The 288358-nt window shown below is 37.3% G+C and overlaps 3 protein-coding genes and 1 pseudogene across 6 annotated transcripts; 3 read left to right on the top strand and 1 right to left on the bottom strand.

The window, feature by feature from the left end:
• Nucleotides 1–64033: 64033 nt before the first annotated feature.
• DNAAF6 (dynein axonemal assembly factor 6) lies at nucleotides 64034–93752 on the bottom strand. Its single transcript, XM_035005946.1, has 6 exons — nucleotides 93600–93752; nucleotides 89913–89985; nucleotides 87389–87494; nucleotides 84225–84321; nucleotides 68826–68911; nucleotides 64034–64163 (listed from the first exon to the last, which is right to left on the bottom strand). The coding sequence occupies exons 1-6, from the start codon at nucleotides 93750–93752 to the stop codon at nucleotides 64034–64036; spliced, it is 645 nt and encodes a 214-aa protein (XP_034861837.1).
• Nucleotides 88031–88154, top strand: LOC118013589 (annotated as a pseudogene).
• Nucleotides 93753–97586: 3834 nt separating the features above from the next.
• Nucleotides 97587–175307, top strand: NUP62CL (nucleoporin 62 C-terminal like). The gene is made up of 11 exons (XM_035005321.1): nucleotides 97587–97619; nucleotides 99727–99820; nucleotides 131823–131927; nucleotides 133428–133526; nucleotides 138175–138334; nucleotides 145193–145343; nucleotides 145622–145671; nucleotides 145812–145946; nucleotides 147683–147794; nucleotides 151565–151631; nucleotides 174448–175307. Exons 1-11 carry the CDS (start codon nucleotides 97587–97589, stop codon nucleotides 174540–174542), a joined length of 1101 nt encoding a protein of 366 aa, XP_034861212.1. The 3' UTR covers nucleotides 174543–175307.
• Nucleotides 175308–180219: 4912 nt separating this feature from the next.
• Nucleotides 180220–235512, top strand: RBM41 (RNA binding motif protein 41). 4 transcript variants are annotated; one of them, XM_035006758.1, is made up of 8 exons: nucleotides 180220–180261; nucleotides 183162–183278; nucleotides 183848–184040; nucleotides 184339–184543; nucleotides 186444–186515; nucleotides 215034–215437; nucleotides 233119–233266; nucleotides 234782–235512. In XM_035006758.1, exons 1-8 carry the CDS (start codon nucleotides 180254–180256, stop codon nucleotides 234946–234948), a joined length of 1314 nt encoding a protein of 437 aa, XP_034862649.1. In that variant the 5' UTR covers nucleotides 180220–180253; the 3' UTR covers nucleotides 234949–235512. The 4 variants fall into 4 exon arrangements, with proteins under 4 accessions (XP_034862649.1, XP_034862639.1, XP_034862657.1 ...); XM_035006748.1 differs by lacking the exon at nucleotides 180220–180261 and adding an exon at nucleotides 180281–180348; XM_035006766.1 differs by lacking the exons at nucleotides 180220–180261; nucleotides 186444–186515 and adding an exon at nucleotides 180281–180348.
• Nucleotides 235513–288358: the final 52846 nt, after the last annotated feature.

Below are 288358 nucleotides of genomic sequence, written 5' to 3'. Positions count from 1 at the left end.
CCAAACAGGGCTTTTAAAACGTTGTGCTTTGTTGAGAGGAAGAGATGACAGTGGGTCACTCTGTAAGGAAAATTATGAATGTTTGTTCCAGATAGGAAGGTTCTGGTTAGAACATCACCAGAGTGGATATTTGTTATTCCTGCTTCTATGTCCTACTTAATCCATGTCCCTCATCTGGAAAGACCAATCTCTTTATTAAAATGTTTTATCACGAAATATTCAGATACACAAAAATACGTAGAATAGTATAATGAACACCCATTTATTCACCACCGTGTTTAAGAAATAAAACCTTACAAATATAGTTGGCATCTCCTGTTTACCCCATTCTCATCCACTTCCCCACTTCCAAGAAATAACACCCTGATTTTGGAGTTTATCATTCCCATGCATGGGAAAGCCTTCTTTGATCTTTTAATCCATATTCATCAGTAATTTCAAGTCTAGTGCAAAACTCACCTCCTTTGCAAATCATTCCTGATTAATCCCACCTCATTTAAATTTCTTTACTCTCTCTTCTCAGCCTTTTATTTTCCACTTTTTTCCTGTATTCCCTTTTACCTGTGGATTGGTAACAGTAAACTACTTTCTTGGGTTTCCTTGATCTCTCCAGCCAGCACTGATGTCTGTTTTATTTGTTCTGAAGGGGAAATACAGTTGGCTTTTAAGTTAAAACAGTCTTGGATTCAAATTCCGACTCCACCATTTACTAGCTCTGTGACCTTGAGAAATCAATTCCTTTCTCTGGGCCTCTAGCTCCTCATCTAGCAGATGGGAGTCACATTCAGGTTGCTGTGAAGATTAAGTGAGTAGGGTATTGGGGTTTATCATTCCCATGCATATGAAAGTCTTCTTCAATGTACTGAAACCCACAGCCACCATCAATTTCAAACTTGTAAGCATTGATTTGGTGCTTGTGTTTATTTGATTCATCTATTGGTTACATACTGTCTCCTGATACATTGAAATTGCTCCATGTGCATAAATAAGTTTTATCTTCCCAGAAAAGCTGTATGCTTATGAAAAGCAAAGAGTGAGCCACACAGAATGACAATATAATTTATCTCCCAAACCAAGACATTTTTGAGACTGGGGGTGCTACCAATATTTGTACCTGATCCCCGTATAAACCAGGACTGTCCCAGGGGAACCAGGACAGATGGTCACCCTCATCACATATCTTTTCAGAATCTCCCCTACTGCTCAGCCCAGTGCTACACAGGGTATAGATGCTTGCTAAGTCAATAGTGAGGAGTGGAATTAAAGGGCTGGCAGCCTCGGAAGTTAGCAAACATGGCTAGTCTTATATAGCTCATCCCTTCCTCCCTCTGTCTCTTGCACGCCCTTCTCCTTATTCAGCACTAATGTCACCCCCAAATGGCACATTCATCATCCCAAATTAGCCATTATTAAAGCCATCCATTTGCAGGGCTGCAGCTAAAATGAATTGTGTTATTATTCCAGTTATGGCAATGAATGGCTGAACATCAAAAGCCATTTTGCTTTTGTAGCAAGAAGGCAATCAATTATTGTGTCCTGCTGGCTTGTCCAAAGCAGCGTCCAGCTTGCTGCTGGTGAGCAAAAGCCTCCCTCCCCACCTAGTCATCCACATACTTTGTGACACTCATGAGCCCAGGAAGGGGAAGGCCCTATTCCTTCTACCAGTCTGGATCAAATCCCCCTCTCAAAACCCAGGGTCTTCTGGGCTTTGAGGCTGAGGTCTGAGGCTCCTCCTGGTTTACACTCCTTCTCTCTCTCCCCTGCTCCTAATCCCTACAGACCTGGGCAGGGAGCCAGCCTGGGGTGAGGTCTTGGTTCCGTTCCCTCCACTGCCCTGCTTACCTACATTACAGGCTGGTCTTATCAGAGGCCCAGCAACCTCATTTCTGAGCCCCTCCTTCTTGAGTCACACAGTTCCCTGGATCCCCAGCCCAGCTGCCTGGTGCCCTCCCATTGCAGATATTGATGGATGAGAAAGGTTTGAGGTGGATCATCTCCCAGAGAGTACCTGCATCTCAGTAGTGTCTTCACTGCTTCGCATCAGAGGAGTGGCTTAAGGTTGCAGGGTAGGACAGGGCAGGTTGGGGTGGGGTGACGGTGGACCCCCTACCTGGGCAGGGTGTTGATGAGCAGGCCCTTTCTGTGGTGGGAATAATGACGATGGTGATGGGAATAATAGCAGTTACTGGTTTTTGACTGTTTATACTGACCGTGCTAGACATAAACCAAGGAGTCCAGACTCCTCCAAATCATGCTGTGACAATCTTGGGCCATTGGGAAGATGAACTGAGCTAAGGTATTGCAAATCAAGGCATATTTTCTGAGGGCTGCCCTGGGTGAGATGCTGTAAGCTCTGCTGCTTCTCATCATATCACACTGTGTCTCCGCTGCCTGTAGTCGGAGGTCCGCACGGAGAGCCCTGTTTCCCCATCACCCCACTTTGCTTTAGGAGTTAGGCCTGGGAGTAAGACTTAGCAGGAGTATGAAAGGTGGAGCAAATTTCCTGGGCCCTCTCCCCCCATCAACAGGTAGTGGGAAACTAGGGCCACATTAATTATCCACGCTAAGCTGGATAGTGCTCCCAAGGGCTACCCATTTACCCAGGCCCGGTGACAGAAATTACACAAATCCTGGCTTTTTCCTTAGGCCTCAGAAACAGACCTGTGTGTATGCACACACTCACACACACACACACAGCCACAACCCACACACACTTCCCCTCCCACCCTCCTCACCCCCCACACCCCCCAGACATACCCATACCTCTACTCCTTACCCGCCCCCCTCCCCGAACCCCACCCAACACACACACCCTGGGGAAGCTTTCTGGTGAGATCTTCCTAATAAATGGGCTGCAAGGACAAAACATGGTTTTCAAGCGTCAGGACTCAAATATTCACTGGCTAATAAAGGGATTATTGGCCAATATTTGCATGGCTTGTGGGAACACAAACAAGACCAGAAAATATGAGATCGATGTTTTTAACTGCATTTCTGCCATTGCCCAGAAGAGGAAGGATAGAAGGTATTCTCTTAATTTATAGGTGAGAAAACAAGTATGAGAGGTAAGTGACTTTTCAAAATTATGTTACTAACTGAAAACTGGACTGGAATGACAAATGTAACCTCAAAGTTTCTGATTTATTTCTTCACTTCTAAGTCATCTCTGAGTTGAGAGTACTTGGTTTATTTGTTCCGTTGGGCCGGGAAGATCCAAAGATTACTATGATCTTCCAAGTATCTGTCCAACTCAGATTCAAACTTGTTCATCTCTCTTCCAACTTTTTATCTCCCAATAGGGAGCAACAGCCTTCAAAATACAAGGACCAGTCCTTTAAGAAATCTATTATTTTCCATAATTTAACAGTAATACAAGCGTATTTAATATTTGAAAAATGAAGATAAGCAAAGATACACAACCTGCAGTTCTACCGCTCAGACACAATGGCTGTAAGCATTTTGGGGCATTTCCTTTTTGTCTTTTTTTTCTGTGTGCATGGGTGTGTGCTTGTATACGAAATGTGTACCTATTTCTATCTTTTTTTAAAGATTTTCTTTCTTTATTTGAGAGAGACAAAGTGAGAGAGAGAAAGCACGAGAGGAGGGAGGGTCAGAGGGAGAAGCAGACTCCCCACTGAGCAAGGAGCCCGATGCGGGACTCGACCCTGGGACTCCGGGATCATGACCTGAGCCGAAGGCAGATGCCCAACCGACTGAGCCACCCAGGTGCCCAATGTGTACCTATTTCATACCATATTTCCTGCATTCTAAGATACATATTATTCATTTCTGAAATCAGGATGCATCTTACAATGGATGTCAAAAATGACTTGCAAATGGCCGGGCAGAGGAATTCACTGTGATATTGTCATCATTGCTGATGATGTGTGCAAACTTCGCTGGGCATAGAGGGCATCTGTTCATCTGATTGTCACTTTGGTTGAATTATTTGTATTGGTAGCACTGCTCATGGTTAAATTTTTAACTTAAATTTGGCTTTCTCCCTAATTGTCCCTTAAAATGTCTCCTCAAAATTACACAATGATGCATCATTGAAATGAAAAATTATTGTGTCTGCAGAAGATTGCCGTCATATGCCATACAATGCAATTAAAGGCAGTAGGAATTGCCAAATCTCTTGGAATAGATCATAAAATTTTCAAAGCTAGAAAAGGTTGGTGTGACCGTTGCATGTGTTGTAGGGGACTATTACTCAAACATTAAACATCTATCTGTCCAAAGCTTCTGAGTGACTTTCAAGAAAAACTGATTGATTTCTAGCTAATGTAATTGAATTGGAAAAAAAAAAGAAAAGAAACTATGAGGTGTGTGTGTGTGTGTGTGTGTGTGTGTGTGTTTAAGATTTTATTTTAAGTAATCTCTACACCCAACCTGGGGCTCAAACTCACAACCCTGAGATCAAAAGTTGTACACTCTAAGGACTGAGCCAGCCAGGCACCCCAGAAAGAAACTGTGAGTTTGACCAAACAGGAAATGAGGATAAACTCTTGGGATTCTTCTACATGTTTCAATATGGTTTTGTCATATCATTACTAGCTGAGGTTATGAAAAGCAGCTGCATGTTTACCACAATGTGCTGCTTCACTGTCAATGGCCAAAAGTAATACAGAAGAATCTTTAAACTCTGTTATGTGGAGAAAGCTTAGACTCTCCTTTTGGGGCTATTCTTGAAAAAGAAAGTGGTATACAATTGTATGGATATATATGTACGTTACTCAGCGGATTAAAATTTAGGTATATTGAAGGTAGTGTTTATTTTCCCCAATAGCTATGAAGGAACCAATGTCTTACAATCTATGTCATTTCTGAATCGAAAAATAATACTTGGGCTCACACTGTCTGTACAGTTTGGGATTATGCTTTTGAACTGAATGTATCATAAGCATTTTCCATGTCACTAAATGTTTGAAAACATGATTTTATGGCTGGCTATGTTTTATTATATGACTATGACATAACTATTTCAGCCATTCCCTATTATTAGACATTTAGTGTGATAACACTGAGGTCAACATTCTTATCTTTTATCAGGAATTACTCAGTTGAAAGACAAAAATTGTTAAGGTTCTTGATACATATTGAAAAACTGCATCTCAGAAAGCTTTTGCCAATTTACATTCCCACCTGCAGTGTATCCCCATCAAACATGTTTTTTTTTTAATTAAAAAAAAGCTTGCTACTTTGACAGGCAAAAAAGATAGCATCTCATTTTTATTTACAGTTCATTGATTATGACCAAGTTTAAATGCTTAAAAATATAATTGTTGGCCATTTACATTTTTTGTACAACTTGCCAGGTCATATCTTGGCTCACATGTCCACTGGGGTCTCAAGGTCTGTTAGATTTGTTTCTAATAATACACCAGATGCTCTTGATGCCACCCCATATTCCCCTGGCCCACCTGATTTTACCTGCAGCTGCAGTTTCCAGCATCCTCAGTCTTCCACCTCAAGTGGATTGTTTCTCTTCTCTGCCTGAGGCTTTCTCTGGCACAGTGGAAGCTTGCTCTGCCTCAGCCAGGTGCAACCTGGAAGTGCAGGATAGTTCACACCACTGGGGCTAACCTACGACCAGTGGGGATGGAAGTCCGTGCATAAATATCACAGACTCCCTGTCCCCCAGTGGGAGGATTCTGAGACATGTTCTACATGGTTTCTCAGAGAGTTTCCAGCAGAACTGAGTCCCAGCTGCCCACAGGGTAACTTGCTCATTAACATACTCGTTACTAGTTTCTCTCCTTTCTTTGTCTCACTTTGCCCATTCCCTTTTTGTGCTTCCTGAAACTGCCTCTCCAATAAACCACTTGTGCCCAAATCCTTTACTCAAAGTCTGATTTTGAGAACTGAAAGTAAGAAAAAAATAAATAAACAAGAACAGTTTCTATCTGCACACCTTTTTACAGCAATGTTCCTTCTCTCAAATTGAACTCCTCAACGCAGATGGCACATCTGAAAACAAACACAGAAAAATGAACACTATCCTCTTAGTAAATTTTGGAGGGCAGAACACAGCAATGCAGAGGGCTCGGTCACCCAGGGAATGCAGGTTGACTGCTTCTAAAAACCTTGCAGGAGATAGACTGGACTCACAGTGTAGAGGCAAAGTAACTTTCTGAGTTGCAAGGCTAAAGACCAGAGTCTGGACTGAGTGAATTCAAGAAGGTAAAGTCAACTTAAGCAGGCTCACATGCCTTTTTGATATATAGAGACTTCTAAAAAACGTTTGTATTTATATCTGTCTGTCCTCCGTATATATATTGGCACTATATATATATATATATGTATATATATATACATATATATATATAGTGGAATGCCAATTATTAATTTACAATGAGAAACACAATTGTTAACAGGCCAAAATGCTTGAGTAGGCAGATCAGTGTATTCTTTCCCTGTGTGCAAGTTGTGTGGGGAGCCAAATAAATCAAAAGATTGCTTGGTGAGCATAAAAATCACAATGAGGGGAGTTAGTTGATCATAAGAATCTCTTAGATTAGTCAACTCGAAGCACTTTCATCAACTATAGGGCCAGCCTTGCCAATGAGCCCATAATTATGGGTTCACTTGGCCAAGATCATTCTTTTGGATGGAGCTGGCTTGTTACAGTCATTTCTTTGCTTCTAGCTGGCCAACCACTTTCTATTCACTCCAAGCAGTGTATAATACAATTAATTTGGTTTCCACTTACAAAATTACAATTGCATTCCAGTTCTGCTTCCTTAAGATTTGTCCTAGATCACCTTGAGCAGAGTTTTGGGAGTTTTCAAAACTTCTAGTCACACATTTACAGATAATTTCCTCATGGATTTCCAGATGTCTCTAATCCTATCCCATTGCAGTGAATTTTACTAGTTTAACTCCCAGGTGGCAACTTCATTTACTTTTTGTGGGAAGGAGTAAAGTGTATATAAGGAGCATCATATAGCTGTCCCCCATTCATGTTGAGATGAGAACTACTTTCTTTTCTTTTTTTTTAAAAAGATTTTATTTATTTGACAGAGAAATAGAGAGCACAGATAGGCAGAGTGGCAGGCAGAGGGAGAGGGAGAAGCAGACTTTCCACTGAGCAGGGAGCCTGATGCGGGGCTCGATCCCAGGACCCCGGGATCATGACCTGAGCTGAAGGCAGACGCTTAACTGACTGAACCATCCAGGCGCCCCAAGATGAGAACTACTTTCAACTCAACAGGTTTCTTGCTTCTTTTCCAATTTCATCTTCCACAAATCACCTTGTGTTCCAGTAACAGCCTTCAACTTGCCATCTCCAGAATAGTCAATGCTCATTCTCTTCCCCATATTCCACACATGTTAGAATGTACTTCCTGTCTCTTTTCCCAATGATCTCATCCATTCTTCAAGATCCAGTTCATATATCACTTCCTCTAAGACTACTTTCTTGAACCACCTCCATTCCTACTCCAGCACCAAAGATATGGACTCTTACTCCTTAGTGTTGCCACAACACCTAATTCAAACTTCTAGCATAGCATATACCCCACTGTACTACAATTGTTTGTATGTCCATTTCCCATACTAGACTATGAGATCCCTGAGGGCAGAGGCTATAGTCTTACTTATTTTTATATTCCCAGAGCTTAGCATAATGTCTAACTCTCAGTAATACTTGAATAAATGAATTACCCAAAGTCCAATAGCCAAGCATCCAGGAACTGTTATATTTCGAAAACTTTACTCTTGAAAGACATATGACAGAAAATCGTCATGGGTCATTTAGCAAAGTTTACAGAGAGTTATGAACTTATATCATATGCCATGTATTCATTCATTAACAAATATTTTGTGCCCAGTACTGGGGATACAGCAATGAGCAAAATACACAAGGCTTCTATTTTGTGGAACTTACATTCTACTGGGGGGAGACAGATGATAAGTACATAGATAATTTAAATAATTTCCAGATTGCGGTGACTATTGTGAAAAAAATACAACAGGGTGACATGAAAGTAAGTGATGCAGAGAAAAGGTTTGTTTTTTGGACTGGGTGGTCAGGGAAAGCCTTTTTGAGTGAGTGACATTTGATAACTGAATAATGAGAAGGAGTCAGCTATTCAAGGATCTGGCAATGTGTGTACCAGACAGAAGAAATGGCAAGTGCAAAGTCCCTGAGGTAGAGATGGCTTGTGGTTATAAGAACAGAAAGAAGTTCTGTGGGGCTGAAGAATTTGTGAGTGCTAGGGTCGTGGTACAAGATGAGCTCAGAAAGATGGGCAGAGCCTGGATCGTGTAGAGTTTTGTAAGCCACAGAAACATGTCTGGATTTTATTTAAAGTACAATGAAAAGCCACTGGAGGGTTTTCAGTAGGAGAGTGATACGTTTTGATTTACGTTTTTAAAAGATCCCTAGCCTGCTGCAGGATACTTATACTTGGAAACCACGAATCCCATAAGCAATACAAAACCGAAAGCTCTCACTGAATTCTGCCACTTAGGCAGCACTCAGTCTAATGATACAATGATACAGGAGGGAGTGAAAAACCAACTTAAGGCTCCAGTATATCCTCCAGAAAGTTAGTTGAGTGGTACCAATTTTACAGGTAGTTGGGCAGGTCATGGAAACCTTTAAAGAGAGATCTTTAAACTAAAGAATGCAGAATCCACTCCAGCTGGATACTTAAAAGATGAAGAGGGAAGAAGAGTAGTCTGAAGAATGGCCTAGAATAGGCTGGGGAGAAGTTCTCTGGTCTACTGGCCTATTTCAACAATAAGGTATTAAGTAGCTTTTAGCTCGCTTCTAGTGGTCAATAATCTATACTGGAAACCCCACTTAAACTCCTTAGCTAAGGGCTAGGAGCTGGAGGAGAAAAGAGCTAAGCAAGAAGCTATCCACAAAGCATCTACTTTACCCTTCTGATAAATCACTGCAGAGAAACCATACAGCAGCTTGGTCTCATCCTCAGCTCTTCTCTGCCAGGTACAGGATTTGAAGAAATATAGGTAGGATTACACTTGCACCGTAACATTACCTGTGTGGCCTGTGAGGTTCTGTATGTGGAATGTCCCTTAAAGAAATGTTAGGAGAGATATGGAAATAGAGGCCCATGGAAGTACTCTGTCAGAAGTTAGGGTTCTCCTTAGAGTGAAACAAGAAAACTCTTTTCTGCCAAAGCTCAAGCTGGACAGAACAACATTACCAACTAAGGAAGACTTTTGAGAGGGCAGAGTCATGGAGGGCATCATAATCCCAACCCCTCCCCACAAAGAGGCAGGAGCATTGGATAAGAAAAGTAGGTCCAGGACTCGTATCTTAGAAACTGTACATATGGACGGTTGAACCCAGAGAGAGAGAGAGAGAAGGGAGATTTAGAAGACAACGAGCAGCAAGGCCAGATGGATCCTGCAGCTCCCAGGAATCTAAGGTAATAAACTGCCAGATGTATTAGTGATGCTGATAGACAAAGATCTTGCGTGAGAAAGAAAACAAAAAGTCCAAGGCATTGGGACTGCCTAGGCAGGAGAAGGGGCTATTCATATTATTTGTTCTCAAAGGATATTTAGAATCCAGGTGTTACAGGCAAGGGGATCAGAGCCCAGCAGTGAAAGTGAGGTCAGGGTTTAAAATTCTTTCCCCTAATGGGTACACAAAAATTAAGGAAGCATCCAGGCCGTGGATACAATTGAAATGCCAGGTGGGAAAATTAAAGCTGTTTCTGAAAACATCAAGGGAATTTGGCCATGTAGATTAAACTCACAATACAAGGGTCTTATCCAGTAATCTGGCATCTATATGGGGGCCCCCAAAGAAGGAAAGGGCCTGAAATTGTAAAAACCCCTCTTCCCAGGGAGAGGTTATACTGGTCCCTTAGTGAAAAGGAGCCCCCAAGAAGAGGGCAGAAAGAGAATTGAATGAAGGAGCTACACGCTGTGAGTAAAATGGCCTACCCAGTGGGAAGAACCTAATGGAAGTGTGTGGGAAGGGCTGATTAATTAACTGACTTGTATGGAGGGGTATAATTATAAATCCCCCACAAGTCTATTACAGTGACTCCAGTAGGGGCAGCCATTCACTTCATAGCCCTTGAGCACCTGAATCAACTGTGCATGCAGTGCTCCTTTCCCTTCCATATGAGACCATTATCCGAAATTGACTGCAGAAGGTTACAAATCGTAAATGAGTAGTGCATGGAATTGCACTCAGCCAGGCACGAGTGGGACTATGAGTGGAGGGAGAAAACAGAGACCTAGAGGCAGGGAGCCCATCTCTGAAGCTGCTGATTGGCTACTCGGGTGCCAAGGGCCTATTAAGAAATATTCCTATCAATTGCAACCCGCCCCTGTTCTTCAACTTACTGCAGAGCTCCTTCAGGCTTGAGAAATCTGACACCTGGTAAATTGGTGGGAAGGCAGAATGGCAACTGCGTGATACGCTGTCCAGAAGCTGCAGGTTAGACGCAGGACATCAGGGGAAGGAGGGACTGTCACGGCTCCTATAAAAGGGACATATCACGAAGGAGTCAATTTTTTATCATATTGTTGGACCTGCTGTGTTTGAAATATAGCAGACTGTCCAACTCTAGGACACTTGAATGGTTTTGGCCTGACAGTTCCTGATCCCTTCAATATGGGTGGCATTTCATTTAGAAGAATATATGACCATTGCCAAAGGAGATATAAAGCAGAGAGATCCCAGCAGTAGTTAGCCAAAGCTCTCTTGGTCTTTTTCTCAACCTTGGGATGATCTGTCAAGTCGAAATTGTATTGTGTTTTCACAGAGCTTTTAGTTGTTCTTCCAAAGTGTTCAGGGAGACAGTGGGCTGTAGGGCTAAAACACAGAATTACTTTCAGACTATCTGAGTTCTGTCAAGTGACACAGCAAAGGATATGAATAATGTGACCTCTCCAAGCCTCAGTTTGCCCCTCTATAAAGAGAAGTAACACTTCATCTACCTCACAAAGTTGTTTTGAAAGTCAACAGAGAGAAAATAGATGCCCTTGTAAACTGAAGTGCACTTAATAAATGTGAGGGATTATCGCTTATCGCCACCATAGATCAGGGTGAACCATCTTTGTGTGTGTGTGTGTGTGTGTGTGTGTGAAGAGCCATATAGTAAATATTTTCAGTTTTATGGCCCACAAAAGTTTCTGTCACATATTCTTCTTTGTTATTGTTGCTTTTAAAAGACCTTTAAAATTTAAAGACCATTCTGAGCTCATGGGCCTTATGAAACAGGCCACTGGTCAGCTTTGGCCTGTGTACTGTAGAAGGCCGACGTCTGTTCCAGATTGTCGACATACCTTGGGACTGATGATCCATCTTCTCTGTCTGTTGTAAGATTCTCCAGAAGGTCTACTATCTTGACTATAAGACTGTGAGGATTATCTGAATCTTTCCATTTTTCATTGAGATAAAATTCACACAACATAAAATTCTCCATTTTAACCATATTAAAGTATACAATTTAGTGGTTTTGAATACATTCACAATGATGCACAACCATCACCACTATCTAACTCCAGAACATTCTGATCACCCCAAAAAGAAACCCATAGCATTAAGCAGTCACTTCCCTTTCCCCCTTCCCCCATCCCCTGGCAACCACCGATCTGCTTTCAGTCTCTATGGATTTGCCTATTTGGGACTTTTCATATAAATGGAATCGTATAATATGTGACTTTTTATGTTTGGCCTCTTTCATTTAGCATAGTGGTACATTTCTTTTTATGGCTAAATAATATTCCATTGTATGGACATTTTGTCTATCCATTCATCAATTCATGTGTGTTTGGATAGTTTTCATTTTTGGCTAATAAGATAATGCTGCCATGAGCATTCATGTACAAGTTTTTGTGTGGACATGTTTTCATTTTCCTTGGGTATATACTTACCAGTGGAATTGTTGGGTCATATAGTAATTCTATGTTTAACTTTTTGAGGAACTCCCCAATGTTTTCTACAGTGGCTGCACCATTTTATACTTCCACCAGCAATGTGTGAGGGTTACAATTTCTCCACATCTTCACCAACACTTGTTATTTTCTGTTACTGTTTTTTAAAAATTATGGGTGTGAAATGGTCTCTCATTTTGGTTTTGATTTGCATTTCTGGGACGACTAATGATGTCATGTGTTTATTGACCATTAATATATCTTCTTTGGAGAAATGTCTACTCAAATCCTTTGCCCATTTTTAAATTGGGTTGTTTCTCTTTCTAGAGTTGAGTTGTAAGTGTTATTTTATATATTCTGGATACTAGACCCTTTTCAGATGTATGATTTGCAAATATTTTTTTGCATATTGTGTTTTGTTTTTTAACTTTCTTGATAATGTCTTTTGATGGTCACAGTTTTTAATTTGATGAAGTCCCATTTATCTATTTTTTTCTTTTATTGCTTTGCTTTTGGTGTGATATCAAAGAATCCATCGCCAAATCCAAGGTCACACAGATTTACACCTATGTTTTTTTCTAATAGTTTTTAGCTCTTACATTTAGGTCTTTGATCCATTTTGGTTTTTTTTTTTTTTTTTATGTGGTATGATGGTTAATTTTATGTGTCAGCTTGGCTGGGCCACAGGAAGCCCAGATATTTGGTCAAACATTGTTCTGGGTGTTTTTGTGAGGGTGTTTTTATATGAGTTTAATATTTAAATTGATAGGCTGAGTAAAGCAGATTGCCTTCCCTCATGTAGATGGACATGAAGTGAACAAAAAGGCTAACCTCTCCCCTGAGTAAGCAAGAATTCTTCCTGCCTTCAAACTGTGATTTTGGCTTTTTCTGCTTTTGGAATCAAACTGAAACATAGCTCTTCCTGGGTCTCAAGCCTGCTAGCCTTTAGACTGGAACTACACCATTGGTTCTCCTGGTTTTGGGGCCTTCAGATTTGGACTGGAACTACATTCTCCTGAGTCTCCAGCTTACCCCCCCTCCTCACCTCTCTCTTTTGATGGAGATATATATATATATATATATATATATAGAGAGAGAGAGAGAGAGAGAGAGAGAGATTTATATCTATCATCTATCATCTATGATCTATGATCTATCTATCTATCTATCTATCTATCTATCTATCTATCTATCTATCATCTATCTATTCTATTCTATTTGTTCTGTTTCTCTGGAGAACCCTAATACATATGGTATGAAGTAAGGGTCCAACATCATCCTTTTGGGTGTAGATATCCAATTGTCCCAATGCCATTTGTTGAAAAGATTCTTCTTTCCCCATTTTATGATCCTGCTACCCTTGTAGTGTCAAAAATCAATTGACCATAGATGTATGGGTTTATTTCTGAACTCTCTGTTAAATTCCATTAATCTCTATGTCTATCCTTATGCCAGTCCTATGGTGTTTTGATCACTGTAGCTTTGTAGTAAGTTTTGAAATCAAGAAAAGTCTGCCAGCTTAGCTCTTCTTTTTCAAGATTGTTTTGGCTATTCAGAGTCCCTTGCAATTCAACACGAATTTTAGGATCAGTGTATCCCTTTCTGCAAAAAGGCAGTTGGAATTTTTATAGGGATCACATTGAATCTGTAGATCAATTTGGGTAGTATTTGCCATTGTACTATTAAATATTCCAATCCATGACCATGAGATGTCTTTCCATTTATCTAAAACTTCAATTTTTTTCAACAGTATTTTGTTAGTTTTAAAAGAATTGTACCTCCTTGGTTAGACTTATTCCTAAGTATTTTATTATTTTTAATGCTCTTATAAATGAAATTATTTTCTTAATTTGCTTTTCAGATTGTTTATTTCTAGTGTATAGACATACAACTGATTTTGTATGCTGTTCTTGTATCTTGCAACTTCACTGAATTAATTTATTACCCTTAATATTTTCTTTGTATGTGGATTCTTTAGGGGTTTCTATATGTAAGATCATGTCATCTGCAAATAGAGATAGTTTTAACTATTCCTTTCTAATCTTGATGTCTTTTATTTTTTCATCTTGTCTAATTGCCCTGGTTAGAACCTTCAGTATAATGTTGAATAGGAGTGGTAAGAGAGGGTGGAGGTGTAGACCTGGATTTCGTCTGGTCCCAGGAATTCAGCTGGATAGGGATCAAACCATTCTGAACACCTACAAACTCAACAGGAGATCAAAGAAAAGAATAGCAACTCTCTGAACAGAAAAGCGACCACTTTCTGGAAGGTAGGACGTGCAGAGAAGTGAATCCGAGGCGAAATTCAGGAGGATAGATGGAGCGGGTAGGGGGCCTCCGTCCGCTGCTTCTGGCAAGTGATAGAGCTGCAGAGCACAAAATCGGAACTTTTAGAAGTCAGCTCCTCTGAGGGACATCGCTCCAGTGGCTAAGCGGGGGATGGAACCCTCCTGGGACAGTGTGGTCTCAGGACCCTTGGGGTCACAGAAAGACCAGGGGTGCCTGAGTGTGGCAGAGCTCCCAGGTATAGGAGTGGGGAAGCCAGCTGCAGAGACGGAGCCGAGGCGTGGGCCCTCAGCTCGGGGTGGCCATAAACCGTGATCCGCGGCACAGTCGGGCCACTGCTCCTCCAGCTGGGACCCAACAAGCGGCATATCCGGGGAGACTCACCTTCCTCCCCCGGGAGGAGCAGCACGGGAGCGCAAAACAGGGATCTGCTGGGTTTGCAGACTCCACATGGCGTTGGGTGCCAGAGATAGAAACGCTTGGTTACAGGCCAGGTGAGCATGGAGTGTGGCGGGAGACCGGGGAGACGGGAGTGAGTGACTGCTTTTCTCTGGGGGCGCACTGAGGAGCGGGGCCCCGAGTTCTTGGCTCCTCCAGGGCGGAGAGCGGGAGGCCGCCATTTTCACTCTCAGCCTCCAAAGCTGTACTGAAATCTTGCAGGGAACAAAAGCTCCCGAGAGCAAACCCGAGCAGATTACTTAGCCCAGACCGGCAAGGGTGGGGCAATTCCGCCTCCGGCAAAGACATTTGGGAACCACGGCAACAGGCCCCTCCCCCAGAAGATCAGCGAGAACAGCCAGCCAAGACCAAGTTTACCAATCAATGAGAACGTCAGAACTCCAGCGCTAGGGGAACACTGCACATAGAATTCATGGCTTTTTTACCATGATTCTTTAGTCTTTCAAAGTTAATTTTTTTTAACTGTCTTTTTTTTTTTTTATTTTTATTTTTCCCTTTCTCAACCAAAATCTTATCAATCCGTTTTTTAAAATGTATTTCTTTTTCATTTTTAGAGTCATATTCTATCCCTTCATAGTAGTTACCCTTATTTTTGGTATATATATATGTCCATATTGTCCTATATATATGTTATATATATATATATAAGTTGTTCTATCTTTAAAATTTTGAGATACAATTTCTTCTAACAGATCAAAATACACCCTAAATCTCTAGTGTATGGCTTTGTTCTAGTCTCCTGCCTGATCACATTCTCTCCCTTTTTTAAAAAAAATCCTCTTCTTTCTTTTTTCAACCAACTTCTTATCTTATCAATTCCTTTTATAAAATCTTTTATAATTTTCATCTTTACAGTCATATTCCATCCCTTCATCGTATTAACCCTTATTTTTGTACATATATAAGTTTTTCTTTCTCAAAAATTTTGGGAGGCACTTTCTTCTTACAGACCAAAATACGCCCAAAATCTAATGTGTGGCACTGATCTATTCACCAGCCTGATCATATTTGATCATATTCGGGTTTTGTTTTGTTTTTGTTTGTTTTTATCTTTTTCTTTTTCTTTTTCTTTTTTCTTTCTTTCCCTTTCTTTTCCCCCAGTTTCAGGTCTTTTCTGATTTGTTTAGTGTATATTTTCTAGGGACATTGTTACCCTGTTAGCATTTTGTTCTCTCATTCATCTATTCTCCTCTGGACAAAATGACAAGATGGAAAAAATCACCTCAAAAAAAGAACAAGAGGCAGTACCGACTGCCAGGGACCCAATCAATATGGACATTAATACGATGTTGGAACTAGAGTTCAGAATGATGATTTTAAAGATACTAGCTGGGCTTGAAAAAAGCATGGAAGTTATTAGAGAAACCCTTTCTGGAGAAATAAAAGAACTAAAATCTAACCAAGTCGAAATCAAAAAGGCTATTAATGAGGTGCAATAAAAAATGGAGGCTCTGCTAGGATAAATGAGGCAGAAGAGGGAATTAGTGATATAGAAGACCAAATGATGGAAAATAAAAGAAGCTGAGAAAAAGAGAGATAAACAACTACTGGATCACGAGGGCAGAATTCGAGAGATAAGCAATACCATAAGACGAAACAACATTAGAATAATTGGGATCCCAGAAGAAGAAGAAACCGAGAGAGGGAGAGAAGGTATATTGGAGCAAATTATAGCAGAGAACTTCCCTAATTTGGGGGCGGAAACAGGCATCAAAATCCAGGAAGCACAGAGAACCCCTCTCAAAATCAATAAAAATACGTCAACACCCCGACATCTAATATAAAACTTACGAGTCTCAGAGACAAAGAGAAAATCCTGAAAGCAGCTCGGGAGAAGAGATATGTAACTTACAATGGTAGAAACATTAGATTGGCCACAGACTTATCCAAAGAGATCTGGCAGGCCAGAAAGGACTGGCATGATATATTCAGAGCACTAAATGAGAAAAATATGCAGCCAAGAACACTGTATCCAGCTAGGCTGTCATTGAAAATAGGAGGAGAGATAAAAAGCTTCCAGGACAAACAAAAACTAAAGGAATTTGCAAACACGAAACCAGCCCCACAAGAAATATTGAAAGGGATCCTCTAAGCAAAGAGAGAGCCTAAAAGCAACATAGACCAGAAAGGAACACAGACAATATACAGTAACAGTCATCTTACAGGCAATACAATGGCACTAAATTCATATCTTTCAATAGTTACCCTGAACATAAATGGGCTAAATGCCCCAATCAAAAGACACAGGCTATCAGAATGGATAAAAAAACAAGACCCATCGATATGCTGTCTGCAAGAGACTCATTTTAGACCCAAAGCCACCCTCAGATTGAAAGTGAAGGGGTGGAAAACCATTTGCCATGCTAATGGACACCAAAAGAAAGCTGGGGTGGCAATCCTTATATCAGACAAATTAGATTTTAAATCAAAGACTGTAATAAGAGATGACACTATATACTACTTAAAGGGTCTATCCAACAAGATCTAACAATTGTAAATATCTATGCCCCTAACATGGGAGCAGCCAATTATATAAGGCAGCTAATAACAAAAACAAAGAAACACATCAACAACAATACAATAATAGTGGGGGATTTTAACACCCCCCTCACTGAAATGGACAGATCGTCTAAGCAAAAGATCAACAAGGAAATAAAGACTTTAAATGACACACTGGACCAAATGGACTTCACAGATATATTCAGAACATTCCATCCCAAAGCAACGGAATACACATTCTTCTCTAGTGCCCATGGAACATTCTCCAGAATAGATCACATCCTAGGTCATAAATCAGGTCTCAACTGGTACCAAAAGATTGGGATCATTCCCTGCCTATTTTCAGACCACAATGCTTTGAAACTAGAACTCAATCACAAGAGCAAAGTCAGAAAGAACTCAAATACATGGAGCTAAAGAGCATCCTACTAAAGAATGAATGGGTCAACTAGGAAATTAAAGAAGAATTAAAAAATTCATGGAAACCAATGAAAATGAAAACACAACTGTTCAAAATCTTTGGGATGCAGCAAAGGCAGTCCTAAGAGGAAAGTATATAGCAATACAAGCCTTTCTCAAGAAACAAGAAAGCTCTCAAGTACACAACCTAACCCTCCACCTAAAGGAGCTGGAGAAAGAACAGCAAATAAACCCTAAACCCAGCAGGAGAAGATAAATAATAAAGATCAGAGCAGAAATCAATGAACTAGAAACCAAAAGAACAGTAGAACAGATCAACGAAACTAGGAGCTAGTTCTTTGAAAGAATTAACAAGATTGATAAACCCCTGGCCAGACTTATCAAAAAGAAAAGAGAAATGACTCAAATCAACAAAATCATGAATGAAAGAGGAAAGATCACAACCAACACTAAAGAAATACAAACAATTTTAAGAACATATTATGAACAACTATATGCCAGTAAATTAGATAATCTGGAAGAGATGGATGCATTCCTAGAGATGTATCAACTACCAAAACTGAACCAGAAAGAAACAGAAAACCTGAACAGACCTATAACCACTAAGGAAATTGAAGCAGTCATCAAAAATCTCCCAACAAACAGAAGCCCAGGGCCAGATGGCTTCCCAGGGGAATTCTACCAAACATTTCAAGAAGAATTAATACCTATCCTTCTGAAACTGTTCCAAAAAATAGAAATGGAAAGAAAACTTCCAAACTCGTTTTATGAGGCCACCATTACCCTGATCCCCAAACCAGACAAAGACCCCATCAAAAAGGAGAATTACAGACCAATATCCTTGATGAACATGGATGCAAAAATTCTCACCAAAATACTAGTCAATAGGATCCAACAGGACATTAAAAGGATTATGCACCATGACCAAGTGGGATTTATCCCTGGGCTGCAACGTTGGTTCAACATCCACAAATCAATCAATGTGATACAATACATTAACAAAAGAAAGAACAAGAACCATATGATCCTCTCAATAGATGCAGAAAAAGCATTTGACAAAGTACAGCATCCTTTCTTGATCAAAACTCTTCAGAATATAGGGATAGAGGGTACATACCTCAATATCATAAAAGCCATCTATGAAAAACCCACAGTGAATATCATTCTCAATGGGGAAAAACTGAGAGCTTTCCCCCTAAGGTCAGAAACACGGCAGGGATGTCCACTATCACCACTGCTAATCAACAGAGTATTAGAAGTCCTAGCCACTGCAATCAGACAACAAAAAGAAATCAAAGGCATCTGAATCGGCAAAGAAGAAGTCAAACTCTCACTCTTTGCAGATGATATGATACTTTATGTGGAAAACCCAAAAGACTCCACCCCAAAACTGCTAGAACTCATACAGGAATTCAGTAAAGTGGCAGGATATAAAATCAATGCACAGAAATCAGTGGCATTCCTATACACCAACAACAAGACAGAAGAAAGAGAAATTAAGGAGTTGATCCCATTTACAATTGCACCCAAAACCATAAGATACCTAGGAATAAATCTAACCAAAGTGGCAAAGATTTTGTACTCAGAAAACTATAAAATACTCATGAAATAAATTGAGGAAGACACAAAGAAATGGAAAAACGTTCCATGCTCATGGATTGGAAGAACAAATATTGTGAAGATGTCAATGCTACCTAGAGCAATCTACACATTCAATGCAATCCCCATCAAAATACCATCCACTTTTTTCAAAGAAATGGAACAAATAATCCTAAAATTTGTATGGAACCAGAAAAGACCCCGCATAGCCAGAGGAATATTGAAAAAGAAAAGCAAAGCCGGCGGCATCACAATTCCGGACTTCAAGCTCTATTACAAAGCTGTCATCATCAAGACAGCATGGTACTGGCACAAAAACAGACACATAGATCAGTGGAACAGAATAGAGAGCCCAGAAATGGACCCTCAACTCTATGGTCAACTAATCTTCGACAGAGCAGGAAAGAATGTCCAATGGAACAAAGACAGTCTCTTCAACAAATGGTGTTGGGAAAATTGGATAGCCACATGCAGAAGAATGAAACTGGACCATTTCCTTACACCACACACAAAAATAGACTCCAAATGGTTGAAAGACCTCAATGTGAGACAGGAGTCCATCAAAATCCTAAAGGAGAACACAGGCAGCAACCTCTTTGACCTCAGCTGAAGCAACTTCTTCCTAGAAACATCGCCAAAGGCAAGGGAAGCAAGGGCAAAATGAACTATTGGGACTTCATCAAGATAAAAAGCTTTTGCAAAGCAAAGGAAACAATCAACAAAACCAAAAGACAACCGACAGAATGGGAGAAGATATTTGCAAATGACAGATCAGATAAAGGGCTAGTATCCAAAATCTATAAAGAACTCATCAAACTCAACACCCAAAGAACAAAGAATCAAATCAAGAAATGGGCAGAAGACATGAACAGACATTTTTCCAAAGAAGACATCCAAATGGCCAACAGACACATGAAAAAGTGCTCAATATCGCTCAGCATCAGGGAAATCCAAATCCAAACCTCAATGAGATACCACCTCACACCAGTCAGAATGGCTAAAATTAACAAGTCAGGAAACGACAGATGTTGGCGGGGATGCGGAGAAAGGGGAACCCTCCTCCACTGTTGGTGGGAATGCAAGCTGGTGCAGCCACTCTGGAAAACTGTATGGAGGTTCCTCAAAAAGTTGAAAATAGAGCTACCATATGATCCAGCAATTGCACTACTGGGTATTTACCCCAAAGATACAAAAGTAGGGATCCGAAGGGCTACGTGCACCCCGATGTTTATAGCAGCAATGTCCACAATAGCCAAACTGTGGAAAGAGCCAAGATGTCCATCGACAGATGAATGGATAAAGAAGATGTGGTATATATATACAATGGAATATTATGCAGCCATCTAAAGGAATGAGATCTTGCCGTTTGCAACGACGTGGATGGAACTGGAGGGTATTATGTTGAGTGAAATAAGTCAAACAGAGAAAGACATGTATCACATGATCTCACTGATATGAGGAATTCTTAATCGCAGGAAACAAACTGAGTGTTATGGGAGTGGGGGGTGGGGTGGGAGGGATGGGGTGACTGGGTGATGGACACTGGGGAGGGTGTGTGCTCTGGTAAGCGCTGTGAATTGTGCAAGACTGTTGAATCTCAGATCTGTACCTCTGAAACAAATAATGCAATATATGTTAAGAAAAAAAAAAAAAGAAGAAGAAGAAGAAGGTAGCGGGAGGGGAAGAATGAAGCGGGGGAAATCGGAGGGGTAGACGAACCATGAGAGACGATAGACCCTGAAAAACAAACTGAGGGTTCTAGAGGGGAGGGGGGTGGGAGGATGGGTTAGCCTGGTGGTGGGTATTGAGGAGGGCACATTCTGCATGGAGCACTGGGTGTTGTGCACAAACAATGAATCATGCATGGAACACTTCATCTAAAACTAATGATGTAATGTATGGGGATTAACATAAGAATAAAATTTAAAAAAAGAAAAAAAAAGGAAAAAAAATAAAACAGGTAGTGTTTTTAAAAATATATATAGCATCATACTGTATATTTCATTTTGCATTTTTTTTCCTGGAGATCTTTTCATGAATACACTTCATTCTTACAACTGCTGCATAGCATTCCACAATAGCATATGGTATATATCCCTTCTGTAGTGTTTATCATGTGGCATCATAGTTAACAATCTTTTCTGTCATCATTGCCACCCCCACCCCCCCTGCACTCTCAGTAGATTGAGCTCTGTGAGAGAAGAGATCGTATCTTTGGTCTTTACATCCCCCATAGTGCCTGGCATATCATATATCCAAATAAATTAGTGAAAAAAAAATGAATGACCAAGTGATCTGAGAGGCTATTTGCAGCTGAGTATTTATGTTTTCGGGGAGGTCCAGTAGGATTTAGGAGCACTAGACATCTTGAACTCTTTTTGGACTCTGATGAGACACTGATATATCAGTGAGAAGGGTGTGTGTGTGTGTGTGTGTGTGTGTGTGTGTGTTAGGGTGAGGATAGGAAATGTATACTTGGAGAAAAAACTTGTAAGCTGATTTCTGTATCTCCCCAACCTCTTTTTCACCCTTTCACCCTGACCCCACCCCCACTTCCCACTGCCTTTTTAAAAAAGCAGTAGCTATATGAGGGCAAAAGAAATGGCCTCTGTCTGTGCTCAGATGCTAACAATTTGCTAGTTACGTGTGACCAAAAGTAGAAATCACTCATCTTGCTCTTTAGTACTCTCATCTCTAAGATGGAATGGCACTGGGAAAGGATAGTCATTTTACACTTTGAATTTAGCACTTTCCATTTGAGAATCATAAGGCATTCTTATCGCTTTGGTCCTTATCATCTCTGCCTCGGGCCTGGTAGTTTGCTATCAGAGAAACATTTACTACATCATATGCAGATACCTGACATATCTCCAGCAGACTTGCAGTATGTTTCTCATTCACATTTCTTTACTAGGGTGTGAATTACAACCCTCTGCTCATTGAATGATGTAAATGAAATCACTTATTTATACTATTACCTACTAGTAGCATAGCACAGTGCTAAAACTTAAGGGCCACAGAAGAATTTTAAGGTGAGGTTTCTGGTCTCAAGGAGCTTATGATAGATGGAAAGATTAGACATTTACACATGACACATTCAAGTAGCAATACATGATGATGTATGATTTGGTGCCAATATGTATCATATAAATCTGTGTTGCCCAATACCATAGCCACTAGCCACATGCAGTTATTGAGCAACTGAAATGTGGGCAGTCAGAATTGAGATGTGCTGTGAGTATAAAACACACACCGGATTTCAAAGACTTAGCACAGGGCGCCTGGGTGGCTCAGTTGGTTAAGCGACTGCCTTCGGCTCAGGTCATGATCCTGGAGTCCCGGGATCGAGTCCCGCATCGGGCTCCCTGCTCAGCAGGGAGTCTGCTTCTCCCTCTGATCCTCTCCCATCTCATGCTCTCTCTCTCTGTCTCATTCTCTCTCTCAAATAAATAAATAAAATTAAAAAAAAAAAAGACTTAGGACAAAGAAAAGAATGGAAACTATTTCACTAAGAATTTTTATATTGGTTATATGTTAAAATGATAACATTTTTGATATGTTGGGTTAAATAAAAAAATATGTTATTAAATTTATTTCTCCTGCTTCTTTTCACTTTCTAAAATGTGGCTACTAGAAAAATGAAAATTATATGTATGTGGCTCACATTGTCTTTCTATTGAACAGAGCTGGTATAGATTGTTAAATGTCGTAAAAATTCATAGAATAAAAAGCCTAATGAGCTGGAGCAGTCACAGAGGAGATGGAACTCTTGGTTACAAATAATGAAAACTCAAATCAGACAGCTTAATTAACACACAAGCACTCACACACAAAAGATAAGGGTTACTTTATTGGCTCAATAAACCGGGAAATCTACAGGGTATGTTCAGACCTGTTCAGGTATGTTCAGAGGCCATCTCATTTACCATGTGAAAAGAACAATTGAGCCTCGGACTCATAATGTCCTAGGTAAGCAACGCAAGCAGGAAAAAATCTCTTTTCTTCTAGTTTTGATAGACAAGTCCTGAGGAGGACCCTAAATGGCCAGTCACACCTGTGGTTGGGGGAAGCCAGAGCTCTGTGATTACCCACTTTGCTAGTGTCACATGGGGAGAGGGAAGTGTTCTCTGGGGAACCGGAAGAGAAGTTAGAAAGAATACCAGAAGACAAAAGCCATAGTTACTGTGTCTACCACAGCTGGACCATACATATGTACATATAATTTAGATAAGAATATAAATACACTTTAGGTAAGCTAAAGTGCTACACAATGCCAAAAGCAGTCTTGTAATTTAACTAACTTTCTTTTAAAGTCAAGGAAATATATATTTTTAAAATTTTGCCTCACCACTTCTCTCTGGCATGGAGTATCTCTTCCCCTCTAGAGACCCAGTGTGGTATAGTGGAAAGACAAGGTTTGTATTGAGCTTAGACCCCAAACCAAATTAGGGCTCTGCCAGTTACTTGACATGCAACATTGATAAAATGTTTCATCTCAAATCTCAGTTTCCTCATCTACAGTATGAATAGAATAATACCTACCCGAAAAAGTTATGAGAATTATATGAGCTAACAAATGTAGCAGGCACTCCATTGATATCTCATCTCCTGCCTCTTAATGGTAGAGAACATGTTTTAGAAAGAAAGTAGAGTGTTGTGATAATAAATGTTTGTCAACCAATCCCTGGATAAAAAGTGTTCTGATTTCTAATGTTTGCCAATTTTTGTGGTGTAAATATTCTGACCATGGCAGATTTCAAGCCACCAAGTTGCTAAGCCACCAACCAAGCTAAAGTCACTGAACTCAGAGTTGGGAATAAATCCACAGAATCAGCTCTCTTCATACCACCTTTACAACACAGTTCTGTCCTCGGACATTTAAACCAGACTACTGCCTCTGTAAAAGGGGAATATAGAACAAGATGGAGAAGTGATTATTTGCAAATACTGTCCTGGAAATTCTCTCTCTATATCCCTTCTCTGCCTGACTCTTCTTTTTTTTTTTTTTTTTTCTTTTTTTTTTATATATATATATATATTTTATTCTTATGTTAATCCCCATACATTACATCATTAGTTTTAGATGAAGTGCTCCATGATTCATTGTTTGTGCATAACACCTAGTGCTCCATGCAGAATGTGCCCTCCTCAATACCCACCACCATCTGCCTGACTCTTCTGATTACTTCAGATGAATCTTCCTGTAGCTCTCTCAGCTTTTCTTTGGACCTAGGAGAAGATAAGCAATTAGTTTGTGGTTTAGGGCGAGTAGGATCCCAGATGAGTGGAGATCTTTTATTGCAAAAATTCAAAATGGCTTTCCAAGCAAAACTAGTCAGGATAGTTAAACTAAAACAATAAGAGATCTTACCTTGAAGGAATTTCACAAGTTTCTCCTCTCTAGTTTGCTTCTTTTAAAAATAAAAGATTGATATTTGATATTCCTACATACCCAGCAAAATGACTAACATAAAAAAAAGTGACATCACCAAATGCTGGTGAAAATGTAGAGAAACTGAATCATTCATACATTGCTGATGGGCATGTAAAATGGTACAGCCAGTCTGGAAAACATTTTGGCAGTTTCTTAAAAAACTAAACATGCTACTAACAAACTGCCCAGCAATTACCCTTCTGGGCATGTATCCCACAGAAATGAAAATTTATATTCACACACAAACCTGTGCACAAATGTTCATAGCAGCTTTTTTCATACTAGCCAAAAATTGGAAACTCAGACGTCTTTCAACAGATGAATATAGTTAAATAAACTGTGGTACCTTCATACCATAGAATACTACTTATCAATAGACAGAAACAGGCTATTGATACATGCAGAAACTTGCATAAATCTCCAGGGAAATTATGCTGAGTAAAAAAAAGCCAATCACAAAAACTTGCATATTATATGATTTCATTTATGTAACATTCTTGACAAATTACAGAGATAGAGAACTGGCTAGTAATGGTTGCCAGGACTCAGGGATGGAGATATGGTGGAACGTGGAAGTCAATTTGGCTATAAACAGCCACATGAGGGATCTTTGTGGTGTTGGAACTGTTCGGTGTCTTGACTGTGGTGGTGGATACATGAACCTAGGTAATAAAATTGTATAGAAATTCACACACACCCCCACACACAAACACACACACCCACACAAACACACACACACATACACACACACTGGGGAAATCTGAATAAGACTGGTGGATTATATCAATGTCAACATCCTGGTTGTGATATTATTCTACAGTTTTGCAAGATGTAGCGATGTGAAGAAACTGGGCAAAGCCTACAAGGGCTCCACTTGTATTATTCCGTACAACTGCATATGAATATACCACTCTGAATAAAAATTTCAATGAAAAAGAAAGCAGAGAAAAGCTGAGAAAAGGAGAATAAAAGAAGATCCTGGACCCTAGAGTCCTCCATTGTGATAAAGGCCTTTAATCTATTGCCTCCACCGGATGTCTCATCTTTTTTCTCCATTCATGTCTTCACTTAAATGCTTGTACTTTTTGACTTGCCCACAATTTGCTACTGTTTATTGTGTGTATCCCGCACAACATTCCTTGCTCATCCACTCCTGTCTCATCTCACACACTTCTTCTCAAATATAGTGTTCTTACTGGTGAACTGTTTGTCTTTTTATAAATCTGGTGACTTAAAAACAACAGTGTGCAAGACATTGGCCCAGGGCATTTGCACTGTCAATCTCGGTCTGATCTGGTAGCCTCACTTAGCTCTCTAGGCCAGGCCTTCCTTAAGCTATGCCACTCTCCTCCATCTTATTTATCGGGAGGCAGTCTAGAAAAGTCTTACATTTTAGTCATTTTAGAGTGTGGTAGTTAAGAACAAGAGCTTTGGAGGGGCATCTGGGTGGCTTAGTCGGTTGAGTGTCTGACTCCTGGTTTCAGCTCAGGTCATGATCTCAGGGTCGTGAGATCAAATCCCATGCGTGTGGGGGGCTGAGCACAGAGTCTGCTTCTCCTTCTCCCTCTGCTCCTTCCCCACTCAAATAAATAAACAAAACCTTAAAAAAGAAAAGAACAAGGGCTTTGGAATTAGGCTTAGATTTGAATCAAGGGTTTGCCACTTACTAGCTGTGATCTTAGTCTACTGAGTCTGTTTCCTCACTTGTAAAATGGAGATAATAATAATATCCACCTCATAGGCTGTTGTGAGGATGCAATGAGATAATGTATGTCAAATGCCTAGCATACAGTAAATACTTATTGGCTATTATTCCATTAATCTTGCTCTTTCTGCCCTTAGACCTGATAGCTTTTTGTGTATCCAAGGCCAGGATCCATTTTTCCAGTCTTTTGCTTCCCAATGCCCTGCATGCCTTTGCTACCTAGCACCTTTATAAAGCTAAAACAGGGGCATCTGGGTGGCTCAGTCTTTAAGCGTCTGCCTTGGGCTGAGGTCACGATCCTGGGGTCCTGGGATCGAGCCCTGCGTCGGGCTCCCTGCTCCGCAAGAAGCCTGCTTCTCCCTCTCCCACTCCCCCTGCTTGTGTTCCCTCTCTCTCTATCTCTCTCTCTGTCAAATAAATAAATAAAATCTTAAAAAAAAATAAAGCTAAAACAGATGACCGTGGAAGAATGTGGCTACTGACCAGGGATATCTCTGAAGGTTCAGTCCCACCTTGTTAAAGTCCTAAACCTAGACCGTCTTGCAGTCTTTTCTTGCCTTCTCAGCCCTTAGCTGGGTTTAGCAGTGTCCCATCTAGGCCACGATAGCATCACCTGCGAGTTTGTTAGAGATGTAAAATCTTGGGCCCCATCACAGAACTTCTGAATCAGAAACTCTGGAGGTGGGACCCACCCAGCAATCTGTGTGTTAACAAGCCCTCTACATGATTCTGATAAACACTAAAGCTTGAGAGCCACTGGTATAGTGGTTAGGAGCACAGACTCTGAAGTCAGATTGCTTGGATTTAATTCCCTGTGGTTCCATTACTAGCTGTGCGAACTTGGGCAAACTACTTACACTCCCTTGCCTCAGTTTCCTTATCCGTAAAATGGGAATCATAGTACTCTCTCCTGGAAACTCTTGCTCTTTTTTCCTCTTGACTTCCTTGAAACTACACTTTCCTGGTTTATCTTATACCTGACCAGCCCCTCACCCTCTTTTGTTGGTTCCTTGTCCTCTGCTTGACCTCTAAATGTTGGAGTTTCCAGGGCTCAGTCCAGGAACCTCTTCCTCTTTTCTATTCCATTATGTCCCTAGATAATGTTATCCAGTCCCACAGCTTTAAGTATTATCTGTGGGCTCTTAACTCCAAAATTAACTTATATTCCTGACTCTGACAGGGCCCAGAACTCAAGACATGTATATCTCCTTGACACTTCAGTTTGGAATTTTATTAGGCATCTCGACCATTACATATCTAAAACTGAATTCTTGATACCTGACCACTCCCTTCTTGAGTCTTGCCCATTTTAGTAAATGATCCCACCATTCACCCAAATCAAGAACCCTGGGAATGCCCCTGAGTCTTCTCTTTCCTTTTATACCCTATATTCAGACCATCACCAAAACCCGTTGGCCCTAACTCCAAAATAAATACAAAATTGTCATTGTCTCTGCTTCCTCCCACCTTACTCCAAGCTACCACTATCTCTCATGTTGTTTACTTGCAATAGTCTCCTAATTGGTTTCTCTGCTTCTGCTCTCACTCTATTTTGGTCTGTTCTCCAAAACTATCAGAGAGATCTTTCAAATTGTAAATCTGATTGCCTCACTCCTCTGCTTCAGACCTTCCAATATCTTCTCTGAACAAGTATTCAGAATAAGAATGAAATCTGGGTCCCTGACCTAGGCCCATAAGAGGGGCTTGATCTAAACCCTGCCTGCCTCTCCAACCTCTTCTCACATGATTCTCCCTGTTGTTCATGACACTTCTGTCACACCAGCTTTCTCTGTATTTCTCTAACAGATCAAGCTCCTTCCTGCTACAGGAGTAGCTATTGCCCCTGCCTAGATATTTCTCCCCCAGGTCTGTGAATGGCTGGCTTTTTATCATTTAGATCTTGGCTCTAATTTCACCTGCTCAAAGAGCCATTCCCTTACCAATCAATCAAAGTAGACTTTCCATCTCAATCACATCATATAGCACTTATCAAAGCACCTGTCATATATTTATTTGTGTGTTTATCTCTTTGCATAGAGTGTAAGCTCTATGAGAACAGGGACCTATAGATCTTGTGCACAGTTGTGTCCCAGGGTCTAGCACTGTGCTGGCACACAAAAGGTCCTCAATAAATATTTGCTGAATTCATGAATATTTTAAATAGTTGTAGTTCTTGGAAAATGGGTATTTCTTCTCTATATGCTGATAGATGCCAGACATATGTCCCTACACGCATGCCTATATTCCTACCTAACCTTAGGTTCTCTTTTTCTCTAAGCAACTTACAGCTCAATATATATATTAAAAATGTGTCCAATAAATGTTCATGGAATGAATAAATGAAGGAATGAACTTCTTTAATGTCCTCCCTGTTTCCCCTAGCACATAGATACAGTGCTGATCCTGATAACAACAACAACAGCGATGATCCTGATACTTGTTCAGCCATTACATTGCCCTAAAACCACTGCCCTCCAACTTAAGTAAGAGGGCTACCTACATGTAAAAATGGAAGAAGGTAACAGTTAAAGTGGTTAGCAAAAGGAGTGCTAGAGTGAGGCAGCTGTAGGCTAAAGGTGGTCCTCAGTGGGAAGTGGAGAAGGCAGAGTGCTTTGGCCACTTCAGTGGATCTCAAACTTCCGTAGTTATAAGAAAGCAGTGATTCTGATTCAGTAGGAGGCAACCACCCATCCTCATTTGTCTGAGACTTTCCCAGTTCTAGTACTGAAAATCCAGTGTCTGGGGAAAGCCCGCAGTCTGGGCAAAACCTAGATGATTGGTCACCCTGGTTCTGAGTAAGTTATTTTAAAACACCCCCAGGTGTAAGGAAAAATAAAATAAGATAAAAACAGAGAGAGAGAGAGACAAACCATAAGAGGTTCTTAACTCTAGGGAACAAATAGGGTTGCTGGAGGGGAGGTTGGGGGGATGGGGTAATTGGGTGAAGGGCATTAAGGAGGGCACAATAAGAAGGGCATTACCCAGTAATGAGCACTGGGTGTGATATGCAACTGATGAATCACTAAACTCTACCCTGACACTGATAATACACTGTATGTCAACTAACTTGAATTTAAATTAAAAAAAAAGAAAGAAAATAAAACACCCCAGGGGTTTCTAAGGCAAGTGGTCTCCAGGCGACACTTGGAGACACTGCAACATAGGTAAAATGCTTGGTGGCAGCCCAACCTGCCTTACTAACTCTGATCTCCACTCTGATACCAAATAATACGGTTGGCTCAGTCCTGCTCTTCTCTTTCCAACCTTAGCTAAAAGGAACACTTTGTGAGCCTTCAATTGATTCAAGAAGATCGAAAATGCAGGGCTAAGTGATTAAAACTCTTACGGATGGAAGAACATTTAAATGCCAGAATTGCTTGAGTGCTTTAAAAATAGGGAGAAATGGCCAAGTTGTATCAGAGAGACAGAAACACATGGGTGAGGGTGGGAAGCTGGTGGTGACACCTAAGAACAGAGATAAGACTGCTAATTGGCAGAGCTGGGATTTGAACCCAGGTTCTTCTGACTCAAAAACCCATGATGCCACCCTCTGTATAAGTTGTTCTTAGACTTCAGTATGCATCCACATTAACTAGAGAGCTAGCTAAAATGTAGATTCCTGGGCCTAACACGTGAAAATTTGATTTACTAAACTAATCAACTAAAAGGAACCACTCAGAATGTGAGTGGCATAGTGTCATTTCTTCCCAGTCTGCTGACCCCTTCACTTCAGTGGCTATGGGCAGAGGTGTTAAGTGAGCTATGAAATGTTAACCTTTCTCTCCTGGCTGCAGCTGCTGTCACCGGAACAGATTTGAATTCAGTCGATGAAAAGCTGTCAAAGGACACCAATCCCTCTTTCCTCACTCATCTCCAATGCTTTCAAAGATTTTCTGCTCAGTTGTCACTGTGACTTGAAATCTCTTTCAGTTTCTTTGCCTTAGATTTCATAGTTAAAGTGTATACAACTAAGGATGCAACCTTCGGTTTTAAATAAGCCAGGGTGAAGAGAGCCAACTACCGAAGTAAAGGCATATTTTCAATATAGATGCTATTTATGGTTTGTGGTATGTGTTGGCAGGGATGTGGAGAAATTGGAACCCTTGCATCACTGGTGAGAATGTAAAATGGTGCAGCTGTTGTAGAAAACAGCCTGGCAGCTCCTCCAACAGTTCAACATAGAATTACCATATGACCCAGCAATCCTACTCCTAGATATATGCCCCAAAGAATTGAAAACAGAGACTCAAATACTTGTATGCAAATGTTCATAGCAGTACCATGCACAGAAGCAAAAAGGTGGAAACAACCCGAATGTTAATCGATAGATAGATGCACAAACTGTGGTATATATATGCAATGGAATATTACTCAGCCATTAAAAGGAATGAAATCCTTTCATTCAGAGTAGAGATCAGATGCATGCTATGACATGGATGAACCTTGAAGACATCATGCTGAGTGAAAGAAGCCAGACACGGAAGGACAATATGGTATGATTCCATTTCTATGAAATGTCTACAATAGGCAAAGTCATAGAGACAAAGTAGATTAGAGGTTACCAGTGGCTAAGGAGGAGGGAGAAAAGAAGAGTTATTGTTTAATGGGTACAGAGTTTCTGTTTGGGGTGATGAAAATATTTTAAAAGTAGATTGTAGTGGCGTACCTGGTTGGTTCAGTCAGTCAGTAGAACATGCAACTCTTGATCTTGGAGTTGTGAGTTTGAGCCCCATGTTAGGTGTAGAGATCACTTAATTTTTTTTAAAGATTATAGTAATTATTGTACAACAATGTGAATGTAATTGATGTCACTGGGCTGTACACTTAAAAAGATTAATGTTTGAAGTTATATAATAATAATTAATAATAATAATAATAATAATAATAATAATAATAATAATAAATAGAACTGATGTCAAGTAGGAAATAGGAAGTTGAGGATGGCAGTGGGTTGCAGGAGAGAATGAGGAGACTGATTCCCTGAAGGTAGTTGCCTGCTAAGCCTACAGCTTTGAAGATAAGGATTACCTAGGGTCTGGAACTCTGCAACAAAGATCCAGAAGGTGGTATATGAGATGACAGGTGAGTCAAGCAGGTAGGCCTTGGTGCATACTTCCATATGCCACAGAGTACATGGATAGGTAGGTGATCAGCACAAGTCTTGTTAAGTGGAAATTTGAGTGACTGAACAAATATGTAGAAGCCCAACACAGCACATAGTATGTGCTCTAAAAAATTGTGTTGCCATTATTGATTGATGGGGAAAGATGAAGACCTCAATAAATATTCTTGAATTAATAAATTCATATTATGGCCTCTTTTTGAGATGACTTTTCCCTCCATTCCTGGGGAAATCCTGCCCCCATCCCTTAAAACTTTGGGTAAACACAGCCTCCACTGTGAAGCCTTTCCAGATTTCATGTCCTTTACCCTAAATAGAAGTGGCTTCTCCTGTGACTATGAGGAGTTATGGAGAGGCATTAGTGCTAGGGTTCAAGGGAATATTGGCGCTAGGAAGGGACAACTAGGCTGGAAATGTCAGGAAGGATTACAGGTTTGCATTTGGAGTTTGTACACGGACTTGGGGTTGCTACAAAGGCAGGAAACTGAGGGTCAGTCAACAACAAAGTAAGTGAGGGCAAGCCCCCTGATTGGTCAGAAAAATGAACACAAACTACAAATTGGAGGGAAACCAGTAAACCAATGACCAAGTAACCCAAGCCTAGTCCGCTGATTGGTCCTAGTGACAAACCACGTAGCAACTTCCCTCTTTACCTTTACATTAATAGCCTTTCCTCCTTCTGGAACATTCTTTTCCCATTTCTGCATGTGGAAATTCTGCCCTGTTCTTCAAGGCCCAGTTCAGAATAAAGCCCCTTTCATGAAGCTTTCTCTGTTTTCATGTCTCCCATCTCCAACAGTAAGATGAAACCACATATATTGCAGTGAAAGAGAGAGATGGGGGCACCAGACCTGGGGTGCAGGACATTGTTGGAGGCACTGGGATAAAAGAGATGGGACAGCGCTGGAAGGAAGGACTTAGGTTTTAAGATTTTGCACCTGGGTTTGTTCACTTATATTGCCATTACTATAAAACACAAAGTAACCAACCCAGGCTTCTTGTGGTAAGAGCTAAGCCAGAGAGACAGAAATGCATGGGTGAAGGCAGGAAGCTGGTGGTGACACCTAAGAACAGAGATAAGACTGCTAATTGGCAGAGCTGGGATTTGAACCCAGGTTCTTCTGACTCAAAAACCCATGATGCCACCCTCTGTATAAGTTGTTCTTAGACTTCAGTATGCATCCACATTAACTAGAGAGCTAGCTAAAATGTAGATTCCTGGGCCTAACATGTGAAAATTTGATTTACTAGATGGGGCCCAGAAATTGGCATTTTAATAAAATCCCCAATTGATTCTAAACTCCGTTGTCCAGGGACCACATTCTGAGAAACTTTTTTCTATTTCTTGGTGCCACTTACCTCAATCCTTATCCCACCTTCATCATTCATGTATAGCAATGTGATAGACATCTAATTTTATTTTTTTGTTGTTGTTTTAAAAAGAATTTACTTATTTATTTGACACAGAGAGAGAAAGAGAGAGAGCGCACAAGCAGCAGGAGCTGCAAGCAGAGGGAGAGGGAGAAGCAGGCTCCCCACTGAGCAGGGAGCCCAACGCAGGGTTCGATCCCAGGACCCTGGGATCATGACCTGAGCAGAAGGCAGATGCTTAACTGACTGAGCCACCCAGGTGCCCGAAGATATCTAATTTTAGAAAAGACTATTTTCCCCCATTTATTGGTCTTGGCACCTTTGTAGAAAATCAATTGACGGCAGATATATGGGTTTATTACTATCTCAATTTATAATGTATCTCAATTATCTGTATATCTATCTTTATGCCAGTACCACACATCTTTTTCATATTGAGGTAAAATTCACATCACATCATACACCATTGTAACCATTTTAAGTATACAATTCAATGGCTTTCCCCCTAATTCCTGGTAACCACTAATCTGCTTTCTGTGTCTATGGATTTGCCTATTCTGGACATTTCATATAAATGCAATCATACAGTATGTAACCCTTTGTGTTTTCAAGATTTATCCATGTTGTAACATGTATCAATACTTTATTCCTTTATTCCTTCTTATAACTGAATAATATTCCATTGAATGGATATACCACATTTGGTTTATACATTCATCAGTTGATGGGAAATTGTTCTATCTCCTATTTCCTTTTTCCCATTTTGAATAATGCTGCTATGAACATTCATGTACAAATTTTTGTGTGGGCTTATGTTTTTATTTCTCTAGGAGTGGAATTGCTGGGTCCTATGGTAATTCTATTTGACTTTGACTTGACTTTTTGAGGAACTGCCAAAATGTTTTCCACAATGGCTGTTTCATTTCACATTCTCATCTGCAGTGTATGAAGGTTCTAATCTTTCTACATCCTTGCTAACACCTGTTGTTTTCTGTTTTTTGGTGTTTGTTTTTTAATTGTAGCCATCCTCGTGGGTGTGAGGTTGTATTTCATTATGGTTTTGATTAGCATTCTCTAGTGATTAATGATGTTGAGCATCTTCTCATGTGCTTTTAGGCCACTTGTATATCTTGTTTGGATAAATATCTATTCAACTCCTTTGCCCATTCTAAAATTGAATTGTCTTTTTTTGTTAAGTTGTATGGGTTCTTTATATAATATTTATAATAAAATCTTATCAGATATATAATTTGCAAATATTTTCTCTCATTCTGTGGGTTGCCTTTTCACTTCCTTGATGCCCAGAAGCTTTGATTTTGTTGAATTTATGTACTTTTTCCTTTTCTTTTGTGCTTTTTTCATATCTAATAAGAATTTGTTGCCAAACTCAAAGTCATGCAGATGTTACCCCTATGTTTTCTTCTAAAAGGCTAATAATTTTATTTTATTTTATTATTCTTTTAAAGATTTTATTTATTTATTTTGACAGAGAAAGACACAGCGAGAGAGAGAACACAAGCAGGGGGAGTGGGAGAGGGAGAAGCAGACTCTCCTGCTGAGCAGGGAGCCCTATGCGGGGCCTATCCCAGGACCCTGGGATCATGACCTGAGCCGAAGGCAGATGCTTAATGACTGAGCCACCCAGGCGCCCCAAGGCTAATAATTTTAGCTCTTGCATTTAGGTCCTTGATCCATTTCGAGTTAATTTTTGCATATGGTATTAGGTAAGTGTCCACATTCTTTCTTTTGCATGCATATATCCAATTGTCCCAGGACCATTTGTTGAAGAGACTGTTCTTTCCACATTGCATGATCTTGGCACCTCTTCGAAAATCAATTGAATTTAGAGTATATGGGTTTCTATCTGACTCTCAATTTATTTTATTGATTATAGGTCTATCCTTATGCCAATACCATACTATTTTGATTATTATAATTTATAGTAAGTTTTGAAATTGAGAAGTGTAAGTCTTCCAATTTTGTTCTTTTTCAAGATTATTTTGCTTATTCAGGGTCCCTTGCAATTTCATACAAATTTTAAAATAAAATTGTTCATTTTGGGGGAAAAAGGCAGTTTTATTTTGATAGGGATTGCATTGTATCTGTAGATAGCTTTAGATGGTATTGTCATCTTAACAATATTTTGTATTCCAATCCATGAACACATGATGTTTTCTCATTTATTTAGATCTTTTTAGTTTCTTCCAACAATGTTTTGTAGTTTTCAGTGTACAAGTCTTGTACCTACTTGGTTAGATTCATTCCTAAGTGTTTTATTCTTCTTGATCCTATATAATTATTTTCTTCATTTCCTTATCAGATTGTTCATTTCTAGTGTATAGAAATACAAATGGTTTTTGTACGTTGATCTTGTATTTTGCAACATTGCTGAATTCATTTATTAGCTCTAGAAGGTTTTTTTTTGTTATTTAGCATTTTCTATGTATAAGATCATGCCATCTGTGAATAGAGATAGTTTTATTTTTTTCCTTTTTAATTTGGATGCCTTTTATTTCTTTTTCTTGACTAATTGCTCTGGTAAGAACTTTTAGCACAGTGTTCAATAGAAGTAGTGAGACTGAACATACTTGTGTTGTTCCTGATTCCCAGGGAAAACCTGCCAATCTTTCACCATTGAGTATGATGTAAGTTGTCTTTCATACATGATCTTTATCAGGTTGAGGAATTTCCCTTCTATTTCTAGTTTGTTGAGTGTTTAAAACAACCTTACATTCATGGGATAAATCCCATTTGGTCATAGTATATAATTCTTTTTATATGTTGATGGATTCGTCTTGTTTGTATTTTGCTGAGTGTTTTGCTTTTATATTCATAAGGGATATTGGTCTTTAGTTTTGTTTTATTGCTGTTTTTGTTGTTATGTTTTTGGGTTTAGTATCAGGGTTATACCTCATAACATGTGTTAGGAAGTTTTCCTTTCTTTCTATTTTTTTTTTTTTTTTTTTTTTTTTAGGGAATGATAGGTTTTCATTTTTCTTTAAACATTTGGTAGAATTCACCATTGAAGCCATCTGGTCTGGAGTTTTCCTTTGTGGGAAATGTTTTATGTTCAATCCCTTGTAGGAAATGTTCAATCTTTTTACTTGTTACAGGACAATATAGATTTTCTATCTTTTCTTAAATCAGTTTCAGTAGTTTGTGTGTTTCTAGGAATTTGTCCATTTCACCTGGGTTATCTAATTTGCCAGCATACATTGTTCATAGTATTCCTCTGTAATACTTCTTATCTCTATATGGGTTGCTAGCAATGGCCCTTCTTTCATTCCAATTTCAGTAATTTCAGCCCTTTCTTTTTTTAATTGGTCAGTCTAGCTAAAAGTTTGTCAACTTTATCTATTCAAAGACCGAATTTCAGCTTGATTTTTCCCATTATTTTCTACTTTCTATGTTATTTATTTCCCCTTTAATCTTTAATATTGCCTTCCTTCTATTTGCCTTGGCTTTAGTTTGCTTTTTTGTTGTTGTTTCTTACGGTAGAAGGTAAGATTTTTTTACTTGAGATCTTCTTTTTATAAATTTAATTTTATTATGTTAATCACCATACATTACATCATTAGTTTTTGATGTAGTGTTCCATAATTCATTGTTTGTGTATAACACCCAGTGCTCCATTCAGTACGTGCCCTCTTTAATACCCATCATCAGGCTAACACATCCCCCTACCCCTCCCCTCTAGAGCCCTCAGTTTGTTTCTCAGAGTCCATAGCCTCTCATGTTCGTCTCCCCCTCCTATTTCCCCCCCTTCATTCTTCCCCTCCTGCTATCTTCTTCTTCTTCTTTTTTTTTTTAACATATAATGTATTATTTGTTTCAGAGGTACAGGTCTGTGATTCAACAGTCTTACACAATTCACATCGTTCACCATAGCACATACACTCCCCAATGTCCATCACCCAGCCACCCCATCCCTCCCACCCCCCACCACTCCAGCAACCCTCAATTTGTTCCTGAGATTAAGAATTCCTCATATCAGTGAGATCATGTGATACATGTCTTTCTCTGATTGACTTATTTCGCTCAGCATAATACCCTCCAGTTCCATCCGTGTCATTGCAAGTGGCAAGATTTCATTCCTTTTGATGGCTGCATAATATTCCATTGTATATATACACACCACATCTTCTTTATCCATTCATCTGTCGATGGACATCTTGGCTCTTTCCATACTTTGGCTATTGTGGACATTGCTGCTATAAACATCGGGGTGCACTTTTTAATCCCTATTCCCCACTTCCCCATCCCTGATGATCATTTTAGTCTTATAAAATGTTCTACTTTGTCTCTCTAAACAATTTTTGTCTTCATGTCTCTTTGTATATCATTAGTCTAGACACTCTACCAATCTTTTGGTTACTGTTTGCATGATATCTTTTCCCATACTTTTAACAGATTTACATCTTCGAATTCTAAAATGAGTCTTTTAAAGACACCATATAGTTGGATTTTGATTTTTATCCATTCTGTCAATCTCTACATTTTGATTGGTGAGTTTAATCCATTTATATATCTTTTTAATATTTTAATTCTTTACTTGACAGAGAGAGAGAGAGCACAAGCAAGGGGAGCTGCAGACAGAGGGAGAGGGAGAAGTAGGTTCCCTGTTGAGCAAGGAGTCCGACATGGGGTTCTATCCCAGGACCCTGGGATCATGACCTGAGCCGAAGGCAGATGCTTAACTGACTGAGCCACCCAGGTGCCCCAATCCATTTATATTTAATTTAATAACTGATAAGATAGGATTTATACCTTCCATTTAGCTATTTTTTTCATGTGCCATATGCCTTTTTGTTTTACTAATCCTCAATTACTGCATTGTTTCATATTAAATAGATATTGTCAAGTGTACCATTTTAATTCCTTATCTTTTGTTTTTACTATATATTTTTGAATATTTTTCTTTTGTGATCATTCTAGGGAGTATAATTAACCTCTTAATTTAGAACAATCTAGTTTAGATTAAAACCAATGGAATTTCAATAGTATAAAAATCATTGCTCCTATATTGCTTTATCTACCCTCCTATATCCATATAATTTTCACAAATTACATCTTTATATATTGTATTCATCAACATAGAGTTATAATTATTGTTTATGAAGTTGTCTTTTAAGTCAGATATTAGAAAATGGAGCTACATACAAAAATACATTTGTACTGTCTATTATATTTTCCTATGTAGTTACCTTTGCTAGTGCTCTTTATTTCTTAATGTTGATTCAAGTTAACATCTTATGTCCTTTTATTTCAGCCTGAAAAACTCCCTTTAGTGTTCTTGGAGTATACTTCTGCTAGAGATAACTCCATTAGTTCTTGTTTATCAGTGAGTGTCTTAGTTTCTCCCTCATCTTGAAAGCAGTTTTGCCAGATATAGAATACTTGGTTGACCTTTAAAAGTTTTTTTGTTTTAGCACTTTAAGTATGTTGCTCCTCTGCTTCCTGGCTCCCATGGTTTCTGAGGGGAAATCAGCTGCTAATCTTATTGAGGATGACTTCTGTATACTTAGCCACTTCTCGCTGCCTTCAAAATTTTTTGTCTTTTGACTCTTTGATTATGATGTGTCCCAGTGTGGATCTCTCAGTTTGTCCTCCTTTGACTTCATTGAGCCTTTTATGTATGTTTTTCATCAAATTGGGGACGTTTTCCAGTCATAGTTCTTCAAATATTCTTTCTGCTTCTTTTTATTTCTCCTTTCCTTCTGGGGTTGACAGTATATATGTGTTGGTATAATTCATGATACCCCACAGGTTTCTGAGGTTCTGTTCATTTTTCCTTATTCTTTTTTCTTGCTATTTCTCAGACTTGATAATTTCAACAGATCTATCATTATGTTCACAACTCTTCTGTTCAAATATGCTGTTGAACCCATGGAATGGGAGAAGATATTTGCAAATGACACTACAGATAAAGGGCTGATATCCAAGATCTATAAAGAACTTTTCAAACTCAACACCCAAAAAACAAATAATCAAGTCAAAAAATGGGCAGGAGACATGAACACACACTTCTCCAAAGAATACATACAAATGGCTAACAGACACATGAAAAACTGTTCATCATCATTAGCCATCAGGGAAATCCAAATCAAAACCACACTGAGATACCACCTTACACCAGTTAGAATGGCAAAAATTGACAAAGCAAGGAACAACAATGTTGGAGAGGTTGTGGAGAAAGGGGAACCCTCTTACACTGTTGGTGGGAATGCAAGTTGGTACAGCCACTTTGGAAAACAGTGTGGAGGTGCCTCAAAAAGTTAAAAATAGAGCTACCCTATGACCCAGCAATTGCACTACTGGGTATTTACCCCAAAGATACAGATTTAGTGAAAAGAAGGGCCACATGCACCCAACGTTCATAGCAGCAATGTCCACAATAGCCAAACTGTGGAAAGAGCCAAGGTGCCCTTCAATAGATGAATGGATAAAGAAGATGTGGTCCATATATACAATGGAATATTACTCAGCCATCAGAAAGGATGAATACCCTACTTATGCATCAACATGGATGGGACTGGAGGAGATTATGCTAAGTGAAATAAGTCAAGCAGAGAAAGTCAATTATCATATGGTTTCACTTATTTGTGAAATACAAGGAATAACACAGAGGACATTAAGAGAAGGAAGGGAAAAATGAAGGGGGGTAGGTCGGAGGGGGAGATGAACCATGAGAGACTATGGACGCTGAGAAACAAACTAAGGGTTTTAGAGGGGAGGGGGGTGAGGGGATGGGTTGGCCTGGTGATGGGTATTAAAGAGGGCACATTCTGCATGGAGCACTGGGTCTTATACGCAAACAATGAATCATGGATCACTACATCAAAAACTAATGATGTATTGTATGGTGACTAACATAACATAATAATAATAATAGAAAAACAACAAACAAATATGCTGTTGAGCCCCTCTAGTGAAATTTTCATTTCATTTATTGTACTCTTCAACTTCAGTATTTCCATCTGGTTCATTTATTTTAGAGACACAGAGAGAGAGAGCATGAGGTGGGGGGGTGAGGGGCGAAGGGAGAGAGAGAGAGAGAGTCTCAAGCAGACTCCCCACTGAGCATGGAGCCCAATGCAGGGCTTGATCTCACAACCCTGAAATCATGCCCTGAGCTGAAATCAGGAGTCAGAGGCTTAACTGACACAGGATCCCCTCCTTTAGTTTTTTAGGCATAGTTTCCTTTATGTCTTTGAGCATATTTACAATAGATGATTAAAACTATGTCTAATAATTTTGATGTCTGAACTTCCTTAAGGATAGGTTCTATTGCTTGGTGTCTTTCCAGTGTTATGGCCATTGTTTTTTGTTGTTTTTTTTTTTCCCTTTTTTTTCCACTTCTTATATTTTTTCATCAAATAGAGGATATTTTAAAAGATACAATTTGACAATCCTGGAAATTATGTCATTCCTTCTCCCCAGGGTTTGTTGTTGTTGCTGGTTTTTGTTGTTTGCTTATTTAGTAAATTTTCTCTTTTTTTTAATTTTTATTTTTAAAATTTTTTTTAAAGATTTTATTTATTTATTTGACAGAGACACAGTGAGAGAGGGAACACAAGCAGGGACAGAGGGAGAGGGAGAAGCAGGCCCCCCGCCGAGCAGGGAGCCCGATGTGGGGCCCGATCCCAGGACCCTGGGATCATGACCTGCACCGAAGGCAGACACTTAACGACTGAGCCACCCAGAAGCCCCGATATTTAGTAAATTTTCTGAACTAATTCAGTAAATTCTGCCTTCTTTGTCATATGTGGCCAGTAAAGTCTCTGCTCAGTTAGTTTAGAGGGAAGCTAATTATTAGCAATTTCCTTAAATGCCTAGAACTAATTATCTCCCAGTCTTTGCCAAGGGGCTCTGTAAGCATGTTGGGCATACCTTCAACTCCCAGCCAGTTTACAACTCCGCATTAGCCTGCACTCCCTGCTTGCACAGAACCTCAAAGTCAGCCAGAGATGAAAGCTTAGATCTTTTCTGAGTGTGTGCACAGCCCAACAAATGTGCCTGGTCTTCTAGATTACAAGGAATATATAGTAGCTTTTCAAAATCCCTACGGACAACTCATTTTCAGTGTATTCCTTTTAAGCTTTTAAGGTAATCTTTTGTTTCCCCCAATTGTTATCCATTACATCAGGCATCTGTGCCATTAAAACACAAGCTGAAGTCTTCACAAAATTAATTTCTCAATACTTTGAAGCAACAAACCATTTTGTTTACATTATTTCCTATAAAATCAATGAGAGATAAATCTTTGCTCAGTTCTAGTCAAGCTATTTCAAAACAATACAATTTTCTATGCACTTCAAATGTAACAGAGAATCAGGTTAGCAACCCTTTCCAGACTCTTATTGTTCAATATTCTAGGCTTAAGAAAAGTAAGAATATTTAGAATAAGCAGTAAGTGGGAGAATGCTAGCACAGTTAATGAGAGAAAGTGACAATGATGCCTCACCATAACAAGATTCAGAGGTACTAATTCTAAAGCTGTGAAATAGTAAAGCTACGGTGGTCATGATGGAATAGTCAGAGTCACAACTCAGTTCTAGGTCTGTCTGACTATAGATCCTATGCTCTTTAATTACTAGGTTATACATTGCCTTTACTCTCTGTATCATGTCAATTATCTGATAAAAATTTGGATTTACTGGATCAAGACTAAATTCCTCTGATGATTTTCAAGGTCCTCTCTAATTTTTACTCCACCTACCTAGCCAGATTTATTCTCTGATAATTCCTAAAGCAATCATCCAATTTAGTCAGATTAGTTTCCATACTGAACTTCAAATCTGTCATATTCATTTCTTATTCTGGGCCTTCATTTACCTGGAGTGCCCAAATCTCAGCCATCCTACAAAAGCCAGATCAAGACCCATTTCTTGTATGAAGCTTTCCCCAATTTCCTATTCCTCTAAAAATCTACAGAATTTATCATCTGTAGCAAATAATTTTTTCATGATTTTTAAAATTGACTTATAATTTACAAACCATAAAATTCACCCTTTTAAAGTGTACAATTCAATGATTTTTAGTGTATTCACAAAGATGGGCAGTCATATTTTGATTGCCTGCTCTTCATCCCATTGGTGAGAGATGGAGTCAGTCCCACTTTAAGGTTATAGGGATGGCCAAGCACATGACACCTAACTCTGAACAGATGAGATTGACAGCAGTTTGTTAATCACATATACTCAAATCCCGGGGGGAGTACACAGTATGCCACACAGGGTCACATAGGAATTATACTTGGGAGCAGAGTGAATAAACAGGAGCTCTAGGAGGCAGGCTTTAGAGTATCAGGAGGGTGGAGTAATCATTGGCTCCCACAAGAGGATGTGATTAATTTGTTTGAGTAATTTCACAAACTGGCAGGGAACTGAAATCTTTTACTAAAGGATAAGCAGGAATTTTGCCTGGTCCCCATGATAAAGAGAGTCGTTTGGCTAGGAAACCTTATCCACAGGAGTAGATTTGGGAGGATGGCTTACAGTTAGGCCACTAAAGCCACACCCTCTCCCTCATTTCAGATGTCAAAGCAGTACATAATATTGAACCACAAACCATCACTACTTTCTATTTCTAAAAGAGTTTTGTCACCTCCCAAAGGGGGGACATGCCCACTAGCCCATTCCTCCATATTCTGCTTTTCCCTAGATGTAGGCAACTACAAATCTACTTTCTATCTCTGTGTATTTGCATATTGTAAAACATTCTTGATTATGATACCTTTATAGTAAGTTTTAAAATTGGGAATTGTGAGTTCTCCAACTGTTCTTCTTCAAGATTCTTTGGGCTATTCTGGGTCCCTTGCATTTCTACGTAAATTTTAGAATAAGTTTGCCAATTTCTACAAATGAGCCACCTGGGATTTTAATAAGGTTTGTGTTGAATCTAATAGATTAATTTGGGGGAATATTACCATCTTAATAATATTAAGTCTTCCAATCCACAAGCATGGAATGTCTTTCTACTTATTTAGGTCTTCTTTAATTCCTTTCAATAATATTTTGTAGTTTTCCTTGTACAAGTCTTACAATTCCTTTTATTATTGCTTTGCATTTTATTATTTTTGATGCTAATGTAATTGTTTTCTTAATTCATTTTCAGAAATACAACTGATTTTTGTATAGAAATACAACTGATTTTTTACATTGATTTTGTTTCCTACATCTTTGATAAACTCAATTATTAGCTCTCAGAAGTTTTTTTTTAGGGTTCTTTGGGTTTTTCTATATGCAGAACTCTGTAGATTTTTTTAAATATATAAAATCTTGTTATCTGAGAATAGAGTTAGTCTTACTTCTTTCTAGTCTAGATGATTTTTATTTCTTTTTTCTTACCTAATTGCCTGGCTGGAACCTCCAGTAAAATGTTGAATAGAAGTGGTAAGAATGGACCTCCTTGTCTTGTTCCTGATCTTAGGGGGAAAGCTTTCTGCCTTTCACCATTAAGTATGTTAGTTTTAGATTTTTCATAGATGCCTTTATTAGAGTGAAGAAATTTCCTTCTATTCTTAATTTAAGTGCTTTTGTCATGAAGGGTATTTAATTTTGTTAAATGCTTTTTTCTGTATCTATTGAGATGATCATGTGGTTTTTGTCTTTTATTCTATTAACATGCAGTGTTACATTGATTGCTTTTGATATGTTGAAACTATTTTCCATTCCTAGAATAAATACTACTTAATCATGCTGTATAATTCTTTCTATATACTGCTGGATTTAGTTTGCTACTATTTTGTTGAGGATTTTTGCTTCTATATTCATAAAGAATATTGGCCTTAGTTTTGTTTTCTTGTGATGTTTTTGTCTTATTTAGGTATTAGAGTAATGCTGGGTATGGAAGTTTGAAGGAACTCTGTATTAGTTAGAGTTCTCTGGTGAAACAGACCCAATAGATATATCTCTTATATATAGATATATAACAAAAAATTATATATTATAAGGAATTGGCTCACACAGTTATGGAGCTGAGAAGTCCCATGATCTGCCATCTGCAAGCTAGAGACCAGGAAAGCCAGTGGTGTAATTTAGTATGAGTCTGAATGCTTGAAAACCAAAAGAGCCAAGATGTAGGTTCCAGTCCGGGTCTGAAGGCCAAGAGCATCAGGGGCAAGAGGAGATCAATGTTCTAGCTCAAGCAATCAGGCAGGAAGGACCAAATTCTTCTTTCATCTTCTTGTTCTATTTATGCTCTCAAGAGATTGGATGGTGCCCACCCACAATGCGGAGGGCAAACTGCTTGACTGAGTTCACAGAGTCAAATGCTTATTTATTTATTTATTTATTTATTTATTTATTTATTTATTTGAGAGAGAGACAGAGAGAGTGGGGTGAGGGACAGAGGGAGAAGTAGACTCCCTGCTAATTAGGGAGCCGAATGCAGGGCTCGATCCTGGAACTCCAGGATCATGACCTGAGCTGAAGGCAGACACTTAACTGACTGAGCCACCCAGGCACCCCTCAGATGCTAATTTCATCCAGAAACACTTTCACAAGACACACCAAGAAATCATGTTTAGCCAAATATCTATCTGGACACTTTGTGACTGAGTCAAATTGACACATAAAATTAACCATCACAAGCTCCAATCTCATTTTGCTCCCTCCAGTGATTTCCAGGCTGCTTGATTTCATCATGATCGTGGCCCACTAGTTTTCAAAGTTACTATGGAGCTGGGGAGAGACTGGAGGTGGATAAGGTAAGTTAAAATGCCACAAATCTTGCTGTTTTTACTCAGATTCAGCCCTTTTACTTGAATAAACACTCCCTGAATTCTTGCAAGCTTTTGGTTAATTTTCAGAGGTCTTGGAAAGTTAATTCTTAAGAGTTTTTGCTAGTTTTCACATTGCTTTTATGGGGAAGAGGATTTCTGGTGGTTCTTACTCCATCATTTTTGTTAATGTCCTGTGGTACACAATTTAACACTTATATACTATCTTATTTGTTTGCTTTTGTATTGTATGTTACTCTACTAACCAAACTAGAGACTTTATTTGGATTCCTCAACTGACTTTTCAAGTCTGTAGTGCAGCAAAGATTGTAGAGGGGAAAAAAATAGAGGGTGCAGAGAAAGACTGCCTGAAGTTGTGTAGGCCCAAAGGTATCTGAGCAAGAGGGAGCAAGTTGAAGCCAAAATTCAGCATAGGCACTGTTTAGTGCCTCTTCCTAGTTGGCCTCTGAGGGGTATGCTTTTTTGTGTTGGTCAATCTGTGGTGGAGGAAATCTTTTTTTTACTTGCAGAAAGATTCCATGTTAACCTTGGGCTTGCCTTTCCCTGTACTCTTAGTTATCCACAAGGTAAAGTTTGGAAACAAAAAAATTACCTTTGCCCTTACTACCCATCTGTTTAATACTGCCCTCCTGAATGTGGGAATATTCAGACAAGATATTTAGATAAAAACACTGTTTAAGTTGAAAGATGATACTGTCTTTTTCTGCATGGAGTAAGAAACAAACAAGCAAAAATAAAACAGATCGGCAGGATGAGGAAAACAGGTTGCTTTCTAGCTCATCTCTAGTTGGATGTTCATAAGAGAGTTCTTAAATCTGCACTGGAATAAATTCAGTGTAAGACCTATTCATATATATGAAACATATTTTAAAGTCAAATAGAAACATTTAAAAATTATCTTGTCAGAAGAGTTGACTAAAAGTGCATGGCACTCAAATTCTGTTACTTTATAATATATTACAAATCATCAACTGCTCTTCTAACAGTATAATTTATGGATGCTTTCATCGTTAAAATTAAATGGAAGAAGTCAGAATGTGACAGTGAATGTTTTAAATGTATTTTGTAATGCTTAAGTCTAGTATTAGGAGGCTAAAAAATAATTGCTCTAAAATAAGCTCCAGATGGATACAGTTAAAAGTAGAAGATGGGGGCGCCTGGGTGGCTCAGTTGGTTAAGCAACTGCCTTCGGCTCAGGTCATGATCCTGGAGTCCCAGGATCAAGTCCCACATCGGGCTCCCTGCTCAGCTGGGGGTCTGCTTCTCCCTCTGACCCTCTTCCCTCTCGTGCTCTCTGTCTCTCATTCTCTCTCTCAAATAAATAAATAAAATATTTTTTTAAAAAAAGTAGAAGATGAAGCCTTAAAACTACCAAAAATAAAAATAAGTGGATAATCTGTCTACAGATTATCTACTACATAAAAATAAAACTTCCTCTTAAAAATACTATAAACAAAATTAAAAGGTAAAGAACATCCTGGGGAAAATATTTGTAAAATATATTACAGAAAACCAAATTTGATATTCTTAATATATAAGTAGCTTTTACAAATCAATAAGAAAAAGTTAAATATTCTGATACAAAAACGATCAAAAGAAAAAAACTGTCCTCAAAACAAGAACATAAATGACAAATTAATATATAAGAAATTGTTCAACCTCACTAGTATGTCTGTAGTGTAAGTACGTGACAATTAGCTTTTTTGATTGTAAGTGCCTAACATTAAACTTTTGATTGCTGAGGCATCCATTTCAAAGATACCCACCTCAAATAAACACATTACTAGCTACACAAGTAGATAAAGAGACAGGCCACCCCCACCTACAAAGTTCCCCTTTTATTTTATTATTTTTTTACAGAGGGAACAGGGAGGGGAAGAGGGAAAGAGAGAACCCCAAGCAGGCTCCACACCCAGCATGGAGTCCAACAGGGGCTCCATCTCACAACCCGGAGATCATGACCTGAGCTGAAATCAAGAGTCAGATGCTTAACCAACAGGAGCCACCCAGGTGCCCCAATGAAGTTCCCCTTTTAGAAAGCCCTGGGTGACCTAGGTAACTGGCTGCTTTTCCCTTCCTGCACTTTAATCCTCACTTTTAAGTTTTAAATTCACCAATGAAGAGTGAACCCAGGAAACTAGGCACCTCACCCTCGATCCAATAAAAGCAGAACACAAACTCTTTACCTGTGACCTCTCTGTGGCCCTGGCATGCTGTGTACCTTCCTGAATATGTAAGTAATAATCTTTGTTTTCCCAAAGTTCCCCGCTGCTTGTTATGGAGGAATGTCTTGCAATCACAATAAGAACCACGAGGACCAGTCCAGCCACTCATTGGTTGGGAAAATGTGTGTGTGGCTCCAGGCATTCCTAGTTGTTAGTATCAGTATAGATAGGCTGAGACCAACACAAAACAATGTCAAAGAAGGTAGTTTGTAAAAATGATATGATGCTATTTTTTCCTTACGAAATTGGAAATGAAAAAGGATGATGATATTTGGAATTTCTTAGAGTGCAGAGAAATAAGTACTCATATATTTTTGGGAGAAGTATACACAAGTATAAGGTTTTTGATAGGCAAATTGGGTAAGTCTATCAAAATATTTAAAAATGCATTTATCTAGCGATTTCACTTCTAGCAAGAGCACTCTCTCATACACTCTTGTGTTACTTGGAGACTGATTTCTGGGAAATTATATCTATAATTATGTTAAAGAATATTTATTAACATGGGGAAATATTCAAAATATTTTGCTCAGTTAAGAAAGCAGACTGACCATTTCCAAAAATATGGCCAACTAAATTAACTGAAAAACCTTTTCATACAAACTTCTATAAGTGCAAGATAAAATATACAAACATTTTTTTAATTGCATAAATGAAATAAATTGTATAACTGAGCTCACAAGAAATAAAGGAAAACCCCTGGGTTCCAGAAATGAAGAGGAAGCTGAAAATCAAAGTTGTAATCTTGTGAATGGAAGTTATGGTTGCCCTGAGAAGGGAGTTTCAGCTTTTAAGAATGACAGGGGGAGTAGGGGAAGATGGTGGTGGAGTAAGAGGACCCTAGGTTAGCTTCATCCAAAGAATACAACTAGATAACTATCAAATCATCCTAATACCCCAGAAATTGACCTGAAGACTGGCAGACTACTCCACAACTAAAAGTAGAGGACAGGTCACATTGAAGAAGGTAGGAAGTACAGAGACATGGTTTGGGAGAGAAGTGGATTGTGGCCACTGTGGTGGCGAGGGAGTGACAGTTGCAGAGAAGGGTGAGAAATGGACTAGCACACAGGGGAGTGCATGGGGAAAACAAATCTCCATAGCAATTGCCTTGGAAAGCAAGAGGGTCTGAATTTTGTGAGTTCTTGCAACCAGTGGGGCTAAAAGCTGGAGCTTTAAAGACCAGTGGGCTTGGCTCATATAAGAACACAGAGGGTGAAGGGAGGGGGGAAAGATGGCAGAGGAGTAGGGGACCCTATTTCTTTTTCTCTTTTTTTTTTTTTTTTTAAGATTTTATTCATTTTTTGACAGAGAGAGACACAGTGAGAGAGGGAACACAAGCAAGGGGAGTGGGAGAGGGAGAAGCAGGCTTCCCGTGGAGCAGGGAGCCCGATGCGGAGCTCGATCCCAAGACCCTGGGATCATGACCTGAGCCGAAGGCAGACGCATAAGGACTGAGCCACCCAGGTGCCCCGTAGGGGACCCTATTTCAACTGGTCCCCGGAATTGAGCTGGCTATCTACCAGACCACTCTGAGCACCCACGAAACCAGCCTGAGATGTAAGAAGATCTGGATCTCTAACAAACAGAATATCGCAGGCAGTTGGTTTTGAGGTACGAAGCGGAGAGCCGTGATCCTGCGGGCAGATATTGGAGGATAAACGGTGGCGGGAGGGTGCCTGGCCTTGGGGACCCTACACCGCCGGTGAGTGACAGCCTCGCGCGCTGCATACGGGGCACAGACTCGCAGACCAGTAGCGTCGGGAAAGGACTTTAGGGCAGCCCTGAGGTGGAGGACCAGACCGGCAGGGTCGCATGCACGTGAACGGCAGCTGCCAGGACAGAAACCCGGAGCGTCAGTCACGCGCACGTGAACTGCAGCCTCCGAGATGGAAACCCGGTGCGCCAGGGTCGTGCTGGTGAACTGCAACCCCCGGGGTGGGAACCCCCGAGCGGTGGAGTCACATGTGCGCGAATTGGGAGCGGCTGGCGGTTTCAGAAGCACAAAGGGCAGAGATGTGCCCCGACCTGGAGGCAGGACGGGGAGCACTGCGGAGGGGCGCACAACCCAGGACACTGCAGTTTATAGCAGCATGAACAAAAACGGAGACGGTGTGGCCTGGAGAGCTCACTGAAGAACAGACTGAGGTCTCTCTGCTCTGAGGTAGAGGGTTGGAATCGGTCTCTTTTGCTCTGATTCAAGGAAGAGACGCAGAAAGCCGCCAGGGAAAGCCGCCAGAGAACAAAAGCCTCAAAGACTGATTCCCACTGAGCCCATCCCCCGCCACAGGGGTGCAGGAAAACTCCGCCAAACAGGGTTGCCTGAGTAACAGCGTGGCAGGGCCCTCCCGAAGAAGACAGGCTGGGAAAACAAGAGGCCAGCAACCCTAAGGTTCCAAGAAAACAGGTGCATCTTGCTTGGGTTCTGGTCAATAATTTGGACTCTATACATTCCCTCAAACACCCATCAACAGAATGACTAGGAGGAGGAGCCCCCAAAACAGAAAAGACTCAGAGATTATGACTTACGCTGCAGATTTACAAATGGATGCAGATATAACCAAGATGTCGGAGATGGAATTCAGGCTAGCAAGTGTGAAGACAATGGCTAGAATGGAGAAATCAATTAATGGCAACATAGAGTCTCTAAGGGCAGAAAGAAAAGGTGAATTGGCAGAACTTAAAAATGCTATCAATGAGATCCAATCCAATCTAGATAATCTAACAGCTAGGGTAACTGAGGCAGAAGAGCGAATAAGCAACCTGGAAGACAATATAATAGATAAAAAGGGAAAAGAGGAGGCCAGGGAAAAACAACTCAGGATCCATGAAAATAGAATCAGAGAAATAAGTGACACCATGAGGCGTTCCAATGTCAGAATAATTGGAATCCTGGAGGGAGTGGAGAGAGAGAGAGAGGGCTAGAAGATGTATTTGAGGAAATCGTAGCTGAGAACTTCCTAATCTGGGGAATGAAACAAACATTCGAATCCTAGAGGCAGAGAGGACCCCTCCTAAGATCAAGGAAAACAGGCCAACACCCCGGCATGTAAGAGTAAAACTTGAAAATCTTAGAACCAAAGAAACCATCTTAAGGGCAGTTAGGGGGAAGAGATTCCTTAGGTACAGAGGGAGGAACATCAGAATAACGTCAGACCTATCCACAGAGACCTGGCAAGCCAGAACGGCCTGGCAAGACATATTCAGGGCACTAAACGAGAAGAACATGCAGCCAAGAATACTTTATCCAGCAAGGCTTTCATTTAGAATGGATAGAAAGATGCAGAGCTTCCACGACCAGCAGAAGTTGAAAGAATATGTGACCACTAAGCCGGCCCTGCAAGAAATATTAAGGGGGGTTCTATAAAAGGAGAAAGACCCCAAGAGTGATCTACAACAGAAATTTACAGGGACAATCTATAAAAACAACGTCTTCACAGGCAACATGATGACAATTAATTCATATCTTTCAATAATCACTCTCAACGTGAATGGCCTAAATGCTCCCATAAAACGGCACAGGGTTGCAGATTGGATAAAAAGACAGGACCCATCCATATGCTGTCTACAAGAGACTCATTTGGAACCTAAAGATACATCCAGACTGAAAGTGAAGGGATGGAGATCTATCTTCCATGCCAGTGGACCTCAAAAGAAAGCTGGGGTAGCAATTCTTATATCAGACAAATTATATTTTAAACTAAAGTCTGTAATAAGAGACACAGAAGGACACTATATCATTCTTAAAGGGTCTATCCAACAAGAAGATCTAACAAATGTAAATATCTATGCCCCCAACATAGGAGCAGCCATCTACATAAGCCAACTGTTAACCAAAATAAAGAGTCATATTGATAACAATACCTTAATTGTAGGAGACCTCAATACTCCACTCTCAGCAATGGACAGATCATCTAAGCAGAAAATCAACAAGGAAACAAGAGCTTTGAATGATACACTGGACCAGATGGACCTCATAGATATTTACAGAACATTCCACCCTAAAACAACAGAATACTCATTCTTCTCAAGTGCACATGGAACTTTCTCCAGAATAGACCATATCCTGGGTCACAAATCAGGTCTCAACCGATACCAAAAGATTGAGATTATTCCCTGCATATTCTCAGACCACAATGCTCTAAAACTGGAACTCAATCACAAGAAAAAATTTGGCAGAAATCTAAACACTTGGAAGCTAAAGACCACTCTGCTCAAGAATGTTTGGGTCAACCAAGAAATCAAAGAAGAACTTAAACAATTCATGGAAATCAATGAGAATGAAAACACATCGGTCCAAAACCTATGGGATGCTGCAAAGGCGGTCCTAAGGAGGAAATACATAGCCATCCAAGCCTCACTCAAAAAAAGAGAAAAATCCCGAATTCACCAACTAACTCTACACCTTAAAGAACTAGAGAAAAAGCAACAAATGACGCCTAAGCCATGCATTAGAAGAGAAATAATTAAAATTAGAGCAGAAATCAATGAATTAGAAACCAGAAACACAGTAGATCAGATCAATGAAACTAGAAGTTGGTTCTTTGAAAGAATTAATAAGATCAATAAACCACTGGCCAGACTTATCCAAAAGAAGAGAGAAAGGACCCAAATTAATAAAATTATGAATGAAAGGGGAGAGATCACGACTAACACCAAGGAAATAGAAACAATTATTAGAAATTATTTTCAACAACTATATGCCAATAAACTGAGCAATCTGGATGAAATGGAGGCCTTCCTGGAAACCTATAAGCTGCCAAGACTGAAACAGGAAGAAATTGACAACCTGAATAGGCCAAGAACCAGTAACAAGATTGAAGCAGTGATCAAAAACCTCCCCCAAAACAAGAGTCCAGGGCCTGATGGATTCCCTGGGGAATTCCACCAAACATTCAAAGAAGAAATAATACCTATTTTACTGAAACTGTTTCAAAAAATAGAAACAGAAGGAAAACTTCCAAACTCATTCTATGAGGCCAGCATTACCTTAATCCCCAAACCAGGCAAAGACCCCATCAAAAAGAATTTCAGACCGATATCCCTGATGAATATGGATTCCAAAATCCTCAACAAAATCCTAGCTAATAGGATCCAACAATACATTAAAAGCATCATCCACCATGACCAAGTGGGATTTATCCCCGGGATGCAAGGGTGGTTCAACATTCGCAAATCAATCAATGTGATAGAACACATTAATAAGAGGAGTGAGAAGAACCATATGGTCCTCTCAATTGATGCAGAAAAGGCATTTGACAAAATACAACATCCTTTCCTGATTAAAACTCTCCAGAGTATAGGGATAGAGGGAACATTCCTCAAGCTCATAAAATCCATCTATGAAAAACCCACAGCGAATATCATCCTCAATGGGGAAAAGCTGAGAGCCTTTCCCTTAAGATCAGGAACACGTCAAGGGTGCCCACTGTCACCACTGTTGTTCAACATAGTACTAGAAGTCCTAGCAACAGCAATCAGACAACAAAAAGAAATAAAAGGTATTCAAATTGGCAAAGAAGAAGTCAAACTCTCTTTTCGCAGACAACATGATACTTTATGTGGAAAACCCAAAAGACTCCACCCCCAAATTACTAGAACTCATCCAGCAATTCAGTAATGTGGCAGGATACAAAATCAATGCACAGAAATCAGTTGCTTTCTTATACACTAACAACGCAACTGTAGAAAGAGAAATTAAAGAAACGATTCCATTTACAATAGCACCAAAAACCGTAAGATACCTCGGAATAAACCTAACCAAAGAGGTAAAGGATCTATACTCTAGGAACTACAAAACACTCATGAAAGAAATTGAAGAAGACACAAAAAGATGGAAAACTATTCCATGCTCGTGGATCGGAAAAATAAACATTGTTAAAATGTCTATGCTACCCAGAGCAATCTATAGCGTTGGTGGTATAGTGGTTAGCATAGCTGCCTTCCAGAGCAATCTATACCTTCAATGCCATCCTGATCAAAATTCCAATGACATTTTTCAAAGTGCTGGAACAAACAATCCTAAAATTTGTATGGAATCAGAAAAGACCCCGAATCACCAAGGAGATGTTGAAAAAGAAAAACAAAGCTGGGAGCATCACGTTGCCTGATTTCAAGCTATATTACAAAGCAGTGATCACCAAGACAGCATGGTACTGGCACAAAAACAGACATACAGACCAATGGAACAGAATAGAGAACCCAGATATGGACCCTCAAAGCTATGGTCAAATAATCTTTGACAAAGCAGGAAAAAACATGCAATGGAAAAAAGACAGTCTCTTCAATAAATGGTGCTGGGAAAATTGGACAGCCACATGCAGAAGAATGAAACTCGACCATTCTCTAACACCATTCACAAAGATAAACTCAAAGTGGATGAAAGACCTCAATGTGAGACAGGAATCCATCAGAATCCTAGGGGAGAACATAGGCAGTAGCCTCTTTGACATTGGCCACAGCAACTTCTTTCAAGATACATCTCCAAAAGCTAGTGAAACAAAAGCAAAAATGAACTTTTGGGACTTCATCAAGATAAAAAGCTTCTGCACAGCAAAGGAAATAGTCAACAAAACAAAGAGGCAACCCACAGAATGGGAGAAGATATTTGCAAATGACACTACAGATAAAGGGTTGGTATCCAAAATCTATAAAGAACTTCTCAAACTTAATACCCAAAAAACAAATAATCAAGTCAAAAAGTGGGCAGAAGAGATGAACAGACGCTTCTCTGAAGAAGACACAAATGGCTAACAGACACATGAAAAAATGTTCATTATCATTAGCCATCAGGGAAATCCAAATCAAAACCACACTGAGATACCACCTTACACCAGTTAGAATGGCAAAAATGGACAGGGCAAGAAACAACAAATGTTGGAGAGGTTGTGGTGAAAGGAGAACCCTCTTACACTGTTGGTGGGAATGCAAGTGGGTACAGCCACTTTGGAAAACAGTGTGGAGGTTCCTCAAAAAATTAAAAATAGAGCTACCCTAAGACCCAGCAATTGCACTACTGGGTATTTACCCCAAAGACACAAATGTAGTGAAAAGAAGGGCCATATGCACCCCAATGTTCATAGCAGCAATGTCCGCAATAGCCAAACTGTGGAACGAGCCGAGATGCCCTTCAACAGATGAATGGATAAAGAAGATGTGGTCCATATATACAATGGAATATTATTCAGCCATCAGAAAGGATGAATACCCAACTTTTACAACAACATGGATGGGACTGGAGGAGATTATGCTAAGTGAAATAAGTCAAGCAGAGAAAGTCAATTATCATATGGTTTCACTTATTTGTGGAATGTAAGGAATAACATGGAGGATATTAGGAGAAGGAAGGGAAAAATGGGGGGGGGAATTGGAGGGAGAGATGAACCATGAGAGACTATGGACCTGAGAAACAAACAGGGTTTTAGAGGGGAGGGGAGAGGGGGGATGGGTTAGCCCAGTGATGGGTATTAAGGAGGGCACATACTGCATGGAGCACTGGGTGTTGTATGAAAACAATGGATCATGGATCACCACATCAAAAACTAATGATGTATTGTATGGTGACTAACATAACATAATAAAATTAAAAACTACAAAAAAAAACCCAAACCAAAACAAAAAAGAAGAAATAATGACAAACATTAAAATGCCCACTCCCACTCTTAAAAAAAAAAAAAAAAAGAACACAGAGGGCATTGGGGCTACTCTTGGAAAGAAGACAGGGCAAATAGCCTGTGGAACACACAGTGTGGAAACAGTGATCTGAAGAGTGCCTGGGGCACACAGTGAAGAAGTTAGTTGCTCTTCTCATAGTATGTCCCAGAGAGGCCGCATTCACAGAGAGACTCCTCTGGGAGCAAAGGAACTGGCAGGCACCATTTCCTTCCCTTGCCCCTCAGCATAAGCATAGGGCCACCTGCAGGAAACAGCCCAGTGCTGACACTTGTTACCTAACTTGCTTACAGCAAGCCCTGCCCCCCTGCACTCCAGTGGAACCACCCTTCCCAGTCAGGTTTGCCTCATTCCCAGCACAGCGGGCCCCCTTCTCCAGAAGACTGGCCTAAACCTCTGCCAATACCACATGTCCTGACCCAGGAGTTTTGCAGAGCCTTAGTTCTGGTGGAGGTAGCAATAGGTCTCATTTCACAAACAGACCAAAGCACACCTATGAGTCACATTCAGACCAGGGGCCAAACACTGCCCACAACAGGCAAAGAGAGCCTCTGCAGATGACTGGTCTGAAGAATAAAGCAGCCAAGACAAAACAGCACAGCACATGCAGCACACATTGGAGACACTCCCAGAAGTGCCAGGCCCTTGGGAAGAGGGCACACTACATGGCAGGGAACTATAGAACCTCTTCTCCATAAGGCCATTACCTTCAAGAACAGGAAACGTGGGGTGCCTGGGTGGATCAATCAGTTAAGCATCCAACTCTTGATTTCAGCTCAGGTCATGATCTCAGGGTCGTGGGATCGAGCCCTGCATTGGGCTCTGTGCTTAGTGGGAGTCAGCTTGAGGATTCTCTCCCTCTTCCTCTACCCCTCCCCACTGGTGTACTTTCTCTCTCTCAAAGAAATAAATCTTAAAAAAAAAAAAAAAGAATAGGAGACATAGCTGATTTTCCTAATACACAGAAACAGGCACAGAGACTTAGACAAAATGAAGAGACAGAGGAATATGCCCCAAATGAAAGAACAGGACAAGACCACAGCCAGAGATCTAAGTGAAATAAATATAAGTAGCATGCCTTATAGAGAGTTTAAAGTAATATCATAAAGATACTCTCTGAACTTCAGAAAAGGGTGGAGGACATCAGTGAGATCCTTAATGTAGAGATAAAAAAAGAACCAATCAGAGATGAAGAGTGGAATGGATGAGATTAGAATCACCCTTGATGCAATAAATAGCAGGCTAAAAGAAGTAGAGGAACAAATGAATGACCTAGAAGACAGAGAAATGGAAAGTAATCAAGCTGAACAAAGGAGAGAAAAAAGAATTATGCAAAACTAGAACAGACTAAGGGAACTTAGTGGCTCCATCAAACATAATAACATTTGTATTATAAGAGTACCAGAAGAAGAAGAGAGAAAAAGGGCAGAAAAGTTATTTGAAGAAATAATACCTCAATACTTCCTTAATCTGGGGAAAAAAACAGATATCCAAATTCAGGAGACACAGAGTACCCCCAACAAAACCATCAAAAGCAGATCCACACCAAGGCATACTGTAATTAAATTGGCAAAATATAGTGATGAAGAAAAAATTGTAAAAGCAGCAAGACAAAAGAAGACAGTAGATACAAAGGAAACCCCATAAGGCTATCAGGGGATTTTTTTTTTTTTTTTTAGCAGAAATTTTCCAATCCTTGAGGGAGGAGCATGATATATTTAAAGTGCTGAATGGGAAAAATCTACAGCAAAGAATACTCCATCCAGCAAGGCTATCATTCAGAATAGAAGGAGAGATAAAGAGTTTCACAGACAAACAAAAACTAAAGAAGTTCATAACCACAAAACCAGCCCAGTAAGAAATATTAAAGGGTACCCTTTGAGTGGAAAGACCCAAAGTGACAGTATGAAGGTAGGAAACACAAAAGCAGTAAAAATGAATATTTCTGTAAAAAAAACAGTCAAGGAACTCATAAAATAAAAGGATATAAAACATGACAACATATACCTAAAACACAGGGAGGAGAGGAGAAACAGTGGGTTCAAACTTAAATGATCATTAACTTAAGATAGCCTTTTATATGCAGAAGATGTTATATACAAACCTAATGGTAACCAAAAACTAACAAATATGCAAAGAATAAAGAGAAAGAAATCCAAATATATCACTAAAGAAAACCAGCAAATCATGAAAGAAAAGAAAGGATCAAAGAAAACCTTCAGGAACAACCATGAAACAAGTAATAAAATGGCAATAAATACATATCTATCAATAATTGAATGCAAATGGACTAAATGCTCTAACCAAAAGATAGGGTGACAGAATGAATAAAAAACAAGACCTATCTGGGGGCGCCTGGGTGGCTCAGTCGTTAAGTGTCTGCCTTTGGCTCAGGTCATGATCCCAGGGTCCTGGGATCGAGCCCTGCATTGGGCTCCCTGCTCAGCGAGGAGCCTGCTTCTCCCTCTCCCATTCCCCCTGCTTGTGTTCCCTCTCTTCGCTGTGTCTCTCTCTGTCAAATAAATAAATAAAATCTTTAAAAAAAACAAAAAGCAAAAAACAAGACCTATCTAAATGCTGCCTACAAGAGACTCATTTTAGACCTGGAGACACCTGCAGATTAAAAGTGAGGGGATGGAGAAACATCTATCATACAAATGGATGTCAAAAGAAAGCTGAAGTAGCAATACTTATATTGGACAAAATAGACTCTAAAACAAAGACTGTAACAAGAGACAAAGAAGGACACTATATCATAATAAAGGGGACAATCCAACAAGAAGATATAACAACTATTAATATTTATGCACCCAACATGGGAGCACCCAAATACATAAAACAGTTAATAACAAATATAAAGGAACTAATTGATAATAACACAATAATAGTAGGGGACTTTAACACCCAACTACATCAAAGGACAGATCATGTAAACAGAAATTCAACAAGGAAACAATGGCTTTGAATGACACACTGGAACAGATGGATTTAACAGATATATATACAGAACATTCCATGCTAAAGCAGCAGAATACACATTCTTTTCAAGTGCATACGGAACATTCTCCAGAATAGATCACATATTAGGTCACAGAACAAATTTAAAAAGAATAGAACTACTCTATGACCCAGCAATTGCACTACTAGGTATTTACCCAAAGGTTACAGAAGTACAGATTCAAAGGGGCACATACACCCTGATGTTTATAGCAGCATTATCAACAATAGCCAAACTATGGAAAGAGCCCAAATGTTCATCGACTGATGAATGGATAAAGATGTGGTATATATAAACAATGGAATATTCTTCAGCCATCAAAAAGAATGAAATCTTGCCATTTGCAACAATGTGGATGGAGCTAGAGTATTATGCTAAGCAAAATAAGTCAGTGAGAGAAAGACAAATACCATATGATTTCACTCATATGTGGAATTTCAGAAACAACAAATGAGCAATGGAAAAAAGAGAAAGAGAAAGAGAGAGAGAGAGAGAGAGAGAGAGAGAGAGAGAGAGAGACGAACCAAGAAACAGACTCTTAATTATAGAGAACAGACTGATGGTCACCAGAGGGGAGGTGGGTGAGGGGGATGGGTTAAACAGGTGATGGGTATTAAGGAGTGCACTTGTCGTGATGAGCACCAAGTGTATGGAAGTGTTGAATCACCCTATTGTACACCTGAAGCTAATATTACACTGTATGTTAACTAACTGGAATTAAAATAAAAAGTTAACCAAAAAGAACCACAGGGACAGGAGATGAGATCTTGAGCCCAATGTTACCATCATTAAGTTCCCCTGGAAGGGCTGTACTCTCCATAAAAGGTTGGACTAGAAAAAAATCTACATCTTTAACAGAGGGAAACTACAAGGAAGTTTATCTGTCTGTGTCTAAGTCCTAGATGGAAGAAAAAATATCTGTGAATTAAAGCACAGGCCCGAAACTCATGTGGGTTTTAGATTTTAATTTATACAATCTGCATTACCAGGAACCTTTACCCTGATGCTTTTGGCAGAAGCAAAAGTAGAACTGCTTTGAATGGATGTTCCCACACATGGACCACAAAAATTTTCACAGAATTTTTTTTACAAACCCCATTAAAGAAGACATCGCAATAAAAAAAAACTACAAGAATAAATTATCTAACATGAGTGAGAACCAGTGGACGCAAACACCAGCAAGCTTAGAATCCTGAGAACCACTGGGCTGTGTGTGGGGGGTTAGATTTGAGGAAATTACCCAGCATGAAGAACAAATAGAGATAAAAAGTATGACAGAGAGGCAAAATGACAAGGAGGATAGAATGAAGGGTGAAACATTAATCTAAGATGCATTCCAGAAGGAATCAGAGAAAGGCAAAATTCAAGGGGATAATGGCTGAGGACTTTCCAGGATTGATAAAAGACTTAGGAAGTACAAGTGCCAAATAAAATAAATAAAATTAAATCTATATCCAGACATGTTAGAGTCAAACTGCAGAACACCAAAAACAAAGAGAAAATTCTTGAAAACTATGAGAGACAGCAGACTTCGAAATTATAAAATGTATGCCAGAACACAGCTAAATATCTTCAAAGTTCTGAGGGAGAATACCTGTCAACTTAGTTTTCTAAACCCAGCTAAATTATTTTTTTAAAGAATTTATTTTTGGGGCGCCTGGGTGGCTCAGTTGGTTAAGCGACTGCCTTCGGCTCAGGTCATGATCCTGGAGTCCCGGGATCGAGTCCCGCATCGGGCTCCCTGCTCGGCAGGGGGTCTGCTTCTCCCTCTGACCCTCCTCCCTCTCATGCTCTCTGTCTCTCATTCTCTCTCTCTCAAATAAATAAATAAAATCTTAAAAAAAAAAAGAATTTATTTTTAAGAAATCTCCACACCCAGTGTGGGGCTTGAACTCACAATCCCAAGATCAAGAGTCCCATGCTCTACCAACTGAGCCAGCCAGGCAACCCCCCACCTAAATTACTATTCAAGAGTGAGGGCAGTAAAAACATTTCCAGAAATGAACTGAGAGGATCAAGAATTCATAAATCCTTGCTGAAAGTAATACTGAAGTATTTACTTCTGAAAGGAAGCACTGAGTGGGAAAGAGAATTGTGAGCAAAAATATTGGTAAATATGTGGGTAGATCTAAATAAGCATTGGTTGTAACAAACAATAATGCTGATGATGAATAATTTGGGGCTATAAAAACAAAGTTGGAGAGGCATGGTTTGGTTAAAATTGTCTAAGTCCTTGAATTGTTTTAAGGGAGGGCAGAACTATTGAGAAACTTCAGACATTTTAAGTAAAAGGATAAGAAAGAACCAGTGTATAACTTCCAAACCATTAGGAGAAAAAAATAATTTAAAAAACTGACTAATGGAGGGGCGCCTGGGTGGCTCAGTTGGTTGGGCAGCTGCCTTCGGCTCAGGTCATGATCCTGGAGTCCCGGGATCGAGTCCCGCATCGGGCTCCCTGCTCGGCAGGGAGTCTGCTTCTCCCTCTGACCCTCCCCCACTCATGCTCTCTCTCATTCTCTCTCTCAATAAATAAAATCTTAAAAAAAAAATTAAAAAAAAATTGACTAATGGAAAGAAAGGCATGAAAGGGAAAAAAGAAGTGTAGAAAAAAGCAGAAGAGAAATCCCATAAGGTGATATAAATAAACCCAAATGTATCATTAATCACAACTAAATGTGGCTGGACTAAAACTTCTGAGCTTCAAGACAGAATCTTGCTTGCATTTAAAAATCCAAAATTTAGGTGTGCCTGGGTGGCTCAGTTGATAAGTGTCTGCCTTCGGCTCAGGTCATGATCCCGGAGTCCTGGGATGCAGCCCCAGGATCCTGCTCCCTGCTCAGTGGGAAGTCTGCTTCTCCCTCTCCCTCTGCTCCTCCCCTACTACTTGTGCTCTCTCTCAAATAAATAAATAAATAAAATCTTTAATTTTTTTTTTAAATTCAAAATTTAGCTAAATTCTTTTCATAGAAGTTACCTAAAACATAAGGGCATAAGAAATGATGGAAAAAGGCCAAATAATAACCAAAATTGATGTAGCTATGTTAAAGTTAAACATACAAAATATAGAAAGCATAGAAAACATACAAAGTGACAAATATTATTAAGGATAAAGAGTGTCATAGTATATTTATAAAAGAAAGAATTCACCAGGAAGATATAACAGTTCTAAATCTGTCTGCACCTAAATACATTGCCTCAAAATATGTAAAATAAAACCTGACAGAATTACAAGGAGATACCAACAAATCTATCATTGGAGGTAAATTTTTTTAAAGATTTTATTTATTAATTTGAGAGAGGTGGGGGGAGAGCACAGAGGGAGAAGCAGACCCCCTGCTGAGCGGAGAGCCCAATGTGGGGCTCGATCCCAGGACCCTGGGATCATGACCTGAGCCGAAGGCAGACGCTTAACCAACTGAGCCACCAACACACTCCTCGTTGGAGGTAAATTTTAATACACCTCTCCATGATGATAGAGAAAGCAGACCAAAAATTAACAAGAATATAGAAGATTTGAACAGCCCAATTAAAAAAAAAAAACTAACAACACTTCAATAAATGTATATGGAATTCTATACCAAATAATTACAAAATACTCATTCTTTAAAAATACACGTAGAGGGGCGCCTGGGTTGGCTCAGTCGTTAAGCGTCTGCCTTCGGCTCAGGTCATGATCCCAGGGTCCTGGGATCAAGCCCCACATCGGGCTGCCCCCTCAGCGGGAGACTGCTTCTCCCTCTCCCGCTCCCCCTGCTTGTGTTCCCTCTCTTGCTGTGTCTCTCTCTGTCAAATAAATAAATAAAATCTTAAAAAAAAAACACGTAGATCTTTTATCATATTGCAATAAAATTAGAATTCCAAGTAAGAAAAATGAAAAAAGAATTTACTTTGAAATTAAAAGAAAGTAGGTTATAAAACTAGTTTGTGCAATATTATCCCATTTGGGGAAAAAGAATATCTATGTTATGCATTGAAAGAAAAGGTCAAAAAGAGGCACTAAAAATGGTAACAGTGGTTACTTATGGTTTGTTGGCTTACAGGTGATTTTTAGCTTTGCTTTATTTATTTATTTTTTTAGCTTCACTTTATTTTTAAAGAGCTTTTCTGTGTTGTTAAATTTTCCTGCTTGGAGCATGTAAGCATATATATATATATTTTTTCTTTTTCTAATCAACAATGAATTGTACTTAAGGTAACATGTAGAATAATAACTTGCCTGCTTTTGGCCATAGCCTCATAACTGGTCTCCCCATCTCCATGCTGGCCTAATAGAGTCTCTTTCCCAAAGCATTGAGAATAAAATCCAATTTCCTAAGCTCGGCCTGCAAGGTTTCGCATGATATTGCTCCAGCCTACATTTCCGACCTTACTTGTGGGCACACTCCCCAGATTCACTCTAATCCAACAACACGGGCTTTCATTTCTTTGCACTCTCCAGGGTCTTTCTATCTGGTCTTCCCATCTGCTACCCCTTGAACCTGGAAGCCCTGCTGTTCGCCTTCCCCCAACACTCTCTTCACCTGTCCAAGTCCTAAGTATCCTTCTTGTTTCAGCTGAAGTATTAAATCCTTAGGGAAGCCTTTTCTTCTCTCACTCCCCATACTAAGTTCGGTTTCTCTGATCGATATTTTCAAAGCATCTATTCTTTTCCTTCACAGCAGTAAAAAGAAACTTGAAAATACATGTTTATGTGTTTACTTGGTTATTGTGTGTCTCCCTTGATAAACCGTTTGCTCTGTAAGCCACAGAAAATGAAGTCAAGAAGTTCATAAATGAGAAGGCTAAATGATATGCCACCATGGCGGTTTTAACTTCCAGTTCTCCTGGTTATGGCTAAGATTTGTTGAAAAATGCTGACGAGATAAATTTCCTTTTGTATTCTCTTTTCTCCATCTGCTTTACTGGCGTATTCCCCTTTAAAGGAAGGAAGTCCTATGAATTAGATTAAAAACAAAACAACAACGACAAAAAAGTTGTTACTTCTGAGGCCAAGGACAGTGAAGTAGGGTCATGTGCAGATGGGTATAAATTACTGCATCATATTTCATTGTCTTGAAGCTCTGTTTCATGATATAATTGATACAGTACCACATAACCAAAGCCCGATTCAAGTTGGCCTGGATATGCTCTATCTTCTCTTCCAGGGACAACTTGTACACATTCAGTCAGCTTGAATAATAATGGTCTTTGTACTTAGGGCCAGTACATAGGAAAAAGAGATACATTTTCCACTGACTCACTGTTGCTCTCAAGAAGAAAAAAATTGGTTACTGCTTAGGCTTGCTCCCGAGTTTACACTTTAGGGTATAATCTTAAATTCTTAAAATACAGCCTTTCTAAAAGATGCTGAGGAAACAAAGTAGGACACTCTTTTGTGCCTGCAACATCGTGGACTTAAATTCACAGACACTAGTCCCTTTTAGTTAATCCCACTCTCAACTTTTGCCCCCACAGAGGAAAGTCATGGTGCTAATTGCAGTGGCAAATTCTCTACAAGAGTTCAAGGTTTTAACACAACTGGTTTGGTCCAAATCTCAGTCTTTTCCTTCTATTAGATCTAGTCACGAACTAGATGCTTGGTAGTTATCTATGAAGGTAAGTCTAGAAAACATCTGCTTGAGTATTTAGTCCCCTAATAGTTCCTATTGAAGTGATAAACATCTTTCAATTTTTCATCTCTTCTCAAAACTTCACTCCCAGTTACCTTCACAGTTCTATCTACAGTGAGGTGTGAGGCCTAGTTACATGAGCTTTAAAATGTGATTTATTCATAAATAATTCTGAAATAAACAGGCAATATCGTCCAGAAGAGGCAGGGGACAGTGACATAATTCATAAAAATAGGTATGGCCAGTTACGAATAAAGATAGGAAATGAGAAAGAACAGGTTTTGTAAATGCACTACGCTTTTCTTTATATTCCTTTTAAATGTCAAGGATTTTGATACTAAATATACACACAGTATCCCGAAAGGCATTGTTAGTAATTATTTGTGCACAAAAGGAAGACTATTTTTAACCTAACTAGATCCAAACATCGAGAGCAGTACTGGGGAAGCTAAATAATGCTGTGTGCTCTGGAGTATTTCTTATTCAAGTAAAACACGTTGTTAGTATGGTGTACCAAACTATTTATAATTCTTTGTTATTTGTATCTTCCAGAATTGTGAGAGCCCAACCAGAGAACACTGTAAATCATTTGATCAAATCAATGAAAAGGCAACCAAATAAACTTTTCCTGGTGATAAAAATGACCAACTGCAATGCAACTGATTGTATCATAGTCTACTTAATTGGCTTAAGTTCTTCAGACTCCTGAAATAAGTGGACCAACAATTTCATAGTCATATTTCAGTTTTAATTGACCATGCAGTAATCTAACTGGATAACCTGTCAGTTCTATCCAGCTATTGCTATAAAAATGGAATACCTAATGAATATGAGAAAACAATATTTCCGACCAGAGTAATAGAAATGACTGTCAATGATCAGGATCTTACTAGAATTGAATTTAGACCCTTTCTGAAATATGTCAGAGTAATAAAGAAGATAGAAAACATTAACAATTTTTCCGAAGCTTCCTTTTATTTTTTATCAGCCCAATGTACCCCCTTTCCTCCTTATTCATGAAGTTTTAGAAGAAATTAGTGAAATCCAACTCCCTTTTCAAAGCTACGGTGACTTCAAGAGTCTCAGTCTCCAGGATATAGAAAGCTTTGGCACTACTGCATTCCACAGGCTGGGGAAGGGTTATCAACAGCTTCCTAAAAATCAAAACAAAACAAGATAAGATAAAAACCTAGAATCAGCATCCTAAAGTGATATCAAGAAGCTATCACAACTAATGAATCATTGAACATTATATCAAAACTAATGAGGTACTATATGTTGGCTAATTGACTTTAAATAAAAAAAGAAGATATCACTTTTTTTTTTTTTTTAGATTTTATTTATTTGAAAGAGAGAGCATAAGTAGAGGGAGAGGGAGGGAGAAGCAGGCTCCCTGCTGAGCAAGGAGCCCAATGTGGGACTCGATCCCAGGACCCTGGGATCATGACCCATGCGGAAGGCAGCCGCTTACCCGGCTGAGACACCCAGGGGTCCCAAGAAGATATCACGTTTAATAAGGTAATGGAAAGCAATACATACCATCAGAAGATTAGGAACCAAAAAATATTTAGACAGTATAAATACTGGATCAAAAATATGCCTAAGTAACACAAATAACATACCAGGGTTTTTTTGCTTTAAAAATCCAAGCAGGGGTTTTGTTCCCCCACTCTTTTTTTCAAAATTGACCCCATTTTGCATTATAGACACATAGTCTCAGGTTTGGTTTCTAGGCAGAGGAATAGAGCCATTGCAACTTTAAGTTGGTTGGATAGATCTGTTGCCAGCCATGCTTACGTGTAGATGGAATGTGACTGACTGATACAAATCTGAAAATTGGAATGGTTCTATAATAATTCTGCTAGCGGAACCTCAGGCTGAATCTCTACTACAGGTATAGTTGTTGAAATTCAGGCCTGGAATGATTTTAATACCAGATCAATGAAAGTGCTTCTCTGTGCTTGCTTCTGCTTCTTTCTCCTATACATTGACAAAAAGCCCTGTGAGAGATTGCTGGGTTTATTTTGCAGTTGTGGCTCAGTTACTGGATAGCTGTATGCTTTAGATGCATTGCTAGGATGAGACATCCATAATTCTGTCATAGTGGCATGAATGTGAATTATGCCTGGGGTCGGCACATGCTGGTATCTGAAGAAAATTAAATGCATGCAACTCTTGTTACCTCACATTCTCCATAGAGAAGCCTTGAGTATCTCTATAAAAAGTGGACAGAAAAGCTCTTTTAGAAGGTATAAGATCCAAATCAGTAAAGGGATCTGGTATTTTTTAGGGCTACTTATAGAATACTTGTAAAAATAGTGTTTGAAACAAACTTTTGAAAACCAATGGCCTCTTTACTCATTTGCAAAGACCTAAGTTCAGGAAACTGGACTCATTAAAAGTATTTATCACAAATCTCTGGAACCAAAAGGAGAAATTTTCTGTGACTCTTGTTCCATTCCAGATATCTGGGGTAAGAAAAACAGCTCTCTCCACCAGAAGTAATATCGCAATGTATTTTAATATAGCCTATAATATTTGGCATCTCAAGAAAGCGGGTGCAAAAAATGTTTAGAGTCCATCTTTTTAAAATTGTTTATAATATAGGTTGAGCTGGAATTTGATTTGCTTTATCTCTTATTCTACAAATGTTAATATATTCACTTTAAAAATAAAGTGAAGCTCAGTGGTGGTAGCTTCATTGCACTAAAAGACAACTATAAATCAACTGAAGAAGGAGCTCCAATGATAATGTGCCCCTCTCTGTCCAGAGAGATATAAATTCAGAAGAGACAGTTAGTGACCACTGGAATGATCCATCTATCCCTGCATTTCTGTCTAGTCCTTAGTAGTATGGCTTCACATACTAAAATTTTGAACAGAAATGGTGCAACTTATTTAGGCTGTTAGGAGAAGGGAAGTATTTTTGTCCAGTCTATTTTACTGTCTGATATCTGAATTGAGATTTATATTTAAACAAAATAAAATTCTACAAATACTTATCCATGTACAATTCATTGAAGGACAGGACTATATCTTATCTTCGTGTCCCCCCAGTGTCTAGCGGAAGACTTTATAAATGTTTGTTGAATGAATAAATAAATGAGTGAAAAGCAAATAGGTCGCCACAAAATATTTGAATACCTACTATAGATTAGTACTATCATATATGAATAAACATTTAAACCCAATCCCTCAGCTTTTACATTGATAGTATACTTGCTTTTAAGAAGGTACAGTTTAGGAACTGACCAAATGCTTATCCAGTGTTAATTTTCATTAGCAATTATTTAAAAGTGAACTATAATATATGAAAGTAAAGGCAAAAAAACTATCTATAAAGTGAACTATAACTTAGAGACTTACATACTTACATTTATATTAGCAAAGTCAAGGTGATATTCCTTGCAAGAGATTTAAATACAGGACAACCTTGTTCTGTGCATATTCACATAATGCAGTTTTTATTTTACATAGTTAATGAATTATTTTATCTAAATATCTGGGTTAAAAATAAACAGGACTTTTTAAAGGTTTTCTAGTGGAGCCATAACTATTTTCAAAGAAAGTGCAGAAATAGCTACTGAGCTAAACTTCACAATTTCATTTTGAAAACATTTTTTTTGGTTTGAACATCAGTCAATTCTCAATCAATCTGAATTAAAGGAGCACAGCAAAGGTGAGAATAATCTAAATAGCATTCAACTAAAAATTAACTCATACTTGTATTTACAATATGTTCTTATTATCCCATTCAAGGAATTCATTTATGACATTCTTAGGATTCACTTCAAAAAATAATGAAATCTCATATGAAGACAAAAGTCCTTGGGAAATTAACCAATTTCCCCTATCTTTCCTCCTTTCTATCTACTCCATGTTGGGAATTGACATGCCAAAACAGCAAGTTTTTAAAAAATGAAGAATTTAAGAAATTGCTTTATTTCTTTAGGTTGTATAATTCCAAAAATCTGGGTTTTATTGATAATTCTAATGCAATTGACTATCATTTGACTGATACTTCTAGTCCATCCAGTTAAAATAGAGTCACTTGTTCTGCCTTATACATACACAAATGGGATATTTTCTCTTACTTTTCTTGGGATAAGTAAACAGTGTTAGAGGGTGTCAAAATTGAAACTAAAGAAAGTTAACATGAATATCAATAAACTCAAAAACAAGACACACTTCCAATAACACAATTTCAGATAATAGCATGGCTCCAAAGAATGCTCAAGAGTTTGGGAAAGATGATAAAAATGATATAAGCCTTTCCTCAGTCTTCTACCATAATTCATGATTTTTTTTCTTAAGAGACAGCACCGCTGTGCACAGAGCATTTAATATACAAGAACAGTCTGATCCAAAAATTCTTGTGTAGCCCACATTCTATGTGGACAGGTATCTCTGTGTGAGTCTTTCACTTAGTGGGCTCTGATAGATATCTGGAACGATAGCATAGGCAGAGCATCTGCCTGAAGATTGATGGAGAACTGCGAGGGGAGCGGAAATTAACTCCATGGTGTGTAGATACGTATGTGCTTTTAACAAGCACACCAATATCATGGAAGATTAACTGTTCATGTAAGCAACTTTCCTCGCAGAGGTTGTGTGGAAGAGTAAAAGCATATATAATATGAATTTAAAAAGTACAATACTCCTTGAAGTGAATTGTAGGAATAGTGGATGGGATTTTTATAACATGAGACAATGCCTTATGAGAATGTAGTTTTGAAATGATATAAGTGATGAGAAAATATTTGATATATATTCATCTATAGATCATTTTGGGTTAAATGCCTCTACTGTGGAAATCAAGGTTAAGCCACGTAGGTACACTGAGTTGTTTACACATAGAAGTCTTTTGTATGAAGGATCTACTTTTTATTTTTTTATTTTTCTGAAGTCCTAAGATCAACAGGGGAGAAGTATTGATTCTGATAATGGAAGAAAGAAAAGGTGTCAGCGGTTGACTACTCTCCACGCCCAGTTTGAAATGTTCATGAGTTACAGAGAAAGAATCACTGCAATCAGCCCAAGTGTGCTCACTGCTATACACTCAGATGAAAAGTGAACAAAGCAGTGAGATATTTAGATATTTTATCAAGTACACACTGGGTCCCCTGGATTCCCTCTTTAAGGAGTTGGTTTTGAGAGAGAGGACTGATTTGTCCAGGTTTCAGGATAAACATTTACCTCAGAATCTTACTGTATGTGTGGTGTTTGGGGAAGATAATTCGAACCTGTGTAATAAGAAGACTATTTTGAAAATATTAAATGTTTAATTGAATTATTCCACTATTACCTGTATTCTTTTTCAATGTAGTCACACTACTTGAGGAACTAGTGATAAATTGTTAGAATTTTTGTTTTAAGTAATTGATGACAAGAGTTTTCTGTTAATTTTCAGGGAAATATAATCAAATTGAGCCTTAGAGTCCCACAATAACCAAAAAGTTTAAAAATATTGCTTCTCTTATGCCATCACTGTACAAAAAACCATGTGAAAGACTTAAAACTTAGGAGATTTTCACCTCTAGTTGTTTTTCCTCACAGACAAGCAAACTGTATCTGAATGTCAAGGACTGTGTTTTGGCAGTATCAACCTACTCCAAATGCATGGGGGCAAAGCAGAAAAAAATCAGGTGTTTCCAAATATATTTATATTTATATTATGCAGATCAAACATCTGAATGACATTTTCACTTTTCTTCAGACTTTAGGGGTGATGCAAAATAACTATGTACACTTTAAGAATATTGACTAAAGTTTTGTTAATATTATAATATATTATTCTAGTTCTAAGTTTTACTCACTTATCAGGAGTACGAAGGTCGAGAATCATTTCTTGGATGTCAATTTTAATTTCAGAAGGGTTTGTATTTGGCAGTTTAATTTTCACCTGAAAGAGAAAACGAGAAGAAAAATACTGCTGTCTTGAAGAACAGTTAATGTGAAGAGTGTAAGGAAGTTTGGGGACATGAGAACTAATATTTATTAAGTTCCAGCTATGTGCAAGCCTAGGCCCTTTCCTCATAACAATCTTGAGAGACAGGATTACCCCCATTTTACAGATGATGAAACTGAGATACAGAGCAATTTAGTAAGGGCCCGAGGGCAACTGTGTGTAATTGAACTAAGGTCTGTCTGACTCCAAAGCTATATAGAAACACGTTGGTTACTCGCTTGTAACTTTCATTGTCTGAAGGTGCACACTAGTGCACCTGCTAAGGTTGGGGGCTTTCTATTGACTTTATTCTTATTTATTTATTTATTTATTTTTATTAATTTTATTTTATTATGTTAGTCACCATACATCACATCATTAGTTTTTGATGTAGTGTTCCAGGATTCATTGTTTCAGTACAACACCCAGTGCTCCATGCAATACATGCCCTCCTTAATACCCATCACCGGGCTAACCCATCCCCCAGCCCCCCCTAAAACCCTCAGTTTGTTTCTCAGAGTCCATAGTCTCTCATGGTTCGTCTCTCCCTCCAATTTCCCCCCCTTCATTTTTCCCTTCCTACTATCTTTTTTTTTTTTAACATATAATGTATTATTTGTTTCAAAGGTACAGGTCTGTGATTCATCAGTCTTACACAATTCACAGCGCTCACCATAGCACATATCTTCCCCAGTGTCCATCACCCAGCCACCCCATCCCTCCCACCCCCCACCACTCCAGCAACCCTCAGTTTGTTTCCTACAATTAAGAATTCCTCATATGAGTGAGATCATATGATACTTGTCTTTCTCTGATTGACTTATTTTGCTTAGCATAATACCCTCTAGTTCCATCCACGTCGTTGCAAATGGCAAGATTTCATTTTTTGATGGCTGCATAATATTCCATTGTATATATATACCACATCTTCTTTATCCATTCATCTGTTGATGGACATCTTAATTAATTAATTAGTTCACAATTCCTAGAGAAGTGTAGGAGTCCATAAAAGTCGTTAACATAACAGAAGATAAATAAAAACATGATCCTTACACACACAAAAAAATGGGACTGTTGATTGGTTTGGTAAGATTTTACTTAAAAATGTCTCATCTCAGTTAGCACATGACCCAGCAATTCCACTCCTGGATACATACCCCAGAGCATTTAAAACAGGTGTTCAAACAAAAACATTATATGTTTTTGTTCACAGCAGCATTATTCACAATAACTTGAATCAAAGGCACAAACAACACAAATTTGTATCAACTGATAAATGGATAATCAAATTGTGGTATAGCCATACAACAGAATATTATTCAGCCATAAAAAGCAATGAAGTACTATTACATGGATGAACCTTGAAACATTAAGCTGAGTGAAAGAAGCCAGGCACATACTGTAGGACTCTATTCATATGAAATATCCAGAGTAGGTAACCCATAGAGACTGAAAACAGATTGGTGGATGCCAGAGGTTGGAGAGGGAGAAAAGAGGAGTGACTGTTTAACAAGTACAGATTTCCTCCTGGGTTGATGAAAATGTTCTGGAATTAGATATTGGTGATGGTTGCACAACATTGTCAATGTATTACATGTCACTCTCAGTGAATTCTGTATTGTGTATTTTACCACAGTACAAAGTCTCATCCCTCACTCTAATTTAATTAATTCCCCTTTTGATGGAAGTTGATCTATCTATCTATCTATCTATCTATCTATCTATCTATCTATCATCTATCTATCCATCTATCCATCTATCTGAGATGCCATGGCATATGGTTTCTATAAACAAACAAAACAACTTAAGGTTAAGGTAAATTATGAAGCCTTCTCTAAAATGAGCTAGAAGACTTGAAATATCAGACATCGGGTGATTTAAGAACTGGAATGGTAGGGGCACCAGGGTGGCTCAGTCGTTAAGCATCTGCCTTTGGCTTGGATCATGATCTCAGGGTCCTGGAATTGAGCCCTGCATCCGGCTCCCTGCTCAGCAGGAGGTCTGCTTCTCCCTCTCCCACTCCCCCTGCTTGTGTTCCCTCTCTCGCTGTGTCTCTATCAAATACATAAATAAAATATTAAAAAAAAAAGAACTGGAATGGTAAGGATAAAAACAGCAGGTTATGAAGGAAATACATATCAAATAAGTAATGGGGAAAATGGAATTCCTTGTAAGAAGCTTAAAGTAGGCAATAGTGTTTTTGCAATATAAAATTTGTGGACCAATACATGTCTGTGAGTTATATTTTACTTTATTAAATCTGTATATAAAAATATTTGTAAATAGAGCTCTAGAGGTCCTACTATCTAAATATATCCTATGGCTAATATTTTAATTAAACAAAGAATTACCTCCTATTTATATTTTGAAAACTCAGATCTTCATAATTAATAGATGTTTTAAGTGAGAGAAATAGAGCATTTCTTAGAGGTAGTTATAGGTGCTCCACCTCAAAGTAAATGAGCATTCTATTGGACAAAGAAAGACCCATTTTTATTATAACTTGCAGATCTGATAGTCGAGATGTTCTTTAGTTGCAGGATGACTCATACCACCTGGACCAAGGGATATAAATATTTATTTCTTTAGTCTGAAATGTTCAGATCTTTCAAGGTAAAAGATTATTTCCTCAAGGTTGAAATGACATTTGAGGAAGGAAAAAAATGATAACTTATGTGAAATGTAGATACAACTTCTGGGTAGAACGTCAAAGTGGTTCTTAAAATCACTTGCAACTCTAGTGAAGGGTAATTTAGAAACAACTCACTAATTTTTCCTCTTGAGAAAATTAAAATTGTGTACTAAAATGTTTTCAGAGGAGGGACAGGAAGGAACAAATTAAGTGGAATCATACACATTAATATCTCATAAGCTAGAAGGTTCAATAGGAATCTTAACAGAAAAACTCCTGAAACATGAATCAGACTGCTTTAGAAATACTTCTAATGAATTCCCGGAAAATAGACATGGTTTTTTATTGACTTCTAACTGATTGTACCCAAGATCTAACTAGTCCAACATTAGTAAGTACAGTACGTTACTGACCAAGCAATTAAATGAACTGATGTTCCTCCCTTTACATAGGATGCAAATTGATTTATTTCAAATAATTACTTATTTTAATAGGTAAACTAGGGAAAACTAAAAATTTCATTGGGAAACTTTCAACTTTTTGGGAGCTCAACCTTTGGAGTCAAACTTGAGTTTGAATTCTGTCTGTCACTTCTTAGTTATTTATTGCTTATAGTTATCTATTGTTTTATAACCAAAACCAATTACACCTCCCCCCTAATTTATGGCTCAAAACAATTACACCTCCCCCCTAATTTATGGCTCAAAACAATACACATTTATTATCTCACACATTTTCTTTGGCTTAGGAATTTGGGAGTGGCTTAACTAGGTAGTTCTGGCTTAGGGTCTAAAATGAAGTTGTAATCAGGATACTGACTGAGGCTGCATACATCTGAAGGCTTTACTGGGGCTAGAGGATCTGCATCCAAGATGGCCCACTCACATGGCTATTGCCAGGAGGCCTCAGTTCTTCACCACGTGGATTTCTCCATAGGGCTTAGGGCTGCTTGATTGTCCTTATGACACAAAAGCTGTCTTCTCCCAAGAGTGAATGATCCAAAAGAGCAAGGCAAAAGCACTGTCCTTTTTCCATCCCTAACATGGTCTCAGAAAGTGTACTTTTTCATTTCTATGATATCCTATTGGTTACATGGGGCAGCCCTATTCAGTGTGAGAGGGAACTACACAAAGGGAAGAATATCAGGAAGTGAAAACCATTAGGGGCCATCTTGTAGGCTGGCTACCGCAGTATCCATCACTAACTTCAGTTTAAACCTCTGTCTTCTGGCCTTGTGAATAAAAAGAGCAGGAAAAGGTCCACTACTTTAAGGTTTGTGTGAGCCTTTCTTTCCACTTTCAGCTTGTCTTCTGACAAGTAGTCAAAACTACTTGCTTAGTCTGTCTCTGGGAATTCACTTTGGGGCTTTCCTGGAGATAAGTAAAGGTAGATCAAATTGCTTTCATGGTCCTCTGTTTATTTTCCTCTATGTGTTGTAACAGAGCTGGCTTAATATACCAAAGTGTTTGGGAGGGGAGGTCATTAATGTAGGATTATCATTTTGAGTTTTAAATTTCCTCTTTATTGTTTTGTTCTTACAAGAGATTTATATGACAAGATGGTTCCTGAAGAGATAATATTCCTATAATCTGTAAATGATATACAGGCTCCCCTGTTCCTCAGACAAGTGTCCGTGATCATATTATAAGATGCTGGAAAATTGAAATGAAAAGGCCAAATGGTGGAACATTCACCATTCAAACATCCATTCTATGTTTCCTCTTGAGCCGTCACTTCCTGACAACCAGAATGGAAGAATAAATGAAATATACCTTATATGTAACTTGGCCAGTCTATGTATGCTATTTACTGAAATTCTATTGATGCTCAAGATATACAGAAGGGTTTGGGCTGAAAATTTAAAAGATATTCTTATTTATGGATTCAGGATATTATAAAAATATTTTTTATTTGACAGAAATACAGGAACCATCTCCAATATATTTGATTCTTAGCAAAGAAGTTAAGACTATTTGAATTTCAATTTGAAACTTAATGTTAGGAAATTTTGATTAACAGAAAAAGTTTGGGTAGGTCTCATTCTGAATTGCTTTGGTAGCTTAACTTCCCATTGTTTAACTATGGAAACCCACATTTAACTCTGGAGATATTTTTCGCATTGCAGCCATCTAAGTATTTTATAAAAATTCTCATGAGTAATAATGATCTATAGGAAAATGAAAAAAATTAAAGGTGATGTTTCCCTACTTTGAAATAATATATTTACCTCTGAGGAATAAAAATATAGAGGTATGTGTTCTCCAAAACCAGGACAAAAAACCAATAGATACATTTTTAAATTAATGGATAAATTTCCTATGATGTTACCACTTTGGGGTTTTTAAATTTTATTTATTTATTTGAGAGAGAGCACAAGCAGGGGGAGGGGCAGAGGAAGAAGCAGACTCCCCACTGAGCAGGGAGCTGGACATGAGGCTCAGTCCCAAGACCCTGGGATCATGACCTGAGTTGAAGGCAGACTCTCAACTGACTGAGCCACCCAGGAACCCCTGATGTTACCACTTTGAAACATCCCAGTACAACACTGTCATGCCTGTCTTATGAGATCATGGAAGCATAGTACCTCTTCTCTCACAGGAATCAAGGGTAAGCGCAGCTCATTTTGGAATAAGAAGACTCATCTATAGGACCTCCATGTCTCTATTGGCCCCCACAATCACCCCCAAACACTCATAGCTTCACTACCACTAGCAGTCTGGAGACTACCAGAACAAAATCCATTATACTTTTATCACTATTTGTCAAGAACACAAGGAGCCTCAGACTCTCAAGTCCTTGCTTATCACCTAAAAATTACCATTGAGATCTCCATATCCTCTATTTTGTTTCCATTTCCTACCCCTCACCAACTCATGAAACCCTTCCATAGTTCCTGTGGAACACACAGTCCATCACCCTTTATCTCTTCAGCCTCTGAATATTCCTTTCAATTTCTTGAAATCTGGATCTCCCCTGATCACACTGCTTCCCTAGTCTTCTCAGTGGGTGCCTGTTTTTTGGTTTTTTTTTTCTCCCATTGCATTTATATCCCTGGGCCTGCCCCTTTCCTCTAGCTTTTAAAAATGAATCTCAGGTCTTCACACTATACCATCAAATACTCTCCTTGTTGGAATCATCTACCAATTCCTTAAAACGTTTTAAGGAGGAAGTAATCAAAAGGGTAAAATACCGCTGGGTGGTCATCCTCCTATCTTTAATAATAATAATAATTCTTTGTTCTCTATTGATATTTCTAACATTAAATTTCTGTCTTCAGTGTTTGATTTATATATCCACTTAGATAACCTTTCCAACCTCCTAGCCTCACTTTCTCATGCCCTTCAAGTCTTTGCACAAATATTTCCTTCTAAGTGATGCCTTCCCTGACTATACTATTTAAAATTGCAGCTATGGGGCACCTGGCTGGCTCAGTCAGTAGAGCATGTGACTCTTGATCTTGGGATCATGAGTTCAAGCCTTACATTAGGCATGGAGCCTACTTTAAAAAATTGCAGCTACTAGGGCCAGGGTAGCTAGAACATAATGAACAAGGAAGAAAATGTGGTGTCAAATGAAACTGAAAAAGTACGTAGGCGTCAAATCATATAAGGCCTCATAGGTCAAGATAAGGAGTCTGGATTTTGCTCTAAGTGCTGTAGGAAGCCACTAAAGGTTCTGAACAAAGAAGTGATGTGATCTGATTTACTTTAAAAAAGGATCTCTCTGGACACTGTGGAAAGGCTGCAAGGAAGTAATTGTTGAAGGAGGGAGGAGAGGAGGGACTCATAATGGTCCAGGTGAAAGATGATGGTGGTTTGGAACATGATGGTAGTTGTGGTGGTAATGAAAATTAGATGGATTTAGAATATATTTTGAAAGTAGAGCCAAAAAGACTTGCTGATGCTATAAAGAGGAATGAGAGATGATTTAGGTGTTTAGTTTGTGCAGTTGGGTGAATGTTCTTGCCATTTCCTGAGATGATGAAGGTCAATGAAAAAGAGGTTTGGGGAAGACAATTAAGAGTTCTGTTTTGGGCATGTTAGGCTTGGATTGTCTATTAAAGTGAGAGATGTCAAGTAAGCAGTTGGTTATATGAATCTGAAGCTTCTGGGAGAGGCCAAGACTAGAGAAATAGTATTTAAAGCCATTGGACTGTATGGAAAGAGAATAGAGAAAAAAGAGACATAGGTTTTTTTCAGAGACCTAGAGAACTTGAGGCAGGAGAGGAAAAACCGGTGATTTGGGGTCAAAGGAGAGGAGGAGATGCCCAGTGATTCTGGAGGAAAACCAGAAGAGAGAGGAGTCATTATAGTAAAGAGAAACACATGTTTTAAGAAGGAAGAAGTAATCAAAAAGGTAGAATACTGCTGGGTGGTCCATCCTCATATCTCCAACTCCTTTTTTTCTAATTTTGTGCAGGACAACTGTTTGTTTTTAGGATTGTCCCTCTTATGGCAGGATTTAGAGCATCTCTGGCCCCTAAGTATTAAAAGCCAATAACACCCTATAACCAAAAATGCCTCCACCCATTTCTAAAAGTTCTCTGGGGACCCATACCATGGCTACTTTTTTACTATTTGTTCATTCACTCTAGTGACACACATTAAGCACTCAATAAATATTACTTAAGCAAATGAAGGGATATTTGTTATCAACTGAAAAGCATTCTGAATTCTCTTTTATCCTAAAAAATACCCCTAAATCTTGCCTCCTCCTCCTCTCCTCCCCTTCATTGTCAAACTTCCTCAGAGAATGATCTACATTTGCTGCCTTCTCTTCCTCACTTCTTGTTCACTTCTTGGCTTTCTTCAATCTGGTGTTAGCACCCACCACACCACTGAAGCTGCTGTCTTCCAAAGGTCACCAAAGACTTCTTAACTGATGAATCTAAAAATTCCTTCTGCACCCCAATCCTGGTTTACCCTTCTATAGCAGCAGATACTGTTATGGCTTTCTCCCATCTCTGAATATCTTTCTCAGTTCCTCTTCCCTTATCTACCCCTCAAATATTGGCATTTTCCTAGGGTCAATCTGTTCCTGCTCGCATGGATTCAGAAGTTTCTGCCTGTACTCGTTCAAGGATTCTGGACCATGTGATTCAGATATTTTAATGAAACCTCCTCAAAATGGTATCATCAAAATCTAAAGTTGCTGATTTTTTTTTTACCAAATAATATGGATAAGACACTTTTCACTCTTATTTCATACCTGACCCTAAGCCCATCTCAAACTCTGCCCCCATCTCTCTCTCTCTCCCCGCCCACACGCATTCTGCATCTATCTCTCATTATGGGGGACTTGTATTTTCAACTCTACTAATTTTGGTACTATTTAAAATTTTAGATACATCTAACTTTCATAATCACAAATGTATTAAATCTATACAATTAGATTAGCTTTGAAGGAGGTATTCTTCCCCTCACCATCATTATGAAAGAATGTTATGATATTAACTATAAATGTATGTATATTACTGAGAGAACTATTAGAAATTGAATTTGAAGGTTTACTGTGCTGCCTGGAGCTGATAATAAGGAATTGTATTACAGCTCAAATACCCTTCTCCCTGACACACAGTCTGATAGGTAACCAATCAAATAAGGTTAGCATAATCAGAAAGCCTGCAAAAAAGGTGTCCATCCTCTAGAATTTATATGGAAAAGAGAATCTATTCCATTATCAAGCAGCCAAACCCATTTGTTCATTAAAGGTCAATGAATAGGACTGATTTAACCTTAAGAGAGAAAACAGGACTTGAGAAGCAGACCATTCAAGAAACAAGTGAATTCTCAGAAGATAGGGAGACACTTTGCTCAGAATGATGGATAGCCCTGTCTGAGATGAGAATGATAAACATGTGACTTCTGGTTGTGTCTGTCAGATAGTGACTGACTCCTATCCCATCCCTGACTCTCACCCTATTCTCAGTGAGATTTAGAGATGGAGTGAGGCTCATATCCCAGTGAAGAGATGATGATGAAAGAGAAACAGGCTTAATGCCTTGCTTTATAGGTCACATCAGAATGTCCCCTTATCAATACAGATGCATTAAAGGAGAAGAACCAAAATATCAAGAAGCCATTGCAGCTCAAAAAGAATATCAAGCTATGTGCAGGCTGCTTTTCCCCTCCTCTAGAACAAACGATGGGTCACTTGGCAGAATATCAATAACCCTAGTCCCATTCACTTTTAGATTTTAGAGATAATCTGCTGTTCAAAACGAATGGGAGAAAATGGGAATCCACTGACCTACTTCCCCACTGCACCCATCCCCCTTCCCGCCACAAATAGTCCTATGAAGAAGACAGGCTATCTTCCTACATATCTTTGATACCTGAAGTTCCTTTTTCCATGCCCCCCAACTGGCACCCAAAAGGTCAGGTACTTTGGTCAGCCCTATTTCTCAGGAGTAGGCAAGTTCCTATTTTTTCCCACCTTGTTTCTATGACAGCTTTGTGGCTTCCCCCATCGTCATTGTTTTTATCTCTAAAGCCATGACACAGTCTCAACCTCACTTCATTGATCCAATTCCTCTTGGTTTTCAATACCTGGCTTGGAACTGGAGTGAGAATTTCTGATGCCTCTGTTTGAACGCTGCCTCTGAATACTGACCCCGTCCCAAGGGCTATGTATTCTGTCCTCAGTCCCGTTTCTGCAAGCTTCCTAGTGTCCCTCTCAACAACCCCCCCAAGCATACAGGTGCTACCTAAAATCAGTTCTACATCATTCTAAGCCTGATGCAAAGCCAGCACTCAGTGGTAGTATATTCTAATCCCTCAGAGAGCAAACACCAATTCTGAAAATCAACATCTCCAGTCCCTGTCTTTGAGTTCTACATGGATTTATATTTCTAACAGCCTACTGGATGCTTCCAACAAGATTTCTTGCAGGCAGTTCAAACTCAATATAACCAAAACTTAATATTTTTCTCTTAGAACTTTGTCTTCTTTTGCATTTCTTACCTGATATCCCCATACCACAAACAAAACCACCCTTGGTTTACTCTTATTCCAGAAGTAATAGATGGCAATTGTTAAAAAAAGGGGGGGGGTAATTCAGATGAGGAAAAAGAAATAGAAACCATTTCTAAGACTATCATCCAGAGACAAACCACTTTACATTCCCATATCTTGATTAATGTCATCACCATTTACCCAGTCACCCAAGCTAGAACTCTTGACTCCTGTTTCTTCCTTACATATCCCATTTGAGAACTTTCTAAATCCTATCAGTATTACCTCTGAAATGTCTACTTTGTTCTCTATCCCCACTGCCACACTCCAGGTTCCTACCTCTCTTACCTGAATTAGTGCAATTGTCTCTTAACTGGTTTTTGCCTACCACCAATCTCCCTAACTCACACTCATCTCCTACCATCATCTCCCTAACTCACACTCATCTCCTACCATTTTGTAACTCTAATTCCCACAAAAGTCCACAGCTCATGGTGTCTTAGTCAGCTGGCACTGCCATAACAAAATACTACAGACTGGAATCGGAGCATGCCAAACATGCCAGTATGGTTGGTTTCTGGTGAAAGCTCTCTTCTTGGCTTGCAGAAAGCTGTCTTCTTATTGTGTGCTCACATGGTCCAGAGAGAGAGCAAGCAGAGCAAGCTCTCTGGCATCTTTGTATCAAGGCACTAATATCATCATGTAGCGCCTACCCTTGTGACTTCATCTAAAGCTAATTACCTCCCAAAGGTTCCATCTCCAAATACCATTACAATGGAGGTTAGAGCTTCAACATATGAACCTTGGGGGGGACACAATTCAATCCATAGCACATGGTGTGACATTCAAGGGCTTTTACAACTAGCTCTAAGCTCCTTATTTTGTTTTCTTTTATTGCTCCATGTGCATTCTGGGGCTCCAAGAACATCACAAATAGTTTTCAAAACACATCATGTACTTTAATAGCACTAGGCCTTTGCTGATGCCATTGTTTATTCTGCTCAGACAGATTTTCCACCCTGACAAACTATCATGTACTTCAAATGTCCAGGCCAGATGCCACCCGTACTGTGAAGTCTGCTTGGACTACTTCTTTGCACCATATCACTTTATACACACTTCTATCAAATTCACATTGTTTGGGTTCAAATCATAGTTCTACCAGATTCTGAGTGTGTGAACTTTATGCAAGTCACTTAACTTCTTTGTGCTTCAGCAACCTCTGTAAAGTGAAAATAATAGCACCTATTTCATAGGGTTGATGTGGGGATTAATGATCTACCCTGTGCAAAGTTCTCAGAGAAATGCCTGGCACATAGTAAGCATTCTATAAATTATTTGCTATTATTATTATTATATCATTTTAAGTGAAAACGAGCAGGATAAAAACCTTTATCCAAAGACTGTAAATGTAGGAAAATGGCTCCGCTATGGCACTCTAGTGACCCTGCACTATCTACACTGACCACATAGGCAAGGCCCAACTGCAGCCTGCCCCAAGTCTTGGCAGAACATCCTGTGATCCTCCTGGAATATGGGAAGATACAGTCTTGTGAGGAGTTGCCTCAAGGCTGTTTCTTATCTGTCTTTCTACCTTGTGGGAGGCTCCTTATCTTGCAGGAGGCTACCATGAGGCAGTTTCTCACCCTCCTCCCTGGTCCCAATAAGGCATAAGAGCTTTCTACCTCCCTCCTCTTGGGTATAGATGCAGGCTATAAAACAGTCCAGCTACAGTCTAGAGTTGGCTCTTCAGCAGCAGAGTGCCCCACTGCTCATGTCACCTGTCATCTGGTCCCCTTAGTTCGATGTTGTCCTGTGGGGCAAAGGGACATGCGGAGCTGATACCATGCTGATCTTGCTTATCCTGCCTGTGTAAGTAAGAGTTTTTATCCATTTGGGTTCACTGTTTCCTTACTGTATGGATTTGTGGAAGTCTGTGCTGCTTATAGACTGATCTCTTGATAGTAAGCTCCTTGTGAGAAAGAGAAACATCTCTATTTTGTTCAACACTGTATACCAAGTATCTGGCCTATAGTAAGTGCTCAATAAGTATTTGTTGAATTAAAAAAATATAGCAGTGGTAGGTATGTATTCAAGGATATATAGTCAAGGATATATATCAAACCCTTTATAGTGGGATCCTTGTGGGGAGGGATGGAAAGTACAGAGAACAAAAGAGAAAATAAAAAATAGTAAAATCAAATAAAGTAAAATAGAACAAGACAGAGGCATTAAACTCATAAGGTTTAAAGAAAAACATACATGCTACCTAGGAGGAAAAAGCCCACTAGCTGTCTTGTTATTCTCCCATTAATTTATATGAGTATTTGATACCTTACAAGCTTGACCTTATTTTCTCAACCGTAATACAAGGAGAAAAGGCTAGATAAGCATCTTTTAAACCGTGTTCCAAAGAGCCCCAGTTTTTCTCCTAGGAGCTGCCTCATGGGTGATCGTACCCTTTTAACCAAGGCATTGGTGCTTGTATGTGTTCTATATGTTGGGCTTTCTCATAGAATTTTGTTTGAAGAAAATGGTTGGCAGCTAAAGACAAAACAAAACAAACCAGCAAACCACTGACCAAGCTGTAGCTCTAAAATGTACATCATGATGATTATAGTTACTAATACCATATTGAATACTGGGAATCTGCTGAGAGAGTAGATTTCAAGGGCTCTCAACACACACACACACACACACACACACACACACAATGGTAAGTATGTGAGGAGAGGATATGTTAATTAGCTTGACTGCAGTAATCATTTCACTATGTATATGTGTATCAAACCATCATGTTGTACACTTTAAATACACACAATTTTTACTTAAAACATAAAATGCCTAATTATAGATTAAGGCCAGGGAAGCTTGGTAGCTACAAACTCGGAGGGGTGCAGCAGGCAGAATTTAGATAATGAAGCTCTTTGGCTTGACGTTAGAAGGAAAGAATGGAAGGTTTGCTGAAGACATGCATAATCGTAACTGAGAATTCTGTTTAGGACAATTGCTTTGATTTAAGACTCATGAATCCTGCTTTCTTATTTGGAGTCTGGGGAAGGTAAAGGAAAGGGTGGTCCTGGTGAATTTTTAAACCCCAAATCACTCCTTGTACTTAAACAGATTGTTCATGCTACTATCTTCCTCAGCTTAAACAGAGGTTTTCTTAAAGTCTCTGTGTTGGATTGTTACATATAGGCCAGGTCCAGCCCCCAAATCACAAATTTAGCCAGTTCTGGGGTGTAATTCCCCCCACATTTTAGTGTTTCTGATACTGAGATGCATCATGCAATCAATGTGAACATTTAATGGGGTAGCACACCTATTTTTCCTTTGTTATTAAATAAATGGCAATTTGATGATGTCTTAGATCTGAGAAAATGCCATATTATCAACAGCAATGGTAAGCTTATAAATTTGAGCAAGAAATAATTGAGATGTGGTCAACAACCTCTTTAGTCTGAATCTTATCAGTGGGGTTAAGCAATGATGGTGGATATCATCATTAATATGCCTACAAGATAAAATTCAAGCTACAGATCAGGGATTGTTTTTCTTTTTTGAGAGTTGGCTTACCAGTACACCACTATTCACAACTATTCTTTCTTCTTCTTATGCTCACACTTTACTCAAATAGGCCAGGCTATTTCATGCCTGGATACCTCCCCATGTGCTTTACCTCTGCTTGGAATGCTCTTCTTGGAATGTTGCCTACTGGAAAAATCCTGTCTACCCAGTGTTGATCCCTTTCTGCTTTATGACACCATATACGTCACACATATATGCCTCTAAGTATGTACTTACCATACTGAATTGCAATGATTTGTTACGTGTCCATCTCCTTTACTGTAAATTCCTTGAGGGTGATGACTGTATCTTATTTATCTTTGTATCCCTAGTACTTAGAACCGTGTCTGGTATGTAATAGTACTCACTGAGTATTTAAAAATTGAATATATGCACTATTCCTTATGTTCCACATATGAGTGAAATCATATGATAACTGTCTTTCTCTGATTGACTTATTTCACTTAGCATAATAACCTCCAGCTCCACCCATGTCGATGTAAATGGTAGATATAGTGCAGAAAACAACAGGGGAAGGGAGGGAAAACTGAAGGGGAAGAAATCGGAGAGGGAGACAAACCATATGAGACTCTTGACTCCAGGAAATAAACTGAGGGTTGTGGAAAGGGAGGTGGGTAGGGGGATGGGGTAACTTGATGATGGGCAATAAGGAGGGCACGTGATGTGATGAGCACTGGGTGTTATACGCAACTAATGATGTACTATACCTTGGCTAATTGAATTAAGAAAACTGAATATATGAAGAAAAAGCAAGAGAAAAAGAACAGTATACATGAGGTGAAGTGCCATAGCACCAACAAATATTTCACGCAGCTTCTATTCCATGCCTTCTCCAAACCCTCTAAACTCCTGGTAGACTGTCAACACTGAGTTTAACTGTTATTAAGAAGCTGATTTCATTTATGTGAGTTCTGTCTCCCCAATCAATTAGAAGTTGATTAAAAGGAGGGATCAAGTCTTCTTCAGCATATATGTGTTGAGTTTTACATAAATCGTATACTCCTACCCTGAGGTACAATTTGGTTTCCAAGAGTCTTCATTCAGGACACCTTTATTATTAATACTAGTAGCACTTTACAGGAGAGAGATGGAAAGGCTCACAACAGTTATTTACTTAGGACCCAGAATTTCTCCAGAGTTTACAGCAATCCTCAATACTAGACATCAAAAATGTTATTTTACAGTTATTTAAAAAAGAAGAATTGGGATGTTACTGGTAAAACCCTGGAAGCTAATTACTTCAAAATCACTTGAAACCTTAACTCATTAGAGTTTGAAAAATCTCCTGAGGTACTTAAGCTCACTATTCCCATTATGTTACTTGATTCAATTGAATGTCTTAGATTTTGCTAATAAAAGAAAACCTGAAGTTCATGCAAAAGAGAGGTTCCATTTATCATTTGCTTAAGGAAAAAAGATTAAGCATCTCCAATGGGCACCTCAGTACTCCATACTGTAGAGTGTTGTGAAAGAAGGAGGGGAAAAGACAGATGCATAGCTGCTGATCTCAGGAAAAGAATTCACACCAGAATTACTAGTGTATATTGCCAAAACAAGTTATATCCTACCTTCTTGGTTAGGCCCAGACTTTTCAACAGGATCATTCTGAGGCTCAAATAAGCAGAGGTAAGGGGATCTCATTGATCTCATTGGTATTACATAGAAATAGTGTCATTCTGATAAGGGAGCCAAGATAACATTTTAGACGTCTTTTAGATTTTTAAATCAGAAGTTCAGATCCAAAAATTAAGAAAAAATCCCTTTTAAAATTGCACAATGTAAGCTGAGTCGTTAGAAGAAATACAGATATAAGAGATAAGAGAGATTCAGGGAAGGGCAGTTTTCATAGGACTAGAAATAGTGTATTATGTCCTATGATTCTATTACGTTTATTTGTAAATCTTATCCACAGGTGTAAATTTAGTTTGTTTTGTACGTGTTAACCAATTTTAAACTGTCAATCCCATTATTCCCTTAGTACCTAAAACATAGCAACCACTATTTTTAAAGAGTTTACTGCTTTGCCTATGGTATTATGTATACAACAGTCAGTCAATGTAGCCATAATGGTCATAGGGAAGATGGAGAGGCTCACCACTAGATCTTCACAACATGCAGTTGAAGAGTCTTTTCTCGAAAATCCTAGGAATATATCCTCAGTTCCCACCTGCTGTTTGAATATTATCTCATACCTGAAAAAAAAGTCAATGATACAGAGACTCAAAAGAAAGCAATTTTCTGTCCTAGAGTAAAAAAAACAAAAAACAAAACAAAACAAAACAAAAAACTACAAACTTATGAGGACATGCTGTTACAAAAAATAAAAAGACTAAATAAAGTGTTGACAGTTTCTTCAGGCAATTAGCAGAACATAAAGGAATAGAAGTCTAGAAAATTCAGTCAAAAATACCTAACACTAAAAAATACATATATACCTAACACCGTAAAGCAGGATTTGTATTGCATCTACTTCTTTTTGAAAAACTAAGCTTAATTGTTTTAGTATACAAATAAAATGGATTGAGGGAACTTCTAGTAAGATTAAAAGTAGAAGAAAAGGGCGCCTGGGTGGCTCAGTTGGTTAAGCTACTGCCTTCAGCTCAGGTCATGATCCCAGGGTCCTGGGATCGAGTTCCGCATCAGGCTCTCTGCTCCTTGGGAGCCTGCTTCTCCCTCTGCCTCTCTCTCTCTCTGTCTCCCATGAATAAATAAATAAAATCTTAAAAAAAAAAAAAGTAGAAGAAAAAAAGGTCTTTTTTCATGGAAAACGATGGCTCAGAAAAATTGTAGGCCCATAACCCAGGGTTTGGTGGATAGATAGAAATCCTCATCTGTTAAAATTTAAGCCACAGAGTAGAGTTAGAAAATCCAGGTGTAGTTCTGTTTCTGTCATTAACTGTGTGCCCCTGGTTAAATCACAAACTCGTGGGGTTCTCTGCTTCCAGATTTGTACAATTTATGGGAGAGGGGTAGGTTTGAACTCAGTGATCTCTACAATATTTTTTCCAGATCTAAAAGTCTATAATAGAAACACTGGTAATGCGGTCAGCACAACTACATTGTAGTATTTAGAATCTAGGCCTACAGAATTCTTACTCCGATGAAAGATTTTCCTGGTATTTCACCTCATACACGACAATTCACAAATCTTTCTTTGCCCCCAAATTTGGGTCCCTAGGGATAGAGTCATTTATAGAAAGAAGCACTCAGCCATAATGTACCCTATCTTTTTGGATGGAATGAAATGAGCAAACATTTACAAATGATCTTTCCCATTTAATTCTCCCCTAATGAAGAAATGGTAAATCTCTGGATAGGAAGACTAAAGGACTACCTTGAACTTCTGACCGCTTGCAAATAGGAATGCCCAAGAATGAAAAAGGGATTTCTCTGAGTTTGAACAGGACTAACAATAAGTAGCTATTTGATATGGGGCGCTTTTTTCTTAATGGACTATAACATTTACCTGATATTTACAAAGGTGAAGCCAGGTTAAAGCAAAACAGAAATGTATCGATCCATATGCCCATGACTCCCAAATGGATTTGCTCTAACTGCTGCTCTTCTCCCCATCTCCAGATGCAATTTTCCAACTGCCTACTATATACATTTGCCTGGATGTCCCAAAGGCACCTCAGAGTCCACACATCCAAAACCAAACTCACTGCTTTCCCTCTACCTTCATTCCCAATCATAGTTAATGGCCTCACCATTCACCTGCTCACCCAAGTCGGTAGCCTCAGCATCATTTCTGAGGCTTTTCTCTCATTCATTATATCTAATCTAATAACATATATTCCTTTAAGAATCTCTCTAATAAAGGCCCTCATACTTCTCCCCAAGGCCAGGGACTTAGCTCAGGTCCTTATTACTTTTTATTTGACCACTTGTGATTCTTTTTTTGTGAGCTGCCTATCCTCTTTTTTTCCCAGTTTCCTCTTTATCCACTGGGACATTTTGAAATGTACTTGCATAAGATAGAAAATAAAGATTAAAAAAATCTTATAGGGTAATTTTCTTCATATCCTGACTGGAGTTCTTATTCATTTAAAACTTTCATGGATGTTCTTTCTACAGAACATCAAACATCAGGATGAGAAGTGAACATTTACTCAAATTTGGAACTTTGGATGTTTGACATTCATTAGACAATATGACAAATGAGTGGCTTACTTCTTACCTTTCATATGGATGTGTGGGCACTGTATAAACATAACCTGAGATTTACTCTCTTCATTTTTAAGGTACACACAGAAATGTTTTAAAATCCCCTTTGATCTTTTTTATGAGGTTTATGGGGTTTTTTTTTTTGACATTGTTTATTTGAAAGCTGGATACATTTTTCCAATTAATTATCTGCAGTCTCCCACTACTTCTGTTTTCAGAACCAATGTAGGGGATAGAAACATATGGTTGTTTTGGACACAATTTTATAGTCAGAATTAGATAAGTTGTCAGATCACTTACCATAGAAGTCTTCAAGAATTTATAAAGTACCTTATAATTTAGTAAGTATTGCCTTGGTTTTTCAAGCTATTCTAAATACTCAATCAAGATTTTATTTTAGAATACATATATTTAAAGCTTAGTGTATTTGACCATTAATTTCAATTATGAATGTGAACACACTTTCAATTCCTTGAAACTGTGGGTGATTTATTTCATCAGAGTGAAGGGCTGTTCATGATAATAATCCTAAATTTCATATTTACAATTCATATTCCTAATTCCTATTGAAAAAGCTACGAAGTGAGACTTCAAGCCTGCTTGCAAAATATATTAAACATAATCCTAAAATAACTAGTAAATAGGTCCAGGTAATAATAGATAATTTGAGAGAGAATGCAGGCTTTTACCACAATTGTGGGACATTGAGTAATTAAAAGCAGGTCTTCGACACATAAATGTGGTATAATAACTTAGCTTGTATGAATGCTTGTAACTTAATGGGTTGTTTTCTTTCCCAGTGTTAGTTCCACATTAAACAACTAGCCAACATTAAATTTAAATTTGTAATGGAAATGACTGTATTTTTCAGTTTTTGTTTGATAATAACTGAAAGTAAGGTGTTATGTCTCATTATTTGTTTCTGCTCCAGAAGGAAAAAATAATAATAAATTGCACACGCCTTCTGTGTGTCACTGTAGTTTTCTCTTTTATGTGGTAGAAGTTACTTTATGAATCTTGTCAAAAATAGAACGGTATCAGATGACACATCTACCTTAAGCCCAAACACATTCCTGGCGTCATCTGACTTACTCTGGTATTTCTCTAACATCCCACATGTCCTCATGCTCTCCTCCCTCTGGAACCTCTTCCGGATTCCAGATATCCTTGCTGTTTTCATCACTGCTTTGAGGGATGTCTGTGGAGAAAGGGAAGATAAAGCTGAGGCTGTTGTCTGTTCTTCACGCTCAGTTTGGGATCATCGAAGTAAAGCATTTTCTATTTGTAATCACTAGCTTGTGTTTTGGTCCAAACAAGCTAAATTAGTAAAAACATAGAATTCTTGAATCAATCCACAACCAATACATTGTAAAATTATAATAACAGTTGTAGAAAATGCGGAAACAACATATAAGCAAAAAGAAGAAAACAAAATCATCTATAATCCAACTACTCAGAGATAATCAATGATAGCATTCTGGTCTGTATCTTTCCAGCTTCTGTGTGTGTGTACATATATAACGTATAATATAGACTCCATATGTGAAAGAGCATTTGATATGAAACATTATATAATATATATATGCAAAGAAATATTACACATTTTTTTCAGAAACATCAATAGGATCATATGTAAAACATTTATGTGAAAGAAGCAATCAAACATACAATCACTCTGATTTGGGGAGTCAGTGTCTTATCTTGCTTTGTGTATTACTATCTAAAAGCTCTTTGAGCTTTGCGCAGTGGCAGTATCGTAGCCGATGAGGTTTATCCGAGGCGTGATTATTGCTAATTAAAAACTCTTTGATAACTTTGCCATGAAAGCATGACATAATTCTTAAAAAATATCAGTTAAAGAAACTGAAAACAGTGGGTACAATGATCATTTTTAAAATTTTTTAAAAAGATTTTATTTATTTATTTGACAGAGAGAGATTGAGAGAGAGAGCAGAAGGGGGGAACTCCAGGCAGAAGCCGAGGGAGAAGCAAACTCCCCACTGAGCAGGGAGCCCAATGCAGAACTCGATCCTAGGACCCCGAGATCATGACCTGAGCCGAAGGCAGACACTTAACCCACTGATCCACTCAGGTGCCCCAATGATCATTTTTTAAAAGATTTTATTTATTTATTTTGACAGAGAGACAGAGAGCGGGAACACAAGCAGGGGGTAGTGGGAGAGGGAGAAGCAGGCTTCCCGCCGAGCAGGGAGCCCAATGTGGGACTCGATCCCAGGACCCTGGGATCATGACCTGAGCCGAAGGCAGACGCTCAACGACTGAGCTACCCAGGCACTCCCTGATCATTTTTTTAATCCAGTATTTTCCTCATATAGAAGTGAGCCTCAAAGAAAATCTCTATCACTTGTCCTTTATGTAGGACTGAGCATGTACCTGGGTTTCTATATGTCATCTTTAAATATTTAAAAGCAAATGAGGCATGCAAAAGCCCAGCTTACATTTGTTCCAACATTAGGTGCAGAACATTATTTTGAGTTCTCCTTTTAAGCATCCCCAGAAATGCACCTGATTACCAGGTTTTAAATACTGCCAACTCTTTTGTAATTATCTGCTTCTGTCTAGCATGGACTTTGTAAAGCCTAATTACAGATTTATATAAAATAGTTTGCATATGACTCACTGTTCTCAGAATTTAGAGGATATTAGCCATACACTATCAGAAATTCAGGCAGCATAGAAACACGTCGAAATTTGAACTAGCCTTCCAATATCTCTTGAATAAGGCAAAGAGACTCTTGAGTATGTAGAGTATAATAACTGAAATTTTAAAATCATCCCCTCAGACCTCATTTTAGCCATTATTTTAAACATTTTTCCAGATAAAATCTTTTACAATCAGCTAAACTGATGAAAGAACTTCACTTCCTTTCCCTGTCCACCCTCTGGTAACTGTCATCACGACAGAATTAGAGCCTTCTATATTTTTGAAGACGTGTAAAATGTTCAACTCTGTGAAAATGTATAGGCCAAATTGCTGGGAAAACATACCCCCCGAATATTTATTCTAGTTTATTGGACCTGTGACTATTTACATGGCCTCACGGGCTTTAATTTATAAGCATTTTGATGTAAGATAAAATTGTGTAATTTGTTTTATTGTGTTCTCCAAAAGACTATTAGCTCGATGGGGACAGAGACCTTTCTGTTTTGATCTTCATCATAGCTCCAGAGATGCTCATACTACCTGGTACATAACAGGCTCTCAATAAATATTTGTTGAATGAATTCAGTGAAATTGCCAGAATATAGCAGGGTAGAAAGTGAAGAAACTAAGCATCTTGGTAACTAGACCTTAAATAATAAAAAAGTTATTTAACCACACATGACTTTCTTGGTTTTACATCTCAGGAAATATACCAAAAAATGAATGTGAATAATTCAAGGCAAGTTAATTTCCATTAACATAAAAATGACTTACCTATAACAGTAGAGTAAAAACAGCATCTTTATATGTATGTGACTGTTCATCACTTCCACAATTATTTGAGTTCATCTTTAACAAATCCTAGTGTTAGTATTACTCTCCTTATAATTTTGTTTCCAAAGAAAGATTATACTGATTATATTGATCTATATGCTTTGTTAAATTACCTACCTTGGAACTCTTCAGTTGTTGGTGGTCCAATATTCCCAGGACCCATGGCTCCAAGAACAGATGAACAATTTGGCTGGGAGAGAAAAAGTCCAACATTCTGTAATTACTACTTGTGTAACTTACATGACCAGTAATACTTTAAATTTGATAAGCTTTCCATCTAAAATTTCATAGAGCTTCTCATTTAATTAATCATTGTCGTTATACAACAGAGAGACAGATGCCAAGTATTATTTAGAATGTGTTTTCCTTTTCCTTTCAAAAAGTATTCAGTTTAATAGACCCGAAGGCAGAACTGATTTTTGATCAGACTAAATCCCCAGTTCCAGCCCAGTGAATGTGTATCCCTGCGGATAGGGGAATGAACCGCGTTCATCTCTTTGAAGGTCAGAACCAAGTATTAGTATAAGAGCATCGACACTTTTGGGTTTTGGCAGCGTCTTGTCAGAGTTAGGTGAGGGATGGAAAAGGATGGGAAAGTTTTATAGAAACAAAAACAAACCACAAAATAGGGTCTCAAGTATTTAGATATCAAAGGACTCATTCGAAACTCCTGATAACCGATTTTACTTCTTTCCACTGGGGGCCTAAAACACCTTGTCACACGACCTCATGACACTGAACTTAATGGATTTAAACAGCAACCCTAAATTAATAGTGTCAAATATATGCTGAACCACTTCAGTCATCATGCAAGTTCATTTTGCCATCCTCTGTGCAAGCAAACACACCCCCAAAGGACTGCCCTTCTATTCAGTACAAGAACAATTTTCTTTTTTTCAACTGAGTATAATCATATTACACCATCAGAATAGTGGCAACCACCTCATTGGTCCCTCTCAGGGTCTTCTGATATCTCAAGAAAATCCCAATATTTTCCTAAATGTTCTTGCTGATGCCAGACTCTGAAGCTCCAACTTACTCCATTGCTGGCAGTCAAAACATTCTTCTCTCCTTGGATCCTGGCAAACTAGCACATCTAGCTCTCTTTTCTCAGGCCCCTGCCCAGATCTCCCAAGACTTCAGGCATGTACAAGAGTTACAATGTCCTATTTGGGCAAAAGGAATAGTGTCTGTCCTTGAAAGCCAGTGGAAAACCTCACCTGTGTCTTTATTATGCTAAACTATTCCAACAGCTATAAATCAGAAATTAATCTGTAACATCTCAACAGTTTCTAAGACAGTAACCATTCCTTCCCAAAAGGTGTTTCAAAAGTGCTATGTCTGCAGTTAAGGTGTTACAGACATTTTTATGTGAAAGTCCCAAGATGGTATTCTGTATGGTTTTTTTGTTTGTTTGTTTTAATCACTAAAGTCATATAAACTTGTAGTGCTTCTCTTAAGTTATTAATCACCAGAATACTAATAGTTAATCAGGGCAAAGCATATCTTGGAACATGAGGGCCTCTTGTTTTGTTGAGTGATTCCTTCCACGGAAAATTAAAATCCATAACTTGAACATTCCTGACAAAAATTGGTATGCTCTCTATGGACAGTGATGATTGGGTCAGCACATCACAACAGAAGGGGAGTCTCAGTTTATTAACTTAATGAAAATAAATGACTAAAAACAAAAATTTCAAGTGGAATGATGAACCAGGATAATAAAAATATTAAAAACCATCTTGCAAATGTTTTCCATGAGAATATCATTTCAGCCTTTACCATGGATCAAAATCCCATTATCTGAGAAATTTATCGTTGCAGTTCATCCCACCTTGCAATAGTAAGAGAATTAGAACAACTTGGTTACAATGTCTGTGGAGTGGTGAACCTTATTTCCCACAGGTCTTAAGATCCCCTTGTGAGTTTAAAAAAACACTCTCTTCCCAATCTCCCAGAGTCTTAGCAATTCATGGTGGGGATGGTGTAAATAAGCCAACGTGTATGCAGCAGTTCTAATGCTGTTTTCAGAGAGAATATTTTCAAAAACACATCACTCTTGTAATCATTCCACAGTTCCCAAGATTAATACATGTTAAAAAATGAAAAGCTGTTTCTCTCCTGGAAAATTTAAGAGTTCATTAGAAACATTAATTATTCTCCCACTGTTCTGATACTCAATTCTATATCCTCTAAAGATATCTGTACTGCAGTGTCTGAATGACCAATTACCTCAAAATTGCTTATAACCCAGATATACAGAATCATACATTATTACAGTAATTTTCCTCTATGAATTGTACAATTCGGTAAAATGATCCTTGTCTCTCTATTCTCATAATCACTTATCTTTCTCCTAGAATCACCTCTAGATGCAAATAAAGATCTCCATACGTAAACGTCAAAGAGAACAGGCTTTGTAACCAGGGTAAATCTTTTATCTCTGAATCTGTCCCAGTTACAAGGTTCACTTCCCTTTCTTCAAGATTGCTGTTTCTCAAATACGTAATATGCTTTTTGTATACGACATAACTTTACCCTTCCCAGGATGTATCCTTCTATTTCAGCTTAATGTAGCAAAAATGAACTTGCCTTCCCAACTTCATTGATACCTTGCTCCTAAATTTTTCTCCAGTGTCCTGTGTGCTGTATATATTCAATGCTATTATTAATGTCCTGATTTTTGTTTGGCCTCTACTAACTTTTCCCTGACTAACACTTCTTGGATCCTGGCTCCAAGCTGATTCAGTTTCCATCTAAAAATTTTATTTCCATTGCACGTCTGCCTTGATGCAGTGCCTTCTACCTAAACTCTTCCTGGAGGGTGGAAGTTCCATCCAGTGTTGATTTGAGCCACTGAATTTTGCTGCCTATTCAGATTACATTTGTTTTTCCACACAAGGGCAGAAAAGAATTTTGGGGGAGGAGCAAACTGATATGCATGCTCACTGGAGATGGTTTATTCATGGCAAATTCGTCATAATAACAACTTCACTAAGATAATGTGAAGCAAATTGACATATTCTGCTACTGTGTGAGATTTCTGGCCCAAATTTTGTTTGCCTTCATGTAGGCAGTCTGACAGCCGAGGTTTGCTGATACCTAAGGAGCAGGAGAATGGAGAGCAGGGGGTTACGTAGAAGTATTTTGATTATTCTGGGAATATCGGCAGTGACTGAGGCCAGTTCATGGAACTTTCCTACCCAAAATGAAGCCCATCTTGCTGCTGCAAGCCTCCCTGGGGTTACCTGCCCTGATCCCAAATGCTATCCGACAAATTAGATTCCACAGCTCTGTGTGAGCATGTACCCGGAAGTCAATTTTAGTAAGCTAAAGGTAGTTTGTCCCATTATCTGGCTCAAATTATTCTCTGTTCTGTTTTCATGTGTAGATAAATTTTAAACAATTAAGGGAACTGGTTGGTGGGGGCCTAATAAACACTGTCTAGTGGAAATTATTTGTTTTATAGAAATACTGTCTAGGCTTAAAAATCCAAGCTACCACTCTGCAATGGTTGTCAAGCATTCTTTGGCCATAAATATAAATGACAAACATTTTGAAATGTGGCTATTGCTACCATAGTTACAGAACTATTTTCCTATTCAGTGTTCAGGTAGTTTAGAAAAAATATAATTATGTTTGCCTGAAATGTACTAGAGGTTATACTCTCATGCATAATGAGTCCTCCAACCTCCTGTTGGATGACACAGCCCTGCTCCCACAGCAAGGTTGGAACGAGTTGTTCAAATAGAGTTTCACAACTTAGCGTGAATAGAACTAATTCATCTGTAAGTATACGACCACCTGTCCAGGCTCAAAATCATCCTCTTCTTCAGGATAAAGTAGCTTAGAGAGGGCTTGCAGAGTTGAAACCGAAGAAAGGGTTTCAATTTCCATATTTTCATATCCTAGATTTTCAGTTTCCATATTTTCAGTTTCTGCATTTTCAGATTCCATATTTTCAGAATCCATGTTCTGAGGAAGAAGATAATCAGAAAGAGATATTTTGGTTTTCTGTTTCATCGAAGACCGAAGATTAAATTTTTAATCAGCCCTTGATGATGCCTAGCATTATACTGCCATCTGAGAATTCTAGTGGGTTGGTTCATTGGCTTTAGCAAAAAGTTCACACAAAATAAATGAACTGTTTTTATGGTTATAATAGTGATACTATATATGTCTATAATGGAAATTTTAGGAAATAACACATTAAAAACATAAATAAGAAAAGATCACCACAACCTATAATCCTACCAACCTTCAGCCTTTAAAATAATCCTTACAGTCACATTTAGGGTAGGAATTCAGGGTCTTTAAAAATCTTGGAAGTGTCACAGACTTTAATGAATAACCTGCATAAAGCCTATTGTTAATGATTTTGGCATAAATATAAAAGGAATCTTTTCTACATCTCTGCTAATATTTTTTAAACATGATTTTATAAAATTAACTCACAGGAAACACTTCTTTAGTGCTGTTATTAAATGATCCACTACAATTTCTGCAATGTGCCTAGAACTGTAATACAAAGGGGTCCTCAAATGTGTGCTGGTACAAAATCACCTGTCAAAGTCAATCTGCATGCAGATGGTGTTTTACAAACCTTCTGTTTTATTATGTTTTACTATTATTTTGACTTTCTTTTTTAAATGGAAAACTGATCTTAATGCCTATTGGAGATGTCAAGGGTATGAAACAATGTGAAATTGCCTGGTATGTCTACCATAGAGGCAGTATATCATAGTGGTTTAGAGTAAGGTCTCTGGAGTCATGCTGCCTAGATATGTATCTATCATTTACTTCCCAGCTCTGTGACGTCAGGCACATCATTTAAACTCTATACACACTATCTACCTTACCTGTAAGATAGAAATAATAATAGTGCTACCTCATAGGTTTGTTACAAGGATTAAGTAGCTTCATTCACGTCAAAGAGCTTAGAACTGTGCCTTGCACATAGTAAGCACTCAACATATGTTAGCTATTATTATTGGTCCTTTAAAAATTTAATTTTTGCTGGGCATGAATATCACTTCTAATAATGATGTCAAATAAGTTAATGATAAAACTCATTACCCTGGAAACTCATTAAAATGGAAAAGGTGAAATAAGTGGTGATAAAACAATCTTCTCACACAGTATGGTCTGGTAGTCTGCTATGGAAATGAATAATTGACACGTATTAAATTAAACGAAGAGGCTCGTGTTTATATTTTGAAAGTTCTAGTTGATTATGTGTTCATTAAACATTTACTGAACATTAAAAGCAAAAGTTTATTGACATGTTTTCTACCTTTGACAACAAAAGAGGAAATGGATCCAGAACTGCTATTCATATATTTTCATCTGCTTGGCAGGGACATGGCAGCAATTTTGGGATATGAGCAGTGTTTCAGGGCAGAAAGATTGAATAATCATGGTTACAGGGAGGTCTGCTTAGGTGGAGCAGAACCCTGGTCCAAAGGTGGGGGTAGAGGAGGCAGGGTCTGACTCTTGAGGATTATTGGGGAGTTGGCAACTAGATGAAGGTTCAGAATAGGGCAGGGCTCAACATCACAGCTGGAAAAGAAAACTAGGTACCAAATCAAAGGCTTTCTCATGTTACTCTGGGCAGCTACATTATGAAATGAGGCTGTCGTTCAGTGGGTACAGTGGCTACTGGATTTAGGGAAAGCAGATTTATTCTAAATCCCTACCAGTTGGGAAGTAGCTCTGGCCTGGTTCTCACCTGGTGAGAAGCAGGGCAGTGTGGGCAGTGGGAAGCCATCCTTGTAAGCTGAGAGTCTCAAAAGCCAGAGCTGGCATAGTCAGCAGTTTATGAATACTGAATGAAGCATGATTAAATTCACACGAATATTGTACTGCAAAGTAGTCACCTTGGAAGGTTATATGCTGATGTAAATTACGCTATCAGTGTTCAAAATATTTTGGAATTGCCTTCATATGTATCACCAAGAAAACAGGTATCATTATGGTATCACTCAGTTTGATTATACAACAGATTTGTCTCCAAGTGATTTCTAGATGTATCTAGATAACACATCTACTTTCAAAAAATGAAGATTTGCTACTTTGAGGAGATTCAAAAGAATGTGCTACAGGCCTCAAGGCGATTCTAAAAGAGTATTTTCAAAGGTAATTTGAGCAATAGCAACAGCAAGTGGATAGACTCCCAAAGTGACTGCTTTAAAGGGGATGCCCATTCTTGGGATGTATGTTTGAGTATATAACAAAGCATTCACAATAATTTATAGTAACACTTTATATATCTGAAGCACATTAGGAATTAGACTTCTTAAATTCCAAATTAGGCCGGCATAAAATGGCATAGATTCGTATGTAGCTAAATGGGCATAGAGATGTCATAATGAAATTGGCACTTGAGCAAAAATAGTTTTTACCATATCAACTGTATTAATAACCTGCAAACACAAAATAAGAAATCAATAAATGCTTGTTGATATAATATTTTGAGAAATAAATGAATCACCAGTACTTTGCGAATAACTAATTAAATAGTTCAAAGGATCAAGAGAAAAACAGTTATGTGAATTTTTGGAAAAAAATATTCTAAATTTAATGGAAATGCAGATTCTACCATCCTTTTTAGAAGTCTAACAAGTTAAGAATAATTTATTAAGCTTTATTGAAAACATTTATTTGACAGAAACAGATCAATTGGACAAACTAAAGAAAGATGCCTTTTTACAAACTGTGCAGTGTTATTTATTTGTAGGGCTGTCTTTCACTTGTAAATTTGATATACATTAGGTTCGTCTTAAGCCTGGGAACCAAGGTCCTTTAAGATACCACCCCAACCTAATTTTCTGCAGCTTCCTATTTATTTTCCTACAAGCAATTTGTGTTCTGTTAAAAACTGAATTGCTTATTAAACATACCCTATGGGGTGTCTGGGTGGCTCAGTTGGTTAAGCATCCAGGGTCTTGATTTAGCCTCAGGTCATGAAGTCAGGGTTGTGGGACTGAGCCTCTGTCTGGGCTCCCAGCTCAGGGAGGAGTCTGCTTTGGAATTCTTTCTCCCTCTTCCTCTGCCCCTCCCCCCCCCCAATAAGTAAAATCTTAAAAAAAAACCCAACCCTATAATCTCCTGCCTTTGTACCTTAGAATGTTTTTTTTTTTTTGCCTATTCAGTGTAGTGTAGTGATTAAAAAAAAAAAAGAAGATTCTAGAGCGACACTGCCTGAATCTGGCATTACCACTTAAATAGGCCAAGAATAAATTGAAATTAAAGAAAATTTAAGTAGTAATTTCATTAAAAACAAAATATATTATTAAATCGATTTGAGATTTGGTTCTTAGAAAATAAATTTTCGGGGCGCCTGGGTGGCTCAGTTGGTTAAGCGACTGCCTTCGGCTCAGGTCATGATCCTGGAGTCCCGGGATCGAGTCCCGCATCGGGCTCCCTGCTCGGCGGGGAGTCTGCTTCTCCCTCTGACCCTCTCCCCTCTCATGTACTCTCTCTCTCTCATTCTCTCTCTTTCTCAAATAAATAAATAAAATCTTAAAAAAAAAAAGAAAATAAATTTTCTAAGCCCTTTGTTTTTATTTCTCTCATTCTCCTTTGCTAGGTGAATTCCAAAGGCAGCATTTTCTGGATAGAGCCTATGATTTGCCCACATCAACTTGAGTCCTTAGGGCCTTCATACATAAAGGTGTGATTGGGGGAATCTCTCTTGATACTAGTCACAAAGAGCTAAAGAGACAGACACTTCAGAAACAGCTCACTACGGAAACACAGAAACCAGTTAGGGACTAAGCAAGCTCAACCAGGATGGCTCCAGACCTAGGCACTGAAGCAGTATCAGTAACCAGAGATTAAGTCAGACTCTGGTTGTGAGGGCTGGGGTCGTGCCTTCTATTTCATTTGCCTCCATCCACAGTGTCAGTAGGGATAGCTCTTTGACTTGAATTAATTGGAGAAAAATCTAGGTGAAATTAGTGAAAATCCTGAATTACAAACTATTCAAAAGGAAATATTTTCTTAATTCAAGTATATGTAGTAAGTAAAACCAGGGTAATAAAGAATCACAACATATATCCTTTGGGAACTTGTTTAACAGGTAAACACATACCCCTATGTAAAGTACTGTTTACAGCTGAATGATTTCAAAGTATTCAAAATCCATTTACTCTGTTAAATAAAGTTGGCATTTCTTCTGCAACTTTATTTACATGATTCTTATTTAGCAATTCCTGTATTAAAATTCTTCTGAAAACACAAAAGTAAACATCATCTCTGCCCTATGTCTGAATTAAATTGCAGTATACTGGCTAATTTATTTTTTTACATTTTTGACAGCTATACGCATCAATGATTATTAAAAACAATTCATTTTTGACTTTGTCTTTATAATACCAAGAATGATTTCCTTTTTTAGGAATGTCATAAAATGTACCAAATCATAAGTAACTATGAGGACTTAACAGGGTTTTTCTTACAAATTTAAAATATATTTAATAGAATGTGATTTTTGGAAATACCTGGAATATTTCATAAATGACCTTCTTTTGATTTAATACTTCCTCTATTATTCTTTATTTTAGACAAACTTAATACACTTGGCAGTAATTTTTGTTTCTCTCTCTCGTTCTCATACTCCACCTCTATCTAAAAAGGAGCTGAGACAGCAAATTTTCCTTCAGTACTTTGAAATTTTCTCCCGAAGTCAACAGGCCTGTTTTGATTTCTTTGGGAAACAGTCTCTGTTCTGAATCCTTGTCACAACAGGAAGCTCTTAGAAGAAATGACCCCTAACTCTCTGGTCAAATTCTGTTCTCTCCCCATACGCAGATTTTATTTTTTGACCCCGTTTCTTACCTTTTGACAGGTACAGTCAGTCTCGCGACATATAATACTTACTCTCCGATCAACCGTCGGTGAGTAGCAGCCTCGGTAACGTAAGTACTAGTAGTCTTTGCACACGACGCTTTAGCCCACTCAAGTACAGTCCGACTGCGTCTCAGTCCTCAACGGATCTGACCAACGTCCGTTGGAACCCTCAGGTCACAGAGTTCACATTCTCTCACACAGGACATTGTCCACGTAGAAAGTGGCACCCGCCATTTTCTTTTTCAGTTTGAACAGCGTTATACCCCTTAAAAAATTATATCCCAACAAAGGCACTCTGGATAAATCATGCCTGTACATGTAAAACAGAAGGAACAGCGGGTGTTCCAATTGAAGCACCCAAATCTACCTATAAGGACACAGTTTTCACTTTCAAATTAGTGTTAAAACCATTAAGTGTGTGTGAGTTGACAAAGGCATTGGGAAGCCTTCATGGGTCCATTTTGGCCTTCAGACGGTCGAACAGCATCTATTCCCCTGTGTGGTAAAACTGTCCCATCTCTCACTCACATCCTGAATAGGCTGAGTTTTGTTAAAGCTGCCTCCTGCTTCTAGTGTCTAGGGCAGGGGAACTGAGGGACAAGGTCTGTACTATTTGCGACTTGTGGCTTTTTTGGGGTATCTTTCAGAGTCGTAAGTACTCTAGAGTTTTCCCTAGTTTTCCCGATAGCCAGGACATTTGAGGACCCTTTCTTTCCCCTTCCTAAGGTTCAGGTTTCCTCACCTGGGTCAGTTTTCGGGTCGCTGGCTGGGCTCCGAAAATAGACAGCTGAGAGCTCTGCGTCTCTCTGTTGCCTAGGTAACAATTTTGTTGCCCCCTCCACCCACCACCTCCGGGTTCCCGCTTGACTTTCCTGGCCAATCACAGAGGAGTTTCCTTTGAAACAGCACCGGAATCAACCAATCCGAGCGCGTGCCAGTCAGGGTCAATGGCCGCCCTCTCGAGTTAACTAGGTGGACCCCAGTTGAGCGTCTCTCCGTTAGCGTCACTCCAGCAGCAACCTGCCCGCGGTAGAGGCCGTTTTTTGTTTTTTTGTTTTTTGTTTTTTTCTGCTCATATTAGGCCCAGGCCCGCCTCGCCGGCCGCAAGACAGTCTCGGAGGTCCTATCCATTTACTTTGGGTCCCTGACGGCGAGCGGCGGCGGCAGACACCAAGGTAAGTTTGCGGGGTTTTCGTTTGTCCCAGTCCTCTGCAGGCTTGCTCATTACGCTTTTCCTGCACGTGAATTCCAAACCGGACAGCTGCTCCCGTGGATCCGGGACAGCCGGGGTGGAAGGATAGGCTTGGTGGCCCGGGGAATGAGGTTTTGCTGCAGCTCTGCACGCGCTCCCCACGCCCCCTCCCCTCCCCGCCCCGCGACAGCGACACGTGTTGTGGTTCCGTCCCGGCTCGGCGTCTGTGTGCGAGTGTGTGTATGTGTGTGTGTGTGTGTGTATGTATGTATATGTGTATATACCCGCGCACCCAGGTAAGGCGGTATCGCGCTTTTCCTCAGCCCAGCTTGTGTGTGTGGGGAGGGGGCGTGTAGGGTAGGTTAGGATCGCGCTTTTCCTTAGCTCAGCGTGTGTGTGTGTGTGTGTGTGTGTGTGTTGGGATCGTGCTGCTTTTCTCAGCTCAGCGTGTGTGTGTGTGTGTGTGTGTGTGTTGGGATCCTGCTGCTTTTCTCAGCTCAGCGTGTGTGTGTGTGTGCGCGCGCGAGGGGCGTGTTTGTGTGTAAGGTGGGATCGCGCTTCTTTTCCTCGGCTCAGCGTTTGTGTGTGTGTAGGGTTGGGATCTCACTTCTTTTCCTCTGCTGTGGGCAAGACTTCTGGGCCTGAACCCCTGGGGGGAGCATCCCTGCGGCCGCCAGAGCTACAGTCCCACTCCCAGTAACACAGAGGACCCAGTGCCCTGCTTTTCCCGCCTTGGAGTGGAGAAACGCAGACGCGCCGCCCGCTTGCCACTGCTTGGCAATCTGAGTGTCTTCACTTCACCTAGAGGTACAGTTCTGATACTGGTTTTCCGTGAATTCCGTGGTTTGGTTTTAAACAAAAGGGGAAAAAAGCGGGGGGGCTGGCTTTATAAGCATTTGGAGTTTTCGGAACTGATTAGTTGTGTTGGATAGTGGAGCCCCTAATTCATTATTTGAGTGTTGTAAGCAAAGAGAGATAGGATGGCTTTAATGGATGGTTACTTCTGGTTATCCAGGGGTTGGAATTCGATTAATGAGTTAACTAAATTGCTTTCCTTCTTTTGGCTATCGTGTTTTTCTAGCTTCCACTTTATCTGGTGAAGGCGACAGTGAAGCTTGAATCATTTGTCCATTCTACTTGTTATTACCACAGCAAACAAAAGAAATATTTAAGTTATTGGCTAAAAGTAAAGTTACTGGCTTTTTGGCCAAATTATGCCAAAAAACCCGTTATGGCTATAGATGATTAGAGTTTAAGTGTCTTAAATTTTGTTATTTCTCTAGAAATTTGTGGAACTTAAGTTCTATATGCTATGCTCTTTCTTGATTGCTTTTTTATTACTATTCTGCCTCATTGTGCATTATACTAAGTCATTAATGCCTAGCTAGTACTTTTCAGACCTTTTAGCTATGACCACAGTAAGAAAATAATTTTATGTTGTGGCCAAGTATATACATATACAATATATAATTGACAGCCATTTCACAAAAACAATACATAACTACATACAATTCACTCTGATAGTCTCCATTATATATATTTTTTTAATGTAGACTGCAAACCACTAATGAATTCTCATTGACAGTTTGAAAAACACTGGCCTTCCATCTTTGGTTTTCAAACTTGTATGTGTTTAGGAATCACATAGGATGTTTGTCACTTTGGGGGAGGAATAAAATTTTTCTCTGTCCCTCGAGATTCTTCTTGCTGGACTAAGACTTAAATTGACAGGAGGCGGATTAAGAGGAGAAAATCAAATTTAATTTTGTACATAAGGGGAATCTACAGACATGAAATTCCAGACAAGCAGAATGAGGTATTTAAGTCATCCTGAACTAAGGAGAAAAGGGGGTCTGGGATTTCAAAGGGAAGGAACACAACTCACAAGAAGATGAAAAAGAATAAATGTTTGGTAAACGAAAGTTTGCTGGGCCATTCAGAAACTGTAGGACATAGAGAGGACTTTAATCAAATAGGCTCTGCTAGGTTCTTTCTTGTCTACTATACCTAGTTCATATTATAATGTTATCTGTGGTGATAGCTCTCTTGCTGGAACAGGTCCTTTATCTAAAATCTTTTAGGCAGCTTTGGGGTGGGGGGCAGGGGGGTTCCAGTTTCTTCCTGAGTCTTTGGACTTTGTTTTCAGCTCAGCATAATCTTCATGCCAAAGTGGCTCATCTTGGGGCAGCCTGCCCTTGGCCCCTAAACTGCAAATACAGATTTCCCTGGCTCCAGGAACTGGTTCTGTGTGTCTATGGTTGGGAAGGTGGTTCATATAACATATTTGAAGTGCTTGGTAGAGTGCCAGATATACAAGTATTCAATAAATAATAATTTACTTCTTGGGAAACAAATGCTATTTATTTGGGGGGATATAATTGCCTCTTCAAGGTTTGGCCTGCCCCTAGCAAGGTGGAATCCGATACTAAGCACTATTTTCCCCAGGTTTTAGGAGGTAGGAAAGTAGGGGATGAGCCCTGGATCTGAGATGAATCTTGCAGTACTTGACTTCCATGGAGGATTTTGTAAATACAGAAACTTAGGGATAGAAGAACACAGACATTACAGCATTTCAGTGATTAGTCCAGGATCACATTGTCAGTAAATGGATCTCAGAGATAGAACTCACTTAATAAAGTCTAATATTCTTGATAGCAGGTCTGATCTAGAGGCAGAAGTTGAAATAGGAAGAGAGCTTCTCTTGACTTGCAGAGGCTATAGAATTTCTGGCTTTTGACTACTGACTTGGCTTTAATGAAATGAAACTTGAGAGATCTAAAAAGTAAAAAAATACACCTAAAAGTTTTTGTGGGTTATAGCTATGAAAAAGGGATTTAGTTTGCCTAATTCTTGTATAATATGTAGAACAACTGTCTTAAAACACTAGTTAAGTAATTTATTAAGCCAGCATTAAAATAAATTAAATAAAAGATTTTATTTATGTATTTGAGAGAGTGAACCAGTGAGAGAGCACAAGCAGGGGGAGGGGCAAGGGGAGAGGGAGAAGCAGACTCCCTGTTCAGTAGGGAGTCTGCCCACTTAGGCTTGATCCCAGGACTGCGGGATCATGACCTGAGCCAAAGGAGGGCAGATGCTTAACTGACTGAACCACCCAGGCACCCATATGTACCCATATTTTTAAATTATCTTACTGCTTGCTTATATAAGTTTTGTTCCTTTTATTTAATACTGTTCTGGGAATTTTTTCTATGTGGTTGATAGTTTTCAAAATTTTATTAGTGATAGCATCCTAATGTTCCATAGAGTGAGATGGCCATAATTTACTCAGCCTAACTAATCCAACAACAGAACATTTATTTCCAGTAATTCCATGTTATCAGTAACATGGCATACTTCTCTGCAAGTCAAGAGAAGCTCTCTTCCTATTTCAACTTCTGCCTCTAGATCTGACCTGCTATCAAGAATATTAGACTTCATTAAGTGAGTTCTATCTCTGAGATCCATTTACTGACAATGTGATCCTGGACTAATCACTGAAATGCTATAATGTCTGTGTTCTTCTATCCCTAAGTTTCTGTATTTACAAAATCCTCCATGGAAGTCAAGTACTGCAAGATTCATCTCAGATCCAGGGCTCATCCCCTACTTTCCTACCTCCTAAAACCTGGGGAAAATAGTGCTTAGTATCGGATTCCACCTTGCTAGGGGCAGGCCAAACCTTGAAGAGGCAATTATATCCCCCCAAATAAATAGCATTTGTTTCCCAAGAAGTAAATTATTATTTATTGAATACTTGTATATCTGGCACTCTACCAAGCACTTCAAATATGTTATATGAACCACCTTCCCATGTAAAGTTTGAGTTATTTAAAATCATTTATATAACTTTTACCTTCCATTAAACTCAAGAGGAATCCTAACAGGAAGGCCAGGGATCTGGACCTGAGATGCTAGTTTTTGGCCCCAATTAGATGTATGAATTTACCCATCTTAAGTTTCTGTTGCTAGAGCAGCAGTTATCAACCATGATATCTATTGTACATGTGAATTAGACTGAATGTATTTTTTGAGTAGTAAGTATAGAAATTTTCAAATGATTTACTTTAAAAGATATATGAATCATAGCAGATTCAAGCAGATTCAAGTGCCATAATAACACTCATGCTGATTAGCTTTCTTTATGAACATCTTTTCCAAAGATTATATGAGTGTGTATTCATTTGTAATTAAAAAATTTTTTATAAAGGAGCCAATTAAGATGACTGGGAGAATAAAAGCTATAATTGGCCTTTATTAGCACATCTCCCTTTTCAAAGTGCACATATTGTCTTATTTTCTGTCATTCTAAACATTAACTAGTCCTTCTTTTTAAAATTGTATTTCAGACAAAAGTACAGAGACTATTCTACACCATCATCCACATACCTACCAAAGATTTAATGGTTGTTAACATTTTTCCATATTTTCTTTAGGTATTGTTTTTTAAAGAACTAAAACATTATATAGCTAACTCTTTATACCCCTTCCCAGTCTCATTTCTTTCCGATCCCAGAGATAATTGTTCTTCTGAAGTTCTGTATTTTTCCAATCTATGTTAAGTGTGTTCAAATATAAATGGCCATAAATGATTTGTAATCGATTCTTTTTTTTTTTTTTAAAGATTTTATTTATTTATTTGACAGAGACAGAGACAGCGAGAGCAGGAACACAAACAGGGGGAGTGGGAGAGGGAGAAGCAGGCTTCCTGCTGAGCTGGGAGCCCAATGTGGGACTCGATCCCAGGACCCTGGGATCATGACCTGAGCCAAAGGCAGTCGCTTAACCAACTGAGCCACCCAGGCGCCCTGTAATCGATTCTTTTTTAAAAGAGATTTTATTTATTTATTTGAGAGATAGAGCGCACAAGCAGGGGGAGCGGCAGGCAGAGGGAGAGGGAGAAGTAGGCTCCCCACTGAGCAGAGAAGCCAACATGGGACTCGATCCCAGGACCCTGGGGTGATGACCTGAGCTGAAGGCAGACTCTTAACTGAGTCACCCAGGCGCCCCTGATTTGTAATCTATTATTTCGTATGCCCTTTAACATTTCCATCAACAGTGTTCCATACTTGTCTTCTCAACTTACTTTTCTGCAACTTTTTTGGGTCACCATTGTTTTTGAGATTTATCCAAATTGCTAAATATAGATAAAGTTTGCTGTCTTTTATTGCTGTATTCCATCATGTAACTATGCCACTTTAAAAAAAATCTCCATTCCCCTATTGTTGTTGGACATTTAGGTTGTTTCAAGTATACAAATATTCAGATAAGCCATACAAATACTGTATAGTTCTAATATGAAGTTCCTAGAAAAGGCAAGCTCAAGAGACAGAAAATAAAATAGAGGTCACCAGGGGCTGTGGGAGTGGGGAAAGGGGAGTTATTTTTCAGTGCCACACTCTGGCATTGAGAAGGATTTGTAAATGGATAGTGGTGATAGTTGAACAATGTTGTGAACATACTTAATGCCACTGAACTGTATGCTTAAAATGGTTAAAATGGTAAATTTTTACATTATGTATATTTTACCACAATCAAAAATGACAAACCTAAGAATTGTGCTTATTTTTCAAAAGCATATAATTGATTGCCTTGTTTTTTGTGGAGTGAAGCACTGAGAGAAGTGAGTTTTATTTTTTAAAATGAACTTTAATTGGGATGCCTGGGTGGCTTAGTTGGTTAAGCATCTGCCTTTGGCTCCAGTCATGATCCCGGGGTCCTGGGATCAAGTCCCATGTGGGGCTCCTTGCTCAGTGGGGAGCCTGCTTCTCCCTCTCCCTCTGCCACTTACCCTGCTTGTGTTCTCTCTCTCTGTCAAATAAATAATAAATAAAATCTTTTAAAAAATGAACTTTAATTAAGTTATATTAGCCAGATCTATTTTTCTTTGTAAAATGATAGTTTTTGAAATTTTTAAATGACTGCTATTACTTGCACACTTGTATAAGGTTTTTATGCATACTGTGTTTCAGAAGTCTCTGGGGTTTTTTGGTTTGGTTTTTGCTCTACTTCTCCAGTGTTTTGGGGAGATGGGTATGCCTTTGAGGCTTTTTTTTTTTTTGCATTTGAATGCCATTCCTCTGTTTCTTTGACTAGTTCTCTCAAGTGTTTTACTTTCTTCTCTTTCTCCTCTCTCCTCCCCATAACCCTGTTCTTCCCCCTTCCTCCAATCCCTCTCCCCACCCCACTTGGTGCACTGCCTTCTTGGGTCCCTCTGCCCAGATGCCCAGTTTCCCAATAGCCATGCTTTCTCTTAGGGTCTCTACCTTCCACACCTGCCCTCTCATGAGTCTCCCTCCTGCACACACACTCCCTGCTCTCTCTTGCATCCTTCTCAGGGCTTCTAAAATTCTTCCTCTCTTGAGTCCTTCTGCCCACCCTCCCCTTTGGTTCCACCCCTGGTGTCTTCCCTTTTCTAATTTTGTAACTGCTGTAGGCATTCACTGAGAATTGAGACCTATTTCATGGCAATTTACAGACTTCCACCATGTCACACTTTTAATATTTGGCAAGTTGGTCTTAATTTTGGAATTTAAAAAAAAACCCACCTTTTTCTAGCTCTTAAAATAAGATTCTGACCTTTATAGCTTTGATACGTTATTGGATGAAGGGGGAGAAAAGCACTTAATGTGAAAGATAATTGGTAAGCTATACTGCTTAAGATGTTTAATATTAACTCACAGCTAATACACCATTTTCAGTAGCCCTGTATTTTATTGTGGCATAAAATAAAATGATCATCATTACAAGTTTGATCCATTCCTATTTCCCTAAAAATGGATGGGCTAATTTCATCTCTCCCTATCCATTGCTCTTCTGGGGACTCAAACATTTAGAATAAAACATTAGTAACTCAGTTTCTCCTTCCAGAGTTGGTATCCATTGCTATCAGTGGCAAATAAGGACCCTACTGTACTTTGAGGCTTACATTTTTCTACTTTCTGGGAGGCTTTCTTGGTGGAATGAGGGGTTTCTTCAGTGAATTTGTACTTTTCCTTTGCTTTTCTGCCTCTCCTTAGTTTGATAATTAATGATATGTTTAAGAATCATATATATTATCAGAAGTTGCTATTTATAGGGATGGCTTTATAACATGACTAATCATGCCAGATCATTTAGTCATGATGTTCTTGAGAAGGTGAAGTGAATTAGTGGAACTCCATGGTTGTCAAGTAACCAGGCAGTTTAGGGAGAATGTGGCCTGCAAGGAAGAATAGTCTATTTGCTTCTGAGCAGGGGGAGACGTTTTTAACAAATTACATGGCTGAGCTTCTATGCTTGTCACTGTTTTAACAATCATTTCTTCAAATAATATCAGGGAACAATGACAAGAATGATCCCCCCAAATCATTTATACTTTATAAGATAGAAACCTCTAAACATTTGTGCTGAAATAGCTTATTACAGGTACTCAAGTTTGAACTTATTTTGCTTCTGCCATTTGAGATAAAGACTTACCTTTCTCATAATGCGTTGCTTACACTAATATTAAGATGAAGTATTGTGCCCCTTTCCTTCACTAACTAGTTGCCTGCCCTTGGGGAAGTCATCGAGTATTTCAGAGACTCAGTTTCCTCAGCTATAGAATGGAGATCAAAATACCTTTATGATTTGTTGTGGGTAATTAGAAAATAAAGAGTTCCGGATTCAATAAATGCTTTTATTTCCCCCCCCCTTCATATTACATAAGAGATTCAAGAACTTAAGTGGTAAAGGATGTGTCCTGAAATGACCTACCATAATTTGTTGATCCCTATTCAGTTTTTCTACTACCCAGAACACTCCTAGGATCAATAAATGATGATAGGTAGTACATAGAGAAGATAATCTCCATGCCGATAAGTTAGATAGATGTGTAGTAAATTTTTTGAATTCTAATTTGAAATCCGATTTATGTTCACTCTCTGGGCCAGCTATGAGAGTGCTGATATCTCTGATTTGCTGATCCTTCACTGACAGCGAGGAGAACACCAGCATCATATATTGGAAAGGTTTCATATAGCCCTTTACATTAAATTAAATCAGACAAGGTAATATATGTGGAGGGCCCTTTATAAACTTACTGTTAAAAAACATTTTGGGGATGCCTGGGTGGCTCAGGTGGTTGAGCGTCTGCCTTCGGCTCAGGTCATGATCCCAGGGTCCTGGGATCAAGCCCCACATTGGGCTCCCTGCTCAGCGGGGAGCCTGCTTCTCCCCCTCCCTCTGCTTCTCCCCCTGCTCATGTTCTCTCTCTCTCTCTGTATCTCTGTGTCTCGAATGAATAAATTAAAAAATCTTTAAAAAAACAAAACAAAACAAACCATATTGGTTACTCATTTAGTGGAACTGCCTGAATTGTCGAGATGAGCAAACTGAGGCTCCACTGCATTTAAATGACTAGTACAGTCTGATGGGCAGCAGTACTCATTGAATGGTTTTCTTCCCATCTCGTTGTTGAGGTAATTCAGTAAGCCCCATTGAGATTGGACTGTCAGGCAGGGAACATCTGCCCATTTCTAGGAATCTTTTCAGTGAGCTCTGATGATTTCTTTGGGCCTAGTGGGTTTTCTGCAGAAACCCTTTACCATCCGGTATTTCTTTCTTTGAACGTGTGTGCTTGTGTTTAAGGAATCCAAGATAGAACTGTGAGCTGGGCTCAGCATAAAAAGCTGTAGTTTTGTCAACTTTAAGCTCCTATCGTCAGGCAGTGTGGATGAAGAGAAATAGAGAGGTTGGCTGGAGGAGCTCATCAGTGACAGAGACAGCTATCTCCACTCATAGCCACCTATAGGGTGTATGGATTTGTTTTCCATTTTTTAATAAAGCAGTGATATCCAAGGGGAAACTAAAGTGTGCTAAGGTCCTAATGATGTACTATACAGTGGCTAACTGAACATAATAAAAAAAAAGGAGGGCATGTGATGTAATGAACAGTCTGTGTTATATACAACCGATGAATCACTGAATTCTACCTCTGAAACTACTAATACACTATATGTTAATTGAATTTAAATTAAATTAAATCCAAGAAAAAAATGGAAAAAAAAGGATAGGAGATAAGGATTAATTTCAGACTACGTTAGAAAAACATAAACTTAAGTCTGTGTGTTAAAATGAAGAATTCAAGGAAAAAAACTCATATAAATTAATAGAATATGCAATTTCCAAGCATGGGAAAAGTAAAAGGAATAAAGAAAATTCCATCAATTCAAATATGTAGACAAAGATAAAAGATGTATACCATGGCAAATAAAAAACACAAAATAAGATGGAATAGGTAAGTCTAAGTGTATGGGTAGTTATAATAAACATGAATAAACTTACTCATTAAGACTCTTAGATTGGATTTAAAATTTTGCAGCTTTGCTGTTTACAGAAACTATACTTAAAATGACTCAGAAAGGTTGAAAACAAAGGGATGGAAAAAGATACATGAGGCAAATGCCAACCAAAAGAAAAATTGTAAAGCAGCATTAATGTCAGACAAAATATGATTTAAGGCAATTTAGTAATAAACAGATACTTCACACTGATGAAAGGAAGAAAATCTTCCAAGACACTACCAACCATGAACCTATGCCCGTAACAACATAATCTTGAGATATATAAAACAAAAAACAATGGGATTGTAAGGAGAAATTGACAATCCCTAATAATAAAGTGAGACTTTGTAAACACCTTTGTCAGAAAATGGTTAAGGAAAATAGATTGAAAAATGAAAAAGTATAATATGAAAGACTTAAGATCTAAATGAAACGGAAGGGAGAGAATCTTTGATGCCAAATTCTTAGTGACAAAAATGCATTTTTAGTCCAAATGTGACTCTTTTTTTTTGTTTGTTTCTCAAATTTTTTAGGTAGAAAAGATTTAAAGGTACATGCTACATTTAACAGGAAGATTCTTAAATTACTTCCAAAAGAATAGAAGGTCCACAAATGCAAGGGGACAGGAAGAAACATCCACCTTTTGATGTCTACCAGAAAAGACTCCTTTGGCCTGCAATGTGACATGGATGACAATACCTAAATCTGAAAGTGTCAATTTCTATTACAGCCTCACAACCATGGTTTGACAACAATTTTTCTGTCAACATTTATAATATTATCATATAATTATATATCATAAATATATAATACATATAACTATATATCATGTAACAGTAATATATCATTATAATATAGTTTATAAAAACATAATACTTAAAACCTCAGGAGAGTGGTACCCTTGGGAATGTAAGAGTAAATACAGCAAAAACTCTTCCTCTGCTCAAGATGCCTGTCTTCCTGTGCCTTCTAGGACTGAGTTATCACACTTGAAATGACCATTTGGGGCTTACATTTAAAAAGTTTTAAGATGTGTGTATGACTTAAAAATAAGCATGTTGCAACTAACCCATTCAGGTAAATATTGTCCTTCAGAATTACACGGGTAGATGTTCACTTACGTTCATGCCACAAATTCTACTCAAGATACCACATTTCATCCATTTTAAGAGGTACAGTTTTTCATATTTTAACATTTCTGAAATTGAAACGAGCCTGAACGGTCGATGGTGTTTTACAATCCCTTTTGGCCAGATGGCAGTTGCGACATCATAGTTGTTCTGTATGCACATGCAATATCAAAATGTCTAGGATCAAAACTTGCCTAATGGGTGGCTTGGGTGGAAGCCCTGAGACAATGGGGGATCACCTTTAACTCCTAGAAACCAGTGGTTGTGGGGAGAGAATGGTGGAGATGGTTAACCAGATCTAGTTACTGATTATGCTGAAATGAGAGACAAAAGGATGCTAGTCTACATATTTGCAAAGCTGATTTGAAAGCATAGCTAAATGGCTTTTAGTTCTCTTAAATAGTTCTTTTGCTGTATTTAATCTTAAATTCCCAAGGATACCACTCTCCTGAGGTTTTAAGTGTTATGTTACTATAAATTATGTTAAATAGCATATTATTATGTTATATAATATATAGTTATTAATATAGATTTATGATGTAAAGTTATATGATAATATCATAAATGTTGACCAAAAAAACTCATTGTTGTCACCAGGGTTTTTTTTTTTTTAAGATTTTATTTATTTATTGGAGAGAGCGAGCGAGCAGCCCAGGGAGAGGGAGAGGGAGCCGCAGAGGGAGAAGCAGGCTCCCTGCTGATCAGGGAGCCCAATGCAGGACTTGATCCCAGGATCCTGGGATCATGACCTGAGCTGAAGGCAAACGCTTAACCGGCTGAGCTACCCAGGCACCCACTATGGGTTTTTTTTTTTTTTTAAGATTTTATTTATTTACTTGACAGAGAGAGAGAGAGAGAGAACAAGCAGAGAGAGAAGCAGGCAGAGAGAAAGGGAGAAGCAGGATCCCTGCAGGGAGCCTGATGTGGGGCTCCATCACAGGACCCTGAGATCATGACCCAAGCCAAAGGCAGATGCTTAACCAACTGAGCCACCCAGGTGCCTGGTCTTCATGGTTTTGATACTGTGTCAATAGTGCTCCTGGTGGCACAGAAGACATCAAAAAATTTGAGTTGAAAATTGGATTCTGAATAGTTTTTTCTTAAGGTATGCATGTTTGATTAAAATGTCTACATTGAAAAGAGCTCTTTCAAGAACTATAAAAAAATTTAAGTGATAAGGAATTGTGACAGGTTTTTTTTTTTTTTTCTTGTGCATAAAGTAATGGGGCTCTTGGATGAAATATTTTTTGAAACTGATTTCTTAGAATTACCTTTCAGAGCTATTGTTTAAAAAACTGATCTTTAGAGACATCCCATTTTATAAATCTTGACTTGGATAGAATTATAAGTACACAGTGATTTTCCCTTAACACTTTAAAGATATTCCATCATCTTCTAACATTTATTGTTGCTAATGAAGAGCCTTCTGTCAAACTGGTTGTTACTCCTTATTGGGTAAATCTGTTTTTTTTCTCTCTGGCAATGTTCAGATTTTCTTCTCTATATTTAATATTCTAGTATTTCAATATATTGCATATAAAGGCTGTGCTTTTGTGTGTGTGTGTGTGTGTGTGTGTGTGTGTGTGTGTGGTGGGGAGGGGTTGCCTGCTTGCACTTGGTGGCCTTTTTAACCTGAGGACTCATTTTTCTTCGGTTCTAGCAAGCTCCTTTATTAACTCTTTCAGTATTGTCTCTGCCATTCTATTTTTTTTCCTTCTGATATTCTTTCTGGATATATATTGAAGCTCTTCTTTTGTTTTCTTTTAATTCTCTCATTTTTCATGTCTATAGACTGCTTACTTAGATGTTTTATAATTCGTGTCTATGAGTTAATTCTCTGGGGGCTTTTTCTGACCTTGTGGGACCTAGGAAGTGGAGGAGGCACCTCTGTTGTATAATGTCCTGAGCAACCTACTTGGGCCCTGAAGGTTTCAGCAGTTCCTAATCAGTTCTTATGTTAGCCTTTTAGCTTGAAGTTTCTACTCCATAAAGATAAATGGAATTTGAGCCGTCTATGCCTATCTTCTTTACCAGCTTGGGATTCCTGCATGTTTCCATCGCCTTTTCCATTCTCTTGTAGATCTTTCCCAGATTTAAGCTTCACAAGGCCTCTGCTGATTGAGGAGCCTTACCCTGTGGCCTCAAATCGTACCCATAACCCAGCATATTTCCAGCTGTTAAGGCACATACCTCATTCAGGTCTCCCCCCCCTGGGCTAAGCAGCTTCAGATTCTGCTTATAGATATGAATTCCTTCTCTCTCTGGCCCCAGAAAAATTGTCTTCTATCTTCAAAAACTCTGCTTTGTACTTTTAAAGATGTTTTTATGAAGTACTTTTTAACTGATACTTCTAGGAGTTTGGAGTACAAGAGAGTGATTCCAGTGTGGCTTCTGTCCACCATCTTGAATCAAAGGGCTCATTGAGATTTCTAAAGTTTGTTTTCTTACATTCCTCTCTTACCCACATTTAGGGTCTGGAGTCTTAAGTGGGTTTCATTTTGGAGGAATTGGTACCCCTTCAGGTGGGTTCACTTTTGGCTCTGCAAAGACAATAGCCACCACTTCAGCTACCGGGTTTACATTCTCTACCCCCGGTGCAGGAGGGTTTAAGTTTGGGATTCCACCCCAACTGGTTATAAATAAGTACCTCTTCTACTGGCCTGTCATCATTCAGTAACGCAGCTCCCGCTCCACAGAGTAAAGGATTCAGCTTTGGAATGCCAGTTGTATCAATCCTGCCCCAGAAGGAACTGGGTTTTCTGTAGGGTAAGAGCAGTACCTTTGATTCTTTTAGTGGTGACAAAGGTAATCATCTCTCAAAGACAAACTTACCATTTAGAGAATGGAAAGGCTAAAGAAATGGTATGGCGTTTCTAAGTCAACTGTTTGGAATTATGCCGTTCATTCCCAAGATAGTCTTACAAATTGAAGCCATCTGAGCTTTAAGGCACAAGGCACACTGAATTCTGATCTGTGATTTCCCTTCATTTTATGTGAGCCATGGAAGGTACTCACTGAATTTTGGACATAGATCATCTTGAAATCAGGCTACTTGCTTATTAAATCTCTTTCTCTCTCTCTCTATCTTGTGACATTTTTATCTACTGATCATTGTAATGACCTTGAATATACATTCTTCCCTCCCACATTTCAGAATTTTAAAGGGAGCACTCTTTTCATGCCTTTTTATGTAAATCCAGATGGATCCAGCCATTTCTTTTGGTAGCACCTGGTGGTCCAATGAAAGCTGGAGTATTTCCTCTAGAGTTCTCCCTGATTCTGTTAGTTATCTAATAACTTGTAATATTTGGTCATCTTTCCTTCTGTATTGAGATGAAAACCTGTAGAACAGAATCTCATAAACTGCTCATATTTAAAACTTCATCTGGCGGGAGCTACATTATCTAGCTGCCATTCAACGTGTCAGAGAACTATTATATTGATTTGTTTTTCCTTTTTCTATTTAGAATAAATGCACCAAAATTACACTTGTGCAACACTTGCTCTCACACAACCTTCAGTGATTACAGGGGCTTTGGGGCTGGGTACCAAGCAATGTCCCACCGCACTGGGTGATAGCATCCAGCCTTTTGCTTTTGGCTCTGCTATTCAGTCTGTAACTGCCGCAGGTTTGTCTTTCATCAGTGGAAGTACACCTCAGACTGGGAGGGCCAGTTTCAATGCTGTCTCTTCAGTGGAGAATGCAGCTCAACCAATAGCACTTGCAGGATTACCCCTCACTCCTGCTACTCAGCGTCTGGTGGCACAGTTACCACACAACCAATTGTTCCTTTCAGCCTTGGTGGATGGCCCACACAGGTAAGGTTGGAACTCTGCTCTCCAGCGGAGAAGCACAGCATTCAAGACTGATTTTGAGATTCTTTTTTGGATTGCTTCAAATCCAAATATGACTCACTTCTCTTGCCGGAGTTTAATGTTATTGATCAATGTGATAGAAATTAAGTCCAAACTGCTCCTTCTGGTGTTGCAGTTTTAGGTTTCGAACCAAAGAATGTTTGTTTTGGAAAAAGTTACAACCTTCTGAGAACCCAGCAGTGGAGACAAATCTTCATTTAGTAATGCAAGTTATACTGAAATGTTTTGATCAGTTGTTTAATGCTTGTGTTTAGCACATATATTCTTACTCACAGTCTGTTCATATGTTCTGTTTTCTGTTTTGAAAATAAAACTTACGAAATGAAATTTATCAGGAGGTACAATAGAACAGGAAAGTATCTTTGGGGGTGATGTAAAATTTTAGAGAATATTAATAATGCGGTAAGTCACTTATATGGCATGGCTGGGGAATGGTAAAATATTTTGGCTGGTAGAAACAGCTTACATGTGTGGGTTACCAGTTTCCAAATAATTAAGATTCAGTAAAATACATTTAACCTATATTGAACATTAATGAGAAGGCATTTAGGATCTTGCTTAACCAAAATGCAGTTAGTAAGGAGTTCTGGTTTTATAAGCCATATAAACTCGGTTTTAGTTTAGATGCCTCAGCTATTTTAGAACTTGGGAAATGCACTGAGATATTAATACATTTTATTTTATAGTGCATTTTATTAAATTAGATATTCATAGTAATAATTTCAGAGCTTTTGGAAACAACCAAAATGAAAAAAAATATTTTTAAAGTTATAGATAATATAGAACTAACTTAGTTATAATTCATGGTAGTGATAATACCAATTTCGACTGGTTGGTATAGCAGTGTAGGACATAAAGAGATGAAGTGGAACATTGAAATAATTATGATGCTAAAATATTTGGTCACTACCTTGCGGGGACATCATTTTAATTGTATAAAAATGAATTTTTGGTGTTAGAAATAATACATATCTGTTATTTAAAACATCTAGGAAATAAATGTTTGAGTCTTGGCTCTGTTCATTATTAGTTCTGTGACCTTGGGCAAGTTATTTTAACCTCTCAGTGATTGGTTTGCTCATCTCTAAGCCCACTCAGCGCTTACCTCATAGGGTTGTTGTGGGGATTCGATAAGTTAATGTAGGTGAAATGCCTAGAACCTTGTCTAACATGTAATAGGCACTCATAGGTAGCTATCGTTGTTTTTATGAGAATGTACATTTCCCTACAGTGTTACATATGTTGGATATTATCCTTTTTGTGTGTTTGTTTTTTAATTTGATAGCTTAACAGTGGAAATACTATCAGCATTATCTTGATGTACATTTCTTTAATTACTAATAAGATGACTCCTTTTCAAATTATTTATTGAGTAATTGTATTTGTGTGTGTGTGTGTGTGTTTGAGAGAGAGAATTGAATAAATTCCTTGTTTGTATCTTTTGCTCAGTTTTCTAATATGGTATTTATCTTTTTCTTGTTGATAATGCAGTTACAGTATCTTAACCCTTTGATATTTGTACAAGAAGTATTTTTCCCAGTTTACATTTAATTTTTTTAAGTTTTATGGATATTAAAAGATCCTAATTTTTTTATTAAACTTTTTATTTTGACATAATTGTAGATTCTCATGCAGTTGTAAGTAGAGATTCCATATACCCTTTGCCCATTTTCTCCTAGTGGTAACATATCACAGCCAGGATGTTGATATGGATAGTCAAGGTATAGACTAGTCCTATCTCTACAGGGATCCTTCATTTTGCCCTTTCAGAGCAACTGTTCCTATAATTTTGTCATTTCAAAAATGTTTAATAAATGGAATCATACAATATGAGATATTTTAGGAATGGCTGTTTTTAACTCAGCATAATTTTCCATAGATTCATCCAGATTGTTGTGTGTATCAGTTGTTTGTTTTATTGATGCATAGTATTCCATGGTATGGATGTACTGCAGTTTATGTAACTGTTTGCCCATGGATGGATATTTGTGTTGTTTCTACTTTTTGGCTATTATGAATAAAGCTGCTCTGAACATTTATGTACAGGTTTTTTGTGAACATAAGTCTTCATTTCTCTTGGATAAGTGCCCAGGAGTACAATTGCTGGATCGTATGGTAGTTGTATATTCAGTCTTATAAGAAACTGCCAAACTGTCTTCCAGAATGGCTGTACCATTTTACATACCCATCAGCAAGTATGTGTGATCCAGTTTCTCTGCTCTTCATATCATTTGGTATTATCACTATTTTTCATTTTAGGTATTCTTGCAAATAGTGATATCATATTGTGGTTTTTATTTATATTTCCCTAAGGGCTAATGATGTCGAACATCTTTTCCTGTGCTTATTTGTCATCTGAATATCCAATCTGTTCATGTCATTTAGAGTCTGAGAAAAAAAGCATTAAAAAATAGTAATGTATTATATGGGTCCTTTTCACATAGGGACTTGGGAAATGTCAGTGAATAATAGGGTTTTACAAAAGACAGAAGTGCTGATCAACTGGGATTTTTTTTTCTCTTATTGTTAGATTTACACCTAAGTATTTCTCTTTTTTATTTATTTTTATTTTTTTAATTATTATTTTTTAATATATTTTTTTAAAGATTTTATTTATTTATTTGAGAGAGAGGATGAGAGGAGAGAGAGAGCACATGAGAAGAGGGGGGAGGGTCAGAGGGAGAAGCAGATTCCCCGCTGAGCAGGGAGCCCGATGCGGGACTCGATCCCGGGACTCCAGGATCATGACCTGAGCCGAAGGCAGTCGCTTAACCAACTGAGCCACCCAGGCGCCCGTATTTCTCTTTTTTAAAGTGATTGTAAATGGTACTGTATTTTTAATTTCATATTCACTTGTTTATTGCTAGTATGTAGAAATACAATTGATTTTGTATGTTTATCTTGTATTCTGTGACCTTGCTGAACTCATTTATTCTAGGAGGGTTTTTTTTTTTTTTTTTGTAGATTTCTTAGGATTTTCTACACAGTCATGTCATCTGAAAATAGAACAGTTTCATTTCTTCCTTTCCAATCTAGATTTTTTCCCTTGCTTTAATGCAGTAGCTAGCAGTTCTAGTACTATATTGGATAAGAGTGATGAGAGCAGGCATCCTTCCTTTTTCCCAATCTTAGGGAGAAACATTTAGTTTCTCATTAAGTATGATGTTATCTGTAGTTTTTTATAGATGTCCTTTATCAAGTTGAAGATGTTCCCATTTATTTCTAGTTTTTTTGAGACTTTTACCATAACTGGGTGTTGAATTTTGTAAAAGCTTTTTCTTCATTAGTTGATATGGTCATGTGGATCACATTGATTGAATTTTCAAATATACCAACCTTGCACCCCTAGAATAAATCCAATTTGGTCATGTTCTGTATGCCTTTTATACATTGCTCAATTCTATTTGCTTATATTTTGTTTGATTTTTTTAAATTTTTTCATTCATATTCATAAGAGATATTGGCCTGCAGTTTTTCTTTTATATATTGTCTGTCTGGTTTTGATCAGGGTATGATACTGGTTTCATAAATTAAGTTGGGAAGTGTTTCTCCTGTTTTATTTTCTGAAAGAAATTCTTCTTTAAACATTTGGTAGAATTCTCCAGTGAAACCATCTGGACCGGGAGATTTGCTTTTTAGGAGTTTTAAAATTATGAATAAATTCCTTAAGTTATAGGGTTACTCAAATTACCTATTTCGTATTGGTGACTTGTGGTAGTTTGTATGTTTTGAGTTGGACCATTTCTTTGAAATTATCAAATTTGTGGGCATAGTATTATTCTTTTGATGTCTACATGGTGTGTCATGATATCCTGTTTCATTACTGATATTGGTAATTGTGTCTTCTCTGTTTTCTTTTTCAATCTTAGTAGAGGTTTGTTAATTTTATTGATGTTTCAAGAATCAACTCTTTGTATTATTGATTTTTTTCTATTTTTGTTTTCCATTTCATTGATTTTTACTCTATTATTTTCTTTCTTCTGCTTGCTTTGGGTTTATTTTGCTCTTTTACTAGGTTTTCAGGTGGGAGCTTGGATGATTGATTAGAAACTTTTCTTCTATTTTTAATTTTTAAAATTGAGATATAATTGACCTTATTAATTTCAGGTGTACAACATAATGATTTGATATCTGTATATATTATGAAATGATCACCACAATATGTCTAGTTAACATCCATCACCACACATAGTTACAATTCTTTTTCTTGTGATGAGAACTTTCAAGATTTATTTACTCTCTTAGCAACTTTCAAATATACAGTACAGTATTAAATAGTCACCATGCTGTACATGTTCTTTTCTAATGTGTACATTTACTGCTATAAATTTCCCTGCCAGCACTGCTTTAACTACATCCCACAAATTATGGTATAATGCATTTTCATTTTCGTTCAATTCAATGTATTTTTTTAAATTTTTGTTGAGACTTCCTCTTTGACCCATGGGTTATTTCAGTGTGTGTTTAGTTTCCCAATGTTTGGAGATTTTCCTGTTGTTTTTTGTTTTTGATTTCTGATTCCATTCCATTGTAGTTCGAGAATATACTAAATCATTTTTAGCCTTTTAAATTAGTTGAAATTTGTTTTATGGACCAGAATAAGGTCTATCTTGGTATATCTTCCAGGGGCACTTGAAAAGAATGTGTACTCTGCTTTGTTGGGTGAAGTGTTCTATAAAGGCTAATTGTATTCTGATGGTTAATGGTTTTGATGAGTTCTATATCCTTGTTGATTTTCTGTCTAGTTGTTCTATCAATTGGTAAGAGAGGGGTGTTGGAGTCTCTAACTGGAATAGTGGATTTGTCTATTTCTCCTTTCACTTTTGTCAATTTTTGATTCACATATTTTGAAGCTCTGTTCAGTCCTTATATATGACTGCTAAGACTTATTGGGGGATTGGCCCTTTATGTAATATCATTATGTAATATGTCCCTATTTGGTAATTTTTTTTGCTCTCAAGTCTACTTTGTCTGATAATAATATATCCATTCCTTCTTAATGTTGTATAGTATTTTTTCCATCTTTTTATTCTCAACCTGCCTCTATTATTATTATTATTATTTTTTAAAGATTATTTATTTATTTATTTGAGAGAGAGAGAATGAGAGACAGAGCACAGGAGAGGGAGGAGGGTCAGAGGGAGAAGCAGACTCCCTGCCGAGCAGGGAGCCCGATGCGGGACTTGATCCCGGGACTCCAGGATCATGACCTGAGCCGAAGGCAGTCGCTTAACCAACTGAGCCACCCAGGCACCCCTCTATCATTATTTTTGAAGTGAGTTTCTTATAGACAACATACAGTTGGATCATGGTTTTTTAATACCCTCTGTCACTCTCACTTTTAATAGGATTATTTAGACCATTAACATTTTCTGTAATTATTGCTATGTTAGGGCTTAAGTCTGCCATTTTATTTTTTGTTTATATTTTTCATTCTTCTGTTTTGTTTCCTGCCTTCCTATTGATTACCTGAACATGTTTTAGAATTCCATTTTGGTTTAACTATAGTATTTTTGAGATTACCTCTTTGTATAGCTTTTAGTGGTTGCTCTAAGTATTACATATATATATATATATATATATATATATATATATGCATATATATGTAATATAACATATATAGGATAGTATATAGTATATATATAATAGTTTACTTGTCATTTTACCTGTTTTTGTGAGGTATAGAAACCTTTCCCAGGGTGCCTGGGTGGCTCGGTTGGTTAAGTGTCTGACTCTCTTGATCTCAGTGTTGTGAGTTCAAGCCCTGCATTGGGCTCCACTCAGGGCTTGGTGGAGCCTACTTAAAAAAAAAAAAAAAAAAGAAACCTTTCTCCCTGTATGTCCCTTAACCCACCCTTATTTATAATGTAATCGTCTTAAAATATTCTGTCTGCATACATTTAGAACCACATCAGGCTGGGTTATAATTTTTGCTTCTACCATTAAACAGAATTTTAAAAACTTAAGACAAACAGGAAAACCTATTGTATTTACCCACATTTTTTGCTCTTCTATTTGTTGTTTCTTCCTTCCTGAAGTTCCAAGATTCCTTCTTTTGTCATTCCCTTTCTGTTGAGAGAACTTCCTTTAGCTGCTCATTTAAGGTGGTCTGTTTGCAACACATTCTGAGTTTTCCTTTTCAATATCTTAATTTCCTCTTCATTCCTGAAGGATATTTTCACTAGCTATAGGATTCTGGATTGGCATTTCTTTTCTTTCAGCACCTGAAAAATATGGTGATACTTCCTTTTTGCCTCCATGGTTTCTGATGAGAAATCTGTCAATTAAATAGTTTTTTCCCTGGGTGCCTGGGTGGCTCAGATGGTTAAGCGTCTGCCTTCGGCTCAGGTCATGATCCTGGGGTCCTGGGATCGAGTCCCACGTCGGGCTCCTGGCTCAGCGGGGAGCCTGCTTCTCCCTCTGACCCTCTCCCCTCTCATGCTGTTTCTCTCTCGCTCTCTCTCTCTAAAAAAAAATGGATAAAATCTTTAAAAAAAATAGTTTTTTCCCTTATAAGTTAGATGCTGTTTTATCTTTAGTTTTCAGAATTTTAGTTATTACATATGTCTTGGTGTAGACTTCTATTGTTCTATCATCCATTTCACTGATTCTTGTCTGTCTGCTCTATTCTGCTCTTGAATCCTTCCACTTAGCTTTGTGTTTTGGTTATTGTCTTTTTCAGTTCTCAAATTTCCATTTGGTTCTTTATATCTTCTATTTCTTTGCTGAGGTTTTCTTTTCATTTCTTTTTCTATTTTTTTTCTGGTAAGACTATTTTTTCATGTGTTTCAAGCATGTTTATAATTTCTTACTGATGCATTTTTATCGTGGATGCTTTCAAATCTTTGTCAGTTAATTCTAATGTTTCTGTCATCTTGGTATTGTCATTTTTCACTCAGTTTGAGACCTTCCTGGTTCTTGGTAGGATGAGTGTTTAATTGAAACCTGGACATTTTCTTATTATAGTATGAGACTCTGAATCTGATATAAGCCTTTTTTTTCTTTTTTTTTTTAAAGATTTTATTTATTTATTTATTTATTTGAGAGAAAGAGAGAGAGACAGAGAAGCAGCATGAGAGGGGAGAGGGTCAGAGGGAGAAGCAGGCTCCCCACTGAGCAGGGAGCCCAATGCGGGACTCGATCCCAGGACTCTGGGAACATGACCTGAGCCAAAGGCAGTTGCTTAACCAACTGAGCCACCCAGGTGCCCCAACCTTTTTTTTTTCTTTAGCTGATCTTATTTGACATTGCTTTAGCAGGGGAAGAAAGGTGTGCTGCTTCGTTACCCTAAGGTAGGAGTAGAACTTCATTTTCCCTCTTGGTCTCCATTGCTACCCAAGGCAAGGGTCTCCTAGTTACTGGTGGGCAAGGGTGGAAGTTCCTGCTCCCAATGTGGTTTCCAGTGTCACTGTAAGGAGAGGGTTCATAAACTGCTGGCAGGGATGAAAAACCTGGCTCCCTACTTGAACTTCTCTGATACCACTTCGGTGGGGGTATTAGGACACCTCATTACAGTCTCACATGGGTAGAAGTTTAGGCTTCTTGCTTAGTGTTTAGTGCTTAGTAGGTAGAAATGAGACCATAGTTTTTTGTTGTGGTCTTTGGTTGTACTAGAGTGGTTATTGTCTAAAAGTTTTCTTTCCTATTAGTCTGTCCCTGTCCTTGTCTTTTGTCTACAGAGCAGGCTTTTGTTGGGGCCTTTATGGGAAGGGTCTATATCCATTGGTATTTCTGGGTTACTAGCATATTCAACCACAAGCCCGGGAAATACAAAGCAAAAAGAAAACCTGTGGACCCACCACCGTATCATTCCTTGGGTCTCAAGATCCCTATGTGGTTTGCCTTCTTCTCACCACTTTTCAGGGTCTTCTTAGGTTTGTTTTATATATAATGTTTTAGTTGAATAAGGGTTTTATTTGAATAAGGAAAAGTGCATGTATCCCATTTTCCTGGAAGTCCTTAATTTAATTTTTATATTATCACATCTCTTATTCTGAGTTTCCCTCTCTCTGGACAAATAGTCCTTTTCCATCTCAAGATTCTTAATTCTTTTTGTACTTCTATTATGGTTTATATTTTTAGGAATCATTTTTTTCTAAATGATTAGTGAGTAAAACCCTTATATTTCATTAAATAGCCATTCTTTTTCTATTGATTTGAGATGCTGCCTTCCACATACAACAAATTATTATATATGATTAGTTCTGCTTCTGGACTTCCTTTTCTGTTCTATTGATCTGCCCTTTATTGTTCTAATATCACCATCTTAGTTATTGTAGCATGCCCCACTATCTTGTAGTATAGGACCACCTTTCCCAATCCTATTAAAAAAAATCATGGTTATTTTCTAGGGCCAACAATTTATTAAAATAGTTGGCGGGGTGCCTGGGTGGCTCAGTCAGTTAACTGTCTGACTTTGGCTCAGGTCATGATCTCAGGGTCCTGGGACTGAGCCCCACGTTGGGCTCCCCACTCAGCGGGGAGTCTGCTTGTCCCTCTGCCCCTGCCCACCCACCCCGCTCATGTCTCTCAAATAAATAAATAAATAAATAAAATCTTCAAAATAGTTGGCATTTTCTTATGTTCTTAAACATCAAGGAATTAAGGCTGATTTGGGTATCCTTCTAGCACTGGTTGGAGAAAATTATATTGAAACCTTCCTCTAGTCCAGTGGTTCTCAACTGGAGATGATTTTGCCCCCTCTCCTAGAGGATATTTGGCAATGTCTGAAGACATTTGTTGTTGTTGAGACTGGGGACGTACTACTGGCACCTAGTGGGTAGAGGCCGGGGATGCTGCTTTTGACCTTGAAAATAAAACAGCCAGTTATTTTGCTAGCAGAATGGGTTTGTTTGAATAGCAGAGCAATTGCAATTTGGGACAAGCAAGCTGTGGCAAAGCCTCAGGCAAGTCTGGAGAACAAAAGAGAAGAAAGCTCTTTTATAGAGGAAAGGAGGGAGTTGGGAGGGGCTGTTGTAAACAAAAAGTCCATTGGAGTAAATTGGGAGTTTGAAATGTAGTGGCTTTTCATTGGCTGAGTTGTGACAGTGTCTCATTGGCCGGGCTGTTGCTGAGCCAGGAGAAAATCTTCTTCCTGCTGGGGTAGTAAAATAGTTTTGTTTTTGTTTTTGTTTTGTTTTCCTTTTGGGCCTGCAGAAGGCTGCAACAAGTGGTATGGTGTGAGAGCTCCCCCTTCTGGCCTCCCAACCCCATTTTAAATGGTTTCCTTTATTCAGTTTCCCACGGCAAAATAACCTGCAGTGCACATAAAAGAAAACCTTGTGTCCCCTACATTCAATACTTCTGACACCAAATATGGGGGGTTCTTCCCACACCAACCAGTTCTCTAACCCTGGACACCAGCTGGTTTCAGCTTCCTACATTCAGCTATGATGCTCATTACCTGGAGTTACCACAGACCACACGTTTTAAGGGCTCAGTCCCACAAGACTATCTACTGCTTCAGTTACCAATTGTGAGTCCCAGGTTGTCACTTGTACTTCTGACCAACTGCTTAGAAGTTGGGGGTTCCCATGACCCCCTCCTTGGGCCAATAATTTGCTAGAACAGCTCAGAGAACTCTGGAAAACACTTTACTTACAATTACTGGTCTATTATAAATGATACAACTTAGGAACAACCAAATGGAAGAGATGCATAGGGCAAGGTTTGGTGGAATGGCCCAGATCTTCCATGTCTTCTCCAGGCATGGTCACCCTTTTAGCACCTCCATGTGTTCACCAACCCAGAAGTTCTCCAAACCCCTTCATTTAGGGTATTGATGGAGGTTCTATTATATAGGCATGATTGATTAAATCATCGGCCAATGGTAATTGAACTCAATCTTCAGCCCCTCCCATTTCCAGAGGTCAGAGGGTGGGGTAAAAGTTCTAACCCTGTAAGCACTTGGTTGGTCCCTCTGGTAACCAGTGCTCATTTTTAAGGGCTCTTTAAATTTCACATTATTAACATAAATCAGGTGTGGTTGTTAAGGGCTTGTTATAAATGATCAGAGGCTCCTTTCACCTTTATTGCTCCTGGAGCTATTTCAGGAACTGGGGACAAAAACCAAAAATTATAACAAAAGATGTCCCTAACACTTCTATCACTTTAGGAAATTACAAGGGTTTCAGGATTTGTCCAGGAAAGGGGACACAGACCAAATATGCATTTCTTATTATATCTCAGCATGGGCTAGTCCTCCACAACAAAGAATTACCTGGCCCCAAATGTTGAAAAACCCTGCTCTAGTTCTATGATTAGGAAAACAACACTCTTAAATCCTTTCTTATTTAAGAGTAAGACTCCTTTAACTTAAAAGCAATCATATTAAATGGCATTTGCTTCCTTGGTTACCTCTGCATATGTGATTTAAGGTCAGGCCCTGAAATTATGCCAGTACCCTAGACAAATGATGAGGATTTTTAAAATATGGGCATAAATCAAGTGCAAATTCAATTAGCACTAGTGAAGAAGTTTCGATAATATGGCCAGTTATAAATACAAAAATCAATAGTGTTCCCATGTTTAAGCAATAGTAGTTGGTAAATATATATAATGGAAGAAGGTCCCATTAACAATTCCAACCAAAAATTCAAAGTGCCTAGCAATAAACTTTTAAAATGTGCATGACCTATATGAAGATAACTCCAAAATTCTACTGAGGAATATAATAGGAGACATAAATAAATGAAGACACCCACTAAATGTGCAGACTCAATATACAAGAATGTCATTTATCTCCACATTAACCTACACATTTAATGTAATTCTTATAAAACCACAATGGGAATTGTTAAAAAACAAAATTCGACCGAGTAAATTTGAAGATCTAATTGACTTTTTAAGTGATTCATGAATTGGGCAGCATCCCATCTAACAAGTAGAGAGATGGTCTGAGGAATTGTACAAAATGGAAGGTTTTTATGGGAAGGAGGGTGGGGCAAGAAGTTATTCGCAAAAGAAAAGAAAGGATTGTTTCTGGCCAGACATCTTTTGGGTGGAAGGGAACAGCAGGTTTTTTGTTTTTTGTTTTTTGTTTTTTTATCATGCAGATTACCTCCCTGGTGCTGATCAGGAAATTTCAGATTGATTTTTGAAAGGTCACATTTCTGGAATAGATTGAAACTGTAATTAAGTTGTGGTTCCCTGTGGTGGGGGACAAATGACTCCCAAATTGGGCTTGTTTTTTTTAAATGGAATTTTTTTGAGGAAGGAAAGGAAAAGAGGGACTTGACTATAGTTGAGTCAGAAGTTTAAATGGGGGAATAAATGCATGAGACTAGTCAACTCTTACCCCCCCTCCCCAGAGAGAGAAAGAGTGCACTCGAGCGAGGTGGCGAGGGGCAGTGGGAGAGAGAGAAATCTTAAGCAGGCTCCACACCCAGCCCAGCCCAGAGACCAGTGTGGGGGCTCCATCTCATGACCCTGAGATCATGACCTGAGCCGAAGTCAAGAGTTGGTCGCTTAACCAACTGAGCTACCTAGGCGCCCCTCAACTCTCTTGATTTTTAAGGAAAGTAATGATGGAGTACTTGTAGGAAAATACATGAAAATGTATGTTAACTTTATTCTCTTCCTTTAAGTTTAAAATATTGTGTAATATAAGAGCACATGAATTCTAGTGCTATAATAATTGAAACTTTCTTGCGGAACAGTGACAGAAAAATTTTAAAGTACAGAAACAAAACCTGGGTCTGTGAAGATGGCGTTTCAAATCTGTGGGGAGAGAGGATGGGGTAGTGAGTAAATGAATTGCAGTAGCTGGCTAACCAGCTGATTTGGGGGAAAGGGGATGAATTTTTACCTAAGAAGATCATTAAAAAGAAAACCATGGGTCCAAAATGGTATCATTTAGGTTAAGGCCCCAAGTCAGTAAACTAGGGCTTAATACCTAATCTAACTGCAGTTTCAACCTCCCCCAGAAATGTAAGTCTTAACTGGTCAGTCAGGAATTTTCTGATAAGCACCAATGAGGTAATCTGTCACATGGGCCCTCTCCATCTCCCAAAAGAAGATGAGGTCATCTGCATAATAAGATTCTCTGCCCTTCCCCCTAAGAGAAGGTGATCTTGCCTGAAACAATTCTTTCTTTTGCTTATAACTTTCTTGGCCCACCTTCCTTCCTATAAAAACCTTCCATTTTTGTATAATTCCTATGAGCTCCCCTCTACTTGCTAGATGGGATGTTTCCGGATTCATGAATTCTTTAATAAAGCCAGTTAGATCTTCAAATTTACTCCATTGAGTTTTGTATTTTAACAAGATCAACCAAAAGAAATATGGGTAAATTAAAGGTAGAAAATGAAGCCATAAACGTTTAAAAAGCACAGGTAAATATGAAAATATGTAAATAATATATCTTGGGTTGGGGAAAGGACCTTTATTTATGTATAATTTAAAAATTTGTAATATATTCAGTCAGATGGTTCAAAAATTAGACCATACATAGTATACGTGGGTATACTGTCCCCCATCTACCCTGTATTACCCCTACCTGCTCCACCCCCTCCATTCAGCTGACCACTGTAATTGTATGTATCCTTCCAGAGTTTCTCCATGGATTTGCTAGCAAATAAAAAAAAAATATTCTTAGCCTCTGTCTTTATTTTTTTTTTTACATAAATGATAGTATACACAGTGCTCTGTACCTTGCTTTTTAAACTCACAAACTTTACACACTTACTTTAAACATTTTGGAGCTCTTTTCACATCAATCAGTATATAGACAGCTCCCTCAGTATTTTTTTGTAGCATCATAGAATTCCATGGTCTAGATGTGCTACAATTTATCTAGTCCCTTGCTGGTGGGCATTTAGGTGTTTCCTCATTTGTTAGTACAAACAGTGATGTCATGGCTCTCATTTTACATGTCATTTTACAGGTGTGCAAGTACATCTTTGTGGATAAATTTTGAGAAGAAATATTACTGGTTCAAAAGATAGGTTCACTTGGAATTTTTCAAACAGCGGCACTTGTTTTCTAGAGGGACTATACCCAATTTACACTCCCATTAGGACCCTCAGAGGCTGCTTGTTTGTTCACAGTGTCCTTAATGGAGTGTGTTACTAGTTTTTTATTTCTTCCCATCTGGTTGGTGAAATTGTTCTCAATATAGTTATAATTTGTGACTTTTTCCTAAAAATGAGGTTGAATACCTTTTATATGTTTAAGAGGGGAAGCCTTTTGAAACATATTATGGAGACATAAACCATAAAGGAAAAAAAATGATGGAAAGATTTGACTACATAAAAAATAAAACCAAAATAAAAAAACAAATGACAAACTGGAGCTGGGATGTTTTTGCAACATTTTTTTTTAGAGAGGGGGAGGGAGGAGGGCCGGCAGAGGGAGAAGGGGAGAGAGAATTATAAGCAGGCTCCACACTTAGCACAAGCTTGATAGGGCTCGATCTCACAACCCTGAGATCATGACCTGAGCTGAAATCAAGAGTGGTCACTCAACCAACGGAGCCACCCAGGCACCCCACAACATTTGACTAAATAACCTTAATATACACTTCAATAATAAGACAATACTCTAGTGAGAAAATCAGCAGATGCCATAAATAGGCAATTTCGGATGAGGAAATTAAAGTAGCCGTTAAACCCGTAGTAAAAATTTAGCCTCACCTGTTGGTAATGAATTATAAATATTAAAACACCTTTGCCGTAAAACTGATCATCTCTTTAAAAGTATACTACATGTGGTGCTTCTTCTAGATGAAACATAGGGCTATTCCACGATACACATTTTAGATAGTTGAAGGTATATAGTAGTGTTCCCAATTCCTTCCCAGCATCTCCCTATCCCCTTCACCCTCAGTGGCCCTAGATCTTTTGGATAGCAGAGTCTTAACATTATATATTGCCAAGAGTTGTTCAGCAGTTGGATGTAGGCAGCAACAGATTCAAGTGCAGTTACTTATTAAGTACTTTTTTCCTTTTGAAGAGGAAATAGAATGTCATTATGTATTGGAGTCTGGAAAAAGTGGGTTCAATTCAGCAGAAACTTTCACTGAGTACTTGTTACCATGTGCCAGGTACAGTGATCTAGAATGAGGATGAAAAGATAAACTTTGTTTTCAGTTAACCAATGAATCTCATTTGTGTCTTTATGTACTTCATTTCTTTAGCTTTATTTTTTATATACTCTTTATTTGAAATTTTAAAGCAAGAGGCAGGTAATCTGTTTTCTGAAACTTTATTCCAGACTTCTATTTATTATTTTTTTACAGTTTTATTATTATGTAATTCACATACCATATAATTTACCCATTTAAAATGTACAATTAATTGGGTTTTTAATATATTCACTGAGTTGTGCAGTCATTACTGCAGTCAATTTTAGAATATTTTCATCACCCTCAAAGGAAACTCCATACCCATTAGCAGTCACTGTCCATTCCTCCCTGCCCCAGTCCCTGACAACCAAGAAACTGCTTTCTGGCTCTAGACTCCCCTATTCTGGACACGTCATATAAAAGGAGTCATAAAATATGTGCTCTTTTGTGATTAACTTCTCTCACTCCGTGTAATGTTTTTAAGGGCTCATCCATGTTTTAGCATATATCAGTGCTGCTTTTCCTTGTTATGGCCAAATAAAATTCCATTGTATGGATATACCACATTTTATTTATCCATTCATCAGTCGATGTTCATTTGGGTCGTTTCTACCTTTTGCCTGTTATAAGTAATGCTCCTATGAACATTCACGCACATGTTTTTGTGCAGATATATGTTTTAATTTTTCTTGTGTAGATACCTAGGAGTAGAATTACTGGGTCATACGGTAACTCTATGTTTAACGCATTGAGGAAGTGTCAGACAGTTTTCCAAAGTGGCTGTACCATCTTACATGCCCATTAGCATTGTATGAGCTTCCCAATTTCTCCACATCCTCACCAACACTTGATATTATCTGGCTTTTTGATTATAGCCATCTGAGTCGGTATGAAGTGGACTCTCATTGTGGTTTTGATTTTTAATTCCCTAATGACTAATGACATTGAGTTTGTTTTCATGTGTTAGATGGCCATTTGTATCAGCAACTTGGCATCTTTCTGACCATCCTTTTGTAGTCGCCTCTCCCTCTGGCCACAGCCTAGAAAGAATCTCTACTTTTAAGGATTTACGTCATTAGATTTTGCTTACCTGGATAATCCAGGATAATCTCCCTATCTCAAGGTACTGGACCTTAATCACATCTGTAAAGGCCTTTTTGTCAAGTAAGGAAATATGTTTGCAGGCTCTGGGTATGAGGAGGCAGCTATCTTTGGGGACCATTTTTCTGTCTACCATACCATCTTAACAATACTAAATCTTCTGATCCACAAACATGAGATCTTTCCATTTATTTAGGATGTCTTTAATTTCTTGTAGTGATGTTTTATATTTTCCTGGGTATAAATCTTGCACTTCTTTTGTTAGATTTGCTCCTAAGTATTTTTTGAGCAATTATTAGTGGAATGATGTTCTTAATTTCATTTGTGGGTTGTTCATTGCTGGCATATAGAATTGTAATTCATTTTTCTGTGTTGATCTTGAATCCTGCAAATTTGCTGAACTTGTTTAATGTTCTAATAGATTTTTGGGGGGGGGCTCCCTTAGAGTTTTCTGTATTCATGATCAAGTCACCTGTGAATAGAAATAGATTTATTTCTTTCTTTTTGACCTGGATGCCATTTATTTTGTTTTCCTGCCTAATTATTCTGGTTAGAACTTCTAATGTATTGTTGGGAAGAGCAGACATCCTTGGTTTGTTCTTGATGATAGTGGGAAAGTATGCAGTCTTTCACCATTAAATATGACGTTAGCTGTGGGTTTTTCATAAATGCCCTTTATCATGTTGTAGACGTTCCCTTCTCTTCATAGTTTGTTGAGCATTTTCATCATGAAGCTATGTTCGATTTTCTCAAATCCTTTTTCTACTTCTATTGAGATGATCCTGTTTTTTTCACATAATACCATAATCGAGGTATAAATCACATATCTTAAAATTCACCCTTTTAAAATGTGCAATTCTGGGCGCCTGGGTGGCTCAGTCGTTAAGCGTCTGCCTTCAGCTCAGGTCATGGTCCCAGGGTCCTGGGATCAAGCCCCACATCGGGCTCTCTGCTCTGCGGGAAGCCTGCTTCTCCCTCTCCCACTCCCCCTGCTTGTGTTCCCTCTCTCGCTGTCTCTCTCTGTCAAATAAATAAATAAAATCTTTAAAATAAAATAAAATAAAATAAAATGTGTAATCCAGTGTTTTTAAAAAATATTCACAGCGTGTGCAACCATAACCACTATATAATTCCAGAATATTTTCATCACCCCAAAAAGAAGCCTGGTACCCATTAGCAGTCACTCCCTTTTACCCCCTCCTCCCAGCTCCTAGCATCCACTAATCTACTTGCTGTCTATGGATTTGCCTATTCTGGACATATTCTGGACATTTCATATAAATTGAATCATACAGTACGTAGCCTTTTGTGTCTGGCTTCTTTCATTTAGGGTAATATTTTCAAGATTCATGCAGGGTGTAGCATGTATGAGTACTTGATTCTTCTGATCTCAGGAGGAAGACTCTTCATCTTCCTCTTTCCCTAGTTACCCCTGGTAAACTAGCTGGCCTACAGCCTAAATTTTTACTCTCACAAAACTGCTTGCTTCCTTTTAATTGCTTAGCACCAAAATCTCCATTTTTTTTTTTTTTTCTTGAGAGAGAGTCCTTCAGCTTGAATTTCCTCACACCCCTTTTCAAAAAAGGCAATACTTTTGGGTATAGCTTGGGAGCTCTCTGTTTTTATGGGCCTCCTTTACCCCTGGGCAAAACCTTTGAAACAGTGCTGTGGGTGCTATATAGGGCTAGTTTCCTCTGACTCTCTTGCTTATTGCTTCAGGCATGGAACCTCAGCCCTGTAAGTGAGCTGGGACAAGGAAGTCAGGGTAGGGGTGATGGGGCCCCCATATTCTTAACCTGTTGGGCCTGGTGTAGAACCTCTGCCCTATGAATGAGGGCTGACTTAAAGGAAGGGAGTCCCTCAACTCTTGGCTGTACTCACCAGGAATTTCAACACGTTAACACTATGTGTTGGAGGTGATTTGCTGGCTGCTTGCCTTTCCCAATGAAATACTGTGTCCCTTGGTTGGGAGCTGGGGCCAGTGTTATTGGCCACTCTGGCCTGGAGTGTGGCTTCCTTCAAGGTGAGCTGGGGGATAGAGGGAATGAAGAGAGTGGGTTGTGGTTCATATGCTAGACTCTCATTGGTATAACTGAGTCTCAGCAGATTTTCTTGAATAAATGTTCTTTATTTGTTGTATATATTTTGGATGATTTCCTAAGATTTCAGATTGTTTTCTATACCAGTTATGGTTGTTTCACTGGGGAATAGGTCCCCAGGACTTCTTATGCTGCAGTTCTAGAAGTGGATCCCCCTCTTAACGTTACCTTTTCAGTAAAGTAGAATTTCTTGGTTATGATGGTGCTAGAAGGCTGACTATACTAAGCAGTACTGATAAACTATTTTTTTAAATCAGGCTTTTATTATGTTTTATTTGTTAGATCTCAAGAGTATCTGATTTTCCTTGCTTTGTTTCAGTTTCTCTGTATAAATGAACCTTGTTATAATGATGTTTTATTTTTTAAAAATTGTTCTTTGGTGACATATTTTTCTGCTTGTTACTTTGACTTTTAGGTTTGGCTTCAGCATCGACTGCTGACGCCACTACTTGTTCAAGCACCATGCTGTTTACTTCAATGTCAAATGCTTCTACTTCTGCGGCTGCTACTGGGCTCTCTTGTAAGTTACTGGTTGCAAAGAAAATACCATTATTTCGCATCAGGCCACTTAACTCAATTTGCCAATATAAGCTATGGATCTCTTGCATCTCATAAATTATCATTATGCTCAAACCCATCTGTAACTGCTGCTATCAATAGTAGCTTTGCTTAAGAACCTAATTGTCATGGCTTTAGCTGTGAATTTTATGTTAACATGATTATTCCAGCTTAAAGTGATAATTTTAAGCATTTAATTCATTAACATTGTAATGTTTTGAAACAAATTCTTGAAGCTAATGGGAATAGGAAGAGTGGGAGTTTTGCCAAGTATATCTGATGGGAAGAAGTCTTATTATCCATGTGAATAAGATAAAATGGGAATTAAGTGTTGGAACCTTGCTATCATATATTCTTCTAGATAGACCAGGTTTGTGGTCCTTACATTTTACCTATCGGAAGTGATGGAAGACAAAAGGCCCAGTTTGGGGTCTTAATTGACACCATGTGTTGCCTTGTGGCTTCTCTCCTTAAAGAGGAACATCTGGATGCGTTGATCTGAGAAGTGGGATATTAATTATCTTGTAACCCCAACTTCTTTGCTATGTATCTTCCATTAGTACAATAACAGCAAATGTTGAGCAATTCTTTCTTACAGGTCCATATAAGCTGACTCTGCTTTTGAGATATCTTCACAATGCCATGACATTTATCGTTAGACTTTGTTATTGTAACCCTAGCTGTAATATGGTTCCCCCACAGGCCTATTATAGCAAGATTGTCACCATTCCTGGGAATAAAACTTGCCAGGAATTGCTCATGCCTAGTTCAGGGTAAAAAATAGTGGTCTCTCATCCCTATCCTCTTGTGAAGCTGGAATAGGCAAACATTAGTTAAAATTGCTGGTTACCACTTGAGTTGTATTTTCTACCAAATAGACTTCCAGTTTTGAGACACGAGTGGGATTCTGGAAGCCTTTTGATATATGTAAGCAACTACAAACAACAGATTTCGTGAATATGACCACATCTGAGGTTGGAAGTTATAATTGTTGAAAGCATTCCATTTTCAATCAAAGACTTGCCCTCTGACCTTTGAAAGGCTTGTTTTCATTCCTGTCTTTGATGTCTTTGCCTACCAAATGAAAAGAAATCTCACTCATAGTATTTGTAAAATTAACTTTAATGAGGTAAAACTTACATATAAAATTAACTTATTTTAAGTATACAATTCAGTGATTCTAATAAGATTACTGAATTGCGTAACTACCACTAAAACTGTAATCCAGTTTTAGAACACTTCTCTCATCCAAATAAGATCTCTCAGCCCCAGACAACTACTAATCTATTTTCTGTCTCCATAGATTTGCCTTTTCTGGACATTTCTTATAAATGGATTGAGTAGGTTTTTGGAGTTCAGCCAAAAGTTTCTAAAGGACTCTTCAGATCAAAGAAACTCTATCTAAATTACTCACTGTTTTTAAATTAAAGTGTAAAAGGTAATATTATGTTATTCTCTGCAGTTGGTGCTCCAACAACTTCGACTGGAACATTTGGTGGCATAACTTTGGGATTTGGATTAAAATTCCCTGGAGCAGGTGGAGCAGCTCATACTGCTTCTAGTAAGATTTGAGAATTATTGGGGTGTGTGATGTGTTTGGATGCTCAGTGGAAATGTGCTGTGTAACAAGCAGTGAGAGTGTAGTATTCCATAGTTTTTAGGACTGTTTAAGTAAGTTATGATCATTTCATCAGAGTATGCAAAAGGTACACCAAAAGTGATGATTGCCAAAGTGTAGTGAGACATTTGATACCAATGAAGCTACTTCTTTGAGATGACCGTAATCAACACTGCTACCAAAGTCTTGTCAACTTTTAAATTTAAGAATTTTTATTATTGATCATAGTGTCTACATTGACCCAATATATTGGGATTGATAGTTCTTTTTCCCTAAAACTTAAGTTTTGACCTGTATTAAAGTTGACCCTATCCTAAAGCTGATTACAGGAGTTTCCATCCTAAATTTGTTTCTGCCAGTTAAGAGCTAGTTAGGTTGTAGGTTGACGAGAACTTGGCTAGTCATAGCCTTATATCTTATGGTGAGCTGGGTGGTTAGGGGTCAGTTGCTACTTAAACCTACCATTTAAGTCAGACTCCATTCTAGGAAAATCTTATTTGTTTTATTTTAAAAGTTTACGTAAGGCTGAACAAATCTTTCCTCAAACCTGGTATAAATTAAAAGTCACTCTTTTTTTAAATTTAAAGTAATTATTCCTAAACAGAGATGTCCGCCATCTATTTATGTATTCTTTTGCATGAATGATGCTTAACTGAGCTTCTGCTGTGTATGAGGCAACTGGCCAACCTATGAGAATTGTGAAGAGTGTGTCTTGAGGACTTTACAGGTCACCATATTTGCAAATACCATAACCCATAATTCCCCCCGTAAAATGCTGAGCAAAGAACTGATTCTTTCAGCCGTGGATTGAGTCACTGAAGTATGAATTGGCAGGCTCTTTGGTGACTCTGCCATAACCCATCCCCTCCCCAGCTAGGTCTCAAATTCCTTCCTGCAAACTGGTACCTTTGCTACTAAGCCATCCCTCCTGGCCATTCCATCTACCATTACCTTATATACCCATCTCCTCATCAGACGTATCTCAACTTGACACCCTTAACCCAGTGTTGGTTTTTCTCCCCTACTCACCGTTCCTTCTCCCCAAGCATATTTACTTGCTTAGACTCTTCACCTCACAAATCAGCCTTGTAGGGCAGCTTTCAAGTGTCTGTGTCTGCAGATTTATTGTCATTTGGGATTATTCTCTGCCCTAAGTATAATCAGCAAGTTTTAAGAGAAGCTTGCTTGTTATCAGTCTTATATCTTTTGTATGGAAAATGTTTGCTTGGATAGGAAAATTGGGTAGTAGGATGTTTTAAAGGAGGTTTTCACTATTTTATATAATGATCTTTAAGACCATCAGAATGAGATTTATTTAAATGCAAATGTGGCATGCAGTTATTTTGTATTATTTATAGAACTGTGCTTCCTTTTTACTACACAGATAATGTAGAGTTGACTGTATTTAGTTTAGACCAAAGTCATAACTTGCAAAATCAGACCGTGAGGGAACCTTTCGTTCTCAAATCCATTGCTTTTTTGGTATTAATTGAATTGCTATTGTTATTTGAGTATTATCTCCTATGCCAGAGCTAATTTACACCTTTTTAAAATACTGTAAAAAATAAGGAACAAAGGTAAACACTGTTTAAAAAGGTTAAAATAATCATACCATTTTTTTATGACTCAAGATTCTTTTATGTTTAGGCTGACAGGTATTAATTTCCTAAAGGTATTTTTCATCATCTTTGTGGAGATGTTTTGGTAGTGATGGTAGTTGCTTTTTTTTATTATAAAAATCATACACACATGTATATATAATATATACGTATTTCACTGTCTCTAGAGTGAACGGTTTGGTGTTTATCTTTCTAGCCTTTTTTTCCAAACACATACAAACGTACATTGAATTTATTTGTTTTACAAAAATGGGATCATTATAAATATACACACATGTAATCCTAGAATCTGCTGTTTTCTTATATGTCATCTTTGCACATCTGTCCATGCTAGGAAATACATATTACTTTAAAAAAACAAAACAAACAACCTTTGGGTGACGAAAAGCTTTATAAGAAGGACTCTTTCTTTTTCTTAATTGTTTTTCTGTTTTCTGTCTTGAATGTAGTAGTTAACACAGTGTTTGAATGAATTAATCAATAAAGGAGGGGTCTCCATAGTGTGATTAAGTTTCAGTATTTCTGGAGGAAGGGTTTCTTTTCAGATAAGATTTTTATTCTCCGATGAAGATTGTGATGACATAGGATTGTAAAGAATGCCACGTGGGATCCAATCTGTAATCTTCCCAGTGTTTTGAGTGATAAATGACCCCAGGGAATCCTTTGTGACTGGGTACGCTCTTTCCCTGTGGTGTTCATTCCACCCTCACAAAGGCTAACCCAAAGAATTAGGGAATTCTTGTAAGGATTCTTGTGGCCAAAAGGGAAATGGAATCTTTTGGAAATCTAACACAGGTATTATCATGGCACTGAACTTTAAAGAAATTGGAATTTAAGAGTTGTTCTAAAGGCAGCTTTAGGAACCTAAATCTATTGCATAAACATAATTCTGCTCTTCTCCCTTAGTCTTCTCTTTCCTGACTTCCCATTGGTTTCCTTACCTCTTTTTCTACCTTACTATTTTAGCTTATTCTTTTTTTTTTTAAGATTGTATTTATTTGAGAGAGAGTGTATGCGTGAGCACAAGCACGAGGGTGGGAGGGGCAGAGGGAGAGGGAGAAGCAGACTGCCCGCCAAGCAGGGAGCCTGATGTGGCTGGATCCCAGGACCCTGAGATCATGACCTGGGCTAAAGGTAGAAGGCACGCATTTAACCGACTGAGCCACCCAGGCGCCCCTTAGCTTATTCTTAATTTTGAGTTGCTCAGACTCCTCAATTCTACTTCATATCTGTCCTCTGTTGGTTCTTTCAACCCCCCCTGCCTATTGTCTGATTCTTTCTACACATTTGGGAATATTTCCAAATTTCTGCTTACAGTCTGATTCCATATTTCTGGAAATATTTCCATATTTCTACCTATAGTCTGATTCTTTCCATAGTTCTAAATTTTTGAAAATGAGATTCTGACCTATTTTATCCCTGCTTGGCTAGAGCTCTCTGTGCCAGACCCTTGTATAGGCTGCCAGTAGTATATGAAATGGATACCATACTTCGGATGCCCACCTTGTCCCAATCAACTGTGAACTAGGAGCAAAGGACAGAATTATTGGAATAAAGAAAGAGTATCTGAGCTTGATCCCTCAGCAGGAATGGAGTCGGCCAGTTTCCCTCAGTATAGGCTATGCATGTTTCGGCAGGCAGCATGATTTATGTATTTATCTAGTAAGGCCATTAACCTGAAAATATTGCTAATTGGGAAAGCAAGGCTAATGTAAAAGAAACAATCGTGTACATGTTATAATGTATTTTTATAACAAATTTCTTGTTACAGAAGCGGCATCTATTGATTACCAAGAACATTTGAAAACACAGAGAACCAAAAAGAAGAAAACATTTGCAGTCCCCACCAGCCACAGTTTTCTATGAATTTTTAAGTGCTCAGTGTGTAGGAAAAACCGAAAGTGCTATGAGAAGTTCAGAAAACCAAGGGATAATGATGGAGTAGAAGAGAAGTGGGTGGCAAATATGGGGGAAGAAAGAATGTGAGTTAGGCCATGAAATATAGTGAAGATGTCATCTAGAGAGGGCTAGGTTTTTAGTAGGGGTACAATGGAAAAAGACACATAAGAGAGAGGTCTGGGATGTAGATGAAACCTTGAGAGGCTTTCTTTCACCTACTAGACTGGCGAAGATATATGCCTAGCATGGGCTATATTGTAGAGAAACAGTATGGGCTCTAACATAGAGAAACAGGGACTCTGCCCGACTGATAGAAATGTGAACTGGCAAAATCTTTTTGGTTGGACAATTTGGCAAGATATATTAAAATTTATAGCATGCTGATCCTTTGATCCAGCATTTGATCCAGCAATTTCATTTCTAGGAATTAATTACAAGAAATATTCATGTAAGTATGCAAAGATATAGATGTGTACAGAGTTTGTATAAGATTGTAATTATTCTCTCCTTAGAAGTTTAGTAGAATTTGTCAGTGAGGTCATCTAGGTCTGGAGGTTTGTTTATGGGAAGAGTTTTGAGGTTTGATTCAATTTCTTTAATGATTATAGGTCTGGTTAAGTTGTAAATTTTCTTTTTCTACACCCACATCCAGGATTTTTAATTTTTAGCAGAAAGGTTAATCCAGATGTCTGGCCTGCTGTATATCACTTCATATTACAACAGTGTTGAGTGCTAAGTCGCGCAACTTTGAATTGAATTTCACATTTTAAAAAACGCTTTCTCTAGGGCGCCTGGGTGGCTCAGTTGGTTAAGCGACTGCCTTCGGCTCAGGTCATGATCCTGGAGTCCCGGGATCGAGTCCCGCATCGGGCTCCTTGCTCAGCGGGGGGTCTGCTTCTCCCTCTGACCCTCCCCCCTCTCATGTGCGCTCTCTCTTTCTCTCTCTCAAATAAATAAATAAAATCTTTAAAAAAATAAAATAAAAAACGCTTTCTCTAGCTTTTATCCTGAATGATCAAGGACTAAATAAAATAAATCTCTCATCTCTTACTAACGTGCATTTTATTTTCCAGCTACAACATCAACAACGACCACCACCACTGTCACGACCACCACCACTACTACCACAACCACCAGTGGATTTACCTTGAACCTAAGGTCACTGACATCATCTGGGATTAATAACATTGTTCCAGTCGGTATTAATTCCCTACCATTTACTTCGACTGTTAAGTAAGCCTGTTTCTTGGAAAATTTGCGTGAATTTCATTTTATTTATCATACACAAGGTATAATTTGCTTGTGTAGCTTTAGAATAGTGTTTGAAAGTTAGGTAAATGACCCAGTCGAAGGAGCAGATAAAGGATTTCTGTAGCTTAGGAAGTGGAACGATTAATAGCACACCTTTGTTTTATTACCATTATAATGTGATTATTACTGTTACTAATAACAGCTAACATTTACTGTGCAATTACTATATGTTTAGCAATGTGACAGTGCTTTACAAACATCATGTCATTTAATCCTCACAATAACTCTATGAGGTAGGTGCTATTTTTGTTCCCATTTTATAGATGAGAAAACTGGAGCACGTAGAAATTTTTTACTGTGCCCCTGGTAATGGTAGAGCCAGGATTAAAATCCAGGCAGTTGAACTCCAGAGGCTGTATTCTTAGAACCTATGCCATGTTCTTCTCTAATTGTTTTTTTTTAATTAAACCTTTTATTTTGAGACCCTTGTAGATTCACATGTGCTTCTAAGAAATAATACAAAAAATCCTGTGTGTCCCTTACCTAGTATCTCCCGATAATAACATCTTGCAATGCTATTGGTGCAGTGATACAATCAAGATATAGAACAGTTCTATCAGTATGAGGATCCTTCCTGTTGCCCATTTATAGCCACACTTACTACCAATCCCTCCTTTCCCTGACCCTGGGCAACAATGAATCTGTTCTCCATTTCTATAATCTTGACATTTAAAAATGTTACACAAATAAATCCTATATTATGTGATCTTTGGGCATTATTTATTTATTTTTTTTTTAGTCATACTTCCTTGAGGTAAGTTTGTTATGTGCTTCAGTAGTTTGTTCTTTTTTATTTCTGAGTAGTAGCCCATGGTATTGTGGATGTACTATAGTTTAACTATTCACTTGTTGATGGACTTCTAAGTTGTCTCCAGTTTCTGGCTATTATGAATAAAGCTGTTTTTGTATTGTTTTGTTTTGTTTTTGTTTTTTGTTTTTTTGTGTGTGAATGTAAGTCTCATTTCTCTGGGATAAATGCCCAGAGTGCAGTTACTAGGTGGTAGAATTGTTGCATGTTTATTTTTTTTAAGATAATGCCAAATTCTTTTCCAGAGTGGCTGTGCCATTTTACACACTTGACAGCAATGTATGAGGGAGCCAGCTTGTCCACCTTCTCACCAGGATCTGGGGTTGTCACAATTTTTTATTTTAGCCCTTCTAATAGATGTGAAATGTTATCTCATTGTGGTTTTAATTTGCATTTTCCTGATGACTAATGATGTTGAGCATCTTTTTATGTGTTTATCTGCCACCAGCATATCCTCTTTGGTGACGTGCCTGTTTATGTCATGTCTTTTGTCTGTTTTCTACTTGAATTTCTTTTTTTAATTTCAAGTGTTGAGAGTTTTATATATTCTAGGTTCAGTCTTGTCAGATATGTGGTTCATAAATATTTTCTCTAAATCTGTAACTTGTCTTTTTGTCTTTTTAACAGGGTACTTTGCCAAACAAAAACTTTTAATTGATGAAGTCTAGTTTATCAATTTTTCCTTTAATGGACCATGTTTTAATGTCAAGTTTAGGAGATCTTTGCCTAACTCTAGATACCAAAGATTCTCTGTTTTTTTCTAAAAATTTTACAGTTTTACATTTTGCATTTAAAACAGGAACCACTTTGAGTTAATTTTTGTATGAAGTGTGAGTTTTAGAGCAAGGTTCATTTTTTTTTGTCTTGGGTGTCCAATTTTTCCAGCATCATTTGTTGAAAGGCAGTCTTCAACTTCCTCCATTGAAATACTTTTACACCTTTGTCAAAAATCAATTGGACATATTTGTGTCAAATTTTATTCTGCCTCAATTGGTACAATATTTTAGGAATTTTCCTCTTTAGTTTAATAATATAGTGAATTACATTGATTGATTTTCAGATGTTGAGCAGCCTTACATACATAGGATAAATTTGACTTGGTCATGGTGTATAATTTTTTTTATACATTTTTAGATTAGTTTGCTAGTATTTTGCCTGAGGACTTTGATATTTAAGTTCATGAGAGATATTAGTCCATAGTTTTGTTTTCTTTCATTTTTTATTCTGTCTTCATTTTTGATATGTGAATAATAGTAGCCTCATAAAATGATCTGGGAAGTATCCTCTTCTGTTTTATAGAAGGAATTGTATAAAATTATATAAAAAATTGTTTGTTAAATGTATGGCAGAATTCTCCAGTGAAACCTCTGGGCCTGGGTATTTCTTTTTTGGGAGCTTTTAAGTTACAAATCAATTTCTTTAATGGTTCTAGGACTATTCATTATCTGTTTCATCTTTGATAAGTTCTGGTAGTGTGTGGTATTCAAGGAATTGGTTTGGTTTTCTAAGTTGTTGAATTTATGACTATAAAGTTGTTTGTAGTATTTGCTCTTTGTGCTTTTAATAGCTGTTTCATTTCTTATATTGGTGTTCCATACCTTTCTTTTATCAATTTTATTCATCCTTTCCCAAAGAAGTAGCTTTTGTTTCACTGATTATTCTCTATTGTTTTCATTTTCAATTGCATTGATATCTACTATTTATTATTTCTTTCCTTCTGATTGTGTTGGGTTCATATTGCTCTTTTTCTGGTTTCTTGAGGTATGAACTTAGATTATTGATTTGAGACCTTTCCCTTTTCCTAATGTAAGCGTTTAATGCTATAAATATCCTCACCATTGCATTAGCTGTGTACCACAAAAAAGATTTCATTTGTTTAGTTGAGAGAGAGAGAGAGGGCGAGAGAGAGAGAGAGAGAGCACATGAGTGGGGGGGAGGAGCAGAGGGAGAGGGACAAGCAGACTCCCCGCTGAGTGGGGAACCTGATGTGGGGTTTGATCCCAGGACCCTGAGATCATGACCTGAGCCGAAGTCAGACACTTCAACTACTGAGCCACCCAAGTGCCCCTGTGTGTACCACATGTTCTGTTATGTTTTATTTTCCTTTTCATTCAATTCTGTCTACTTTTCAAATTGCCTTTACGAATTCCTCTTTAACCCATAGATTATTTAGAAGTATGTTGTTTAATTTCCAAGTGCTTGCAGATTTTCATATTTTCTTTCAATATCGATTTCTAATTTGATTCTATTATAGTTGAAGAACATGCTCTGTATGACTTGAGTCATTTTGTATTTGTTCAGGTTCGTTTTATAATGAAGTTAGAGTCTTTCTTGGTGGCTGTTCCATGGGCACCTGAAAGTTGTGTTTTCTGCTGTTGGGTGGAGTGTTTTATATATGATGATGAGTTCCTACTTCATTGTATTTTCAGATCTGTATCCTTGCAGCTTTTCTCTCTATTGCTTCTTTTAGTTGTGGAGAGTGGCAGTTTGAAGTCTCCAACTAGAATTGTGAAATCCTCTGTTTCTACCTTGCTCTATCTGTTTTGCTTTTTGTATTTTGAGGTTCTGCTATTTGGTTGCCTACATGTTTAGGATTGTTGGCCTTCCCTGGTGCTTTGATTCCTTTATCATTATGCAATGTCCCTCTTTGGTAATTTTCTTTGCTCTAAGAAAGTGACCTTATTTGGTATTAATATAGCCATCTCTTAAAAAATTAATCTTGCATGTATATCTTTTTCCATCGCTTTACTTTCAATCTATTTGTGTCTGTATTTGAAATGAGTTTCTTGTAGATAGCATATGGATGGATCATAATTTTTATCCACTCTGCCAATTTCTGCCTTTTAGTTGGTATATTTAGCACATTTACATTTAAGCTAATTACTGATATGTTAGGGCTCAAGTCTGCTCTTTTATTACTTCTGTTTTTGTTTTTCTTTTGTTTTTTAATTTCCCTATGGGATACTCAAACATTTTTTAGGGTTCCATTTTGTTCTATTTTTATAGTGTTTCTGAGTATATTGCTTTGTATAATTTTCTTACTAGTTGCTCTAGGTATTACAGTATACATACGTAACTTCTAATAGTCTAGTCATGTTGACATTTTACCACTTTGGTAATTCCATTTAGCTCCCTTAACTCTTCTTACCTTTTAAGTTTAATTGTCTCAAGTATTTCTCTGTGTACATTGAACACCACATTATGTGGTGTTACACCTTTTGCTTCAGCCATCAAATATGACCTAAAAAATTCATGAGAAGTAGGATAGTCTATTATATTTATCCTTTTTGTTCATTTTGACTTTCCTTTAAGAAGTTCCAAGCCTTCTTCTGTTTTCTTTTTTTTTTCCTGATTAGCCAAATTTTTTTTTTTTAAGATTTTTATTTATTTATTGAGAGAGATAGTGATAGAGAGAGAGCATGAGAGGGGGGAGGGGCAGAGGGAGAAGCAGACTCCCCGCCGAGCAGGGAGCCCAATGCGGGACTCGATCCAGGGACTCCAGGATCATGACCTGAGCCGAAGGCAGTCGCTTAACCAACTGAGCCACCCAGGCGCCCTGATTAGCCAATTTTTGAGGGTAGGTTTGCCAGCAACAAAAAAATCTTGCAAGGAATATCTTTATTTTCCTTTCATTTCTAAAGGACATTTTCACCAGATAGAGAAGTTGTGGTCAACAGTTTTTGGTTTTTTTTTTTTTTCTTTCAGTACTTGAAAAATGTTGTGACACTTCCTTTTAGCCTCCATGGTTTAAGATGAGAAATATGCTGTCATTCGAATTGGTATTACCTTTTAAGTAATGTGTTGTTTCTCTCTGGCTACCTTCAAGATTGTTTTTCTTCCTTTATCTTTAGTTTTCAGAAATTTAAGTATTATGTGTCTTAGTGCAAATTTCTTTGAGTTATTCTGTTTGGGGTTTGCTCAGCATCTTAAATTTGTAGATTTATGTCATTTGCCAAATTTGGGAAGTTTTCACCTTTATTTTTCAGAATACTTTTTCAATCCCATTTTCTCTTTTCCTCTCTAATCTATCATCCTCCGATGGTACGAATGTTACCTCTTTTATTATTGTCCTCTAGGTTCTTTAGATTTTTTTTTTCATTTTTTGTGTCTTTTTCTCTTTGCTGTTCTGTAAATTCTATTGATCTACTCTCAAGTTTGTTGATTCTATCCTTTGTCATCTTCACTCTAGTATCAAACTCTCTAAGTGAGCTTTTTATTTCAGTTATTTTAGTTTCCAGTTCTATAATTTCCATTTGATTGTTTTTCGTAACCTCAGTTTCTTTGCTGAGATTTTCTAGTTTTCGTTTGTTTCTAGAAAATTCATAATTGCTTATTGGAGTATTTTTTGATGGTTGCTTTAAAATTCTTTTCAGAGAATTCCAATGTCTGATACCTCTCACTGTCAGTGCCTTTGGATTGTCTTTTCTCTTTTGAGTTGTGATTTTCCTGGTTCTTGATAGGACAGATAATTTTCAGTTGTATTCTGGACATTTATGTCTGTTATGTTAGGGGAGTCTTTTTTTCAAATCAAGTAATCCTTTTGTTGGGGTGTAGTACAAGGGTTGGGCATGTTTGTATCTTCAGCTTCCTACTAGACCCTGCCCATACCACCCCAGTACAAGTAAAGCCTCGATGCAGATGAATGGTATGGAAGTTCAGCTACCCCCTCAGCCCTGCTGATTCATTCCCCATGAAAGTGGGGCAATGGGTCACACCACTTCATTGCCTCAAGTGGGGATGTAAGCTTAGCCCTCAGCTGGGTCCCTGGGACCCCAGAACAAGAGGAAGTGGGGTACTAACTCATACTGCTTAGTTGCTGCAGGGTAGAGGCAGAATTTCAACTTCCTTTGGGGCACCACTGGCACAAAAGGAGTGAGGAAGCAGGATATCAACTATTATGCCTTTTATCACTTCATTCAGCCTTTTGGTGCTGGTTTGGTATGGAAGCCTAGCTCCCTCCTGGGTCTCGCTGACACAGGCTTTGGGGAGAAAGGGGGTCAGAGTGCTGACTAGCCCTGCTTTGCCCTGCCTCATTCAGCCTTGATTTCTCCAGTAGGTGTGGAGGTTAAGCTCCCCACTGAGCCTTGCTGACACTCGGGTTGTGGGAAGTGGAGTCCTTACTAGCTCCAGTTTGCATTACTTTGTTCAGTCTCAGTGATGCCAGGTGTGTATAGAGGTTAAGCTCCCCATTGGGTCCCACTGATACTGAAGACAAGCGGTGAAGCCTAACGGTAACTAATCCTTTCTCGCTCTGCTTTATTAAGTCTTATTGCTGCTGGGTGGGTATTTAGATTCAGCTTGTCACTGGCCTTCGCTGACAGAACCCTGGTAGAGAAAAGAGAACACTACCTGCCTCTACTGAGCAGAGAATTGATGATTACCTCTCTGCTCAGTCCTGCTGACACTGCCCCAGCAAAGGAATCAGAGCATTGCCTGGTTCTGCCAGTCACGGGCTGGCAAATCAGCTGCCTGCTTAGCCTATCTGATACTACCTAGCAGGGGAATCAGAGTTCTCCTCGGTTCTGCCCAGTGGAGGATGGAAGATCAGCTGCCTACTCTGTTTTGTGGATGCTACTTAGATTGGGAATGGATCATTTTGACTAAAAGCTATGGGGAGAGGGAGTCCTGTCTCTGGCCACATGCACCCAAGATGGAGCTTGCATCGTGCTGAGCTGAGGGTGAAGGAAGGGAGCAGCTGTGGCACAGACTTTAGCTGTTCTTACTGAAATTTGGTAGATTTCTTAATAGATTTTTTTTTTTTTTTTGCTATATTCCTTTAGGGTCATTTCCAAAGATTTTGAAATGGTTGTTTTTAAAATAATCTTGACCACCTATGCTGGTTTTGTTGGGGAGCAGGTCTGAAAAACTCATGTGTTATTTTCTTCTCTAAGTCCTCCTATGTTATTCATTTAAAAAATACAGTTATACTTTTAAAAATATGATCATATGATCTTACTGTATCCTTTTTTTAGTGCAATTGTAACTCCCGTAATGACATACGGTCAGCTGGAGGGTCTGATAAACAAATGGAACCTTGATTTAGAGGATCAAGAGAGGTACTTTCTTCACCAGGCCACTCAGGTCAATGCTTGGGACCGTACATTGATTGAAAATGGTGAGAAGGTAAGAAGATAGTCTCATTAATCTACCTGTATTGTACAAGTATTTTCAAAGTCTCATTAATCTACCTGCATTGTACAAGAGCATTGTACACAGACCTGTGTTTTGTGGTTAATTTTCTATCCCAATATTGGTGATCAACTGAAAAATATTTTCCTTTGTAACGAGTTGAATTAGGAAATTGTTCATATTTGAAGTGTATATGAGAAAATTAATATTGCCTTAAAATTACAACATAAATTCAAATATTTACATTATTGTATTCTTGTTTTCCTTTATAGATTACTACTTTACATGGAGAAGTGGAAAAAGTGAAACTGGATCAGCAGAGGTAGAACCTTAGACTCCCTAGGTTGAAAGATTAAAGATCTATTTCTTTGTCCATTCTTTTTTCCTTGTTGTAATTTTTGACATTGATTTTGACGCTCCAAATTCCTTTCATCGGCCCTTCCATTGACTTGTTTTTTTTAGGCTGGAACAAGAATTGGATTTTATCCTGTCACAGCAGAAGGAACTGGAAGATCTCTTGACCCCTTTAGAGGAGTTTGTGAAGGACCAGAGTGGGTCTGCTTATCTGCAGCATGCAGATCAGGAGCATGGAAAGACGTAAGTAACTGAATAAGGATCAAGGAATGGGACAAAACTTAGCTACTTTAAAAAAAAAGGGAAAAAATAGAATTGAAGGGCAGGGAATAAAAATTGGTAGAAAAGGACAAATTCTTGTAGTTGCCATTTATCAACTTATTTGGCTGTTTTCCGTTTAACTTTTCAAGATGCTTGAAAATGAAGTAATCATTCTGGCAGTTTTGTTTTATAGCATTTTGTACACTTATTAATCTCAAGCTTATACTCGACCACTGTAAAGTTTTTATATTTGTCAAGTTTGTTCTTAAATTAGAAATACAAGTTTTATGTGTGTGGTGTCATAGTATCGTGGGATATTTATGGTCTCCTGTTTATATGGACTCTTTTAAACCTAATGTTCATGCAATTGCTTCAGTGATAAATCATTGGCTATTTTAAAGGCAATTTGTTAATCTGGGGACAGACTGTACAGCTTTCAAAAATGGAATGATTTTGTCAGTGTCTTGGGCTGAATATATTTTTGTGTGTGTGTGAGATTCAGTCTTTTTGTTGATAATATTATCAAGTGTCCCCACAGTAACTTTATCTCTCCGGAACTGAAATTTGGTAATCAGGCCAAATAATAAAGTGTTATTAGGAAAACTTGTCTGAATGTGCTACATAAACCAGACTGAGACCAAATCAGACTCCCTTTGGTACTGAATTATTAGTGAGTTAAGACTGAGCTTATTTTCTAAAGGCTTGCTAATTAACTTTTTTGTAGGTGCATTAAATATGGTAAGTAAGGCTAATCTGTATGGATCCTAGTTCTATTTCTGCTTTTGTATTTCAGCCTTTGTGAATCTTTTTTTTTTTCTTTGCATTGCTTTCTATGCACTCTCTCATTTTTTGAAACCTAGAGACTTACACTTTTGGCCATGAGTACCTAACTGTAATTTGAAGGAATAATGAAACATAGTTCTTTCCAATTGTTTTTATGTAGTCAGATTTATATTGTGATGGAATCTTCAGTAGGACCTTCACCAATCAAGGTAACCAATTACCTTTAAATACTCTGGGACAGAAAGGCGATAGATAGTCATCAATAAATCTCATTGAATCCTTTTATCTTTATAGACATTAAGGTTGAAAAACTCTGATCACTTTAATTCATAAACATATTATTGACTAGGTTAAGTGTGTATGTATGTATGTGTGTAAATAGTTCAGGTGGAAATCTTGAGAATTTAGCCAACTAATATTTGCTATGAACTTAGCAGATTTATCTGCCTTTGATTATTGTTAATCTCATTTCTCAAAACATCTTTTGTTGGATGATGGAGTATATTTATATAAGGTTTTACTTTGAAAATTTACGTATTTAAAATCATTGAAGACATCTCAGCACTTATTGAATACTCCTAAACACCGAATAACTGTATCATGTATCTAAATGTCTTATGAGTTCATTGTAAGAGCTAAAAAGAGTTTCATTGCTTCAGAGCTCCCCAGGACATTATCCAGAGGGTAAATAGGTGACTATAAAAATGCCGAGATGCTTAAAAGCCTTCACCTATGGAGTCTTTTTAGAATATGGTAATAATAAGGTCATGAATGCCGCCTACATAAAAATGTGCCATTTTGTCATAACTGAGACCTACTTAGAAGGCAGGGGGACTTGGTGAAAATCCAGCTGGCAGGATCATCTTTGTATGTCAGTAACGAGACATAGCGGCGAAAGCATTTCTTGTTAATCTCTATTTTACCTGCTTTTTCAGTTATAAATTAGCAGAAAATATAGATGCTCAGCTGAAACGAATGGCCCAAGATCTCAAGGACATTATTGAGCACCTGAATACATTTGGAAGTCCTGCTGACACTACTGACCCGGTGTGTGAACTGCTTTATCTCTTTAGACAACCAAGATTTTAGTGTGAACTTAACATTCTGTGAGTTCCTTTAGCTAGTGCTGTCTTCTTGTGCTCCTTACCTGCCTCTACAGACAGATATGAACTTTGGGGTATGGTTAAGTGGGGCAGGAAAGATTTAGGAGCAGAAAAGTTTGAGATTTTGTGATTATTCTCAGGAGCGTAAAAAAAAAAAAAGACGACTTTCCTCCTTAAATGTTCAGGGTTTTCTCCCTGTTCTTCACATAGCTAAATATGTCCCTGCACTTACTTTTCTGTTCCCTTACTCATTGGCTATTTCATTCTTCCTTTTACATGTTTTTCTATGGATTCATGTAAGTGTGAGTATGTATGTTTGGGTTTATTAGGTATATCCAGGCAATCCTTAACTTATGACTGGGTTATGTCTTAAAAGTTTGGTAAGTCAACTATTTGAGTCTTAAAATATATTTTTCCATAGAAACTTTGTTAGATGTGATTATTAGGTTTCCCCCTGCCTTGTACAATCTACCTACCTCATAATGTCAGTGTACTTTAGCATGGGAAAATAAACCTGAGGCTCCAATTAGAGGGTTGAGATGTTTTGAATTAATTTGGCCATAGGAAAGGATTGGTACTTTTCCCCTTTATCTATGCTCTAATTAAAGAGCTTATTTTCCTCTACCTTTCCCAATTGTCTTAGCAACTAAATGGGAGTTCTCCTTTTTCCCCTTTCTCACTCCCTGGCAGTAATGGTAAGAGGAATCTCCCATTGTAGGAACTCCCATTGTACTCTCTGTCTGTTGAGTATAATTCAGAGTGGGGCCAGAATCTGGGTAGGTGAGGACAAAGAATATATATCGTGATTATTCTTTAGTAAGCTCTTTGTCCAATCATACAGACAGTTCTTTATCTATGTACACATTACTAGCTTTTTTTAATTATAAAGAGACAGCATGGTATAGTTGAGAAAGCATTAGAATCTTATTTAAGTCACTTAATCTCTCTGGATCTTAGCTCCTTCTTTTGCAAAATGTCAAGGGTGGACTTAAATGATCTTGAAGTCCCCTCTAGCTATAAAAAGTATGCCATTCTCTACTTTGGGTGAATCTAAAATTGAACAAAGACAAATACAAATTAGTCTGGGATTATCCATGCTACCATCTCCTTGTGTTCACATAGATGATCAAGAGTTGACAGAATATAAGTTTTCTTTTTATGAAATATTAGCTCAGCATTGTGATTATAAAGTCCACAATTATAAAAGAATTTTTATGCATAAATAAATACATGCAGATTTAGACATGAGGCAGAGCTGAAATCTAGTCTCTCTGTGTTGAAATAAAATAAGAAAACCTGAACAGAGTAAGTAAAAAGGGACTGTAATCCTATCCTTATCCTTTTTTTCTACTTGGATTGTTTTATTTTGGTAGTGGGGAGTAAATGGTGTGAGTCTTTTCTTTTTGTTTTTCCTCACAAGGGTGATTGAGATGTTTAAGATGAGTGAATTAAAGATAATTGCTGCTCAATAGCAGGACAAAAGAAGCAAGAGATCAGCAACAATTCATCTCTTTTCTCAGATAGCATAAATCACTGGGCAAGAAGCAGAGAAAACATTTGCTGAACAATAATATTCTTTTTTTTTTTTTTTTTTTAAAGATTTTATTTATTTATTCATGAGAGACAGACAGACAGAGAGAGAGAGAGGCAGAGGGAGAAGCAGGCTCCCAAGGAGCAGAGAGCCCGATGCGGGACTCGATCCCAGGACCCTGGGATCATGACCTGAGCCGAAGGCAGACGCTTAACCATCTGAGCCACCCAGGCGCCCTGAACAATAATATTCTTGAAGATAATTTATTGTAACCAGATCAACAAAGCTTCCTTACTGTGGGCCATACACCAGGGTAGAAAAATAGCCACAGTGTTTAACACTATTCACAGTGTTGGGATTTACCTGTTTATTTTTACTGTTTGTATGCAGGGGCAGTGGTGGGGGATGGGGTAGAGAGTAGGGGAGTGTGGGGGAGATGGGAGAGACCACCTAATACCTAAAATTTTTATTAAGCAGATCCATATTGTGGTATATGGTCTTCAGTTACATTTTCTTACAAAAACTCATTGTTCCTACTACAAGTTGTATTTCTATTTGTTATGTTAAAATACACGAAATTTCTGTTTTCATTACATACTGTTCTTTTAAGTGTGGTAACATTTTCATTTCCTCCTACTTCCATTATTATCCTGGACTTTACTAGAATAGTCTTCAAAAGCATTCTAAGAAATTTTAAATGTCTAGTGTGTCTCATTACAAAGTTAATACATATACTTACTCAATGTATTAAGCTTGGAAAATACGGAAATCTGTGAAGAAAATTAAATCACCTCTATTACCAGTACCCTGCTAATATATTGGTATATTTTTTCCAAGTCTTTTTGCTATGCTGGTAAAAATTCTCCTTTTGTTTTAAATAGCATTGGAAACATACGTATATGGAGTTTTGTATTCTGTCTTCATTTCATATTCTTTCACAGTGTTTTCTCAAAATTTTAAGCATTCTTTGAAAACTGGAAATCTTTGAAAATATTTATGACTTTATAATATTTCATTAGAGGTGATTTTACCATAATATGTTGAATTACTGTTTTAAATTGATGGAGAGACTGTTTCCAATTTTTTGCCATTATACAGTTACTCTGTAATGACCAGTTATGTTTAGATCTGATTATTTCCTCTGGATAGGTTCCTAGAAGTAGAATATATTGAGTTAAAAGGTATGAATATTTTAAGACTGTTGATATATATTGTAAAAATTACATTTTGAAGGGTTGGGTCAATTTTTATTACTATAGGCTGTATAAGAATGTACCTATTTTCTCCACACAGTTGACAACTGAGTATTACCATTTATTAAAAATTGCTGACTTGGAAATCTTGCTATTTGCAACAATATGGTTGGACCTTGAGGGCATTATGCTAAGTGAAATTAAGTGAGACGGAGAAAGACAAATACCATATGATCACACTTATGTGTGGAATTTAAAAACACCAACACCAAAAATACATGCTCATAGATACAGAGAACAGATTGGTGGTTGCCAGAGGCAGGGTTGGGTGGTGGGTGAAATGGGTGAAGGTGGTCAAAAGGTACAAGTTTTCAGGTATAAAATAAGTTATGGGGATGATAATGTACAGCATGGCGACTATTGTTAATAATACTGTATTGCAAATTTGAAAATTGCTAAGCGATTAGATCTTTAAATGTTATTATCACAAGAGAAAAAAGTTTTTAACTACATATGGTGATAGATGTTAACAAGACATATTGTGGTGATCATTTTGCAATATATACAAATAGCAAACCATTACGTTATATGCCTGAAACTAATAGAATGTTATCTGTCAGTTATACCTCAACAAAAAATTGCTGATTTGGTTGAAAAAAGTAGTATTTTAAATTTTATATGAATTTTGTGTCTTGTGAAATGTCTCTTAGTGTTTTTTTAACTTATTTTTGTACTGTAGTAGTCAGTGTCTTATTGAATTACAGGAGTCAAATTCTTGACAGTTACAAAATAGTTAGATTGAAATAATAGAAAGATGTAATGAACATTACAAATATGAAATAGCAAAAAAAAGCCATTAATACTTTATATATCCTCAGTCCATTTCTTACCAAAAGAAAGGAAAAGTCATTTCCTAATTTCAATTTTTTATGTTTGTTTTGTTTACCATATCAGAATTATCATAATTAAAAATTTTGTATGTGTTTTTAGCTTCAGCAGATCTGCAAGATCCTGAATGCTCATATGGACTCTCTACAGTGGATTAATCGGAATTCAGGTGGGAGTTTATTTGTATGTGAAGCTATCTGTTATTGCAAGTAGAAAATGTGACACAAGTCAGGTTTTGTGCACCACGACCACACTCAAATGAGAGCTTGGTTATAGGGGTTTAACTTAACTTACAGTATGTATACATTAATTCTGAAGAACTATAATTGCTTGTTTTTATAAAATGGAACACAGTAAGAATAAACTAGAAACTAATGAAAATAGGGGCTGTATAGGAATGAGGTTGGGGAGATAGGGACAGAAGCAGGACTTCTCTATGTATACCTCTTAATATAGTTTTGATTTTTGGCCCACATAAAAGTTTAAATACTCAAAAACTAGAATTAAGCCAAAAATACTGGGAAGAAAGACAAATGCTAAAATTGGATACATACAAACTGAAACCAAGCAAACCTGGGTAACTATAACATAATCATCCAGCTCAGATAACTTTTGAACATGGTGTTCTTGATAGTACATTCTTACTAGTATATAATTTAAGGACAGAAAGAACTGCAAAGAAATCTTAAACTTTCTTAATAGGTTATTGTTAGTTTCAGAATTATACTATATAATAATGATATTATTGCCATCCTATATATTGTAGGAAAAAGCAGAGGCATAAGGATAGTGATGATAATGGAAGACAAGATAAAATAGAAGATACTATTCTGTTCCTTCTTTTATGTTTGCATTGTAAATTTGATGCAAATATTAGTATGACTTCCTGGTCCCTTGTTCTGTTTATAGAAAGGGCCAAGAAGCAATGACTAACCCCAGTAGCAATGAACAGCACATCAAGAACCTAAATCTTGGTTTCTAAAAACCATTCCCATTAAAAGTAACCAAGGCTTCTTGGGGAAATATCTAATCTCAGGTTTCAGGCAGGGAATGTGCAGGTTGAGTTTGGAACTTTTTTATTTTTATTTTTTGAGAGAGAGAAAGAGAGAGAGAGAGTACAAGCATGGGAAAGGGGGCAGAAGGAGAGGGAGGGAGAGAGAATTTTAAGTAGGCTCCATGCTCAGCACAGAGCGTGACCTGGGGCTTGATCTCAGGACCCTGAGCAGAAGTCAAGAGTCAGATGCTTAACCGGCTGAGCCACCCAGGCACCCCGGGAACTTTTCATAGAAGAAAATAGATTGTTCAAAACTAATGGTGTTATATCAGGACACAAAACTGTGCTTGAATGGGCTTCTATTGGCCAAATTAGAATGGTTTGAACATCAAAAAGAATATCAGTAATGGATTATTATAATACACTGAGGGGGGGAAATCCATGAATCTGCAGTGATAGGAGAGGGAGGAGGAGAGGGAGAAAGTGGGGAGGGGGAGGGAGAGAGAGAGAAATGGGAAGTGCAGGGAAAAGCCTTTATAGAAGTGTGACAGCTAATAATTGTGGAGAGAATGATAGAATTAGAGAATCACAATTAAAAAAATTTCAACAGAGCATTATTAAGCTTACCCTGATCTTGAATACCTTGCCTCATTTATAAAATGTTTCAGCTGTCAGTCATTTCTTGGCAGAAAAAATATGCTAGAAGGAATGGACTAAATACAGATTGCATGTTACTGGGTTAATTTAAAAAAGCAGTTTTATTGAAGTATAATTTACATATCATAAATCTCACCCATTTTAGTATGTGTGCTGCCTAAGCGAGCACAATTTCACCCATTTTAATTGTACAGTTTAGTGAGAAAGCCACCATTTTGCCTCCCCAGCATCATGATGATTCAGGCAAGGGTCATCAGTAAATGCTAATACCACTGAGTTTAAGATTGTTGGGGAACAGGATATTTACATGGTCTCAAAAGTATCACTCCACACATTACTTAAAAATTTTAAAGAAGAAAATGTGCCTTTACAACAGAACTATCTGACAAGTACCACATTAACCAAGTGATAAAATTTAATATCACTAATAGTGGGATAACTCCATGTGCCTCTTGATCTGACATGATAAGAAATATACAATATCATAGATGTAATATTCTTATCAAAACTGGTTCATCTGAATCTAATCATAAGAAAACAATCAGACATTCTACAGGTAGAGACATTTTGGAAGATAATGTAGTATTCTTCTAAAAAATGTTTAACTGAATAAAATCACAAAATAATCAGACACTCTATGTGTAACACATTGTGAAACATAATTGGCTTGGGACTTTTTAAAAAGTCAGTCATGGGAAACAAAAAAAATTCAAAACCAAGTTAAGGGGATTGTCTCAGATTAAAAGAAACATAACAATTAAGTCGTCTACTATGTTAATTTTGGATACTGGATCAAAACCAAGAAGACTTTCTTCTCTTCTCTCCTTCTTTCTTTCATTCTTTTGTTCTTTCTCTCTTTCATTCTCTCGTTCGCTTTCTTTCCCCCTTTCTTTCCTTGCCTTCCTTCCTTTCTTACTGCCTGCCTTCCTTTCTTTTTATTTTTTATTGAGGTATAATTGAACTATGACATTGTATTAGTTTCAGGTGTACAAATAATGATTCAACATTTATATACACTGTGAAATGATCATCACAATAAGTCTAGTTAGCAACCATCATCATACAGAATTACAAAAAAATTTTTCTTGAATTTTTTTTGTTTCCCATGACTGACTTTTTTTAAAAAGTCCCAAGCCAATTATATTTCACAATGTGTTACACATAGAGTGTCTGATTATTTTGTGATTTTATTCAGTTAAACATTTTTTAGAAGAATACTACATTATCTTCCAAAATGTCTCTAGCTGTAGAATGTCTGATTGTTTTCTTATGATTAGTGATATTAAATTTTAGTATTTACTTCCTTGGCAACTTTCAAGTATACACGAAAGTATTATTGACTATAGTCACCATGCTGTACATTACATCCCCATGACTTATTTATTTTATAATTGCAGTTTGTACCTCTTGACCCCCTTCACCCATTTCGCCTTCTCCTCTCTAGCAAACACTGTGCTGTTCTCTGTATTTATGAGTTTTGTTTTGTTTTGTTTGTTCATTTGTTTTTTAGATTCCACATATAAGTGAAATCATATGGTATTTGTCTTTGTCTGACTTATTTCACATAGCATAATACCCTTTAGTTCCATCCTTGTTGTCACAAATGGCAAGATTTCATTTTTTTATGGGTGAGTAGTATCCCATTGTGTGTGTGTGTGTGTATACCAAATCTTCTTTTTCTAAAAAAATTTTTAATTCCAGTATAATTAATGATGTTGTATTAGTTTCAGGTGTATAATATAGTGATTCAACAATATCTGTACATTACTCAGTGCTCATCATGATAAGTGTACTCTTAATCCCCTTCACCTATTTCACCCATCCCCCCATCCACCTCCTCTCTGTGTTCCAAATCTTCTTTATCCATTCATCCAGCAATGGACACTAAAGACTAGGGCCATATCTTGGCTATTGTAAATAATGATGCAATTAACAAAGGGCATGTATATCTTTTCAAATTAGTGTTCTCATTTTCTTCAGATGAACACATGGTACTGGAATTGCTGGGTCATTGGTAGTTCTATTTTTAATTTTTTGAGGAACCTCCATACTGTTTTTCATAGTGCCTACACCAAAGTGCATGAGGGTCCTTGTTTTTCCACATTCTCACCAACACTTGTTATTTCTTATCTTTTTGATAATAGGCATTCTGACAGGTAGAGGTGATATCTCATTGTGAATTTGATTTTCATTTCCCTGATGATGACTGATGCTGAGCATCTTTTCATATGTCTGTTTGCCATCTGTGTGTCTTCTTTGAAAAAAATATCTATTCATGTCTTCTGCCCATTTTTAATTGGATTGTTTTTCTGGTATTGAGTTGTATAAGTTCTTTATATATTTTGGATATTAACCCCTTATTGGATATATCATTTGCAAATATCTTCTCCCATTCAGTGGGTTGCATTTTCATTCTGTTAATGGTTTCCTTTGCTGTGCAGATTTTTTTTTTTTAAATATAGTCCTATTTGTTGTTGTTGTTTTTTAATTTTGTCACCTTCGCTTTTGGAGTCAGATCCAAAAAATCATTGCCAAGACCGATGTCAAGGAGCTTATCACCTATGTTTTCTCAAGAAGATGTTATTTAGAACAATTGGGGAAACTGAATAAGAACTGTATATTAAATGATATTAATGAATTTTTTTATTTTTTTACGTGTGTTACTGTGATTGTGTAGGAAAACATTTTATTCTTAGAAGCTTTATGCTACATTATTTAGAGAAGTGTCATGACTAGTTTTCTTTCAAGTGGTTCAACCAAAATCTTGTGAAGAGAAAGAGATTGAGCAATTTGAGGCAAAATAATAACAGGGCGTTAATCTACATAAAGGATATACAAGTTTGTGATTTTTACTATTCTCTCAACTTTCCATGGATTTAAAATAAAAATATAGGGAAAATAATTTTTATAGACTTTTGCCTAAAATAAGGAGTATTAGTGAGACCTCAGTAATTGAGATAAATGGGGGCTAGTTAGGCAATTGTTACTCTTTTTTAAAGATGTAGTATGAAAATAATACAACTTTTCTCATTTCTCATTTCCAGATTCCTTATTCTCTTCATTAATAGAGGTCATCAGCCATGAACTTCTTTACCTTTTTTTCCCTTCTAGACATACCTGTACCATCCTCCACCTTTACTTCCTTCTCTCAGAAGAAGTGTCCTCTCCCTTTCTAAACTCTTTTGAACCATCAGAGGGATGTTAAGTTCTATATTGCTTTAGCATTAATTACCTGATAGGGAGAAGTTTCTGAGTCTGATAGGTATGGACGGGTTCAAGTCAAGGCATTACCACTTAATAGTTGTGTGACCTTAACTGTTACTTAATCTCCCTGAGTCTATATCCTCATTTGAAAAATAAGGAAGAATATTTACCTTTCAGGGTCCTTTTATAAGGACTAAAAGAAACAATGTTGAACTTTCCTGAAGCAGTGCCTGGCCCAGGTTGGTGGTTAGTAAATAACAATGGCAGAACTCTTTATCAGAGATTACTGTGTATAGGAGAGAGAGAGAGGAGAAAGACAACAAAGCCATTTGATTCAAAAAGTAGCTATTAAATTGGTCTAGGGAAGGCATTTCCAGGAAGATTATCACTGAAAATTACTTACCTTGGAGAAGTTGTAAGAATGGCTGAGATGGAATGCCAGTGACTGGAAAGCACAGAGGAATGAGATTATGCAGTTTGACTCAGTTGTCTTCCTGTGTGTTGCATATTTTCCTACAGAGAGCAATGTATCTTGGGTGGAGTTAGGGGGATGTCAAAGTGTAAATATGCTGTAAAGAAAGATTACAGTAATTTTTTTCTCTTGGCTGGGATCTTCTTTGTCATAAGTGAAATATCAAGGCTCTCAGCCAATGTTTTCCAGCTAGTGCTGCAGAGGACTTACTTCATATAAATGAAGAAACCGTGGCCCAGACAGGTTAAATGACTTCCCTAAGAACACACAGCTCATTACTGGCAAAGCTAGGACCAGAATTCAAATTTCCTGACTACCAGAACAGTATTATTTCTCCTGGTATGCTCTCAAAACAATTCTAATGTAGGCATCACTGGATGTTAAAAAAAAAAATCTTAATCATGTACCAACAGTAGAGGACAAGGGTTTTCAAAGTATGATAATCGTAGTACTTTGTGTCGGACATCTTTTCTAACTGGGTAAATTTCTTAGTCAACACAGGGTAAAAAGAATAAGACTATGGATAGTAATGATTACTGGGAGTTACTTTTTTGCTTAAAATTCAGTTGAGCTGGAGACGCAATGAGGTCTCCTGTAGATTCTCAACTGAGACAGTGGAGGTTATGATGAAGAGAGGGGGAAAAGCCCAGTAATTCCTACTGCTGTGGGCTTCTTTTTGCTGTTCCCATCCAAGGAACCTTTCATTTTCATATCAGGAAATAACATGATCAAGTAATAGAGAGTGTCAGGCTTTAATTATGCCAAGAGAGTTTAGTTTTTTTTTTTTTTTTTTTTTTTTGGTGGTGGTGGTGGTTTATTTTGCTTTTTAATAGTTAATGAGATCACATCTGCTGAAATGGTCTGTGGCCTGAGAAGTTTAAGGTTAAACTCACATGCAAATAATAGTTTTAGAAAAACTAATTCATGTGTTATCTTAGCAATGGAAATAATATATTTTTTCCTGAAGAAAAATCTCTAACTGTATAGGGTTTTTTTTTTTTTAAATTTTATTTATTTGAGAGAGAGAAAAAGAGAGAGAGCACAAGCAGGGGAAAGGGCAGAGGGAGAGGGAGAAGCAGGCTAACCACTGAGCAGGGAGCCCAAGGCAGGGCTCCATCTTAGGACCCTGGGTCCTGGGGATCATGACCTGAGCCAAAGGCAGATGCTTAACCGCCTGAGCCACCCAGGCACCCGTAACTGTATAGATTTTTAAAAATGATTTTAATGTCAAAATCTGTATTTTAAAAGGCTTATGGGGAATGTTTTTGTGGTTTAATATCCTTAACATTGGTATGAATTTTTTTCCTATTGTAAGACATAGCAACTGTAATGCTAATAGGACCATGTATTTAACTTAAAAATCAGTGTATCTTTAAAAGTGACTTAGAAACCACACAGTATACTTTAAATATGTTAAAAGATTGCACTGTCCAATCAACTGTTCAGTATTCATGAATGAGTTATAGAGAAGCCGGCCCCTTTTCTTCTCCAAACTCCGTAGAACTGACTGTGATGGGACTGAGCTGGAAAGTGGTCAGAGATTAAATACGAGAGCATTGAATCAGGGAATGTCTGAACATGTGCTGATATTGACCAGTTCTCAAATTTGATACTCATCCATTGTTTAACATTATCTCTGCCTCTTTTCCTCCTGATCAGTATAGATAATTGAGAGTTAATAGTAGCGATAGCCAAATACCACTTTCCTCTTTTGTCTTTCTCTGTAAAAATTTACAGCCTTATTTCAAGGTTTGCTTGATGGTAATGCTGCAGTCACACATCTGTCTTCTGAGTTGGCAGTCACTGACACTGCAGCAGCTCCAGCTCTTCTGGGACCACTTAGGACAGAGTTGACAATCAATCTGAGCTAATTTGCTATTCATTTTAAATATATGGAGCTACTTCTCTTACAGAGCGGGGGAGGTAGGGGCGAAGGACAGGCATTTTTTGTTTCTCCATATACCAAACCATTGTTGGGTCCATAACATTAATATTTATTACATGCCACAATAAAGGGATGGGCGGCATAAAATCTTAAACTTATCATTCTTTGTAAGTTCTACAAGTTCCTTGAGTATTTTCATGACATTTTGCTTTTTTGGTGAAGTGTCCGAAAGCATCATGACTAAAATATATTTCATCCATGATCTTTGCCGTCTCTTATGGGTTACAGCCCCATAATTATTTAATATCTGCTTACAACATTTTGACTGCTATTTAGGGAAGAAAGAGAAGACTCCTTGGAGTAACTAAAAATGCCAGAAGGAATTTTGTGATGTTTCCAAAATACATTCCCATTAGCACCGGTCTCTGATCACCTTATTTTTTCTTTTTGATGTAAAACATTCTTAGTTGTCTAGTGTGGTGTGACTAACTCTTGCATAAAATGCCTTCAGGATCATTTCAGAGAAGCAGCTTTTTTGTGATATGTCACAACTATAATTCATTTTTACCCAATGTTAATATTTATTGTTTGAGGGGATTATTTTAAAGATTTTTATTTATTTATTTATTTATTTGAGACAGAGAGAATGAGAAAGAGAGTACATGAGAGGGGGGAGGGTCCGAGGGAGAAGCAGACTCCCTGCCGAGCAGGGAGCCCGATGCGGACTCGATCCCGGGACTCCAGGATCATGACCTGAGCCGAAGGCAGTCGCTTAACCAACTGAGCCACCCAGGCGCCCAAGGGGATTATTTTAAATTAGAGTTTTCAGGGTTGGGTATTTTTAAACCTTTTTTTTTTTTAAGGCAAAATTGAGGTAGATTTGACATATAACATTATATTATTTTCAGGGGCACAATGCCATGATTCATTATTTGTATATATTGTGAAATGATTGCCACAATAAGTCGGGTTAACATCTGTCACCTTACATAGTTAAAAAAAATTTTTTTGCTCATCATAAGAATCTTGTGATGACAACTTTTAAAATCTGCTTTCTTGGCAACTTCCAAATATGCAATACGGTATTATTAACTATAGTCACCGTGCCATATTTTTTTTAAGAAGCTTGGTCCAGGTAAATGCTTTAAAAATATTTTTATTAGTTTACTTTCATCCCTCTTATATCTGAAGAGCATCAAATGCTGAGATGCCAAAAGATGCCTTTGAATTCCAAATAAAATGTCTTCCTTTTCATCCTCGAAAACAAAATCTGATTTACTGATGAAGGTGGTTTCTTTTACCTCCTCTTTTTCTTAAATTCTTTGAAAAATCTTGGTGACATTGGTTGATCAGCAAGGTCATCTATTGTGTTCTGGAGTGTAGTGTTCCACTTCTGATACTTGAGAAGAAAATGCTCTTGATCTGCCAGAGATGTGGCAGCTCACTCTAAGGGTCTCTCAAGCTCAACAGAGACAGGTACTCGCTTCTTTCCACTGCAGTTAACTGAAAGGTATTTTATGTCTTTCCATTGTTTAATGAGCTACCTCCTCGTCTCCACTCCCCTTTACAGACAAGATAGATTTATTGTCACATTATTGTTCCTTGATTCTAAATAATCTCTTGTAGGTAAGATTAGGGTATGAAGGTTAAACATGATGAAGTCTTCAGCTCCTGTTAGGAAATAGTGCGTGATGGTTAACATTCTCGGAGCTCCACTTCTAACATTCCTTTTCTATATGTAAATCCAGATTTGAAATACACTCAATGCATCTGCAAAATTAGATTTCTCACTAATCCTGCTTATGTACATTTTGTGCCCAAGTGAATTTCCTCAGCTGGAGAGCCTCCCCAGATGAATTATATGTAACATGATTTAAATCACTCCCAAATAGCAGGATTTATATTGTTTGTGAGATATACAGATTTTTCTCCAAAGCAATTTTCTTCCTACTAGTGACTAAAAACTATAAATATGTTGGAGTCTTGCTATAATGCTGTTTTGGGGCCCATGCTGTATGGCTACCTCATAGATAAAATGGCCTGATAGTATTTCACCAATGAAATCTCCCTAGATGGGGTTCAGATAGGCCTGCCTTATTTTGAGCACTTCAGTGTTTGAAAGGACAACAAATAGCATTATTCTGTGGTGCCAATTATTAGCTCAACATAGTACTTTTTCTTTAAACTCTTCACAGCATTTGACAAATAGGCACACTGTAATAGAAAAAGCACTCGGAGATGGGAGTCTGAAGATATGAATCCTGGTATCATTTTTCATTAGGTTTGGCCTTTGGGAAGTTACTGAACCTTACCTTCTTGAGTTTTTAATTCTGTCTATCCTGATGGATATTGTGGGACTCAAATAAAATAATATGTATAGCCATTTTGAAAACTGAAGTACTGTATAATGGGAATGTGTTCTCTCAGATACAAGTCAAAACCACGTAGCTGTGACTGTTAAATACAAAACACCTACTATGGGCCAAGGCACTGTTGATCGGTATAGGAGGTATAAACATCAATGGCACACTGCCTTGAACAGGTTCTAAGTGTGGGGGTGGGGGCAGCAAAGAAAGAGAAACCTAATCTTCAGTTGATTTCCTGGAAGAGGTAGAATTGAAATGAGACTTGAATAGTAAGTGATATTTCAATGGGATGACTGTCTGAGGACCACTTAAGATATAATGTAATAATTCTACTACCTTGTTTCCACCATGTTGTCTCCAGGAATTCAGGATAGCTTCACGATCTTTTCTTTTTATGCCTTTCCTTGAAATGTATATATTTTTTTAAAGATTTTATTTATTTATCTGAGACAGAGAGAATGAGAGACAGAGAGCATGAGAGGGAGGAGGGTCAGAGGGAAAGCAGACTCCCTGCCAAGCAGGGAGCCTGATGCGGGACTCGATCCCGGGACTCCAGGATCATGACCTGAGGCGAAGGCGGTCGCTTAACCAACTGAGCCACCCAGGCGCCCTTGAAATGTATATTTTATTAATTTTGTATGATGGGTAGTGCTGTACACAAGCAATATCTTCACATCACCAACTTAATGTGTCATTAGCAAGACCAGGATGAGCATTCCCATGGCAGAGATGAGAGCTTTGTCCATTCTCTAGAAACACTCTTCTTCCCATCAGACCATAGTTAGTACTGAGAATTCACGTATATTTATTCTGAATGTTACTTTAATTTTAATAAGCTAGGAATCTTCTTAAAAGTAGCTAAGACAAATAGGAGGACAATGTCCTCTCTCTCTCTTTCTTTTTTCCTTGCCCCCTTCCTATCTCTTTCTTCCCCTTTCTGAATGAAAAATAAACCTTAATTATATTCAGCTCCTGAGATTTCAAGGTTGCTTTTAAACAGCATCCTAACCGAATACAAAACCTTAAAATATGGCTTTAGCTTAACAGGCATGTAACAATGAGGAAACCTAGATCGTAAAGCTAGAAGATGGCCAACCATATTAAGTAGTGAGAACAGATTTGTTAAAACTATCACGTCATATAAACTGGGGGCCATATTATGTGCCTATTCTATTGAGCAGGCACTTCTGTGAAAAGAGGTTGGGAATCCAAACCTTATTTGTGTGTGTTAGTCGTCATCATTGAAATTTGTACATTTTACTATTTGAGTTAATTGTACATTCACATGTACTAGTAAGAAATCATATAGAGGTGCTGAAGAAATAATACAGAGGTCCTATTTATTCATTATCTAGTTTTCCCCAGTGCTAATGTCTTGTAAAGCTGTAGTACAGTAACACAACCAGGATATTGACATTAGCATAATCTGTCTTGTTCAGATTTTCCCGGTTTTATTTGTATTGTGTTTGTGTGTTTCGTTATACCCAATTTTATCACATGTGTAGGTTTGTATATCCATTACCATAGTCAAAATACAGAACAGTTCCATTACCGTAAGAATTCCTCATATTCCCCCTTTATTGCCACACCCACTTTCCTCCCACATCTCTAACCCAGTTCCTAATTCCTAGAAACCACCAATCTGTTCACCCATTTCTAAAATCTTATCATTTCAAGATACTATATAAATGGAATCATACATCATATAACCATTTGATGTTGGCTTTATTTATTTATTTTTCGCTCAGTGTAATTCCCCTGAAATCCATCTAAATTACGTGTATCAATGGTTCGATCCTTTTAGTTGCTGACTAATACTCCATAGCATGTATGCACCACAGTTTATTTTACACATTTACTGGGTTGTGGGACATCTGGGATGTTTCCAGTTTTTGGCTACTCACAAGTAAAGCTTCTGTGAGCATTTATGTATAGATTTCTTATATGAACAGAAGTTTTCATTTCTCTGGGATATGTCTGAGAGTGTAATTCCTGGTAATATGGTAGTTGCATGTTTAGTTTTATGAGGAGCTGCTGCACTTTTTTCCAGAGTGGGTATACCATTTTACATGTCCACCCGTGATGTATGATACATCTAATTTGGGTCCTCAACAGCATTTGATATTTTCACGATTTTTTTTTCCTTTTAGCCATACTGATAGATATGTAGTGATATCATTGCAGTTTTAATTTTCATTTCCCTGATAGCTAATGATGTTGAACATCTTTTTATATGCTTATTTGCCATCAGCGTATCATCTTTGGTGAAATGTCTGTTCTTGTCTTTTGTCCATTTGCTAATTGCTAATTGGCTTGCTTTTTTTTTTTAAAGATTTTATTTATTTATTTGAGACAGAGAGAATGAGAGAGAGAGCACATGAGAGGGGGGAGGGTCAGAGGGAGAAGCACGCTCCCCGCCGAGCAGGGAGCCCGATGCGGGACTCGATCCAGGGACTCCAGGATCATGACCTGAGCCGAAGGCAGTCGCTTAACCAGCTGAGCCACCCAGGCACCCTGGCTTGCTTTTTTTTAAAGATTTTATTTATTTGAGAGAGAGAGAACGAGCAGGGGCAAGGACAGAGGGAGAAGTGGACTCCCCACTGAGCAGGGAGCCGACGTGGGGCTCAGTCCCAGGACCCTGAGATCACAACCTGAGCCGAAGGCAGAGGCTTAACCAACTGAGCCACCCAGGCGCCCCTTGTTTTTTTGTTTTAATGTTTTGAGACTTTATTATATATTCTAGGGTATATACTAGTCCTCTGTCGGCTCTGCGGTTTGCAGATATTTTCTCCTAGTCTGTCATTTGTCTATTCCTCACAGGATAAAAGTTTTTAATTTTGAGTTTCTCCATTTTTTTATGGATTATGCTTTTGGTGTCAAATCTGAGAACTTTTTGCCTAGTACTATATCCCAAAGATTTTCTCTTATTTTTTTCTACAAGTTTTATTGTTTCACCTTTTACATTTAAGGCTGTGATCCATTTTTGAGTTAATTTTTCTTTAAGATGTGAGGTTTAGATCAAGGTTCTTTTTTCCTTTTTTTTGCCTATGGATATCCAATTGTTTCAACACCAGTTGCTGAAAAGACTATCCTTCCCCAATGAATTGTTTTTGCACCTTTGTCAGCTCCTAGTTTGACATATGGATCTTTTTCTGGGCTCTCTATCCCATAGATCTATATGTGTTTCCCTCCACTAATATCACTCTGTCTTCATTATTGTAGCTGTATAGTAAGCCTTAATATCTGATAGAGGGATTCCTCTCACATTATTTTTTTTTCCATCAAGATTGTTTTGGCCATTTTAATTCCTTTGCCCTCTCATAAAAATTTGTTGGGATTTGATAGAAATTACATTAAACCTATAGATCAGTTTGGGGGAGAATTGACATTTTTACTATGTTGAATCTTCCCATCCATGAATGTGGCATGACTCACCATTTATTTAGGTTTTCTTTCATTTCTTTCATCAGCATTTTGTAATTTCCAGCACCCACATTATATATGTTTTGGTTTTCTGAGATTTATACTTAACAGTTTTATTTGTAGTGATGATAAATGGTATTATGTTTTAAATTTTGGTTTCCATATGTTCATTGCTAGCACATAAAAATGCAATTTTGTTTCTATTTATTTTTATTTAAATTCAATAGCCAACATATAGTACATCATTAGTTTTTGATGTAGTGTTCAGTGATTCATTAGTTGCATATAACACCCAGTGCTCATCACATCATGTGCCCTCCTTAATACCCATCACCCAGTTAACGCCATTCCCCCACCTACCTCCCTTTCCACAACCCTCAGTTTGTTTCCTGGAGTCAAGAGTCTCTCATGGTTTTTCTGCTTCTCTGATTTCTTCCCATTCAGTTTTCCCTCCCTTCCTCTATGATCCTCTGCGCTATTCCTTATGTTCCATATATGAGTGAAACCATATGATAATTGTCTTTCTCTGATTGACTTATTTCACTTAGCATAATACCCTCCAGTTCCATCCATGTCGATGTAAATGGTAGGTATTTATCCTTTATGATGGCTGAGTAATAGTCCATTGTATATATGAACCACATCTTCTTTATCCATTCATCTGTTGAAGAACATCTCGGCTCTTTCCACAGTTTGGCTATTGTGGACATTGCTGCTATGAACATTGGGGTGCAGGTGCCCTTTCTTTTCACTACATCTGTATCTTTGGCGTAAATACCCAGTAGTGCAATTGCTGGGTCGTAGGGTAGCTCTATTTTTAATTTTTTGAGGCACCTCCACACTGTTTTCCAAAGTGGCTGTCCAACTTGCATGCCCACCAACAGTGTAAGAGGGTTCCCCTTTCTCCACATCCTCGCCAATGTTTGTTGTTCCCTGTCTTGTTAATTTTAGCCTTTCATGTATGTATGCTTTCTTGTATGTATGCTTGCTGAACTTCTTAGATCTAGGAATTTTTGTTTTGTTTCATTTTGTTTTGTTTTTTCATTCCTTGGGATTTTCTACATATGTAGTTATATCATCTGCAGATAGAGAAAGTTATTTCTTCCTTTCCAATCTGTATGCCATTTATTTCTTTTCCTCGCATTGCACTGGCTAGAACTTCCTGTACTATGTTGAGTAAGAGTTATGAGAGCAGACATCTTTGTCATATTCCTAAGTTTCCATGGAAAGCCTTCACTCTTTCACTTTAAGTATGATGTTAGCTGTAGACTTTTCGTAGATGCTCTTTATCAAGTTTAGGTAATTCCATGCTCTTCCTGACTTGCTGAGAATTTTTATCATGAATGGGTAATGGATTTTGTCAAATGCTTTTTCTGCATCAATTGCTATAATTGTGTGTTTTTTCTTCTTTAACTGTTGATATGGTGGATTGCATTGATATATTTTTTTAATTTAAATTTTGTTAGTTCTCATATAGTGCAATATTGCTTTCTGGAGTAGAATTCAGTGATTTATCACTTACATACAACACCAGTGCTCATCACAACAAGTGCCCTCTTTAATACCCATCATCCATCTAGCCCATCCCCCACCCACCTCCCTCCATCAATCCTCAGTTTGTTCTCTGTCGTTAAGAGTCACTTATGGCTTGTTTCCCTCTCTCTTTTTCCCCCCCTCCCATATGTTCATCTGTTTTGTTTCTTAAATTCCACAAGTGAGTGAAATAATATGGTATTTGTCTTTCTCTGACTGACTTATTTCACTTAGCATAATACACTCTAGCTCCATCCACATCATTGCAAATGGCAAGATTTCATTCTTTTTAATGGCTGAGTGAGACTCTGTTGTATATATATACCACATCTTCTTTATCCATTTAACGGTTGATGGACATTTGGACTCTCTCCATAGTTTGGCTATTGTTGGTAATGCTGCTATAAACATTGGGGTGCATGTACCCCTTTGAATCTGTATTTTTGTATCCTTTGGGTAAATACCTAGTGAGAAATGGGCAGAAGACAGGAATAGACACTTTTCCAAAGAAGACATCCAAATGGCTGAGACACATGAAAAGATGTTCAACATCACTCATCATCAGGGAAATACAAATCAAAACCACAATGAAATACCACCTCACACCTATCAGAATGGCTAAAATGAACAACACAACAGGTGTTGGCGAGGTTGTGGAGAAAGGGGAACCCTCCTACACTGTTGGTGGGAATGCAAACTGTTGCAGCCACTCTGGAAAACAGTATGGGGGTTCCTCAAAAAGTTAAAACTAGAACTACCCTAAGATCCAGCAACTACACTACTAGGTATTTACCAAAAGGATACGTTGATAACATTTTTTAATGTTGAGTCAGCCTTAAATTTGTGGAGTAACTTCTACTTGGTCATGGTTTATAGTTTCTTTTGTACACTGTTGGATTCGGTTTGCTAGAATTTTCTGGAGGATTTTTAAGCGAGAGATTTTTAAATGTTCATGAGAGATTTTGGTCTGTAATTTCTCTTTTTGTGTACTATCATTTCTTGGTTTGTTATTAGGGTAATACTGGCCTCTTTTTTTAGAAGAGTCTGAAGAATTGATTCTTCTTTAAGTATTTGGTAGAATTCTCCAGTGAAACCAGATGGCCCTGGATATTTCTTTTTTGGGAGGTTTTTAATTACAAACTCAATTTCTATAATGCTTCTAGGACTATTCAGATTATCTTGGTTGAATTTTCATAATTTATGGTTTTCTAGGAGTTGGTACAATTCTAAGTTGTTGAATTTATAAGCATAAAGTTGTTCTTAGAATTTCCTTTTGGTAGTTTTAATGACCACAGGATCTGTGATGATCTGCCGTTTCATTCTTTATATTGGTGATTTGTGTTTTTTCTATTTTAATTTTTTTCTGTCTTGGTAGAGGTTAATCAATTTTATTGATTTTTTTTCCTCCAAAGAGTCAGCTTTTTGTTTCATTGATTTTTCTCTATAGTGTTCCTGTTTTCAATTTCATTGATAACCAGTCTTTATTATTTCCTTCCTTCTGCTTGCTTCAGGTTCATTTTGCTTGTCTTGTATTTTCTTAAGGTAGGAACTTAGATTATTGATTTGAGATCTCTCCTTGTCTCTAATAGTGTTCTCTTTTAAGGGCTTTTTGAAAATCAGCAGTTTTTAAACCTCAGTTGTCATCTCTAACCATCAGTTTTACTAATGGTTCTTTTACTTTCTATTATAAAGCTCCATGTTAACAAACATCTGCACATAGATACCCCAAAGGCACCTCAAATTAAACTTGTGTAAAACTAAACTCATTATCTTCACTCTCTCCTGGGCCTCCCAGATCAGTAACTCCTTCAACTTTTCTTTTTCTCAGCTAACAGTTGCTATTATTTACTGAGGGACTTAAGGTAAACAATTTCTATTTCTTCAGTAAGTGATGATGATTATACTTCTTAGTAGCTCCTGAATCTTTTCTTTTCAGTAGATTCCTCTCACTGTCTTATTTTAGGTCTTCTTCATCTACCACCTTGAAATTAGAGTATAAGTTTTTTAATAAGGTTTATGAAAAATAGCAGCTTCCCTGTCGACACCCCATTTCCCACCCCCTAGAAGCAATCACTTTCAATTATTTCACCTGTTTTTTAAAAATATTTCTATATCTCTAAATACCATGTATACTGTTACTTTTTAGTTTTTCCATTTTAGGCCTTCTGTACTGGCTTCCCCAAATGGGAGGTAAGAATTTAACTCTTTAATACCACCTCATTTTATGTATATGTGTGTGTGTGTGCGCATGTGTGTGTGCAATACTATATACCACCATACTGCCCCCCAGTATATATGCATACTACATATAGAGAAGTAGATAAATATATGCATTTAAGCACACTTTTCTGTCATCTTACCAACACAGCCATATCATAAATTACACATAGAACAATATTTGTTTGAGTTATAAATGTTATTCACAGCCCAGCCATATAGCATATTATGTTGTCTTCTTTCTCTTTTTTTTAAGATTTATTTATTTATTTATTTTAGAGAGAGAGAGAGCAGGGGGAGGGGCAGAGAGAAAATCTCCAGCAGACTCCGCACTGAGCATGGAGCCCGATGTGGGACTCAATCCCAGGACCCTGAGATCATGACCCAAGCTGAAATCAGGAGTCAGACGATTAACCGACTGAGCCACCCAGGAGCTCCTGTCTCAATTTTTTTTTTACAAGTTTTTGTTTTCCTTTGAAGTTTATTTCATCATTTGCTAAATTTTCTATATACTTACCAGTAGGTAGTTCATTCTCTAATTCTGTGCTTTTTCTTTAAATCCATCAATTTCACCTTCTTGGTTTCCTTTTTCCCAGAGCCCTCTAATCTCTAATCTATTATCTGGTATTGTTGCTCTCTTGGTTTACTACTCAGCTAGGTTCTTCCCTCTATAGCAATCTTGTATTCCATCTGTTTCTTTGTTTCATGGCTCTTATACTTCTTATTTTGTGGTTTATTCTCTTGTTTTAGTATAACATGTAATCCATCAGCTTCCTGAAAGAGTGCATGGGAAGTAAATTTTTTGAGTATTGCATGTCTGAAAAGGTCTTTTTTTATTCAAGAATAATTAACATACTGTGTTATATTAGTTCCAGGTGTACAATATAAGGATTCCACAATTATATATATTTCTAAGTGCTCATCAAGATAAGTATACTCTTGGGGTGCCTGGGTGGCTCAGTTGGTTAAGCGACTGCCTTAAGATCAGGTCATGGTCCTGGGGTCCTGGAATAGAGCCCTGCATTGGGTTCCCTGCTCAGTGGGGAGCCTGCTTCTCCCTCTCCCTCTGCTCTTCCCCCGCTCATGCTCTCTCTCTCAAATAAATAAATAACATCTTAAAAAAGATAAGTATACTCTTAATCCCCTTTATCTATTTCACCCATCCCTCCCCCCACCTTCCTTCTGGCAACCACCTGTTTGTTCTCTGTAGTTGAGTCTTGGTTTTTGTCTCTTCTTTTTATTTGTTTTGTTTCTTAAATTCCACATATGAATGAAATCATATGATACTTGTCTTCTCTGACTGATTTCACTTAGTATAATGCCCTCTAGGACCATCCATGTTGTTGGAGATGGCAAGATTTCATTTTTATGGCTGAGTAATATTCCATAGTATATATACACCACATTTTCTTTATTTATTCATCTATCGATGGACACTAGGGTTGCTTCCACATCTTGGCTATTGTAAATAATGCTACAATAAACATAAGGGTGCATATGTCTTTTCAAATTACTGTTTTTGTTTTCTTTGGGGAGAGGTCTTTATTCTACCCTCACAATTGATAGTATTGGCTATCAAAATCTAGCTTGGAAATAATTTTCTCTTAAACATTTGAAAATGTTGTTCATTGTCTTCTAGATTGAGGTCCATTCTGACTCCTGAACATTTATGTGACCCCTTCATTTTCATGGTTTTTTTTTTCCTATGGAAGTTTTCAGGATCTTCCCCACAATACTGAAATATCAGATGATGTGCCTTCGTGTAGGTTTAATTCATCCATTAAGGTGGTATTCAGTGAGCTTTTCCAATCAAGAAACTAATTTCTATCAGTTTGGGGGAATTTTCTGGAATTAGGTTTCTGCTGTATTTTTGTTAAATTTTCTCAGATAAGTACTCAGCTTTTTATTCCAGTCTTTCTATTGATCTTTGCTTCCTGTCATAATTTTTAGTTTGCAAGAGCTTGTTGTATTGTTTTATGATTTGTGTATGTGTGTTTTAAATAGCATCCAGTTCTTATTTCATGGATACAGTATCTTCTCTCTGACGATATTAATGATTTTTAAAAATGTTTTATTCTTCCTGGGGCGCCTGGGTGGCTCAGTTGGTAAAGCGTCTGCCTTAGGCTTGGGTCATATTCTCAGGGTCCTGGGATCAAGCCTCACGTCGGGCTCCCTGCTCAGTGGGGAGTCAGCTTCTCCCTCTCTCTCTGCCCCTCTCCCTGCTCATGCTCTCTCCCTGTCTCAAATAAATAAATAAAATCTTAAAAAAATGTTTTAGTTTTCCTGGTTTGTTTCTTCCAGCTTTCTTTATCTTTCAATTTTGTTTTGGTCTTACTATTTATTTATTTATTTATTTGAGAGAGAGAGCAAGGAGAGAGTGAGAAATGGAGACAATCCCAAGCAGACTACGTGCTGAGCATAAAGCCCAACATGGGGCTCAGTGCCACAACCCTGAGATCATGACCTAAGCCGAAACCAAGAGTTAGACGCTTAACCTGCTGGGCCACCAAGGTGCCCCTGGTCTTTCTTCTATTAGAGATATTCCTCAACTATCTGGTGATTCTTGGTTGTCCATTTATATTCAGGAATAGACACTAAATTGTAGGTAGGTCTTGCTAACTTACTATAGGATAAATTGGCAAGGCCTTTTTATTGGAGGATCTCCAACCATTACCTTTAGGATATTTAGGATTTTTCTCTTCAGTTGGTCATATTCTCCAAAGAAGAATCTTCCAACTCTTGGCTAGAGATTAATAAACCTAGTGGCAATCCAGTAAGTTCTTGGGGCTGTTAGAGAAGGGATTGGGGCTCAATTTTCAGCTTGTAGACTTTTATTTCATCCCTTACAAACTTTCACTTAATCCCTATTTTTGTACAGATTCCTTGTTCTCAGTTCTCCCTGGTATCCCTGAGCCACAGCCCATCTGGTTTACCCTCTCTAAAGAAAAGTCCTCTGCTGGCCTTGGGTAGGGAGAATCACCCAGATGTAGAATGTGGAGGAATAGAGGGATCTGCCTCTTAATCATTCATATTTCTGCTTACAGCCCCACTTTCAGCACCACTTTGAATTACCTAATTGTGCTAATTCTAAATCCTTTTAGCATTCTACCACCACCATCATCATTCCTTGCTAAAATTTATGGTTGAAAATATTTCCCTTGTTTAATTTGCATTCCTCTGGTTACCAGTGAGGATGAGTATTTTTAAAATATTTATAAACAATTTGTATTTCATTTTCTGAGTTGCTTATTTGTGTCTTTTGACCATTTCTTCAGGATATTTTTTTTCTCCAACTGCCCCAATTGTTTTTCTAAAAGGAAAACAAGAGGTATACTATAGCAGTGTTTATGAAAGTACATTGTTTCCTTTGATCATGAATTTAATACTATCTATTAATATTTATATATATGACTTAAAATAAAAATAGTTATAATAGAAAGCTGTGTCAGGGTTTAATGACCAACTTGCTTATTTTCATAACTTTATATGAAAGTCTTTAATCTTTACCTAAAATATTTGCAAGTACGCTTAGGTGAAGAAAACTTCTGTCCCATACACAGAATAGGACTGGCTGGAAGCAGTTTTACCAGAATCTTCTGGAGGGAAGTGGTTTTTAAGAAATATTTTATGTATTTTAAAGTTTTTATTTATTTATTTGACAGAGAGAGACACAGCAAGAGAGGGAACACAGCAAGGGGAGTGGGGGAGGGAGAAACAAGCTCTCCCCGGAGCAGGGAGCCCGATGTGGGGCTCGATCCTAGGACCCTGGGATCATGACCTGAGCCGAAGGCAGACGCCCAACGACTGAGCCACCCAGGTGCCCCTAAGAAATATTTTAAACACACAAAACTATCATCTTAACCAATGGCTGTTTAAAGCTCAGAGTTGTGCAAACATCAGATAATCCATTTGAAAACATTTCCATTACCCTAAAAAATTCCCTCTTGCCTGTTGGTAGTTGATCCCTGTTCCTGCCACTAGTCTACTTTTTCGGTCTTCAGAGATTTGTATTTTCTGGAGAGTTTATATAAACGGAATCATACTATATGTGGCCTTTGTTGTCTGGCTAAATGATTTCAAGTTTCATCTATGTTGTAACATGTAGCAGTACTTCATTCCATTTTATTGCTGTGTATCATTCCAGTGTGTGGATATCCACATTTTGCTTATCTATTCACCAGTCGATTGACATTTGGGTTTTATTTTCCAAATATAATTTTGCTCTTATAGGTCCATAATGCACCTTGAGTTGATTTTTGTGCAGAGTTAAGAGGTAGGGATTCAACTTCATTTTCATGTAGGTATCCAGTTGTCCCTGCACCATTTGTTGCAAAAGACTATGTTTTCCCCCACTGAATTGCCTTATCACCTTCATCAAAAATGATTGACCATAAATATAAGGTTTTATTTCCGGACTTTCTGTTCCACTGATCTCTATGGCTATCCTATGCAGTATTACACCATCTTGATTAATGTAGCTTTGTAGTAAGTTTTAAAATTGTGTAGTGTAATTCTTGCAATTTAGTCTTCTTTTTCAAGATTGCTTTGCTATTCTGGGTCCTTTCCATGTATATTTTAAAGCTTTTCTATTTCTACAAAAATAGCCTGCTGGAATTTTCATAGGGATTACAGTGAATTTGTAGATCAACCTGTGAGGGATTGCCATCTTACTACTGTGGAGTCTTTCAGTCCATGAACATGGGATATCTCTTCATTTCTTTAGATCTTCTTAATTTCTCTTAGCGATGTTTTGTATTTTTTGGTGTACAGGTCTTATACTTCATTTGATAGGGGTTTATTTCTAAGTGTTTTAATTCTTTTTGATGCTGTTGTGAATGGAATTGCTTTCTTAATTTCATTTTCATATTGTCCAGTACAGTTCATTTTAATCTCAAAATGTGTATGGTGTATTTCCCCCAAATTCTGACTATTACTGGCATTTATCTTCTAGTATGGTGTATTATTTCATAGGCCTACAGGAACCAATCACCGATGCATGTCATGGGAACTGAACTCTGGGCAGTTAAGTGTGTAGGTGCAGTTTTTGCCCTCAAATAATGAAACTCCTAAAAAATTTAAAGTATGTTAATATAGAAATAGTCTTGAGAATTCAATTTGAAGACATGACAAAATGTTTATAGTAGAGCTCTCTTAATAATGCTGGCTTGTGTTGCTCGACATTTCATTGATTTTTAAAATTTTTATAAATGTACTCCTTTGCACTTAATACATTATCAATCAGCAAATTAAGTAGATTTTGCTTATGTTGACACTTCCGGCCTCAAGTTAATGGTTTGTTATAGTGCTCGTTGTGCTTCTATCACATTGAAAAATGTTATTTAGTGGTAAAAAAAAAAAATTGCACCCTGCAGTTATTAGAAGGAAAAGGAGATGTATTTTGCCAGGCTCAATGTACTCTGTTTTTCTAGCCTTTCAGTAGACAACCATCATTTAAAATACTTGTTCTTAAGGTGTGATCTTGCAAAATGCCTGTATGTCATAAGATAGGATGATGTATTTTTATACTTTAAAACTGAATAACATTGGGGCTTTTCCAATTGGCTGAAGAAAACTAAAGTATATTGTTTCAAATTTTTAGTTTTTCTCTTGTAAAGTTTTTATTTTAAATCTTTGGCACCAGCTATTGCTTATTGACTAGTAAGCATTAATGAACACTAACACAAATGACCAACTGCTCCTTAATAGAAAAATCTAGATTATCATGCTTGCTTTGACAGCTTATTTTTACTACAGAATGTTGCTGTTTTATATGGTAAAATTAATGGTATTTTGTGTTGCTCTGCCCCTGAGCAAATTGACCACCAAGTTAAGTAAATCATTAGAAAGGGACAGAAATGTGAATATACTATGTGTACTAATTTGCTTATGGACGGCAAAGACCTCTACCAAAATCTATACCCTCAATTTAATGACCACCTTGTATAGCACTTTGAAGCTGTAATGAGTAAAAAGCAGTTCTCACTTCTCTTCAACAAAATATAAATGTCAAGTAGACGGTTATTTACCAGAAAATTAGAGGAAATCAAGAAGAGTCTTGTTCACTGTTTTTATAGTTTCTAAACAGATAGATGATTTTTCCCTGTATATTCTAATACTTAAAGCTATTAAATAAAATTGATGTTTTATAAATCATGTTGAAGTGAGAATGTAAGCTATTAGGTTCCTGGGACATTTTGAGCTCGGATTAATGATACATGACTTTTCCTCCTGTAGGCATGCTGCAAAGGAAAGTAGAAGAGGTAACACAGGTTTTTGAGGATCATCGTCGCGCAGAGCAAGAACACAATATCAGAATTGCTTTTGATTGAATGACCGTATCTTCAGCATGTTGTTTTGGGATTATACATTATCTACAAATTGTGGTGGTGTGAAATAGAGTAGTATTCACAGTTAACTACTTAATCTTTGGTTGCAATGAAGTTTGCATGTGGTTTTTTTTTTTTTCCATTTAAATATTGTGCTGTTGAGAATTAAACTGTAATTTGGCTTGTAGTATTAGCAAATCATAACTATGTTGGCCCTTTTGGCTCTAGGCAGCAACCTATTAGATATTGACTCCGTGTGTGTAATTCGTATCTTAAACTCTCCTAGATTCCATATTCTACCAGCAGCACACATTGTCCTTCTTCCTTTAAACGGATCATCGAGAAATGTTTGCCAAGAAATAGATGCCAGCCAGCCTTTACTGGGTCCCTGTTAACTTTCAACATATAGTGCTAGATACTGTAGTCTTTTTCCTCAAAGGAACTTACTGTCTAGTTTGAGATATAATTAATGCCTGTCTGTATGAAAACAGTATAGATAATACAAAGAAGTGTGTTATAAATTACAGAAAGTGTGCTGTAGAAATTCAGAGAAGAAGAAACATTAGAGCGGATTTAGGTCTTAGGTTATTTTTAAAAGGGTAAGGTTCAGGCAATTCATTTATTTTTGATGTACAGATAACCTGGTATTTTATTTGGTTTTAGCATATGACTTATAGTTGCTGGCTTTTGTGTATTTGTTTGTTTTTCAAGAAAAAGCCTTGTTCTTAGCTTGGGAACAGTCTGATCTCTTGTGTTGCATGTTTTACCTAAGTCATAAATAAAGGTGATATTCTAAAAAATAAATGTATAACATGAAAGCAAACTTATTTAAAAGTTCGTGAGTGACTAGAGCTTAGTTGCCTGTAACTACTGAGCTAAATTTCTGTAATACTGACTGCACATGACCATCCTGAGGGGTACATATTACAGGAAGAAAATATCCTTGAAATGAGTATTAGTGATTTTTACCACCTTATATGTAAACTAAATATCAGTTTACATGGCCTTTTCATTCCTACCCAAACTTCTCAAAGCAGCAGTTTATCAGGTAAGTTTTTGTTACCACTCAAAACTTTAGAATATGAAAATAATCCAGAGATCATTTAATTTTGTGGATGATTTCTGTAGGTAAAGAGCTTTGGACTATAATTTTGGTTAATCTCCAATTTTTGAGCCTAGTGTTATTTCTGTTATACCCTAGATAAAGACATTTTCCTTATTGTTTTTGGAGATTTAACTCTTATAAAGTAGTTGCTGTATGAATTAAGTTCTACATTCAGTAAAAGGTACATGGTATGTTAGAGGAAACACCGGATTTAGTCTTGTCCCTACTTAATTAACTGGACAAATAATTTCACTTTGGGCATCATCTTTCATCTATCCCATGAAAGCATTTAACCATATGAATAAGGTCTCTCCAAGTAAAAGAAACACGTTTTCATTTCTCTGAAGTTTTGTGATTCCTTTATGTCCTTTCACAAATGATACATTACTCTAAAGTTCCTCAGTAAAATAAGAGAGGCTCAAGTACTCCTACTGAATTTGCACGGGGAGTTCTAGGTTTTTTTTTTTGTTTTTTTTTTTTCCCCAGGACATAGATGAACAATGGGTGGAGAGTGGCTTCCATATCAATACAGTTAACAATGTAAGATTTACTGGTAGATCTCAGTGTACTGTCTGGAATCTGGAGCCTTGGACTAATTCATCTCTAAGGTTCTTTCTGACTTGGGTTCTAACATGTGTCTAGAAGACATGACACTGCTGAACAAATATTAATTAAAAGATCACAAATAATCCATGTTAAGGCAACATTTTTGTTAGGTACTGGAGTCTTGAGCCTCTCCTAACCATTATTAAAGACCAGCTAGGATATCAGCTGAAGGAAGAGTCCTTAAATTTGTTGTGTTCTTAAATTTGACACTTTTAGACTTTTCTTCGCCTTTTGAAAAAGATGCTATATTTATTTTCTCTATAATAGCATTTATGCTATCTCATTTGGGGAATTTGAAAGACATGCACAATTGATTACTCTTAATATTGGATGAGTGATGCTATCCCTCTTCTAGAGAAGATTTTTGGTTTTAGCATCTTCTTCCGTATCTGGAAATTATAATTGCTTCATAATGTATTCATCAGAAGTGTGCTGCGAACAAAGCACCTAAAAAGGACAAACACTGAAAATATGTCTATGTTAAGGAAGAACTTCTGGCTTAATTAAATGAACCTTATTAAATTGTCAGAAAGACAAATGAGGCATATTTTTCAGTTTGTCACAAATTCTTCTGGGGTGAAATTGTGAAATTACCTCATGGTAGGATCTCTGTACTCATGAATAACATCTAGAACTCTCAAAGCTTTTTATAAACTGTCTCAAAGCCTTTATACACTGTCTCCCTTTTAAAGCAGGGAAAGGCATGCTGTGGGAAATGGAATAGCTATTATTCCACAGTTAATAAGTTTGGCAGAACTAGAAATAGCCTGTTTTTCCTTCTAGTGCAGTTTTCTGAATGTTTGTCCCTTGGCACCAACCACTGGGACTGGTTACAGTTATACACAGATTCAGAGAGTACTTCCTCATGACCTTGCTTTCAAGTTGCAATTCCACCCTACATATCTTTTTAGCCATTTATTCTCCACTCATCCCACCTACTGGATTCCTAATAAAGTGTGTATCACTTCTGTGCCAATAGGATGGCTGTCTTATTAGAAGGTGTGTACATGTTTGGTGTGATGATCAGTGTAGTATTTGTTCCACCCTTTGCCACTTCCCCAGGGGGCAAAACACACCAGCAACTTCGGCCAATTTTCCCATCTACTTAGTGATTGATACGTCAGTTGGACAGTTTGGTTGAGCAGCAGAATTCAGCCTCACCACCACATAGGATTTACCTGGTACAGGCTTTGGTAGGATCCATGCTTTGTGTATGCTTACATTCTGTCTATGCTCTTATGCCAAAGCCACAAAATAGTATATGTTATATCAGCATTCGTTCACCCGTGCACTTCAAGAACACAGTCATTTGCATATAACAGGTTTTGGATAACTCAAATGCTTTCCATGACCTTTTCAATCTGTAAGAAGTTCTTAGGATAGGAAGCACGATGTCTTCCAGTAACTGCTCTTTGGTCTTACCCTCTAACTTGAGCATGGAAGTACAGAAAGTTTGGATAAGTTCTATCGGATAACAGAATATTTGCTCATAGATGACTGCCTATCAAGTGACTTTAAAACCATACTTTTACATAACACTTGACAGTCACCCTGTTCAGAGGTACTATCCCAATTTTACAGGTGAGGAAACTGGCCTAGGCCAGTTAAAAAGAAACTTAGTGAAACTTACATAGTCTTGTTTTTTTTTTTTTTTTTTTTAAAGATTTTATTTATTTATTTGAGACAGAGAGAATGAGAGACAGAGAGCATGAGAGGGAGGAGGGTCAGAGGGAGAAGCAGACTCCCCGCCGAGCAGGGAGCCCGATGCGGGACTCCAGGATCATGACCTGAGCGGAAGGCAGTCGCTTAACCAACTGAGCCACCCAGGCGCCCGAAACTTACATAGTCTTGTAACTTGCCAAAGCAAACGCTCAAGTCCAGACTGCCTGCTATGTTGTCTCTAACTGTGGGAACTGAGAAATCCAAACTGTGTGTTCCCCAAACACATGATTTTTTTTCTTTTTTAATTCTTTGTGGTACAAGAAGCATTCCCTTTAATAAGAAAAATATTATCGACTCGGTAATACATATGATCATGTGATTCAAAAATCAAAGGGTACAAAAAGTGAGTTTTTCCCCATCCTTTTCGCTAACCATCCAGCTCCCCTACCTGGAAGCATTCACTTATCACCGGTCTATAGGTTTTCCCAGAGGTATTTGATGCATACACAAGCAAATACATACATATAATCCCCCCATTTTTTTTTTACACAAATGGAAGCATACTATAGATACTGTTCTGCACCTGGCTATTGCACTAAATATAGTTTATATTGTTCAGTAGCAGTCCATAGAGAACTTAGTCATCTTTGGGACTGCTGCATAGTTTTCCATCGAATGGATTTATTACATTTGTGGGTATTTAAATTGTTTGCAACATTTTGTTATAAACAATGTCGCAGTAAATAATTTTATATATAAAATATATACCTATGTATCTGTATATGTGTGTGAAATACACATAAAATACATATGTACATATACATATTATACATACTCACACACATACTTGAGGATATATAGTATTGAGGATACTATTCATAGAGGTTGAATTTCTGTTCTAAAGGGAATGGAGATTTATGGTTTCAATTGTATCTTCACATTACCTTCCATAGAGGTTGTACCAATTTATGTTCCTACCAACAGTGTAATGAGAGTGCTTAATCTCCCACAATCTCAACAAAAGTAATGTACCCTCAAACTTCTGGATCTTTACCAATCTTGTAGGTGAAAATGTTATTTTAGTGTACTTTTTAAAAATAAAAATAAACTTTTTTAGAACAGTTTTAGATATACATAAAAGTTGTATTGTACAGAGTTCTGTATACCTCCACTCAGTTAACCTTAAGTGTTAACATCTTATATAACTCTGGTATATTTGTCACATCTAATGAATCTTATTAACTAAAGTGCATAATTTATTCATATTTTTTTAGTTTTTACCTAGAGCCCTTTTTTTTATTATTCTTATGTTAATCCCCATACATTACATCATTAGTTTTAGATGAAGTGTTCCATGATTCCTTGTTTGTGCATAACACCCAGTGCTCCATGCAGAATGTGCCCTCCTCAATACCCACCACCAGGCTAACCCATCCTCCCACCCCCCTCCCCTCTAGAACCCTGTTTGTTTTTCAGAGTCCATCGTCTCTCATGGTTCGTCTACCCCTACCTAGAGCCCTTTTTCTGTGCCAGAGTCCCATGCAGGATACCACATTACATTTAGTCATTATGTCTTCTTTGGTTCCTTCGGCTGACAGATTCTCAGACTTTCCACGTTTTTGATGACCTGTACAGTTTTGAGGAGTACAGGTCATGTATTTTATAGTCAGTGTACTTTGAAATTTCCATCGCACTTATAAGTGAGATTGGACTTCTTTTCATATACTTAGGGACATTTGTATTTCCATTTCTGGGAACTCAGAGCCCATGGTCTTAACCACTATGCTATACCTCTCTCCTGATTCAACATAATTATCAACAAAACATTCATACGGACTTCTGATTCTCAGGGTAGGAAGTACAATGTCTCCTAAGCTTCTGTTACAGATAGAGGAGAACCATTAATGCAGGTGATGTGGTCAAACTTGTGTCTGATCACGGGCTACACTGCAGAAGATGAACCTGGGGCCCAACCGGAAGCAGCCGGTAGGCCGGATAGTAAGTCCTTGAAAGCCGAAGCAGGGTAAATAGGCATACATTGGAGGAAAAGTAGAGGAGCCAGGATTTGGATGAGACAGTCAGGAAGTCTCAGGTGACTCCTAGCTTTATGAGCTGGATATTTTGGGTGCTGCCGTTAACCCGTAGGAGAAACATTTGAACAATTTACAACATACCCCTTACTCAGTAGGTATTTTCTCTTTCCGTTTCTTTAGCTCTGAGCGACTACAATTCCCAGAGCCCCGCACTCCACCACAATCCCCTTAGAGTCGGCCGCACAGAGTTCTGGGACTTGAAGTCCGCGGCCTATTCATCCAAGTTAGAGGTAGGGGCCTGTGGAAACATGAAGAGGTAAGGGCTTGTCTGAGAGCAGGCGGCGAAGGGAGCTCTCTTCTACCTTTTAACTTTGAAAATGGCTTTCATGACTTTGTGTTTGGGGTATGTCACGTTCTCGGGATGCGGTTTCGTGTGAGCGGGAAGACAAAGGAGGAGGGAGGAGGGGAGACGGGCTAGACAGGCCTGCGGGGCGAAGTTCAGGAAGGGCCGCCGCCGCCGGCTCCCGTAGGAATGCCTTACCCGCACGGGCATCTAGGCCACGGCGCCGGCCCCGGGAGCTGCACGGATGCCGTGGCTTCTTACTGCTTCAGACGGACCCACCCAGGTAAAAGGGTCTTGGCCGGCTGATGCCCAGCGCCGGGAGAGACCCAGGCCAGCTCCTCCCCGTCCCGCCCTACCTCCACCTCATCCTCGGAAAGGGGCACAGGGTGGGCGCCTTTTTTTTTTTTTTTTCTTTGCAGTGTTTGTTTACTGAGGAAGACTTTCTCGGGCCCTGAGAGCATGTAGCGCTTTCAGATCTTAACCTAAGCTACTGATACTTTGTTTCTAAAAATTTAGACGGAAAGTACAAAACGGGCTCAATATATCATAGGAAGAGAAAAGCACTGCTGTAAGCAGTTCCCCCTACCGGTGCTGCAGGAAATGGCAGTTTTAACTTGGCTGGTCATTGTTGAAAGCCTGAGCTTCACAGTTGTTGACAGTACACAATGGCTTTTTAAAGGATCTTCATTAAATTAGTTTTGGATTCACTGCAAAGTAGAATAATCACTCTGGAATAGGGCGGTGCATTGAAAGTTCTGATATATATTATGCTCTCCTGTACTGTCAGTTTCTGCATCTTTTAAAAAACCGTTTCCCTGCCTCAAAATGACTTTTAAAACATGCTTATTGTGATATTTCATACATGCAAAATAATGTATATATACAGTTTAAAGAATAATAATAGACTCGGACCCACTACAGGCTTTAGAAATAGAACATTAGCAGGGTCTTAGAAGTCCCCTGTGTGCCCCTCCCTGATTGCTTCTCCTCCCTCCTTTCTCCCTGAGGGGACCACCGTCCAGAATTTGGCATTAATCATTCCCTTGCTTTTTTTTAAAAAAAAAATAGGTCCACCACAGATGAATTTATCCCTAAACAAAATGTTGCTAGTGTTATCCATTTTTGAACTCTATATGAATAGACACATATTGTATGAATTTTTCTGCAACTTGCTTTTATTTCATTCAGCATTTCTTTTTGAGATTCATGTGTACTAATGTAGTTAGCTATGGTTTTTCCTTTCAAAGCCACTTTAAACGTAGCAAGAACTTTCAGAATTTTAAATAATAAATACAAATTGAGATACTTAAAAGGAAGTTTTTTAAAACCCTGGGCCTAAGGATATTTTAAAGTTTTCTAAAAATAGGTCTCAGTCTTTCTAGAGCATGGGAATCTTGCTTATAATTATGAGAGATACATCATAACCCGAATAGTAGGGGATTTTTTTTATAAAGAAGGTATTTCATATTTGGTTTTCTCATGGAATTAACTCATTTTGTTTTTGTCTATTGTCACCTGTTGTTGCATGCTCTACTGGTCCTGCTATTTCTTTACACTCTAATAAGAGTTTTTCAGTTATTTAGGGTTGGGTAGCTTATAGCATTACCTAGATTTCTACAGAGTAGTGCCTTAGCTATAAAATGTCAAGATCCTCTTCCCATTTGTTTCTATACTCTCTTCTTTGGAAATCTCCTCTTTTCACAGCTCCAGATTCTGCCAACACAGATGACTCGAGATTTCCATGTTCAGCCTCAGATTATCATCTATACAATTCTTCCATCTCTTGCTTTCCTATTAGCCAATATCATTTACACTGTCACCTCAGACTCAATATGTCTTTGAAGTATTCTGATATTTTGTACTGGTGTTTCAGTTGTAATAGGTAGTTGACTCAGCATGGCTAAGACAATACTGACTTTCCTGTTCCCAAACCATTTATTCCACCTGGATCTTCCTCTTTCCTTCATTGGTACCATTATTCTCATAGTTACACAGCTTGAAATTTCAGGGTTATGTTTGACCTCTTCCTTACCCCTACCTTCAAAAGGCCTTGCTCATCTAACTCTTCCTTTCTGTTTCCACTGTTACCACTCCAGTTTGGACTTCCATCACGTTATGCTCGATAAATTTAGAGTTTCCTAACTCATTCTTCTGGTTTCTTTCCTATGAATCTACAAGACATATTATAACCACATTCATTTTCCTAAACCATCATTTGTACTGTGTCACTTAACTGCCTAATAAATTGCTTTCTAATACCTATACATGAAGGTCCAGGCCCCTTAGTTGGAATATTTAAGGCCATTCATAATCTGTGTCTAATTACCCCCTCCGAGATAATCTCCTAGTGCTCTCATATGTGAATGCCAACTAAAGTGAACTTATTATGCCCCAGAACATATTTCTCTTTCTACTCAGTCTCCCTGTTCTACCCTTCATCATACCCAGTCCTTCAAATGCCAGCTTAAGAATTACCTTTCCAAAGTCTTCATTTACCACCCTAGCTCCCAATTCTCTTCTTTTCTCTTCCTCCCTCTCTCCCCCTCCCTCCCTCTCTCCCTCTCTCCCTTCCCTCCTTCCCCGCACAGGCACACAACACAACAACACATACACACATACCCTAAATAAATTGCAAGCTTCTTAAGGATAGGGACTGTGTCTTGAGTATCTTTGACTCCATCAGTACTTAGCACAGTGCATTGCGTGTAAGTAGGTATTTAGTAACTGGTTGTGGGATGAATGATAAAGGGCAACAAACAGAAAAGTGTCTTCAAACAAATGGGGTCACTACTGGTAGATAATATAGCTAAAGAATATGTTTTGAGATTGACTGTCTCTTCTACTTTCTGTATACATTCTTATATCTACTCCAGGGTAAATAGCTGTGTGAAGAGTGGTGAGCATGTCCTGGAGGAGTTGGAAACAGAAGGGGAGAGGCAGCTGAAAAGCCTCCTTCAGCATCAACTTGATACCTCTGTCTCCATTGAGGAGTAGGTATTGATTTTGCAAACAGGTAGAGTATCATAGACCCTCACCTCCAGGTGGCCGACCCCTCTTAAAGCCCAGATGAAACACTCCTCTCCCACCCCTCTTTCCTTGGCCAACGTCTACTTATTAGGCAGCATTTTGCTTCTGTGTCTCTTACTCTGAGAAGCTTCCCATATCCCACTAAGTCTGAGCCAGTGCCTTTCCTATGTCTTCCCTTAACATACATAGCACTTACAACCCAACAGGATCATTGCCTGTTTACTTGCGTCTCTTCTACAAAAGCAGAAACCATTTTTATCTTTTTTTACTGTTAAATCCTTGGTACCTGGCCCAGTGTCTGAAGCATAGTAGGTACTCAGTAAATAAATATTTGATTCAGTCATTTATTGGTCCTGGGTGAGGGGAATAGCAATGGAATTCCATGTCATTGCAGTGATGCTACAGCCTAGAAATAGGACATGAGAGAGAAATTGCCAGTGCGTTTCATTGTGCCTCTTTTAATGGCGAGCCCTATTTCTGTAAATTGTGGTAACTTGAAGATATTCTTACTTGCTTCCTGCTTGTCTTGCAGATGTGTGTCTAAGAAAGAGAGTTTTGCTCCTGGTACTATGTACAAGCCCTTTGGGAAGGAAGCAGCTGGGACTATGACTTTGTCCCAGTTCCAGACACTGCATGAGAAGGACCAGGAAACTGCTTCTCTTAGGGAACTAGGGCTCAATGAAACAGAAATCTTGATCTGGAAGAGCCATGTTTCAGGTGAAAAGGTGAGTGGGGCCATTTTTTTTTTTTTTTCCTGAAGAATAAAGGGCGAGGTCGCTTCCTTTGACACCGAGAACCTTTTCATTTTTAGTTCTTACAAAACTGAGCTCTGTATCTGAATTTTCTTTGGTTTCTGCGATAGGGACCTTGGTAAAGAGACGCTCTTTCTTGACTTTTTAGCTAACACGTCTATGAATAGTCACCTCTGGTCCTTCACCAGCTTCTTTCTTATCTGAGGCATTAGATTATCACTTTCAGGCTATGTCGTCTATGATACATGCCATCTCATTTCTCTGGTTTCAGAGGACAAGACTGAGGGCAACCCCGGAAGCAATACAGAACCGTCTTCAAGATATTGAAGAAAGGATCTCGGAGCGTCAGCGCATCCTTTGCCTGCCACAGAGATTTGCCAAGAGCAAACAGCTGACCCGGCGAGAAATGGAAATAGAAAAGTCTTTATTTCAGGGAGCTGATCGGCACTCCTTCCTCAAGGCTCTTTATTACCAAGGTATGTGATCGCCAGTGACTTTGATGTGCTCTTTCACTGAGAGAAAGATTTAACAGCAGGACATTAAATATGAAGAGTTAGGGAAGGGAGTTGGGGAAAGACAAACGATCACTCTCCTTGAGGAATGTATATAGGTCCGTGATAGAGACGAATATGTACATAGTCAGTTGTGATACCACATGGAAATCACTGTTCCAGAGATGTGAATAAAATGCTAAGGGAGCACAGAACATAGAACATCAAAGCCTAGTTTGCAGGGGGAGTCAGGAGTTGACATTTGTACTAAGTCTTGACAGAGCAACAGTCATTTGTCAGGTAAATACAGGGCAGAGGGCATTACAGATAGTAGGTGAACAGGAACAGGTTTGTGAAAGGACCTGGTGCATCTAGGGAACAATAAGAAGTTCATTGTGGCAGGAAGTATAGGACACAGCAGGGGATGAGAGGGGGTGACACTGGAAAGGGAGGTGAGGCTAGATTGTGAAGGATCTTTGGGCCGAACTGTAAATGAGCACAAAATATATAGATAAATGGTATGCATCTTAACCAGAAAGCACTGGTTTAACAGATAAGTTTTGCTAGGCGCTGTGGGAGGTGTGCAGAAGTTTAGGAAATCGTCCCTGACTTTGTAGCAATTACAGTCTGGTTGGAAAGAGAACCATGTAACATTTAGTGACGACACTAGATGTAGTTGTTAAGTGCTGTAGGACTTCAGAGGAGGGAAAGGCCACTGTGCATTGGCATGACTGAAGAAGGCCTCTCAGAGGAGGTAAGATTTCAATGTTCTTTTAATACTACCTATTCTATAGTAAGGAGAAGGAAAGGCAGTTCATTTGCAGCAGGTGGTATGAGCACTATGGCGTGCTTGGGGCTGTTGTGAAAGACCAGGTTAGAAAGGTAGCTAAAAATTTTGAACTTTATTTGGTGGGTAGTAGAGACCCATACAGAGTTAGTTATTCAGTTAGTTTGGATATGGTGAAAGGATTCTGAGTCAGGAGTAACCTGAAAAGCAGTATTTGAAAATGATGAATCTGGTGGCCAAGAAAGAGGATGAGAGAGAGAAAGAACTGGAAGCAGGGAGAATGATTTAGGAGGCATTACAGTCGTATAGGCACGGAGGTCTAGACTAGAATGATGGCAGTGGTATCGGAAAGAGAGGTAGGTGTGGTTATAAGAGACATCACAAAGGAAGAACTGGTTAGACTTATTGACTGAGAATGAAGGAGGAGGGTCAAAGGAGAGGTCAGAGACAACCCAGATGTTTTCAAGTCTGTGTGACTTTCTAACAACTGGCAAAATTAAGAAAATCTTTATGGGGAGTTTCTGACAAAAGATGATAAGTTCAATTTGAAACATGTTGAATTGGTAAGAATGGCAGGATCATTAAACGCACATATTGAGGAGGCAGTAGGAAATGCAGCAGGGAAGCTCAGGGGAGAGGTCAGAGCTGGCTACATACACAGAAGTGGGAATCATGGACACTCAGGTGGCAGGTAAAGCCGTGAGCATGAATGAATGCTTTATTAGAGACAGAGAGACCATAGACATGGAACAGCAGTGGTGAAGGAAGGAATAAAAGAACCAGTGAACAGCCTCTTGTGGAGAGACCTAGCATACTGATGAAGAGCATGGGCTCTGGAGGCAGATTGCTGGAAAAATCCTGGCTCCCCCACTTAACTAGCTTGTTATAAGATGTTGGGCAAGTTACCACCCTACACTTCAATTTCTTCATCTTGTAAAATGAGAATATTAATAATACCTACATTATAGGGTTGTTAGGATTAAGTGAGGTAATACATGTAAATCACTTAGAGCAGTACCTGGTATTTGGGGTGGGTGGGTGGTGTATGAATCTGTTCTGTTTCCTATCTTTGAAACTCCTTGCTTTAAACCTTCACAGCATACCACAAAAAGACAAGTGCAGACAAGTACATGACCTCAATGAAGAGGAAGATAAAATTAGGCACAAAAGGCAAGTCGAGAGTTTTCTTACAGTGTTAGATTTAGGAATGTAACAAAGGGTCCCAGACTTCTGAGTTGAGTGCTTATTTAATTCCATATTCAGTAAATGACAATGTTTGTAGGAAATGATCCAGAGGGAGCAATTTATCCTGATAAAGAATATTAAAGGGAGGAGTTAGTAGAAGTTGTAAAACTTTTACATTTAGTGTTGTTGATTTTTTTCTCTCTCTACCTTTACGTTATTGTACCAGATATAAAATGACCTTAATGACTTTTAGATCCTATTTCACAACTAATTCTGAATATTTTTATTAATCACTAAAGTATAACTATTGATGATGATGATGATATAATAGCAATTTTTACTTTTATTTTAAAAATGAACTTACAATAAAATTGCCTGTTTTTCTTTCTTTTTTTTCTTGGTGTACAATTCTATGAATTGTAAATCATGTAAATCATGTAGATTCATGTAACCACCACAATCAGGATAGAGAACAGCTCCATCACGCTAAAAATCCCTCATCCCATCCATTGATAGTCACCCCCAACTCCACCCATAATCTCTGGCAATCCCTGATTCGTTCTCCATCACTGTAGTTGTGTCTTTTAAAGAATGTCATAAAGATGGAATCATACAATACGTCATCTTTTAAGTGTGGCTTCTTTCATTTAGTGTAATGCCTTGAGAGTCATCCAAGTTGTGTGTATCAATAGTTCATTCATTTTGCTGAGTAGCATTCCATTGTGCGGCTATTCCAAAGTTTGTTTATCCATCCACCCATTGAAGTGCATTTGGGCTGTTTCCAGGTTATGGTGACTGTGAATAATACTGATACTGAACATTTTTGTACAGGTTTTTGTGTGAACATAAATTTTTATTTCTCTAAGGTAAATATCTAGGAGTGGGATTACTGGGTCATATGGTAAGTGTCTGTTTAACTTTATAAGAAGCTGCCAAACCATTTTCCAGAGTGGCTGAACCATTTTGCATTCCCACCAGCAATGTATGAGAGTTCCAGTTGCTCTACATCTTTGTTGGCATTTGGTATTGTTGGTATTTATTTTAGTTCTTCTAGTAGCTGTGAAGTGGTATCTCATTGTAGTTTTAATTTGCTTTTCCTTAATAGCTAATGATGTTGAACATCTTTTCATGTGCTTATTTGCCATCCTTCTATCCTGTTTGCTGAAGTGTCTGTTCAAATCTTGTGCTGTTTTTTAATTGGGTTGTTTATTTTCTTTATGACTTTTGAGAGTTCTTTATATATTCTAAATGCAATTCTCTGGTGGATATATGATTTGCAAATATTTTATCCCAGTCTGTAGCTTATCTCTTCATTCTCTTAACAGTGTCTTTTGCAGAACAAACTTTTTTTTTTTATCATGGTAAAATATACCTAACATAAAATTGACCATTTTAACCAAGTTTTCAGTGTACAATTCTGTGGCATTAAGTATATTCACATTGTTCTGCAGCCATCATCACTATCCATCTCCAGAACTTTTTCATCTTCCCAAACTGAAACTCTGTTCCCAGTAAACACCATTTCCCCTTATACTCCTCCCCTTTGCCCCTGGCAACCACCATTCCTTCTGTCTCTGTGAATTTGACTGCTCTAGGTGCCTCATATACGTGGAATCATACAGTATTTGGCCTTCTGTGTCTGGCTTATTTCACTTAATGTCTTCTAGGTCATCCATGTGTCAGAATTTCCTTCCTTCTTAAGGCTGAAGAATATTCCATTATATGTACGTACCACATTTTGTTTAGCCCTCCGTCTGTCAGTAGACACTTGTGTTGCTTCTGCCTTTTGGCTGTTGTAAATAATGCTGCTATGAAACTGGATGTACACGTGTCTGCTCAAGTCTCTGCTTTCAGTTCTTTTGAGTATATACCCAGAAGTGGAATTGCTGGATCTTATGGTAATTCTGTGTTTAATCTTTTGAGGAACCCCCATACATATAGAGGCTATATCATTTTACATGCCCACCAGCAATGAAGAAGGATTCCAATTTCCCCACACCCTTGTCGACACTTAATTTCTTTTCTTCTTTTTTGTGACAGCCATCCTAATGGGTGTGAAGTGGTATTTCATTGTGGTTTTGATTTGCATTTCCTTAATGACTAGTGATGTTGTGCATCTTTTTCATGTGCTTTTTGGCCTTTTGTGTATCTTCTTTGGAGAAATGTCCATGTAAGTCCTTTGCCCATTATTTAAACTGGTTGTTTATTTATTGTTAAGTTGTAGGATTTTTTTTGTATATTCTAAATATTGATTCCCTCATCAGATAAATAATTTGCAAGTATTTCCCTTCATTTCATGAGTTGCCTTCTCACTCTGTTGATAGTGTCCTTTGATGCACAAAAGTTTATATTTTTGAAGAAGTCTAATTTGTTAGTTTTTTCTTTTGTTACTTGTGCTTTTGGTGTTGTGGCCAATAAATCATTGCCAAATCTAATGTCATAAAGGCTTTCTCCTGTGTTATCTTCTGAGCGTTTTGTAGTTTTAGCTCTTATGTTTAGGTCTTTGATCCATCTTGAGTTAATTTTTTGTATATGTCATACGGTAAGGATCCAACTTTATTTTTTGCATGTTGATAATCCAGTTTTCCCAATACTACTTGTTGAAAAGACTGTCCTTTACCCATTGAATGTTCTTAGCATCCTCTCCAGAAATCATTTGACCATAAATATATGAGTCTGTTCCTAGGCTCTCCATTCTATTCTATTGGTGTACATGTCTGTCTTTATGCCAGTGCCATGCACACTGTTTTAATGACCATAGATTTGTAGTAAGTTCTGAAGTCAGGAAGTGTGAGACCTCCAACTTTGTTCTTCTTTTTCAAGATTTTCACTATTTAGGAACCCTTGAGACACCATTTGATTTTTAGGATGGATTTTTCTATTTCTGGAAAAAAATGTCATTGGGATTTTGATAGGGATTATACTGAATCTGTATATCACTTTGGGTAATATTGACATCTTAACGATATATTAAGTCTTCAGTTCATGAACATGGGATGTCTTTGCATTTATTTGTATCTTTAATTCTTCCAGCACCATTTTGTAGTTTTTAGTACACAAGTTTTTTGTCTCAGAGCAAATGTTTTAAAATTTTGATACAATCCAGTTATCCAATTATCAGGGTTTTTTTCTTTCATGGATTATGCTTTTTTTCCCATATCGAAGAACTCTTTGTCTGACAGCAGATTATGAATAAGATTTTTTCTTTAAACAGTTTTATGATTGTATATTTTACATTTAGATCTATGATCTATTTTGACTTGATGCTTATATAAAGTGTGGGGTTTAGGTTAAGGTTCACTTTTTTGCCTATGAATTTCCATTTATTTCAGCACCATATGTTGAAGAGAGTATTTTTTCTCCATTTACTTGCCTTTGCATTTTTTGTCAGAAATAAATTGGCCATATGTTTGTGTTAATAATTAACTTCATAATAAATGGTGAAAGAGTGAAATATTTCCCCCAGTATCAGGAATAAGACAAAGATGTGCACTCTTGACAGTTCCATTCACAGTTGAATGAAATTAGAAATCAATGGACATTTAGAAAAAGTACAAATATGCAGAAATTGAACAGCACTCTACTGAATAACCAATGGATCAAAAAGAAGTCACAAGGGACATTAGAAAATACTTTGAGATGAATGAAAACAAAACTTAACATACCAAAACATATAATGCAGTAAAAGCAGTGCTTAGGGGGATATTTATAGTTATAAATGCCCATATTAATAAAGAAGAAAGGTCTTAAATTAATAACCAAAAACTTTTCACCTTAAGAACTACAGAAATTTTTTTTAAAAACTAGAAAAATTTGTCCAAACCCTTAGACTGTGTAATGTCAAGAGTGAATCATACTGTAAACTATAAACTTTGGGTAATCATAATGGGTCAATGTAGATTCATTAATTGTAACAACTGTACCACTCTGATGGGGGATATTGATAATGGGGTAAGCCATACATGTGTGGGGATGGGGTTATGTGGGAAATCTGTGTACCTTCCCCTCAGTTCTGCTATGAACCTATAACTGCTCTAAAAACATTAAGTCCTAATAAAAAAAAAGAAACTACAAAAAGAAGAGCAACCTAAACCCACATCAAACTGAAGGAAGGAAATAATAAAGATTAGATAAAAAAAAATTAAATAGAAAATTAAAAAAATATAGAAAATCGGCAAAACCAAAAGTTGGTCCTTTGGAAAGATCAACAAAATTCAGAATTCCTTAACTAGACTTACCAAGGAAATAAGAAAAAGGACAAATTTCTCATATTCTGCTCTACTTTGATTCTTTTTTGCATGGAACATCTTTTTCCATCCTTTTACTTTCAACTTTTTAAAAAATCTAAAGTGTATCTCTTTTTTTTTAAAGATTTTATTTATTTATTTGAGAGTGAGATAGACAGAGATCACGAGCGAGCTGGGAGGAGAGGGAGAAGCAGGCTCCCCGCTGAGCAGGGAGCCCAACACGGGACCCCATCCCAGGACCCAGGGATCATGACCTAAGCTGAAGGCAGATGCTTAACCGACTGAGCCACCTAGGCATCCCTCTCCTTCCTCCTTTGTACTATTATTGTCACACAAATTACATCTTTATAGATTTTAAGCTCATTAGCATAGTTTTATAATTATTACATTATGTAGTTATTTCCTAAGTCAGGACAAGAAAAAGAGTTACAAAGACAAATATATTTATACTGTCTTTTTTTATGTTTACCTATATGGTCAACTTTACTAGTGTTCTTTCTTTGAGTTAGTGAAGAGTGTCCATTTATTTCAGCCTGAAGTTTTCTCATAGGGTAGGTCTTAATAGTGATGACTTCTTTTAGTCTATGCTTATCTTGGAATGTCTTAGTTTTCCCTTTAGTTTTATTTATTTTTTTTAAGGTTTTTTTTGTTATTTATTTATTTATTTGACAGAGAGAGAGCACAAGTAGGCAGAGGGAGAAGCAGGCTCCCCCCCTGAAAAGAGAGCCTGTTTCGGGGCTTGATCCCAGGACCCTGGGATCATGACCTGAGCCGAAGGCAGACGCTTTACCTACTGAGCCACCCAGGTGCCCCTCTCCTTTAGTTTTAAAGTGTAGTTTTTTGCCAGACAGTGAAGTTTTTGGTTGGCAATCTTTTAGCCCACCAAATATATCATCTTACTGCCTTCTGGCGCCTGTAATTTCTGTTGAGCAGTCAACTGTTGATCTTACTTAGGACTCCTTGTCCATGATGAGTCTCTTCTCTCTTGCTACAGTCAGCATTCAATCTTCATCTTTTGCTTTTGACAATTTGGCTACATGTCTGGATGTCTCTTGGACAAACTCCAAGTAGGTCCCTTGAGTTTGTCCTACTTGGATTCTATCAAGGTTCTGTAATGTGTAGATTAATGTTTTTCATCAATTTGAAGAAGTTTTCAGGCATTAGTTCTTCAAATATTATTTGTGCTCCTTCTTCTTCTGAGATTTCCATTATGCATATATTGGTATGCTTGATGTTTGCCCACAGGTCTCTGAGGCTGTTATTTTTTTCTTTATTCTTTCTTCTTTTTGCTCCTCAGATTGAGTAATCTGTAAATGAGTATTCGACATATCTTCAAGTTTGCTGATTCTTCTGTCAGTCCAGATCTTCTGTTGAGCCCCTCTAGTAATAGTTTTCATTTCAGTTATTGTACTTTTCAACTCCAGAATTTTTTTTTTAAAGATTTTATTTATTTATTTGTGAGAGAGAGAATGAGAGAGAGCACATGAGAGGGGGGAGGGTCAGAGGCAGAAGCAGGCTCCCTGCCGAGCAGGGAGCCCAATGCAAGACTCGATCCAGGGACTCCGGGATCATGACCTGAGCCGAAGGCAGTCGCTTAACCAACTGAGCCACCCAGGCGCCCTCAACTCCAGAATTTTTATTTTGTTCTTTATTATACTTTATGTCTCTTTATTTTTATTTCCTATTTGGTAAGGCATTCTGAAACATTCTTTTAGTTCTTTATACATGGTTTTCTTTAACTGTTTGAAGAACTTACAATAACTGATTAAAAGTTTTGTCTGAGAAGCCCAGTGTGCTTCCTTAGGAAAGTTTCTATTGACTGTTTCTTTTTTCCTGTGTATGGGCCCTATTCTTCTTTTCTTTCCTTTTTTTTCAATGTCTTTGTCTTAATCAGCTCAGGCTGCTATAACAAAGAACCATCATCTGGGTAGTTTATAAACAACAGATTTATTTCTCACAGTTCTAGAGGCTGGAAGTCTGAGATCAGGGTTCCAGTATGATCAGGTTTTGGTGAGAGCCCTCTTTTGGGTTGCACACTACTAACTTCTTATCACATGTCAGAGAGCAGGGAGAGGAAGCAAGCTCTCTCATGACTTCTGTAAGGGTTCTGATCCCATTCCTGGGGACTTCACCCTCATGACCTCATCTAATCCCAGTTACCTTCCAAAGGTCCTCACTTCCTATTACCATCACATCACCAGTAGGGTTTCAACATACGAATTGGGGCGGGGGGCACAGATATTTAATCCGTAACAGTCTTATTTTTTTGTTGCAAATGAGACATTTAAAATAATGTAATGTGGGGGTGCCTGGGTGACTTAGTCGGTTAAGCACTGCCTTCAGCTCAGGTGATGATCTCAGGGTCCTGGGATCGAGCCTCACATCGGGCTCCCTGCTCAGTGGGGAGCCTGCTTCTCCCTCTCCCTTTGTCCCTCCCCCCGTTGCTCATGTTCTCTCTCTCTCAAATAAATAAAATAAAATCTTTAAAAAAATAATGTAATGTGACAGCTCTGAAAATCATTCTCTCCCACACACCCAGGGTTTATTTTATTGTTCTTGCTATTTGTATAGTGACTGTCCTAGACTAGACTGTAAATTTGAATTCTTTGTCATGTGCAGCTGCTGAAATCTGTTCAATTAGCAGAGTGGTCCACTAATGCTAGGAGAAAGTTTTCCTTAAATACCTTGAACCAGAAGTTCTACCAGCCTTTGTTGAAGGTGTGTGTGTGTGTGTGTGTGTGTGTGTGTGTTGGGTCACTCCTTCAGTGCCCAGGCAGGCAGTTTGCAACTGTGCCTTGGACTTCACTTCCTGCTTGTTCAGAGCCTCAAGTTCTATCAGCCTTTGTTGAAGGGTGTGTGTATGTGTGTGTGTGTGTGTGTGTTGGGTCACTCCTTCCTTTGTTGAAGGTGTGTGTGTGTGTGTGTGTGTATGTGTTGGGTCACTCCTTCCTTTGTTGAAGGTGTGTGTGTGTGTTGGGTCACTCCTTCAATGCCCAGGCAGGCAGTTTGCAACTGTTCCTTGGACTTCACTTCCTGCTTGTTCAGAGCCTCAAGGTCAGCCAGAGGTGAGAGATTAGTGACTTCTCAGGCTCTAACTTTCCTGGGCATACGCATAGTCCAGCACATGTTTGTTACCTTCTAGAGTCCCAGGAATATGTCTGAACTTTTCAAACCCCTTACGGACATTTCATTCCCTATTTTTCTTTCTTTTTTTATAAGAATGCTTAACATGCGATCTACCCACTTAACAAATTTTTGAGTGTACAAAACAGTATTATTAACTATAGGCACAATGTTGTACAATAGGTCTCTAGAACTTAGTCATTTTGCATAGCTGAAACTTTATAACCTTTGAATAATAACTCCCCATTTTCCCCTTCCCCCAGCCCCTGGCAACCACCATTATATTCTCTGCTTCTTTGTGTTTGATTAGTTTATATACCTTACATGAGTTGTTTCATGCAGTATTTGTCCTTTTGTGACTGGCTTATTTCACTTAGCATAATGTCTTCAAGGTTAATCTGTGTTGGCAGGATTTTCTTCCTTTTTTAAGGCTGAATAATACCCCACTGTATGTATATACCACATTTTCTTCATTCATTCATGGACATTGAGGTTGTTTCCACATCCTGGCTGTCATGAACAGTGCTGCGATGAATATGTAAGTGCAGATATCTCTTGCAGGCTCTGATTTCAGTTCTTTGAATAAATACTCAGAAGTGGAGTTGTTTTATCACATGGTATTTCTATTTTTAATCTTTAAACCCTTTTGCGGAAGCTCCATACTGTTCTCTGTGGTAGTTACACCATTTTACATTCCCACCGAAAGTGTACAAAGGTTCCAGTTTGTCCAGATCCTCACCGACACTTGTTATATTTTGGTTTCTTTGATGTTAGCCATCCTAACAGGTGTGAGGTGATATCTCATTGTGGTTTTGATTGGCATTTCCCTGATGATGAATGACGTTGAGCACCTTTTCATACACTGTTGGCCATCTGTATGTCTTCTTTGGAGAAATGTCTATACAAATACTTTGCACATTTTTTAGTCAGGTTTTATTTTTAGTTTTTAAATTATTTTTTTTAAATTTGAATTCCAGGGGTGCCTGGGTGGCCCAGTTGATTAAGTGTCTAACCCTAGCTTTCGGCTCAGGTTGTAATCTCCTGGGTTGTGAGATTGAGCCCTGCACTGGGCTTTGTGCTCAGTGGGGAGTCTGCTTGAAGAGTCTCTCCCTCTGCCCCTCCCCCCATTCACGCTTTCTCTCTGTCTCTCTCTCTCTCAAATAAATAAATAAATCTTAAAATTTTTGAATTCCAGTATGGTTAACATACAGTGTTATATTAGTTTCATAGGTTTTGTTTTTATGGCATTGAGTTATAGGAGTTCTCTATGCATTTTGGATATTAACCCCTTATTGGATGTATGGTCTACAAATATTTTTTCCCATGCCGTAGTCGCCTTTTCACTCTGTTAATTGTGTCTTTTGCTATGCAGAAGGTTTTTAGTTTGATATAGTTCCACTTTCTATTTTTGCTTTTGTTGCCTGCGCTTCTGGAGTTATATTTAAGAAATCATCGCCAATACCAATGTCAAGTGGATTTTCCTCTGTGTTTTCTTTTAGGAGTTTTAGAGTTTCAGGTCTTCTTTTTAAGCCTTTAATCCATTTTTAATTGACTTTCGTGACTGGTATATAATAAGGGTCCCATTTCATTCTTCTCCACATGAAGATTCAGTTTTCTAGCATCGTCTGTTGAAGAGACTATCCTTTCTCCATTGTGTATTCCTGTCGTTCTTGCCAAAAACCAAGTTGACCATGTATCTGGGCTTTCTGTTCTGTTCCACTGTCTGTATGTCTGTCTTTATGCTAGTACCATAGTGTTTTCATTGCTGTAGCTTTGTAGTATATTTTGAAACCCGTAAGTGTATGCTCATTCCTATGTCTTCTTTTAATTTTTTTGTCATTCTCTTGTTAGCCCCAACTGGTAATGCTGTCTCAAGCAGCTACAGTGTTAACCCTCACCAATTGGTTTTGACAAATGCCTTAAGGCTGGGCTGTTCTACAGAGTGGGATATGAACCAAGTCAAAGACAAGCCCTAGGGTTGTAGCTTTTCAGTGAAGTACTAGGCTGGTCAAGCAGTGACAGTTCTCTTAGGATGGGGCTTTTGGTGAACTCCAGAACTGCTCTACTTCCTATAATATCAGCTAGGCTGCTGTTTTATTTACAACTACCACAGTTGCAAGATTGTTGGTTTTCAAGGCTACTGCAAAGTTGGAGAGAGGGAAACATGATTACGGGAAGCTGAAATACAATAAATCTTACTATAGTCTTAGTGAGACTCAGCTGTTTTTCTTGAATAACTGTTCCTCCTATTGTTGTATGCCTCTATTTAATTTCCAGACTTATCAAAATTTAATTTTTAATGAGTTTTGCTTTTTATGGAAGAGCGGATTTTCAAGGTCCTTACTCCAACATTCTAGAACTACTTTCTCTCCATTTTACTTTTATCCTATCTATATTATTATATTTGAAAGTGAGTTTCATATTTTTTTAAAAAATGAGTTTCTTATAGAATGTAGTTGGGTTGTTTTTTCCCACTTTTTTATTGTGTTATGGTTGACATAGCATTAAACTCACTCATTTTAAATGTACAATTCAGTGACTTATAGTAAATTTACAGATTTGGTCAGCCATCATCACAATCTAGTTTTAGAACATGCCCATCACCCGAGAGATGGTTCTCAGTCCCTTTTTCTTCTCCCAGCCCAGATAGCAACTATTCTATTGTCCCTCTCTATGGATTTGCCTATTCTGGACATTTCATTATAAATGGGACTATATAACATGTGGCCTTCTTTAACTTACTTAACACAGTGTTTTAATTATTCCTAGAACTAGTACTCTTCCCAGAACTGAGGGATTTCCTAGTACTGAAGGATTTGTATGCAAGCTGAGCACATCTTCCGTAGTCAGCCAAGCAGATTACAACTCCATTTTAGCCCTCACTTCCTGCTTGTGCAGAGACTTAAGATTAGTCAGAGGTAAGACCTTAGGTTTTCTTCTAGTCTTTCCTGAACATGCATACAACTTCGGCCATGAGGACAGGCCTGTGCACATGTGTGGCCTTCTAGATTCCTGGGAGTATGTTAGAGCTTTTCAGTGCCCTCTAAGGACATTTCATCCCCCAAGATTTCCTTCTAGGCTTTTTGGTTAACCTATTGTTTATTCCAACTCCACCACCTCAGGCAGGGGAAGAATTCACCAACTGCCTCTGATTATTTTTTTAAAGGTTTTATTTATTTATTTGTCGGAGAGAGACAGCAGGAGAGAGAGAGCACAAGCAGGGGGAGGGGCAGGCAGTGGGAGACGCAGGCTCCCCGCTGAGCAGGGAGCCCAACGCGGGACTGGATCCCAGGACCCTGGGATCATGACGCGAGCCGAAGGCAGATGCTTAACTGACTGAGCCACCCAAGCATCCCCTTCCTCTGATTATTTTTGACAAAAGTTCTCGGGAAGAAGGCTCTTAGCACTGGGTGGCGAGCTTTGAGTTACATTATGGAGAGCGTTGCCTGTGGAATCTTCCAGGGGACCAATAGAAAGGCCACCTAGATGACTGTTCTCTGACAATAGTGCTTTGAAGAAACTCCAGCCTCGTTCTTCCCTCTCTGGTAGCTGCTAGGCTGCTGGTTTTCACTGTGATTTCAGGTTGTTGGTTTTCAAGGTTACCACAGACCTGGGAGAAATGGATGAGGAAAGGGCTAGTTAAAATGCTACAAAATTTATTATTCTTATTGAGATTTAGCTATTTTTATTGAATAAATATTTCCCAGATTGCTGCAGGCCTTTGGTTAATTGTTCCAGAGTTCTGGAGAAGCTGATCCTGACAGTTTTTGCCAGTGTTCTCATTGCTTTTATGGAGGAGAGAATTTCAAGAGGTCCGTACTCTGCCATTTGCACTGATGTCACCTCTCTTAACAGTATCTTCTGAAGCTTGAAAGTTTGTGATTTTGGCGAAGTCAAATTTACTTTTTTTCATGATTTCTGCTTTTGGTCCTATAACTAAGATTTCTTTTTAACCCAAGGTTGCAAAGATTTTCTCATATGTATTCTTTTGCAGAACTTATAGTTTTAGCTTGTACATTTAGGTCTATGAACCATTTTGAATTAATTGCTGAATTACACGTAATGTAAAGTTAGGGTTACTTTAGTCTGTTTGCATATGGATAGGCAATTGTCCTAACACCTTTAGTTGAAAAGACTACCCTTTCCCAATTAAATTGTCTTAGTACTTTTGTGGAAAACCAGTGGACTATAAATACAAGGGTTTTTAAATGCTCTCTCCTTATTACTCTACTCTTTTTTTTTCTTTCTATTTACTTTTCAGCAATCTAATCATGCTGCGTTTGGGCATGGGTTCTTTATGATTTCAAATTCTCACCTATTCCACCTGCTACTATGTACTTTTTGCAGTCTTCAGATGTTCCATGAATTCTCACCAGGTTTTAGAATTGTATTCAGTGGGAGAGGCAGGGATGAAGTATGCTTACTTCTTACATGGAAACAGAATTCCTAATAGCTAATAATTTTTTTTTAAAAGATTTATTTATTTATTTGAGAGAGTGAGAATGAGAGAGAGTACATGAGAGGGGGGAGGGTCAGAGGGAGAAGCAGGCTCCTCGCCGAGCAGGGAGCCCGATGTGGGACTCGATCCCGGGACTCCAGGATCATGACCTGAGCCGAAGGCAGTTGCTTAACCAACTGAGCCACCCAGGCGCCCGATAGCTAATAATTTTTGAGGGCTTATTTATGCTAGTCCTTGTGCTAAGTAAGCATTTTCTGTGTTTGCTCGTTTAACCTTTATAATAACCCTACAAGATAGTGGCAGTATTATACCCATTTTACAGATGACGAAATTGAGCTTCTGAGGAGGTAAGCTACTTTCTCAAGGTCAACTAAGTGGCCATGCTAGGACTTAAATCTAGGTCTGTTCTTACATGAACATCAGTGGTTTTGATCATAGCATTTGTATATGGGATTTGAGAAGATTTTTTGGTTTATTAAGTGTGATTTTGCTATATCTTTTTTTAAAAGGTTTTATTTATTTATTTGACAGAGAGGGTGAGACAACACAAGCAGGGAGAGCAGCAGAGAGAGAGGGAGAAGGAGCTGAGTAAGGAACCTGATGTGGGACTTCATCCCAGGACCCTGGGATCATGACCCGAGCTGAAGGCAGATGCACAACCAACTGAGCCACCCAGGCGCCCCTGATTTTGCTATATCTTGAGATGAACATTTTTGGGGGAGTAGAACATATCCCATCTTCTAACCTTAAATCAGTGGGAAAACATACATTATCTCTAGAAATAAACTTCCTCTGAAATCTTAAGCCCCAGTATATTACCCTGACCACAACCTTTTTCTTATACTTCTGGCCCTTGCAACTCTCTTACAGCAATTATTCCATCTCTTCAACCCTGTTGAAATGTCCAGTTCCTTGACCTTTTTATTTTCTCCCAATCTGTCATCCCCTTCCTGTCTCCTTTTCCTTCCACATCTTACTTAGACTCCATCACCCATTATTTACTCATGTTCTTGCCAGTGAAGCATTCTTTTTGTTTCCTTGTCTGTGTGCCATACCTACCCGGCAAAACCTCAACCCTGAATCAATCCAACTAATTGCCTTCTTTATTTCTGCAGGATAGTTTTTGAGCATTACTAGACAACAATCATATAATTTTGTTGATAATGCCTCTACAGTTTCCTCATGTCTGGTCTTGTCTAGAGCCTTGTTCCTCGTTCAGCAGTCTATCTCCTGGTCCCTTGTCAGCTCTCCATTTCATTCCTTCCTCTTTTAGATCTTCATTATTCTTTCCATCCTACTGTTTGATTATTTTTAGCAGATAGGCTTCCTGTTTCAAAGGAAACATTGTCATTGACAAGAGCCTTCATCTGCTTTCTGCCTGACTCTGCTAATTCTGCATCCTGAGTCTTATTTTCTTCCATCTCAACTCAGTGGTAGGTATATCCTTCATGCCTGAAGTTAATCTTTACACCTTTGTGCTGGATCCTAGCCCTACTATCTCCCCAGGGACCTCAGTCAGTTATCCCCAGTATTGCTTCTTTCCTTTCAGGATTTTTTAAAAAAAGATTTTATTTATTTATTTGACACAGAGAGAGAGAGAGAGAGCACAAGCAGGGGGAGTGGCAGACAGAGGGAGAGGGAGAAGCAGGCTTCCTGCTGAGTGAGGAGCCCGAAGTGGGGCTCAATCCTAGGACCCTGGGATCATGACCTGAGCTGAAGGCAGACACCCAACTGACTGAGCCACCCAGGAGCCCCTCCTTTCAGGATTTTAACATGCTTTTTACTACTTGCCAGTTTCTGTAGTGTACACAGTCCTACCATGAATTATCTTTAAAAAATGATAAAGACAAAAAATGCCCTTCAGTTGTTTAGCTACTTGAGCAAACAGTATGTTTCGATTCTCTCCCTTCACTGTAACCATAATAAGTAGCACTTGGTTTAAAAAGTGAAATATCAGAATGATAGAAGTACATATGTCAGTATTTTTTTGATATCTGTATAGGAAGTGATGTTTCCCCAGTTTTTAATGAAAATTTTCAAACACACAGAAAGGTTGAAAGAATTTTATCTCAAATACCCATTATATCACCAACTAGATTCTACCATTAATATTTTATTTTATCACATACCTATCCCTCCACTCATCTATCAATCCATCTTATTTTATTGATGTATTTAAAATAAATTGCCAATGTAAATGCATATCCCCCTAAATACTTCAGCATGCATATTGTTAGCTAGAATTAAATATTTCAATTTTTTCTTTTGATGTAAAATTTGCATGCCATAAAATGCTTGAATTTTGTGTTCATTTGCAAACTTTTGACCAGTGTATACATTTTTGTAGTAATGTGTTGGTAAATGTTTAACAGCTGGCTCTCCAGAAAGTAAAAGGGCTCTGATTTGTATCATTTGCCAGTTTCCATGGTGTACATACTTGCACCGTGGCAAATTTCAAGCTACCGAAGTGTTATCACTGAACATGGAGTCTGGAAAATTTGTGTATAATCAATGGGCCATTTCTAGCATACCATTGCATCTGTGTAACCTAATCCATAGAAGATTACCACCATTCCAGAAAGTTTTATCATACTTCTTGTCAGCAATTTCCCAGAGGCAACTGGTGTTTTGGTTTTTTTCCACTATAGATTAGTTTTTCCTGTCCTAGAACTTCAGATAACTGAAATGCTATCCTTTGTATTCTTTCTGTAAGGCTTCCTTAACTGAGCATATGTTTTTGAGATTGATTCCTGTATGTGTATGTCAATCGTTTTTCCTTCTCTCTGCAACAAAATTTCTTAAAAGAATTTTCTAACATCACTGGATTCTTTTTCTAGGACTGCCTTAACAAATGACCACAAATCTAGTGGCTTAGAATGACAGAAATTTATTCTCTCACTGTGGTGAGAAGTCTGAAATCAAGGTGTTGGCAGGGCCATACTCTTTCTGAAGGTCTCTAGAAGGCTTCCTTGTATCTTCTGGCTTCTGGCATTTGCCAGCATTCCTTGGTGTTATAGCTAGCTGCATCATTCCAGTCTCTGCCTCCATCATCACATGGCGGTCTCAGTGTGTGTCTGCTTCCCTGTGCCTTCGCTTGGCCTTCTTATTAGCACATACATCATTTGATTTAGGGCCCACCTTAATTCAGTGTAGTGTCATCCTAACTCATGACATCTGCCAAGACACTCTTTCCAAATAAAGTCACGTCTGAGGCTCGGGATGAATTTTGAGGGTACACTATTCAACCCAGTATAGTCTGCCCTCTGGCCTCCAAATAGTCAAATCCATCTCACACGCAAACTACATTGACCCCGTTAAAATATTCACAAAAGTCTTCACCTATTCCAGCATCAAGTCTAAGTCCCAAAGCTCATCTAAATATCAACTCAAAAAGTCTCAAGTGTCATTATCTAAATAATCAAAACCAGGTGTCAGCGAGGCCCTGAGTATGTTCCACCCTAAGGCAAAATTCCTTTCTGTCCAGAGACATGTGAAACCAAATTATCTGCTTCCAAAATACAATGGTGAGACAGGCATAGGATAGGCATTCCTGCTCTGAAAGGGCAGAAAGGAAGGAATAAAGGGGTTACTGGTCTAAAGCAAGTTAACCGCCCAGCAGGGAAAATTCTGTTAGGTCTCAGAGCCTGAGAGTCATGCTCTGGGCTCAGTGCTCTCCCCTCTGGCCCCCAGGGCCCTCTGGGATAGCCCCACCTTCTCAGCCTACCAGGGTAGCTGCAGCCCTACCCTCACTGGCTTTTGCATCTGTGGTTTTGCCTTCACAGTCATCCTTCATTTTGTCCTGTCTTTGTCACTTTCACACCAGGTTGGCACTATTTCTTCTGGTATACAATTCCCTAAAAACCTTGTTGGTCTCTGGGCGCCTGGGTGGCTCAGTTGGTTAAGCGACTGCCTTAGGCTCAGGTCATGATCCTGGAGTCCCTGGATCGAGTCCCACATGGGGCTCCCTGCTCGGCAGAGAGTCTGCTTCTCCCTCTGACCCTCCCAACCCTCCCCCCTCTCATGTGCTCTCTCTCTCAAATAAACAAATAAAATCTTAAAAAAAAAAAACCTTGTTGGCCTCATGCCTGTCAAGAGACCCATGTAATCAGTTATAAGGGTTTTCCACAGGTCCTTTCTGGATAATCCTTCCTTTCTTGGCTTCTGCAGAGATGGTTGATTGCATCCATGAGTCACACACCTAATCTCTTCAGTGAAAGTCTGTCCAGCCACACCATTGGCCCTGTTTCCAGAGCACATTGTTTAGATACACTGAGAATTCCCTAGATCATCAAGTGCTGGTTTCTTTTTTCACAGATCCTTCCTCAATTTATCTCTCTTTTCTCTTCATTTTATTGTAAGCACCAAAGAGAAATCAGGCTGCATCTTCCACACTTTGCTGGGAAATCTCCTTAGCTAAATATCCACTTATAAGTTAAGCCCAACCAACAGCAAAACTCCATTCAGCCAAGTTTCTGCCACTTGATGACAAAGATTGCCTTTCTTCCAGCATCCAATAACATGCTCATCATTTCCTTCTAATGCCTCACCATAAGTATATTTTCTAATGTTCGTATCTCTAGCAGTATTCTATTCATGATGATATATATATTCTCTAAGATGATAGAAGCTTTCTCTACTGTCCTCTTTGCTTCTGAGCACTCACCAGAACTGCTGTTTACACTCATATTTCTACCGACAGTCTCTTCAAGGTAACCAACCTTTTGCTGTGAAGCAATTCAAAAATTCTTCCAGCCTCTACCTATTGCCCATTTCCAAAGCCAAATACATTCCAAAACAAATACATTTTTAGGTATTTGATATAGCAGCACCCCATTTCCCAGTGCAAAATCTGTGTTAATTCCCTAGGGCTGCTGTAACAAAGTACCATAAACTAGGTGACTTAAAACAACAGAAATTTATTCTCTCACAGTTCTGGAGGCTAGAAGTTCAAATCTAGATATTGACAGAGTTGGTTCTTCTGGAGACTCTGAGGAGGAATCTGTTCTGTGCCTCTCTCCTAGCTTCTAGTGGTTGCTGGCTATCCTTGCCTTGTACATACATCACTCCAATCTCTGCTTCTACCATTATGTGACATGTATGTCTGTGTGTCTGTGTTTCCACGTGGCCTTCTTAAAAAGACACCAGTCGTTGGATTTAGGGCCCACTCTAATCCAGTATGACCTCATCTTACCTAACTGTATCTGCAAATATGCTATTTCCAAATAAGGTTACATTCTGAGGTTCTGGATAGACATGAATTTTGGCGGGATACTATTCAAGCCAGTATACTGAGTTATCTCCTTATGTCCTACTCACTTTTTTAAAAAATATTTTTTTAAGATTTTTTAAAATTTATTTGACACAGAGAGAGAGCACAAGCAGGGGGAGCAGTAGAGGGAGAGGGGGAAGTAGGCTCCCTGCTGAGCAGGGAGCCCAACATAGGGCTCAATCCCAGGACCCTGGGATCATGATCTGAGCCAAAGGCAGACGCTTAACTGACTGAGCCACCCAGGCACCCCTAAAAAAATTTTTTTTTTTTAAAAAGATTTTATTTATTCATTTGAGACAGAGAGATACACAGAGAGAGAGAGCATGAGCAGGGAGAGAGGCAGAGGGAGAGGGAGAAGCAGGCTCCCCGCTGAGCCAGGAGTCCGATGCGGGGCTTGATCCCAGGACCCTGGGATCATGACCTGAGCCGAAGGCAGACGCCCAACCATCTGAGCCACCCAGGGGCCCCTAAAAAAATATTTTTAATAAAGATTGTGCCAGAGAGTACTTAACACATACGGTCAGTCGAGTCAAGAAATCAAACGTTGCCGATACTCCAGAAGTCCTTGTATGCTCTTCAGAAATCACATCTCCCTGCCTACCAGATATAACCACTGTCCTGACTTGTGATAATAATTTCTTTGCTTTGGGGCTCCTGGGTGGCTCAGTTGGTTAAGCGGCTGCCTTCGGCTCAGGTCATGATCCCAGGGTCTGGGATCGAGCCCCTCATCGGGCTCCCTGCTCAGCAGAGAGCCTGCTTCTCCCTCTCCCTCTGTCTGCCGCTCTGCCTGCTTGTGCTCTCTCTCTCTCTCTCTGTTAAATAAATAAATAAAAATCTTTAAAAATAATAATAATTTCTTTGCTTTTCTTTATATTTTTACCACCCATACATACATCATTAGACAGTGGTTAGTTCTACTTGTTTTTAGGCATTATATCAATGAATTGTACTGTATGTATTCTATTGGGTCTTCCTTTTCTACCTACTGTTATATTTGTGACATTCAGCCATATTACAATGTATAGCCATAGTTCATTCACTTTCACTGTAGTATAGTATTCCTTTATATGGACATATTGACATTTATTTATCCATTTTACTACAGTTGGACATATGGGTTGTTTCCACTTGGGGGAGCTGTAAGTATCAGTCCTGCTACTGTGATCATTTTTGTAAATGTATCCTGGGACACATGTGCAGGAGTTTCTCAGGATATATACCTAGGAGTGGAATTGGAGGGGTGAAGAATTCCTACCTGTTCAACTTTATAGATGTTACCTCTTTTGTGAAGGGATTGTCCCAAGTTAAAAACCCACCAACCATGTGTGAAGAAGGTTCAGGTTGCTCCATATCTTTGTCCACACTGGGTATTGTCGGACTCCAATCTAATGGGTATTTACTTACATTTCGGTATATTATCTTTTCCCTTTCTTAATAACTAGCATTCATTTATATTACTTCTTATTTGTCTAGGGTTTAGCAAAGTCTTGTTTTCCTCAACCTTCTATTTTGAAAAATTTCGAACATGGAGAAAAATTGAAAGAATATAACACCCACAACCTTCACGTACATTTACCAACTACTGGCATTTTGCCACATTTGCTATACCTCTGATTTCCTCTACACTAGAATGTGTGTGTGGTTTGTGTATTGCTAAACAATTTCAAAGTAAATTTCAGACATTAAGAAGTTTTACTCTTTCTTTTTAAGATTTTATTTATTTATTTTGACAGAGAGACAGAGAGAGAGGGAACACTAGCAGGGGGAGTGGGAGAGGGAGAAGCAGGCTTCCCGCTGAGCAGAGAGCCCGATGTGAGGCTCGATCCCAGGACCCTGGGATCATGACCTGAGCCGAAGGCAGACGCTTAACGACTGAGCCACCCAGGTGCCCCAAGAAGTTTTACTCTTAAATACTTCCTTATGTATCTTCTAAGAACATAGACATTCTCCTGTATAATCATAGTATTATGATACTCTTAAGATATTTAGCATTACACATACTATCTAATATACAGTTTCTAATTAGATTTCTCAATTTTAAATCCAGGATGAGTCAGGGATCACATATTGCATTTAGTTTGCTTTATAACAGTTTTTCTGTGTGTGTGTCTCTCTGTCTTTCTGTCTTGCAGGCATTGATATTTTTCAGGAATCTAAGTCCAATTTGTTTTGTTTGTTTCATTGTGGTTTTAACTTCCTTCCCTTGATATCTAATGAGGTTGGAAACCCTCTCACACATAATTGACCATTTGGATAACCTCCTTTGTGAAATGGCTATTCAGTTCTTTTGCCCGTTTAGCAAATGTTACCTGAATATCTTTCCATCTGTTTATATCTGTGTCCAGTTGCAGTCTTGGTTCAGAGGTCACTTTAGGCATGTATCGAAGCAGTAGCTCAGTCCCCAAACCCTGGGATATGGCAGATCTCAATGATCACTACTTACCTTCAGTAGTGCTACAGACAAGAGGGAGCTAGTAGGAAAGTGTTGTGGTTATATGTCCTGAATATTCTATCTCCAAATTTCGTCTCTCATCTTACATGCATTTCTTATAAATTTGTACAAGTTCTTTATTATTGTGGATACTTGCTTTTTGTTGGCTATATGTGTTGAAAATGCCTATTCCCATTTTGTGGCTTATCATTTCATTCCCTTTACGGTGTCTTTTGATGAATAAAAGTTCTTCATTTGTATGTAATAAAATCTATTAATTTTTCTTTCTACTTTGTGATTTTTGCGCTTTGATTAATGAATCCTTCCCTACATGAGCTCAGGAAGATACTGTTCTTTATTCTGAAGGCTTTATGTTTTTGCCTTTCCCATTTAAGTCTTTGATCCACCTGGAATTGATTTCTGTATATGGTATAAAGTAGGATTTCAGGTTTTGTTTTGTTTTGTTTTTTTACCATATAAATAACCCTCTATCCCAACACTATATTTTGGAAATGTCCCTGCACTGTTGTTGTATTGCTAGCTCTGTCATCTGTCAGGTGTTCACGTATGCATGGGTGTTTTTATGGGTTCTCTCTTTTGTTCTTTTGTTCTTTTTGGCTATCAGTATATTAGAACCAGTATGACAGTTTAGCTTTTTAATGTCTTGATACAATAAAAAAACAATTCCTTCCACCTTGTTCTTCTTCAAAAGTGTTTTGTCTACTTTTTTTTTTTTTTAAAGATTTTATTTATTTATTTGACAGAGAGAGACACAGCGAGAGAGGGAATGCAAGCAGGGGGAGTGGGAGAGGGAGAAGCAGGCTTCCCGTGGAGCAGGGAGCCCGATGCGGGGCTCGATCCCAGGACCCGGGGATCATGACCTGAGCCGAAGGCAGACGCTTAACGACTGAGCCACCCAAGCACCCCTGTTTTGTCTACTTTTGATACTTTGCTTTTCCATGGAAATTTTAGAATCAGCTTGTCAAGTTACACACACACACACACACATATACACACACACCCTTTCTCTTACATGATTTCGACTGAGATTCCATTGAGTATTTAAATGAATTGAGGACAATTGACATATTTACAGTATGAATCTTCAGCTCTTCAAAGGTGAATATGCTATATCTTCTCATTCATTTAATTATTCTTTAATGTCTTTTAATATATTTTTCCTATTTTCTGTTCTAACATTTTGTGAGACCGAATAGTTTTTTTCTTGATTTTTCAACAACTTCATTGAGGTATGTAATTTATATGTGGTAAAATTCACCTATTGTTAGTGTTCAGTTAGGTGATTTTTAGTAAATTTATTGACTTATGCAATCATCAATACAATCCCATCTTAGGACATTTCCATCACTCTGCAAAATTCCCATGAGCGTATTTGCAGTAGATCACTCCCACGCCTACCCCAAGCCTTCTCTCTCTATAAACTTGTATCTAGGTGTTTCATATAAATGGAATCTTAACAATATGGGATCTTTGGTATTTGGCTTCTTTCAGGTAACGTGTTTGCAAAGTTCGTTCATGTTGTAGCCTGTATCAGCAGTTCATTCCTTTTTATTACTAAATAATTTTCCATTCTATAGATATATACTGCATTTTCTTTATCTTTTCACTGCTGATGGCATTTGGGTTGTTTCCAATTTTTGGCTACTGTGAATAATACTACAAACATTCATGTCCAAGTTTTTGAGTAGATATGTTTTCATTTCTCTTGAGTGAGTGGAGTTTCTAGGTCATATGGTAACTCTGTATAACTGTTTGAGGAACTGCCAAACTGTTTTCCAATGTGGTTACATCATTTTACTTTCTCTTCAGTGATGTGTGAGCATTCCTACTTCTTTACATCCTTGCCAATGCTTGTTATTCCCCCCCCCTTTTTTTTTAACAGCCATACTAGTGGGTGTGTACTAATATCTCATTGTGGCTTTAATTTGAATTTCTATAATAACAAATATTCATGAATATTTTTCATGTGTTTATCAGCCTTTCTTATGTCTTGTTTGATGAAGTGTCTATTCAAGTCTTTTACCCATTTTTTGATGGGGTTGTTTTCTTAGTATTGAGTGGTAAGAGTTCTTTACATATTCTGAATACAAGTATTTTATAAGTTATATGATTTGCAAATATTTTCTTCCAGTCTGTAGCTTGCCTTTTTATTGAAGGACAAAAGTTTTTAATTTTAATGAAGTTCCATTTATCGATTTTTACCTTTTGGTATCATATCTAAGAAATTGTTGCTGAACTCAAGGTCAGAAAGATATTCTCCTGTGTTTTCTTCTAGAATATGTATAGTTTTAGCTCTTACAATTAGATCTGTTATCTGTTTTGAGTTCATTTTTGTGTGAGAGATAAAGATTCTAAGTTCATATTTTTAAATTATGCATATCCAACTGTCCCAGAGCTATTTATTGTAAAGACTATTATTTCCCCCATTGAATTGTTTTGGCACCTTTCTGGAAAATCAATTGACCATAAATGTAAGGGTTTATTTCAGGACACTTGTTTTGGTTCCATTGATGTATGCACCTATCCTTATACTCTGAATGTCTTTATCTTTATATAAGTTTTGAAATCAGGTAGTGTAATTCCTCCAACTTCATTCCTGTTTTTCAAAATAGTTTTGGTTATTCTAGGCCCTTTGTATTTCCATGTAAATTTTAGAAGCAGCTTGTCAGTTTTTCTATAAAAAAGCCTGCTGATATTTGGTAAGGATTGTATTGAATCTATAATTCAACTTGGGGAAAACTGCCATTTTAATAATATTGAATATTCTAATCCATGAACATGGAATGTCTCTTCCTTTATTTAGCTCTTCTGTAATTTATTTCAGCAATGTTGTATAGTTTTAAGTTTACAAATACTATATTTTTACTAATTCTTTTTTTTTTTACTAATTCTTAAATGTTTTTTCATTCTGATGCTCTTGTGAACAAAATTGTTTTATTTCATTTTCTGATTGTTACATACATGTCCATAGAAATACAGTTGATTATTGTATATCTATCTTGCATTCTTGATCTTATAATTTTTTTATTGTAGTAGCTTTATTGTGGATACCTTGGGATTTTCTACATAGACAGTTATGTTGCCTATGAATAAGGCAGTTTTACTTCTTTCTTTCCAATTTGTATATCTTTTTCTTTTTTTTTTTTTTGTCTCCTTGCACTGTCTAGATCCTTCAGTACAGTGTCAAATAGAAGTGGTGAGAGCAAGCATCCTTGCCTTGTTTCCAGTCTTAGGGGGAAAACATTCAGTTTTTAACGATAAACTATGATCTTAGCTCTAGGTTTTTTGTACATGATCTTTAGCATTATAGTACATTACTTTCCTGTGGGTGCTATAACTAATTATTATAAACTTAGTGGCTTAAAGCAACTGATTTCTTCTCTTACAGTTCTAGAGGTCAGAAGTTGTAAAATCAGTTGTCCATAGGGTTGCCTTCCTTCTAGAGTTCTCTAGGGGAGCCTTTTCCAGTGTCTAGAATCCACCTGTAATTCTTTGGCTCATGGCCCTTTCCTCACATTACAGCAACCTCTACTTCCATTACTACATCTACTACTCTGTCTCTGACCCTCCTGCCTCCATCTTGATTATATTGGACCCACCAGCATAATCCAGGATAATCTCCCTAACTCAAGATCTGTAATTTAATCACATCTGTAGAGTCTCTTTTGCCATGTAACATTTTCATAGATTCCAGGAATTAGGATGTGGACATTTTTGGGGTGTCATTCAGCCTAACATATGCAGGCTGAAGTTGTTCCCTTCTATTCCTACTTAATTGAAGTTGTTTTTTTTTTAAATCATGAATGGGTGTTGGATTTTGTTTAATGCTTTTGCTACACTCCCCTATAGTGATCATGTGGTTTAATGTTTTAATCTATCAATATGATGTATTATATTCATTGGTTTTTTTTAGATAATAAACCAATCTTTCATTTCTGGGATAAATTCCACTTATATGTGTATCATCATTTCTATATATTGCTGAATTAGGCAGACTTGCTAATATTTTGTTAAGGATTTTTGTGTCTGTTCATGAGGGATATTTGTGTTTCTTCGTTTGTGGTGTCTTTGTTTAGCTTTGGTTTCAGTATAGTATTGACATCATAGAATAAGTTGGAAAAGATTCCCTCCTCTATTTTCTGAGAGTGTTTGTGCATGATTGATATATTATTTCTTTAAATATTTGATAGAATTTACCAATAAAGACATCTGGAATTGGACTTTTCTTTGTGGGTAGACTGTTGATTACTGACTCAACTGATTTACTTATTATAGGTTTATTCAGCTATTCTCTTTATTTTTGAGTCTGCTTGGTAATTTGTATCTTTCTATGAATTTGTCCATTCATCTAAACTTTCTAATTTGTTGGCCTAAAGTTATTTATAGTAATCCCTTATAATCATTTCCATTTCTGTAGTGTCAGTAATGATGCCCCATCTTTAATTCTTGATTTTAGTCATTTTTGTCTTCTCTCTTATTTTTGTGGTTGGTCTAGCTAAGGGTTTGCCATTTTGTTAAACTTTTCAAAGAATCGGCTTTTGGTTTCATTGATTTTTCTCTATTTTTCTGTTTTCTCTTGCACTGATTTATTCCTTAATCTTTATTATTTTCTTCTTTTTCCTTGCTTTGTGTTTAGTTTGCTCTTTTTCTAGTTTCCTTAGTTTGGAAGCTCAGATTATAGGTTTAAAAGCATTCTTCTTTTCTGATATAGGTGTTTAAAACTGCAAATTTCTCTCCTAACATTGTTTTAGTTACATCTGTAAATTTAGATATGCTGTGTTTTCCTCTTCATTTAGTTGACAATATTTTTTAAATTTCCTTTGTGAGTTCTTTGACCTATGAGCTATTTAGAAGTGTATTGTTTAGTTTCTAAATATTTGTGTTTTCTCAGAATTCTTCTAGCAGTGGATCTCTAATGTAATTCCATTGTGGTCAGATAGTTTGTATGATTTCAGACTTTTTAAATTTTTTGAGACAGTCCCCACTTTGGGGCCCTCACTCTAATATCAGCATGATAGATTCCCTCACTTTCTTTAAGTCATATCTCTCAAATGTCACTTTCTCAATGAGACTTACCAAGACCAACATTAAAATTGCAACTACCACTACTACAACCCCCTAGCACTTCCAATCACCCATTACACTGCTATATTTCTTTTCATAGCACTCATAACCTTCTGACATACTGTATAATTCACTGAACTCTATGAAGATAGGGATCTTTGTTTTATTTACTGATATAGCCCAAGAACCTAGAATAGTATCTGAATCCTAATAGTCACTGAATATATATTTTTGAATGTATACATTAGAATATTTATCCACTTGGTCATATATAGCTGAAATTTGTTGACTTTCGTTAGAATATAGTATTTCATTATATAAACTGACTACAATTTTATAATTGATTCTTAGATGGACATTTATATTTTTGCCAGTATCAGGCTAATATAAATAGTACTGATCTAAACATTATTATGATTTTATCCTGGTACACATATGCCTAAGCTTCCCTAGGGTATATATGTAGGAGTGGAACTGATGGGTCATATTACCAGCATATATTCAACATCAGTAGATAATGTTATAGTGATTTGCACTATGGGTGCACAGTCCTACCAGCAATGTATGAGGGTTCTATTTGCTCTACAATTTCACTGACATGTGATATTGGTGTTCTTTTTAATTTTTCTTTTTTTTAAACACATTAGTTTATTTTTTTTTTAATGTTTATTTATTCATGAGAGTCAGAGAGAGAGAGAGAGGCAGAGGCAGAGGGAGAAGCAGACTCCCCGATGAGCAGGGAGCCCGATGCGGGACTCGATCCCAGGACCCCAGGATCATGACCCGAGCCGAAGGCAGACGCTTAACCATCTGAGCCACCCAGGCGCCCCTTTAATTTTTTGCCAGTATGGCAGTTTTCTATTAATATCCCAACCCCTTCTTAATTAGCATTTCCCTGAATTCTAATATGGTTGAACATTTTTGCATATATTTATTAGCCATGTATATTTGCTCTTTTGTGAGGCATATTTTCAGTTGTCTGCCCCTTTTCTTAATGGTTCTTTACCAGTTATTTGTGCAGCAAATATCTTTTCCCATTCTATGACTTTTCTATCTCTTTATGATATTTTTAATGAACAGAAGTTTTAAATTGTAATGTAATTGAATTTGTCAATATTTTCCTTAGGTTAATGCTTTTGGGGTCTTAAGAAATCCTTCTATAAATATTCTTATACCTTGCTGGTGGAAATGCAGAATAATACAACTACAGAGTGGAATTTAACAATATTAGGAAAAATTACATACACATTTACCCTTTGTCTCAGCACTGCCACCTCTTGTAATCTGTTTCAAAGACATACTGGAAAAATACAAAATCCTGTATGCACAAGGCTGTTTGTCAAGGTCTTATTCATAAAAGCAAAAAAGACTGGATATAGCACTAATGTGCCTCAGTAGGAGAGTAGTTGAATAAATTAGTACATCCACACAGTAGAGTACTGTGAAGCTATCAAGGGGAAGGGGAAGAGCTCTACACGTTAATATGTTATCTCCAGGATGTATTGTTAAGTGTAAAAATGTAAGTTGTAGAACAGTGTTTATAGTAAGTTACCTTTTATATAGAAAAGGGGTGTAAATAATGAGTTATATAGATACACACATATATGTGTTGTGTATGCACACCTATCTGCTTATATTTTCAAAAAAGAAATAATGGAACCATAATGTCAAAACCTAATAAAAATTATACTTATGGAAAAGGAAAGGGATGGGATAAGGGGACAGAGATGGAGGTGAGACTTCTGTGAAGGTACTGTATAACAGTTTTCACTTTAGACTCATATAAATGTTCTGCATAATATAAAAAATAATAAAAAAGGAAAATAATCAATTCCTAAAATTCATAAGTAATCTGAAACATATGAGCCTAACTATAAATAAAGTTGGTAACATAACCATACAGAAAAAAAACAATTATGTAAAGTGACTTTAGAACAACATTTGTACATTCCTAATGGGATATATTTTAAGGACAAAAATAACTGCAAAGACATATAAAACTGTATTCAGTAGTTTTATCATTAATAGTTACATTAGTATTGTTACTGACATTTTAAAATTCTATGAATATGTTATAGGAAAAAGCTAATAAATAATTTTGTTAATATCATCGAGCCAATATTTTAAGCATATGTGAAAAGAGATATAAGTCTAAAATCAAGGAGTTTGAGTAAAAAACTTGTAATCTTAAATTTAAAGTGGAAATACCAGTATGAACTCATGATTTATTTTTCTTTTAAAAGAATTTCCTAGCTTTGTCCACTGAAAAGGCCTAGAAGCAACAACAACTCAACAGCTATGAACACACCTAGCAACACATTGTGGTTTCTAAATACTATTTCCCATTAAAAGGAGCCAGGGGTCCTTGGAGAGATAATCAGGTTTGAGTCAGGAAATATTCAAAATGAACTTGTGACATCTTGCTGTGCCAAAAAACTGGAAAGCAACACAGGAGCCAGTTTGAAGGGACTTACTAGTCCCAAGTAGGATAATTTGTCCACTAAAAAGAATAAATATTACATGTAATTGAAACACATCAAACATATGAAAATGATCTCACAATTATACTAAAAATAATCATTGATCACCACTGGAAATTTCTAAGGTACCAACTCATTACTCTCATAGTTGGTAAATACTGGGAAAAAATCAAGATTTCTCCTGCCTTTCCTGTATGAACTATATATGGGGAAACCAAATAGTTGACGGTAAGTTCATTATAGAATTCCAGATAATAAATACAAAAGAAATAATAGGATTAATAAATTCAAAATAAATAATATAATTAGAGGAGCTCCATTTTGCAACTTCTTAATAAATTAACAGATCTAGGCAATGGTCATCAATGGATGCAAAACCCATTAGGTGAATGGGAAAACGTTATAATGGAGGGATCAGACTAACACCACCTGAATCTGCTGATCAACTTTAACGTCATTAAAGTGGGACCACCAAACATTATGTGTCTTATGACATGATGTAATAGGAAGTACACATCTATCTATGTATGATTGTTGCCTAAAATATTGAACCTGAATCTAATCAAACCTCTAGATCAGCACTATCGTAATGCCACTTTCCACAATGATGTAAATGGTTTCTATGTATTCTGCCCATTATGGTATCCACTAGCCACATATGGCTGTTGAGCATTTGAAATGTGACTAGTTTAATTGGGGAACTGACATCTAAAACATTAATTTAAGTAGATTTGTGTGGCCAGTGACTATTATATTAGATAGCATAGCTCTAATTTTAACTGCCAGTTTGTAAGAGATAGAGGGGATTGAAGAACAAGTTAAACAATAACATGAGGAATAATCAGTCAAATTTCATTTGTTCTCTGAACGAATGATGTGGTTCCTCTAATAATTCAATGGGATGGAGAAAAAAATGAGTTGGAGGGGTGGAAAAGAAGGGACACTGTTTTAAAATCGAAGAGACTTAAAAGATACAACAGCCAAAGCCTGGTTTAGATTCTGCATTGAACAGCCAAGTGTAAAAAGATATCTCTGAGATAATCAGAGCCATTTGAATATGAACTCCGTAGTAGATGATACTAAAAGGATTATTATTAATTTTGTCAAGTGGGATAATGCCATACTAATTACATTTTTTAATGTCTTTATCAGTTAGGTGCATGTACTTGCATGATTCTGTGAGTGAGTACCTCCTTAAATTTTGCACCTGAGGTGCCTCACTTGCTTCACCATAGTTCCAGCCTTGCTTGAGATGCACTACATTAAAATAGCTGTATACTATTGTCATTTGTCAAACTTGCCCCAGCAGAGTTTCTGTATCTGAGATCCAAGATTTAATTTTTATTTATTTGTCAAAGGTTGTGTTGGTAGGCTTTGTAGAACTTCCCTATCTCTTTGTCTTGATCTAGATGAACCCCAAAAGAAGAACAAAGGTGATCCCATGAACAACCTGGAAAGTTTTTACCAAGAGATGATAATGAAAAAACGTCTTGAAGAGTTCCAACTTATGAGAGGTGAACCCTTTGCTTCCCACTCACTGGTCTCAGCTACATCAGTGGGAGATAGTGGCACAGCTGAGAACCCGTCATTACTCCAGGACAAGGGAAAACAGGCAGCACAGGGTAAAGGTCCCAGTCTCCATGTGGCAAAAGTTATTGATAATTCACCTGAGCAGTGTTGGACTGGGCCTAAGAAGCTGACGCAGCCAATAGAATTTGTCCCAGAAGATGAGATCCAGAGAAATCGTTTGTCAGAGGAAGAGATCCGAAAAATTCCTATGTTTTCTTCATATAATCCAGGGGAGCCAAACAAGGTATAGGCCAAACCAAGAAAAAAAAACATGGGTTGTTTTCCTTTTTCTTTACCTCTACCTAAATTAATACTTTTAAATTAGCTTTGATTATACCAAAGAATTGTGACATAGGCACTGTGATTGTGTTTTTCCTTGACTTTGACTATTAATTCTCTGCGTACTATATAAGTAGCATATTTCCTATGATGTTCTTTGTGGTTTCCTAAGGTCCTAAGCTACCCTTAGAATTTTAAAGAAATCTTGATGAGACTCTAGTCCATATCTACTAGAGGTCCTGAATTGAAGGAAAAGTAACCTCCAGTTTCCTAGGCTAGTAATAAATCAAGTAATATTTGTAAGACCACCCTATCAGGTAGCCATAGTGCCTCTGCAGTTAGTCAATAAATAATTGGCCACCTGGTTGTGAGTAGGGTTTACTGTTATTACATGAGTTTTTTTCTTTAGAACGCTCCACCTGGCTTTCATACGACATGACTTTAAATTGCTGATACTAAGCAGCAAAGTGAAGTGTCTAAGTCTTGAGAAATTGACAAATATATAAGTAGAGTGGTAAACAATCCTTGTTTTATTGAGCACATCATTATTTCACATTATTGGTATATGTTACATCCAGAATGGAAAACTTTATTGTCATGTCACTCAAAGAGGCAACACAAGCCCCTGGAGCATATACTTGGTTGTGTTTAATTTAAAAAACAAAACAAAATAATGTTAGCTTCTGGCTATCCCTGAATTTTAAAAAAATGCATTGTAGATGAGGGATATTAAAGCAGTTTCCTTTGAGTGATTGCAATTCTAATATATTCTTGCTGTTAGTTCAAGGGCAGCTTAATTAGGAAAATAATAGAGCCTTATAGATACACCTGAAGACTTCCATGTATCTCTCACCAATCCCATTTCCCTATCTCCTCTCCAGAGGTAACTACTATCCTGAATTTGCTACTTATCATTCTGATGCATGCTTTTATATTTTTACTACATATTTATATATTAATAAACAACATGTAGTTTTACATATTTTAAAACTATTTAGATGATATCATACTCTATATATCCTTCTACAACTTGTTTTTTTGACTCAATATACATAATGTTTTTGAAGCTTATTTTAATAATATAAGGAACTATGTAGTATTCCATTGTAGAAATATGCTATAATTTATCCATTCTCCTGAAGATATTTTCTTTTTATTTTTGCTATTACAGACAATTCTGCAACAAGCATTGTACATATCTCCTGCTGTATATGTACAAGAGTTTCTCTAGGACAGTTACCAAAACTTTAGGTTGGAATTAGTAGGTCACAACAAGCAGTTTGTTTTAATGAAACAATGGAATAGAATAGAAAATATTCTAAGCAGTGATTACTGTTTCTGGAAAGAGCTTTTGGTTTGGTTTTGTGTGTGTGTGTGTGATTATGTATGTGGGCCAGAATGTAAAATGCATTTCTTCCTATAGATTTCAGTCAAAAATGTTGGAAAAATATTGTCCTATTGCAGTGATTCTCAAATGTTAGTATGCATCAGAATCACCTGGAAGTCTTGTTAAAAACAGATTGCTGGCCTCCACCTTCAGAATTTTTTATTCAGTAGACATGGAGTAGGGCCTGAGAATTTGCATTTCCAATAAGTTCTCATGAGATGCTGATGCTGCTGGTCTAAGAGTGACATTTTAAGAATTACTGTTCTAGATTACATTCCTAGGAGTGGAATTACTGTGATATAGGGTATGTATATATTCAACTCCATGAGCAGGGTTTCAGAAATTTCTTCCAATCCTTGCCAAGACTCTTTAGTATTGGACTTATTATTTTTGCCAGTATAAAATGTTTAAAGGTATCTCATTGATTTAATTTGCATGTTTCTGATTTGCAGTGAAGTTATGCTTGTAATCATACATTTGTTAGCCTTTCAGTAATCTTGTGTGTTTTGCCTGTTCCATTTCTTTGCCCATTATTTGATTGTTTAGTTTGTCATATTATTTACAGAAAAAAAAAATTTAAATAGGCTCCACGCATCGGCATGGAGCCCAACATGGGCTTGAACTAAGGACCCTGAGATCAAGACCTGAGCTGATATAAAGAGTCAGATGCTTAACCGACTGAGCCACCCAGGTGCCCCAAGAAATTATTTTTAAATTCTGGATATAAACACGTGTTGCTTATTTAGCAAATATATTTGTCCAGTGCATGGCTTATCTTTTAAACATTATTTCTGAAGTCTTTTGTTAAGCAGAAGTCTTTCATTTTTTTCTTTTTTAAATTTTTTTATTTTATTATGTTATGTTAATCACCATACATTACATCATTAGTTTTTGATGTAGTGTTCCATAATTCATTGTTTGCATATAACACCCAGTGTTCCATGCAGTACGTGCCCCTTTCATTTTAATGTAATCAAGCCATCAGTATTTTATTTGATGGTTTGTGCTTTTTGAGTCATTTTAAGGAAATCTTTCCCTACAAACCAATAAGAAGTATACAAACAACCCAATAAAAATGACCAGAAGATGTGAACAGGCAATTCACAGGGCAGAAAACATGAAGAGCCAATTAACTATGAAGCCTTATTAGTGATCAAAGAAATGCTAAATATAACTACAGTGAAAAACTATTTAATACCCAGGAAGTTGGCATACCTTTAAAGGCCTGACACTGCCAAGTATTGGTGAACATACAGAGTAGTAAGAATTCTAATGTGCTGCTGGGTGAATATAAATGAAGACAGTCACTTTTATGAACATTGTGGCAATTCCTAGTAAAATAGAAGATGCTCATACACTAAAAGTCAACAGTCCCACTCCTAGGCATCTATCCTAGAGGAACTCTTACACATGAACATTAGGAGATTATAAAGATACTCACTGTAGCATTGTTTATAAACAACACACTTGTTCATTAGCAGGAGAATGGATAAAGCATGGTATATTCATAAAACAGAACACTGTACAGTATAGAAAATGAATAAAATATAACTACAGGTATCAACATGCATGAAACTCACAAACAATATTGAATGAAAAAAGCTACTTGTTTTCAGCTCCAATATTTAAAGTGCCTGGAAGTTGTCACTCTTGTCTTATAACAAGAAAAACAGCTGAACAAAGGAAACAGCAATGACTTTTCTTGGACCCATCAGAGAACTGAAGTCACAGAGTAAACTGCAACCCCAAAATCTGGAGAGAGAGGCGATTACAGAGAATCACAGCCCAGATCTGCTTATCAGGAACAATAAACACTGGAGCCATGAACTGATAGGGACAAGTGGTAACCTTGACAAATTTCTGGAAGCAGAATGTAGATTGTTTGACAAACTCTAGGGGCCTCAGTCTATGGGGGCCCTCACATTTGCATTACTTTTAACTCCAGGAATTCCACTAGGTTCTCAAGGGGAAGGGCCAAGAAACAATCTCCTGTTCCTGGCATGGAGAAGGGAAAAGTAATCATTTTGAAATATATACAGAGCATCTACCTAACAAAGGGACACCCAGCAAGTGAAACAACTTTACCAAATCCTTCTCCAGCTTGCTAGAAGGGAAATTATCCAACTCCAGATGACTCTAGCCTTCCTATCTCATCTAAGAGAGAAAGAGATAAAATAAGAAAGCTGTGAAACACTTGTGAAGGTTATAGGCTGAGGACACAGGCACACTAAAACACTTGAGACTTAATTATGAGATTACAGAATGTTTCCCTTGCCCCACACTTTCCCACCACATCAATAGGGCTTTGATACAATAACTATGGATTACAGCTGGAAGACTTGCAAGGCTCAGACTCTATTTATGGAGTTTTTAGGGAAACCTAAAAAAACAGGGGAGAAAAAACAAGGACATTAGAAGAAATTGAAACCTCTGACACCTACAGCTAGAGTAAACACTAAACACAGCCAACTCCTGGCCAGATTAACATAAAACCTTATACTAATGCCCTGTTTACCTTAGTTCCTCTTAACTTATACATCATGTCCAGCTTTCAAAAAAAAAAAAAAAAAAATCACAAGGCATGCTAAAAGAAAAAACACACTCTGAAGAGACAAAGGAAGCATCAGAACCAAACTCAAGCTCTATAGGTTTTGGAATTACCAGCTATATGGAATTTAAAATAATTATGATTAATATGCTAAAGAATCTATTAGAGAAAATATACAATATGCAAGAACAGATGGGTAATGTAAGCAGATAGATATAAACTCAGAATCAGAAGGAGATACAAGAAATCAGAAACACTAAAAAGAAATGCTTTTGATACACTCATCAGTAAACTGGGAGTGGCCAAGGAAAGAATCAGTATGCTTGAAGGCATGTCAATAAAAACTTCCCAAACTGAAATGCAAAGAGAAAAATGACTGTAAAAGAATGGAAAATAATATCCAAGAACTATGAGACAATTTCAAATGCTCTAACATACATGCCATTGGAATACCAGAAGGAGAATAAAGAAAAGGAACAGAAGAAATAGTTGAAGTAGGAATGGCTGAGAATTTTCCAAGATTAATGACAGACACCAGACCACAGATCCAGGATTTAGAAAGACAATACCAACCAGGGTAAATACCCCCAAAATACACCTACGCATATCATGTTCAAACACAGAAAACTGAGACAAAGAGAAAATCTTGAAGACACCCAGAGAAAACACTTTACCTATAGAGGAACCATAAGAATTACATTGAATTTCTCATCAGAAACCATACAAGCAAGAAGAGAAGAGTGTAAAGTATTGAAAGAAAGAAACCACTCACCTAGAAATTTGTATCCAGCAAAACAGTCCTTCAGAAGTGAACAAAAAATAAAGACTTTGTCAGACAAACAAAAACTGAGGGAATTTGTCAGCAGTAAATCTGCCTTGTGAGAAATATTTATTTTTCAAAAAAAGGTTTTCCAGAGAGAAGGAAAATGATATAGGTCAGAAAATCAGATCTCTTTAAAGAAAAGAAGAGTATGGGAGAAAGAATACATGAAGGTAAAATAAAATCTTTTATTTTCTTATATTTAAGTGATTTAAAAGATAACTGTTCAAAGTAATAATAACAATATGTTAGGCAATTATAGCATATGGGTAAATGAATTTTATAAAACAGGAATGTTTTAAGGGTAGGAGGGAGGAATTATTTGGTGTATATAACTGTTATAAGTTATCTTTAGTACCTGTGAAGTGGTATAATGTTGAAAGTGGACTTAGATTAGTTGTAAATGGATATTGTAAACTCTAAGGTGACCGCCAAAAATTGTAAAATGAAGTATAGTTGATATGCTGAGAAGGGTGAAAATGGAATCATAAAATGATACCTATTCTCTACAATCTTTTCTACAAAATAGAAACAGAGGGAACACTTTCTAACTCATTTTATGAAACCAGCCTTAGCTTAATACCAAAACCAGATAAAATCATTGAATAAAGCAAAACTACAGACCAATATCTCTCATGATCATAAGTGCAAAAATCCTAAATTTTAGGAAAATAAAGATATTTGATTAAAACCTTTTGATTGAAAAATCAAAATATTAGGAAATCACATCCAACAATGTATCAAAATATTATGTACCTTGATCAGGTAGGATTTATTCTAGATATCTATGGCTGATTCAACATTTGAAAATCAATTAATATAATCCATCACATCAACAAACTAAAGAAGAAAAATTATACCATTATTTCAGTTGATACAGAAAAGGCATTTGACAAAATCCAAAAACCATTCATAACAAAAAACTCTCATCAAACTAGGAATAGAAGGAAACTTCCTCAATTTGCTAAAGAATATCTACAAAACCCTACAGCTAACATTGTACTTAATGGTGAGAAACTGGGTGCTTTCCCCTTTGATCAGGAATAAGGCAGGGATGTACCCACCTTCCTACTTCTTTTCAGTATTGTACTGGAAATGCTAGCTAGTGCAGTAAAATAAGAAAGAAAAAGCACACATATTGAGAAGGAGAAAATAAAATTGTCTTTTTTCACAGATGACATGTATGTCCATATAGAAAATCCCAAAGAATCAACAACAACAATGTGAAATAACTATTGGAACTAATAAGTGGAATATAGCAAGCTTGGAGAATACAAGGTTTATATACAAAAGCCAAATGCTTTTCTTTCTACCAAGAAATGAACAATTGAAATTTAAAACCCAATACTGTTTTATAAAAGCATCACAAAAAGTAAAATACTTAGGTATAAATCTATCAAAATATGTACAGGATCTATACACAGAAAACTATAAAACTGCTGAAAAATTAAAGAAGATCATAAATAAATGCAGAGATAGCCTATGTTCATGGATTGGAAGACCTAATATTGTTAAGATGTCAGTTCTTCCCCAAATTGATATGTAGATTCCACACAATCCCAGTAAAATCCTGGCAGGCTATTTTGTGGATATAGACCAACTGATTATAAGTTTATATGGAAAAACAAAAGACCCAGAATATCCAACACAATACTGAAGAAGAATAAAGTTGGAGTACTGATACTACCCAACTTTAAGATTTACTATAATCAAGAAGGGTGGTGTTGGTTAAAAAAAAAAAAAAAGACACATAGATCAATGGAGCAGAATAGAGACTCCAGAAATAGACTCCAGAAATGGAACAGAATAGAAACTCCAGAAATAAGCTCACACAAATATAATGAACTAATCTTTGACAAGGGAGCAAAGGCAATTCAATGAAGGAAAGATAGGCTTTTCAGGAAATTGTGCTAAATAACTAACTGGTTATCCACATGCAAGATAGGAATCTAAACACAGATCTTACGTTCTCAGATAAAGAAGATGTGGTATATATCTACAATGGAATATTATGCAGCCATCAAAAAAATGAAATCTTGCCATTTGCAATGACATGGATGGAACTAGAGGGTATTATGCTAAGTGAAATAAGTCAATCAGAGAAAGACAAGTATCATGTGATCTCACTGATACGAGGAATTTGAGAAACAAGACAGAGGGTCATAGGGGAAGGGAGGGAAAAATGAAACAAGATGAAACCAGAGAAGGAGACAAACCATAAGAGACTCTGAATCTCAGGAAACAAACCGAGGGTTGCTGGAGTGGAGGGGGTGGGAGGGTTGGGGTGGCTGGGTGATGGACATTGGGGAGGGTATGTACTATGGGTGAGCACTGTGAATTGTGTAAGACTGATGAATCACACACCTGTACCCCTGAAACAAATAATACATTATATGTTAATTAAAAAATTAACTCAAAATAGATCATAGATCTAAATGTAAAACACAATACTATAACACTTGTAGAAGAAAATAGAAAATCTAAATGACCTTGTATTTGGTGATACATTTATAGATAAAACACCAAAAGCATGATTTGTGAAAGAAAAAAATTGAAGAATCAGACTGTTAAATTTATAAACTTCTGCTATGTGAAAGACACTTTTAAGAAAATTAAAAGACAAGCCATAGACTAGAAAAAAAAATGCAAAACATGTCTAATAAAGGACTTGTATCCAAAATACACGAAGTCCTCCTAAAACTCAACAGTAGTAAAACAAACAACCCAATTAAAAAATGGGCAAAACGTAAGAACAGACACCTCAAAAAGGAAGTTATGTACATGTCAAATAAGCATATGAAAAGGAGCTCATCATTTGTGATCAGGGAATTAGAAAATAAAACAACAGTTGGGCGCCTGGGTGGCTCAGTTGGTTAGGCGACTGCCTTCGGCTCAGGTCATGATCCTGGAGTCCCGGGATCGAGTCCCACATCGGGCTCCCTGCTCAGCGAGGAGTCTGCTTCTCCCTCTGACCCTTGCCCCTCTCATGCTCTCTCTCTCTATCTCATTCTCTCTCTCAAATAAATAAACAACAACAACAGTAAGATGCCATTACACATCTATTAGAATGGCTAAAATTCACAATAAAACTGGCAATACCAAATGCTATTGAGGATGCTGAGCAACAGGAACTCATTCACTGCTGTTGAGAATCCAAAATAGTACAACTTCTTTGAAGTCAGTTTGGCAGTCTCACAAAGCTAAACATTGTTTTGCCATATAATCCAGAAGTTACACTTTTAGTTATTTGCCCAATTTATTTGAAAACCGATATTTATACAAAAACCAGCATGTGAGTGTTTATAATAGTTTACTCATAATTGCCAAAAACTGGAAGCAATCAGGATGTCCTTCAATAGATGAATGGGTACATTCACCTGTGCTGCATCTATACAGAGGAATATAATTCATCAGTTAAGAGAAATGATTTGGCAAGCTACAGAAAGACATACAGGAACTATAAGTATATTAATAAGTGAAAACCGGTATGAAAAGACTACATAATGTGTAATTCCAATTATATGACATTCCAGAAAACACAAAAACATAGATATAGTAAATAATCAATGGTTGCCAGGAGTTAAGGGGGTTGGGAAAGAGGAATAGGTGAAGCACAGGGGATTTTTAAGGTAGCAAACTTATTCTATATGATAATGTAATGGTGGATGCAAGATCCACATTTGTCAAAACCCATAAAACTGTACAGCATAAAGAGTGACCCTTAATTACACAAATGTTAAAAAATCATTTGAGAAGTGGGGGAACCCCAGGAAAGAATGCAGACTATGACAAGAGAATCTGTTACAAATATGTGAAGCAACCTCAGTGAAGGTATGGGGGATGAAAGGTACTGACTTAAGTATCTTTGGAAATATGTGGAGTCTAGAAGACTAAAAACAGAACTGCACATAATCACTGTTCACTGTACCCTAGTTAATAAGGTTGTGTCTCATGGGGGTACTGGTTAGCAATCCTGATACTGATATATATGTATAATGAGATGGAGCAATTAAGTAAATGGATGGCAGATGGTGGGAGCCAGGTTTCTCACTGGTGGAATTTACAGATAAGCAAAGGAAAGAAGCTAGAATGATCCATTTAATGGTTTAGAGTTAGAGACATCAGTATGAAATCATGTTTAACTTAGCATAGTTATAAAGAGTTACATATAAAATGTTTATAGATATCTATATCTATTATACTAACACAGGTTAGTATAAACATATAAACATAATTTTTTTCTCTGTCAGCTGACAGGATCTAAATGAAGTGATACTCCAGTAGCAACAAGCATGTTCAGCACCCAAATCTTAGTTTGTAATACCATTCTCTAATGAAAGAACCAAGGGGGAACCTGGGTGGCTCGGTTGGTTAAGCATCCAACTCAATTTCGGCCCAGGTCATGATCTCGGGTCATGAGATTGAGCCCTGCATCAGGCTCTGTGCTGAGCATGGAGCCTGCTTAGGATTCTCTCTCTCCCTCTCCTTCTGTCCCTGTCCTCCCCCACACACCCTGGCTCGCACTCTCTGTATAAAAAAAAAAAAAAAAAAAAGTAACCAGGGCTCCTTAGAGAAATTACTGATTCTAGTACTGGGGCAGGAAATTACAAGATGAAACTTGAGCATTTTGTAGTGACAGAAAGTAGAAGAGTGCTGGAAATACCAACATAAAAACATTGTTGGGTATATGTCAAAGGAGCACAGGAGCCAACTGAGTTTCCAGTGACCAAAACTGGAACAATTTGTGCAACAAACTTAGGTAAATTAATATTGGATTATAACCTAAAGTATAGAATAAATAGCTATGACTCCATACTGATAATGAAATGATTGAGTAAACCTAATAACTGGGGGAGAGAAGGCAAATAACCCACACAGAATTCTAAATAATTTATATAGATGCTCCATCTCAAACTAGGGGAGCATAACTTCCACTCCTTAGTTATGAGCTCTTGAGTGACTTTCAAACAGTACAGTATGGAAAGGCAGGAAAAAAGAGTAATACTGCAGTGTAGAAAGCTAACAAACACTGCCTCAGCTAGGTAATCAAGGCCAGCATCAACAGTCATTAATCATGTCAATAGCATGCATGCTTGATATGATGTGATCAAAACTGCATTTTCCTCTCTGGTCTTCCTTCTCATAATCCGTAACCCCAATCTAACCATGAGAAAAACAACAACAACAACAAAATTCTAGTAATGGGCCATCCTACAAAATACCTGACCAGTATTCCTCAAAACTGTCAAGATTTTTAAAAAACAAGGGAAGTCTGAGAAACTGCCACAACCAAAGAGGAACCTAAAGACACATGAAAACTAAATGTACTGTGGTACTCTGGATGGAATCCTGGAACAGAAAATGGATGTTAGGGAAAAACTAAGGAAATCTAAATAAAGTATGGACTTTGGTTAGTAATAAGGTATCACTATTCATTCACTGATTTTAACAAATGCCCCATAGTAATGTAAGATGTTAATAATAGGGGAAACTGGGTGTGGAGTACACGGGAACTCTTTGTACTATCTTCTCAGTTTTTCTGTAAATCTAAAACTATTCTAAAAAAAATAGTCTCCTTTTTAAACATTTAAAACAGATACCTGCAGGAGAGTGCATACAATATAATACTATTTATATAAAGTTCAAAACATACAAAATAATACTGTATATTGCAGAAGGATGCCAGGAAGTTTCATCTTGTATTATCACTTGGAGTATCTGTTTTTCTGTTTCATAGAAATGTTTATCTTGTTTTTGAGCCTAGCTGTATCTTTGTGCATACCTTTATATATATGAATATATATGTGTGTTGTGGATAAATACATACATATATACCCATGTATATGGATGTGTGTGGTGTGTGTGTCTGTGTGTGCCTGTGTGTGTGTGTGTGTTTGGAGTAGAGAAGATGCATCCAAGCAAGAAGTGACCAAGCCACCTCGACCAGAAGTCGTCTTGATTTTTTAAGTGTTCATATCAAAGCGAACGATCTTAGTATGGATCTTTCCTACTTGGTGAGAAACTTGTAGTATGTTCCACATACTCCTTTCTACAGTTATTTAATTTGACGATGCTTTTATGTTAAGTATTTCAGAGCCAAAACTCTAGATCACTTGAATTTACTTAAGTGAACCATATGTCAGTTAATCTGTGCCTTTGCCTTTAAGATACAAGTATAGTTAAATGCTAAATATGTGAAATCTAGCTCCTAAATTCTTTGAGACATAGAGTCTCCTGCTTATCATAGTGTTTAATATATTTATTCATGTTTCAGTGGTTAACTTATTTAAGTGGGCTCTATTTTCTGGCTCTTTGCTTGTGCTGCTTCTGTCTGAATTCTTCTAAAGTTCCATTAAACTATAAAGGATATAATTTATTCCAGCTAACATACAGAGATTTTTTTCCTCCATCTTTTTTTATAGTAGTAAAACACGTAACTTGAGATCTACCCTCTTAACAAAATCTTAAGTATACATTACAATATTGTTAACTGCAGGCACAGTGTTGTATAGCAGATCTCTAGAACTTTTTCATCCTGCATGACTGAACTTTATAAACATTGAACAGCAGCTTCCCATTTCCCTCTCCCCTCAGCCCCTGACAACCACCATTTTTTTTGCTTCAATGAGTTTGACTACTGCAGATACCACATATAAGTGAAATCATGTAGTATTTGTCCTTCTGTGACTGGCTTATCTCACTTAGCATAGTGCACTCAAGATTCACTCATGTTGTACCATATGACCAGATTTCCTTCCTTTTTCTGGCTGAATAATATTCCATTGTATGTGTGTATACCACATCTTCTTTATCCATTCATCCATGATGGATGTTTCCACCTCTTGGCTATTGTGAACAGTGTTGCAACAAACGTATTAAAATATTCTGATTTTAATTCTTTTGGATAAATATCTGGAAGTGGGATTGCTGGACCATATAGTAGTTCTATTTTTAATTTTTTGCAGGACCTCTATACTGTTCTCCATAGCAGCTGTGCATTTTACATTCTCCCAACAGTGTGCAAGAATTCCAATTTGTCTACATCCTTATCAACTTATTTCCTACATGTATTCTTTGGGAAAATGTCTATTTAGGTCTTTTGCCCATTTTTAAAAATTGAGTTGTCTTTTTGCTGTTGGGTTATAAGAGTTCCTTATATATTTTGGATCTTAACCTCTAGTAAGATACATGGTTTCTAAATATTTTCTGCCATTCTGTAGGTTGTCTTTTCACTTTGCTAATTGTTTCCTTTGCTGTACACAAGTGTTTCAGTTGATATAGTCCCACTTTATTTTTGCTTTTGCTGCCTGTGCTTCTGATGTAATATTCAAGAAATCATTGCCAAGGCAATGTCATGAAGCTTTTCTCCTACCTATGTTTTGTTCTGGGAGTTTTAGAGTTTCAGGTTTTATGTTTAAGACTTTAATAACATTTTGAGTTGATTTTTGTATGTGATATAAAATAAGAGTCCAACTTTATTATTTTGCATGTGGATACCAACTTTTCCCAACACCATTTGTTGAAGGAACTATCTTTTCCCCATTGTGTTTCTTGCCTCTCTATTGATCAGTTGACTGTACATGTGTGGGTTTATTTCTGGGTTCTAGTCTGTTCCATTGGTCTATATGTCTTTATGGTAGTTTACTGTTTTGATTACTATAGATTTGTAATATGTTTTGAAATTAAGAAGTGTGAGGTCTCCAATATTGTTATTTTTCAAGATTTCTTTGGCTATTTGGGGTCTCTTGTGGTTCCATATGAATTTTAGGATTTTTTTTCTATCCCTATAAAAATACTATTGGGATTTTGATAGGAATTGAATTAAATCTGTAGATCACTTTAGGTAGTGTGTAGATTTTAACAGTATTGTCTTCCAGTCCATGAATATGGGACAATTTTTCGTTTATTTGCATCTTTAATTTCTTTGAGCAATATTTTGTGGTCTTCAGTGTACAAGTCCTTAACTTCCTTGGTTAATTTTTTTTAATTGAAGTATGATGACATATAAAAAGCTGTACATATTTTTTGTTTGGTTGGGTTTTTTAGTATCAGTTTTTTTAAAGAATTTATTTATTTATTTGAGAGACACAGAGATAGCAACAGAGAGCATGAGTGGGGAGGAAAGGGAGAAGCAGGGTCCCTGCTGAGAAGGGAGCCCAATGCGGGGCTTGATTCCAGGACCCTGGGATCATGACCTGAGCCAAAGGCAGACACTTAACCAACTGAGCCACCCAGGTGCCTCAATTTTTTATTTACATTCTAGTTAGTTAACATATAGTGAAATGTTGGTTTCAAGAGTAGAATTTAGTGATTCATCCCTTACATATAATACTCAGTAAAGCTGTATATATTTAATGTATGCACCTTGATGAGTTTGAAAATAAGGGCACCGTTAAACCATCACCATATACAATGCCCTAAACTTAACCATCACCTCTAGAAATTTCCTCCGTCCTTTTTCTCTTTTGATAATAACATTCAACATAAGATCTAGCATCTTAATAAATTTTAAATATCTAATACAGTATTGAGAACTGTATGCACTATGCTGTATAGTAGATGTATAGGACTTACTCATCTTGCATAAGTGAAACTGTATACACTTTGATGAACATCTCCCCAGTTACCCTTCCTCCAGCCTCCTGGTAAACATGATTCTACTCTGCTTTTATGAGTTTGACTGTGTTAGATGCCTGATAAAAATTCCCATTTGGTATTCTACAAATTCTCATGTGGTATTTGTTCTTCTGTGTTTGGTTTATTTCACTAAGCATAGTGTCTTCCAAGTTTTTGTTGTAGCAAATGGCAAGATTTTCTTCTTTTTTAAGGCCAAATAATATTCCATTGTATTTATACACATTTTCTTTATCCATTCATCTGTCAGTGGACATTTAGGTTGTTTCCATGTCTTTGCTATTGTAAATAATGCTGCAATGAACAAGGGAATACACATATTTCTTCCAGATCCCAATTCCAGTTCTTCTGGATATATACCCAGAAGTGGGATTGCTGGATTGTATTTTAGCTCTATTTTTAATTTTTTGAGGAACCTCCATACTGTGTTCCATAGTGGGTGCACCCATTTACATTCGCACTAACAGCATACAAGGTTCAGAATTTCTCCGTATCCTCACCAACACTTTTTTTTTTTTTTAAAGATTTTATTTATTTATTTGAGACAGACAGAATGAGAGGCAGAGAGCATGAGAGGGAGGAGGGTCAGAGGGAGAGCAGACTCCCTGCCGAGCAGGGATCCCGATGCGGGACTCGATCCCGGGACTCCAAGATCATGACCTGAGCCGAAGGCAGTCACTTAACCAACTGAGCCACCCAGGCGCCCTCACCAACACTTACTTTTGTTGTTGTTGTTGTTAATAGCCATCCTAACAGGTGTGAAGTGATATTTCATTGAGGTTTTGATTTGCATTTTCCTGATGATTAGTGATATTGAGCATCTTTTTATATACCTGTTGACCATTTGTATGTCTTTTTTGTAGAAATGACTATTCAGGTCTTTTACACATTTTTAAAATTGGGTTATTTGAAGGTTTTTTTTTTATTACTGCACTTTAGGAGCCCCTTATATATTTTAGATATTAATCCTTTATCAGATATATGATCTGCAAATATTTTTTCCTAATCTGTGTATTGCCTTTTCACTTTGCTGATTTTTTTTTTTTTGCTCCTAATTTTTGTATGTGTCCTACAACTTGACTGAATTTATTAGTTTTACCTGTGTTAAAACAATTAATTGTGGAGTCTTTAGGGTTTTCTACACATAGGATCTTGTCATATACAAACAGATAATTTTACTTCTTCCTTTCCCATTTGGGTACCTTTTACTTCTTTATTCTTGTCTAATTTCTCTGGCCAGGAGAACTAGGTTGAATAGAAGTGACAAGAGTGGGCATCCTGGCCTTGTTACTGATCTTAGGGGGAAAGCTTTCCAGTTTTTCACTGTTGAGCATGACATTAGCTGTGGGCCTTTCATATTTGGCCTATATTATGTTGAAATAAATTCCTTCTATTCCTAGTTTCTTAAGCATTTTTATCATGAAAGGGTGTTGGATTTTGTCAAGTGCTTTGTCTGCATCTATTAAGATGACCATGTGATTTTTATCTTTTATTCTGTTAATGTGGTATATCACATTGATTTTTGTATGTGGAACCATCCTTGCATCTCAGAGATAATTCAGTTGATCATGGTATATGATCCTTTTAATGTGCTTCTATATTCATTTTACTACTTTTCTGTTGAGAATTTTTGCATCTATATTCATCAGGGATATTGCCCTGTAGTTTTCTTATAATGTCATTTTTTTTCTTTTGGTATCAGGGTAATCTGGCCTCCTAAAATTAGTTTGGGAATGTTCCCTCCTCTTCAGTTTTTTGGAAGAGTTTGAGAAGGATTGGCAGTAATTCTTTAAATGTTTGGTAGAATTCACCCATGAACCCATCTGGTCCTGGGCTTTTCTTTGCTGGGAGGTGTCTGATTACTAATTCAATCTCATTACTAGTTCTAAATCTCCTTAGGTTTTCTATTTCTTCATGATTTAGTCTTGGTAGGTTGTATGTTTCTAAGAATTTATCCTTCTCTTCTAGGTTTTCTAATTTTTTGGCATATAGTTGTTCATAGTAGTCTCTTGTAATCCTTTTTATTTCTGTGGCATTAGTTGTAACAGCTCCTCATTTATTTCTGATTTTATTTGAGACTTCTCTCTTTTTTCTCAGTTGAGCTAAAGGTAGTCAGTTTTGTTGATCTTTTTTTTTAAAAAAAATCGCTCTTAGTTTTTTTTCCCTAATCTCTTTTGTTTATTTCTGTTTGAATCTTTATTTCTTTCCTTCTACTAACTTTGGGCTTAGTTTTATCCTTTGTCTAGTTCCTTAAGTTGTAGAGCTGTTTATTTGAGATCTTTTTCTCTTCTCTTCTCTTCTCTTTTATTTTTTGAGTAGTCTCCAATGCCCAAGGTGGGGCTTGAACTCAAGACCCTGAGATCAAGAGTTGCATGCTTGACCGACTGAGCTAGCCAGGTACCCCTGAGATCTTCTTTTTTAATGTATGCGTTTATGACTATAAAATTCCCTCTTAGTACTATTCTTGATGCATCTCATAAATGTTGTTATGTTGTCGTTTCATTTTCATTTGTCTTAAGATATTTTCTAATTTCCCTTCTTATTTCTTCTTTGACCCATTGGTTGTTCAAGAGTATGATGTTTAATTTCCACATATTTGTGAATTTTCTAGTTTTCCTTCTGCTATTGGAAGTGAGGTATTGAAAGGTCCTAGTATTACTGTGTTGCTATCTGTTTCTCCTTTCAGTTCTCTCAATGTTTGCTTCATATATTTAGGTGCTCTGATGTTGGGTGAATATATATTTATAGTTGTTATATCTTCTTGGTGAATTGACCCTTTTGTCATTATATAATGTCCATTTTTGTCTCTTGTGACAGTTTTTACTTAAAGTCTATTTTGTCTGATAAAAGCGTGGCCACCCCTGCTTTCTTTTGGTTATCATTTGCATGGAATATCTTTCTCTGTCCTTTCATTTTCAGCTTATATGTGGCCTTAAAATATAAAGTGAGTTTCTTGTAGACAGTTATAGTTGGAACTTGTTTTTTTTTATTCATTCAGCCACTCTGTCTTTGGTTAGAGAGTTTAACATACTACTTACTCGTAGAGTAATTATTGATAGGGAAGGACTTACTATTGCCATTTATTATTTCTTTTCTGTCTTGTAGCTCATTTGTCCCTCTTTTCCTCTCTTGAAGTTTTCCTTTGTGTTTCATTGATTTTTTTCTAGTGATGTGCTTTTTTCCTTTCTTATTTTTTGTTTATCTTATATAGGTATTTTCTTTAGGGTTACAATGGGGCTTCCTTAAAACATAGTTATAAAAATCTATTTTAAGCTGGTAAGAACTTAAATTTAATTGCATTTGAGGGCTCTTTGTTGTTTTCTTGAATGTTCTTTTTTTTATAGCATCCCATTCTTAATAGAATATTGTCTCATTCCTCAGAGTATTAGTGATGATTTTTTGAAGTTTTCTTCACCCTGCATGGTCTGTTTTTTGTTTTTGTTTTTTTCCATTTGCTTTCATTTCTGTTTGTTCTGTTCTTTCTTTGACATTAGAGGCTTTCCTCAGATGCCTGGTAATCTGTGCCCATACTTATGAGTAGGGGCCAAAAAGCAGACAAGTGGCCCTTGTTGACTTTTAGCTTCATTTTAAAGTCATCTGGTTGGTCCATTTGTTGGAGAAATTCCCAATGCCAAACCAGTATTTTTTTTTATCTTTTCTCTAGGGGCTAATCATATTTAGTGTGCATTATTTCTCTTAATCTCCTTGTGTTCAGATATAGTATTTACACCCTCATCTGTGTCTGGCATTTCCCATATTCAGAAAATGAATTACCACTATTCACCGGGATTGGGATTGGCCTTTACCTGGTAGCTAATTTTAGGGGAAGATATTTAAGATCTAGTTGGTTTTTAAACAACTTTCAACCTACCCACCTTATCTTAACCTTATCCCTTTACATTCATTCTCAGAGGTACCTGAAGCTATCAGTTCCTAAACTGTTTGAGGATTCTTAGGTGTATACTGGGTTGGTTCCTGGCTTTCCCCACTGCAGGTTTAAGATTCACCTTTCTCAAGTACACTTACCTAATTATTTTCCAGCTTCCGGAATATTGCTGCTATTGCCTCCTTTCCTTGTTCTTTCTTATCTTGTGGGTTTTTTTAAGTCCCTATAGTTTTAGAGAGCTTTCGGGAGGGAGTGAAATTAGATGCATGTATTCAGTCTGCCATCTTTATATGAAACTAATTCTAACCAAAGTGAAATAGTTGCCTTACCTTCCTCATGTGATATTTCTGTTGATCCTCGGTTTATATTAGGTGTTATACCTGAAGAACCTTAGCCCTCGGGTGACCGAAAGAGATCTTGTCTCATTGTTCGCTCGGTTCCAGGAGAAAAAAGGACCACCAATTCAATTCCGAATGATGACTGGACGAATGAGGGGGCAGGCTTTTATCACCTTTCCCAGTAAGTAGCTTCTTCTGGATAATCAATTGTAGCATCAGTTCATTGGAGATTATTTATACCCTCTCGAATTTAAATCGAGCCCTTTGATTTCTCCATAGTACATAAGAAGCATGTGCTTGAACAAGCGCATGGGAAGAAGGAAAGAGAAGTAGGGAAACTATGTTTTCAGTATTTCTCTATCCTCCCTTCTGTGCTTCCTCTCCTCCATTGACAATACTTGACTGACTGCCTTATCCTATTGTCCTCAGTTTTCCCCAATCTTGGCACTCCCTTCTCTCTATCAAAATGTACCTTTTCCCTTTGCTGATGACAGTATTTCAAGTTATAATTATATTACTTATTAATATATTGGTATTCTGGTCAGAATACTTGTACTTGCCTTATGCCCTATTCCTTTGGGACTAAGAGATTATAAGTTAACATGCTAATTCACTAGTAATTCATAATTAGTGAATGATGTTAAATTCTTTTAACAGTTGTTTCTATCTTAATACATGACTTCAGTATCCTAATTAAAAGAGAACAATGATATAGGAATTTCATTTTCTATAACAGACCAGACTATCTTTTGGTGGTAGCTGGGTAAGAGCTACACCTTTCATTATCCCTAAACTATCATTACTTATAAATAGCCTAGTAGTCTATGTTTAGACAAGTACTTTTACATGTAAGCAGTACCAAAACTCCCCTCCACTTTTTTCATACATTTTTATGCCATCTTTCCTATCATGTTGAAGGTTTGTGGATCCTCTATACTAGTGGTTTTTATATAATAAAAAGATTTTATAAACAAAGTACTTTAAAGTGAACAGCTGTTTTACTAATAACAGTAGTATACAATTTGAAAATCTGTAGTATATACATATGTGAGACATAAATTGGTTTAGTCTAAAGACAGTGCTTGTCTACCTATGATTTCACAGACTCTGCGTAATAATTCCACTTCCAAATTTCCCACATCCAGGCTCTGAGGCCCATAAATGGAAAACTCCTGCTATACACTGTATACTCCCATACCTCAAGCATCCATATGCCTACAGGAATTCTCAAACTTATTTATCTCAATGAGGGCTCCCACTCTCCCATCAAAAGAAAAAAGTAACAAAGTGTCCTCAGTACCATGATAACATCTTTTATTCATGTCATCCAATTTGAAAATTATTTCATTATCACAATACCTGTAATCTGTTATCTAAGATAGAGGTTCATATATTATTAGTTATAGCTTAGCTTTCTTTGGCACACTATCTATATTCTTATTTCTTTAACCTTATCTTTGAATTAGGAGACACTCTAAACATCCATTTTAAGTTTTTATTGTCATTATTCTTAGCCATTAGTTTAATCTTGCTGAGTTGTACGAATTTGAGATTATGGAAAAGGTAATAAAATTAAATAACTATATAGCCTTATAGACTATATTTAACTCCAAGGCAAAACAACATAAACTAGACTTGGAATAGAATTGAATTATTAAGCCCAATGTAAGTTGATGTTTTTTTCTTTCTCTTTTAGATAAGGAGATAGCAAGGCAAGCATTATATCTAGTAAATGGATATAAACTACGTGGGAAAATACTGGTGATAGAATTTGGAAAGAACAAAAAGCAACGGTCAGACCTCCAGGCCGCTTCTCTCATATCATCTGCTCCAGATAACACAGCAGAAATCAGTGGTAGCTAAAAGATATATAGATGGTGAGTCCCAAGAGGTCTTCCCTGCATCAGAATCTTGGATCTAGAATTTGTGTATAGATAGCAATTTGTTTGGATTTGAAGAAGAGAAACTAACTGAGGAGAGAAAAACTAAGATAATCCCTCTCAGTTTCAGAATGAATTGGTAGAAAACATATTTTATAATCAAAGACAATATAGGACAGATATCTGCCAAGTATGAAGCATAGGGTACAAAGAGTATCATTTTCTCAGGATAAATTACAAATGATTATTTCTAAGGATTTTTTAAGATCTTTATAATTTATCTGGGGTCTTCAATATTTGTCTGTAAAGATAACATTCTTTCCAAGATTGCCTCCTATATGCAGAACTAAAACACTAATTAAATGTTGAAATACTTATTTACTAGAGCTCATTTATCCCTAATTATATCCACCTAGTAAATAAATGACCACCCCAGGCCTAAACATCAACAAATGCTGTTGAATGAGAACTATCAGCAGTGACAATATGTATTTTCATAAGTCAGTCCACATATTTAATGAATGCTTCCCCATAAAGTTATCAGTGTCTTCAAAAAGCTATATATTTTTCTAATGAAAGCATTTAGGTCAAAATACTGATGTTCTCATAGTCATTTAAGCTAGCTACCATTGAGTAATCATTGAATTCAAAGCAATAAACATTAAATGACTATCTAATATATATTATATATTAGGTATATGAATTTTAGAAGAGGAACATATTAGCAAACAATACTAAAGGAGGGTGGGAAGAAAGCATTCTCTAGAAGAGAGCCACCCATTCCCAAATCCCCCGATTTGTTTGTAGTTGATTGAGAATAGAAAGAAAATACATGGATGAAGTAGTACAAACTTTGGAATCAGACCTGTGTTTGAACTTAACAGCCACACTTATCACTTCGTGACCTTGGCAAGTCACTTAATCTGAGCCTCAGTTTTCTCATCTATAAAATGAGGATAATAATCCTACTTACCTCATTGGGTTGTAAGTATTAAATGAGCTGATATTATTTTGGCTGAAGAACAGGAAGGAAAAAAATGAAGAAGGTTGAACAGAGAGTAGGACCATTAAACACTCCAACATGCTTGTAATGAGAGGACCAGAAAAAGAGAAGAGAAAGAAAGAAGCAGAAAAAATATTCCAATAAATAATGGATGTCAATGTCCCACATCCAAGAATTTCAACAAATGCCGAGTAGGATAAAGAAGAAATCCACAGACACATCATAATAAAAGTGCTAAAACTCAAAGACAGAGAAACTTGAAAGTAACAGGAGAAAAATGAAGCATCATTTACAAGAGAACCCCAATCAGATTAACAGCTGACTTCTCATCAGAAACAATGGAGGTGGCAGTGGAATAACATATTCAAAGTGCTCAAAGAAAACAACTGTCAGTATAGAATCCTATATCCAATAAAGCTGTGTTTTAAAAAATGAAGATAAAATGTAAGTCTTCCCACATAATCATAAACTGTTGTTGCTGGCAGACCTGACTTACAGGAAACATTAAAGGAAGTTCTTCAGGCAGAAAGCAGTGACCTCAGATAATAATTTAAATCTACATATATAGGAAAGTAGCACAGGTAAAAGTAATTGCATAATAAGAAGAGACAGTCTAAATGCATTTTTCTTCTCTTAATTGATTTAAAAAGTAATTTTATAAAGCAATATGTACATAGTTGCATTGTTGGGTTTATAACATATAAAAATGCAGTATATTTGCCAATAATAGGACATAGGAGGTGGGTGGAGGCAAAGCTGTATTGGACTATAGAAATGACTCCAGATGGTAACTCAAATCTACAGGAACAAGTGAAGAAAACAAGAAGTGGGAAATAAGACAGTTAATATAAAAAAGCATCAGATATTTATTTGCTCTTCTTTCTTCTCTGACCTTCTTTAAAACACATAAAATTATACCAAGTAATAATTATAACAGTGTATTGTTGGGTTAATAATGTGTAGACATAATATGTGTAACAATAATAGTACAAAAAAGTGGGGGAAGAAATAAGTTTATGTGGGAATAAGTTGTTTATATAATTGGAATTAAGTTTGTATTTATCTGAAGCCAATTCAGTTAAGATTTGTATGGTAAACCCTAGAGCAACCACTACGAAACTAACTGAAAATATATAGTGAAAATATTATTAAAGAAATTTAAATTTCATTAGAAATTTAATTTCATTAAAATTTCATTAGAAAATATTCAGTACAAAAGGATGAATAGAGAAACAAAGACAAACTCCAGAGATATATAGGAAACAAACAGTAAAATGGCAGTCTTAAGTCCACCTATATTAATAATAACAATAAATATGAATGGATTAAACCAATCAAAGACAGAGAGTGTCAGACTGGGAAAAACAAGCAAGATTCACCTCTATGCTATTTGTTGGAGTCACACTTTATTTTTAAAGACACAAACAGATTGAAGGTAAAAGGATAGAAAAACATAGCAGTCAAATGGCAACTGTAAGAAAGCTGGAGTGGCTATACTAATATCAGATAATAGACTTTAAAACAAAAAATGTCATTAGACATAAAGAGTGACATCTTATAATGATAAGAGAATCAACCCATCAGAAAGATAGAGCAAAATTATATATGCATCTAACAGCAGAGCACCAAAATACATGAATCAAAAACTGAATTAAATGAAGGGAAAAACCCACAAGTCTACAATAAGAGTTGGGGTATTCAGTATCCCATTTTCATTAATAGAACAATGAGATAATAAACAAGGAAATAGAAGACTTGAACAGTGCCATAATGAACTAGACCTTAAAGTGATCTATAAAACACTTTACCCAGCACGAATGGAATGCATATTCTTCTTAAGGGCACATGAAATAGTTCCAGAATAGATCATATCATAGACCATAAAACAAACCTCAGTAAATTTAAGTGGACTGAAATCATGCAAGGTATGTTTTCTGACTCCTTGGAATAGAGTTAGAAATCAATAACAGAAAGTTGAAGGACTCATAAACATGAATTAGACACACTTTTAAATGACCGATGGGTCAAATAAAAAATCACAAGGGAAATTAGGAAGTCCTTTGAGATGAATGAAAATGAAGACATGACATACCAAAATGTGGGATGCACCAAAAGCAATGCTTGGAGAAAAATTTATAAATACTAATGCTTATATTTAACAAGAAGAAAGATCACATATAAATAACCTCATTTTATGCCTAAGACACTGGGAAAAGAGGAGCAAACTAAACTTAGAGTAAGCAGAAGGAAGAAAATAAAAAAGATTAGATAAATAAATGACAGGGAATACAAAAAGAGTAGAGAATGTCAATGAAACTAATAGTTGGTTCTATAAAAAAAGATCAACAAAAGTGACAAACCTTTTGTTAGATTGACCAGGGAAAAAAGAAGACTCAAATTACTAGAATCAGAAGTGAAGGAGGCAACATTACTACCAACCTTCTAGAAATAAAAAGTATTATGAAGGAGCCCATGAACAATTATATAACAATAAATTAGATAACTTAGATGAAATGGAAAATTTCCTAGAAACTGACAAACTACTGGAACCAATGGAAAACAAAATCTGAAAATGTCTATAACAAGTAAAGAGGTTAATTAATAACTCTTAAAAATACCCACAAGAAAAAGCCTAGCCTCAAATGGCTTCTCAGATAAATTCTAGCAAACATTAAAGAAGAATTAATACAAATTCTTTACATACTCTTCCAAAAAGTAGAAGGAACACTTCTAATATATGCTACAAACATGAAAGAACCCTGAAAACATGCTAAATGAAAGAAGCCAGTAACAAAAGACTATATAATTATGTAATTCCATTTATATGAAGTGTCTAGAATTGGTAAATATATAGAGACAGTGGATTAGTGGTTGCTCAGGGCTGGGGGTGATAGCTGAATTGTATGAGGTTTCTTTAGAGGTTGATTAAAATGTTCTAAAATTGACTGTGGTGAAAATTGTACAACTCTATGAATATACTATGAATAATGAATTGTATACCTTAAATAGGTGAATTGTATTTTTATGAATTATATCTCAGAGTCACCAAAAAAAAGAAATTGGATACAACCCAACTGTCCATCAATAGGAAAATGAATAATAAATCATGACACATTCATTTAGTGAAATACTATACATCCATTAAAATAATGGTGTATTATCTGTGAATACATTCTGATCTGTATGATGTACAGAATTTTGTATTTAAAAAGCAAGAAATGGTATAATGTGAATGCATTTTGTAAACAAAAGCATTTGTATATGTATGATACATGTGTATATAGGTATTTCTGAATAAATTTAGGAAAAAGCTGGGAAATATATATACCAAATTGTAAACCTTTTAGAAGTAGGATTAGATAGTCTGAAAGGGGACTTTTGCTTTATAAAATTTTTAAAGTGGTGTGATTTGGGGCAATTTTTACTTTTTTCAGTTTTTTTAATTAAAAAAAATTTTTTTTAATACTCTACAAATGATTTGGCTTCCAGAATATTTGTCAGGCCTGCTCTGAGGATATCATCTAACTGTACTCAGGACAAACTCCCATTCCTTTGATATAGTGCTCACTTAGGATTAACTCTTCAATTTTAAATATAGTGTGAGGGGAGGAAGTAAGTTATCCTGGTATAACCTCTTGTACATGTTACCCAGGGACATACTTCTAAGCTGGACTTTTCAGAAGAAACTTAGTCCTGTTGAGTGGAAAATCTCACTTCTGCCCTTTGCTAGACCTGCAGATCACTAACAACAGAGGAAAATAAAAATGGAGGATGTCCTTCAACTGGTGCATAAACAAACTGTAGTATATCCATACAATAGAATCCTACTCAGCAATAAAAACTATGATGAACTGTGATACATGCAACAACTTGGATGAATCTCAAATGCATTTTGCTAAGTAAAAGAAGCCAAACTCAAAAGGCTACTTACAGTTTGATTCCATTTATATGATATTCTGGAAAAGGCAAAACTATAGGAACAGAGAACAAATCAGTGGATGTCAGGGGTTAAAAATGGCAGACTGATTACAAAATGGTAGCACAAGGAATTTGTTTTAATAATGGAAAGTTTCTGTGTCTTGATTATAGTTACTTGAGTGTATGCATTTGTCAAAACTAGAATTATATGCCAGAAAGGATGAATTTTACTATATGTGAATTTTTAAATAAATGTAATTTTTAATGGAGAGAAGTCATAAAGTATTGTTCCTATTCTGTGGTCTTTTAATTACATGGAAGACTTAAAGCCACTTAGCTACTATTCCTTATTTTCTGCACACAGGTCAGCAGAAATCATCAGTTAAAAACATCTACATATACGTACACACACACCCCCACCATAAAAAAGTCAAAAGACAAACTAGAAAATAATTTGCCATGCACAAGGAGCTAATTTCCTTAATATACAATATATATAATTTTCTTAATATACAAAAGTCAATAATGCAAGAAAAATATGGGTAAAAAAGAAAATTTATAGAAACAAATATAAATGGCTAATAAACTAAGATAAATATTCAGAGTAGTAATAAAAATTAGGACAATGAGCTCTCTTTTTAAAAAAAATTTAGATTTTTAGGAAAGTTACAAAAATAGCAAGAGTTACCATATATCCTTCACCCAGCCTCTTTTAATATTAACACCTTATATAACCATAGTTATAATTATCAAAAACAGGAAAATAATATTACTACAGTACTATTAATTAACTCACAGACCTTATTTGATTTTTTCCACTTGTGCCACTAATGTCTTTTTATGATCCAGGTGCAAATCCAGTATCCCACATTGCATTTATTATTTATTGTAGTTATTTTGTAGAATGTCCCTAATTAGGGTTTGTCTCATGATTTCCTATGATTAGACTGAGATTATATGTTTTTGTTAAGAATACCAGAGAAGTGATGTGCCCCCCCCTTTTTTATAGTTTCAGAGGTAGAATTTAGTGTTCATCAGTTGCATTAACACGCAGTGCTCATTACATCAACTGCCCTCCTTAATGCCCATCACTCAATTACCTCATCTCCCAACCCACCTCCCCCCTCCAGCAAACCTCAGTTTGTTTCCTAGAGTTCAGCATCTCTTATGGTTTGCCTCCCTCTCAATTTTCATCTTATTTTTCCTTCCCTTCCCCTATGTTCATCTGTTTTGTTTCTTAAATTCCACATATGAGTGAAATCATATGGTATTTGTCTTTCTCGGACTAATTTCACTTAGCATAGTACCCTCTAGTTCCATCCATGTCGTTGCAAATGGCAAGATTTCATTCTTTTTGATGAGTAATATTCCATTGTATACCAGTTCTTTATCCATCCATCTGTCGATGGACATCTGGGCTCTTTCCAAATTTTGGCTATTGTGGACATTGCTGCTATAAACATTTGCATGCATGTGCCCCTTTAAGTCACTATGTATCCTTTGGATAAATACCTAGTAGTTCAGTTGCTGGATTGTAGAGTAACTCTTATTTTTAACTTTTTGGGGAAACTCCATACTGTTTTCAAGAGTAGCTGCACCAGTTTGTATGCCCACCAACAGTGTAAGAGAGGGTTCCCCATTCTCTGCATCTTCACCAACATCTGTTGTTTCCTGAGTTGTTAATTTTAGCCATTTTGACAGGTGTGAAGTGGTATCTCATTGTGGTTTTGATTTGTATTTCTCTGATGCCTAGTGATGAGCAGTTTTTCATGTGTCTGTTGGCCAGTTTTATGTCTTCTTTGGAGAAATGTCTGGTCATGTCTACTGCCCATTTCTTGACTGGATTATTTGTTCTTTGGGTATTGAGTTTGATAAGGTCTTTATAGATTGTGGATACTAGCCCTTTATCTTATAAGACGTTTGCAAATATCTTCTCCCATTCCGTAGGTTGCCTGTTAGTTTGTTGACTGTTTCCTTTGCTGTGCAAAAGCTGTTTATCTTGGTGAAGCCCCAATAGTTCATTTTTGCTTTTGTTTCCTTTGCCTTTGGAGATGTGCCTAGCAAGAACTTACTGCAGCTGAGGTAAAAAATAAAATGTTGCTGCCTGTGTTCTCCTCTAGGATTTTGATGGATTCATATTTAGGTCTTTCACCCATTTTGGGTTTATTTTTGTGTATGGGTTAAGGAAGTGGTCCAGTTTCATTCTTCTACATGTGGCTATCCAATTTTCCCAACACTGTTTGTTGAAGAGACTGTCTTTTTTCCATTGGATATTCTTTCCTGCTTTGTTGAAGATTAGTTGACCATAGAGTTGAGGGTCCATCTCTGAGTTCTCTATTCTGTTCCATTGATGTATTTGTTTTTGTGCCAGTGCCATATTGTCTTGAAGATTACAGCTTTGTAATACAGCTTGAAGTCCAGAATTGTGATGCCTCCAGCTTTGCTTTCCTTTTACAACATTCCTTTGGCTATTCAGGGACTTTTCTGGTTCTATACAAATTTTAGCATTGTTTATTGCAGCTCTGTGAAAAATGTTGATGGAATTTTGATAGGGATTACATTGAATATGTAGATTGCTTTGGGTAGCATACACCTTTTAACAATATTTTTTCTTCCAATCCATGAGCATGGAATGTTTTTCCATTTCTTTGTCTTCCTCAATTTCATTCATAATTGTTCTATAGTTTTCAAAGTACAAATCTTTTACCTCTTTGATTAGGTTTATTCCTAGGTATCTTAGGGTTTTGGTGCAATTGTAAATGGAATAGATTCCTCGATTTCTCTTTCTTCTGCCTCATTGTTAGTGTATTGAAATGCAACCGACTTCTATGCATTGATTTTATATCCTGCAATGGCTGAATTCCTGTATCAGTTCTAGCGATTTTTTGCTGGAGTCCTTTGGATTTTCTACATAGAGTATCATGTCATCTTTGAAGAGTGAAGATTTGACTTCTTATGCTGATTTGTATGCCTTTTATTTCTTTTTGTTGTTTGATTGCTGAAGCTAGTAATTCCAGTACTGCGTTGAGCAACAGTGGTGAGGGTGGACATCCCTGTCGTGTTCCTGACCTTAATCCCACTTGGTCATGGTGAATAATACTTTTAATGTACTGTTGGATCCTATTGGCTAGTATTTTGATGAGAATTTTTGCATCCATGTTCATCAGGGATAATGGCCTATAATTCTCCTTTATAGTGGGGTCTTTGTCTGGTTTTCGAATCAAGATAATGCTGGCCTCATAGAAGGAGTTTAGAAGTTTTCTTTCCATTTCTATTTTTTGGAACAACTTGAGAAGAATAGGTATTAACTCTTCTTTAAATGTTTGGTAGAATTCCCCTGGGAAGCCATCTGGCCCTGGACTTTTGTTTGTTGGGAGATTTTGGATTACTGATTTAATTGCTTTGCTGGTTATGGGTCTGTTCAAATTTTCTATTTCTTCCTGTTTCAGCTTTGGTAATTTGTATGTTTCTAGGAATTTGTCCATCTTTTCCAGAATGCCCAGTTTGTTGGCATATAATTGCTCAGAATATTCTCTTATAATTGTGTTTCTGTGGTGTTGGTTGTGATCTCTCCTCTTTCATTCGTGACTTTATTTATTTGGTTCCTTTCTCTTTTCGTTATAATAAGTCTGGCTTGGGGTTTATCAATTTTGTTAATTCTTTCAAAGAACTAGCTCCTAGTTTCATTGGTCTCTTCTACTGGTTTTTTTTTTTATTTCTATATCATTGATTTCTGCTCTATTCTTTATTATTTCTCTTCTCCTGCTGGATTTAGGCTTTATTTGCTGTTCTTTTCCCAGCTCCTTTAGGTGTAAGTTTAGGCTGCATATTTGAGACTTTTCTTGCTTCTTGAGAAAGGCCTGTATTGCTATATACTTCTCTCTTAGGACCACTTTGCTGCATCCCAAAGGTTCTGAACTGTCGTGTTTTCATTTTCACTTTTTTTCCATGTAGTTTTTCAAATTCTTTTATTTCCTGCTTGACCCAATCATTCTTTAATAGAATGCTTTTTAACCTCCATGTATTTGTGTTCCTTCCAAATTTTTCTTGTGTTTGACATCAAGTTTTCAAGCATTGTGGTCTGAAAATATGCATGGTATAATCTTAATTTTTTATACTAGTTGAGACCTGATTTGTGACCTAGGATGTGATCTATTCTGGAGAATGTTCCATGTGCACTCAAGAAGAATGTGTATTCTGCTGCTTTAGGATGAAATGCTCTGAATATATCTGTGAAGTCTATCTGGTCCAATGTGTTATTCAAAGCCATCCTTTCCTTGTTGATCTTCTGCTTAGATGATTTGCTGTGAGTGGGGTATTAAAATCCCCTACTATTATTGTAGTATTATCAATGAGTTTCTTTAATTTTGTTATTAATTCCTTTATATATTTGGCTGCTCCCAAGTTGGGGCATAAGTATTTACAATGGTTAGATCTTCTCGTTGGATAGAGCCCTTTATTATGATATAGTGTTCTTCTTCATCTCTTATTACAGTCTTTGTTTTAAAATCTAGTTTGTCTGATGTTGGTACGGCTACTCCAGCTTTCTTTTGATTTCCATTAGCATGATAGATGGTTCTCCACTGCTCACTTTCAATCTGGAGGTGTCTTTGTGTCAAAAAAGAGTCTTTTTAAAGCAGCATATGGATGGGTCTTGTTTTTTATCCATTCTGATACCCTATGTCTTTTTATTGGAGCATTTAGTCCATTTACATTCAGAATAATTATTTAAGGATAGGAATTTAGTGCCTTTGTATTACCTGTAGAATCACTGTTTCTATAGATTGTTCCTTTCTGGTCTTTGTTATTTTTGGGCTCTCTCTTTGCTCAAAGGATCCCCTTTAATATTTCTTGCAGGGCTGATTTAGTGTTCACAAATTCCTTTAGTTTTTGTCCTAGATATTATCTCTCCTTCTATTCTGAATGACAGCCTTGCTGGATAAAGTATTCTTGGCTGCATATTTTTCCCATTTAGCATGTTGAATATATCATGCCAGTCCTTTCTGGGTGCCAGGTCTCTATGGACAGGTCTGCTGCAAGACTCATTTTTCTACCCTTGTAACAGGTTAAGGATCTCTTGTCCCAAGCTGCTTTCAAGATTCTTTCTTTATCTTTGAAATTTGCAAGCTTCACTATTATATGTCGAGGTGTTGACCTATTTTTATTGATTTTGAGGGGGGCTCTCTGTACCTCCTGGACTAGAATGCCTGTTTTCTTCCCCAGATTAGGGAAATTCTCAGCCATAATTTGTTCAAATAAACCTTCTGCCCCTTTCTCCCTCTCTTCATCTTCCGGGACCCTTATTATCCAGATATTGCTTTGCTTTATAGAATCACTGAGCTCTCTAAGTCTCCCTTCATGATCCAGTAGTTGTCTTTCTCTCCTCTTTTCAGCTTCCTTATTCTCCATTATTTTATCTTCTATATCACTGACTCTCTCTTCTGCCTTGTTTATCCTTGCTTTTAGAGCCTCCATTTGGGACTGCATCTCAGTAATAGCATTTTAAATTTCAGCCTGACTAGATTATAGTTCTTTTATTTCTGCAGTAGGGATTCTCTAGAGTCTTCTATGCTTTTTTTTCAAGCCCTGCTAGTATCTTTATAATCGTTGTTTTAAATTCTAGTTCGGACATCCTACTTATATCCATATTGATTAAATCTCTGGCAGTGAGTACTACCTTCTGTTCTTTCTTTTGGGGTAAATTTCTCCATCTCATAAGTTTGTCCAGAAAAGAATAGAAGAAAGAAAGAGAAAAGACAATAATAACAACAACAGAAAAACAAAACAAAACAAAATAAGAAAAAAGCAGACAAGAAACAAAACAGGACAAAAAAAAAAAAAAAAAACCTAGATCCTGGGTGTGTTTTGGCCTGCTTGTTAAAGAAACTGGATCCCCAAATAGGAAAGAAAGAACAACTTATATATACTCAAAAATATACATAAGAAAAATACAATGAAATAAGATAAAATACAATGAAAGGAAATAAAATATATATGATATATATAAACAAAAATTAAAAATGAATTTAGAAAGAATTGAAAAAATAAGAAAATTGCCGAGAAAATAATACCGAGAGACTAAAGAATAAAGAAAACCACAAATGCTATATACTGTTTTCCCCAAGAGCTGAAGCTTTGGTTCTCTATGATCAGTAGACTTGGTGCTAGCCAGTTGTTCCTACTGGTCTTCTAGGGGAGGCACCTGATCCGCTGATTCTCAGGTGCCTTTCTTTGCTCTTGCTAGTGGGCTGGGCTAAGTGTAAGCAGCTCTGGATTCCACTATGTGGCACTGTTTTGCTCCCTGAAGACTTTCAGCACTGTTGTGGGGGATGGGATGAAAATGGCTGCCTACCGCTCTCTAGCCCTGGAGCTGAAAGTTCGTGCCCCCCACTCTTCAGTGAGCCCTCATAGAAAAGCAATCACTCTTGTCTCCTCAGTTTCCATCCTAACTCTGTTCACCCAGCCTATGACCGAGCGTTTTAATCTCAGGCACTCGACTGAATTTCAAGACCAAATTTCATGGACTCCTGGAGCACACACCTGCACTGTTCCTCCCTGGGGAAGGTGGGAGTCTCACCAGGCTTCTGCCTTTTGCTGGGCCCCTGCCAGGAAAGCAGTCACGTGACCATGCAGCAGTTTGCATTTTATGGCAACACCAAGCAGAAATCCTGCACCTCGACTCGTGGTTTTCAGCCAGCTTCCCTGCTCTGATGCCTAGAAATTCTGCCGCTCTCGGGCACCCCTGTTCTTGTGACACCGGGGATCCTGAGACCACACTGTCCCACCTGGGATTCCACCCTGCTTCGCCACCTAAGCACCTTTAAGCCAGGGATGTCCCCCTCCCCCACCCCAGCAGACTTCTAAAAGTTCCAACTTTGCACTCCACTGGTTATATTACTTTGCGGTAGCCTCCGTAAGCTGGCTCCCTCCCCTTCACAGTATCCTCTGACATATCACCCCAGATTCAAGTCTCTGCACCTCCTACCTTCCAAAAAGTGATCACTTTTCTATTTGTAGAATGGCAGCATTTCTTTTCTCAAATCCAATTGATTTTGCAGGTGTTTAGAATGATTTGATAACTATCTAGCTGAATTCTAGGGACCAAACTTAGGGTTCCCTGCTCCTCTGCCATCTCAACTCCTCTCCATGATTTGGCTTTTTTAGTGCATCATATCAGAAGATAGCTAATGCTGATATGTCTTAATACTGGTGATATTAACCTTGATCACTTGGTTAAGGTGGTGTTTGCTAAGCTTCACTATAAAGTTACTATTTTCCTCTTTATAATTAATAAATATCTTGTAGGAAAGTACATTGAGACTATTTAAATATCCTATTTCTCATCATACTTTTGCCCACTAATTTTAGCATTCATCAATTGTTCTTGATAGTGACAGTTACTACTGTGGTGTTTACCTAATGTTGATTTTTTTCTTTCGTTCCTTCTATATGTATTAACTGAAATTCTATAAGGAAGATATCTCATCTTCCCCATTTATTTACTCATTTATTTATATCAGCATGGACTAATGGATGTTTATTTTATTCTGACTTATAACCTAATACTATCATTATGTTGTTCAAATTGTTTCAACTTTGACCATTGAGAGCTTCTGTGTCATTTTGACAGATCCCCATTGTTTGACTACTTCCTTATTTTCTGGCACCACAAGTTGTTCAAGATTAATCTTGTTTTTCCTATCCCAGTACTGGAATCAACCATTTCTACATGGAGCCCTAGTTCATTTTATTGGAAAAATAGTATTTAGAAACAAAGACCTGGGCACTAGGTGTTCTTTCTATAACCTATGAGAGTATCAAATATTATAAAGATTGATAACAGCAAATGTTTCCAAGGGTATGGAAAATAGACACCCCATACACTTTGGATAAGAGTATAAATAAGTGTAACCTTTTGGGAGGACAATTTGGCCGTCTCTATTAAAAATTTAATTGTGAAGATCTAGAAAACCTACTTCTAGAAATCCATTACACAGAAATATATATACGCTCAAAGATATATGCACAGAAATATTCATTGCAGCATTGTAATAGCAAAAACCTGGAAACAAAATTTCATCAATAGGGAACTGATTAAATAACTACATTGTGGTACAACTATATGATAAAGTATTATGTTGGCATTAAAAGGAATGAGACAGATCTATAGATATTGATATGGATCTTGTTTCATATTTCATTGAGAAAATAAAAGCAATCAGATGAGAACTTCCTCCTCTTTTTATAACCAAATCTACCATCTATTTAATTTGTGTCTACACTCTAGCTTTCTCCATATACTGTATAGAATAGTGGGTAAGGGTGGGATCTAATGCCATACTCCCAGTGTTCAAATCATGACTCTACCATTTACTAGTTGTGTGAACTTGACTAAGCTATTTAAACTGACTATGCTATAGTTTTTTTCATTTTTAAAATGAATGAGGGCAGTAAAAGTTCCTACTTCACAGTCTTGTTGCATTAAGTGAATATATATAAGGTATTTTAAGTAGTACCTGGTACATAGTAAGAGCTCAATAGATATTAGATTATCATTACAATGGATGAAATATCCTTGCTCCTATCAAAGGCCATCCCCTTCATTTGTGCTTTGGATTCCAGTCCCCTGATTTCTCAAGGACCTAACACATATAAGTGTACTCTCTTTCTGCATCACCAGTCTCACTTCTATCAGCATATAAGCATATTCTTGTACATCCTATTTATTTTTAAAAAAACTTCCATGACTTCACATTCCCATCAAGCTATTGTTCCATTTTTCTATTCTTTACAGCAGAATTTCTTGAAGTTTTCTATAGTCATTGTATCCATATTTCCCATTTTCTCCTAAATCTGTTTCAATAAGGGACTGCTCTTGACAAGGTCTTTTGTAACACCCCCACCCCATCTTGCCAAATCAATGGTAATTTCTCTGTCCTCATTATATCTCAACTTCTCAGCTGCATGCAATGCAGTTTACCACTTTCTCTTTCTTGAAACATTATTGTCTTGGCTTCTGTAACACCACAATCCTGATTTTCTTCCTACTTCAGTAATAAATTCCCAGTTGTTTCATGGCTCCTTCTCCGTTTGTCTAAATGTTATTGGGCCCCAGGGCTCCTTACCTAGCCTATTCTTTTCTGATTTTACTTTCTCCCTAACAGTTCTTATCTAGTTTCATGAATTTATATTACTACCTATAGGCTTATGACTACCAAATCTGCTTCCAGCTCAGATCTTTCTATCGAGCTTTAGATTCTTATACCAACTGACTTCCTGACAAGGCTGGTTGAATGTCTAAAGCGATCTCAAATGTCACATTTTCAAAATAGAAGACTTGAATATTTACCTCCCCAACCCATCATTTTTCTAGTCTCCCTCATTGGTAAAATGGCACTATCATCCAACTTCTAAGTATGTTCTTCATTCCTTTTGTCCTCTCACTTTCCACATATATCCATAAGCAATCCTGGAGATTACCTAGAGGTGATCTCCAAAAATATATCAGAAATCACCTATTTTTTCTTTATTTTAATTTTTTATTTAAATTCAATTTAGTTAACATATAGTGTGTTATTAGTTTCAGAGGTAGAATTTAGTGATTCATCAGTTGCATTTAACACACAGTGCTCATTCCATCAAGTGCCCTCCTTAATGCCCATCACCCAGTTACCCCATCCCCCCACCCACCTCTCTTCCAGCAACCCTCAGGTTGTTTCCTATAGTTAAGAGTCTCTTATGGTTTGCCTCCCTCTCTGTTTTTATCTTATTTTTCCTTCCCTTCCCCTATGTTCATCTGTTTTGTTTCTTAAATTCCACATATGAGTGAAATCGTATGGTATTTGTCTTTCTCTGACTTATTTCATTTACATAATACCCTCCAGTTCCATCCATGTTGTTGTAAATGGCAAGATTTCATTCTTTTTGATGGCTGAGTAATATTCCATTATATATATATATACCACTTCTTTATCCATTCATCTGTTGATGGACATGTGGGCTCTTTCCAAATTTTGGCTATTGTGGATATTGTCGCTATAAACATTGGGTACATGTGCCCCTTTTAATCAGTATTTTTGTGTCCTTTGGATAAATACCTAGTAGTGCAGTTGCTGGGTTGTAGAGTAGCTCTACTGTTAACTTTTTGAGGAAACCCCATACTGTTTTCAAGAGTGGCTGCACCAGTTTGTATTCCCACCAACAGTATAAGAGGGTTCCCCTTTCCCTACATCTTTGCCAACACCTGTTGTTTCCTGAGTTGTTAATTTTAGCCATTCTGACTGAAGAATCACCCATTTTTTAAAACTTTACTACCAATCCAATCCATCTTAGACCAACCCATAATTGGATGGACACCACTTAAGCCTCCTAACTGGTGTCCTTTCTTCCACTCTTGCCTCTTTACAATCCATTCTCCAAAGAGTGTGGAGAGGAATCTTCTATTTTTAAAAAAAATTTTTTTAAGTTTTTTTTATTTATTCATTTGAGTCAGAGAGAGAGCATGAGCAGGGGGAGGGGAGAGGCAGAGGGAGAAGCAGACTCACCTACTGAGCAGGGAGCCCCATGTGGGGCTCGATCCCAGGACCCAGAGATCATGACCTGAGCCAAAGGCTGATGCTTAACCATCTGAACCACCCTGGCACCCCAAGAGGAATCTTTTAAAAATATAAATTGTAATCCTATAACTAACTGGCTTAAAACCCTTTAACAAATTTTCCACATTAGTAAGAAAGAAAAGCAAACTCCAGAGAGTGATGTCACTGAAAATAGAGGAGTAGGGAAAGCCAGGGGTTTATCCTTTCACTAATGCAATGTTTAGGAAAAAACTGTCAGAATCAACATTTTTGGAACTCTGAAATTAAAAAGAAAACAACTTACAACAACCAGGGTAGTGATTATGAAGAAATAGGCTCCTGAATTTCAGTAAGAGAGCATTATGACATTTTTACTTGTCTGCCTACCATCCCCCAATCAATAGCTCAGTGACAGCCATGGAACTGCCAGCTTACAGTTGCCAAAGGAGGCAATGCTGACCTTGTTCTCAAAGAGTTGTAGTTTTGCATTTTGACCTGTTTGCTGGCTCCCTAAGGGATCAGCTCAGGAACTTGCTTTTGTTTTTCCCACCTTACCCCAAGTTATCGCAGGATGGAGTAGCCTCCTGGGCAGCATTTTTTTTCTCAAATTTTTTTATTGGGGTAAAAAATACACATAACAAAATTTGCCATCTTAACGATTTTTTAATCATACTGTTCAGTAGTATTAAATACATTCATATTGTGGGGCCATCACCACCCACTCATATCCAGAAGTCTTTCATCTTGCAAAACTGAAACTCTATAAACAATAATTCCCCATTCCTCCATCCACCCAACCCCTGGCAACTGCTGTTCTACTTTCTATCTCTATGAATTTAACTACTCTAGGTACCCCATATAAGTGGAATCATACAATATTTGTATTTTTGTGACAGACTTATTTCACTTAGTGTAATGTCCTCAAACTTCATCCAAGTTCTGGCATATGTTAGAATCCCCTTCCTGTTTAAAGGCTGAATAATATTCCATTGTATGTATATACCACATTATGTTTACCTATTCATTCATCAATGGACACTTGCATTGCCTCCACTTTTTAGCTATTGTGAATAATGCTGTTGTGAACATGTGTGTAAAAATATCTCTTCAAAGCAATAGTTTAAATTTTGGGGGGTATATACTCAGAAGGGGAATTGCTGAACCATATGATAATTCATTTTTAATTCTTTGAGGAACCAGAAAACTGTTTTCCACAGTGGCTGTACCATTTTACATTCCCACCAACAATGTACTTAGGGTTTCATTTTCTCCACTTCCTTGACAAAACTTTTCTTTTTTATTTCTTTTTTTTTTTTAATGATAGTCCACGTAATGGATGGGAAGTGGTATCTCATTGTGGTTTTTATTTTAGGCGGCACTTTTTGAAAGTATTTAAAGCCTGCAGTTGCTTGAAGCAGGGGCAAATGGACAATTAGCAGACAGACTGAAAAGACTAGGAAGAGACTTGGGAATGAGGTACAAGAACGTAATAAGAACTTTGAAAATTTCCTGCATATTTTGAAGGACCTAGAGGACCATGTGAGTGCTCAGAGCTAAACTCATGCTCAGAAAAGACTTCAGAGACCCTAAGTTTTCACCTTTGATTAGTCTTTAGCCTCTGTGCAAATGGGAAATATAGGTTAAGTCAGAGTTGTAAATGTCTGGCTAAATATTGAAGGAATGCTCCAATTTAAAGTCAATCTACAAAGAACCAAAACAGTATTTTGTTGTTGTTGTTGTTATTTGCTTTGTTTTTGGCTCTAGATGTTTAAAGAAATCCCTAAGGTAACAGAACCAGGGACTTCGGTGATCACATGTGACAAAGAACACAGTCATTATAAAAAATACCTTAGAAAAATCACTAAATAAACAGCACACAATGAACAGCATCAACAAACTGGTGTGTGCATGGGAAATCTCTACAAGGTTGTCATGTTATATTTAAATATATCCAGTTTTTATTATAAGACATTCAAAGAAACAAGAAAGTGTGAGAAAAAATAATACAAACCGCCCCTGAGGAAGCCCAGACACTAAACTTATGACAAAAACTTTAAAACAACTGTCTTAAATATGCTCAAAAAGCTAAAGGAAACCAAGTAAAAGAGCCAAAGGAAACAAGTAGAACAAGGTCTCATCAAATAGAGAATATCAATAAAGAGAAAGAAATTATTAAAAAGATCCAAATAGAATTTTGGGAACTTAAGAGTACAGTCACTAGAAGGATTCAACAGCAAATATGAACAGGCAGAAGAATCAGTGAACTTAAAGACACAATGGTTGAAATTCTAGTCTGAGGAGCAGAAAGAAAGAATGGAAAAAAATGTACAGAGCCTAAAGGACTTGTGGGATACCACAAAGTGGACAACATATGCATTATAGGAGTCCTAGAAGGTAAAGAACGGGGCAGAAAGAATATTTGAAGATCAATTGCACCTGAAAACTTCTCACATTTGATAAAAGATATGAATCTACACATCCAGGAAGCTCAACAAACAGGTAGGATGAACTCAGAGAGATCCACAATGAAACATATTATAATCAAACTGTTCAAAAACAGAGAATCATGTAAATAGCATGGGAAGCATCTCATCAGGTACAAGTGTTTTTCAACAAGATTAATGGCTGATTACTTATCAGAAACCATATAGATCAGAAGTTATGGGATGACTTATTCAAAGTGCTGAAAGGAAAACCCTATCAATCAAGAATTTTAGATCTAACAAAACAATCCTTCAAAAATGATGGTGAAATGAAGACATTTCCAGATAAACAAAAGCTGAGGGAATTTGTTAGTAATAGACTTGTCCTATAAAATGTGCTAAAGAAAGTCTTACAGGATGAAATGAAAGGATACTAGACAGCAACACAAGTCATATGAAGAAATAAATAACACTGGAAAAATAATTACATAGATAAATATAAGTCTCATATTGTTGTAATTTTGCTTTGTAACTCTTCTTTTTTCCGATATCATTTAAAATGCAAATGCTTAGGGTGCCTGGGTGGCTCAGTTGGTTAAGCGACTGCCTTCGGCTCAGGTCATGATCCTGGAGTCCCTGGATCAAGTCCCGCATCGGGCTCCCTGCTCGGCAGGGAGTCTGCTTCTCCCTCTGACCCTCCCCCCTCTCATGTGCTTGCTCTCTCTCATTCTCTCTCTCTCAAATAAATAAATAAAATCTTTAAAAATAAATAAATAAAATAAAATAAAATGCAAATGCTTAAGCAGTACTTATAAATTTATGTTAATAGGCACAAATGTACTAAGATGTAATTTGTGACAGTAATAACAAAGGGGTGGGATGAAAATGTATAGGAGCAGAGTTTTGTATACTATCGAAGCAAAGAAGATAGCAGGTGGGGAAGAATGAAGGGGGGGAAATCGGAGGGGGAGACGAACCATGAGAGACTATGGACTCTGAAAAACAAACTGAGGGTTCTAGAGGGGAGGGGGGTGGGAGGATGGGTTAGCCTGGTGATGGGTATTAAAGAGGGCACATTCTGCATGGAGCACTGGGTGTTATACATAAACAATGAATCATGGAACACTACATCAAAAACTAATGATGTAATGTATGGTGATTACATCATTACATCAATTTTTTAACAATAAAAAATTTAAAAAAGTGTTTAATCATAAAAAAGTTGGTTATTAATTTAAACTAGGTTTTTATAAAATTATGAAGCTAATTGTACACTTTAAATGGACAATTGTATGGCAAGTGAACTATGTGTCAATCAAGCTATAATATAGTGGGAAGAAAAAAAAAGATGCTAATTATAATTACCAAAGTAACCACTAAGAATATAACTAAAAATATACAGAAAAAAGTAATGAGAAAAGAACCAAATGGTACACTACAAAAAATCAGTTAATCTCAAAAGAAAGTTGTAATGGAGGGATTGAGAAACAAAAAAGGTATGACATACAGAAAAGAAATACCAAAATGGCAGCAAGGTCCTTACTTATCCGAAATTAAATGTAAATGGATTGAACTCTCCAGTTAAAAGGCAGAGACTTGAAGAATGGATAATAATACATGATTCAATTATATGCTGTCTAAAAGAGACTCACATTAGACTCCAGGACTCTAATAGGTTAAGTGTAAAAGATGGAAAAAGAAATTACATGCTAATAATATCCAAAAGAAAGCTTGAATGAATATACTAATATCAGACAAAATAGACTTTAAGTCAAAACATTGTTACAAGATACAAAGAAGGATATTATATACTGATGAAAAGATAAATTCATGAAGATATAAAAATTATATATGTATATACATCTTACGACAGAGCTCCAAAATATATGAAGTAAAAGTTGACAGAATTAAAGGGAAATATAGATAGTTCTACAATAATAGTTGGATATTTCAGTATCCCACCTATGATATGTATATAGCAACTAGACAAAGATCATTAAGAAAATAGAAGACTTGAACAACATTACAAACCAGTTAAACCTAACAGATATTTATAGAACACCCCATTCCACAATAGCAGAATACACATTCTTCTCAAGTGCACTTGAAAAATTTCAAAGGTAGACCATATATTGGGCCACAAATGAGTCTCAATCAATTTAAAATTATTAAAATAATATCGAGTATCTTTTCCAACCACAGTGGAATGAAACTAGAAATCAATAACAGGAGTAAAACTGGAAAATCCACAAATATGTGAAAATTAAACAGACTCTTAAACAACCAATGGTTCAAAAAAATCTTAGAAATACATGCAGACAAATGGAAACAAACACACAATATAACAAAAATTATCAGATGTATCAAAAGCAATGCTCAGAGGAATATTATAAGCTGTGGACACCTACATTTTAAAAAGTGATCTAAAATAAATAATCCAACTTAACACATTAAAAAACTAGAAATAGAAGAGAAAACTAAACCCAAATTTAGCAGAAGGAAAAAAATAAAAAGATTAGAGTTAAGATAAATAAAATCAGAAATAGAAAAACAATAGAATCAACAAAACCAAAAGATGGTTCTCTGAAAAGATCAACATTAACATGCCATTACCTAGACTAAGAAAAAAGATTCAAATTGCTAAAATCAGAAATTAAGGTGGAGACATTACCACTGACCTTACAAAAATGAAAAGGATTAAAAGAGAATACTATGAATAATTATAAACCACCAATCAGATATCTAGATGAAGTGGACAAATTCTTAGGAACACACAAACTACTAAAATTGATTTTAAAAGAAATACATGATGTGATGAGCACTGGGTGTTATATACAACTGATAAATTATTGAACACTACATCTGAAACTAATGATGTACTATGTGTTGGCTAATTGAATTTTCTTTTTTTTTTTTTAAAGATTTATTTATTTGACAGAGAGAGACACAGTGAGAGAGGGAACACAAGCAGGGGGAGTGGGAGAGGGAGAAGCAGGCTTCCCGCCGAGCAGAGAGCCCGATGCGGGGCTCCATCCCAGAACCCTGGGATCACGACCTGAGCCAAAGGCAGACGCTTAACGACTGAGCCACCCAGGCGCCCCTGGCTAATTGAATTTAAATAAAAAAATAAAAGAAGTAGAAAATTTGAACAAACCTATAACAAGAGACTGAAACAGTTAAGTAAAAACCTCCCAACAACAACAACAACAAAAAGCCCAGGACCAGAAGGTTTCACTGATACATTCTACCAAACATTTAAGGCAAATTTACACCTATCAATCCTTCTCAAACACCTCCAAAAATAGAAGAGGAGGTAAGACTTCCTAACTCATTTTTCAAGGCCACTATTGCCCTGCCACCAAAGCCAGAAAAATACACCACAAGAAATGAAAATTATAGGCCAACATCTCTTATTAGTGTAGATGCTAAACTCTTCAACAAAATACTAGCAAAGCAAATCCAATAGCATATTAAGAGGATTATACACTATGACCAACTGGGATTTATCCCAGGAATACAAAAGCTTATTCAACATGTGAAAATCAATCAGGGGTGCCTGGGTGGCTCAGTCGGCTAAGCTTCTGCCCGTGGCTCAGGTCATGATCTCAGGGCCCTGGGATCAAGCCCCACATCGGGCTCCCTGTGCAGTGGGAAGTCTGCTTCTCTCTGTCCTTCTGCTCCCCTCCCACTCATTCATTCTCTCTCTGTCTCTCTCTCATGTAAATAAAATATTTAAAACAAAATAAAATCAATGTAATACACCAGTGTAATAGAATGAAGAAAAAAGACTACATGATTATCTCAATTTATGCCAAAAAAAAAAAAAAATCATTTGACAAAATCCAATACACTTTCATGATGAAAACATTCAGCAAACCAGGAGTAGAAAGGAACTTCCTCAACATAATAGCATAAAAAAAAAAAAAAAAAAAACCCTAACCCACAACTACCATCATGCCCAATGATGAAAGACTGAAAGCTTTTTCTCTAAGATCAGGAACAAGAAAAAGATGCCTGTTTTTGCCACTTCTATTTAACAATGTACTGGAAGTTCTAGCCAAAGCAATTGGACAAGAAATAAAAAGGCTTCCCAAATGGAACAGAAGTTAAACTATCTGTATAACACAGATATAAAACTATATCTCTACAGATGGGGTATGGTATTATATATTTAAAAAACCCTAAAGAATCCACACACAAAATAACTGTTAGAAACAACAAGTGAATTTAGCAAATTCATTGTATTCCTATATATTAGCAATGAACAATCCAAAGAGGAAATTAAGAAAACAATTCAATTTATTATAGCACCAAAAGAATAATATACTTAGAAATAAATTTAACCAAAGAGATGCAAGACTTGTAAAATTTAAACTATAAAGGAGTGCTGAAATAAATAAAAGACCTAAATAAATAGAAAGACATTCTGTGTTTATGGAGTAGAAGACATAATATTGTTAAGGTAGCAATGCTCCCCAAAGCAATCTACAGATTTAATGCAATCCATGTCAAAATGCAAATAGCCTTTTTTGAAGTAATGTAAAAACTGATGCTCAAATTTATATGGAATTGTAAGGCACCCAGAATAGCCAAAACAATCTTAAAAAAGAATAATAAAGTTGGAGGACTCACATTTTCCAATTTCAAAACTTGCAACAGTTACAATAATAAAAAGTGGCATTGTTTTACTGGCATAAGGATAGACATATAGATAAATGGACTAGAATTGAGACCCCAGAAATTAATCCATACATCTATTGTCAATTGATTTTTTACAAGGATACCAAGACTATTCAATTTGGTATTCTTTTCAACAAATTGTGCTGAGACAACTGGATATCTATATGCAAAGTAATGAATTTGGACTATTATCTTACATTATATATATATATATATATCACATCTTTGTCCATTCATCTATCGATGGAAACTTGTGTTGCTTCTGTATCTTGACTATTGTAATAATGCTGCAGTAAACATAAGGGTGCATATATCTTTTTAAATTTGTGTTTTTGTTTTCTTTGGGTAAATGCCCAGTAGTGGAATTACTGGATCATATGGTATTTCTATTTTTAATTTTTAAAGGAACCTCCTTACTATTTTCCACAATGGTTGCACCAATTTACACCCTCACCATGAGGGCATGAAGGTTGCAACAACATGGATGGACCTAGAGGTATTTTATTAACTGAAATAAGTCAGACAAAGACAAATGCCATATGATTTTATTTATATGTGGCATCTAAAAAACAAACAAGTGACTCTTAAACACAGAGAACGAACTGGTTGCCAGAGGGTAGGTAGGTTGGGGGATGGATGAAATAGATAAGGGGGATTAAGAGGTACAAATGTCCAGTTATAAATAAGTCACAGAGATGAAAAGTATAGTATAAGGAATATAGTCAATAATATTGTAATAATGTTGTATGATGACAGATGATGACTACACTTATTGTGGTGAGCATTGAGTAATGTATAGAATTGTCAAATCAATATGTTGTACACCTAAAACTAATATAACATGTGTCAATTACACTTCAATAATTAAAAAAAAACACACAATGAGATATTAAATCACACCCACTAGGATGGATGTAAAAGTAATAATAGTTATTATTAAGGAAAATAAGTGTAAATAAATAATCAAAGGAAAATGATCAAAGGAAAACAAGAATGTGTGGGAATTGAAATCCTCATACATGGTTGGAAAGAATGTAAAATGGTGAAACCACTGCAAAAAATAATTTGGCCATTGTTCAAACAGAATTACCATGTGCTGGACCAAATGAAGAGTTGTTCAAACAAAATTTGTACTCTACTGTTTCTATTAGTCTATTGTAATAGATAAATAATGAGAACAACCCAAATATCCATCAACTGATGAATAAAGAAACAAATATAGTATATCTATACAATAGAATATTATTTAGCCATGAAAAGGAACAAATCCTGATACAGGCTATATAACATGGATGAACCTTGAAAACAGTATGCTAAGTTAAATAAACTAGACACAAAAAGCCACATATTATATGATTCCATTTATATGAAATATCCAGAATAGGCAAATCCATAGAGACAAAAAGATTTGTGGTTTCCAGGGGTTGGGAGGAAAGGGAATAGAGAGTTCCTGCTTAATGGTTACAGGGTTTCTTTTTGGCATATTGAAAATGTTCTGGAACTAGATAGAGGTAATTATTGCATAACATCATGAATATACTAAATGCTACTGTATTGTGCACTTCAAAATTCTTAAAATGGTAAATTTTATGTTATGTGTATTTGTCACAATTTTTTTTTAAAGATTTTATTTATTTATTCATGAGAGATAGAGAGAGAGGCAGAGGGAGAAGCAGGCTCCCCGCGGAGCAGGGAGCCCGATGCGGGACTCGATCCCAGGACCCTGGAATCATGACCTGAGCTGAAGGCAGACGCTTAACTGACTGAGCCACCCATGTGTCCCGTATTTGTCACAATTTTTGAAAAAGCAAACTCCTTACCATTATCTACAAAGCCCTATACCCTATCTGGTTATTGACTACCTCTGAACTCTTTTCATACCACTGCTCTTGCTCATTACACCAAAAATTATGTCTTCTATAATAACTGGGCAGCTATGGATGCCTTCTGGTCTCTGGTGGGATGAGCTCATGTATAGTGAGAGGGTGGTCTGTCACCACAAGTATGCTCACAAAATTCCGAGTTTCTTGTTCTGAGGATTTGACTTTCCTTTTTGTTCCAAACTTAAGGAATCAGAACATGAATAATAAAAGTCCTAAAATTATCTAGACTAGTACAGAAAAATTCAAGGGATTCTCATACTGACATAATAATAATAAATATAATTTACCTACCTTTACTATGCTAAATGGTTTATATAAGTAACATCTTTAAAAATAAACCCTCCTTTGATCTCTTGATGCCCTCCCAGCTATGATCCCATTTCTACACTCCCCTTAACAGTGAAATTCACACAAAATTGTTTATACTTTTTATTTCCAATTTTTCTCCACTTTAACAAGGATTTAGGCCCTACCACTCTACTGAAACAGCTCTTGTTAAGGTCACCAGCTGTCAAATGCAAAGGTCATATTTTTGTCTCCATGTTCATTAACTTCTCCACATCATTCAACACAATTGATCACTCCCTCCTCTTAAAATGTTATCTTCACTTGGCTTCTGTGATACCTTACTGTTAGATTCCTTCCTTCCTCACTGGCTGCTCCTTCACTGCTTCCTTTGCTGACTGACTTATTCCTCTTCTCACATCTCTAAATATTGGATTTCCCCAGGTGTAAGTACTATAGAACTCTTCTTAATAGGCACTCATTCTTGGATAATCTCATTCAGACCCATGGCTTTGAATCTCATCTATATGCTGATGGCCCCAAAATTTATAACTCCAGGTTGGCTCTCTCCCTTGAATTCTAGACTTGTGTATACATCAGCTTACATGATATCTCCACTTGGATGCCTAATAGGAATCTCAACTAAGCTTATACAAAACAGAACTCTTGATACACTTCATATCCAACAACTGGTTCCATTACCAATGATACATCCCCCTAAATGGTATAACCATTTACACAACTTCTAAAGCTATTACATTAGCATACATCTAAGGGTGCCTGGCTGGCTCAGTTAGTTAAGCATCTGACTTTTGATTTTGGCTCAGGTCATGATCTCAGGGTCATGAGATCGAGCCCCATGTCAGGCTCTGCACTCAGCGGGGAGTCTGCTTGAGATTCTCCCTCTCCCTCTGCACCTCACCCCCCACTCTCTTGCATTCCCCCTCTCTCTCTTTCTCTAAAATAAATAAATAAATCTTTAAAATACATCTAGAGTCTAGAAAAATACATAGCACAAGGAAAGGGAACAATAAATATTAGTTGAATAAATTAATAAAATCAATTAATATAATCCTCATAAACTCTTCTCCACGTGATGTGATGGAGCTCAACCCTGCAGGATATAGAAGGTAGGAACAAACCTCCTTCCCATTGTAGCAGCTAAGAAAAAAGGAGCTATCTATCTATCTATCTATCTATCTATCTATCTATCTATCTATCTATCTATCATCTATCTATCTATCTATCTATCACCCAACAAGGGAAGATTCCTCTATATGTATGTGGAAATTAACAACCTCTTTCCTTCTGTGGGCATCTGGAAAGTCTGGATATGAAGTAAGATTTGTTTTTGCTGTAGACAGAGGCACTCTGCTGGTGGGGAGGGAAGCAGCAGAACCTTTTACAGCCTCATTGGTTGGCATGACAGGTCAGAATTTGGAGGAACCTCAAATCCACATTCAGAACTCACCTTGCTTTGTCTCTATAGGCTTTTGCTCAGTGCTGGAATGACATTGGAGACTAAGAAATTGGATTGGGAAGTCAGAGACAGATCCATTGCAGTCTCATGATTTATAAGAGAGAAAGTCTAGGTAGAGAAAAGGTTCTCTATTAAAGGGGAAGGATCTGCTTTTAAATTTTGCCCTTGAGACTTAGTGGCAACTAAAGCCACAACCCAGTGTTACCTAGCTCAAGTCCTATTTGGTTTGAGATGATTAGCTCCTTACTAATTTTCCTGACAATGACCATACCCTCTCTTGGAGGAAAAAAAAAACGTTGACATTAGAATTTATAGTCACTTTATGCACAATGTTCAGCATACAAAGATTATGAGACATGGAGAAACAGGAAACTGTGACTCTTAATCAATAGGAGAAATAATCAGTAGAAGTAAACCCACTGGTGATCCATGTGGTTGTACCTCAAAACATTATGCTAAGTGAAAGAAACCTGACACAAAGTATCACATATTGTTTGAATACACTTGTGTGAAATATCCAGAATAGATAAATCCATAAAGACAGAAAGCAAACTAGTAATTGCCAGGGTCTATGAGGAGGGGAGAATAGAGAGTAACTAATTAATGGGTATGGGGTTTTCTTTTGGGGTGTTGAAAATGTTTTGAAACTAGAAGTGGTGGTTGCACAACATTGTAAGTGTACTAAATGCCACTGAACTTTATACTTTAAAATCATTAATTTTCACCAACATATAGTACATAAGTTTCTGTTGTAGTGTTCAATGATTGAACATAATGAAAAAAAAAATCTGTATAAGGGACCCATACTGTTCACACCCATGTTCTTCAAGGGTCAACTGTATTTGTTCATATGCCTAAAAGGGTGGAAGGGGAGATGGATGTCTGAAGAGGGGTAATTATTCTCACTGTGTCTATTTTTTTCTTTTGACCATATTTGAGATTTTTTTGCATGGCAAATATTAATTTTACTCTGAAAAAAATTATTAATTTTATGGGTGTGTATTTCACCTCAATTAAAAAATAATTCCTTGAATGGGTTTACTAGCAGGCTGAATACAGCAGAAGAGAAGAATAGAGAACTCAAAGATAGTTCAATAGAAACTATCCAACTGAAACAGAAAAAATTATGGAAAGAAGAGAAAAAAGTGTAAGAAATACCTGGGAAATTGTTGGTCAGTCTAATATTTGTGTAATTAGAACCCCAGAATGAGAAGAGCAAAAGAAAAAGCCAGAAAAATATATTAGAAGAGGTAATGGCTGATAATTTCCCAAAAGTGGTAAAAAACATTGGGGTGCCTGAGTGGCTCAGTTGGTTAAGTGTCCAACTTTTGATTTTGGCTCAGGTCATGATCTCAGGGTAATGGGATCGAGCTCTACACTGAGCATGGAGCCTGCTTGAGATTCTCTCTCTCCCTCTGTTCCTCCACCAACTGCTTGCATGTGCTTTCTCTCTCTGCTTAAAAAAAAAAAAAAAGTTTAAAAGACATCAACCTGGGGCGCCTGGGTGGCTCAGTCGGTTAAGCGGCTGCCTTCGGCTCAGGTCATGATCCCAGGGTCCTGGGATCGAGCCCCGCATTGGGCTCCCTGCTCAGCAGAGAGCCTGCTTCTCCCTTTCTCTCTGCCTGCCGCTCTGCCTACTTGTGCTATATCTCTCTGTCAAATAAATAAATTAAAAAAAAAAAAAAGACATCAACCATGGATACAAGAATCTCAGTAAAGCCCAAGCAAAATAAACAACAAAATCATACCTAGGTATGTCATAGTCCAACTTCTGACCCAAGAATACAGGGGAAAACCTAAAAGCAGCCAGAGAAGGAAAAAGACAAATTGCCTTCAAAGAAGTGAAAATAAGACTAACAACATACCCTTCAACACAACACAATCCATGGATTCCAAGATATAGCATAGTCACATCTTTAAAATGTTATAAGAGAAAACTTCCACTCTGTACCCAGTGAAGTATCCTTCAAAAAAGAAGGTGAAATAAAGGTGTTTTTGAACAAGTAAAAGTTGTGAGAATTCACTGCTATCAGAAATGAACTATATGAAATACCAATTCCTTCAGACTGAGGAAAATGATACTGCTTTGAAGAACAGAACTGCAGAAAGGAATGAGGAGCACCAGAAGGGATATATATGTGGGTAAATATAAAAGATTATTTATTATTTATTTATTTATTTATTTATTTATTTATTTATTTAATTAATTTTTAAAATTAACATATAATGTATTATCTGTTTCAGGGGTACCGGTCTGTGATTCATCAGTCTTACACAATTCACAGCATTCACCATAGTACATACCCTCCCCAATGTCCATCACCCAGCCACCCCATCCCTCCCACTCTCCTCCACTCCAGCAACCCTCAGTTTGCTTCCTGAGATTAAGAGTCTCTTATGGTTTGTCTCCCTCTCTGGTTTCATCTTGTTTCATTTTTCCCTCACTTCCCCTATGATCCTCTGTCTTGTTTCTCAAATTCCTCATATCAGTGAGATCATATGATACTTGTCTTTCTCTGATTGACTTATTTCACTTAGCATAATACCCTCTAGTTCCAACCACTTCGTTGCAAATGGCAAGGTTTCATTTTTTGATGGCTGCATGATATTCCTGTGTATGTGTGTATACACATCCTCTTTATTCATTCATCTATTGATGGACATCTAGGCTCTTCCCATAGTTTGGCTATTGTGGACATTGCTGCTATAAACACTGGGGTACATGTGCCCCTTCAGATCACTACATTTGTATCTTTGGGGTAAATACCCAGTAGGGCATTTGCTGGTTGTAGGGTAGCTCTATTTTCAACTTTTTGAGGAACCTCCATACTGTTTTCCAGAGTGGCTGCACCAGGTTGCATTCCCACCAACAGTGTAGGAGGGTTCCCTTTTCTCTGCATCCTCGCCAACATCTGTTGTTTCCTGACTTGTTAATTTTAGCCATTCTGACTGGTGTGAGATGGTATCTCATTGAGGTTTTGATTTGTATTTCCCAGATGCTGAGTGATGTTGAACACTTTCTCATGTGTCTGTTGGCCATTTGGATGTCTTCCTTGCAGAAATGTCTGTCTTCTGCCCATTTCTTGATTGGATTATCTGTTCTTTGGGTGTTGAGTTTGATAAATTCTTTATAGATTTTGGATACTAGCCCTTTATCTGTCATTTACAAATATCTTCTCCCATTCTGTCGGTTGTCTTTTGGTTTTGTTGACTGTTTCCTTTGCTATGCAAAAGCTTTTTATCTTGATGAAGTCCCAATAGTTCCTTTTTGCCCTTGCTTCCCTTGCCTTTGGCAAAGTTTCTAGGAAGAAGTTGCTGCAGCTGAGGTCAAAGAGGTTGCTGCCTGTGTTCTCAAGGATTTGATGGATTCCTGTCTCACATTTAGGTTTTCCATCCACATTTAATACAATCCCTATCAAAATACCATTAACTTTTTTCAAAGAAATGGAACAAATAATCCTAAAATTTGTATGGAACCAGAAAAGACCCCGAATAGCCAGAGGAATGTTGAAAAAGAAAAGCAAAGCCGGTGGCATCAATTCCAGACTTCAAGCTCTTTTACAAAGCTGTAATCATCAAGACAGTATGGTACTGGCATAAAAACAGACACATAGATCAATGGAACAGAATAGAGAGCCCAGAAATGGACCCTCAACTCTATGGTCAACTAATCTTCGACAAAGCAGGAAAGACTGTCCAATGGAAAAAAAACAGTCTCTCCAGCAGATGGTGTTGGGAAAATTGGACAGCCACATGCAGAAGAATGAAACTGGACAATTTCCTTACACCACACACAAAAATAGACTCAAAATGGATGAAATGCCTATTATTTAAAATAACAATAATATCAGTGCCTTGTGGAGTTACATTGTATATAGAAGCGAAATATAATAGCTAAAAGTATGGGAGCAGGTAAATGGAGTTTTACTGATGTATAATTTTTACACTTATCATGAAGTGGTAAAGTACTAATTTAAGGTAGACTGTAATAAATTAAGGATGCATGATGTAACCTCTAGCTATCTGAAGCAGGATTTCTCAACCTTATCTCAACCTTATGACTTTTTGGTCTTGATAACTCCTTGTTGTGGGAGATTCTCTTGTGTATTGCAAGATGTTAAACAGTATCCCTGGACTCACTCATCCTCTAGATGCCACTAGCACTTTCCCCCCATGAGTGACAACCAAAAATATTTCCAGACATTGCCAAATATCCCCAGGGTAGCAAAATCACTCTGGTTGAGAAATACTGCTCTAGATTAACTACCAAAAACAATAGAAAATGATGTAAACAAAATGCTAATAAAAGACTCAAAATGCAAATAATAATAATGAGAAACTTGATTAAACCAAAGTAAGGCAGGATAAGAGGAACAAAGAAGCAATGGACAAATGAGACAAACAGAAAATAATAGCAAGGTGGTCAGCTTAAATACAGCTATATCATTAATTACATTAATATAAATGAACTAAATGGTATTTACAAGAGACATTTTACATATAAAGATACAGATAGATTGAAAGTAAAAGGATGGAAAATATGCCAGGCAAACACTAACAACAACAACAACAAAGCTGTCATGGTTATATGAATGTTAGGTTAAATAGTCTTTAAGGCAAGAAGTATTACTGGAGATAAAGAAACACATTTCATAATGCCTTCAAAAGAGCAGTAGTCCTCAAACTACAAAGTAGATACTATCTTTTATTCCAATTTTTACAAATGAGGAATCTAAGTCACAGAAACATTGTGGGACTTACACAGGTAGTAAATAATGGATCCAGAACAAGCTTATGCTTCTAAATACTATATAGTATTCTTTGGCAAAAAAAAAAAGGGGGGGGGGACCATTTCGTGGTGCCTGGGTGGCTCAGTCGGTTAAGTGTCTGCCTTCGCCTCAGGTCATGATCCCAGGTCCTGGGATCGAGTCCTGCATTGGGCTCCATGCTCAGCAGGAAGCCTGCTTCTCCCTCTCCCTCTGCCTGCCTGTCTGCCTACTTGTGATCTCTCTCTCTCTGTCAAATAAATAAATAAAATCTTAAAAAAATTTAAAAAAAGGACCATTTCTCTTCATGATTGAAATTAAAGGATTGCAGTACCCAAGGAACAATGACACTTTTCTATATTTCTTTAGGGAAGCAGGGCAGTTTCTCCACAAAGGCATTAATTATTCAAATGTAAACTTCAACCAGAATGAGGCCTTTTTATGTCTTTTAATTTATGTCTTTAAGTTGTGTAACAGAAAAACATTCTATGATACCATACCCTAAGTGTAAAGTTTCGTTCAGCACAGCTGTGGTCTGGGATCCTCGTAGAACACTTCAAGCTACTTCCAAGAATCAAGTCAAATCATCTCTTTTTAGATTGCTATAAAACAAAGTGGAAACTTTCTTTTTCCATTACTACTCAAACTGCTTCAACAAAGCAAGTCTTATATTCCTGGGGGAAGCATAGAAAGGATATGAGTAAAATTTAATTTTGCCAGTAAAGTAAATAAAAAAGAAAATTTCCAGTAAGTCATATTCCTCTGTTCTCTGGGAAATAACATTTTCAGTCTGACTCTCCTGAAAAAGGCTCTGGACAGGTTGGGAACCCACTAATCTGCAAGGAACCATTTGATCTTTGAATAATTTTTCTACTTTAAAAAATATGTTATTAGTTATCTTATAAAACTAATACATACTAGAAAGGGAAAAAATGGTAAGGAGAACCCTGGGAAGCACATCCTTAACCTAGTGATCAAGGTTAACATCAGCAATGATAAGTCATGTTATTTACGTACTCCTTATATGATGATGTGCAAAAAGAGCACATCACTTCTATGGTATTTCCCCCAAAAACTCATAACCCTAAGTGTAATCATGATTAAAATATCAGATAAATACAAATTGAGGCATATTCTACAAAATACCTGACCAATACTCCTCAAAACTGTGAAAGTCATGAAAAAACAAGAAAAGAAACTATCACAGACTAGAGCAGACTAAGAAGGCATGACAACTAAATGCAGTGTAGTATACTGGATTGGATTCTGGAAATGAAAAATGGAATTAATGGGAAAAAATGGCAAAATATGATTAAAGTCTGAAGCTTAGTTCATTCTTTACCAATGTTGGTTTCTTAGTTTTGACAAATATGCCTTGATAATGTAAGGTGATAGCATTAAGAGAAACCGAAACTATGTACTGTGTTTGCAACTTTTCTATAAATCTAATGATGTTGAGCATCTTTTCATGTACTCGGTTGCCCTCCATATATCCTCTTTGGTGAAGTGTTTGTTCACGTTTTTTGACTATTTTAAAACTGGATTCTTGGTTTTCTTCCTGTTGTGGTTTTTATTTTATTTTTTAATACTTAAATAAGCTTTACAATTTTAGACTGTATTTAGATTTACAGAAAAAAATGCAAAGTTGATATAGAGAAGTTCCGTATATTCCACCTAGTTTTCCCTATCATTAACATCTTACATTGGTTTGGTACATTTGCTACTATTAATGAAAGAATGTTGATATATTAAATTCACACTTTATTCAGATGTCTTTAGTTTTAACCTAATGTCATTTTGCTGTTCTAGGATCCGATTCAGGATACACTTTACATTTAATCATCATGTCTCTTTAGGCTCCTCTTGGCTGTGACAGTTTCTTAGACATTCCCTGTTTTCAATGACCTTAACAGTTTAGAGGTGTACTAGTCAGGTATTTTGTAGATTGTCCCTCAACTTACTTTTTTAATGATCTTCTTATGATTAGAATAGAATTTGGGGAGGAAGACTAGAGAGGTAAAATACCATTTCTTCACATCACATCAAGGGTACATTCTATCAGCAAGACTTATCAGTGTTGATGCTAATCTTGATCACCTTCTAACAACTCTATATGAGTCCTTGACCACATATGTGATTTGCAAATATTTTCTCCCAATCTTTAGCTTGTCTTTTGATTTTCCTTACATTGTTTTTTATCAGAAAAAATTTCAATTTTGATGGAGTTTAATGTATCAAGATTTTCTCATATGGGTCTTATTTTTGTTATCATGTCTAAGAACTCTTTTCCCAACCCCCGGTTATGAAATCCTACTATACTTTCTTTTTAAAGTTTTATAGTTTTACATTTTACATTAAGTTATATGATCCACTTTGAGATACATTTTGTATAAGGTGAATAAAGATGTTACAGTTTTCAGCATATAGATCCTGTACATATTTTCTTTATTGTTTTTCTAATTACAATTTTATCTATCTCTGCTCTAATCTTTATTATCTTTCCCACTGCTAGTTTTGGGTTTAATTTAATCTTCTTTTTCTAGTTACTTATGGTGTACAATTGGGTTATTAGTTTGAGGTCTTCAATTTTTGATGTAGATGTTTACAGCTATAAATTTTCTTCTAAGCACTACTTTCACTGCATCCCACAAGTTTATTATGTTGTGTTTTCATTTTTACTCACTTCAAGGTGTTTCCTAATTTCTTTTGGGATTTATTCTTTGACTCATTGTAAGAGTGTATTTTTAAACTTCTGCATATTTATGAGTTTTCTAATTTTCTGGCTTTATTCCATTATCATTGGAAAATATACTTTCTATAATCTCAATCTTTTAAATTTATTGAGACATTTTCTGTGGCCTGATATATGGTCAATGATGGAGAATCTTTCATGTGCAGTTGAGAAGAATGCAAATTCTGTCTTTATATTGGTGAAGTGTTCTGTATATGTTTGCTAGATTTAATTGGTTAACAGTGTTGTTCAAGTCTTCTGCTTTCTTATTCTGTCTGGTTGTTCTATCCATTATTGAAAGTAGGATACTAAAGTCTCCACCTATTATTGTAGATTGTCTATTTCTTCCTTCAATTATATCAATGTTTGTTTCATATTTAGGGGCTCTGCTTTTAGGTACATGTATGTTTATAATTATCATATTTTCTTGAATTATTGAAACTTCTATCAATATATAATGTCTTTCTTTGTGTCTTATTACTTTTTATTACTTAAATTTTATTTTGTCTGATGATGATATAGGTACCCTGGCTCTCTTATGGTTACTATCTGTATGGTCTATCTTTTCCTATCCTTTTTATGTCTTTGTATCTCAAACAAGTCTCTTTTAGACAGAATTTAGATGGATCATGTGTTTCTTTCCAATCTTCAAATATTTTCTAATTGAAGAACTTATTCCATTTACATTTAAAGTAATTACTTTTAAGGAAGAACTTCTGTTATCTAGCTATTTGTTTTCTGTATGTCTTATATGCTTTTTTGTTCCCAATTCTTTTTTTACTGCCCATTTCTCATATTTAGTTGATGTTTTCTAGTGTACCATTTTTATTCCTTTGTTTACTTTTCTGTATACTTTTTAGTTATATTTTCTTAATAGTTATCTTGGGGATTCCAGTAAACATCCTAAATTTATAACAACCCAGTTTTAATACTACAAACTTAATTTCAATAGTATACAAACACTCCACTCCTATATGTCTCTACCTTTTCCCTTTATTGTTGCCACAAATCACATCTTTATACACTGTGTGCCTAATAATGTAAATTTCTAAATATTGATTTATGCATTTGTCTTTTAATAACACAGGAAAAAATAGAGGAGATACAAACCACAAGCACAGTAATAATGGCTTTTCTATTTACCTGAGTAGTTGCCTTTACCAGTGTTCTTTATTTCTTCATGTGATGTTAAGTTATTGTCTAGTTTCCTTTCATTTCAGCTTAAAGGACTCTCTTTAGCTTTTTTTAAAATATATAGCAGGTCTACTAGTAATAAACTCCCCGAGCTTTTGTGTTATTATTTTCTCCTTCATTCTTCAAAGATAGTTTTGTTGGAGGTAGAATGTCATCCCACTGCCTCCTGGCTACTGTGGTTTCTGGTGAGAAATCAGCTATTAGTGGTTTTTTTATGATTTATTTATTTACTTTAGAGAAAGAGAAAGCGAGAGCACTAGCAGGGGGAGGGGCAAAGGGAGAGGGAGAGAATCCTCAATCAGACTCTGTACTGAGCATGGAGCCCGACAGAGAGCTGGATCCCAGGATCCTGGGATCATGACCTGAGCCAAAATCCAGAGTCGGCTGCTTAACCGACTGAGCCACCCAGGTGCTCCTCAGATGTAGATATTATTGAGGATTCCTTGTATGTGAAAGTCTGCTTCTCCCTTACTGATTTCAAACTTCACTCTTTGTCTTAGGCTCGTGGAATTTTGACTATAATGTGTCTCTGGGTGGATCTTTTTTAAGTTTTTTTGTTTAGAGTTTGTCAATCTTCCTGGGTGTGTAGATTCATGTTTTTCATCAAATTTGGGAAGTTTTTGACTGCCATTATTTTTTCAAATATCCTTGCTGACCCATTTTCTCTATCTTCTTCTGGGACTCCCATAATGCATACTTTGGCTCACTTGATGGTCTACCACAGGTTCCCTAGGAGCTGTTCATTTTTCTTCATTCTTTTTTTCTTTTTGTTTCTCAAGCTGGATAATTTCAATCATCCTATTTGATGTTCATTGATTCTTTCTTCTGCCTGCTCAAGTTTGTTGTTGTACCTCCCTAGTGAATTTTTCATTTTAGTTATTGTATTTCTAAGCTCCAGAATTTCTTATTTTCTCCTTTTAATATTTTCTATCATTTTATTAATGTTTTCATTTTGTTCATACATTGTTTCCTGGGTTTTTTATTGTTGTTGTTGTTGTTCTTTTCCACATTTAATTGGTTAACAGTGTTGTTCAAGTCTTCTGCTTTCTTATTCTGTCTGGTTTCTTCTCCTAGCTCTTTGAGCATATTTAAGACAATTGATTTAAAGTCTGTCTGGTAAGTCCAATGTCTAGGCTTCCTCAGGAACAGGTTCTATTTTTCCTTTGAATGAGCCATAATTTCCTATTTCTTTATATGTTTTGTACCTTTTTATTGCAAACTGGACATTTGAATATTGTGTGATAACTCTGGAGATTAAATTCTTCCCCTTTCCCAGGGTTTGTTTTTCTTCACTGTTGAAAATTTAGCTTATGTGCAGTCAGTGTTTGACTGATATTTCCTTGAATGCTAGGAGCTTTAAAAAAAAAAAACAAAAACACCCAATCCCAGTTGTTATAGATTGACTCTGCTGGGACACTCCTTTAACATTTAGCTAGGCCATTAACAATTCTGCCTCAGCCTTTGTTTTCTACTTTCACTGAACCTGTAGATCAGCCAGTGGTGAAAAGTTAGGGTCTTGTAAGGTCTTTTCTAAGCATGGTCTTTTCCTGGGCATGTGTGTGGCTTTCCAAATTTCCCAGTATACATGAGCACTCTTAAATTCCCTTATTAAAAAAAAAAAAAAAAGATGAGCCCTATAATTGCCCCGGATTCCTGCCTGGTAGTATCTGAGTATCTGCCCAAGTTGAGGATATAGAGAATTCAAGGAGGCCAAGACACCTAGAATTTACAAGGCAGATTACTGGAGGTAAGAGAGCTACAGAGAGAGAGAGAGAAATGGGGAGAGTGGAGAGGAGAGAGGGAAGATAGGATAGGAGACAGAATAGAAGAGAGAGCAGAGCACTCAAGATCTACAGAGGGTTTCCTGAAAATCTTTAGCTGACTACTGATCGGTACATTCATGTAAGGAAACCACCTGTGCCTGGGAGAATTAAGGAAACAATGGAAAGGAGTATGAAGAGCAATTCTCAGAGCTCACACAGGGTGAGGAATAGTTTGTATTCCCACCAGCCAGAATGGAAAACTCCATAATTCCAGGGCATCAGGTTCAGTACCCACAAAGGTATTACCTCAGTAGTGAGGACACTAGCTCTGGACTAGAAGCTGCTCTCGTCATTCCACATAACAAGGTTTAAAAGCAATCTTCAAAAGAATCAAATGATTTTCAAGTAATTTAACATCAGCCTACACAAAGCTCAAAAAAGAAATTTTTAAAACTCCAGGACCCATCAATGAAATATTCACAATGGAAAACATCCAATAAAAAATTACTGGGCATGCAAAGAAGCATAAAAATACAACCCATAATAAGAATAAAATTGAGTCAATAGATAAACACATAAGAGAAACATATGATAGAATTATTAGACACAGACATGAAAGCAGCTATTATAGCTATATGCCATCTGTTCAAAAAGGTAGAAGAAAGCATGAATATGTTAAGAGACATGGAAGACCCAATGTAAACTTCAGAAAAATTAAATGTCTGTGATGAAAAATAGCCTAAATGGATGGGCAAAAGACATGAACAGACATTTCTCCAAAGGAGACCAACAGACAACATGAAAAGATGTTTATCATCACTTACCACAAGGGAAATGCAAATCAAAATTATAATGAGATATTACCTCACACCCATGAGAATGGCTAAAATCAACAACATAAGAAACAACAGGTGTTGGTAAGGATGTGGAGAGAGTCCCCAGGTGGGAATGCAAACTGCAGCAGCCACTCCAGAAAACAGTATGGAGGTTCCTCAAAAAGTCAAAAATAGAACTACCTACGATCCAGCAATCACACTACTGGGTGTTTACCCAAAGAATACAAGAACACTAATTCAAAGGGATAATGCACCCCTGTGTTTATAGCAGCATTATTTACAATAGCCAAGATACGGAACTGGACCAAGTATCCGTTGATTGATGAATGTCTCTTTCTCTCTGTAGCTCTCTTACCTCCAGTAATCTGCCTTGTAAATTCTAGGTGTCTTAGCCTCCTTAAATTCTCTATATCTTCAACTCGAGCAGATACTCAGATACTACCAGGCAGAAATCTGGGGCAATTGTAGGGCTCCTCTTTTTTTTCCCTTCTCTTGGAGATAACTATCCTGTGGTGACTATTGTTCAATGTCTGAAGACCATTCTTTTGTGTGTTTTGTCCTGTTTTATAGTTGTTCATGTTGGAAAGGTAAATCTGGCCAGAAACCCACCACCTGGTCTTCTATTTATTTTTGTTTTTATATTAACTTTGTTTAAATTGTCTCAAAAAATCTGTGGTGGCTTTTGGTCAAGTTGTTTTCATTTTTAAAGTGTCAATCTTATGAACTATATACAAGTTAGGATTTAGAGGGCAATGTATTAGTTTCCTAGGGCTGCCATATCAAACCACAAATTAGGTGGCTTAAACAACAAAAATTTACTTTCTTACAGTCTCAGAGGCTAGACATCCCAGATCAAGGTGTCAGTGGGGTTAGTTTCTTCTGAGTCTTCTTTCCTTGGCTTGTAAATAGCTGACTGCTCCCTGTGTCTTCACATGGTCTTCCCTCTGTATCTGTGTGTGTCAAAATTTCCTCTTCTTAAAAGGACACCAATCATATTGTATTAGGGCTCACCTGAAAGACCTCATTTTCACTTAATTACCTTTTTAAAGATACTATCTCCAAATTCAGTCACATTCTAAAGTACTGGGGGTTAGGATTTCAATATATGAATTTAAGGGGGGGGGACATAATTCAACCCATAAAAGGAAATAACATAATGACCTATCTAAAGTGGCTTAAATAATAAGTGCATTTATTATCTCACATAACAAAAAGCACAGATATATGATGGTTCCTGGACTGGTGTACTGTTTCAGTGGATTTATCAGAGATTCAGTTGCTCTCCATTTTTAAGCTTTGTCATCCTCAAGTATATCAGTGATATCTTCCTTCATGGTTGCAAGAATGCTACAGCAGTTCTACCCATCACATGCAGACATAACCACTTTCAAAAAAGAAGAAAAGTATTTTCTCCAAAGCATAATTTTTAAAATTTTTTTTTAATTTTTAATTTTTTTAAATTAATTTTTTTAATTTTTAATTTTTTAAAAATTTTATTATGTTATGTTAGTCACCATACAATACATCATTAGTTTTTGATGTGGTGATCCACGATCCATTGTTTTCGTACAACACCCAGTGCTCCATGCAGTACATGCCCTCTTTAATACCCATCACCGGGCTAACCAACCGCCCTCCTTTCCCAGGGGGCTGCCCTCCCCCCTCCCCTCTAAAACCCTCAGTTTGTTTCTCAGAGTCCATAGTCTGTCAATTCCCCCCCCCATTTTTCCCTTCCTTCTCCTAATGTCCTCCATGCTATTCCTTATGTTCCACAAATAAGTGAAACCATATGATAATTGACTTTCTCTGCTTGACTTATTTCACTTAGCATAATCTCCTCCAGTCCCATCCATGTTGATGTAAAAGTTGGGTATTCATGCTTTCTGATGGCTGAGTAATATTCCATTGTATATATGGACCACATCTTCTTTATCCATTCATCTGTTGAAGGGCATCTCGGCTCTTTCCACAGTTTGGCTATTGCGGACATTGCTGCTATGAACATTGGGGTGCATATGGCCCTTCTTTTCACTACATATGTGTCTTTGGGGTAAATACCCAGTAGGGCAACAAAAGCTAAAATGAACTTTTAGGACTTCATCAAGATAAAAAGCTTCTGCACAGCAAAGGAAACAGTCAACAAAACAAAGAGGCAACCCACAGAATGGGAGAGATATTTGCAAATGACACTACAGATAAAGGGCTGGTATCCAAGATCTATAAAGAACTTCTCAAACTCAACACCCAAAAAACAAATAATCAAGTCAAAAAATGGGCAGAAGATATGAAAAGACACTTCTCTGAAGAAGACATACAAATGGCTAACAGACACATGAAAAAATGTTCATCATCATTAGCCATCAGGGAAATTCAAATCAAAACCACATTGAGATACCACCTTACACCAGTTAGAATGGCAAAAAGGGACAGGGCAAGAAACAACAAATGTTGGAGAGGTTGTGGAGAAAGGGGAACCCTCTTACACTGTTGGTGGGAATGCAAGTTGGTACAGCCACTTTGGAAAACAGTGTGGAGGTGCCTCAAAAAGTTAAAAATAGAGCTACTCTATGATCCAAAGCATAAATTTTTATAGGAGTGAATATTTACTAAAAACCTCATCAAAATTGAATCACATGCTCATTACCTACTTCAAAGGAAGTTAGAAAAATAAACATCTGGTGTTTTGACCTATATATAATTTTTTGGCCTATATATAATTGATACCTCTGCCACCAAAGGACAGAAGTAATGGATGTTGACTAGAAAGCTGACATAATCTGCTGCAAATTTCCAGAAAGAAATGATCCACAAAACATTTCTTTCCATCTGAAGCTTTTACAATGTACTATTATCATTAATTAGTCCTACACTTAAACTTCCATGGCTAGGCTAAATTAGACAGTTTGAGATATTTCCTCCTTTAATATGAAGTACAAAACAAGCAGTGTATTTCCACCAGCAATGTTATCCTTATATATGAATTTCCATCCATTTGATGAAGTCATGTTAGAGCTTGACTCCAACATATTTCCCTCATTTTAACCAGAAGTTAGAACAAATGCTACAGTGTCTAGGCAGTATCCAATTTTTGAAAAGTAGAGGCTAGATCCTTTGACAATTTCCTCAAATATTTCTTGGTTGTAGAGTGCCTCAGTAAGATCCATTTTATTAAAACTGTTCCATCAGGCTGAGGTGTGTGTGTGTGTATTTAAAATAAAATATTTCTGTACTGAAACATCAAAGAAGATCACATAAGGTTTGATATGCTCAAATTTCCACTGAAAGGTATTAGCGGTGCCACCATTTTCATGCTTAACCTTCAGGTTATCTAGGACTTAGGCTTATTTTTCCCATTTCAGCTACTGCCTTCACAAACTTATCAATGCACCTTTATCAATTACACCAAATTTGTAAACCATATGGCCAGTAGTGATAGACTTGACAAAGCCTATATGCCAAAGCCTATTGATGTGTAGGGCTTTACCATTTCCAATTTTGGCTTGAGTGTAATGATGGTTTTCACGACTTTCTTCTGGCATTGTCCCATTGCCCCACCCCATGTTTCTATCCTAGAAGTGAATACTCCCTGGTCTCCTAAATTAAATCCAGAATGCTATTTATTATTTATTTATTTAGTTAGTTAGTTAGTTTTTAGTTTTATTTAAATTCCAGTTAGTTAATATACAGTGTAATATTAGCTTCAGATGTATGATTTAGTGATTTAACACTTCCATACAATACCTGGTGCTCATCACAGCAAGTGCGCTTCTTAATCCCCATCACCTATTCTACCCATCCCCCTACCCACCTCCCCTCTGCTAACCATCAGTTTGTTCTCTGCAGTTAAGAGTCTGTTTCTTAGTTTGCCTCTCTCTTTTTTCCCCTATGATCATTGTTTTAAATTCCACATATGAGTGAAATCATATGGTATTTGTCTTTCTCTGACAGACTTAATTTGCTTAGCACAATATTATAGCTCCATCCACATCACTGCAAATGGCAAGATTCTATTCTTTTTTATGGTTGAGTAATATTCCCTTGCGTATATATATATATATATATATATATATATATATATATATATTCTTTATCTATTCATCAGTCAATGGATATTTGGGCTCTTTCCACGACATGAAATCCAGAATTTTAATTAGGAGGACCTACTAATACCTAAAGAGAGAATGGTGAGATTGAGGAGGAAGTTCTAAATCTAGAATTTTCTCCCTCTGTGAATTGGATGGAGGCTGTGCTTAAGATGATAAGCATAAGATTGAGTTACAGGAATCTTTTCTCATGTGAGAAACTATTTAGAAAGATTGAAAAGTAGATATTTAGAGTACAGACTCAGCAGTGAGGAAGAAGATGGTGCAGTAGAAGGATCCTAAGCTCACCTCATCCCATAGGTACAACTAATAACACCAATATCAGTGTAAATAACCCAAGAAATGACCCAAAGACTGGCAGAACAGACTCTCTTCAGCTAAATGTAAAGAAGAGGCCACATTAAAGAGGGAAGGAAGGGCAAAGAAACAATTGGGAGCTGAAAGGGCCCATTGTACTGTTCGCAGGAGGGAAGGATGTGGCAGACATAGAGAGGGGAAAGAAACAGACCACCACAACAGGCACCCCAGACATAGGGGACCTGCAGGGAGATGACAAATCTCCATAACATTTGGCTTTGAAAACCAGAGGGGCCTGGCTTCATGAGTTCTTACAATTAGTGTGGCTTAACACCTGGAACTTTAAAAATCAGTAAACTTGGCTCTGGGAGAGTCTGGAGGGTGGTAGGAAACTGAGTCCTGTCCTTAAGGAGATAACAAAACAAACAGCAAAGATACAGCACAGAAGCAGTTTGAAAAATGCCTGGGGTATACAGGAAATAGATTTACTTACTAATCTCAGAGCATGTGCTGGAGGGGCAGGGATCTTTGGGAGAATTCTCCAAGAACAAAAGAGCTGGTGGGTGCCATTTTTGTCCCCTGACCCCTGGCCTAAATACAGGGACACCTGCAGGAACCAGCCCAGACCCAACACTCTCCACCTAGCTTACTAACAGTGCATCCTGCCTCTGCCTGCTTCTGTGGTTCTGCCCCCTCCAAACCAGCCCACATTGGCAGAAGTTTCCCAGGGGGCTGCACATCCCCTCCCACAGTGTACCAACATGGACTTTGCTGGCACCATGCACCTCAGCCCCAGCTTCTCCTGCAGACCTGCCCTCTCCAATACACTCTTGGCTGGGGCCCATCCAAAGTGGTGCCACAAGCCTAGCAGTGTGCAAGTAGCCCTGACAGAGGCCATCACCACTCCAAAGTGACTTCGGCCCCAGAGGGAGGAAGATAACCACAAATACCAGTACAACTGTGGCCCCAGCAGTGGACTGGGGGCATACATTGGGTCTGACTGCAGGCCCCGTCCATCAACAAAAGCTTCTCAGGGGACAACACGGGAAAGTGCCTTGCATTTCTGTGGTACTGCATCTCTGGCAAATGCCTGGCCTGACTCAATTCAAGCCCAAGGCAGCCCCAGACTAACACCCTAACAACATAGATACTGCCCACAACAGACAAAGAGGGTCATTGTAGGTGACTGGACTGAAGGCAAAAGTGGCTCAGCCACAATAGTAGCATGCATACAGCACACATAGGAGACATTCCTGAAGCACTAGTTTCTGGTGAACAGGGGACATTGCACTGAAGGACACTACAGGACCTCTTCTTCATAAGACCACTACTTTAAAGAGCAGGAGACGAAGCTGACTTTCCTAACACATAGAAACAGACACAGAGGGTTAGACAAAATGAACAGACAGAGAAATATGTCCCAAATGAAAGAATAGGACAAAACCACAGCAAGAGGCCTAAGTGAAATGGAAATAAGTAATATGACTGATAGAGAATTTAAAGTAATAGTCATAAAGATACTCACTGGACTTGAGAAAAGAGTGGAGGACCTCAGTGGGGCCCTCAACAAAAAGATAGAAAACATAAAAAAGAACCAGAGATAAAGAACTCAATAAGTGAATTAAAAATACACCATATGGAATAAATAGACTAGGGGAAGCAAAAGAACAGATCAGTGACCTGGAGGACAGAGTAATAGAAAGCAATCAAGCTGAACAAGAGAAAGGAAAATATAATAACAAAAATGAAAACAGACCAAGGGAACTCAGTGACACCATAAAGCATAATAACATTTGCATTATAGGGATCCCACAGTAGAAGAGAGAGAAAAGGGGGAAGAAATTTTATTTGAAGAAATAATAGACAAACCATGAGAGACTATGGACACTGAGAAACAAACTGAGGGTTCTAGAGGGGAGGGGGTGGGGGGATGGCTTAGCCTGGTGATGGGTATTAAACAGGGCACGTACTGCATGGAGCATAGGGTGTTATACGCAAACAATGAATCATGGAACACTACATCAAAAACTAATGATGTAATGTATGGTGATTAACATAACATAAAACCAGAAATAATAGCTGAAAACTTCTTAAATCTGGGGAAGGAAACAGAAATCCAGATCCAGGAGGCAAGAGACCCCCGACATAGTAATTAAAATGATAAAAAGTAGTGATAGAGAAATTTAAAAGCATCAAGAGCAAAGAAAACAGTTGCATACAAGGGGAACCCCATAAAGCTATCAGATGATTTTTCAGCAAAAACTTTGCAGGTCAGAAGAAATTGGCATGATATATTCAAAGTGCTGGGGGGGGGGTAATAACTGCAACCAAGAATACTCTATCCAGCAAGTCTATCATTCAGAATAGAAGGAGAGATAAAGAATTTCCCAAACAAAAGTTAAAGGAATTCATCACCACTAAACCAGACCTACAAGAAATGTTAAAGGGGACTCTGAGTGAAAAGGAAAGACCATAAGTAAGAGTAAGAAAAGTAGGAAGCACAAAATCAGTAAAATTAAGTATATCTATAAAAATCAGTCAAGGAATTTACAAAATAAAAGGATATAAAGTATGACATCATATACCTAAAACTTGGAGGGAGGGAGAGGAGTAAAGAATGGGTTCAAACTTAAAAGTGCAGACTCTGGATCTGGGTTCAAATCTCAGCTCCACCATTAACTAGTGTGTGAGCTTGAGCTAGTTCATTCACCTTTCAATACCTCAGTTTCCTAATCTAACAGCTACCACATAGGGCTGTAATGAGTTAATGTGTATTGGTCTGGGGGTGCAAGTATTATCAAACCCCTGTGGATGAAGTGAGCAAAAAAGAGAAAGCTTTTTTCTGCCTTATGGGATTTTACCAATATGAAAGGATGCCCTAAATTATCTTGGGAGAGAGGCTGCTATGTTCCAGCAGTTGGTGGGGGAAAAAAAATGACTAGTAATTTGAACTACCTGGAGATGTTAATTTATTTAGAAGGCACAATCATATTAGCCAAGAACTTGGAGAAACATGAGGACTGTTTCTGGTATGAGACCACTTGGAAGATGCAAGCCTGGAAGTATCCATTGACAAATGCCAATTCTACCAGTCCTGGATCATGTACGGTATATTTTGCCATAACTGGAGGTGATCACAAATTCTAAAAAGAGTTTTACTCTTATTAACTAGCCCTGTTCACAAATTATAGGAAATTAAGGACCTTCTTGGGTTTCATTGGGCACTGTAGATTTGTGAAACCCCTTCACAAACCAACTTAGAGTTGTCAGATTAAAAATGGGAAAGTTCACCCAGTTACCCCATCCCCCCACCCTGTCCCCTCCAGCAACCCTCAGTGTGTTTCCTATGCTTAAGAGTCTCTTATGGTTTGTCTCCGTCTCTGATTTCATCTTGTTTTATTGGGGTAACTGGGTGATGGACATTAAGGAGGGCATGTGATATAATGAGCACTGGGTATTATATAAGACTGATTAATCACTGACCTCTACCTCTGAAACCAGTAATACATTATATGTTAATTGAATTGAAATAAAAATAAATAAATTTTTAAAAAGAGGGAAAGTTCAATGATCAGACAGAGGGTTGGCTGGTATTTTACTCCTTTATTAGACATTGGTTAGAAAAGCCTATCTATAGGTACTTCAATCATTGATGACTTGCTTAAGCTCCTGTCCTAATGTTTGTTGACCTCATCAAACCCTGTATTTAACATCCTTTTAAAATAAATACCGTGGTTTGTCAGGAAAATTATGAAGATATAATATATATATATAAATATAGTTATTGCTATATAAGTATGAGTCTTTCTGAAGCTGAGACTCAATATCCTGTTTGCAAAATAAAATTCTTGACTTTAAAATGGGCTCTTACAGAGAATACATTTATGGTGTGCCTTTTCATTTTTTTTTTGTTTCAAATTTTTATTTAAATTCTAGTTAGTTAACATAGAGTGTAATATTGGTTTCAGGAGTAGAATTTAGTGGTCCATCACTTGCATATAACCCCAGTGCTCATCATAACAAGTGCCCTCCTTAATTATGGTGTGCCTTTTCAGATGTACTGTTTACCAATATGAAGCTCAGTGCTATCGGCAGTAGTACTAATAAAATTTAATTTTATTATTCAATATAATATTTTCTATAAACCTGGGATCAAGATTAAGATATTGATGCTGCCTCTCATAACACATACCAACAAGCTATTGAAACTATCCCCAATGAAGGGTTCAAAGCTATCTGTAGTTGCCAAAGTATAGGAAACTTTCCTGAGTTAAATATAGCCAAAAGATTGATGCTGCCTCCAGAAACTGGGTCTATGTTGGGGACCACAACTCTGTGGTCGTGGAAACTTGCCAAATGTTCCAACTAGAAGTCAGACCTGAAGGAAAGGACAATGGACAAAATGCAAGCTAAAATGGGTGATTAAAGGAAAAACTAAAGGCCCCCTAGAAGAAATTACATGTTATCTTGAAGTTTGCTTGAAGAATAGCATGAGAACTGATTAATGGTATATTACATTATATCCAGTGCAAGAACAATGGGAACAACTGGTTAAACCTCAAGAATGCTATTACCATGGTTGTGAGAGTTTTATGTGGTGGCATTAGCTGTTTGGGGAAGGAAAGAACTATATACACAGAATCTATTTTGGGGCTGAAGATGACTAAGGGCACCAAAGTCAAATGTGAAATTTCTAATTTGCATTTAAAAAAAATGTTGCCAACACCCAGCTTTCCTGGAAGCCATTCAAAGCCAAATACAATGAGAGTTAGAGAGTGTAGCCTCCTTACTGTGCCCTGAATAGCCAAATGGAGCACAATAAAATGCATTCCCAAAGAGACAAATCTTACTCTTCGCCAATCAGCCACATGCTCAGAATCCATAAGAATGTGCAGGAGAGTGTTACCTTTGTGGGAGAACTGGAAGTAACTTTTCCACACTTTGCAGCTCATCCTGCCTGCTCCACTCCAGGTGTGTTGAATCTCTGTCATTATTGGAGCCACCTATATAGTCACCTTTCTCCTAGGGAAACTCGTCCATCTTTGGAGTCATTATCTCTTTCTCCATTCCTCCACAGGTTTCTCCTGTTGTTAAACCTCTGTTTCCCTCTTCTGAGCTTCTACATTTTGCTTGTTTCAGTCTTTGACCCAGGTGGGTTGTCATTTGTTCCATCTAGCTCTTTCATTAAAGATGGAAAGGTCTTTAAATCCATGTGAATGGAGGATGGGATGAAGAACAGCTACCCCTGTCAGTCTGGACTTGAACATAACTCCTATGAGATATTATGCTAAAAATTCTGTCTCTTTGGTCTATTTACAGTTGCATTTCAAATAGCCTCTTTCTATTATCCCAGTTTCTCTGTATTTGTACCCAGTACCTCACCAAAACACACACAACATTCTAAGAAAGAATCAGTTAAATTAAGAGACTACAAAGATTTTACTATTGTGAAATTATAATGGGAAATTTATGTTGTCTGCAGATAGTGTAATGAGGTCCCGGTCCACCCTCCACCCTCTACATACCAGTATCCATTTGCTTCTATTCATAAACTAGGAGAGGTTTTTGTTTTTATTCTGGAGAGAGGAACTCAAAAAGATGAAAATAGAGAATGAAGATGATGATACAGGATGTGTCCCCAGCCATGTGAACTGAGTGACCCTTTGTAGTTAGAGAAAGGTGAGAGATGGGGCATTCAAAAAAGTCTCTGAAACTCTGGGCACAAGCAAGTTGGCTTTAGAACCCAGCAACACAGGGCAACACAGAGTAGAGAAACCCTTTCTTTTGCCTTTTCATGGGACCCAATACACGTCTGATATCCCAAGGATGGGCATTTTAGAATCATCTAAAGACAGTCTACTTGGGACTACACATAATATCAGTGGTGATGCTTTTCTGAGTAGCTTTATGGTAGCAGATACTGACAAATGGGATCCAGAAAAGGAAGAAAGAACAGAATAGATGCTGAGTGGAAATCACAACTGATAGGTTAGTTTGTAGTGACACGTAGGCATTTCTTTGCTACACTCTCCCAGCAGACATTTGTATTACATACATATACACATACACACATATTCTTTAAAAATGTATTGATTGAATGAATGTGTATGTAGAAACACAAAAGAATCTGCAGATAATTGTTATAATTAATAAGTGAATTTTGAAAATTCACTGGGTAAAAAGTCAATATGGAAATATCAATTTTATTTCCATATACTATCAACAAGCAATTGTAAATGAAGTTTTAAAAGATACATTAACAACAACATGAAATACCTAGAAATTAATCTAACAAGACCTCTACACAGGAAACTATAAAATATTACTGAAAAAAGTTGAAGCAAATGTAAACAAATGGAGGAATTTGCTAAGTTCATGGACAGGAGCACTTAATATTGTAAAGACATCAGTTCTCTGCAAACTGAGTTATAGATGCAATTCAACCAGTCCAAATCTCTGCACATTCTTTTTTTTTTTTTTTTTTTGGTGAAAATTGACAGGCTGACTCTAAAATTTATAAAGCAGTACAAAGAGCCAAGAACAGCCAAGACAATCCTAAAGAAGAAAGAAGTTGAAAGATTGACAATATCAGATAGCAAGACTCATAAAACTACATTAATATAGTTTGGTCTTTTCAAAAGTGTAGACAAATAGGGCGCCTGGGTGGCTCAGTTGGTTAAGCGACTGCCTTCAGCTCAGGTCATGATCCTGGAGTCCCTGGATTGAGTCCCACATCGGGCTCCCTGCTCGGCGGGGAGTCTGCTTCTCCCTCTGACCCTCCCCCCTCTCATGTGTTCTCTCTCATTCTCTCTCTCTCAAATAAATAAATAAAATCTTAAAAAAAAGTGTAGACAAATAAAGCAATAGAACAGAGTAGAGTCCAGAGATAAACCCATAAACCCACATATGTATGGACATTTGATTTATGACAAAAATGACACTGCAGGGCATTGGGGAAAGGAATTCTTTTAAATTAATCATCTGAGTCAATAGAATAGCTATAAAGGAAGAAATGAATCTAGACCTCAACCACACACTTATATGAAAATAATTTCAAGGTGGATCTAAATGTGAAAGATCTAAAGTGAAAGTTAAAACACTAAAACTTTTGGAACATAACATAGTAGAATATATTCATGACTTTGAAATATCAAAGATTTCTTAAATGGAACACAAATTTTACACTAACCATTAAATTAAAAGATTAATAAATTGGAATACATTAAAATTTAGAATGTCTGACTATCAAATTATACCATGAAGAGAGTGAAAAAGCAAGTCAAAGAATAAGAGATGTTTGCACAATATAAAACTGACAAAGGACTCGTATACAAAATGCATAAAGAACTACTACAAATCAGTAAGAAAGAGAGAAAACCCTATAGAAAAATGGGCAAAAGACTTGAATAGGCACTTAATAAAAGAAGATACACAAACGATGACTAAACATATTAAAAGGTATGCAACATCATTAGTCATCACAGAAGTTTAAATAAAATCTGCAAAGATATATCACTACACACCCACCAGAATGCCTGATATTAAAGAGTGACAACAGCAAATAATAGGATATGGGGCAACAGACACTCTCATATATTGCTGGTAAAAATGTAAATTGGTACAACTTTGGCATTCTGTACTAAATCTGAACATGTGAATATTACAAGTGTATATAAAAGGACTAGAACTACTGTAACCTTTCAATAAAATGATGTATAAGGTAAATGGGAGTAGTTTTTCCCGGATAAAGGGAAAAAGCCAGTTGGGTTAGAGAAAGATTCTCATGGGGCATGGCTTCTAAGAGTAGTTGCTTTTTGACTGTCAGGTTTTTGTTTTGTTTTGTTTTTTTCAGCTAAGTGGGGTGCCAATATGAAGATAAGAGCTGGGTATCTACGGAAAATTGGTGTAATTTTGAGAAATAATTTCTGTGAAGGAGAAGGAAGGATTGTTAACAGATGAGAAGAATTCTTCACTGAAAGAATGTTCCAAAACTATCTTTATGAAGTCTCATAAAGATGCATGATAATAAACTATTTCTTTGGTTCCCCCAATATCTTTGGTAAAGTATCTATAGCCCTTTTTTTTTTTTTTGAAACAGCATTTGGGAAGGTATAAGGAAGATCATTACTAGAAATCAGATTTTACTGCTAGCCAATCATCATGAGCAGAGTCAAGGGGATGAAACCAACCTTGCTTTATTTTTTCCCATCAAATCATCAGTCAATCCAAAATTTTCCTCTAATGGGCATTTGGGAATCCCACCTTTTCCCTCCACCTCCTCTACTTCCAAGAGATCTTATTAAGTCTTGCTCTTACCCCCTACCTTTCACTCTTGAGTTCTTCACCTGTGATGACTTTATGTAGGTGCTTTAGATCCTTAGAGGTCTGTGAAGTAAACAGACCTTCAGTTGATATTTCTGACAGTTCGCTAATATGCTAACATGCTACCTGCCCCAAGCTCCCAAGAAGAGGAAAGAGAAGAGAGAGAAAGAAAACTCCCACAAGAAATGCAGTTTTATTAATGCTGTGTGGGATTGCATTTATTTAGGATTTGCACTGGTAGACTGTGAGTAAGAGCAAGGGCTGCCCATGGGGATCCTGTCACACATTGGTGGTTCTGTTATTATTCCCACCATGTTTAATAAGTATTACAACCTTGTTATTATTGAAATAAAGGAACTACCTCTTGGAGGTGGCCCTTTCCCCTTATACCTGAAAGCCATTTTTGAGGATCAAAGAAATTCAGAAATGATGCAAGACTTATAGATCAGGAGAATCACTTTCAAAGGATCAGAAAGAATGTGTTGCTCAGGGAGGTGCAAAGGTTATAAATTCAATGAAGGAGGGTTTTAATTACAAGATTAATGATACAAACCAACTGGCATTAAACACATGGCAGAAAAGGTAGAAAAAAGAAACTGAGACCATTTGATGACAGTGGTTCACTGTATGCTTGGAAAGTAGCCAAGAGGAGCTCAAGGGGGACAGTTCTGGGTCCAAGGTTGTTGTAAAGTGGTACTATTACATAGTGCAAAATAGAAATATTAGAGGAAGTTTACAGAATAATATAGTGAAGTAGGGAAAGGAGAGTACAAAGTCAGAAAATAGCAATGTCCATTGGGGAATGAAAAAGGTACTTCATAAATAGTATGTATTAGTGGGCTCCATTCTCCTCTCTGTAGGAAAAAGCAAAAACAGCTCCGAAAATTGCTGATAAATTACACACTAACAACTACAACTGATTGTGTGTGAAATTATACGCCCTATGAAGTGTGGCATAGAAGAAATTTAAGTGCCAACTTATTCCCAAGGAGAACAAGTCTCATTAAGGCAAACAACTTTGCAAGACCCAAATATGATCTGTCACTTATCTGTTTAGCTGTGCTTTCCATTTTTAAATAATCATTGTGCATGGATGGGAAAGTAAACATTTAATTAATACTATAAGTTGCGGGGCACCTGGGTGGCTCAGTCGTTAGGCATCTGCCTTTGGCTTGGGTAATGATCTCAGGGTCCTGGGATCGAGCCCCACATCAGGCTCTCTGCTCAGCGGGAAGCCTGCTTCTCCCTCTCTCACCCCCCCTGCTTGTGTTCCCTGTCTCGCTGTGTCTCTCTCTGTCAAATAAATAAATGAAATCTTTAACAAAAATAAAAAAATACTATAAGTTGCATTTCTTATAATTCAGAAAAGAGTATATTTATTTCATTTTGATGTTCTAGAATTCTCTAGTGGTTAGAAAAAGTGACTTTAAACTATTGAAGTTCCAGTTATTAAAAGAAAAACATACACGTACTTATTCCAGGCCAGATATCCTAGTTTCTCTGGCTACTTATAGGTAGATCACAGAAGGAAACCCCCCCAAATTTGTGTACAACTAATGTAAAGAAAAAGAATGGTTCATTACCTTTTCTCAATGGTAAAATTGAGAAATTCATGGTCTCTCTCTGCAGAGTATTCAGCCTTTTCCAACCAGGGTTTAGTTTGAAAGAGATGAATGTAAGCTAACATTTGTGCTGAAAGAGAATAGTCCCTGTGGTGCTTAAGTATCATGTGTGTCTTCCTGAAGAATATTCTTCACAAAGACCTAGATCAAGTATAACTAACCCCTAACATTTTCATTATGTAAGTTACTCCTGGTCACTTCCTCTTACAAGTATCTGAGAGTAAGAGATAGATTCCTGGCTCATACAACATTCTGTAACTCTAATTCAATGATAGATGCATATATATGTGTCAAGCCAGATAACCCCTCATGTGCTAGTCATGATTTATTTTGATATTTTCTGCATGTGTCTCTAGATGACATATTTAGATGTTTAATGAATCATAGACCAAGACGTACTTTGAGATATCACTACCTGATTAGAATGACTTATTTATAGGGTATTCATTATTTAACAATTTGATCTTATCCACATATTTGCAATGAGTAGCACATATGTTACCCAAGTAAAATATTTACCAAGTATAAGTTAATTATGGTAGGTTTTTTTGGTAGGTTTGTAATAAGATACACATTGTAGAAATCAGCCCATTTACAGTGGGAAGCCTATCTGACTAGTGAACGTAAAACCTCTTCAAGTGAACAATTTTATCAGAGACTTAAAAGCAATGAAGTTCGGGCACCTGGGTGGCTCAGTCGTTGGGCGTCTGCCTTCGGCTCAGGTCATGATCCCAGGGTCCTGGGATCGAGTCCCACATCGGGCTCCCTGCTCGGCAGGAGGCCTGCTTCTCCCTCTCCCACTCCCCCTGCTTGTGTTCCTGCTTTCGCTATCTCTCTGTCAAATAAATAAATAAAATGTTTAAAAAAAAAAGCAATGAAGTTCATTTCATTGAGTTTTAAGTTCAGAAGCAATTGAGTTCATGATGAAATAGTTTTTTAGAAAAAATAAATTGAATTTTTCATTACCTTTAAATTAGTGTTTCTCCACACTAAACAAAAATTGAAAATATGTCTAATTAATTTTTCTCAAGAGAGAACAAAACCAATCTTGTCCTTTTTAATCCCTGAATTTCAATGAAGTAGGGTAGGTCCCCACTAGTCAATTTGCAAATGAGACATTTCTTTTAGGTGGGCCTTAATATTCACAAACTTACTTTTTTTGTTGAGCAATTTCATGATATTCTTCACTGCAGTTGACTAGACTTCAAGTATTACTATTGATCTATGCTTCCTTTTTTTTTTTTTTTTTTTTTTACCATAAATAGCCCTTGAATTATCTGTTAGCTCCCTGGGGGACTCTTAGGTTTACATCAGGATCAGGAGAAAACTATATGAGAGTCAAAGCAATGCACAGATGAAACGACTCCTTTCCTACATTATTTCAAGGAGGGGGTGCCATTCTGTTTTACCCAAAAGGAAGGGGAAAATAGACCTGGCTGGAGCTTTCATGGTGATAAGAGAAGAACCATTCAGAACCCTGTTCTGTACTAAAATAAATAGTTCCTCTGTTGCT

This window comes from Mirounga leonina, unplaced genomic scaffold (assembly GCF_011800145.1).
Source record: "Mirounga leonina isolate KUSES-001 unplaced genomic scaffold, KU_Mleo_1.0 Mir_101664, whole genome shotgun sequence".
Classification (NCBI taxonomy): Eukaryota; Metazoa; Chordata; class Mammalia; order Carnivora; family Phocidae; genus Mirounga; species Mirounga leonina.
Note: the sequence above shows the minus strand (reverse complement) of the source record. Positions and strands in the feature narration are given on the sequence as shown.

Coding starts and splice junctions, on each gene's coding strand:
- DNAAF6 (XM_035005946.1), bottom strand. CDS start 93,752: ATGGAATCTGAAAATGCAGAAACTGAAAATATGGAAACTGAAAATCTA. Junction 87,495..89,912: donor AACAACTGAAGAGTTCCAAG/GTAGGTAATTTA, acceptor CTTTCTCCACAG/ACATCCCTCAAAGCAGTGAT. Junction 68,912..84,224: donor CATGTTGTGAAGATCTAGTG/GTGAGCCTCTCC, acceptor TTTCTCTTTCAG/GTGAAAATTAAACTGCCAAA.
- NUP62CL (XM_035005321.1), top strand. CDS start 97,587: ATGGCTCCAGACCTAGGCACTGAAGCAGTATCA. Junction 97,620..99,726: donor TAGGCACTGAAGCAGTATCA/GTAACCAGAGAT, acceptor TGCTCATATTAG/GCCCAGGCCCGCCTCGCCGG. Junction 145,947..147,682: donor GATCAGGAGCATGGAAAGAC/GTAAGTAACTGA, acceptor CTGCTTTTTCAG/TTATAAATTAGCAGAAAATA.
- RBM41 (XM_035006748.1), top strand. CDS start 180,323: ATGGCTTTCATGACTTTGTGTTTGGG. Junction 180,349..183,161: donor TTCATGACTTTGTGTTTGGG/GTATGTCACGTT, acceptor TATCTACTCCAG/GGTAAATAGCTGTGTGAAGA. Junction 184,041..184,338: donor GCCATGTTTCAGGTGAAAAG/GTGAGTGGGGCC, acceptor CTCTGGTTTCAG/AGGACAAGACTGAGGGCAAC.